The sequence below is a fragment of the Plutella xylostella genome, chromosome 22, assembly GCF_932276165.1.
Source record: "Plutella xylostella chromosome 22, ilPluXylo3.1, whole genome shotgun sequence".
Taxonomy (NCBI): domain Eukaryota; kingdom Metazoa; phylum Arthropoda; class Insecta; order Lepidoptera; family Plutellidae; genus Plutella; species Plutella xylostella.
This window is the reverse complement of record NC_064002.1, coordinates 2,715,731-2,936,192: the sequence shown is the minus strand read 5'-3', so window position 1 is coordinate 2,936,192 and position 220,462 is coordinate 2,715,731. Positions and strand designations below refer to the sequence as shown.

At 38.1% G+C, this 220,462-nt stretch overlaps 29 protein-coding genes across 36 annotated transcripts; 24 read left to right on the top strand and 5 right to left on the bottom strand.

Annotated features, from left to right (window-relative positions):
* Positions 1 to 13,873: 13,873 nt before the first annotated feature.
* Positions 13,874 to 32,673, top strand: LOC105395065 (titin). Its single transcript, XM_048629079.1, has 29 exons — positions 13,874 to 13,912; positions 17,354 to 17,597; positions 19,085 to 19,292; positions 19,673 to 19,850; positions 20,536 to 20,694; positions 20,886 to 21,005; positions 21,210 to 21,350; positions 21,753 to 21,884; positions 22,524 to 22,658; positions 22,816 to 22,947; positions 23,055 to 23,180; positions 23,325 to 23,435; positions 23,611 to 23,668; positions 24,009 to 24,088; positions 24,436 to 24,573; positions 25,147 to 25,263; positions 26,088 to 26,225; positions 26,349 to 26,471; positions 27,119 to 27,241; positions 27,491 to 27,676; positions 27,959 to 28,369; positions 28,622 to 28,765; positions 28,991 to 29,215; positions 29,555 to 29,779; positions 30,134 to 30,700; positions 30,988 to 31,248; positions 31,365 to 31,526; positions 31,808 to 32,212; positions 32,384 to 32,673. Exons 1-29 carry the CDS (start codon positions 13,874 to 13,876, stop codon positions 32,528 to 32,530), a joined length of 5,235 nt encoding a protein of 1,744 aa, XP_048485036.1. The 3' UTR covers positions 32,531 to 32,673.
* Positions 32,674 to 41,142: 8,469 nt separating this feature from the next.
* On the top strand, positions 41,143 to 45,455 carry LOC105395063 (pupal cuticle protein Edg-91). 2 transcript variants are annotated; one of them, XM_011566986.3, is made up of 3 exons: positions 41,143 to 41,293; positions 43,957 to 44,095; positions 44,843 to 45,455. In XM_011566986.3, exons 2-3 carry the CDS (start codon positions 43,957 to 43,959, stop codon positions 45,274 to 45,276), a joined length of 573 nt encoding a protein of 190 aa, XP_011565288.3. In that variant the 5' UTR covers positions 41,143 to 41,293; the 3' UTR covers positions 45,277 to 45,455. The 2 variants fall into 2 exon arrangements, with proteins under 2 accessions (XP_011565288.3, XP_048484960.1); XM_048629003.1 differs by lacking the exon at positions 41,143 to 41,293 and adding an exon at positions 43,838 to 43,866.
* On the bottom strand, positions 45,449 to 58,215 carry LOC105395066 (serine/arginine repetitive matrix protein 1). Of its 5 annotated transcripts, none has more exons than XM_048628997.1 (15): positions 57,946 to 58,215; positions 57,369 to 57,458; positions 56,761 to 56,883; positions 55,646 to 55,819; positions 55,061 to 55,191; positions 54,431 to 54,528; positions 53,977 to 54,142; positions 53,470 to 53,552; positions 53,119 to 53,224; positions 50,547 to 50,678; positions 50,251 to 50,322; positions 49,526 to 49,660; positions 49,114 to 49,268; positions 47,599 to 48,970; positions 45,449 to 45,615 (listed from the first exon to the last, which is right to left on the bottom strand). In XM_048628997.1, exons 1-14 carry the CDS (start codon positions 57,958 to 57,960, stop codon positions 47,610 to 47,612), a joined length of 2,841 nt encoding a protein of 946 aa, XP_048484954.1. In that variant the 5' UTR covers positions 57,961 to 58,215; the 3' UTR covers positions 45,449 to 45,615; positions 47,599 to 47,609. The 5 variants fall into 5 exon arrangements, with proteins under 5 accessions (XP_048484954.1, XP_048484956.1, XP_048484957.1 ...); XM_048628999.1 differs by having other exon boundaries at positions 47,599 to 48,958; XM_048629000.1 differs by lacking the exon at positions 50,251 to 50,322.
* A 2,703-nt stretch (positions 58,216 to 60,918) lies between these two features.
* On the bottom strand, positions 60,919 to 81,950 carry LOC119694914. The gene is made up of 29 exons (XM_048629078.1): positions 81,796 to 81,950; positions 79,623 to 79,768; positions 78,974 to 79,186; positions 78,315 to 78,425; positions 76,833 to 76,922; positions 76,159 to 76,359; positions 75,589 to 75,744; positions 74,709 to 74,861; positions 73,820 to 73,906; positions 73,409 to 73,576; positions 72,625 to 73,298; positions 72,304 to 72,404; positions 70,833 to 70,984; positions 70,234 to 70,356; positions 69,947 to 70,049; positions 69,522 to 69,639; positions 69,148 to 69,258; positions 68,830 to 68,905; positions 68,184 to 68,309; positions 67,802 to 67,889; positions 64,761 to 64,867; positions 64,017 to 64,453; positions 63,252 to 63,718; positions 63,000 to 63,121; positions 62,677 to 62,786; positions 62,404 to 62,500; positions 62,169 to 62,291; positions 61,897 to 62,068; positions 60,919 to 61,649 (listed from the first exon to the last, which is right to left on the bottom strand). Exons 2-29 carry the CDS (start codon positions 79,752 to 79,754, stop codon positions 61,120 to 61,122), a joined length of 5,148 nt encoding a protein of 1,715 aa, XP_048485035.1. The 5' UTR covers positions 79,755 to 79,768; positions 81,796 to 81,950; the 3' UTR covers positions 60,919 to 61,119.
* A 954-nt stretch (positions 81,951 to 82,904) lies between these two features.
* LOC119690414 (coiled-coil domain-containing protein 6) lies at positions 82,905 to 90,758 on the top strand. Of its 2 annotated transcripts, none has more exons than XM_038105414.2 (11): positions 82,905 to 83,157; positions 83,257 to 83,362; positions 83,466 to 83,556; positions 83,637 to 83,786; positions 85,427 to 85,570; positions 86,169 to 86,308; positions 86,723 to 86,800; positions 87,340 to 87,454; positions 87,809 to 87,901; positions 88,340 to 88,426; positions 88,898 to 90,758. In XM_038105414.2, exons 1-11 carry the CDS (start codon positions 83,133 to 83,135, stop codon positions 89,033 to 89,035), a joined length of 1,167 nt encoding a protein of 388 aa, XP_037961342.2. In that variant the 5' UTR covers positions 82,905 to 83,132; the 3' UTR covers positions 89,036 to 90,758. The 2 variants fall into 2 exon arrangements, with proteins under 2 accessions (XP_037961342.2, XP_037961341.2); XM_038105413.2 differs by having other exon boundaries at positions 83,236 to 83,362.
* Positions 90,759 to 95,442: 4,684 nt separating this feature from the next.
* LOC105381954 (T-related protein) lies at positions 95,443 to 114,900 on the top strand. The gene is made up of 8 exons (XM_038105720.2): positions 95,443 to 95,687; positions 104,155 to 104,313; positions 109,701 to 109,821; positions 110,539 to 110,682; positions 111,998 to 112,274; positions 112,963 to 113,079; positions 113,499 to 113,823; positions 114,074 to 114,900. The coding sequence occupies exons 2-8, from the start codon at positions 104,156 to 104,158 to the stop codon at positions 114,303 to 114,305; spliced, it is 1,374 nt and encodes a 457-aa protein (XP_037961648.2). The 5' UTR covers positions 95,443 to 95,687; position 104,155; the 3' UTR covers positions 114,306 to 114,900.
* A 1,220-nt stretch (positions 114,901 to 116,120) lies between these two features.
* Positions 116,121 to 122,618, top strand: LOC105381489 (origin recognition complex subunit 3). The gene is made up of 12 exons (XM_038105385.2): positions 116,121 to 116,381; positions 116,550 to 116,690; positions 116,785 to 116,966; positions 117,299 to 117,407; positions 117,504 to 117,745; positions 117,961 to 118,108; positions 118,565 to 118,690; positions 119,177 to 119,491; positions 119,663 to 120,058; positions 120,375 to 120,608; positions 121,011 to 121,198; positions 122,279 to 122,618. Exons 1-12 carry the CDS (start codon positions 116,355 to 116,357, stop codon positions 122,373 to 122,375), a joined length of 2,205 nt encoding a protein of 734 aa, XP_037961313.2. The 5' UTR covers positions 116,121 to 116,354; the 3' UTR covers positions 122,376 to 122,618.
* A 3,636-nt stretch (positions 122,619 to 126,254) lies between these two features.
* Positions 126,255 to 127,711, top strand: LOC105381479 (larval cuticle protein 1). The gene is made up of 3 exons (XM_011551209.3): positions 126,255 to 126,414; positions 126,783 to 126,910; positions 127,220 to 127,711. The coding sequence occupies exons 1-3, from the start codon at positions 126,406 to 126,408 to the stop codon at positions 127,434 to 127,436; spliced, it is 354 nt and encodes a 117-aa protein (XP_011549511.1). The 5' UTR covers positions 126,255 to 126,405; the 3' UTR covers positions 127,437 to 127,711.
* Positions 127,712 to 130,625: 2,914 nt separating this feature from the next.
* Positions 130,626 to 132,074, bottom strand: LOC105381469 (larval cuticle protein 16/17). The gene is made up of 3 exons (XM_011551198.3): positions 131,941 to 132,074; positions 131,324 to 131,439; positions 130,626 to 131,011 (listed from the first exon to the last, which is right to left on the bottom strand). The coding sequence occupies exons 1-3, from the start codon at positions 131,947 to 131,949 to the stop codon at positions 130,795 to 130,797; spliced, it is 342 nt and encodes a 113-aa protein (XP_011549500.1). The 5' UTR covers positions 131,950 to 132,074; the 3' UTR covers positions 130,626 to 130,794.
* Positions 132,075 to 134,317: 2,243 nt separating this feature from the next.
* Positions 134,318 to 139,048, top strand: LOC105381460. Its single transcript, XM_048629307.1, has 5 exons — positions 134,318 to 134,447; positions 134,523 to 134,863; positions 137,114 to 137,204; positions 138,464 to 138,539; positions 138,652 to 139,048. Exons 2-5 carry the CDS (start codon positions 134,523 to 134,525, stop codon positions 138,981 to 138,983), a joined length of 840 nt encoding a protein of 279 aa, XP_048485264.1. The 5' UTR covers positions 134,318 to 134,447; the 3' UTR covers positions 138,984 to 139,048.
* A 3,140-nt stretch (positions 139,049 to 142,188) lies between these two features.
* Positions 142,189 to 146,426, top strand: LOC125488453 (endocuticle structural glycoprotein ABD-4-like). The gene is made up of 4 exons (XM_048629308.1): positions 142,189 to 142,321; positions 142,711 to 142,871; positions 143,464 to 143,584; positions 145,683 to 146,426. Exons 1-4 carry the CDS (start codon positions 142,310 to 142,312, stop codon positions 145,839 to 145,841), a joined length of 453 nt encoding a protein of 150 aa, XP_048485265.1. The 5' UTR covers positions 142,189 to 142,309; the 3' UTR covers positions 145,842 to 146,426.
* Positions 146,427 to 150,110: 3,684 nt separating this feature from the next.
* LOC105381440 (endocuticle structural glycoprotein ABD-4) lies at positions 150,111 to 150,832 on the top strand. The gene is made up of 2 exons (XM_011551169.3): positions 150,111 to 150,241; positions 150,329 to 150,832. The coding sequence occupies exons 1-2, from the start codon at positions 150,230 to 150,232 to the stop codon at positions 150,716 to 150,718; spliced, it is 402 nt and encodes a 133-aa protein (XP_011549471.3). The 5' UTR covers positions 150,111 to 150,229; the 3' UTR covers positions 150,719 to 150,832.
* A 2,550-nt stretch (positions 150,833 to 153,382) lies between these two features.
* On the top strand, positions 153,383 to 154,274 carry LOC125490334 (endocuticle structural glycoprotein SgAbd-8-like). Its single transcript, XM_048629264.1, has 2 exons — positions 153,383 to 153,532; positions 153,670 to 154,274. The coding sequence occupies exons 1-2, from the start codon at positions 153,521 to 153,523 to the stop codon at positions 154,045 to 154,047; spliced, it is 390 nt and encodes a 129-aa protein (XP_048485221.1). The 5' UTR covers positions 153,383 to 153,520; the 3' UTR covers positions 154,048 to 154,274.
* A 3,236-nt stretch (positions 154,275 to 157,510) lies between these two features.
* On the top strand, positions 157,511 to 158,987 carry LOC105381422 (larval cuticle protein III/IV). Its single transcript, XM_011551144.3, has 5 exons — positions 157,511 to 157,669; positions 157,919 to 158,145; positions 158,312 to 158,384; positions 158,468 to 158,557; positions 158,743 to 158,987. The coding sequence occupies exons 1-5, from the start codon at positions 157,598 to 157,600 to the stop codon at positions 158,842 to 158,844; spliced, it is 564 nt and encodes a 187-aa protein (XP_011549446.3). The 5' UTR covers positions 157,511 to 157,597; the 3' UTR covers positions 158,845 to 158,987.
* A 2,872-nt stretch (positions 158,988 to 161,859) lies between these two features.
* LOC105381413 (larval cuticle protein LCP-17) lies at positions 161,860 to 164,401 on the top strand. Its single transcript, XM_011551134.3, has 5 exons — positions 161,860 to 162,012; positions 162,159 to 162,520; positions 162,770 to 162,842; positions 163,469 to 163,558; positions 164,180 to 164,401. The coding sequence occupies exons 1-5, from the start codon at positions 162,001 to 162,003 to the stop codon at positions 164,285 to 164,287; spliced, it is 645 nt and encodes a 214-aa protein (XP_011549436.3). The 5' UTR covers positions 161,860 to 162,000; the 3' UTR covers positions 164,288 to 164,401.
* A 276-nt stretch (positions 164,402 to 164,677) lies between these two features.
* Positions 164,678 to 167,594, top strand: LOC125490335 (larval cuticle protein LCP-17-like). Its single transcript, XM_048629266.1, has 5 exons — positions 164,678 to 164,814; positions 165,493 to 165,599; positions 166,350 to 166,422; positions 166,776 to 166,865; positions 167,238 to 167,594. Exons 1-5 carry the CDS (start codon positions 164,758 to 164,760, stop codon positions 167,337 to 167,339), a joined length of 429 nt encoding a protein of 142 aa, XP_048485223.1. The 5' UTR covers positions 164,678 to 164,757; the 3' UTR covers positions 167,340 to 167,594.
* A 2,367-nt stretch (positions 167,595 to 169,961) lies between these two features.
* On the top strand, positions 169,962 to 172,146 carry LOC105381400. The gene is made up of 5 exons (XM_038105320.2): positions 169,962 to 170,108; positions 170,372 to 171,129; positions 171,250 to 171,322; positions 171,412 to 171,501; positions 171,926 to 172,146. The coding sequence occupies exons 1-5, from the start codon at positions 170,097 to 170,099 to the stop codon at positions 172,028 to 172,030; spliced, it is 1,038 nt and encodes a 345-aa protein (XP_037961248.2). The 5' UTR covers positions 169,962 to 170,096; the 3' UTR covers positions 172,031 to 172,146.
* A 2,995-nt stretch (positions 172,147 to 175,141) lies between these two features.
* On the top strand, positions 175,142 to 178,379 carry LOC105381389 (larval cuticle protein LCP-30). Its single transcript, XM_011551108.3, has 5 exons — positions 175,142 to 175,260; positions 175,397 to 175,437; positions 176,070 to 176,312; positions 176,678 to 176,815; positions 177,814 to 178,379. Exons 1-5 carry the CDS (start codon positions 175,246 to 175,248, stop codon positions 178,262 to 178,264), a joined length of 888 nt encoding a protein of 295 aa, XP_011549410.3. The 5' UTR covers positions 175,142 to 175,245; the 3' UTR covers positions 178,265 to 178,379.
* Positions 178,380 to 180,016: 1,637 nt separating this feature from the next.
* Positions 180,017 to 183,463, top strand: LOC105381379 (probable inactive protein kinase DDB_G0270444). The gene is made up of 4 exons (XM_011551096.3): positions 180,017 to 180,496; positions 180,588 to 180,665; positions 180,749 to 181,275; positions 182,392 to 183,463. The coding sequence occupies exons 2-4, from the start codon at positions 180,648 to 180,650 to the stop codon at positions 183,032 to 183,034; spliced, it is 1,188 nt and encodes a 395-aa protein (XP_011549398.2). The 5' UTR covers positions 180,017 to 180,496; positions 180,588 to 180,647; the 3' UTR covers positions 183,035 to 183,463.
* Positions 183,464 to 184,048: 585 nt separating this feature from the next.
* On the top strand, positions 184,049 to 185,615 carry LOC105381372 (larval cuticle protein LCP-30). The gene is made up of 3 exons (XM_011551084.3): positions 184,049 to 184,180; positions 184,455 to 184,777; positions 184,869 to 185,615. Exons 1-3 carry the CDS (start codon positions 184,166 to 184,168, stop codon positions 185,323 to 185,325), a joined length of 795 nt encoding a protein of 264 aa, XP_011549386.3. The 5' UTR covers positions 184,049 to 184,165; the 3' UTR covers positions 185,326 to 185,615.
* A 3,954-nt stretch (positions 185,616 to 189,569) lies between these two features.
* Positions 189,570 to 191,014, top strand: LOC125490316 (larval cuticle protein LCP-22-like). The gene is made up of 4 exons (XM_048629195.1): positions 189,570 to 189,724; positions 189,805 to 190,061; positions 190,342 to 190,513; positions 190,811 to 191,014. The coding sequence occupies exons 1-4, from the start codon at positions 189,713 to 189,715 to the stop codon at positions 190,895 to 190,897; spliced, it is 528 nt and encodes a 175-aa protein (XP_048485152.1). The 5' UTR covers positions 189,570 to 189,712; the 3' UTR covers positions 190,898 to 191,014.
* Positions 191,015 to 191,328: 314 nt separating this feature from the next.
* On the top strand, positions 191,329 to 192,733 carry LOC125490317 (larval cuticle protein LCP-22-like). The gene is made up of 4 exons (XM_048629197.1): positions 191,329 to 191,443; positions 191,524 to 191,780; positions 192,061 to 192,232; positions 192,530 to 192,733. The coding sequence occupies exons 1-4, from the start codon at positions 191,432 to 191,434 to the stop codon at positions 192,614 to 192,616; spliced, it is 528 nt and encodes a 175-aa protein (XP_048485154.1). The 5' UTR covers positions 191,329 to 191,431; the 3' UTR covers positions 192,617 to 192,733.
* Positions 192,734 to 193,047: 314 nt separating this feature from the next.
* Positions 193,048 to 194,452, top strand: LOC105381362 (larval cuticle protein LCP-22). The gene is made up of 4 exons (XM_011551073.3): positions 193,048 to 193,162; positions 193,243 to 193,499; positions 193,780 to 193,951; positions 194,249 to 194,452. The coding sequence occupies exons 1-4, from the start codon at positions 193,151 to 193,153 to the stop codon at positions 194,333 to 194,335; spliced, it is 528 nt and encodes a 175-aa protein (XP_011549375.2). The 5' UTR covers positions 193,048 to 193,150; the 3' UTR covers positions 194,336 to 194,452.
* A 314-nt stretch (positions 194,453 to 194,766) lies between these two features.
* On the top strand, positions 194,767 to 196,171 carry LOC125488588 (larval cuticle protein LCP-22-like). Its single transcript, XM_048629196.1, has 4 exons — positions 194,767 to 194,881; positions 194,962 to 195,218; positions 195,499 to 195,670; positions 195,968 to 196,171. Exons 1-4 carry the CDS (start codon positions 194,870 to 194,872, stop codon positions 196,052 to 196,054), a joined length of 528 nt encoding a protein of 175 aa, XP_048485153.1. The 5' UTR covers positions 194,767 to 194,869; the 3' UTR covers positions 196,055 to 196,171.
* A 708-nt stretch (positions 196,172 to 196,879) lies between these two features.
* LOC105381340 (magnesium transporter protein 1) lies at positions 196,880 to 198,965 on the top strand. 2 transcript variants are annotated; one of them, XM_048629194.1, is made up of 5 exons: positions 196,880 to 197,003; positions 197,381 to 197,647; positions 197,802 to 197,933; positions 198,267 to 198,552; positions 198,741 to 198,965. In XM_048629194.1, exons 1-5 carry the CDS (start codon positions 196,941 to 196,943, stop codon positions 198,938 to 198,940), a joined length of 948 nt encoding a protein of 315 aa, XP_048485151.1. In that variant the 5' UTR covers positions 196,880 to 196,940; the 3' UTR covers positions 198,941 to 198,965. The 2 variants fall into 2 exon arrangements, with proteins under 2 accessions (XP_048485151.1, XP_011549351.3); XM_011551049.3 differs by having other exon boundaries at positions 196,989 to 197,135.
* A 776-nt stretch (positions 198,966 to 199,741) lies between these two features.
* Positions 199,742 to 202,782, top strand: LOC105381326 (probable dolichyl-diphosphooligosaccharide--protein glycosyltransferase subunit 3). The gene is made up of 6 exons (XM_011551030.3): positions 199,742 to 200,166; positions 200,244 to 200,513; positions 201,024 to 201,161; positions 201,536 to 201,824; positions 202,133 to 202,343; positions 202,676 to 202,782. The coding sequence occupies exons 1-6, from the start codon at positions 200,083 to 200,085 to the stop codon at positions 202,689 to 202,691; spliced, it is 1,008 nt and encodes a 335-aa protein (XP_011549332.3). The 5' UTR covers positions 199,742 to 200,082; the 3' UTR covers positions 202,692 to 202,782.
* A 431-nt stretch (positions 202,783 to 203,213) lies between these two features.
* Positions 203,214 to 205,295, bottom strand: LOC105381317 (polyprenol reductase). The gene is made up of 4 exons (XM_011551019.3): positions 204,793 to 205,295; positions 204,301 to 204,489; positions 203,535 to 203,836; positions 203,214 to 203,388 (listed from the first exon to the last, which is right to left on the bottom strand). Exons 1-4 carry the CDS (start codon positions 205,118 to 205,120, stop codon positions 203,296 to 203,298), a joined length of 912 nt encoding a protein of 303 aa, XP_011549321.3. The 5' UTR covers positions 205,121 to 205,295; the 3' UTR covers positions 203,214 to 203,295.
* Positions 205,296 to 206,064: 769 nt separating this feature from the next.
* Positions 206,065 to 208,710, bottom strand: LOC105381308 (cytochrome P450 6B5). Its single transcript, XM_011551007.3, has 2 exons — positions 206,991 to 208,710; positions 206,065 to 206,477 (listed from the first exon to the last, which is right to left on the bottom strand). The coding sequence occupies exons 1-2, from the start codon at positions 208,372 to 208,374 to the stop codon at positions 206,182 to 206,184; spliced, it is 1,680 nt and encodes a 559-aa protein (XP_011549309.3). The 5' UTR covers positions 208,375 to 208,710; the 3' UTR covers positions 206,065 to 206,181.
* A 2,591-nt stretch (positions 208,711 to 211,301) lies between these two features.
* On the top strand, positions 211,302 to 213,965 carry LOC105381292 (larval cuticle protein LCP-22). Its single transcript, XM_011550987.3, has 5 exons — positions 211,302 to 211,415; positions 211,613 to 211,785; positions 212,245 to 212,514; positions 213,108 to 213,279; positions 213,768 to 213,965. The coding sequence occupies exons 1-5, from the start codon at positions 211,404 to 211,406 to the stop codon at positions 213,846 to 213,848; spliced, it is 708 nt and encodes a 235-aa protein (XP_011549289.3). The 5' UTR covers positions 211,302 to 211,403; the 3' UTR covers positions 213,849 to 213,965.
* Positions 213,966 to 220,462: the final 6,497 nt, after the last annotated feature.

Genomic DNA, 220,462 nt, shown 5'->3' with positions numbered 1-220,462 from the left:
AACCCTCATGGTTACATTTACGGCATGAAAGTCATAAAAGCTCTGATTGACCGATGGCTTTTTACGTACGTAAGAAATATTGTATGGAAATAAATCAATTGTATCATCTTCTCACGGATAGAGCTGCATCTCAGATATCCATACAGTTATGGTGAACTCATAACAAATAAATATGGTTATATCCTTATAATATGATTCCCTAGTTCAATTAAACAAAGAAAGACGGTAGCTATCCATAATGTAGATTAGCAATAAGTCCGCCTTGTATAAGTTCGTTGTCTATACCACCATCAGCAGTGACCTTCACTGATCCAAACAGGCCAGATCTCTCAGGAAAGTTTCGTAGACAAGGAATATTATCTATTAATACATAGTGGGCATTACAAATGACACTTTCGGCCCATTCTATCTTAAATTATTAATATTATAGTCGCAACTTCCGTTAATTCTTGGAGTTCAACACTCTAATATATTATGTATTTCTGTTTTTTTTTAAGTATTATTAAATTCACTTCGTAATGTTCACTAGAAATGCTCCGGATAAGGTTATTGGCTCCAACACTAAACATGATTAATGGGGACACTTAATAGCAAAACTTGTTAATGATAAACATCTTTAAATTAATTACTGAATAAAAGTAAGTACCTTAAATTTTGCGTTGTGATATACACCGACTAATTTTAACAGGACTAAAATTAAATCTTATTTACACGATATTTTGGTAAGGCTGTCTCTAACATTCTATTTATAACATCAATGTCCAACATACATTTTTGATTATAACATACAGAGATGAATTGATATCACATATAATTATATCTTACTAATAAATTTAATTGAGCAAAATAATCTGCCTTAAATGTACTTACATTAACATATCAATGCCCTGAACATTAATCGTGGTGATTACCAGAAAACCTGAAAGTGTATACTAAGTTGGAAAGGAAAGCTTTTACCATAATTCAGACTTCAAATGGACCCCCGAAGTTTTTCGCGATTGAATTCCCGTGATATGAGATTTACACCTTCTTGTGGTTAGATTTTTTTTCAAAGGACATTTTTGCTTCACACATACGCGTCACTGACACATAGGTACAGGTAGTTCACTAATACAATATATATAACAAGAAAAAAAAATATATTATTTTAGGGTTCAAAACCTTGTAATTGTAAACTTGAATTAAGTAAGTCTTCTTCTTCTTCTTAGCCGTTTTCAACCTCAAAGGTGTAGGCCTCCTTCAGTCTATGCCACTCATCTCGATCTTGGGCTATCTCTATCCATTTGCTACCGGATGTTTTCCTTATATCGTCGGTCCATCGCATTTGTGGTCGACCACGAGGGCGTGTCTCACCATACGGTCTCCATTCCAGCAGCGTTTTGCACCACGAGCCATGTTTTCTGGCGACGTGACCAGCCCATTGCCACTTCAGGTTCGCTACACGTTTGATGGCGTCAGTGACTTTGCTTTGTTCTCTGAGCCATTCATTTCTCTTTCGGTCCCTCAGTGTCACTCCTACCATCTTGCGTTCAATTGCTCTTTGTGCCACTCTGAGCTTGGAGAGAAACTCTTTTGTAAAAACCCAGGTTTCGGCCCCGTATGTAAGCACAGGTAGGATACACTGGTCATGTATACGAGCTTTCTGCTCAGCCGTGATGTTCATTTTTAGAGCGAATTCAATTTTGGAGTAGGCTGCCCACGCTAGTCTTATGTGCCGATCAATTTTTTTTTTTTTTTTTTTTATTAAGTAAGTATCATATTGTTATTAGAGGTAAGTACTGTGTTAAATAGTATTATGTTTAGTAATAGTTGTATTATTACTAGTAGTATTATGGTAGTATTATTAATAGTATTAGTAGTATTATGTTAATTTATAGGTTGAAGTTACATTAAAATTACATTTTGCTGTACCTTTTTATTGTGCTATATATATATATATATATATATATATATATATATATATATTTAATATAATATTTATATTATAATATAGGTATATAGCACAATATGAGTACGTAAATATCTATCCAACCAAACCAAAATCCGCATCGCAAACTACCAACATCTCATCCTCCACGCGTGCTGCGAATTAATGAGCCGACTGTACTCGCGGAGGCTTCGATCGCCGAAACGCACGCACACAAACAAACAAATCTCGTATCCATATGCCAAATACGTTGCGGTATCCGCCGCTAAGAAGTAATATAAGAGGCGCATCTTTGTCTTTGCACATTTAGTTTGAGAACCGGCGCGAGTCGCGGGCTATGTGGTCAGATCTCAGTTGCTAGTGTGTGGGGGTTGGGACATCCTGTATACGGCCGAGGCTGTGCATCCGAGACAGAGACGAGAGCAGGCCGACACGGCCACCCCTAGCCATGGGGGCAGGGATTTTGTTTTACCTTCTGGTAAGTTTCTTGTTAGGTACATTCAGGGTTGTGGGTTTGGTCAGTTACAAACTTAGCTGGCGATTAGGAAATTGAATTAAATTACAATACTTTAAGGACATGAAAAGCAGACATAATGTTTTACTTATGGACATAGGCCTCTCCCAAGAATCACCTGAATACTCTACCCTCGTACATCCTCATCCAGCTACAACGTTGTTCTAGACACCTGGAGGGTGTCCCACGCTTAGCCTACTTCGTGGGTTGGTCGTTTAAAGATCACTATTAGACTACTAGGGAAATAGGAATATTTAAATGGGTCTAAATAAAGGCAAAAAAGGTTATGGAATAAAATATAAACCACGTATAATTTATAAAAAAAAATATACCCAAGTAAGTTACAAGTGTATGAAATTTTATTCATGGTATTAGTTAAGTAGTATTTGTGAAAATTAATAGGAACCTCATAAACGAATTTTGCGTATTGTTACTAAACAAGCTGACCCTGAACTTTCAATAATTATTTATTTATACTGAGGTGTTAGCAAAGTTACGATGTTATCATATCAATATCATAAAGAGGAAATATTGACATGTTATTATGTATGTATTGTAAAGAATGAACTAATGATTAAAAACTAAATACTAAATTTATAATTATTAATAGTACTCGTAATAAGTCCCTCAATAGTTCCACTTACCACGTCATTTAGCATTAGCACCCCACACCATAGCTCTGGATAATAGTTTTCTCCATATCCTACAATAGTCCTATGTAATCCGGGAGTTTCCTTGGGATTACTTAACTTATACATACATATAGTTTATACAGGGAAATGAGAGACAATCATTTCCACCGGACATTTTAAGACGAAGCGAAGCTCACGCGGTGATGTGAGATTATGATTTCCGTTACATGCAGACGTACCACAAAAATTGTTCAGAATGACGAGAAATTTGTATTTGTGTTTCGAAGCCGGATCAGACAAGATGGTATTAGTGGCTAGCAAAACTGACTGCTACCAAAGTTTCCAAATTCGATTCCTACACATAAACATTAAAATCTTAAGTATATTAACTTACTTAAGATTTTAATATTTAAACAACTGCTTGTAAAATCATAAAACAGGCGTAAGCATTTTACGAATTCCAAAATCAGTTCAATGAAAAGAATAATTTTAATCGAGTCAATAACTTGTTTGATCTCCAAATTAGAACTTCCTGTAGACCTTTAGAAGGGCGAGATTACGATCTAAGCGGCTAATGAAGTAGCTTTGAAGTACCACAAACAAATAAAAATATATCATATAATTGTTTTATGTGAGCTCGTAACGAATAAATTCAAGTAAACTTTCTTTCAGCATTAATGCACCTTTAGGTCCTTCAGAAATGTTGGTATTTTCTACGAAAAACACAATTAAGCGATAGCTTCGGTGAGCTTGCTTTAAAAGCATAGTATACTTAATTTTATAATTAAAGATTTAAACCAAGTTATAAAAATATTTTTTTATAATTGTGTCGGAAAAATGTTTGTCGTATTGAACATCCAATTCGCAATATGATGTTATTAAAAACTAAAAGCAATCCTTGAAAGCGCTAGTAGGCCTTAGCAAAAAAGTAGTAATCTTGGATATAACTTCTTATGAACTATCGCCACATTAAAGACCATCGGCATCCATCAAAATGTAGAGTAATAATTATTAGCAGACGATCATTTGATGTCAATGACCTCGCAAACAATAATTATACCTAACAGAAAACACAAAAGCCCCGTCTGGTCTATTTCAACTGTCATTTTAAACAAACTAATCATGACATTAACTAGACCCAGTTTGGGAGAGCAGCGCATCCTTTGTTCCGTGCTTATTGCCATTGAAATACAAACAGTTACAGCTTTCAGCCATACAAACATGAATGTGGTCTTTATAGAGCCTTTTGTTCAAAGTGTCTGGGGTACCGAACTAAAACTAAATGCAATGCAACGCGGACGGTCACAAGGAATGCCTAGAAAAGATCTTGGTTCTTATAGTTAAGATGGAGCAAAGTTGGTCACTAGGCTGTAGGTAGTTATTTCCATTACCATTGTTTGGTTTACATAACAATGGTCAATGGTCTCGTGGAGCGCGTCACTACACAAGAGTTACGCTTAAATAAACAAAAAAATAATTAGGAAAAATCTTACGTCTCCGCACGAGTAGGTACACGGCTACACGGGCGGTGCCGGTGGAGCGATGTCCGAATAATTTAACGCTGAAATACGATACACATTCAGTTTACAAAATTAAATTAGAACAGGGAAACTTCCTCGCAAAGTATTTTATGCATAATATTATGAGCTATTTACTATTGGACGAAACCGTTATTGTTACTTGGAGAGTAAAGAACGTTATTGTTAAGTATCTCATTTCATACGTTTTGATACAAAAATGGATTTATAACCTAGAAATTAAATTTCAGGTTTCAATATTATGAACTGTATTCCACAGAACGCTAGAAATTGTCAACCGTTTACAAAAACATCTAACGCGTGTATTATTGTAACAATTAAACTGGCTGGCTGACGCAGGTATTCAACGAATTAAAAAAAACTTTGTCACAGTTACAAAGTCTCCAAAATAAATGTTCGACGCGATTATTTGGAAACGCAAGAGTACCGTTAAATCCCTCATTTACCTTCCTCGCTAAGGGCCACTTTAACGTCCTTTTTCTGTTCAAACAAAAACTGGAACCAGTTACTTGTAACTGTGCACTGGGTCCGCCAGTTTGGGGCAATGACTCCGCGGGGCGGGCAGGCGAGCCCATCAATTGTTCTGTCACATGTCCAAAACCGCACACGCCAAAAAAGGTTGGACAACCCTGGCCGTGAAACAGTTTACATTGACACTTTTTTGGGCGCAAACAAGATCTTAACTGCGCCTGGGTCATTGCTCTTAATAGTTATGTATTAAGCCGTACATATGCTTCTAGAATTTGTAAGATGTACATGCTATGTATTTGTAGGATTTCGACAAAAAGCTAAAGTTACTTTGATAAGGGTGACACCCATGGAATCACAAGCATTCACGGGGCGGCACTTATTTAGTACAATTTATCACTGCTAGCATTGTTGCCTAAACATTATACAAAACAAAATACAACTCCCAAGATTCCCGCTGAAAGTTCGACTTTTAATGTGCCACGAAGGAAATGGACGATTCAGGGAACAACTCCCGATGGCAATAAAAACAAATAAGTACCAACGAAGTTTATTTTAAAAACGTAACAAGAATAACAAATCGTCTATTGGTAGGTACCTACATCAATATTTATAAAAATTATTCGGGCTAATTTAAATTTACAGTATCTTTTCACATTTTGCAGTTACAAGATTCGGGAAATTTTACCTCATGTTCAGAAGCAATTTTAGATATTCAGAATTTCCTTATATTATAGTTATTAATTAATTAAGAACGTTCTGTATGGCTTCAAACTCCCGCATTAACCTCTCATAATTATATAACGGTTAGCTCTAGGCCTCACTCTCGACCGCGATGTCGGTAAATTAAGACCAATTTATCAATTAAGTACCTACCTATTATTAATTAACAACATTTCGGTTAGTACCTCTTACGTTTTATTACCTCACTCACGGTATAATCGGTTACAAGAGAAAGACCGAAGAAGATTTGAGGGCCTAGTTTTTTGCAACGATCAAGCAGTGAAACAGTAAGTAAACGCGACTTTTTTATAGTGCCGCCTGCCCACTACAATAGTTATTGGACACTCTACCGCGAAATACAGTTTCGGGTATACTTAGCACTGCTTGAACTGTAGGTACAACTCGCACTACGCATGCTGAACCGTTTTTGTAGCGATGAGATACGTGTACATGCGACAGCTAAAATCGATCCACATTTATGTAAGTTTTCAAAACTTTTGTCTAAGTTTACAAAACATAATTGATTATGCATGTAGCGCCAGCAAAGACGTATAAAGTGTCTTCTTATGGGTGTTATTTTGATAGGCTGATCTCATATGTGTTATTAACAGGCTGATACATAAATGATTCTGTATATATAATGATCATGAAACGTCATAATAATAAGCTAAAAGCTTCTATGTGACTCATATCCACGTTTATCCGAGTATAGGGCACGCCATGCTATTTTTATGAGTTTTTCTAACAAGTAAAACTAAATGAATTCATGTAAGTAATTTGTGTGTACGCTTCTTGTTCTTAAATATTGGTAATCACAGGGTAAATATTTCCTAAAAAGACTAGTGTGCTGGTTGCAAAATGCATTTATATTAAGAACACCGACAGTGTTACCTCTATGAATATGATAATTAAATTTAAAGATGAGCAAAATATCTTCTCAGCTTTCTAATTTGTTTGCTATTTTATTAAACCATATTTGGGCCTTACCTTAGACAATATTTAACATAAGCTTAGCGCTGTCCAATACCTTATAAACTGTGTCTAAACACCAACTTAACGTGATTTAAACTTCTCAGCTCTAGCGAAATTTATAAATAGCTCAAATTTCACAATAGTCGGTTAAATCGTAACCAGGTAAAGGTTGATCAATTATACGCCATCTCCATATTTAATTCTTGACAGTGGTGTCAAAAGTCAAGCCATAATCCCTGGTGATGCTCTAACCCACTATGGAGAAATTGGCACTAAAGCTACGTAACAATAACTGTTGTCAAATAAGTAGCATCAAAACATGAGACAGATTAGAAGACGGGTGCTACTCGCTGGGGAGGAGGCATAGGTCGCGATGTCGCTCGCTCACCTCCGACTCAAGGGGTCTCTCTATTTGTAGACAAGACAAGAAATGTCACCCCATCGGCACGCTAGCGCAGAGTTCCGAAGCTTGGAAAAAACAAAAATGCAGCGCTACCACGACTCTGTCTCGTTGTGTTAAGCTGCGTACAGACCGGCCCAACGAACGCCCAACGAACGCCCAACGATGGATATTTATCATACATAATACAGGGCAAATTGCAGCAACGAAGGTCAACGAAACCCGTTCATTGGTGTTCGTTTGGCCGGTCTGTACGCAGCTTTAAGAGTGCTGATTGCGTGATAATCTGATGATTCGCGTTTGTTCTGTCATAGTATGAGAGAGTGACCCCTGAGCCGAGCGACTGCTGACGTCATCGCTCGGCAGATGAGCGGTAACCTTTCCGAAATACCAGTATTTCTATGTACATTCCAGGTATATTACATCAAATATAATAAGTATATACCTATAATATAAGAAGTTAGTTAAAATCGTTAACAATTTTGAGATGAGGATGAGTTTTAAGTATACTTATATTGTACAAAGATAGGGATAACGCTATTATGTTTCATCCTGATGTGATGAGTAACCTGGTATAGGTAATAAACCTTTAGCTGATTATGTTGCTTTAATAAATCACAAAATAGGTAGTAAGACAAAAGTTTAATATTTCCAACTCTTCTCTTTTTAATCTTTTTATATTGTTTCTGCAACAACGTGTGACTTAGTTATGTAAGCTTGGATTGGGTTGTGCAGTGAAACAGTTTGTTGAAATCGATGTCCACTGTTTGTGAGACAAGGTCGGAACATTACATCATATTATTTATCGTTTCAGTAACAATATAATATAAAATATGTTAATAGAAAAAAAAACGTAAAGAGACAGCAATTTAACTTAAATACATGCTTAACGTTGGCGTTGTTAAAAGGCTGTCAATAGCTTTATTAATAAGTAAGTCCTTATGTCAATATTATTTGCTATAAAATATACATACATATTTTAATACTTTCGTTAACTGTTTGTACCTTTATCATATGATTTTGACTTATAAAATTGTTTAAAAGTTACATCCAGACATACTTAACTTACATTGAGTTATTAACAGGTTAAAACTGACAGTATACTTATACCTACTTAAATTTTGCAATATTTTCTTAGCATAAGCATTTTCGCAGTCACCTAGGTTTTGTACAATATAAACATTTTAGTTAGCACGTCTTGAAACTCAGCCTGTGGGTACAGTCAACGAAAGAGATAAGTATTGGTCCAAGCGCAAACAGTTTAGTCACTAATAATATAATGATAACAGATCAGTTAAATACATGTAATCGATAAAACACACAAGCTCTATTAATAAAGTATTTTCCATTTTACCTATCACTCTCTCGTAAGTGTCGCTTAAAATTAAATTGTTGCTGTTGACGGATGTAATTACTGTAATACTTACCTACTTAGGTAATGTGATGTACCTACTTACTTAGCCTGCACGTAATGTTAATTCACTTTAACAGTACATATACCCGAAGTACACGAAAGATGCCTCGCTACCCATAGCACAGGGTATCCTAGTTTGGGAGCCAGGAACCAAAATGTAAACCTACTTTTGGCAAATAAACGTTTTTCAATTTACATTTATATCTGTTTTGCTGACTGTACATATACCGACACAGCCTTGACATTCACGGCCGTGCTTAAATCATGTGTTTTATTTTCTATACTTATTTCGGCAACTTTGATCTCTATTTCAAAACATTATCTTTTTAAACCCGTATTTTGTTATGGTTGAGGTTAGGAATTTGCTGTGTGACCTAGACGTAAATAATAAAGGCGTCTATAATTATCGCTATTGATGCACAGCGAACATTGAACTTCACCAGATTTAATTAAGTTTAAGGAATGATCATGATTATTCACGATGTAATAATAAATAAACTACCTATTTATACATCACACACACACAAAATGTTCTTATTAAATGTAGGTTTACAAACCATGTCTCCCTTCACCAATTTCACCATAAATCCATAAAACACAGTAGATTTATATAGGTAGAGTATGAATCTGGGCATTCCCTTACAACTTAAGCTATCGTGTCATAAACCCCAACCTTTTTGGATTTTCCACTGTGCCAACCTACAGAAAATATATCGGCGTCAAACAATCGGGCCTACCCCATTGCAGTAGGTATGCGAAAGCCTGATGAAAATCTACTAGCGAGTCTAGCGACCGTCCAATTTCATTTTCAAAGCAAAGAGCTATGAATGAACCCTTTTTCCGAGCATCAGGGTTCAAATGGATGTTTCTGAGGAAACTGTGATCTTGTTCTCACGTACTGTCAGTTTTACGTCGTGTCTCTGGCTGCTTCAGGCGTGTTGCCTTTGCCTCAATCTCTGCTTTGCTAGGTTAGGGCTGCCACAAAAGACAAGGAAAGCTTGGTGTAAAGAAAGTATGGGACTCATTTTTTATGCATTTATTTTTTTAGTTAAGTATCATTTTGTTGAGTGCTAATACCGACTTATTATACCTTATATGTGGTTTTGGTATGTCTATTTTAATTATTTGCTTAATTGAACTTTTAGGTAGGTAAATAAAGTTCCATGTTTCCCTATTTAAATTATGAATGTAGTATACAATATATTTAAGACCATCAATCATCAAAATATTATTATATGGCCAACCAATAGGCCTTCTAGTAACCTACATCCTTTCATGTCAGTACCGCACTCAAAAACACGTTTCCGTTTTCCTATTTTTCGGGTGAGAACATTAGGATCTTTGATGTCTCTTCCTCTACAAACAGGAAGTGAACCCTTATCTAAACCAGATAATAATTATTTATTATTCCTATTGGTTCTTTCATTTAATTCAGTATTGAACTAATGTACTCGCTTTTATTTTTATTTGTTTTATACTCGTTGAACTAGAGTTTACCAATTCATATTCATTAAACATTGTATGGAACACAAAATGACCGTAACAAATTTTAATGTAATTTTCCATATTAACAATGCAGTAACAGGCAACCCTATCGTCTCCATTAGGACATTACGCTCAGGAATTAGACTATTCAAACTGATCATTGTTTACAATGCAATGGCCGGCGCTGTGATCCGTTTCGCAACCGATCACATTTCACACGGATCAGTTCATCCGCACTGTTTGATCGTTATGAAATTCTTAATTGTTTTAGTAATGTACCGACTCAACCAAAGAGTACTATTTAACAACGGGGACTCAACCTCTTCATGATTTGTGCAAGTGCTTACTCTAATTATCAGCATAGAAGGTCTTCATTTAAACATAACCTTAGTTAAAAATATGTTTGTCAATGTACATTTTTTTATAATATTGCTAACCTCATGCATAGTAAGTTTAAAATTATGCCAATGCATTGAGTAATACTACTAACCAATACTTGAGGTGTTACACCAACCTGCCATCAGTTCATTCAATACCTCACGTGGTCAATACCAAAGGTCAAAGAGCTCATAACTTTCACTCTTCGCATTATTATAATATTCAATCAAATGTCAACATTATAGCGTAGCTTTGGATAAAAAAATGCGGTAAGTAATTTGAAATCGGTGTATTGGAATAAGGTGGTTCTATGCCGGATGCAAGCGACCTTCGATCGTTTGTCAATCTGTTAGCGTTCAGATTAGAGCTGGAGCTAGGAGTGACACATGTAGTCATGTATGTAATGATGGCGTCACCGCGGACGCTCCTCACACCTTGACATAACAATCAATTAACAAATGCCAAAATGGACAAAACAAAAATAAACCGACGGAATTTTATAATTCCAGTGTTATTTGAGATGATACCGTACAGAAATATATATATATATTCTAATGTTTCTTTTTCATAAAAATAAATGAGCATGCAAAAATGAAGCATTCATTCATTGCAAAATATATTCGAATTTAAAAATAATAACCCTCGAGTGTGTGTTGTTATACAGGATAGACAAAATTTTCAATATTATAAAAAAACAGATTTTTTAAAATGTTTGTAATTCAGTAGGTACCTAACTAATTAGTAAGTTGTATACTTGAATTTTCATGAAATCAATGTTTAAAAATTATGCCTTTATTTGTGCTGGAACTCATTAAACATTGTTTTAACATAATCGTTGCTGTCAACTTTTATGTAGCCGTCTAAATAAATAATTATTTTCTTTGCTTTCGGATTTTTCATTCGAAAACACCCATCCTGTACTTTATTTCAGGAATACAAATGTAAAATTCCATGTTGTTCGTGTTTGAAATTAACATTCGGATTGTCAATTATGTTTCCTTTCCGGCTATGACTGACCCGGCTTACCCTATCACTGTCCCTTAAATGAGTAAAAGCCCCCTGAGGCACCCAAAAAATACCACATCTTATTATTTTTTCACATTTTATTTTTCGTCGTTATTTGCTAGGGTCACAAATTCAATGTTGTATACGTAATAACTCGTGTACGGTAATTACTCTAGATATTTACTTAGGTTTATTTGGTTACTAAACTATGTAAAAGCCTGAACAAAATAAAAAATTACCGCCGCGATGCAAAAAAATCGTGACCAAATGTTTTACAAACCACTTGGCGGTACTTTTAGTTGTTAAACCCCTCTGTTATCGGTTTAAGTGGCAATTTAGCCTTTTTCGTTTAGATATGTTAATTCAACAATTATTTAAAATAAGTTATATTCGGTTGTTATTACAAAGGGCAGTTACTTATCCGATAATTATGACTCATATAATTCTACCTAAACACACTTCTTAAGTCACTGACAAGCAATTAAAAATAACTTTACGGCTGTCATAATATTTACTTTATAATTAATTCTGATTGTCTATTTAAGGAAATCCATACCAATAGTTATTTATACGACATATGCGATTACAATCAGAACCGCAAAGTATCTTCAATACATCGACATCTATGCAATGTACTCTCAGTGCAAGGACAGAGCAGTGTAGATCCGCTTCGACCAGTTCTGAATGGCGGCGCACCTCATTTCATTATCTTTGGACCCTTTTTATTTCATTAACTTCATTTACACTTTATCTGATTTACAGGAGATTAAATTCCAAGGTCTTGGAATTTATCGTAGTTGCTTTTACTATTACGTTTCGCCGTAACGCCTACCAGTGTTTTGATAAAATAGTATCGTGAAAAATGGTCTATTTATTAAGTTTTGCCTTGGTACTAATTGCTGGCAATCATCATTAACCTTTTAACTAATTCTCCCTCTGGAAATCAGGGTGGCCTGTTTCGACAACGCGTCGATCATTATCGCACACGCTATATGGTTTATTAAGGAATATGAACTATGGCTACGAATCAGGGCACGGGGTAGTACCAAATTGTAACGCATCAAAAATTAAGTAAGAATACAAATTTAAAAAAGCTGAAATAGGTATGTATTATGTTCTATTTTACGCCAACCCCGCTTAGGTACCGCAGAGTTTTCAATTATATTATGTATAAATAATAATCGATGGTGTAAGGTGTAAGAGGATAACCGTTGGGGTAGACGAGTTCTCGAGTGGAGACCACGAACAGGCAAACGCAGCGTGGGACGCCCTCCTGCCCGCTGGACTGACGACCTTAGGCGGGTGGTCGGTAGTGGTTGGATGAGGAAGGCCGAGGACCGAGTGTTGTGGCGCTCCTTGGGAGAGGCCTATGTCCAGCAGTGGATGATTATTGGCTGATGATGAATAATCGATGGAGATTACTGTACGTAAAATATCAGTAACTAATATGATTTTTTTTATAAATTGAGTTGGGCCCAACCAGCATAATTATCCTAAATGCCCGTCGCGAGATATTGTTTGAGCGAGTAAATAAATCGTCTATAAAGATGCAAAGTTGTTAGCAAGTGTATAGGATGTTTGACTTTACTATTATAATTATGTTTGTAAGTATTACCTATTTGCTATTTGTAGCTTCATGACATAGTAACACGGACTTACTCGTACATTTATATTTTCAATAAACAGCGGCATCGTTTTTATGAGTGCCTGTTAGTGAAAATTAGTCATGTTATGGTAGTATGGACCTAATTTACATAGACTTGCGATCAATCAACTATCTAATAATTATTTTAACCCCTCACACCAATCACTCTAACCGAAAACTGAACACCTATTAGAATATTCTTAGTACTTAGGTACCATAAATATATTTGTTGGATTTAAAGTATTGGTTTTAGCGTAAACTAGTATCAAATAGCGTCAAATATTTAGTTTAGCGAGACCTAAAGTTAAATAGCAAAGACTAACTCTTACAAAACATAAACATGAAGTAACTTCGCAATCCTCACTTTATTTACTAAGGAGTTACAAACAAGAAGACATTTAAGGAAGGGCCTCATACCGCGAAATAGTAACTATATTATTAACTTGTATGTTTGTTTTAGACGTCTCCTGTGATTCAGTAGCTTTAATGATACAGTTTAAACAGTCTGTCTCTGCAAATCTGGTTCTATGTATACATCCACCTTTGTAAAACGTTTGACTAACCTAACCAGAGCGTTTGGTAGCAAGTTGCTCCGTTCAGCTGAGTTCCTAGAAGCACACACTGGCTCTTGTCACAACATCACCCGTTACAAAGTGTAGGTTTGTATGTCATCTATTGTTTCGTGAATTTCGTGTACTTTGCCATTCTGGCGCGGCGTTTGCGAACTGACACGATTAGTCTGCGAATTTGAATAGCTTTTCTCGAATACACAATGGAACTTAATCTGGAATCGTCAAACTTTGGAGAGAAAGTGAGTGAAAGTACCTATTGGCATTTAGAATGGGTTTTTTTCAATACATTTGCCATTGAGTTGTTATGGTAAGTAATGTAAAGTTTTAGAGCTACACGAAAATTATTGCTTAAGTACAGACTCCGTTTTTTTTACTAAATATTTTTTCTTTCTATAGACACTGCGGATCATAGAACCTGATTTTATATGTATAAGCTTCATTAGTGTATTTATAAGTAATTGATAACTTAGAGATTACATACAACAAGGCATAAGCTACACACATATCTATTTGCAATGATAGCATCATTACAAATACCAAAGATGACTATCTTCTCACATCATAGTCACATAACGCCGACATATTTTATGCCATCTTTGTACAAACTATTTCTATACACGCAATTATTAATCCTCAATACACAGGCCGGGCCACACTCACGTACCCATAAAATTGTTGGGTTTGTTCTAAACGCATGTCGCATGCCAAGTGTGCGCAAAATTTGTATGGACCTCGAACACTGGATCACTCGGGCTTGATGCCTTGAATGAAAACCACGACGACGTATTTATAACGATTCAGTTTAAGTTACCTTATGTAGGGCTAACTACGAGTTTATTTATAAAAGTAAAGTTAAAAAATACAATTATAATTAGGCTTTACCAACATGAGTATAAAAATTTGACACATCTAGTTATTGTAATTCGAAACACAGTAAGAACCTCCTTGATTTTTTGAGTTCGGTTAAAAAGCCCTTACCGCTTTTGTTTTTCGCGCGAGGTACCTAAATATAATATATTAAATAATATATAATAATATACTATACGTATACATACGTAATTACGTAACAGTATTGTGTGTACAATAGGAGTTAATATCGGAGGAAGCTGTTGGCTTGTGTTAGGTCTTATCCTTAACTTGATGTATGTTTGTCGCCTAATCCCGTCGGCGTTGGAAGTCATGTACATGCGGCTGCAAAAGTGATAATATATTTTTATTTTTATTTAATGTATAAGAAAACCTACCTTCTAAAATTTAGCTAATTAACATTTTAATGAATATATTAAAAAACTGCATTTTAATTAATAGACCGTATAAAAACTGATGAGAGTATCTTTCATTTGTATTATTGATCATAAATATTCTTCCACCCAATGGATGTCTTGAAAAATCGCTTTAAGCTAATACGACCGCCATTTTTGTACGTATGTATGTGATAGTTTATAAGCTTCAAATTTCAAATAAAGAATATTCTATCTATCGAATATGTGAAATTAATTTACAAGAACCTTGCGTCATTTTGTTTTTGATAACACATAATGTTGTCCAAAGGTTGTCTGGTACAGATTGCTATAAGCAATAAGGCCGCCTTTTTGTACTGTTTTTATTTTGTATGTTGTTCTATTTTGGTGCAAATAAAGAGTATTGTATTGTATTGTATTGTAATGTTTGTGACTGTACCACATCGTAGGCTTGTAGGGAAATTGTGAAATTAACTCTCAGGCTCGTAATCGGCTTTTCGCGGTTAAAAAACATAACGTTTTATTAAATAAGTCATAAGCTAACATCATCAAGAAGGCCAGTTTCTCATATGATTGACCTTCAGGAAAAAAGGTTTATATTCCAAATTATGTTAAGTTAGTGTAAACTTGCAATGAAAAGCGTTTGACATCATACGTATAGGCGCGTCTCGTCTCGAGTATCACACAATCATATTGTAATAGATTGTGAAGACACGCCAGGGGGGTCACTACAGACTAAAAACGAACGGCTGAGAGTTGTCACGCAATCGGTACGTTGAACCAGGGCCCCAAGTCTGCTAAGGAACGGCGGCACAGTTGTGTGTCGGCAGCATGGGGTTCGCACTGTAGGTATTAATTATCTGCATTTTAGGAAATATTTATTGCATATTTTTTAAAGAACTAACGTTTATAATAAGTAATATGTTTTAAGTGTTTCATATAGCACTACTGGGACTCACTAACCAAGAGAAAACGGATGCCTAAAGTCGGAAAACTATTCAGACGACACAGCATTGAGCCGCCATTCCTTAGCAGACTTGAGGCCCAGACAGAGTCGTGGATCGCAGCGGCATCGGCAGCGCTCCGAAGCTCAGTAAAATAAAAACCAAGTTAGGAGCGCTACTGCGCTAGCCATGACTCTATCTCGTTACGTGATGCGTGAGTAGTGAAGTTGATAACTCTGGTGTGTTGTTATTTCGTTTGCTAAAGTGACCCCCCCAGACGTCTTGGGCAATGTCTGGTCCTCTCAACAACACATTATTTATCGATGAATAATGCATCAGTTATGTTATATTTGATAAATAACCAAAAACTGTTACCAAATATATAGTTAGGTACAACTAACTTTTTAAAAATTAAAACTTTAAAGCTACTTTTCTTTGATATTGGCTTTAATTAATAATTAACTGTTAAATTATTAACAAGTACCTACAATAATAAGTTTAATATTATAGTCAAGGCCTCCATTAACTGTACCCAGAAAACAAAGAATGTAACAATGTACCAGAATGCTTTAAACACTGCCTGTTAACGGATTTTAAATAAAAATATTTAAGTTACTTAGTAGGTACTTTCTTAAGAATTTGAAATTCTTACCTCTTACATAAATATCCGAATTTGCCTATGTAAACTGTGAATAAAGTTACAGTACGTAGGATACAAATCATCCAAACAAAACTTATTTATTCGCATTTATGAATATTACAGCAGGTAACCTTTAAAGGTTCATCATATTGATTTGATTATGAGAAGAGTTATATATACTTACCTGAGGTCTTGATCCCTTTGTCCTTTAGACACAGAGTTTTGTGCTCTTTACGAATAATGATCCGTGAACCGCTACTATTGGTAATCCTCTTATAGAAGGATTCGTTTCACTTGTATACCTACTTTGTTTTAAAATATTCATTGGGACTGACGAAAGATAGCCCATTATTATACGGCAATTTTAGAATACCATACACCGATATGCAACACATAAATATTACTTACTTATCATATATTTTTACTGTAATAGAAACCATATTTTTGTAGGCAGACGCCTACTTCGATTCAGTATAGAGTATAACCCTCCTGAGCTAAACCCGATACGACAATAACATCTCACCCATACACCTTATTACGTCGTATCAATTAGTGGAACTCACCCTTACACTGATAAAATCATGTTACCCAGTTGGTAACTTTAAAAGTTCTACTAGCTAGGTAGGACACGTAGGCGGTTTTTTTCTGTCTACTAGATAATACAGAACCCATCGTTTAAATAGAGAATCCCTACAAAATCGAGTGACATTTTTTATTGAAAAATAGAACAAGGTTTTAACATGAGTGTATTTGATTGGTTTTTTAAACATATTTTTTAATAGAATTTTATATTTCATTAAGATTTTTTATATTTCCCTATAATTTATTATTAAAGCTTTGTCATGTTTGTTACAGGTAACGCTCGCGTTATCACAAGCCAGTGAAGATGCGAAGACGAACGCGACTTCTGCCATAGACAAAGAAACGACATTAGACAAGACAGTAGAAAAGGCAGTGGAAGAGACAGCGGATAAGACAGTAGACAGATCTGGCCGCCAACTCACGCCGTACGGCTACGGACAGAACAACGAAAACGAAGTGGTTGTCGACATCGAGGATGACGAGAAGACCCAGTATTATGAAACCAACTACGATACTAGTAAGTTTTTTTCTTGATTTTTATTCATCAATGTGTAGCGGCGATGATGGTGAATATACCACCAACTTCACAGCAATCCTTGCTGTTACAGAATACGGCTTTTCAAATATATATTATTAGGTTAAATACCTACCTAATTCGATTCCATTTGCACAGAGTAAAAAAACCATGTGATCGTATTATGTTACTTATAAGTAAGTAATCGAATTTATAGTTTCCGGTCAAAGTAACTCTATTAGGATAAGGACCTTTAGGTACCTACACGAAATTTTTATGATATGACGCAATTAACACGTTTTTAAAACTATTTACAAAAAAGAAGGTAAGAGATATTTCACCAATTTTTTTTATAATAAAACTGGAACTGGTTGGCATTAATAGATTTTCTGACTCTGACTCATAGTAGAATTAAAATACTTAGAATCACATTTGAAAAACAAATAGCTACTTATCTTAAACGTTCAACCGGTTAACGTGTCATTATTCCTAAGAAAGTAATAAAACGTAGTCAGACGAAGCTAGGTGATAAATGAAGTTGTTTTTATTTTTCTTCCAAAGTTTTTGAGCACCCAATTTAAATTTCGAGTTGTTTCTGTCTTGCAAATTTACTGTATAGCCCATTTACCTCGCAAAAATGCTAGTGTATTTTGCTCATTTTCGTAGTTTATTCACTGCCTAGCTGAGAGGCGCTACATTTGTGCGATATTGCATCTGTGGGAGCGAATTCTGACTCAGGACATAATCTCTATGACATTATTTTTTATGATACGTTTTTTTCGTCCATGATAAATAATTAAATAGTTTTCGTTTTACGGTAATGGGAAATTTACAGTGATCTCTAGCTGTCGCTAACGGCGAGATATCCGATAGCGGAAATATTTCGACAATTACAGTACGAGCTTTTGGATCGTACGGATCATAAAAATACTTACAAAAAATGCATACATCGAATTGAGAATCTCCTCCTTTTATGAAGTCAGTTAAAAAATGACGACCCATAGATAATTTCCTGGCTCATCGGAATTGCGCTCCAGGAATAGCCCCCGCGGCGCAGCACCTAGCCACGGTGATTGCTGTTGAAAAAACCATCATAATATTTTTGCCTTTCGTATTTGCCTTTCAAAAACTGTTTCATGCTGATAATTGCTATTTCATCGGGACTTAGTACCTACAATTTTAATTACGAACAGTACCGTAGTTTGTGAAGTCCTAAACTAACTCTAATTGGGACCTAATCCGGTCGGTAACTCATAATCAGTCATAAATTACACTAAAATCTTTTCGTTTCAGACAGTATAAAATGAAATGATGTAGAATATATATATAAGCTCAAAGTGTATTTAAGTATATAAATTCGTCAAATTGTTGTAGTAGTTTCATACCTACAAATTAAAAAAAAACATAATTTTCGTTTCTATTCTATGCTAACCCGACCCTACTCCCACACGCGTATTCTATTCCACCCTAACCCCTACTCCCACCCCCAGGCGCGTACGGCTTCGGCTACGACGTGGGCCCCAACGGGCAGTTCCACCACGAGACGCGCGGGCCGGACGGCGTGACGTACGGCTGCTACGGGTACGTGGAGCCGGACGGCTTCCTGCGCGCCACGCACTACGTCGCCGACAGCCACGGCTACCGGGTCGTCGAGCCGGAGAAGCCGGTTGAAGTGTTCCCCGAGGAGGAGGGAGAGAAGTGAGTATACTGCATCGGCGTCTATTTAGGTACTATATTATAAGGAATAAAGGATGCTTAGACAAGGAAACCACATATCTCTGAAAGGATGGTATAGCTAGCTGAAAGGGGGGTGATAAAGACCATCGTAATTGTTGGCAGCAGGTTTTACAATATCCAGGAGTTTAAATAGAGCAATTATCCACAGCGGCTGATCCTAAGCACATACATAAATACTTAACAAGCTGGTTCTTACTAAGCCTGCAAGAAAAAATTAACTTGGCTCGTACAGCCGCAACATTGCTATACCACTTACCCAAGGAACATAAAATACTTCACTAACACTTGTATACCTATCCCCTGCACACTCTCAGAAGAATAACCGCATCTTTCCCCCACAGCGCGCCACCACCGAAAGCGGTAACCCTACCTTGGGACAAACTCTACTTCCCTAAGGGTTGTGGTCGAACGCCCGGAGGCGTCCCAGCCAAGCCGCCGCCGCCGCCGCCGCGCCCGCCGCCGCGACCCACCAAGCCTGTTGACAGCACCGGACAGACCAGCAACCCTAGCCCTGGCGTCGTGCATCCTGGACAAGGTAACTTGGGAAACTTCAATGGTTAAACCTGGTACAATAAAAAATCTATGGTATATTGTATCCCGCCCACGGAGTTGACGCTAGGGCTCAATGGGTTAAAGAAAACATAAGGCAAGGGAAAACGAAAATCGGTTCATAATTTTCACATTGAAAGATAATTTATGCCTTACTTTTTGCATTAGGGGTTGAAAACGACATTGTCGTGAAAGATTGCAGATTAAGCATTTTCCTACGTTGAAAGCTGGTGGTCAGGAAATAAAAAAAGCTTTCAGTTGAATAATAAGCCAACTCCATACAGAGGTGACTTCGGACGGACATGACCTTTACAAAATTAAAATAAATTAAAATCAAAATTTTAAATGTACACGTTAATACTAACCTAAAACTAAATATTTTCTAAATTTTAATTACTAACAGTAGATTAGGTTTAGATTAAGTGTTTAATTGTAATGTGTGTTGATAATGTTGCTGTTTATGTGTTGAATAAATGTTTTCTATTCTATTCTATTCTAAAATAGGAACAATAATTTTATTATCCTATCATAATTAATGAGAGTGACCTTTTACATAATTATTTATCTTATCAAGCTCAATGAACTCACTTCCTTTGTCATTGACTCTAGGAAAGTCTAACCATGTATTAACTCTATTTACTCTTCATTTACTCAGGAGGCTATCCCGGTGGCGGCGGGTACTACCCCGGACAGCCCGGCCAACCCGGACAGCCTGGATCTCCGGGATCACCCGGATCACCCGGCTCACCCGGATCTCCCGGCACCCCCGGCACACCCGGACAACCCGGCACCCCAGGAACCCCAGGTGGACCAGGTATGGTGCTTCAGCAAGAACTTTAAAGAAAATTTCAGCATACAGTATAACATTCAGATACTTTGTATATGCCTTTTCATTCTATATAAAATAAACACGAGACGTAACAGTGAGATTTTCCATGTAATGGTATTTTTAGCAAGTATAATCTATAAATCTTATATTATTTTAATATTTTTTTATCATTTCAGGTGGTCCAGGTGGTCCATCAGGACCAGGCGGTCCTTCAGGACCTGGTGGCCCAGGGTCCGGTGGATACTACCCGGGTTCTCCCGGCAGCCCTGGCTCCCCTGGCTCCCCCGGATATCCAGGTGATGCATTTATACATAGCTTTTCCCACAAATTTATGATATTCAAGTAGGAGATATTCGTGAATTTAAAGGTTCCTGTAGAATAAAGATTTTCGCTGGTAGGTACAGGTACCTACTATGTACATAATAATATACGAGGGATTAAGTTTTGTTGTGATAATACAGATAGCTAGGCTCCTTATTAAAATAAATAAATATTTTCAGGTGGACCAGGTGGTCCCGGTGGACCAGGTGGACCAGGTGGCCCAGGTGGACCTCCAGGCACAGGATCAGGATCTGGCTACTATCCCGGACAGCCCGGGCAGCCCGGACAACCCGGATCTCCAGGCACACCCGGTGGACCAGGTAAATCAGTTAAATTAAAATACAATATCGGCAATAGAATTTGATTATAATATTATATTAATCGATAATTTACTAACATAGATTAAGAACACATTGTTACTAACACATTTTTATGGATTTTATGGTTTTTTATGGATTAATATCTGAAATAAATCAATTATTATATTATTATTATAGGTAGGCGGCAGGTATTTTTTGGAACCATAGACTGAAAATTAAATATATATATATATATATATATATATATATATATATATATATATATATATATAAAACAATACATAGGGTTCATGAAATATAAAAAAAACTCTTTATAAACATACACATACATACGTATGCTCACGCATATCTCCCAGAGGGGTAGGCAATAAACATGATTGTATAATGGTTTTCTATTACCAGGTGGTCCAGGCGGTCCCGGCGGTCCCGGCGGCCCGCCCGGCTCCGGCGGAGGCTACTATCCCGGACAAGGACAACCCGGCTCTCCCGGATACCCAGGTGCCCCGGGTAGCCCTGGAACTCCCGGTGGACCCGGTTAGTTACATTTTATTTTCTTTTTTAATTTTAATTATTTGTGTATCTTCAAATGGCTACAGTTAAAGAGGAAATAATCAAATTTGAAAAGTCAAACAAGGGTAGGATTGGCTAGTTAACCATCCAAACTCACTGGCTAGGCAACTTTTCCAGCCAAGCTACACGAAGCGCCTAAAACGACGATGCATACTAAATATAAAAGAAAGGCAGTTGTCTAACAAATCAATGAAGTTTTCCTTGATGAAGGGCTACTTTAGAAGAGTGAGGTTATAGACAACATATCTGCTTATAACCAAGGGGTTGATCGCAGATAAATAAAAAAAAATTGTGTAAACAAAAGTATTATATACCTCAAAAATAAAAAAAAACTTGAACCAAGTTTATCACTCATACATTGTTTAATTTGTATAGCTATTATGTATAAGTAAGTATATCTCTGTGTCTCGATTAAAGTAGATAACTCTCCTCTCGGCCTATCGCACTACCAACCACTTTTTCGACATCACATCAAAGGTTAACTGGTAGAAAATGCTACTAGCATTAAGTTCGCCTTTGTACAATGTTTTTATGTGCAATAAAGAATTTATAATAATAATAATACACGTACCTTTGTCTTAATTTTTCATTATGTTTACCAAGGTGGTCCAGGCGGACCAGGCGGCCCCGGTGGTCCCCCTGGCTCTGGCAGTGGCTACTACCCAGGACAACCCGGTCAACCTGGCCAGCCCGGCACTCCCGGATATCCAGGAACCCCAGGCACACCTGGCGGACCAGGTGTGTAAAATACTATTTCCTAAACTATAAACAAATCGTCCAAAAATAGAATTTATCACTACCTTACCAACATTAGAATTACATAATACACAACATAACTGTTACTTTATTTACACAATCACAAATACTATTTTTAATATTATGTTTAATTTTATAGGTGGTCCAGGAGGCCCAGGTGGTCCCGCTGGACCCGGACAGACTGGCGGATACTACCCAGGACAACCCGGATACCCGGGCGCACCCGGCACACCCGGCGCCCCCGGCTCACCTGGCACACCTGGAGGACCAGGTATTTGAAATATTTAGATTTGTTATAATAACACTCAATTTCTTTGGGTGGCATTAGATCTGCTTTAAAAGCAGCAAATTATTTATGACTGCTATCCTTATTTTTAGGTGGACCAGGTGGTCCAGGAGGTCCAGGTGGCCCCCCAGCTTCAGGCGGTGGATACTATCCGGGACAACCCGGTCAACCCGGAACGCCCGGCACGCCCGGCACACCAGGATCCCCAGGTGGACCAGGTAAAAAATATTATAAAAAATACAAGTATTAAACACACATACAATATATTATAATATTTTAAGTATTTATTGTGCTTAATCACCCGTATCCTCGTTGTTCTATGTGCTTAGTATATTTTATTAACACAATTCTTGTTTTCTTAGGTGGTCCAGGTGGACCCGGCGGCCCTAGTGGCCCGGCTGGCCCCGGAACAGGCGGCTACTACCCTGGACAGCCTGGCAGTCCCGGATCCCCAGGAACTCCCGGAGGTCCAGGTAAATAATAATAAGTAATTAAAAGTTAAAGCAAGCTTATTTGGGCATCGACTCCTATACGGTATTTTGAGAGACTGCACTTAAAACTGACAGACAGGCTTTTGGCAGAAGAAAAGCTATTAGACTGGTATCGCACACAGTCATGTTGAACTACTGAAGTCTTGGTTAATAACAGTGCAATTATAGCAATATGTACGTTTTCTTAGGTGGACCAGGTGGACCCGGAGGCCCAGGTGGTCCAGCAGGACCTGGAGGTCCAGTGAGCGGTGGTGGATACTACCCCGGACAACAAGGACAACCCGGTCAACCCGGCACACCCGGCACTCCCGGCTCACCCGGCGGACCAGGTAGTTATTCTTACTTATAGTGATCCGCACAAAAAAAAACAGAAAAAAGAACTAAAAAATTACTAAACTTATTTTGTATGCCATATTGTTTATTAAATCGTGTCATTAACTACCCGCATATTCCTGAGTGCAAATTTATCATTATTATGTCACATTAATACTCGTGTTCTGGTATAGGAGGTCCGGGAGGGCCAGGTGGACCAGCAGGACCCGGAGGTCCAGTGAGCGGCGGCGGATACTACCCTGGACAAGGACAACCCGGACAACCTGGCACACCCGGCACACCCGGCTCACCCGGCGGACCAGGTGACTATTCAGAAAAAAAAACGTGTTGAATAGAAAGGGAGCTAATTTAATTTTATTGTTTATTGCATATCAAGTATATGGCGTAAGTAAGGAAGACCAAGAAAGACGTGGCTTGATTGCGTGAAATAAAATATTAGAGAGTATGGAGTGAATGAGGATATGACAGAGGATAGGGTAAAATGGCGTGTGACATGACGAACAAAGCTGACCCTAAATAAGGATAAGGCAAGGAAGAAGAAGAAGATTGGATGTATATCAATTAATCAAATTCGTATCTTTAACTACCCACATTTTTCTATTTGCACATTTAACATGATTATACCATTAATACTCGCGTTCTGGTATAGGAGGTCCAGGAGGCCCAGGCGGTCCAGCTGGCCCTGGAGGTCCAAGCGGTGGCGGATACTACCCCGGACAACAAGGACAACCCGGACAACCTGGACAACCCGGCAATCCCGGTACACCCGGCACACCCGGCGGACCAGGTAATATAAAGATATTAGGATTTTATTAAATATTGGTTTTCTGGAGCAAATGAAACGACCGCGTCACAGAAAATCAATAATATTACATCACTATTTTCAATCGTTTAGAAGTTTGGAAGTTGGCATCATCACCTTTGATAAATTTTGTTCACGTGAAGTAGTAGTGGTAAATTAATTGGGAAACTCGTTATCATGACTATTATGAGATAGATGTCCGCTTTTAAAGATATGGCTTCTATGAAGACCGTATTTATATACCAACACACACACTCATGCCTTGTACTAATGTACTCCCTTGCGGGGTAGGCAGAGGTGCATTGCTGCACCTACTTTTCGCCAGAGTGTTATGTTAGTCCCAATGTAATAGGGGGCGGGCCTATTGCCATTTTACGGGCACATCCAAGACCCGAGAACAAATATCTGTGTTTAAACAAATATCTGCCCCAGCCGGGAATCGAACCCGGGACCTTTGGCTCAGTAGTCAGGACACTAACCACTACGCCATTTGGTCGTCATATTATTTATATACCGACCGGCAGAATTTTTAATAATTATTCTTGTATTCGTTTATAGGTGGCCCAGGAGGCCCTGGAGGCCCATCTGGACCCGGAGGTCCCCCGTCGAGCGGCGGCGGATACTACCCCGGACAACCCGGTAGTCCCGGCTCACCCGGCTCACCAGGCGGACCAGGTAATCAATTGGGAACATTTTCACCCACTGTTACACAACTCTTACCGTTGAAGTTGGCGTTTATTAGGATTCATTTACATGTAAAACCATGAGAACCGGATGGCTCAGTAGTTATATTATAAGATGTATACTAGACTACGAGTATATAAGATCAGTGGTCTCATACATATATAAATCAGACTCTGACTGTTGACCGAGGGTCTCAGCGGGATGATTGTAGCAATAAGCCTCAGTCTTGTATGCAGTGTACTATCTACGGGCTGTGTATTTGTATAACTTTCATAGTAAAAGGTACCATTGAACCCTCACATCTAGATTTAAATACATCTTTAATTTTGAACCTAACTTACCCACAGTGGACCAGCAATGTGAGAAATAGTTAAAGCTTAGGTAAATAATTTAACGCAGTGCACATAGGTTCCATTGCATCCATTTTAGTGAGCAACTCGCACCAGCAAACGCCCCTCCATAAAAATATATATTTTATTTACCTTCGTACTATTATATAGGTGGTCCAGGAGGACCCGGAGGCCCAGGTGGTCCAGCAGGACCCGGAGGTCCAGTGAGTGGCGGCGGATACTACCCCGGACAACAAGGACAACCCGGACAGCCCGGCACTCCCGGTACACCCGGCTCACCAGGCGGACCAGGTAATATCATAATGAAATTATGGTATAGTTTACCTTTACCACTGCTCTTGGTTTACCTTTATCACTTCATTGAAATAAGAAACCAATATAATATTTTATACAACTTTGGAACTAAACGCAGGAACGAACGCTACATAAGAATATAATACTAAATAAATCTTTATTCTTTTATAGGAGGTCCAGGAGGCCCAGGTGGACCAGCAGGACCTGGAGGTCCAAGCGGTGGCGGATACTACCCCGGACAACAAGGACAACCCGGACAACCTGGACAACCCGGCACACCCGGCTCACCCGGCTCACCAGGCGGACCAGGTAATACAATATACATTTATAGCATAAATAAAAATAATATTTTTATTAACTAGAACTTTTTACTACATAATAGGCCCATAGTCCCCACTCTTGTACCACATTTTATTCATAATAATTTTATAGGTGGTCCAGGAGGCCCCGGAGGTCCAGCTGGACCCGGACAGACAGGCGGATACTACCCAGGACAACCCGGATACCCGGGTACGCCCGGATCTCCAGGTACCCCAGGCTCTCCCGGAGGACCAGGTAATTATACATATTTTTTAAAATGAATTTTTATACCTACATTATCATAATAATTCCACGGGTGTTGAAGATCTGTTTCTAGGTTGTCAAGATTTTTTAAAATATTATTTTATAACTAAACACACAATATTAATTATTGTATTTATTTATTTATTTATTTATTTATGCTTTTATTGCACAATTTACAAAAGTAGATGTACAATGAGGTGGACTTAATGCTAAGAGCATTCTCTACCAGTCAACCTGCAGGAGGTTCAGGAGCAGAAAGTAGGGAAGTGCAAAAAAAATAACAAAAATCACAATCAATCAATGAATCTCACAAAAAAAAAACCTACACAAAATCTACCATAATTATACCTACATATATAAAAAAAAAAATATATAAACCTATACCTAACATTCTAATAATATATAATAATACATTTATATATACTTATACATATAGTAGTTATATATATATATATATATATATATTTATATAAATATTAAACACTAAAACAGAGGTACATGAAAAGGCTGTAATTAATTATATCCTAACTTGTTAATTAAAACTTGTAATTAATTATATTGTACTAGCCGATTACTAATTTGTACAACTTAACTTACTTAATTATATCGAAAGCCTCATATTTTTCTTCTATTCGCAGGTGGTCCCGGCGGCCCTGGCGGTCCCGGCGGCCCACCGGCTACTGGCGGATACTACCCGGGTCAACCCGGACAACCCGGACAGCCAGGCTCTCCCGGAACACCCGGCTCTCCAGGTAGCCCCGGTGAGATATATTTTTATTTCTCTTCTATTAACTTAAAAAGTTGAATATGTTAATTATCAATAACACACCTCGAAATTACGGTCAATATCATACAAAACGCTATTCTTAATTTAGTCAATTTTTATTTTTAATAGCATGTCCATATCATTACTTTATTAATTTCAAAGTACAAATAAACCAATACCAATTTTTTATTAGTTTTTTGTTACAAAATCACAATCATAATTTTATAATCCGTTATCGGTCCAGGAGGCCCAGGCAGACCTCCATCAGGCGGCGGCTACTACCCAGGACAGCAAGGGCAACCTGGACAGCCAGGACAACCCGGTTATCCAGGCCAGCCAGGCACACCCGGACAACCTGGACAGCCTGGATATCCAGGACAACCCGGTCAACCCGGAACTCCAGGTCAACCCGGATACCCTGGTCAGCCAGGTACGTTACTTCACTGCATTGATTATAATTATTGCTTTATAATATAACTGCTACATTTGTTCAATAATCATACTGTGATCATATATGTGACATAGCTGTGATCCGTGAGGATTACGCACGCAAACAAAAAACATTACATAAAAAGTTATTGCATGAAAAATTATACTTAGCCTGTTTCGATTTCAATAATACGAAAACAAAAATATAAGAACATGAATAGAATAGCAGTTTAGAAATCAGCAGCCGTTACATGTCATTGTAATTTATGTTTTTTACATATAGGACAACAAGGAACAGGATCTCAGCCGCAACCCGGGCAACCTGGATACCCCGGTCAGCCAGGCCAACCAGGACAACCCGGAACTCCAGGTCAACCTGGTCAACCCGGATACCCAGGTCAGCCTGGACAACCTGGTCAACCTGGTCAACCCGGCTACCCTACTCAGCCAGGCCAACCAGGTCAACCAGGCACCCCTGGACAGCCCGGATACCCAGGTCAACCTGGTCAACCAGGGCAACCTGGAACTCCAGGTCAACCCGGAAAGCCCGGTCAGCCTGGTCAACCTGGTCAACCCGGATATCCTAGTCAGCCAGGTCAACCAGGGACCCCTGGACAGCCCGGATACCCAGGTCAACCTGGTCAACCAGGACAACCCGGATACCCCGGTCAGCCTGGTCAACCTGGCTACCCAGGTTAGTGTTTTATTATGTCTGTTAAGTTTAGAATAGCGTCGTTGAAAACGTATAGCAAGAAATTTTAAATTTATAATGTTAGCTATGGATAGTAGCATCCAAAAGTTAATCGTAAACAATTATTTGCAACTCCGTATATTAGAAAGAAGAAATAAATAATTTTAATACGTACCTACTTAACCAGAAAAAAATAATACAATGTGGTAAATATATTTATGTATAAGTAATGTAATTAAATTCCAATTTTACTAGGACAAGGACAAGGCCCTCAACCTAAACCACAGCCCGGACAACCTGGACAACCTGGAACTCCAGGACAACCCGGACAACCCGGACAACCAGGTCAACCAGGTCTTCCAGGTCAGCCAGGTCAGCCAGGCTATCCCAGTCAACCAGGTTAGTAATAGTTATGCTCGGATATTCGTGATAAAGTGCACTCAGTAAATAAATGTTGAGTGCCTTGTCTATTACAAACTACAATGACATAAAGATGCAATTTTAATCCACAAAATGGCAAATAGCCCCAGTTTTTGTCAACACTTAATTTAAATATTGAACACAATATTACTTACGTTTTTAGTAAATTTTCATTAAATACCTACGTACTTTTATATTATTTAGGACAAGGACCCAAACCCGGTCAACCAGGACAGCCAGGAACACCTGGTCAACCAGGACAACCCGGCACCCCCGGTCAACCAGGGAAACCAGGCACGCCAGGGCAACCGGGACAGCCCGGATATCCTGCACAACCGGGACAACCAGGCTACCCAGGACAGCAAGGACAACCAGGGGGCCCCGGTCAACCGGGCACTCCTGGACAACCCGGCCAGCCAGGTCAACCAGGTAAACATAAAAACGAAAATTTTCAAATGATGCGTCAGTTTTTTGAGTCGGTTTTGGATACCAATACTATTTTAGTAAAAAACTATTATAATAATTTATTAATTTAATAAACTAGTTAGTGTTTTGTGGTATTAAAAAGAGCTTCTGTAACCTGTGATAGGTAGGCATAAAACACACCCTTCCTTAATTCACAAGTTTAAATTAGTTATTACCACTGAAATAGTCAAGTGATGTGAGACATGCGATATACTGTAAATTACCAATCAACCAGATGTCAGATTAACTACGCTCTACTTTAATAAAATAGTCTCTTCAATAACAATGAACGCTCTATTACAGGATACCCAGGTCAACCTGGCCAACCTGGATACCCTAGTCAACCTGGACAGCCTGGCTACCCAGGTCAGCCAGGAACTCCCGGACAACCAGGCCAGCCAGGTGCTCCCGGCCAGCCAGGCAAGCCAGGGCAACCGGGACAACCTGGCCAGCCCGGGTACCCTACTCAACCAGGACAACCCGGATACCCCGGACAACCAGGAGCGCCTGGACAACCCGGTCAACCAGGTACGAAATTCTTCTTCTTTCTTTCTTCAATCATACGAATATTTGCAGATATTTAATTTCGGGTTTGGTATCTAAATGTTGGTCGCAATATATTATGGCAATGGATTTCCAGTATTTTGGATGAGGCCGATGTCTTACTGTCCTATTATACTACTAGTCTATATTGCAATTTTGATATACTTTTTTTTTTTAGTTGTTGATGTGTGTGTGTTTGTGTGTGTGTGTGAGAAACGTTATATTAACGAGTTAACTTGAGTTTTCATTTAAAGTCATTAATTCCTTTGTATTGGCTTTACTGGAAATGTATACGTTAAATAGTGAATTAAATTCAAAGATTATTTTTATTTCAAATAGGATACCCTGGCCAACCTGGGCAACCTGGTCAGCCAGGCTACCCGGGACAGCAAGGACAACCAGGACAGCCCGGAGCCCCAGGACAGCCTGGTCAACCCGGATACCCAGGACAGCCTGGTCAACCCGGATACCCAGGACAACCAGGCCAGCCTGGATACCCTGGTCAGCAAGGAGGTCCCGGCCCATCTGGCCAGCCTGGTCAACCTGGAAATCCCGGTCAACCCGGATACCCAGGGCAACCTGGACAGCCTGGTCAGCCTGGTTCACCAGGACAGCCGGGCCAACCTGGATACCCAGGACAACCCGGGCAGCCGGGCTACCCAGGACAGCAAGGGCAACCAGGAGGTCCAGGACAACCAGGAACTCCTGGACAACCTGGATATCCCGGTCAATCTGGCCAACCAGGACAACCTGGTACCCCAGGACAGCCCGGCCAACCCGGATACCCAGGACAGCCCGGTCAACCTGGATACCCAGGACAGCAAGGACTACCCGGTCAACCAGGGCAACCTGGATACCCAGGACAGCCAGGACAGCCAGGAAGCCCCGGTCAACCAGGCCAACCAGGTAAAATATTAATTATTTAATCCGAATACAGAATAGAGTAAGATCTAGATTTCCTTTAAACTTGACTTTTCAATCCTAAAATCCTTTAAATCTACCACTTAATTATTTTGACTAAACAAATAGCCCTTACAACAGAAAGTCTTAAACCTTAAACAGATAGTCCTTACAACATTCGGTAAATTTAAACATTATTAGGATCAGATCAGATATTTGAAATTGAACAAGACTCCGATAATTAAAATTATGTACAAATTTACTTTATTCTTATGAAAGTTCATTAAAAACAGGACATCCTGGGAAACCTGGTCAACCAGGTCAACAAGGACAGCCCGGTCAACCTGGGTACCCTGGACAACCAGGTCAACCTGGATACCCCGGACAGCAAGGACAACCAGGTCAACCTGGAACCCCAGGCCAGCCCGGTCAACCGGGACAGCCCGGATACCCAGGTCAACCTGGGCAACCAGGATATCCAGGACAGCAAGGACAGCCAGGTGGCCCCGGACAACCAGGGACACCTGGACAACCCGGTCAACCAGGCAAGCCAGGTAAAATAAATATATTAACCGTATTTTTTGTTTAAGATGACAAGGGTTACTTACTCAGTTGCAAGAAACTATGAAGAATTTTGATATTCATAGATTAATGTAATGATTCTAAATAGGATCTCCTGGACAACCTGGACAACCAGGCAACCCGGCTACACCGGGACAACCCGGCCAGCCCGGTCACCCAGGGCAGCAAGGACAACCAGGCGGCCCCGGACAACCCGGCACCCCGGGACAGCCGGGACAACCAGGCACTCCTGGACAACCTGGTCAACCCGGTGAGAAATACAACTGCAATTCAAAGTTATACCGTACATATATTTAGAAATTGATTGAATTATTGTGAGTAGCACAAAAAACTTTGAACACTGTTTAACAAGTGTTAAAAACTAAATTTGACTGTTTGACAGCGCTAAACTAATTAAGCGCTATTAAATACTGTCTTAGTTTTTGTGGTAAGGCCCTTATTCTCTGTCTTCAAAAGATAATAAAAATATTTAATGTTTTTCACACTTACTTATTGCGTACTTTTTCATAACACAAAATTTTTATCCAATAGGTTACCCTGGTCAGCCCGGTCAACCTGGTCAACCCGGAACACCTGGACAGGCTGGAAGCGCTAGTCAAACTGGACAACCTGGATACCCTAGTCAACCTGGACAGCCCGGAACACCTGGACAACCTGGAACTGCAGGACAGCCTGGGCAACCTGGAGCTCCTGGTCAACCTGGACAACCTGGAACACCTGGGCAACCTGGTACTGCTGGTCAGCCAGGTCAACCCGGATACCCCGGCCAACCCGGACAGCCTGGTTACCCGGGACAGCAAGGACAGCCAGGCACTCCTGGTCAACCAGGGACTCCCGAACAACCCGGTCAACCTGGTGGCCCCGGACAGCCTGGGCAGCCCGGACAGCCCGGAACAGCAGGACAACCTGGTTACCCTGGACAGCCTGGATATCCAGGTAAGATATCTACACGAATAATCTAAGAACATACTTATTTCAAACTATAAATTGAGCCCCATGGTGGATGATGTGTTTTCATAAAATAATTTATTTACCTAAATTACACCATAAATACATTTACAATGCAACAACCCAAGATTTCAATTCACAATATTTATTTTCTTACAGACAACGGTCCTGACAGCCAGCCAGCCGGCACGGGAGTACAGCCGCCTCCGAACCCTCCCATGGGTCCTCAGCCATTCCCCATCTACGTCATCCCCTACCCCTTGCCCATCGTGCCCAGCCCCGGACACTGCCCTTGCTACCTCTTGAGCCCAGGCGGCAACACCACTCAGGTCCAAAACGGACAACCCGGTAACCAACAGAATGGTAACCAACAGGGACAGTATGGTAACCAACAAGGACAGTATGGTAACCAACAAGGACAATACGGTAACCAGGGACAATATGGTAACCAGGGACAATACGGCCAGTACCCAATGCAAGCGTACCCCGCATACGGAATAATCGGATTCGTGCCCGTAGTATTTGTGCCGAACTGCCCCGGCAACGGCCCTAACATGCAGAATGTTCAGTCCAGCTTCCCGAATGCTATGTCGTACCCATACAGCTGCAACCAATGCCAGAGTCAGCCCAGCCTGCGCAGTGTCAATGACATCTACAGGTACGTCGGCAGACTGGGCGGAGCTCGCAGCAAGTCGACTGCACTGAAGGAAATCCACTCCATGGATGAACTAGAGCACCTGTTGAAGATGGAAATTAAACCTTCGAGGAGGGTCTTGAAGCGAATCGGAGTCCACCCGAGAGTTCTAATGGCGAAAGACGCTGAAGAACCGGCAAAAGAAACCGTAGTGGAGCCATTGAAAGACACTCAAGTAGAACCACAAAAGGACATCAAGTCCTAAGTGCCAATTGCAACGAAAATTTTGAGAATGTCCGATTATTTGATTCTTGGACGCTCTCATCATTTTGATGCATCGTCTATAAGTTTTATTTATTTACCGATGAGTGATAATGAGAAATAAATCATTAAATAATAATTAAGTATTTAACCATAGCACAATTTGTTCTCGTATGTAATATTTACAGCTTGTCAAACTATACTCATCAGTTTTGTAATGTTGCATAATATTTCGTATTGGAGTAGCTATACCTACAGTCAATTGTGCTGCCATTTTGTAGCAAAATAAATATATTTAAGTAATTATAAACTTACTCATTTTATTTTACCCATTCACCTTACAAAACCACATACAGTAGAATCCTTATGTATAATTTGTTACATAAAAACAAAGCTTTGTGCAGTACTTGTACGAGTACTTTGCTATAATAGCCTGCCCATTTGAGACTGCTCATAAAATTTAATATAATAACTGCCACTTGGGACTGGACGATTAATATGCGTCTTGAATATTTAATCAATTCCGGGGCACAGAGATGCCACTACCTATTCAAAATTACTCTTGGGAATGTGGGACTTTGTACTTTATTCGAATTAAATATCGTCTGACCTTTCTATAAATAGTAAGGTACCTATACTCTTCGTAGGACGGTAGACATGGTGACAAAAGCTAGACCAGCTCTTAGCGACGATTACCAACGATTAGTTAGTCAGATTTAGTAAAGTCTTTGACTTCCCAGGGTTTTTATTCCTGGAGGAATACGTAAGGTACTTAGATAGACTTGATTTCGAGCACTACCTATCTACCTACAACCTAGTATTACTAGCACATGATTAATTGATAGCTGTACCATATACCTAAACACACTGAACACTATGATGTGGCACTATTTCAATCTGGGACCTATTTAGAGCTACTTAGCGATGCCAACGCGATCGTGATTCGTCGCAAAACAACAAGACGCTTGAGTGAGTATTTCGAGCTCATTATCGCTTGGGTAACTTTTATTCAGTCTGAATAGGACACCTAGATCTAGTTCAATGTGTTACGAACAAAGGTTTACGAAAGCTAGCTATACCAGATAGATTTTCTGAAAGTGTCTATTATACAGAAACCGAGCCATAAATCATCTTTTGTGAGAGACTCTACATGATACGTAGGTACGATACGACAAGTATTTCGTGATTGACGCCCCCTGTATGGAGTTAAGCCATTTTGATTAATACGAGCACGAATATTCAGAAGTTCGGCAGAGTTATTGACATAGCTAGCACTGAAAAGCTGTAAGGTTAGAGTTACCACAACATGACTAGCATACATACACAGATACGTACTAAATATTTGCCAATAATGTTTAATAATATAAAAGGAACAGTTATTTTCTTTAGTGCAGTTTCTGGGTATCCGATCCGATATTTTAGCTCAAGATTATAGATTTGCTTGGCAGTTTCAGTTGACATTTCATTGTGTTCATAAGCATGAATACAGTGCCAAAACTTATCTGTTCCGGTGAGAGCGAACTAAATTGATCCATATCTCATTACTTACTAATGAATTGTATCTTGTAAAAGATTAGATGGGTTTATTAGCACCGCAAGAGCGAATTAACAATACAAGCAAACTTAAAATCTTATAGAATTAAGAAATATTAGACTTTTATGTGAGCTGTCACCGGAACAGATAAGTTTGTGGCACTGTAATTGAATAAGCATATCAGTTATCACACATGTCAAATCTAAGGAATGAAACCGCAAATTCACTTCTCTCCCTATATTGAGAGAGCTGTATCGCAAGAAAGCTGCCTACCTAACGATCTGTGTTTATGTTTTCATTAGTGAAGATACGGGACCCTCCATTATATATAATGTAGTTCCGTTTTACCGAGTACAGTATGATGGTCGTCCCTGACTCACATACACGTCGTAGTCACGGGTCGCTGAGTCGGCCTAACGAGAAAAACCGTGGACGGAACGTTATATTGTATGACAGTACGTTTGCTGCCATTGATGTCGGAGTTTGTCATAAAGAGATGTGGTTAAGAAAATATACGTAGGTGCAAAATTATACAGTAAGCCAATGCCTTATTATGATAATACAAAATGCTGTGTCTTAAAAATAATGAGTCACGATGAAGTGGTGTAAGAAAAACGCATTGGACATGATATTTTCCCTATTCTCCCATACATCTTAAGGACCATTCAATTCAGCTGTGAGGTGAGGGTAAGGCCCATATAAATAAATAAAAGGTTATATAAATAAAGATTAGACTGCAAAGGAAACTGACCCTCTGACCCGCGCTTTCTGAAACAGTCAAAAGCAGCAATCTATAGATTGATACACAACACACGCGTTAAAATAAACTATCATCATCATCAGCCTGTGTCCACCCACTGCTGGGCGTAAATAAACTACTTATATCTAACAATTACAAGTAGCTTATCTACTTCAACTCGACTCGAATAGACTCTGCCGCGAGCATGTTAGCTGCGGCTCAAGATTCAATAAGTATATTATTATGATCGAAGGACTCAGGTGCTGACCAATATTGATGTTCCCATTCACAAAGTACAGTCATCTCTGATCTGTAGGGAACGGATTACGGGTTACACCGCAAACTTGCTTACTGTATAGGGTCTCTACATACCTATGGCGTACACAAAATATTCACCGTCAGAGAAGTAATCTCAGAGGTTACGTATTATCTTGAGTGGGGTTTCGTCAAAGATACATTAGTAGGTTACATTAGTGATGCGTACGAGTATGCCCTCATCAAACCCATGATGTCTAATAGTTTAAACATATTTTCTTTGACTCGTACGTTGCAAAATTACAGCTTTATAGATGCCGTTCTGGATTTAATTGTTATTAAGCTAAAAGCGCATAAAAAAAGAATATAAAGTAACTACTCACTTACAGAAAAGCATAATTAGATATTTAGATTTAGAGGGAATTGTTTATGCAGGAACAAACCCTTAAATCTGGCTAAGCAACCCAACTACTTACCTACCTCGACTAAGGGTCCAGGTCTAGGCTGGATTATCTTCTAGATTCCAGACTGTACGTAAATATTTACCGGAATAAAAAGATGTTCGTTATACAACTTAGTATTACGCTTAGGAACCCACCTACAAAAATGTTTTATTCAAAAACTAGGCTACGTCTCCAGTTGTCGAACTGTTTTTTTCAGTTTGCCACAAACGCCGATTTTTCTGTAGCTTAGAGGCCAATTGAGATACCTAGTCGGCGAGCTTAACACTGCAAATAAACCAAATCAAAACTAGAAAACTGTGATGTAGACACTCCAATGAATAAGTTTCAGTCAGAAAAACATCAAATTACTCCTAAACGGAAAAAGCTAGCGTAATTACGCCTTGTGCAATATTGAAGTACATTTAACAGCGTATCAGAATATTACTATCCATAAACGTAAATAATGTGTTCAAATTTTAATGAAGTACCTACATGTATTAAAAAATGTGTGCCATTTAAGTAAGTGTAACTTTTTTATTGCTCGCGATTGTAGGGCATACTAAACCAATACGGCGCTAAGTCGCCGAATGGCAAACAGTTTGCCACCTGGAGACGCAGCCTAACAGATTACATCTTGCTTACGTAGGCCTGTCAAGACTCACGTCCTTTCCCATATACCAATGTCACAGTGGAATCTACTTGTCTCAGTTTACATGACAATCGCCTGTACCTAGACCTACCTCTACAAACCTAGGTATGTAATAGTATGTACGAACATGACAAGGCACGCCACGCAATGACGAGGAGCGAGGATGGAGGCAATCCCATTATCTACATTGCACATTAACTTTGCCATGGTCACACATTTTTTGTCAATTTTGGCCATGATCTTCGGTGGAAGATTTTTTGATGTTTATATTTAGGCGCTTCGAAGCGTTTTCATCATTATTTCAAGAACTTGCACGGTGCACTTAATCTAAAAGCGTCTATTTTTATTTTTAGGTACTTGGGATTTGTCAAGTAAGCTCAGATTACTTGACATGTGAAGAAGAAAGTAAGTAAGTCCGATAAATGTGAGAAATTAACGTAATATATTATATTTTTGTACGCATAAGGACAAGGCTAAAGTGAGTTATTTACTACCATTTAATATTTCGAAATCGTAACATAAAAGCAATTTAAGTAAATTTTGGTCCAAAACCGTTTTCTTTGTCAACTGAAGAGGGCCCGGCGATTACAAGCGAGGCGAGCGAGTAAATCGCTTACACAACACTAAACAATGCTTTTACTGTCCAAATAGTGCTTCATTTCGTAACTTTTCATTAAGGGATACAAGTAAACTACACTATTAAGTAGGTAGGCAAGTATACAGATTTTTTACTGTGAATTTATTTCAACACACTACCTTAATTTAAGTAAGTGCATCTACATAATTATTTATATTTAATATGTATCTATATATGTGTTTGTGTAGATATATCAGCTGTCCGACACCCATATCACAGGCTCTGCCTAGGTTGGGGTCGGATGGCCGTGTGTGAGATGTCCCCACATATTTATTTATAATAAACTACGCTTACCCGCGAGCTTCGCCTCGTCTTGAAAACTTTTCGCGTGGGATTTCAAGATAAAACGTAGCATATGTCTTAATTCAGGGCGTCAGCTTTCTACACACACTATTTCATGAATATCTGTACAGTCGTTTTTAAGTTAAGAAGTACTGAACAAAAAACAAACTTCAGTGTTTACAATATTAGTAGGACTTAAGAGGTAATTTACCTAGCAATCAATTGCTAATAAACAAGTACCCACCTCAGTAATCTAGATCTCAGACGTGTCAAAGTGGAGGTAAGTCCCATGAGTCATTACTATGCATGGTATAATCAACAGGTAAACTGTGTATAAGTGTAGGTGAGTCTAACTTCAGTTTTTTTTAACTGACTATATAATAAATTTCCTATCTTCTTAGTTAATTACTGTAGGTACCTATTTGTCTTTTTTACATATTTAATTAAGGTTCCTAAGTATTTCATTGTGATTTGATGTAGATATATATATCTTTATTAAAGCTGTGTTAAGTATACAAAACATTTTGAGGTGGTGGTCCCATTTCCAGAGAGATTTTCCATTTTTATGATTTTGATAAAGAGGTATTGCTAACCTATTATAACAAAAATATCATACGATAGAGACTATGGGACAGTCCTTGATTCAGGCTGCGAGCTAGCCAACCGTGCGAATCATTTACGTAAAGACGTCATCGTAATCATTTCACCGATAAATTGCGGCTTACCGATTACCGCGAACCATCATTCCCTGAAACTGCCAACTTAATTAAGACAATCAGGTTGATGCCTATTTACATAAACAGATTAACTTGACATGCGCATCGAGGTATTAAACCAGAAGTAGGTATGTCACATTAATCTGCTTTGAGTAGAGCAAGCCTAATATATAGAGTAGTTTCCATTGGTAGGAAAATCAAAATACTATATTTTTTTATAATATATAATAAGTACACTCTATCGTTATGGCATAGAGGAACTATGTAAATAATTTAACTCGATCCTTACCATATAACCTGTGTTACATAATTAATTAATTTGAATTTGAAGCAGAGAAGCTGTACTGTACCTATGTACGTTAGTGTTTCACAGGGATTTGTGAACCTCTCAAGTCTACACTGTTCTAAAGTTGGTAATCGCAGCACTAGATTGAAGTTCGTACTAAACTATTCAAATATCTGCGAGCTATAAGCTGAGCTAAGATTGGGGAAATATTTCAGGAACTTCCACCTTTTTAGGGGAAACTCTTAGATGTTAATGTGACGTGCAAATCCTACTAATGTTACAAACGCAAAAGTTTTTAGATAAGTATGGATGTTTGTTACTCTTTTACGGAAAAATGCTATTGGTTTAAATTTACTTAGGGTTTAACAGAAAATGTCTAACTAAATCTAACCAAAATCTCCCACGAGTCAAAATATTACCTAACCTTGGTTAGCTGTAGTGAGCTAGAATAGCCAAGCCATAATTTACTGCACGTTCCGTAGGTATAAGGAATTAAATTAACAGAGATACCTACTACGAAGTATGTAATTACTTAAGGGCTACTTAATTTTTTTTATATGTTTTCGACAATGTGCCATCCATATTCGCGTAGCTTTATTAATTAAAGGTTAAACGATGAAGCGATTTATCATTCAATTGACTGGTAACCAACCAGCGGCTTTTGCAAAATGCGCTTACATTTGTTGGGGATTTTAGCTTCGGTTTGGTTAAAATAAATGGATCAAACTGGACACGTGTATCTGTAAATTGAATATACCTTCATGTACTGTATACCATATTATTTTGTATCAGCATCAACCCGCTTTAACCACAATGACCGAGCAAAGGTCCACCTCAAAGCTACAGGCTTTAATAATTCTCGCCACAGACAGCTTTTCAGGTTTTCACTGAATTTTACAGTACCTCATTTACGGTTACAGCTGTAAGACTTTGGAATGCATTACCTGTTAATATACGTTTTGCGAAGACAGATATAGCATTCAAAAAACAGGTAAAAGAACATTATCTTTCCTCCATCTTGCTTTAGTACCTCTATATTATATAATCTTTGTAACTATTTCCTCTATCTTTGAGTATATTATGTATGTATGTATTTAAGTATTTATTATTAAAACTGAATGTTTACTACATCATTTGTACACCTTCCTCATTTATTCTTTTAGTCTCTCCTCCACCCAAAGGTTGCCTGGAAGAGATCGCTTTTAGCGATAAGGCCGCCTATTGCGTTGTATTCACTGTATTATAAATTGTTATTTGTGTTCTGTTTAGTCAATAAAGTAGTATTCTATTCTATTCTATTCTATTCTATTTTCAGTTTGTGTCTGCGTACAAACTTGTGAAATACAGGAAGGTATATTGCTTAAAAAATACCTATATATAAGCGTTTTTTCCCATTCAACCGACTAACTACGACCATATTTTAGAACTACATCGCTCTTCGAAATAGTCCTTCCTGTAGAGTTCTATATGTATCTATACATATATGTAGGTGTAGGTAACATACAATTTGTAAAAGTTTGCGTTCGTTAGTTTATTACCTTGTTTGTAAACCGCTAGCGTAAGATATTTCAGGTTTCAGGTAAAGTTCTCGACAGATCTATGCTGCAGCTAGATAAAAGGTAACATAATGTTAACATTAGCTAACATAATAATATGTTAACATTATGTTAACTTTATCTAGCTACTGCTAACTATAGACGCTGAACGATATACACTGGCCTGCAAATATAAATAAGTAAGTATCTGACTCTGAGTAGGTACATAAAACACTTTTAAATAAGTAATTTACGATAGTTACCTAAGAAATGAGAGACCAAAATGTCTGTTACCCATATAGGGTTGAAGAAATTGTATGAAGAAAATTTGAACATTATCAGGTTTACATACTTGTAACACAGGTAGCGATTCTGCTTAGATCATGTACAATAAATATTATGATCTAAGCGATTCTGAAGGCCCAAATCTTATTTATTTATAGTACTGTGAAAACTTAAAGTTTGAGTATGGAAAATCATTCGCCACTTATGTTTTAACTGCAGGTTTAACATAGCTAAATAAAGAAATACTTAATTGCTAATTAAGCAGCCTTTAGTATCGCTACCATGTGCCTACTCACAAGTCACAACCTACTACATTACCATACTCCATGATAACGGCAACCCATCTAACTCAGCCCATCACATAAACACAACATAACAAAGCTTATAGCAATAGGCCATCAAGTGCAATTTTAAATGTTTTTTTACAAGCAAAGGCCCGGAACCTGGTTCAACGACAATAGGTGAGTTAACCATTACGTGTTGAGGGATCTCTCTATCTTTCGGAAAACAAGGTTTATCAAACCAACCATGCATGCATCTCAAGCATGACTCTCGTTCATTTGTTTTTTAACAAGATAGAGTAGCTCTTCTGGCCACCGCTGCGTCATGCAGCAAGAAGGCCGGCCTGCTTACAAACAGACTTATTAGCCATCGCCTCCTTAGAGACCATTGTCATCAATTATAAGACAAAAACTCCCACGCTATAAAGGATGGTGCTCACGCGACCAGCACAGAACGCATCCTCACCTGTGGCAAGTCGTGTGTTTTCCGTGGATTGTGGTTTTGTTAAGGAATACGAATTCTTTTTTTAAAGTGAGTAACTACCTACTTATCTCCGTTTTAGAATTGTGTGATAAGGTTACCCCAGTACTCATTATTAACCTTTGAGGTGGCAGGGCTACGAACGACTTCTCTCTTCTCATAGATTTTGAAGCCAGAAGAAAAAATAAAAAAGTATAAATATGTACTTAGGTAATAGTTATACAGGGTGATTGGAAAGTCGATGTATTCCTTTAAACGGGTTATAGACGAAGGCATTTCCAGTCGATTGAACCCCATAATGCATTATCCGAAAGTCAACCATTTCTGAGTTATTTAATTATTTAGTTTCTGAGTTTTGGATTAGTGACACCTTAGCCAACTAATTATAATCATTAAATGCGCAATATTTACCTTAATTTAGACACAGTGCTTCAAAATAGGTGAAACATTAAGAAAATGTTACGAAAGGTAAAAACAAAAATGCTGAATTAAAAAAGAATTTTATCTGAAAAAATTTCAAATTTAGCAAAATTTTAATTTTAATTTAATTTTGGCAAAATCCTAAAAATCTTAAAACTTAAATAACTTATATCGTGCAACTTTTTTTTATAATGAGGCCGTGACTGAGTCATCCCTTTTGACTTATCTACAATTTAGGTAGGTCCTATTTTCTAGGCGTAATAAGTTTCTTTAGCTCAGCCCAAACTCAATAAGATACTTCGCATTTTTGGATAGGTACGACTAATATTAATATCTCATCTGACCCCGCACTAGGCAGAACCTACAACATGGATGTTTTGTAGGTATCACAGCTGATATACCTAAGTAGATAGAGGCAGAAAATAAACACAACGCAAACATAACATAAGTGCCCAATGTTTGCGCTGAACGGGATAACTCGCAGCCTCAGTGCTCCGGAAGTTCTCTACTGCTTCATATGCGGTTTGGTCAATGCCCCAATGTAAATAAACAACATAACTACTAAATAGCCTAGGTACGGTGGCCTGCGCCTAAAAGTATACAGGCGGAGTTAATTTATATGATAAGTATGATTTAAAATAGCGATCCCTGATGATGAAGGGACCAGCTACATCTGTTATAAATCCGGGGACGTGTTGTATGTGATGTGTATAGCAGTGGTGTTTATGTGGATGTGCTTGAGCAGCATATGAGCTTGAGATCGCTATTTTAAAAACTCCGCCTGTATACTTTTAGGCGAAGGCCACCGTACATACCAAAAGAATGCTCGTAGTAACTTTCTGCAGATATAGTTAGGTTGTGCTAGGCGAAAGACGACCGAATGGCGTAATGGTTAGTGACCCTGACTACTGAGCCGAAGGTCCCGGGTTCGATTCCCGGCTGGGACAGATATTTGTTTAACGACAGATATTTGTTCTCGGGTCTTGGGTGTTGATATTTATATTTAGTATCTATCTATCTATGTATTTGTGTAGATATATCAGCTGTCCGACACCCATAACACAGGTTCTGCCTAGCTTGGGGTCGGATGGCCGTGTGTGAGATGTCCCCACATATTTATTAAAAAAAAAAAAAAGGGGCTGACTCGGGAGATCATTTTGGACAACATTTGTTCTAAAACTCTTCACCAAAAAGAAACTTTGTTGGTCACGTGACTTTTTATTACGGGAAACTGCAACACCCTCTATACAGGAAAATTCTTTATTTATAAAGTGCATATTCAGAGGTCAAACTCATCACTTTGAAAGCCTCAAATCCTACGCAAAAATCAAAGATTTAAAGTTGATCAGAATGACGATGTGCATGCGTTTTGGATGAGTCCTTTATAAAAAATCACCTGAACCACAACCTAAACATGTAACTACATAGGTACCTATTATACCTAGGTTTTTCTCAGTAACCTTTGAGTAAGTAGGTACCTACCTATGTTGGTTAGTAGGTATTAAACTGAACCTCTTTCATTGGTTACTAATTAAGTTACTAACGTAACCCTTACGTACCTACCCGCACCGTGACCTACCGTAGCGCAGGTCCGTACCTAGTGATAATTACCCGTCAGTGCAGTGATCTTGAGCCATGGTAATGAAATGTTGATCAAATTATTCACTACCCGCAACCGCTGACATAACATTTGTAGGTCAGCGCTAAGTGTGGGAAAATACAAACAAATGGCCAATTTATGCGTTTGACGGCCAGAATACTGTTATTATTAATATTAGCATATGGGCCTGGTCAACAGGCCATGAATATTATATTATACAGAATGTTACAATAAGGGTGTACTAAGTTGGAAGAAGGGGTCATTCTTAATTTTAAAAAATCTACGAGTTTTGAAAATTCAGCTTCTTCTTCTTCTTAGTTTTGGCAACATCCTGTAAATTCCTGTATCTCCTATAAACCTACGGGGAAGCAACAGGGGCAACAGTATCAGCAGGGAGATCTTTGAAGTACCTATCTAGGTTGGTACAGTACACCTACCATCAAGATGATTTGGTCTAATTTAGGTACTTACTACTATGGACTATTAGCCCTACATAGTACCTAGTAGTTCTCTGTGTTTGATTTCAGTAATGATACTTACAACGAGCTCTACAGTACTCTGCTAGTATTACCCACGTATTACCTCGACGTACTCATAAAACTAGGTACCTAGGTAACCCATTAGCAAGTTAGTTAGTCCTTGCAGCCTATTTACCTTCACATACTAAACTGTTTTAATTAAACCACTTTAACAGATGGCGCTACGAGCACTGACGGTGATGTTGTTCGTGTATGGATGCGCAGGCGCAGCCATAGATGCAGATGAGACCGCTAAAGCCGCAGCCGCCCCTGAACAGGACAATGACGATCTAAAAACGGCAGCAAGTAACACTTGTAAGTACCTATTGCAATATTTACTTAATTATAGACGCCTTAAATGTCTTACAATACAATGGTTAATATAATGATGACTTAATGTGATGCTTCCTTGTGCGTCCTATAGGCTACTTCTTATTCTAATATTGGACTAATGATAGGTATTATTTTATGTTAGACTCTATAAATTACTTTAGTTTTTAACAATTTCAGGTGAGTTTAACTTTACCTACACAATTATATAGGTAATGGATTGATCCTACGATATTATCAACGTCACTTAAAACTTAACTCTACAGCTCTACACTATAATATCTCTACACTAGCTTTATAAAGCTATTGAAATGAAGCTTAAAATATTTGTTTATTTTATAGATAAATAAGTTAAGTGTAAACTCAAGTATTTTTTGGTATTTTTATTACCTACTAACCTTTCTGAGATAAGTGCATAACTAGTTAGGCAATTAATGGAAATTATTCTTACCCCCTTATTCATAGAGAAGTTACAAAACGTTTTAACTAATAAACTGTTTTGTCCCTCTCTGTCAAAGAACAAATTGTTCTTTGTCGGAGAGGGACAAAACAGTTTATTAGTTAAAAAGTATTGTAACTTTTCTATGAATAAGGGGGTTAGAATGTAGATAGTACCTACCTAACTACGTGTGAGCGGAAATAATTGTATTCATTCAGCGAACTATCCACGTTTAATTGATTTACAGGAAGTAGGAAAGCAGTTTTATTATAATTTTTTAATTTTTTTTTCAGACACTCGCCGCTTTTCCGACTATGGTGGGTACAATAACTACGGAGGGTACAACGGCTATGGAGTGACCGGGTACGGCCTGGTCGACGACAAATACAACTACTATGGAGGCAACGGTGGCTACGACAACGCAATCGGCTACGGGGGCGGTTACTCCGGATATCCGGCTTACAACGGTTACGGAGCCGGGTATTCCGGATATAACAAAGGCTACGGTAGCACCGGCTATGGCGGTATAGGAGGTTACGGCGGCTATGGTGGGTACGGGGGCAATGGGGGCCTAAACTCTTACTACGGGTACAACAACCCCGCGTATCAAAGCGGCAACCATTTGGGATACGGTTATTACGGCAAACGAGGATACGGTGGCAACATCTACAGCAACGGTATAACTCCTAGCCTAGTCACCGGATACAGAGGATATTCTAGAAGATAATGTTATTGTTTTAGATATATTTTTTATAACCTTAGAGTTAAATAATAGTACTAGCTAACCAAAGTGTATTTCCAAAGTTATTTATAAATAAAAATGTATGTAAAGCAGTCTATGATGTAAAGGATAAGCAAAACTAAATTATGTACAGGAAATGTAAAATAAAACAAGAATATAATGCATGTTCAAATTTTATTAACTATTAATGTGACGTACACAATCTTAAAATATTAGTTTTATTTTATTACTTCATTGCCTTATTTAGGAGAAGCATGCCTAACATAAAATTATTTCTTAACTCTCAGTAAGAAACACTACTTTCTTGACGAGAGTATAGGTACTAGGGCATGCAATACCGGAACAATTTTCAATACCGGTATTGAGTTCCGGTATTACAACTCAATACCGGGATCCCGGTATTAATACCGGTATTAGACTTCCTTGTAATAAATGGCATATACCACAGGGGTATAATCGTGACAGTTCTGACATTGCGAAAAAGAGACGCTTAGCTACATTAAGCGTAAGAAAGAAACGTTAAGCTGTAAATGTTTTTTGTCCTTTTTGCTGAGGCGCCTGTTTACGTCAGTTCTCTGTGCCAAACAATGAAACAAATGAAAAATCTGTGCCAAACAAAGGCTGACAGTTACAACAAAATTTTCTAAATGCTATTTATTTTTGATTTGCTAGTGATTTGTGGGTGTTTATTAAGTTTATTAGACTATTATCATCACTTAACGAGTGTGTGACATGGGTGGGTGGATTTTGTTCGGTTGTATAGAGCATATTGAACGAAAACACGATGGAATGATGGATGAGATATATTTTCACATGTAAGTAGATACTATCAAGTTTAACAAGCTTACATTCATCATAGTACTATCTATTGGCTCGATTTTAATATAAAACGATACTAATTTTAATACTGTAAGGTCTTTTAGTATCAGTTTTAAGTAAAAATTACGAGGTACCATATCATAACAAATCACATGGTGTTGCAAGTTATTGAAAATTTATTTTACCCACAAATATTATAGTATGCAAAGAAAATACTATAAATTGTAACGGACTCGGGTTGGGTTTACAAATGGGGCGCACGAATTCGGTTTTTGTGAAGATTGTATTTTGTAGAAGTCATTCTCCTCTTTCAAATGAGGTGCCTCTCATTGTGAGGAAACGTTCGTTTCTTTTTTTTTCTTCCATGTGTGATTTCTTCTGTATAATATAAAGTTTATTGTATTGATACGAAATACGTGTTTCCTTTAAAAAAAACCCCATCACATATTTGGCCCACGATTATAATGCTCATGCTCATCCATTTATCTCTTTCATAGGTTTCCGACAGAAAAAAAAATATCAAGAAAATGGATAGACATTACCGGTCGCACAAATTGGGAACCAAGGAAACATACAAAAATTGTGTTCGGCACATTTTGAAGAGGATTGTTTCGATTGGACGAAGACAATGAATTATACAATCCACTCAGTTTGTGTATATTAAATAATTATATTGAAATCAAATAAGTATGAGTAAAGTTTTTTTTCTTATATCGTCGGTTGACAGGAAAAACTCACTAAGGCTGATTTTTCAATATTCAGATAAATGTTATCTGGGTAATACAAACATTGAGAAACATTGAGACGCAACAGCATCAAAATTATTTCCCAGCAAAACTTTTGTCTGGCTATTGAAAAATTAGCCTTTAGTGTCTTTTTCCTATCAACCGACGATATACTCAAGTTTTGTTTTTGTTATTATGATAAGTTAAATTTCCCCATATTTAGGTTTTATTTTTTTGTCGGCAACAACTATGGTTTGAGTGAGAAAGAGAATAGTGCACACGGCGATTGCGAATCTATTTGTAGTTGATCTGAGGCATATACTGTGTTTAAAGGTCGTATACGTCAAAATAAAACAAGAAAATGCAATAATATTCGTATTTTGTTGTAGATTTTTACGAGAATTAAGTTTTAGAGTTTAAATTTTAGAAAAAAATATTTTTTTACATCCGGTGTCGGTTTACGCATGGTCAACAGTAGATTTCTAGCAGCCGAAAACTGCATTAAACGGTTTGGAACAAGTGCGCTTTCACAGTATATAGGAACACAAGGCTAACTAAATCTTAATCGCTTTATTTATAGCCTAAAAAAGTCCGATTCCGGTATTACTTCAATACCGGTATTAACTTTCAATACCGGTATTGAAGTAATACCGGAATCGGCGAATTAACTTTCAATACCGGTATTGAAAAAAGCGGGAATTTTGTCCGGGATCCCGGTATTACGGATACCGGTATTGCGGTATTGCATGCCCTAATAGGTACTTAACAAATTAATTACTCTGAGCCTGAGGCGCTGGTTTGTTTCTTCATGGACTTGAGGGCTCTCTCGCGAAGTTTCTTTTCTAGATCCTCAGTATTCACTTTCCCCTCCTCCTCTTCTTCTGCTTCATCGCTATCAGAAGAATCGTCCTTCTTCTTTGATATTTTCTTGTGTTTTTTGTGCTTCTTATGTTTCTTGGAGTGTTTCTTGTGTTTCTTTGTGTGCTTCTTCTTCTTTGGCTCGTCGCTGTCCGAGTCGGAATCGGATTCGGAAACCTTCTTCTTGGCCTTTTTCTTCGACACTTGGTCGCTGTCCGATGAAGATTCCTCCTTTTCGCGTTTCTTAGCTTTCTTTTCTCCGTCATCCCGAGTTTTTGATTTGCCTTCTTCACTCTGCTTAGATTTGGCTACTTTGTCATCTTTCTTTGCTTTCACTTCTGGTGAGGTCACATTGTCTTTGGATACGTCTCGCTTCTTGGATCGCTTCACTTCTTTTTCGGGTGAGCTGGAAGAGTCGCGTTTCGCGACTTTCTTCTTGCTTTTCTCAGCACTATCAGAGCTGTCGTCATTGGAATCTTCAGAATTATCATCTTTCTTTGATTTACCTTTTCGCTCATTAGACTTATCTCCAGTAGATTCCCTTCTCTTTTTGGATTTCTTGTCATCGTCCGACTCGTCTGGAATGTTCTTTTGTTTTGACTTGGCAGTCTTTTGTTTGGCGTCGTCGTCGTCGTCGGAGCTGGAGTCGGAGCTGGACGAGCGGGATCGCTTCTTCTTGTTCTTCTTGGCGACCTTCTTCTTCGCATTCTTCTTTGTTTTCCTCTTCCTCTCCTCCTCTGAGTCACTCGACGATGACTCCTCGGTCTCACTGTCACTGGATGAGCTTTCCTTCTTGGCCTTCTTAGATTTCTTTGATGAGGTTTTCTCTTTGCGTTTCAATTTAGCTTTGCTCTTGGCTTTGGCATCGCTGCCTTCGCTCTCAGACTCAGAGCGCCGCGCCTTGCGTTTGCCCTTCCTGGCCTCCGCAACCTTATTCTCCTTCTCAGCCGGTTGTTCCTTCACCGAGGCTTCGTCTCCAGACCTGTCTGACTTCTTGCTGGCCTCAGCCTCGTGTTTTCTTAGGAACGGTGAGGGGGTACGTGAGAGGCTCTTGGAGAACTCTCTTAGACTGGGAATGGGGATGAAGTCATCCTTGTCGTCTTCATCGGAGGAGTGTGCCGGCTTGGTGGTGTTATTCTGCGAGGCGGACTTGTCCTTGTCGACGGACGAGTCTCGGCTGGAGATGGAGATGTCTCGTGCCTGCGAGCGCTCGCGCGGGGCGCGTGGTTCTGAGGACTTCTTGCGGAGCACGCGCTCGAGGTTTCCTGTCACAGCAACTAATTAATAAATTAAAAACATAGTAAAGTAAGTTTTAAATCAAATACGAAATTAATGAAATGCAAATAATAAAATAAAAGTAAAGCAAAATTAATTACAATAAGACAATGCCATAGAATCATATTCTAACAACTATAGTTACCTTTGCGTGATATGGAGACGGATTTCTCTAGCCTCTCCTTGAGTCGTTCACTGGAGCGACGGGCACTAGAGCGACGCACGCTGGAGCGACGTGCGCTGGAGCGACGCTCGCGGGACCGCCTCTCCTTCGCGGGACGCTCGCGAGACTTCCTGTCCCTGCAATCAGAGCACACTACTTTTAGAATTCGTCAAAAACTAATATCTCTTAGATCTTTATAGCCCTTCGATGACAAAGATCAGGGTGTTTGTCACTGTGGTATAATAATTATTAGGTAGTCGTTCAGCGTACGTTGAGAGCAGTCATCTTCATAAGCATCAGCTTCAGCATCAAGAATCAAGATACACTTTTGTACCTTATTATCAAACTACTATAAAGCCATAAATGTTTAAATCAACGTATAGGCCCTACATACCTGGAGCGAGATCGCTTGGGCGACAAGGGTCGCAGAGACGGGCGTCGCTCGCGGGACCTCCTGTCTCGGGACGACAAGCGGCGGCGGTCGCGGCTGCTGCGGCGGCGCGACACCGAACGCCTTCTGTCGCGAGACCTGGCGTATACATGGTAGGTTTAGTATACAGTTGTTGGTTGTTGGATGAGTTAGTGCGTGGCGGTTTAGAAGCGTGAATGTTTATACGGAAATTATTTTGTAAACGACGGGACAATATGCACAATGCTAATGGTAGTAATGCAGACATGCAATGAATGTAGCGAATGTACACGACACGACAGAATGAGCTTACACCAGCATCGGAATGCTGGTTTAAGCAAACAAAAACGAGAACGCAAAACGACTGTATTCTAGTCTAGTAGTAAATCTGTATTTTATAAACTAATGAGGTGAAAATTATGTAAAGAAGCTTAGTCTGGATCAAGAATGGAGCGCCAATATTTACTCTGTTCTTCATAATGCATTACAAAAATAAATCCATAAAATCTTTCATAAATCTAGAGTTATATCTCTAGTTATGGCACTAAAACATTGATTTGAGACAAGCGGTACTTTTTGGCATTGTAAAGAGTCCAAGCTACAACGTCAGCAGCTAACTACGACGACGTACACTGCACGTATAATTTACAAAGCTTTTTAGCAAAGCTAACCAGAATCCGGGGGACATGCTAGGGTGAATCATGTTGTACCTTGAACGTCGTCGACTACGCGATGGCGAGCGCCTAGAACGTCTTTCGAGCGATCGTCGACGTTCCCTCGACCTTCAACAATAGTGTCACTTAATATTTTGTTCGGCACAACTTATGGCTATGTTAACAGAATTAATAAATATATAATTTAGTTGCTGAAACATCTTCGCTGATAAATATTGCCAGTTACAAAGCTTCCATTCAAGGAAAACATCAATCATCTGAAATCATCTTCTTGCAAACTAAAATAGGAAAGATATCGAAAATGCATATCATTATAACAACTAGATACTGACCTCTCCCTTCTCTCCCGCTCGCGGCGTCGTCGCTCCCGTTCCCTCTCCCTCTCTCGCTCCCTCTCGCGCTCCTTCTCCCTCTCGCGGCGGTCCACGGAGCGCCGGCGGCTGCTGCGCTGACGGGACTTGCTCCTGGATAACAATTATTGATAGGTAAATGGCCTATTTGGCAAAACAATTTACGTATATATTAGGTCCTTACATATGAAATTGGCGTTTTGTCGTACTGGCCACTTTGATCTCAAATATTACCTTTATGGTTAGGAATTTCAAATTCAAATTCATACAGCTATTTACTCATGCATTTGTGTTTCAAACCCCCTAATTCATTTATTTTTTCTTCTTTTGTTTTTTTCTTTGTGTCACTCTGTTTACAAAATGGAAAACTTGAAATATCGCGTTATTTACGAGTATGAGTTCCACCGTGGCACCAGTGCTGCAGAAACGGCTCGAAGGATTAATGATGTGTATGGTGACGGTGTCGCAAAAGAAAACACAGTGCGTTTTTGGTTCCAACGTTTTCGTTCTGGAAATTTCGACCTGCAGAACAAGCCTCGTGGACGGCCGGAGACCAAAGTTGATAATGAAGAATTGAAGGCTATTGTGGAAGCGGATCCATCGCAAACCACGTCCGAGTTAGCTGCAGGCTCCGGTGTTAGTGATAAACTATTCTAATCCACTTGAAACAAATTGGGAAGGTGAAAAAGCTTGAAAGGTGGGTACCTCATGAATTGAGTGAAGCAAACCGACAAACGCGCGTCGACTGCTGCGTTACGTTACTCAACCGGCACAATAATGAAGGAATTTTAAATCGAATCATTACCTGTGATGAAAAGTGGATCCTCTACGATAATCGGAAGCGCTCATCGCAATGGCTGAACCCTGGCGAACCAGCCAAATCCTGCCCTAAGCGAAAATTTACTAAAAAAAAGTTGCTTGTAAGTGTTTGGTGGACTAGTGCCGGTGTCGTTCACTACAGCTTTCTTAAATCTGGCCAGACGATTACGGCAGATATCTATTGTCAGCAACTGCAAACCATGATGGAAAAGCTAGCTGCTAAACAACCGAGGCTGGTCAATCGCTCTAGGCCACTGCTGCTTCAGGACAACGCTAGACCACACACTGCACAACAGACGGCTATCAATTAGTCAAATGGAAGGAACTGAAACCTATGATACAGGTTTAACCTAGTTTAGGTTTTCAGTGATCAATTATTGAACTTGGTAGTTACAAAACCAATGTATATTTGTACCTTAGTTGTAATATTTTCTTTCTTTTGCCAAATAAACGATTTTGATTTTGATTGATAGAAATCTTCGTCATTGTTCGGCAACGGTCGTATTCCCGAGCGTTAGAAAACTATTATGCATTCAGAGTGGTTAAGTGCATTTTCTTCATGTGCAGGTGCTAAAAGAGATAATTGATTTATCAGTAACGAAGTTTGATTCGATAATTCATAATATTCCATAATATTAAAATTTACTTCCAAAATGTTACAGTAGGTACTTTTCAAGTGTCTTTATTACTGAAACTGATGTAAAGATGGATGAAAGAAGGTTTGAATAACACAAGGTTTATATTATAAGGAGAAATGGATTTCAAACACAAGTTTATAATATTTTTTTTAAATCTCAGTTCAAAAGTATTTACAGCACTGATTATTTCACATTAATAAAAATGTTTACATTAAAATCTCAGTTCAAAAGTATTTACAGCGCTGATCATTCATAATAATATTACAATTACAAACTTGGTCTTTTGGGTGTGGCTTTATTGGCAAAGTGAAGTCTATCAATGTGACGTATATTTTATTCTTAAATGTGCCTCATAATATGGCATCGTCAAAAATAATTAAAGTTGAAATTAAATTCACATTTGAAAAAAATAACAAGAACGATGTGTAATTGCAGCTCTTTATAATTCCACAAAAGTAATATTGATCTTGACCTTGAGACCCTTGACTGATCGGTGACAGCCACCGACCGCCCAAATTGATTTCGATTATGTGTCACATGATATTGACTACTATTTCTTTCGAACAAGGATCAAAATGCAAGTGCAAATGATTCGGGTGTTTCCGGGAATACGACAGTTTGCGAAGATTTGCATGCGCATTATTAATATGGGAGAACTGTACTTTGATTAATTTAGGGCGTCTTGCATAACAAAGTTAATCAAAATTAAATCTATGACCTCTTGCTCTGACATTATACTGTCAGAGCAAGAGACAAACTATTTAATTTTATTTAACTTTGTTATGCAAGTCACCCTTAATATATTTCATTTAAAAAAAATAACTACTTTATGTTCCTCCTATAGAAAACGCCAATTTCATATGTAAGGACCTAATATTTTACTCAAAACAATTTTTTATCACTTGTAAATTTATCACATCAAGTATGTATAGCTAATGTGTGTCTAATTCAGTCATGCAAACACACATCTGATAACGAGAAACGAACTGATTGGCGGAATGGCACCGCTTTATAATCGATTATGTACCTATACAAATTACATAGTATCAATACAAAAGTGAATATAGTGCAGGAATATAATACTTGTTTAAATGTACCTGTCTCTTCGTGAGCTCCTCCTGGGGCTGACGCTGTTAGAGGAGTCTCGGTTGGAGCGGTAGTGCCGCTTCTTGTGTGACGATGACTTCTTCTTAGCACTGCCACCTGAGACAAAATGTACATTGTGATTAAAACAGACTTACTTATTCGCAAGTTACTCAAATAGTACAATATCAAGTATCAACCAACTAATTTGGCCGGTCCCATATATCGACGAACCTACAACGATGGGAAAACGTGAAATATGTAGAGTGGAAACTAGTTGGTGCCATGTAAATCAGTAGGAATAACTTTACTAGTCTAATATCGACCAGTGTAATAATGTTGTTTTTTGAATAGATTTAACTTACGTGATGAAGCCGAGGACGACCTTGACCTCGACCTTGACGAACGAATCGTCTTGTCGGCGGGCTTGGCTTCTTCTTTAGTAGACCTGTAACATACAACACATTCATAAGTAAGAATAAAAGACGAACATAAAATCAAACAGTAGAAGCGTTAAATATCTGTAACACATAAATATTATGACTGTGAAGGCATTAAATCAGGAAATGTTATTATTTTTGTGGCATCATATATTTTAGAGTCTTATCATACTAGCGATTTGCGACCGTACGGAACGAAGCGGACGCGCAACGAATGCGGCGACAAAAGCAACAGAATTATAGATTGTTTTTATTTTTTAATGTTAAGCTTTTAAAGGGCCACTTTTACGAAACGCTAAACGTATTTAAAATTGTAATCAAATTTTAAATACATTTTGTACAGACTGACAGACGTTTGATAGGCGACTAAATACGTTTAGCGTTTGGTGAAATTCCACCTTAGTTTCTTACAAAGTGCAGAGATTGTATTACCTGGCAGGTGAAGCAGATTTAGATTTGACTCCATTCTCCTCAGTCTTCTCCGCCTTGGGCTCGCCGGACTTGTCCTCCTCTTTGCCCGCGTCTGCGCTGGAGTTCAGCGCCTTGTCTTCACTCTTCTCAGCTTCCTCCTTCTTGTGCACCGGTGACTTGCCGTTTTCTGTACAAAATGTTTACGAGTTATTCATGCTATTCACCAGTCTTTAACATTAGGAAGGGATAACGCTTTCTAGTGCATAGAGATACCTAACAAATGGCTGCGATCTATGAGATCTGGCAGGCAGATTAGATGCAGAGAACACACAATGCAATCATAAGATCGCATCTAGAAACGGTATTGGGAGAGCCTTTCATCCAACACTGCTATTTAGCAGCTGGTGACTTAGTATTTTGGAACGGAAAATTTGTTTAATAATGATACTAAATAAGGCACAATGAGATCAATTACCATTATTCTCAGTTTTGACTTCTTCAGGCGGGGCTGGCTTGGCGGGACTCTTGCTGCTGCGGCGGCGCGAGCGGCGCGGGCTGCCTCCGTTGCGGTGTCTGTAGAAATTAACCCTATTAATATCCCTGCATCATAAAACGAAATACTAATTCCAAATAATACGGAACAACTATATGAAAGCATTACAAATTACAGCTCAATCATACAACTGTAGATTGTTTCCATTGAAAATCCGGATGTTATGTCTACTTAACAATGTTTATTTATTTATTTATTTATTTGGATAAACTACAACAATATGCTAAAGATATCTTAAATATAATATAACTAACATAGGTTAACATATTGCCTTAAATGTTCATCACCATGACACAATGAAATATTAATAATGTGTATCTATAAGTATGACCAGCAAGCGTGAGTCATAATTATGACAACAATCAGTTGCTCAACCTTAATCCAGGTATTGCGACGTCCTATACAGAAAGTAAGCTGGTAACCTGCACTGTCAGCTTGTCAAACCAGCAAAATATTAGTTAAAGCGATCGGCGATGGGTACCAGCATTCTTTCTCTATACGGCCTATAACAGGTCACAATAATGTAGTCCACAGTGTAGTGTAATGACTTACTTCCTGTCAGTAGATCGGTCGCGTGACCTGGAGCGGCGTCGGTCGCGGGAGCGGCGGCGCGGGCGCGACGGCGACCGGGAGCGCGACCGCGACCGCGAGCGCCGCCGCGGCTCTTTCTCCTTCTGCTCCTCCTGTCGACGGTAATATGCTTTATGTACTGGATATTAAAGGTTAGATAAAATGACAATAAGTAAATAAGAAAATTCAGAAATGAGGTAATCCTTCAGAGATCTTAGGTTACCGAAATCGACTTTAATAGTTGCTAACTGAGGTCGTGGTGACCTGAGCGTATCTACTAATAGCCGTTATGTAGTTGTAACGAACATGCGAACTTAGAGCGTGGCGACATCTTAATGTCCACTGGACCGACGACTTCAGACAGCAGACAGACAGTCAGCTGATAATGGTAGGATGAGGATGGGCCGGCAGTGGAAGATTGATTTATGATTCTAATGATGCTTTAAATAAGTACTTAGGCATCACATCAAGAATCATTTCACATTTTTCATTTACACAAGTGCATAAAATTATAGATTATGATTAAATGATATGCATAGCAATATTAGCAATCCTATAACCACTCACCACCAATCGCTTCTTGATCTCCTCCTTCTTCTGCTGGGTGAAGGCCTCGGGGATGCCGTTGTCGGAGGCCTGCGCGCTGAGCAGCAGCTCCCACAGCTCGCCCATGAACAGACGAGCGTTCTTCCCGTTCAGGAACCCCGTCAGATTGATCTGCATTTTTTTCGGACAGGGGAACTGGGAGGCCAAGGAGGGTGGGGGAGAGAAAAATGGAATACATTAGTCAACGGTTTGCAGAGCTAGAGTGTTACCCTACCTGTCACTAAGGCAAATGTTAATACAGTTCAAGATCTGTTTGGATGATTTGTCTTGGGGCAAAACTGATCTATCTTTTATTTGACATTCGGTAGTTTGAACAAAAGAAAAATATAAAACAAAACTGTTTTCTGAAAAGTCAAAAAGAGCGCCGTCTTGGTTGTGACTTGGTTTTCGTGGCAGTAGGAGCGTGGCATAGAAGTGACTCGGGTGGGGAAGTGTTTGAGCGTCGATGGTACATTTTAAAGTTAATCTTCGTGTTGATTGATGAGTGTTGGCTGCAGGCGGCGGCGGCGGCGGCTGGGGACGGCGGCGGCACGGCGCGCGGCGACGGCGGGCGGCGGCGGCTTGCAGTCTCGACGTCTTCTCTTCTTCTCTTGCATCTGTAAGGGTTTTGCGAACACAACCACATTATGCTGAACCCAAGGCCTACGCAACGGACGGAACTTCCCTACCTCGAGTCACATCCACCTCTTGTTGACTTTTCCAAACATTTTACTTATAATTTAAAGAATCTGCAAGATGGAAAATACCACAGCGTTTCTCTGGAGAGTGAACATTGTTTAAGTATTAAGTTCCCCGTAAATACCGATTAGATATGCAAAAGTGGCCTCCGATAGAGCCGAGTGTGCGGCGGCGGCGGCAGGCGGGGCGGCGTGGCGGGCGGGCAGGCGGGCGCCGGGGCTAACCGCCGGACCATAGAAATATCCATACGTAATCATTACACATATAACAAAACATTCTCAATTGCAGTTTCTTTTTACAAACTTTGGAACAAACATTTTAATTACACCACCAAAGAAACTGCAATGATTACAAGATGAAAATATAATAAATATTTATGTATGAATTGGAATATCCACCTTTTCCTCCAGTTGGTTATTGACATAGTCAATGACTACATCATCTTCCATCTTGAGGATTTCGGTGATCTTCTGTGTGATCCATGGCTTCAGCACGTCCAGCTTCACCTTGGACATGTCCACCTGCAGCAAAACATGTATAATAAATAATAATAAACATCTCAAGGCGAAATTTAAACCAAGGCATCCGATCTTAGGCATAGCAGTCTACAAAGTGGACTTATTATTGTTTACCTCTGACTGAGGTACAGAATTAATGGAGTACATAAGTATATGCATATCAGTATACACAAGAAAACCATACTCCATTGCATGTTCCCCTAACAGGTGAGTAATTAATGATTGATAACTTGATCAAAATAAAGATTTTTATTATTATTATAACTTGGAGACTTATAATAAGTATATATATAGGAAATAAACATAGTAGGGAACATTTTCAGTAAATTGAAGGGTGTGTGCTTACACACCCTGTATTTACAAAAAAAAAAAGAATAAATCACATAAGGTTTTGTCTGATATTATGTTCAATCAACCCTGGATCCTTTATCCATTTCTATTCACAATTATATGATCTTAAATTAATTGTAAGGTCAATTATAACATACCTGCTGTGTCAAGCAATCACCAAACTTCATTTGCTTCATTAGTTTCTTCTCTTTATCACTGAAGCGGGTGTCCTGCTCAGTACTCGTTCCCTAAAAAACATGATGATCAGGTTAAATAGATACAATGAAAAATAAACTAAGCACATTTAGGTATCTATAAAGTCATGAATGGATGAATGGATTCTAAATCATAATTTCAGCCAATATTCAATCAATATACTAACTTTGTTTCAGCACAAATCAGTTCAAAACAGATTATCTTTCGGTATTTTTTTTAACATTGTATTGAACTGAAAGTACTGAAAATTACAAAGTCTTTGCAAAATCGCACATTTGGTTTTCTTGCCTATTGACTGTAGGTCGGTGGTGGTGGGTTATGTTGTTTGTTCGAATAAATTACATTTTATAAAGAAGGAGAAACGGAAAATATGCTGAAATTTAATAAAACAAACAATTATATGGTAAGAAAATTTAAAGTCACTTTTGAGGTTATTTATGATGCGCATCATCAAAAAGTCAGTGAGTCAGAATGTATTTCCCTACAATCTTAATAATTATCATTTAGTTCGTTACATACCGTATACATCATCATCGGGGAGGCTGGTTATAAATCAATAACGGTCTGTAAAAATAATGGCTTCTTTCAGCTTGCCGCCTGGGAAGCTAGCTCCAGTGGAACCAGAACTAAATGTCTTCTTTCTTCTCTAACTTACTCAAATAGTAAGTAAATAATAGGGTTTACACGTAAACAGAGTATCTACGTAGCGTTAGCCACATTTTGTCAATTTTATGATGAAATTTTAAATTATTCACATGCACTAAAAATACTAAAATGGTCGGTATTTTAGCGGGTGGCGGCCATTTGCAATTTGTCATTTGTTATTAAAGTTGCCATTTAAAATATATTAGTGTTCCTAGCTGACAAAATTAGATATTTACTAAACTTATTTGCCAGGCTGCACTCAAACTCTACATTGTGCTCTACATCTTCTGGTTTAACGGTTCCTTGCTCTACATTTACTTTCTCAGAATAATCCAGCTCGGCTTTGATGAATGTGCTTAAAAAAACGTGAGAAAAATCGTTTAATCCGCCTAGGCGTTTTTTTAATATGCTGTGTTTTATGATGGACGTCCTGACGGCCTACAACAAACGCTGTAGTTCGCGTCCAGCGTGACGCTGTACGCGATTCAAAGGCCTCCATTCACGGGCGCGCCAATCCGCGGACTTGTCGCCGGCTTCTTTTGAATGATGACCAATGGCTTGAGTGATGTGACCAAGCTGAATGTGTGTTGGCTCTGTTGATTCTCAATGTGTGGCCGCCTTCAGTATTTCGCTTACCGTTGTCACCTGATGTTATTTTATTATGCATGCTGTTGATATGATGACAGTGGAATGATGCTAGTTGATTAGAACGGTGGACTGTATTTGATGGTGAAGAAATGTGATGTGAACGGTGGACTGTATTCGATGGTAATGATCCAGGGTTATCCGATGCTGCTTGGGCATTGGCACCTGTTGCCTTGGCTGCTACTACCAGCGATCCGAACATAAGGCTACCAAGCCTTTTCATTCAAGGCGCGCTTCGGGTCAACTTAACCGGAGTCAGCGGCCCCAGCAACAGCGGTCCAGTGCACTCGGTGACAGGATGCCAGCGGTGACATTCACGAGCGGAGCGTCATCGTGCCTATCGCCTGCCACTTCAGCGGTGCCAGTGACAACAGCGAAGACAGAAGATCCCATCAAAATTATATTGTAAATTAGCACTTATCAAAATTATATTGTAAATTAGCACTTATCAAAATTATATTGTAACTAAAAATGAATGTAAATAACTGTATATACCAGCCACATCTTATAGCACACAGGATGCATGTAGGTCCTTATCAGCTTGTTATCAAGTCCATGCATCTTGTGGAGTTACCCCCTTGACCTCATGGTGAGGGTGGTAATAAATAACGTACGTTCTTGGTGGGCGGTATGTTCAGTTATCAAGTAGTATTTACATAGATGTCACTATCCCGTAAACTACATCGCGGTATTAAGTTCTCTTCTATGTCAATGACCCTTGTAATATACCAATTAAACATTGCTTCTACTACCAGCGATCCGAACATAAGGCTACCAAGCCTTTTCATGGTCCTTCGAGCCGGATCCAGGTGGATGTGGTCACTGACCACACCACCCTAGTACGAGTAGTAGCCACTTTTTGATCAGGCGCTAGAAATCAGAGACGCATCGTCTCTGAAGGCGTCAACCGGGCGATCCGAGGATCGTTCCGGTAGGGATGGCTGCATCTGCAGTCGAGCTCCGGTGTGCCCAGTGATGGGTGTTAGCAGTGGCGCCGGATGGGTTGGTGGGTGCGCCTCGCGGCTCGGCGCAGCGCTCGCCGTCTCGGGACGCGAGCGCCACGATAGTAGTAATAATTATGTTCCTTGTGCAAGGATCGTAAAGTTCACAATCGACTGGTTTGCAACTCGGGGCTCATGTAGTGTAAGTAAGTATAGTAAAAAACGTTTATTAACAAATTGTTCAAGTACATTTGTAATGTGACTGCAAAATCCACACTAGGCGAACCCTGTATCGTGGAACTTAGGTTTAAGATATCTCAAGTTCTTTAAACAATTTAAATAGTTAATTGTCATTATAAAAATACTAAAGGGGGTGTGTGTGGGCGATTACGGATTTGTCCACGGAATGGTACGGGCTCGGGGCTCGGCTCGCGGTGCATGAAGTGAATGGGGTGCTTAAATCGAGTCCCAAACTGAAAACGAGAAGGTTCGTACAATACACGCCGTGGCTGCGCATTTGCGCAATCCTGACGTTTAAAGGCGCGCCAATCCGCGGATTTGTCGCTGGCGGGGGTCGAATGGGGGTACTATTCCGTGCATCGCGACTGTCGTACTATGTCGTAAGCCGCGGGCGGCGCGCGATGCACGGAATAGTACCTTTACACGGACGTTTGAACTTAACAACACTGACTCTGCACAAGTAACGCGTTTCCTGCCCCTGCATTCTATATTTTTTATCACTATCTGATATTTACCTCAGACCAACTACAAAATATTTACCTATGTTTTAGGATTATCCAAGCAAAAAAATCATAAGAATCATTGACATATTACTAATAGAATAGTTTTTTTTTTCAATCTATTTTATTTAAGGAACTTTTGTCACTAGGTGACGATGTAATAGAATAGTTAGGTACTTCAATTTTCCGTTTAGGAGTAATTTTGTGCTATCTTCACTGGAACTGTTTCATTGCTCGTGAGTGTAGGAGGTACTTATTACTCTCAAATTCATTAAATAAGATACTAGTTTTCTTACTTCGAAGTATGATTGATAATTTATATCAATTTATCGACCAATTAGAGCTTGTAGAGTTCAGTAAACTTCGGAACCTTGAAATAGACCCTGAAAGTGCTAGTGAGGGTTTTATCTAAACAAAAAGATTTTTAAAATTTTGTGTATTTATTTTTGTGTCTAGGAGAGCTTATCAGACAATCTCATTAACTATAAAAAGTAACAAAAAGGAAAGATTAAAGTCGCATATTAATATTAACTTTCATGTTTATATTTGTATAGAGTACTAATATAATACACAGGTAAACTTTTACAGTTCTTTACATTACTATAAAATAGATATAGTATTAAATACACGTTACACTTAATAACCTAATATTTACAAGATCAAACAACTATACACTTAATTAAAATAATTTAATAGGTGTGGTAGATGGACAGGCTTAAGTTTCAACATTCATTTCTTTTAAATTTTTTGCATGTTTCATTTCCTGGGTCGTCCATTTTATTAATTTTTTTAGTCTTAAGAAATGAATTTGTTTCACTTTCACTTGCACTTTGTCTTATAAAGTTCACACTGGAAACATTCTGATTATTTACACCGTATTTTTTATCACCATAAGTCTTATTTTTCGTTCCCATTAGGGAATTTTGTATGTCTTTAACTAAATCACTACTACATTTTATAGGTCTCATTATTTGCGCTTCATTGTCACTTTTCTTTACGAACTCAGGTTTAATCTGCACTACCGATCTGTTTTCGGAATCACTTGATAGTCTTATAGTTTTCCTTAGATGTATGGTTTCCGAGGAGTCGTTAAAAGTCCTCTTCACAAGGATGTCCCCGGTGGCTATTTGTTTGACAAATGTAAGCGTGGGGGTGGCGGGGCCATTACTTGACTCGCTTCCATCCTTTGGTTTACTTGTACCGGAAAGGCTTTTCTCATCATCTTCCTGATCTTCAGTCTCTATTAGTTTACCTGTAAAAATCATTGAAAATTATTATTATATAAAAGTTAATAGGTATAGGTGACTCGGAGCGTCATTCTAATTAACCTGTGCTCTACATTTTTGTTTCTCTATAGAAACTTTGTAGCTGAGTTTTTATAAGAAATTTTAAATGTCGATAAACTGTAGTTGTTTGTAAATGTCGATAAACTGTAGTAGTTCAAAATGGCAGCTGAAGCTAGAAACAGGGCTATAGTTGAATGCTTTCAGCTTACTCACCATTTAAAGTAGGAAATGCAATGTCGGGCAGAGCTAAATGAGATTCTGGGTTGTACTTGTGCATCAGAACTTTCAATAACTTTGAAATCTCTTCTCTCTTCCGAGTCACCACAATTTCTTCAAACCAATTCTGCAATTGCTTTATTGGCAAACTGTAATCTAATATTGGGTCCTGAAATCAAATATACAATTAATAAATGTGTAAATTTTTTATACAGTGAACTATTGCAAACTTAACAGAGCAATTATATGTAAAAAAAAATAGTCATTACCTTAAAAAATTGTTCTACATATTGCAACAAATACAAGCCACAATCTGTGAAGTTGTTTTGTTGCGGGATCTTTGGACAGCTTCCCTTTATATTGTCCTTGTTGAATACCTTGTTTTGTGACGTCTGGGGGACAAAGAAATACATTATTCACATCATACAGAAATTCATAATAATAATACCCAATGTAAATAAGTGATTAGTAAAGTATTCCACGGTATAGTTGGGTTATGCTTACTTTAGCTAGATGTTCGCAGGTCAAGTAGTCCCTGAGGGTGGCCACCACTCTCGACCGCGACGCTCCGGCCAGGGAGTCGAAGATCAATATGCATGGCCTGAAATATAAACAGCATTCATTAACAATTATCGTTTAATTACTCAAGGACGCTTAACCATAGTAGGGAATAATGCGATAAGCCATCTGATTATGGTCAGTCTTATGACCTGCAGATAAAGAAACAGTGGCGGATGGACTCATGCTAGATTATGATGAAATTATTATGAATCTTACTGTTTTATTGGTTCATTTCGCCGGACTGGCAGTGGCTCCACTTTCTTTTCAGGAATTACTTTATCAGGCTCTTCTTCGTCTGAATCACATTGCATGTCTAAATCACTCTCCTGAAAGAAATAAGTAAGTAACTCATATAAAATACAAACAACACAGTGCTATTGGGGAAAGGGTCCTGGGTCTTAATGCCTGCCCTATGAATGACAAATAGGTTCATCATGGATTTCCCCAATGGTATACAATATTGTAAATTCGAGATTCTTTATTTCAGGCAAACAGCATTGAAGAGCTATAAGTACAATGGTGGTGGTAATGTATCTTACCTCTGCTTCAGCTTCATCACGTTCGCTAAGATTATCAGAGTCACAACTTAATGTAAGCTGTTCTTGTTTAGTCAGCGGCGTGATCGTGGTGCTCCCTATCTGTTGCACTGATGACCGTCGCTCTGGAATAAAATTTATACATCTACTATAATCCATTTATAATATAGGACAGAGTACATGCAGATTTGGTTAGCCAATACATTTCATTCCATCTAATTATCTAAATATTGTAAGAGAAAATGTTATCTTTACCTCTTTTCTTAATCTCTTGGGGATTGACCACTCTGTTGTCAATCATGCTACGACAGCCCTCCTGGTTGGGGAAGCAGATGATCGCCACAAACCAGTGGCAATTCTCGTTGATTGGCACCACAACAAAGTCTTTGTCGAAGATGTTGACGTTTTTGGTCCACGTCTTGACTCTGACGTGTCGCTTCTGTGCGGGCGTCAGGCTACTGTCCCACTCGTGCGGGTTTGAATTCCTATTCACTTTACTAGGTTTAGTTGTCAGCCTCTTATAGAAGAAAGTACTAAAAATATGAGTCTTTTCCCTCTGACTTGGCGTTAAAATGTCGTGCACAAGATGTTTCAGGTAAAAATCAATTATCACGTCGTTCAGAAATTGATCTTGGGCTAGACACATGTAGTCTTCAGTGTTGATGGGAATTCCTCCTTTCCCAGGCGGGTAAATTAAAATCTGTCTAATATCAGCTGGCGAGCTGCAACAAAAATAGTGATGTAATTAGTAAAACAACAGGAAGGAGATTTTGTAAAATTAAAATATTGTGTGTCGTTTGCCCTAACAGTTTACAATGTGCATGACACAAATGTTTTCTCTTATCTTAGAAAAACGTCTCAATGTAGAGATAGCAACAGAGCGACCCTGCATGGGATAAGTAAATGATAAGACTTCTGAGTTTCTTTAAAATGTTGATCTGGCTATCAGTCGCCAGACTTTTCAGATTGGTGCAGAGACCATTTACTATAGACTTATGAGATACATTAAAATACAATTACCTTTTAGCAGCAGCATTGGAAGCACTTGATGATCTTGTTGCCATTTTTGTGACATTATTGCCTTCTTTAGGACAAGTTCTAACAAGAATGTCATTAGCCTCGCGGGCGTTTAATTCATCCATAACCTTACCAAATAATGTTTTCAATGTCACTTTAGCATCTTCTGAAATGCTTTCAGGCAGTAGTGTTATTCTTTTGAAGGGGTCTATTTTAGAAATAGGATTATAGTAAGGCCCCGATTCATCAGTCATTTCCAGAGCTTTTCTGATGTAAACTCCACATTTGCTCATGGTGTACAGAAATATCACAGGTAGCCCTTTCCCAAAGTGCACCAATATTCTCACCACTTCTTTGAGTTGTATCTGAAGTGCTACATCTCGACTCTCGTCTTTCAGTGATGGTGCCACTATTTTTATCCCCTTACTTGATATGTAAATCTGTTGGCACAAAAACAATAATTGAAGACAGTGAAACAAATTACATAGAAACTTTCAACAATTTCCAATGTAGCAGTGTGTACCAGCCTGTGGCACATAACATTTTATTTTCCTATTGAATCAATTATTTGGATAGTCTACTGACTAATACAAAAAAAAATATGTGCAGTAGTATTATTACACACCTATAGTGCCAACAATAATCATAAATAACCCATTATCTTATAGCTATTTGAAGTTAGGTTAAGAAAGTAGAGTCCATTAGCAATCAGAATACAGAGGTAAGGCAATAAGCTGAACAACTCACCTTTTCCTTAGGAGTGTATCTGTAGGAACCGATCCTGATAGTCCTGCAGTTGAACGATGTGACCACGCCCTGCAGAGGACCCTGACTGACATCATCTCTACTGCTTTCTGCTAATCAAATTTAACATTTGTACATTCTATTCACTTAAATTAGGTTTTTATTCTTATTTACATATTAAAACACTGTTTGATGATGTGGTAATCATACTACGTTTCATAACTGTAACACAGAGAAGGCCTTGCATGGGGTGCGAGACGGCTTTGAGAGTGAATGTGATGGAAAAGTTTAGTCACTTCATGACGTGTGTATGGCCTTCATGTGTCCCGTGCTAGGCCTTCTGAATTCTATATATGCCTATACTGAGTTTAAATGGGTCATAGAACACTTCTTAGCAATATCTAGACATGCAGGTTTCTTCACAATGTTTTCCTTCATTGTAAAAGTGATTGTAAGTCAGGGGGACCTTAATCGCACCAGGTGAGATGTCACTCAATGCAGCTACCGCCACTCAGTTTAAAAAGCCCACTAAATACCAATAATTACTACCAAGTTAATTTAAGTCCAACTAGGCAAATGTATTCCAACACTTTCATGTTTAATTTTCTAAGTTTCTAAAACAGCAGACGATTGAAAAATGTGAGATGTAAGACTGAAAAATTAAAATTAGTATAAGTATTGGTAAACTGCATGGTTTGTTGACCGGAACCACTAATGGTTTGTTTATTTGACCCATCATGCAGACAGTTCTACCACCTATACATATGAATTTAAACATAGGACATCGCCGCTTGTTAACCTAATATAGTATAATAAATTTGAAGTGCAGAAAAATATTTTTTCATTTTAGGCTTGGGTTACTATGAACATAAATGAAATGCCGGAATTTTGATTCACAGTATAATCCTTGGAAAAACAATGCATATTCGCTGTGTATTATTATTACATTATTCACGGGAACTCATGGTTTTTATGTTATGTTATAGCAATGTAAGCACATTCCTGCGGCTACGAATGCTTGTCGTTTTAGCCCTCAGACACTGTTTGCTTCAATATCACAATAAAGCGTTTTACCTTTAGAACTAACTAAATTGTCACGAAACATGATAAACACGTTGTTATTACGTTATTTGAGTTATTTCGAACCGCATTTGTGTGACAAAAAGAATGGCGCACGATACGATACGAAATCGAACTGTCAAGTGTCAATAGTGATGTCAAACAAGTGCTAGTGATGGGAGGATACGGTAGTGATGTGAAATAGCGGTTCGAAATTATTATCATTTTTAATTAATAAAAATTGTGTAATGATAAGTCCGTGTTGAGGATTGGCTTAAACAAAAGGAAGTATTCAGATCGCTCATAAAAAATAAGGCGTTATGATGACAATAATAGGTGTGCCAACAAAAACCAACACTTAAAAAAAAAGCCAGGACCCAGAAGGGGCTTTCCGGTTTTTACAACACTATTGCCTTCTCCCCATCACTAACGAATGTGTACATCACTATTGACAGATGACAGCTCAGAATAAAGGCTAGTGATGGGACTACGGCGAGATCGTTATTATTCTGTGGAAAAGGACAGCTCAAAAATATTTTCGCCGGTTATGGAAACAAGCGCGTGGCCGTGATTATTCTGAGTATGATGTTATAAACGCATATACATAAAAGGCTCTGTTTAAGAAGTCATTGCCTCAGAGGGCAGCCCTTCCGGTTTTAGTACAACTCTATTGCCTCCTCCCCATCACTAACGAATGTGTACATCACTATTGACAGATGACAGCTCAGAATAAAGCCTAGTGATGGGACTACGGCGAGATCGTTATTATTCTGAGGAAAAGGACAGCTCGAAAGGTCATGGAAACAAGCGCGTGGCCGTGATTATTCTGAGTATGATATTAACGCTTAATATTTTGTCTTAAATACCTACTAAATTGACAGATTCTGAACGGTTCATCAACAGTCGATTGTCCCGCCAATAATAGAACGATAGGTCACTTCGCGGGACAATCGACTGTTGATGAACAGTTCAGAATCTGTCAATGTACCTAGTATCTGAGTTTAAGAAAATACTGTGAGTTTTATTATTCTGAGGAAGGAGGTGTTTTTAACAGCATGCGGATTTCATCACCCACGCGGGACCACGCACGTGTTCATACAAGTATTCATTGGAACTTGTGGAATATGCCCGCGGGATACGGGAAAATGGCGTCCCGCATGCATGATGAAATCCGCACGCTGTTAATTAAAAACAGCCTCATCACGACGACACAGGAACGGGACGCAAACTTATAATCTGTGAACTATATCCCGTTCCACGGGGAAAGACATCTGTGCAGCGAGCATAGGATTCGATACTATTTTCGAATCTACACGAAGGATCACTTTTACCAAACGCTAAACGTATTCAAATCAAATTTTAAATACATTTTGTACTAACTGACAGACGTATGACAGGCTACTAAATACGTTTAGCGTTTGGTGAAATTCCACCTAACATATGGAAAAAACAAATGTCACCTTTGGAACTAACTTTGCCTTGCATTTTGACAGTGACAGTTGACGATACGCAACGTATACGGAGGATCGAAACTTGTGCTCACGAATCTGATGCAAACCATAACTACCCTTATTCGAATGTAATAAGGGCCCTGTCAGATGACTTTACCCGTGGAAAGGGATATAGATAGGTATAACAAAATTTTTTCGTGATCTGTATAAACCAAAACTCGTAACTCAGATGAAGAGCTAGAACAAGAACCCAAGTACGGTTTACTTTAAACAAATATAGAACTACGGGTAGAACAAGAGCATCGAAAGAAGTCAGTAAATAAAGTCAGATAAATATATTGATTTTTTATATTTATCTCTCTTTACTGAGATCTACTAATCACTCGCACTATTTTTTTAAACTGATATTTTAAGTTTATGAGTACTTAATTAAATGGCATGCCTTTATGAGTGCCTGGCATATTTTATGACTGTTATACATTTTATCATCAAATACATTTTTAATAACTAAAATACTGCAAAAATCTAACTTACCATCCATGCCGATTCCACTGTCAGGTGTCCATGCTTCAATCTCACTCAGCGAAGGCTCCTTCAAGCTCACCAAAGAAGAATATTCAGGCTGTAAAAAAAATAAAATATGATTGTATGAAAAACACAACTTTTGACAAATGGATTAATGTGACATCTATCAAATGTTGTCTACACCTACCAATATGTTATTAGGGAGCCAAGTGTTTCTCAACGGAATCGGATTAACAATAATATTATAACATTAATACGACAAGGTTCCTGCAATGTACGGACCTTACGCCATCTCCATACTAAATTCATGACACATCTGGTCTAAAAAGTCAACGACTAATCCCTTAATGATCTACCACAGAATGGTGAAACTGGGGCTTATAGTACTTACTTGGCTGCCAATCATAGAGCTGTTGGAGTCCTCCTCGTCGGAGCTGAGCGTGAGTATCACGGGCTCCGGCTCAGGCTGCTTGCCGCGCGGCTTGCGCACTCTGGCCGGCTTCTTCTCTTGCGCATTCTGAGTGGGAATTAATACATTAGATCATGTCTTATTGGTCACCATAGTAAAATAACAGAATAATAAAGTTTAATAAAAAATATACTACGATCATTACTACTAGAATATACAAAGCGAATAAAATCTGTGTTCCATATGAAGCAAGGGCGCGCGACCAAGTCGTAGATTCCCATAGAATAACGCGGAATCGGATGTAGATTCCAGTTACAGAATGAATGCGTTGTTACCGAGAGGCAATAAAGCATAGCGCAAATGTCAAGTTTGCGGTGTCGTTTCTATACGCTAGTAATATTAGTTCAATGACTACGAATAATATGCGGATCAATAGGCGGCCTTTCGCTAAGAGCGATCATTTAAGCACATGCATGTGTTATATATATGTACTTATAGATATAATTATAATGATTAATTTTAATATAGATAAAATGTATACATTTAATAACATAGAAATAATGTATTCACACTTCGTATATATAACACATGCTTCTTATTTAAAACTTCTAAAACAAAATATACTTACGGGAGTCTTGCTGTTGGTAGCTTTGACTGTGCCCTTCAGCAGATTCAACTTTATTCCACCTTCAATGCCAAGAAGACTGGAAAAGAAAAATAGATTTAACGTATTTTCACTTTTAAAATAGTGTTCTTCATCCTAGCTCAATCCCTATTTAGGGTCGGCTTTGTGCGTGTCACTTAATTTTGCCTTTTCTGATGGACGATAAATATTCATCGATAAAATTTATCTGATTCTATTGATTATGTCAGAACATGAACTATTTAAAGTGAGGATTACTCTGAGTGACGATCGCAGAGTTCCACATATTTGGTTCGAACATACCTAGTCTTTTCTAAACTGGAATGGGCACGTTCTGGCTCCTTCTTCTTCTCGACTTTTTTGGAGGTCATCACAGGTACGCTTTTTGGCTCTTCGGTAAATATACGTTTACATCTGTGGGGAAAAAATAAAAACTCATATTAGACTGGGTGCAAGCATAATTTTATAGCTGACAAAAAATCCTCTATCTATAATTCTACATAATAAACGTCGCCGTCTCATTATTGCCGTCATGCCAATATACATTACGGTATGCCGAGCATTTTCAGCAAAGGCCGCAACACATGCACTGCAAAGGGTGGATATACGTCTTACGTCTGTCTATCTCATATTGCGCTGCCTTGCGCCCTGTGCTAGGTATACTGATTATTACTGACCTCTGACAGCGGCTGAAGTCGAAGCCGGTGTAGCCGCAGGTCTTGCACAGCGCCAGCATGCCGTCCACGTAGCGCGGCGGCGGCGTGCGCGGCCGCGGCGACCCGGGGCTACTTGATGCTGGAATTGAAGGGGAGTGGGTGTTGTTACACTGCTGTGACTGCTGTTTATTCTATCACTTGGTTATTTAAAAAGTTCTACGAAGTTGCAGTTGAAATAAACAGTTTTCTAAAAACTAATCTTTATTATCGTTAGTCGAGAAAGATTTTTGTCGACCAACACTACAACTATAGACTAGGGTCCCGCACACTTTGTGATCGTGGTGAAAGGATTGACCAGTCAGGTCAGCGGCAATCGGACGTATGGAAGGAACAAATGATTAGTTACTTCAGAACAATTTTCATTTTCAGTAAGAATAAAAGCTTACCAGTCTCCTGGAATGGCAGTTTTTCGGGCGTAGACATTTCGCTGGTTTGCGGCTGAGATAAGACACTTGGTGAACTTCTACTACTTATATCTCCCACAAGCATCTGAAACAGAATAAAAAAATATATTTTACAAGGAATCCTCATTTCAATATGTAAAATTACTTAGAACAATCCTGTTTTTTTTTTAATATTAAACAGATGAACAACAACAAACAAGATGATTAAACAAGAGATTACGGTAAGCCCTTCTGAATTATTCATTTCTATTCAAAAAATCTGTACTTACGGGATGATTTTCTAACATCTCCTCGATCCTAGTGGTGGACCCGACGGACACGAAGTAATCTATTTCACTGCTCGTATTCTGCATGCACTGGATGTGCGTGTCCTCCGAGAACGGAACATTCACCTGGAAACGATACACCATGTGTTACATTACAATAACTATGTAAAACAGACTAAGAATATTATTTGACATAAAAAGTATAAATGTGGCAACTCTAGAAGCATGTTATTTCCTCTCAGTTCTCCCTGCTGGGGCACGGGTCTCCTTCCAATGAAGGAAGGGTTTTAGGTCTAGTCCACCACGCTGGCCTAGTGCGGGTTGGTGGACTATGATTAGGGAGTGTAAAAATAAAGACAATGTGTATTACACCGTAATCTTTCTTCATATACGTCATGTCACCAAATTTTTCCCTATCCTTACCATACCATTTTACTCCAAATACGTTATATTATTTTCTTTTACGCAATCACATCACGTAATATTATAGTACTTTACACCGTAATTTTAATATTAGTGTAGACTTGTAGACACAATGTTAAAAACAGCACCACACAAAATATTCAAAAGTAAGAGAAAGCAATATTTACATAATGGAGTACCTGTTCTAGTACTTCTTGCAAAGTACAACTCTCCTTTGGCAGTGTGAACGTGATCAGTCGTTGCTCTCCGTTTTGTAGGAATATTAACATCTTGGCCGACTGCGGTTCCGTCGCTTGCTCCGCCGACCCGCTCGGCACTTCATTGTGTTCTACTGTGGAAGGAATATTCATAATATTAACAATAAATTCTATAGACTAGTTATTTAACAGCATGTGGATTTCATCACGCACGCTGAATTGCATGACATTTTCTCGCGTCTCGCGTGAAAATGAATACTTGTGAGAAGCGTGCGGGGCAATCCCGCGTGCGTGTACAAATCCGCATGCTGCAACAGACTTAAACTTGCACGCAAAGCCGCTATGCATGGAATAAGAACATTAAAATGTTTGTAATTTCACTCTGTAGGAATGAATCTTTATAACCATGTTGACTAAAAAGGTAGCATAATATACAGTTCCCCAAAATTGATGATGCACATAGAAATCTTCGTCATTGTTCGGCAACGGTCGTATTCCCGAGCGTTAGAAAACTATTATGTATTTAGAGTGGTTAAGTGCATTTTCTTCATGAAATTTTTGTAGAATTATGTAATTGGTGCTAAAACAGATAATTGATTTATCAGCAACGAAGTTTGATTCGATAATTCATAATATTCCATAATATTAAAATTTACTTCGAAAATGTTACAGTACCTTTCAAGTGTCTTACTGAAGCTGATGTAAAGATGGATGAAAGAAGGTTTGAATAACACAAGGTTTATATTATAAGGAGAAATGGATTTCAACACAGGTTAACATTAAAATTTTAAATCTCAGGTCAAAAGTATTTACAGCTCTGATAATTTCACATTAATATTACAATTACAAACTTGGTATTTTGGGTGTGGCTTTATTTACAAAGTGAAGTCTATCAATGTGACACATATTTTATTCTTTAATTTGTTTTATAATAAGGCGTCATCGACAATAATTTGATTTAAGTGGAAATTAAATTCACATTTGAAAATAAAACCAAGAACGATGTGTAATAACAGCTCTATACATATAATTTCACAGAACTGACTGACAAGAGAACAAGGACCTTTGACTGATTGGTGACAACCGCCGACAGCCCGAATTGTTTTCGATTATGCACACATGATATTGACTACTAATTCTTTCAAACAAGGTGCAAAATCCAAGTGCATTGTTTAAGGCTCTTACGATTTAATGATTCGGGTGTTTCCGGGAAAACGACAGTTTGCGAAGATTTGTATGCGCATTATTAATATGGGAGAACTGTACTTTTTCTTCTCAGTGTGTCAGTGACAAAGACTACAGCGCGTCTAGGGTTTGTCACCATGGTGAAAGGATTCCAGGAGGCCAGTCACAATAGCGTCATTCGCTGATTGCCCAGGATGTGGGGGCCGTGTAAAAAGTATACACTCATACTACATTTATACACCCCAATAATATACTCGTAAGTACTCACCAGTTTGAGGCTGCTGCACTTGCTGCGCCTGCATCGGTGGGACTCTCTGTACGGGCCTTTGGGGATCCTTACTTCTCACTAGTGTTTGCCGACCGGTTTCCCTGCAAAATAACATTAATGAGAGTTTTAGTATTAGATCAAATAATTGATACAAGCATATTCATATACATTCACAAATATTCAAGCCTAATACGAAATAGACAATGCCTAACTCCTTTCCCAGATAATACCAGAACTTATTGCCACAATCTCTAGGATCGCAGCCCTCGTCATAAAAGTCAGTCAATAACAGCTAGTAAATAATAATAACAATTAACAAACCTAAGCTGCTGCTGCTGTTGCGCCTGCTGCTGAACCTGTTGCTGCTGCAACTGCTGCTGCTGCGACTGCATCACACGCTGCGACTGCTGCATCCTCTTGTACTCCGCCACCGTGATCTTCTGCCCATTGTGGAACGTCAGCACCCGCCTCTCATCGTCCAACGAATCTTGTTCCATCAGTAGTTGATTCAAGGTCGTATGCTGCATCTGAGGCGGCGGCTGATGCTGAATCTGCTGCTGTTCATAATTAACTTGCTGAGGTTGGTATTGTAACTGTGGGGTGTAGTTTATTTGTGGTACAGAAGGACCGGGGTGGCTGGCCCGCATCGAGTTAGGCGGAGTCTGTTGCGGTTGAAACTGTTGCGAGACATTGTCATTGACTGTGTGCTTGGTGAGAATAGCGGCTGTTATACTGTCTTCTAAGTCATCCATGTCGTTGGCGTTGTTTGGTTGGACGACGACCTTCTTGACCGGTTGCTGAGGTATTTGCGGGGACGCTCGCTGTTGGACCGCCATGGTTTGCTGGGGCAACGGGCTGTTCTGATTGGCTGGGACGACGGTGTGCTGCATCTGCTGCATGCCCTGCGTGATGATGGTGCCTTGTTGCGTGATGATGCGGGTCGGGGTGGCGGCTGAACTCTGAGGCGGGGTCTGTTGGTTGAGGAGTTGATGTTGCTGGAAAAGCATACAATGTGATTAGATTTTTGTACACCAAGGCTATTTTTGTATACATAGAAAGAACTTAGTGCCTAGGCATTAAAATGTTAAACTTTTGCTACACTTACCGGATGGTTGTTGAGTTTCATTTGGTTCATCTGTTGTTGGTTCATTTGTTGTTGGTTCATTTGCTGTTGGTTCATTTGCTGCTGGTTCATTTGCTGTTGGTTCATTTGTTGTTGATGCACTTGTTGTTGCATCACATGTTGCGCCATTTGGTGTTGCTGTGATTGTTGCTGTAATAAACATTAAACATTAAACGGTGAATGACCTAACCCATACCCAATACATTTTCATTGTCGTGTTTATTGCAGCTATTGAACTTTTTATCATTAGCATTTTCAGTTACAAGCACACACATTGAATAAAATCGTAAATTTTACCAATCCCTGCATGCAGTTTTTATTTACCCTCATTTCCCCGTCAAGCTCACTCACTTTGTCAAGAGAACCAAACAGTACCTAATGAATAATTCTATAATTTACCTGTAGAGGTGTCGATGGTCCCTGGGGTCTTTGCGCGGCCGCCGACTGCGCGTTCAGCAAGCGTGGCGAGCCAATTCTAAACTGTGATTGTTCATTTCCATTAGTCAAGTTTCATTTAGGAATTCTTGTTATTATAAGCGAGGTAATCGAAGCCTTAATTTTTATCATGTCTCATATCTCATACAATGAACGATCACAGCGCCGTACCTTAAATTTGCGGTGATAAGGTAACTATGGAGTATTGTGGATATTGACCTATTTCAATGTACACAAAAAAAGCGTGGTACACCCTACGGCCCGCTGGACCGAATACCTTAGATATAGGTGACCCTGCAGGGCTGGATAATTAGGCCATGGACGGACGCGGACGGTTACGGGATGATGATAATGTCAGAATTGTATTTTTGTAAATGTTAATATTCTGTGTCGAGTAAACAACTTATATTACTTTCTGAATCGTTTCTTAACGTGTGGGTGACAAACGTTAGAGCTGGCTTAGCGTTAGTGGTGGTGTAAGGATTAGGCAGTCAATCCGATGGATAAGGGCTTCTGTTTCAAAAATAACAGAAAGCAACGGGTGTCGGTTCAAGCTCAGCAGAGCCCCTAAAGGTACAGTTGTTACGTAACTAGAGATGCTTCATTCGTGCACTTCTTGGCCGTATACAGAAAGAACGCTGGTAACTTATTAACTATTACAATATTTTTCACTAATCAGCATTGGTTGCACAAAGTATAGAAAAGTAAGCCCTTATTTACAAGTTTCCAGATTCTTCCATACACGGTCTAAAGGTACAGTCGCCGACACTAAAGATGCATCATTCGTGCACCTTATCTGATCAAACATCAGTTTATTATCTAACTAAACCCCAGTTTACCCCCTCACCTGATGCGAAGGAGTCCTCGGGCGGGCCGGCCTGTGCGTCGTCTGAGCTGCTTGAGGGTTCAGCAGCCGCGGCGATGCGGTGCGCAGCGGGCGCGGCGCGCGCGGTCCCGGCCCGCGGACTTGTTGGCCTACTAGCCCGACGTTCTGTTGCACCTAGGAATAGAGGGGGAGTTTGAGCGCTGGGGATAGTGGTGGCAGTGTTGTATCCAGATCCTGTAGCACGGGGCGCCATTAAGACGTGACTAAAGTTCTCCGTCGCGCTCGCTCTTGAGGCTGCGCGATGTGAGTGAGCGCGATGGAAAACTCTTGTCACGTCTTAAATGCGCCCCGTACTAGCCCTTCAGCATCTGCTTGGGTTGACGCTGATTGAGCTAGGGGGCTTTATGGGCCTTGAGCATATGTGTGTTAAAACGGTGGCATCTAAGTGGGTCCATCGTCAAAAGTTCGGTCTATTCAGTCCTGATTTTGCGCAAGCCTATCGGTTCTAAAAAACTGATCGTATGGCAATTTTGAAAGCTTTTTACTCAACCAATCACTCAATCCTACTACGGTCCCTAATCTATCACAGCGGCCAACGCCATCCACTTTAGTTCAGTGATTACGACACCTCAGTTTACGTTGCGTATTTTCAACTGTCGGACGGAGGCCAGAGCGGTTGCTGAGGACAGGACGGCGTGGCGCACTCTCGTGAAGGCCCTCTGTACCACTGGGGTACCTTAGGACAACATTGTCAACTGTCAATGTCAAAATGTAAGGCATGAAATTTGTTAGTTCCAAAAGTAAGTAGGTTGGCGCTGTTCATTTTCCATATGTTTTTGTAGTATCGATTAGCCCGTCATAGCCCCTCAGTAGTCAGTCCAAGTGCCACCACCACACATACCTGTTGCTGATGCGCCTGTGCATTCAACAGCCGCGGGGGCGGGCGCGCGGGGCGGGCCCCCCCGCGCACCGCGCGCACCCCCCCTCGCACTAGCGTCACGCCCGGGCTGAGCGTCTGGTTGAGGAGGCGGGGCGCCGCGCCGCGGTTCGGTGTTGCCTGGGAGAGGGGGGAAATTGGTTGAGTTTTTGGTGTAGAGTGATGGGTGGATGAATGATTTGTGTGAATAAGACAGGGTTGTACAAGAGCGGAGGGATATGAATAGTTGGCGTTAACTCACGCCTATTAATACTATTCCACATGCCCCTCTATAGTATAAAGCGGTGGTAGCTCAGCCGGCATTTTACGCCAGACATGCAGGTTCGAATCTCGGCGCTGACACATACCAATGAGTTCTTTGAATTTAAGTACAATGTATACCATCGCTCTAACGGTGAAGGAAAAAATCGCGAGGATATCTGCAGTGCATATCTATGTGAACCCACCAAACCGCAGTGGACCAGCGTGATGGGAAACGGTCCAACTTAGTAAGGCAGCTTAGACCAAGGAGGTTTGTACAAAGGTTCCACTCACCGGTTGCTGTTGCTGCTGCTGCTGCTGATTGATATAAGCCGCGTGCGTCATCACCACCTGCTGGTGCTGTATCGGCTGCAGGTGCTGCTGCAGCTGCAGCTGCTGCTGCTGGAACTGCTGCAGCTGGATCTGCTGCTGGTGCTGCTGTTGTAGGTGTTGGAGGAGTTGGGGGGTGGCGCGCTGCTGTTGCTGTTGCGGCGGCTGGGGGTAAGTTTGATATTGTGGAGGATTGTAGATGGTGATATAGCTATGTTTTTTTTACGGAGAACGGATTAATTCCTGAACTTCTGGCGGGTAGGGCTGCTATAGTAGAGTGATATAGAAACGGACCCGGCGCATAATCATTGTGAAGGGTTTCGGTGTGATGGTGGTAGACGAGTTTTGGAACACAGATTAAGAGACATTGTTGTTTGTTGAATTTGTTTTATCTCATGAACATCAAGCGAAAAATGTTGAAAGCTTGTGACTGATTGAGTCCTGCTGGTGTATCAAGTAGCAGCTTAGGTTAAACTTAGGTATATTCTTAACAGATAGAGCCAACTTGAAACACAGCGTAGGTACAGTGTTGCTCAGCGGTAATAGTGGAGTACGGTTGCTAAAGTAGTCACAATACGCTCAAATATATTTGAAACCAGAATTAAATCGTCTCTATCCTACATATTTGCTGTACTTACCGGTGGCGGAGGCGGCGGCGGCGCGAGCTGCGGGGGTGGAGGGGGCGGGGGCTGCGGCGGCGGCTGCTGCGCCGGGTGGATCACCGTCGGCTGAGACAACACATTACATCACGCACTGCACACACGGTGAATACCACGGACACGGGAGACTAACCCCGTTCGTGATATCCACCCGTGTGTGAGGTACGGCGGTTTTACTCACAGGTTCTCTGATAGAACCATTGTTGTTTGCGGAAGCACACCTTGATGAGGTTTCGCCTTGTAATTTTCATTGGCAAAAGGAGATATTTCACATGATTTTTTATGGTACGGCGGCGGCGCCGCAAGAGTTATCACAAGTAACTACTAAAGTTTTTATGTAATAGGTTATATGTGAATCATTTATTAAGATGGAAACCTAGAATTCAGTCATATTAGTTAGCGGCGATATGACCAGTGCCAGTTTATTTAAGAATAACTTCATAAATTGTCGAGATTCTCATGATCAATCGATCGCAGTAGCGATCATTGAGAGACCGCCCTGTAGGGTTCGTTTGTTGGATGAATCAGATACAAGCTGTATTTGCTGTAGCTTTCTGGATTCATGGAATTCTAGCACATTGATAGTCAAACATTATCGTCTAATAATCACAAACACAAAATAACACTATCACTTGACAACTACACAAGCATACGAAACAATGTTATTCACGTGACGACAAATATTCCAACATCTAGTAGGTACTAGTTCATTACTTCAGGATATCATTTCTTCTTTTTCACAAGTCATTATATTATTCCATCTACCTGTGGCATGCATGTATCATCGGTAGCTTGTGTTATTTACATTTTAGACTTAATATTAAGATGATGAGGACTACATTATACAATGATGCACTTCTTGAAACATGATATTAAACCACAAAGTTCTAGACACCCGTAAAACAAATGTTTAGAAGAGATAGCCACGCGTTTAAAATCATATGAGGTCACTAAGAGCATCATAGTATAACATTTTAAAACATGAATGAATATCCCATGCAAAGAAATGAATGGAAATTATATAAGGAAAGGTTAGTAAATGGATAGCACAAGATTTGTACAGTTAAGGAATGTTTAGTTTCTAATTAGTAATAATTATGTACTACCCCCACACCCGTGAGTATTGATTTTATGTATTATTTTTATTGATGTATTAACTATGTAAGTTTTACAGCAAACATTTTATATAGATGCCAATATTTCATAACCAATTAGATTCAGATATATTTTCAGAATTTTGAAAACAGTAGGTATATTTTTAATTTCCAATTTGTTTCATTTTCCCAATTTTTTGTGCCGTAAAGACAAAGATTCAACTAAAATTAACACAGCCACGAAAACATATAGGAAGCATTAAATAAGTAGGGCAATACATGGCCCTTATTGGTGCATAAACAATAAATTAGAATGCGCTAGAACTGAATGCTATAAGTAAATAGTCTAAACTATAAGAGGACATACATGTTGAGGACGTTGTGTAGATGACTGTTGCATCAGAGATGCATCAATGATTTGTTGAGCCTGTTGCAATACAACTTGAGCATCCACAGGTAAATCGGATGTGTAGTAAACCTACAAATAAATGTTCCATCATCGCATTTGGATAAACACGGTAACTTAACAGTAAGACCAACTTTCAACACATGAAATGATAGAAAGATTAACACTGTTTTGGCACTTAATTACGTCTAAATTACAGTAAATTATTAAAACATTAGTATCTTAACAATATTGTAATTTTACATCTCATTAAAACTTTTATAAATATAATTAATTAAACCATACATCTTCCAGATTCTGGACACACAAAAATTCATTCATAAAAAAGACAGATACAGGATTCAATCACCAGCTAAGATTATGTACTCGTATAGGGTATTAATTAACTGAAGTTTTACTGGCTTTACGAAGATTATAAGTTGCCATGCCAACGCCAACTCAGGCAATTATGGAATGGTTCTTTTATGTTAAACTTAATCAGATGTATAATACGACAGAGCCTGCATATGCCAATGCTCGCATGAGCTGCATTTAACAGCCTTAACCATCATCTTCGTAACGCTATATCAAGCCTTCTTTATAACCACTATTTCAACTTTAACGCAACAGGAAGTACTTACATGGTGATGCAAAGGTTGCCTCTGCTGCTGCTGCTGTTGGAAGTCATTATTCGTTGGCGGCGGGGGCGGCGGCGGCAGCGGGGGCGGGGGCTCGTGCCGGATGATGTACTGCTGTTGGTACTGCAGCCCGTCTCCGCCAACCAGCAACTGGGGTTGGACACCTTCACTCACTATCAAGTCATTTGGCTGCTCGGTTCGCTGTACTACTACCTGCTGTAGTAATATCAAGGGTGTGAGGTGGTGAGGGGATGGGGGCGGTATTACCAAAGGCAATGGCAAAAGGTTTGGACAAAGTTGTGTCAATAAGGATACAAACAAAGGTTAAGGTTAAGGTTTGGACAAAGTTGCGTCTTGATAGGGTGGCAGGGTAGAGATAATAAAGGGTTCCAATCTTGTAATGGATAACAAAATGTGGCATATTTCTCTTTGGGTAATCCTTCGAAACATGATAATTAATATTATGCATAGCAAGATATTGTAGAATGTAATGTAACACCAATTTTTTTATAGTAACACAGAGCTTTAACAACTTTAGTTCACACAAATCTTAAGTTTACAGCTACCATGAGCGCCATTTTAGAAACTGGTAGAAAAGTAAATATTTTTATCATCATTTTGGTGTATCTGGTATAAAAGAAAAAGTAATTACCTGTTGTTGCCCATACTGTTGGTCTTCTTGATTGACAATGATACCGTCCAAGCATAGGTTTGGACAGTACCGTTGTAAGTCTTCTAGAGTCAGTGATGGTCCTTGCCCAACTATCTGATAGTATTGAGCCATCGCAAGGAATTACCCTGGAAGAGAAGATAATTTCATGTTTATGTACAGGTTTTTTTCAAGACAATTCAGTTTATGGTACAGTTTGGTTCAAACAACTTGGTAATTCTGAAGTTAGCAGCATATGCACTTTTGTACATTGTCAAACTAACAAACTACCTATTCATTCTTTAAAATATTGACAGTTGGTTAGTTAGAAAAAGTGCAAAAGTATAATCTCATAAAATTGTTTGGACGAAACTGTGCACTAGCTTTTCCTGTAATTTTATTATTCAGATGCATATCAGATCAGTGGCTTTTTCATGAAAGATTAAGAACCTTCTTCTTCTTCCTTGCCTTATCCTTATTAAGATTAAGAACCATACCCACAAAATTTACATTTATAATAATGCCATGTGTCCCACCACTATACTGTATCTAGAAGTTAAAAGTTTGACTATTTTTCTTTGTGAGTAATTGAATAATCTACAAGGGCAAAAGCATTTCAGACCATATGGAGATTTGGACACAGTTAGTTTGTAGTCTTGATAAGTCAGATGCAGCAATTTTTTAGTCATAAAACATTGTTGTTTGAGAGTATTTAAACAGCCTGGACCTGATTTTGAAAATTTTAAGTTGATATAATCTAGGTGAAAGGTCTAGATTCAGACAATGTTAACACTGCAAGAGGTAAAAGATGGTGATCTGTAACTGGTAAGTATCATTAAATTAATGATAAAGGGAATACTCCCAATGAGTGAACACCTTAATACATTTGTTTTAGTGTTGGAACTTGTCCCTGATGCAAGTTAGCAGTTCAGAACTGTAGTGAACAATATTGAGACTTTGAATCTATGTCCCATCAGCTAAGATGCTTTTTCCTGATTTCAAAACATGATAATGTAGGAAAAGTAGCCTATAAAACATAAAGTCCCAACTGGGCTTGTAAATAGGTGTAAATTTAAGAACAAATAAATACAAGCTATAAAACTCTACTGCTGGACAAAAGCATCTTCAAAACCTAGACACTGCACTCATGGCATATCTTGTTCTTCTTTTTGTCACATTGGAAACAAAAGCTAGGAGCTAGACTAAGGTTTGTCACCATGATGAAAGGATTAGTCGGATAGATTAGGATCAGTGCCAACTAGGCCTATAATTTAATTGCAAATGTTTGCAGATTAGTAAGTATTAAACACACACACACACAAACCAAATAAATACAGCTTCAGAGTGATGCGACATCGCTTATGTTGTAACTTGTAAAAGGCAATTTTTTTTTCTTTAGTTGCTAGCCTTAAATGAATGAAAAGTAGACAGTAGCTGGTAATCAATGAAAGGTCCCCACCCCTTAGAGCCTTTTACATTCAGTCCAAAAGGTATACAACAAAATAACATCCAATCCAAGCGTTAGTATCAAGTTTAGTCTACAAATTGTCTGATGCAATGCCACTCTGCACGAACAGAACAGCTGTAATTTGCTGATTGTGGTTAGCCTGTCATTATAGTGTTTATGACAATCATTGAGTTATGCTTATATGAGAAAAGAGCTACCAATACTTAAATAATTAGTCTGATAGCAGTTGCAGAGATAAACAGTAGCTACCAAACTACAAACTAAAGCTAACACAACACCCATATTACCAGTACCTATAGAATATCATCTGATCAGGTGGACCATCACACCCATAGTCTCTCTTGATTGTATGACGTGCAGAACCAAATACAAAAACATTAAAATAGCACCAGCAATACTTTTCAATTGACAGCTACGTCGAGTGGCTGATGTGAAGTTACGTCCAACAACACCATCCGACGGTGGTGACTCCGTAAAATACTCGGACACAATCAACTATGGCGACGACACAAGAACTGCATACATACACTCAAACCTTATTTTCAGTTCGCAAGAAAACTACAGCCGCAATCCATGGTAGAATAAACATTCTCAATACCATTTACAATAAAAAAACCGATATGAAAGAAATGGCTTCGATCAGCACCAACCTATATTTTTGATGTTGGTTTTACACACATAAAAACGTATGAAATAAGGATTTCTTACCAATATTCGCTATATACATTTTATTAGTCCTAAATACATATTGTAACACGAACTTTAAACACCAAAATGCAGTAATTTTTAACTAAAACGCCAAATCAAAATGCAATTTACATTATGGCGTGTGTGTCACTTTTTTTTCTTAACACAGATTATAGACAAATACTATAGTTTTTTTGTCTTCAGTCCATTTTTTTTAAATTTCGTAAACTCTTTTTTATACAGCGTGTATTCATATATTCCTAAAACTCTAACTAAATCCGATCAAAAAACATTTATTTTAAATGATTTTTTTCAATTAAATGTAAGTTGACTCCTTATTCTAAATATCGATATAAAATTTGTTTTTGGAGGTCGGATTTCGAAAGTTTCCGTCTATTCGTAGTGCTCATCATTATACTTTCAGTGACTTTTGATAATTTAATATTAGAGTGTTAAGTTAGATTAAATTCTATTAATGAGCTAGGGTATCAATAATTATTGGTTATGTTTTTTTGTATTTTTTTTTACTTACTTAACTACGTAGGTAAGTAAGGTATAGTTACTAAAGTTATATTTTTTATGTTTCGAAGAGATAATTATAAATTCCTTTAAAGGCCCCCGTTCACGGGAGCGCCAATCCGCGGACAACCCGCCTAAGGTCGTCGGTCCAACGGGCAGGTGGGCGTCCCACGCTGCGTTTGTTCGTAGTCTACACTGGAGTACTCGTCTTCGTTATCGGTTCATCGGTAGATATGATCAGCGTTATTATTGTTCATATCAACGACAAACGCTAGAGATTGATTAGCGTGTGATGATCTACAATGATTGAAAGAAAGAAATATAAACAAGCAGTCTATTATTACGGCACGATGAAGGATTGGCGACCGAAAGCATTTATCACAACAGTTCCAAATAAAAACACTCTGTACATTATCATTCATTCGATTAAAAATAGTAACTTATTATACTCGAATAATTAAAGGTATTTTTCAGATGCTCGATTAGAATAAGTTACTATTTTGAATCGATTATACCTTTCAGCGTACTTTAGCGGTTTACATCCCTATCAAAAAGCTTATTTTTAGTCTGTGAAAATTGAATGCATCACAGATAACTTACATGTTGTATGAAAATTAAAAAGTAATTTTAAAAAAGTATGAAAATTGATGAGGAGGGTTGTTTGTTACCAAGTGTTTTCTTGAGTCAATTTCGTTAAATTATTACATTCTTAATGTTGTAAAGATTTTATTATTCTGTTATTATCATCGTACAATATCCTACAAAGTTACGAAAAGTGTTACAATTTATTCCCACTAATAGATGTCAAATTTCTGTCCCGTCCTCAACACTTCGTGCAAATGGATGATTCTGTGATTTCCCCTGGTACGATATCATTATTTTGATTTTAAAGCTTTTAAAATCGTCCCTGGAGTGTGTATTGATCTGGTGTATTATTTACAGGACCTAAAATGGTGGATTCAGCTTCTGAGAGCGACTCCAGTTCGCTGGATGGCGCCATGCTGCCTCCGACCACGGTCTCTCGCGATCAGTTGCAAAAAAGGATTGAATCTCTGCAACAACAAAACAGGTAAATCCTATTGCCTCTTGTTGCACCGCACAAAATATTCCGTAATTTATATAAATCGTAAAACTGTTTCACCAACCTGTCTTTTTGTTATAACATTTTGCAGGGTCCTAAAAGTGGAATTGGATACTTACAAGCTTCGAGTGAAATCCTTACAGGAAGAGAATCGTGCTTTGAGACAGGCTTCAGTGTCAATAGTAAGTGTTACATCACAGGACTTATCCTTCTTCATTCTTCTCAAATTAGTAGACTTACACACTTTATTCATAATTTTTAGCAAGCCAAGGCTGAACAGGAAGAAGAATACATTTCCAATACCTTACTGAAGAAGATTCAAGCTCTCAAGAAAGAGAAAGAGACATTAGCCCATCATTATGAAAGAGAAGAAGAATGCCTCACAAATGATCTCTCCAAAAAACTCAATCAAGTAAGTGATTATACAATATTGCCTATACCTATGTTCTTATTAGAAAAGAATTGGATTTATTGACAACACTAAACTAAAACTTTTCTAAATCTGTGATATTTAAATTATGCACAAAAACAAACTAAATATTACTGGCAGTCATTGTAATTTAGGGCCGGTTTTTCAATGCCAGGATAAAACGTCAAATAACTATCTAACGAATAATTTTATTTGGCTGTTTATCGGCCTGGTAGTTGTTTAACCATTTTTCAATTGTGATTTATTCCATAGATAACTATCTTACCGATTTTTCTATTTGAACTCAGGAGAGATGAAACAAGTATATGCGCAGACACTAGTGCTAAAGCAGGACAGACTACTATTTCAATTGTCAGTGTCAACTATCACTGTCAAGCCACAAGCCTCACTGACTGTTTGGTTTGGTTGTTTTGATTTTGGTATTTAAATTTGTTATTTTTGAATCACAATGGTTTCACAAAAACGAGAGCGTTTAGCGAATTTTAATAATGCTGAAGTTACTGTGTAGTGAGTTTGGTAGATAAATTCAAACATGTCATAGAAAATAAAAAGACCGATGCTGCAACAAATAAAGATAAGGAGACTGCATGGAAGAAAATTGAGTTTTCTTTTAACTCCAGTGGTATAACCACAAGTGTCCGCTCATGGAAAACCCTTAAGTTAAAGTACGAGGGCATCAAAAAAACAATGAAGAAGAAGTCTTCCCTGCAAAGGCAGGAGATGTACAAAACTAGAGGTGGGCCCTCAAATACACCTCCATTTATCGATGTAGAAGAAAAGGTGTTAGGCATTTGCTCCAGCATTACCATTCAACATATCCTTAATTTAGAATTAACAAATAAAAACTGAAAGAAATAATTATAACACCTATGTTTTATTATCAAGTACTTGATGGTTTCTCTCTTTTCTCCTCAGCCTATAGCAGTCCAATACTGGACATTGAAGATCATCCCGCCAAGCTGGAGGGATGTCTTAGATACTTATACATAGCATAGGTTACCTGCTTATCGTAAAATGAAAAACTATATGTACCTTAATATTTTTTTATGAAGGAAGTGCTGCTACATTCCTGTTTTATAAAATTAATGATTGAAAATAAATCAACATAATGTTTCTAGTCTGGTGCCTTTCGGCGATGAAATTCTTTTGCATCCCCCATACTATAATGATCAGGCCTCGTTTTGACGACTGTGACTTTCCTTTCAAATGGATTAATATATTCGTTCATTACTGCCTCTTCTTCGATCGCCATATCATCAATATCATCGAAAATATCCATTGAAAATGACGATTATTCTCTGCGCTCGGTAGTTTAGAACTGTAATTGGTATAAACGCAAAAAAGAACTTACAATAACCTCAAATGTCAAATTATCAATCGAATAAGCCCTATCTGGCGGCCCAAGCAGCAGATAGATTTATTCTCCAGTTAACTGAGTTATTGGACGAATAAGCTCTATCTGACATTTGAAAAATGTAATATTTCGCTATCTGTCGAATAAACGCTATCTATCTGTCTATCTGAGCATTGAAAAATCGGCCCTTAGTTGTAGCTATAACATTGACTTGGGGGTATAACCACAGACTATGGTTTCTTAACATAAGTATGACTTCTTATCACAGTTACGTCAAGAGAAATGCCGGCTCGAGCAGACCCTGGAGCAGGAGCAGGAGTGTCTGGTCAACAAACTCATGAGGAAGATTGAGAAACTCGAGGCTGAAACTCATGCTAAGCAAACCAATTTAGAAAGACTGCGCAGAGAAAAGGTATGTAAACTGTAAAAAAAAAACTTACCTATCATGATTTATACTCTAAGGTGCATATAAAATATCAAATTAATCTATTTAAAAGGTATGCAGATGGGAATTGTGTTGTGTGAACCCTTTCGTCACTGTAAGGCTGGTGTGCTTAGTTCGCAATACAATCTAAGGAGAAATGTGGTTTTATATTCCACCAAGTTACCTATCCTTTTTCTAATAATATAGAATCTCCTAAATGCATAAAACATAATTTACGAAACTAGAGTTAGTGCTGAGCTGGGATTGTTACTATTTACACAGGTGTTTATGTTTATTTATATAATTAGGTTATGGTGGCAGTGACTTTTATAGATTACCAATTTAATAATAACTAGGTACAACTCTACTTTTGTAAGTACATAGCCTATTTAGGCATCAGACCCCTTACCATCTGGGTCTTGGAGATTCACAAAGTCCTTTTAATAAAGCTGACTAAACTGACGAAAACTTTTGTAAACTTGAATTGGATGGTTCTACATTGACTGGTTTCTTATGTTTATTTCTTTTCTTTCCTCTAGCGTTTTGATAGAAAGTGTATTAAAAATATTATTTTATTGTTGCAAAGGTGGAATTGGAAAACACTCTAGAGCAAGAACAAGAGGCATTGGTAAATAGACTTTGGAAACGCATGGATAAGCTTGAGGCCGAGAAGCGCTCACTGCAAATAAGACTGGACCAGCCCGTGTCGGACCCTGCTAGCCCTAGGTAAGATAATATACATAGACAATTATGTGTAACCGCTTATATCAATTTAGGCTTAGCTATTAGATAATAATATTTTTTATTGAGTGTATTTTTTATGTTGTTTTTGTTTGTCATTTCTTCTTAACTGGAATGTCTGGAAATAATTCATGTAATTGTAATGTGAATGGCAACTAGAACTTCATATAGTTTCGGCTTAGATAATCAACTCATTGTTACGAAGTATTTGTGAAAATCTAGTTTTATTTTTAGTGATAGAAAATTAAATCAAACATGGAATATATAAGCTTATATTCCTGAAGGGTTTCACTAAAAGGGAATATTGAATATTGATATTGAAATTATAGAATATTTTATTACTTTATTGCATTCAAGTAGTTCCATTTAACATTGACTAAAACTAATTTCATTCGACAGGGACATCAGTAACGGTGATACCGCATCTAACCTAAGCAATCACATTCAAACACTACGCTCAGAAGTTGTAAAACTAAGGTAATGTTTTTCTTGTATTACAGCACCAATGCTCATGAAAAACATAGTTCTGACTTGATATTTTATTAATACGGAGGTAAACTAAACTTCTAAGCAAATTCATAATTTTGTAATTCACATAATGTTACAATAAGGAATTTAGTAAAATATATTTTCACGAGCATTGGCGTGGACATGGTCAACCTTCATTAGACATGCTTTATTTAGTTAATAATAGTGAACCTAATAGTTTCAATTACTTTAACCTTTTACAAAAGTTGTTGTTTTTTATAACAACAAACATATTTAATTTTAACCCTTCACACCCCAATTATAATCGTCCACGGCAGTCCTAAGTCGTCCCACAATAATCCTACCGTCATAATCATCACTACCGACACCTACGTATCCAACGACGTCGGTCCAGCGTGATGCAGGATGTCTCACTATTCCTTTTCTGTACTAGAAAAAATTACAGAAACTGAGAGTACTGCAATAATCACTAAATACTTAGTTTTAGTTGTAGTATAAATGTCTAAAGTTATTATTTTAATGTCCAGAAACCAACTGGCCGTGTCCCAGAATGAGAACAAGGAGAAGATGCACCGCTTCGCCCTTGAAGAGAAACACATTCGCGAGGAGAACCTGCGTCTACAGAGGAAACTGCAGCAGGAGGTATTTCCAGTACCTTGTAGTTTTTAACCCACCTATGACAGATGAACTAAACACGAACAAAAGCCCGTGCAAAAATTGTGCACATCAGGACATGGGAATGGGTTTCTGCTTGGCAAGCGGGTTGGAGATCACCCATCTTTTCTTCACGGGATATGTGAAATAACAGTTGCAATGCAGTCCAATATTTAGAGTCCAAAATTTTTTTCTAAATTAATGAAGAAATGTAAGATGTAAGTACCTCATCATAACTGTTGAATAATAAAATTGTTTCCCTATACCCTATACCTCGTTTCAGCAAGCATGATTCCTCTGACAGTTCACTATACACAAAATTAATTTTTTTCTGTTTTATAGGTGGAGCGCCGCGAGGCTTTGTGCCGACATCTCTCTGAAAGTGAATCATCCCTGGAAATGGAAGAGGAGAGACAGTTCAACGAGGCAATCAATGTAAGTAACTAACTTATCAATTAATCTAATAAACCTATGTAGTATGGAAGATTTTAAGGTACAGAAAATTACTGCTGAGTGTTTGACGAACACTCTCGATTAAGTCAGAAATAGTGGGACTATTACCTTTATAAAAAAAAACACTGTTTTTACCATGCGATGCCATGACCATCTTCATCTACTCAGTTACTCAGCTGGAACAGCAGAAGCCAATAATGTCGAAAAGTGAAAATAAAATACGGTTTTTTTATTGTGTGGGACATCAACCTTTGCAGTTCGTGTCCTTTCTTTCTAATTTTCTATTGCCGTAGCGGTATAATAAAACCCTAAATATGTCCTCTTGTTACAACACCCTATACAGGGTGTCCCAAAAGCACCCTGTCCCTGTATATCCTCATCTAAATTGACAACACCCTGTATAACCTGTTACCTCCACAGGCGCGGTCCCGCAGCGTGTCGTCGCCGGGCGGGTCGCGGCCGCTGTCTCCGTACGCGCCCCGCCCCAACATGCATCTCACCACACAGGTCAGTCAAGGGTCACAGCACATATAAGCGTAACATAAACGGATCGGCTTTCTTCTTCTGTCAACCAGTAGAACGCGTCCTCGCGAACGGAAAACTCACTCCACGGTCACGTTTAGGATCCCACGCTAGATATACTTACCTATATATTTTTATAATATTTGTATTTACTTCTGTCGTGGCGCTATCCTAAAAGTATCATTTATTTATTTCAACTGGAACACCAGCAGCTTATACAACTAACATTTAACAGATATTAAAAATCAAATTTCGTTATAGAAGCCAATTAAAGGTGTACACAAAATTCGTAAATTATCTAAGACAACTTAAAATAAAAATTCATATAAAATTAACAATTTTTAACTTAACTAAAATGTATAAAAGGTTTTTCTAAGTACTAAGTACAGAGATCACAGTATGAACACAAATATTTATCATACAGTATACCATGATTAACAACCATTTCCCCTACAGCCGCGACGGCCAAGCGAGCGCTTCGTGAAGCCGGCCATCCCGCCCGGCGTCGCGCCGCCACGGCCGCCGCTCGAGCCCAGCGCCGCGCCCGCGCTCCAGCAGCCTGCCAGCCCCATGGACACCTCCTCCAAGGAATAAACCAACACCCGAAGCTCAGAACACGCTCTGTCGCTAAACGCGGGATCAGACGGTTCATTCGAGTGAATATTCACTATTGTTTGCACTTTTGTTTCATTTTGAGTTCACACGTATCATTTCGAGTGAAAGATGCCGAATGAAAGACAAAAATGAATGAAAAATTAACCGTCTGATCCCGCCTAACTAAATGTTATGTTTGTTTTGTTAAATTAGCTCAAAGCTATCTCCGCGAACGTCCCACGTTGTGTTTTTTTAAGCTATACTTTGTAAAATAAAGTGTGAGTCCTATGACAGCTGTCAAAATCATTACGTTCTATTTGTCATTTGTTCGTTTTCAAGGGATAAAAAGCGTTATTGACCTGGCATAAGGATCTGTCAATCAAACGTTATAAGGGTCATACTGTATTTTACAAAGTATAACATCTTTTTTTTTTCAAATTATAACTCTTGCGAAGAAACGTAACTGCGTTACTTTCTATTGAATCTGACGGTTGTTTTCAGCTATACGTTTTATGTAGCCATATTGAAATTTAATATTGAAGAAAAGCACCGACCATTAACTGCAATATTATGGTTATGTTTGATCGTCTTTCGAACGCATGTTGCAATCGCTTTATGCTTTCACGGTGCCGAATAGGTTTATAAACGTGCCGGTATCAACTTTGTATTCATCGCTGGACTAATGAGAAACATGTTTTATTAGGTGTTTTGAACACTACTCCACTCATCTATTAGCGTTCTTGGGGCTTGCCTATACCTATAAAATAGCATTAAAACTTAAGCGCATACTATGCACTCGAGAAATCACGGTACATAACCCGTGCTTTTTCGCTTTCAAAGGGGTATTTATATATATTTATGTATAACAGTCTGTGTTCACAAATCGTAATTATGCAGATTTATTAACGAATTATAAAGGTTTTCGGGGTTTAAAGATTAACATGCGCTTGCACATAGATTTAAAATTATATGTGGTAGCAACTCTGTATCGTACGTACTCCGTGCCAAGCAATATTGGACTGTCAGAGCGTGCTCGGCCGATTCGCAATATTTAATACACATCACACTCACTGCCTTTGATTCCTATAAATCTTACAATGTACGGATAATTAATAACATACATGTAACAAAGGTGTAAGCAAACGGTCACCGTTCAATGGATGTTATTTATTTAAAATTGTGTCTACAGTTAGGTACAGTGCCCGATTTTGCGTGTATAGTGTAAGTTTGGGAGATTGTATGCGATAAGCGATATTGTTGCATTTTATTAAAAATCGGGTGGACGGTAGACACTAGACTCAATTAATCAACCTTTAGCTTGTAATCATGATTCTATTTTTGATTGAATGGTAATTGATAATGTTTAACTAATAAGCTTTGAATTGACGGCAGTGGGTTTCAGATGTGTCTTGGCTGTGTAATATTGTTCACCGATTGTAAATGAGGTGTGAGGAGATGAAAATAAGACATTGTAATTTATTCGATATATCACTTTGGGCCTAGCACTACTTCTTGATCTTGGTACATACCTAATATATATATGTGTTGTTACATAGTGCTCCATAGAGCAGTGTGGATCGAATGCTGTTAAGCAAAGGAAGTAGTGAGTGAATACTTTCAAATTCAATTCAATTATTTGCATATTTTCACTTACACAACACATTATCTATATTTTATTTTTTTCAATGTTATAAAAGAAAATATTAAAGGCATTAAGAATTTATTACGATATCTTTCATTTACCTGTACCCTGTACATCAACATCATAGAAATTAATCCTGTAAGAAACTAAAAAAAATAAGAATATATGTAATATCTAAATTAGCGGCGGGAAACCCTGTGGAATAACTATTGTCGGCGTATCAGCACAGACGGCGACTCAAAGATATAGGTAATATAATTGCACCCCAGGTTGTAAACCTAAGCAAACGATCCCGCGCCCGCCGCCGTATTAAAGTGTATTTGTCTTGGTCTGACCAACTACAACAGGTAGGCAGATTTGCATATTGCCCCCCCACGTAGGATTTTTTCGTGTTTAATAATTTTATGATAGGTTTGAAAAAAGCTTATCAGTCCAGTCGAAAATTGGAGCGGATATCTTTCGGCAAGGTTCACTTCGATGTTAATTTAGTGGTAAGTAAGTTATTATTATTTCAGTTAAATATATTATAAGCGAAAGTAAACTATGCTATTATTGTTTGTACGGAGCTTAGTGGTTTGTTCCTTTGTGGGCACTGGGCACTAGCTTGTTTCCAATAAATCTATGGTGTATGTATACCTAACTAAATCTAAAGTAATATAACCTAAACGTAAGTATTCTTATTGCCTGGATCTCTATAAATACTTTAGCGAAATGTGTAAACGATGAATAAGCAGCCAGCTGCTAGACAGAAAGAAACATTCAACCCAGAACACCATCCTCAAACACGGCATTCTTGTAAACTAACATCAACTAACATAGATCGGTATTTAGTTTATTACTTCTAAACATACACGACACTTTACCTGTCTATCGACAAAATGTCGTTTGAGCTAACTTGTCTCGAACGGTCTGTAAACTGAACGCCGGCACAAATAGAAATCTCCGCGGCCGGAGGGTCACTCTACATGACGAAAAACTACGTTTCAGAGCTCTCTGCTGTGCGAGCCACGACTCTATCTCCTTGTATTAAACAAGCCGATTGAACGACAGTTCTCGTTCGTAAATTTTTCGTTAGTATAGAGTAACCCTCCAGAGCTAAAGCTTGTTTACTAAAAACGAATAGTTGGTGTCGTATTATTGATCCTTCTAATAATTATCGAACATGTTTCTGTGTCCATGTTTGTCCTCTGATGTTTGGAGACGAGAGTTAAAGCTGCGAGAGCGCGCGTTTGTGAGTTTACGTACAAAATCGTAAAGTGGGCACCGGTAAGTAGAGCCAACACAAACTGGCTGGTAGGGTCAAGGGTGTGCACTTGTTATGGGGTACGGTTCTGTATGTTTTATAAAATGTAGGTGTAAGTATATACTTAATGGTTTACCGTTTATCTACTTAGCGTGTCGGGGACAAATACAAATAGCTAGACTAAGGTTTATCACTGTGGTGAAAAAATTGCCAGTTAGATTGGCTACTGGCTGCCGCTGCCGAGGATGAGCCAGATGTATACCTAAGTAAGAAGAACATTAAATACCTACTACACTCGTGGAGGCCAAGTAGAAGTTCCTTTCGTTCATGTCTAATGATTCATGATGGTATCTACCCATACATAAATCAGATTCAAAGACATACCTATGTATGTGATCATATGTAATAGGTGGTTTTAGTCTTGAAATAAAATAAGTAAGTAGATTAGAATTTTCTTAGAATAAATGGTAGGTAATGGTAGGTACATCATTTAGAAAATTCTAATCGAACTCCTTATTTATCATTAGAAAATGTATCTAGCTATCCTAATAGCATTTCAAGCTTCTAGTATTGGTTTAACAAGACTAGCCTTTAATCATGGTCCCAAAAAATATAAGTACTTAGAGAAAACATAATTTGTAGAACTTTATCTTGTGAACCCTATACTTCTACGAAGGAAACAGTAAGACAACGACTATTTCCAATCAGCTTTGGAAAGTTCATGTTTCGTCGATAATCTCAACGGTACTAAAACATTCGGTGCAAAGTTTTTTTTTGTAATGATAAACATGCACTGTCGGCATAGTAGTTTCACAAAGTATCGAATACTTATCTGCTAAAAAATTAACCTAACTGTAGTTGCCGATCAATCTAATCCTGAATCGTATGCTAAACCTACTTCTACTTATACCTACATATCACTTAGTCGTATACCTAAGTACATAATATACCTGGATTACGGATGTAGCGAGTGTCTACATGAGTTGACAAACGCTTAGAAATCAGGTAAAGTCAATAGCCGAAATGATCAGCATTAATCCAGATGACAAACAGAAAGACTTTAGTTTGAACTTTTAATTATGAATGGGCATCGAAAAAAGTCCATTTCGCGTAGCTGTAAACCTTTGGAAGCTTTTATAGGCACGAACTAATTATGTAGGCAGGGAGGCGTTCGTAATCTGATTGACCATACGACCATAAATACCTGAGGCATTGAATTCTGTCGAACATATGGCACGTGACTAAAATAGTATTTACGTCAAGGTGTTAATTTCAGGAGGTTAGTGTAGCGTGAATTTTATTTATATGAAAAGTTAATTCATGGGCTGCTAGCATGTAGTGTTTAAACGGTGGAGTTAGCATGGAGCTTCGAGTAAACAGTGCGGGTTCCCCACCGGCCGGCGCGAACACATGTGTCGCTCATAGCCTCACACGTATCTCTTAACCACTTCGGTAACATGTCATCTTCCTTTAAATTGCGAGGACGTTAGCACCTACGTTAGCATCCCTTCGGTGAAATGATAATTGTTCATGAAAATAGAATATATAATGAAAAAAAATTGTAATCTTTATCGATCTCTGTTGCCTAAACGTGCCCGCCGGATAGCTTTCCTCATAGATATACATATTATAACCACCCGACAAACACGCCTGACGTTTTTATGAAACATATATTTCGTGGTAGAACCGTATATTACACCGGACAAAAAATACTATGTCCAACAACCGACTCTACACAGAATCTGTCTTTATATTCGTGCGTGGGCAAACATACGAAATGTTTAATCTTACTCTAAGGAGCCTTTTAAGTTTTCTGTGCAGTAGTTTCTTGGAAGGTCCAGGGTAAGTTTGAGTTGCAATGTATACTTTGTTCAGTTTTGTACAATATTCTTTTTGGACATCATACTGTTTGTTAAGAGTTAAAGGCAGAAAATGCAGGTGTAATGCAAAATGCACCTATCTTCAAACATAATATTGGAGGTAGAGACATAAAAGTACCATGAAACAGTCAATGACCTAAGGCCTACGTGGAAAGACGAAACTTGTGTGTTCTTTGTAAAGCGTGTACTGTATCAATACGCTCCATTATTTGCAGTAAGTTTTTAAAAGTAGAACAAGAAACATTGAACCGCTCGCTACTTTGTAAATCGAAGAGCTGGCTGGAACGATCGGGTGTAACGGTCACGAAGTTGTTTAAAAATGAAACATAGCCGGGGAGCGTTGAGCTCGTTCCATGTTTGAAGTTTCCTTTTTCAATTAGCACTTGTTGGCCGTTGGAGCGTATCTGGGGCCGAGTGCATCGGAATGCTGGCTGGCTAGAAGGCGATTCCTTAGAAGTGGTGGCGCGGTGTGGTCGCCTCGTGCTGCTGTGAAAGTTGCTGATGCATGCCCTAAATTCAAACTTCTAACTATTAAAGTAATGTGTACCATCTATGTTAATGTAGATAGAGACATAGCTCTATCAATATACCTAAGAGATCGAGAAAGAGAGAGCATAAATCAAATTTTCAATATTTATCAATAGGCACAGGCATTTGTCTCTTCCTTTTTGGAAGACGATCAGCCAGATGGTCATAGGTCTCATTGCCAAGACGAAATAGAAGATTGAAGGGAAAAAAACACAGGGTCCGAAAATGTATTCGTATACCTGATGGCGTTATACCTAGTGTAACATCTAAATTATAGGTAAGTTCTCTCTTGTGTACCTATGTAAGAGATATAATAATTATGTTTGTCTAATCAACAGTATTTTTTTACAAGAAGGTACCTAAGGTAATATTGAATGGTATCTGCACTAATCTGTTTGTCATAATAGGTTGCTACCTTATATATAATAGTAAAAAAAAAAATCTATGTTTTTAGCATAGTAGGAACTTGGCATTGGTTTTCAGCTGAAACTATTTATTGTATCATCATAATTATTGATATGAGAATATTATCCATCCGTATTCAAATCAGAAACATTTTTAAAATAATATTTTTTTTCACTTATAGGTTCTATTGCTACTCCACCAAAATTTACTTAAAAACATTATGATTTATTCAAAATATTTTATGTAAATACTTTGGCTTACGGATTTCACGAAAACCTAAAACATTGCGGTACTTCCATCCGTGCTAACTTTATATCAAGTCTGACTAATAATTTTCAACATAAGTACACATACACAATCACTATTTCAAAACATCTATAGATCGAAGCTGAGGTATCCGCCTTCGAATGATGCGCAGGCGCAGGGTCGGCTCGGAATCACCACCAATCATTTTGATGTCAATACTTTAGGGGCGGGGCTTGACACCACTTACCTGGCGGCATCCCCGAATTTCAACTTTATACTCTATCGCCCGTTTCAAAAGGTGCACATTTCCTTGCACTATGAGGTACAAATCTAAATGTCTGCCATGGGATTTCCACATGTAACTTGCTGTTGTTAAGGTGGACTTTTGCTAATTTTTGTAGTGGAACAGTATATTTTATGGTGTACATATGGCTTCACAAAGTATTCCCGAGGAGTTTGACGCACATCTTCATACAGATGAGACGCTGACGTAAATTTTCGGAAACTAATTATTTTATCGAGTTGGTTAATAGATTCAGTCGTTGCTTTCAAATTAAAATATATAAAAAATAAGGTGATTTGTGGAAAATTATCAGTGAAGTGGAAAAAAACTCTAGAAGTTTTGTAATAGAAACGTTTTGCGCTGGAAGTGTTAAATGTGTTTTTGCAAGTGGAAGGAATAAAGGAAAATACCGTGGCAGTGGAAAGGTAAATTTGATTATATAGAGGTTTTTTTATTTCACCTATGAATTATGTAAATTATTTACCTAATTGACTGGCTTTAAAGTGCCTACCTACTAATAACTCTGGAGCATGTTAGGCGTACTTCTTTATTGCATGGCGGTGTCAAACAACTCTACAAGAACTTTGATCTTTGATTGGGTTTGTTACCGAGGTAAGAGGATTTTCCAGTCAGATACGCTGTCAGTAGCTGACTACAGAGGCTGCTGAGGATACGCCGGATGTGGATATGTAACTCGGAGAGGCTCTGTTCAAGCAGTTTTGATGCTTTTTCCAGCCAAATAATAGACACCCACGAATTAATTTTGAAATAAGAAAAAATCGCATCCAGCTTGTACATTAATACGTAGGTTTATGTGGAAACATACACTACATACCTACGTCACATTTTACATTAGGCAACCATAGAAGTAGTAGTACATAAAAAAACCTTTTCTCCTGGGCTAATCCAAAAGTTCAAGAGTTGCGTTGTGAAGTGCGTAAGCTGAAATACTCCGTAGCCAATCATAATAATAAACTTGACAATTGCCTATCAACCAGTAGCTTATTGCAGCTCGAGATAGAATATTCTCTGGAATTACGTAACTCACGTCGCGAATACATTAACAAACAGATCAGTAACCCTAAATCTGACATGCGTCGTACTGTGTGGAGAGTGATCGAGGCTGAAACCGGTCGAAGCGAGGCGCGGCGCGGAGGGGCCCTCGACCTGCTGGTGAGCAAGTCTGCCGGCAGCAGCCAGGAGCAGCGCGCGGGCGCCGCCGCCGCCGCCCTCAATCGCTTCTATGTGGAGGCCAACAACGACCCTCGCTCGCGACCCGACCTTGTTGTCGCTATGCAGTTCCTCGATAAATATTTAGATGGCAGGCCAAAACCAACGTTTCAGTTTGTGCCAATAACATTATCAGAGTTAATAACTGTGATCAAAAATATTAAACGTAAGAACTCGACGGATATAAATGACATGCCAACGCACGTATATGATTATGTACCACCAATACTAATCTCGTTGTTATGTATGTTGTTTAACAAGTGCGTTGAGTCTGGTGTTTATCCACAGTCTCTCAAACAGATTAAAGTCCAGCCGGTGTACAAGGGCAAAGGGGAGATGGATGTAGAAAAGAGCTATAGACCTATAGCTCAAATTCCAATATTTTCTAAGGCATTCGAACGCATAATTAGCAATAGACTCAATGAACACTTTACCAAAAATAAACTGTTAAACACTCGGCAATACGCATACCAAGCTAACAAGTCTACAGTAGACGCCGCTCGCGACGTCTTGGCGCGGGTGATGGGCCGGCTCGAGGACGGGCGACAGGTCGCGGCCATGTTCTGCGACCTGTCGCGCGCCTTCGATCTTGTCAATCACTCTCTCATACTGAAAAAGTTGAGTAAGTACGGTGTCGAGGGTGATTTCCATAAAACTATATGTAGTTTCCTGTCACAGCGTCATCAATGCACATGCGTTCGTGGTGCTAAATCGGAACTCGAGCATGTTGGTAATTGTTCTGTCCCTCAAGGGTCAATAATGGGCAATAGTCTCTTTCTCATTCTAATGAATGATATATCCACTGCGTCTGATGAAGCTGAATACGTTCTGTTCGCAGATGACACATGTGTAATAGTAGCTGCCGATGACTTCGACCAGCTAAAATCTAAACTCAGGCGTGTCACTGGCTGTCTAGCTCATTGGTTTTCCGCCAACGGAATGCTACTGAATGTTGAAAAAACAAAGGTTATGCACTTCCAACTACGAAAAACTAGGGGACACGAGCTGAACGTAGTTTGTGACGGGGTGGCGGTGCCGCAGGTGGACCAGGTCCGCTACCTGGGCTTCACCATCGACGCCGGCCTCACGTGGGCGCCGCACATCGACATCACCTGCACTAGGCTCTCATCTGCGTGCTTTGCTCTGTCTAGGTTGGCCCCATCTCTAACAACTGATAATTTAAAAAAAGCCTACTACGGTTACTTTCACTCCATACTTATTTACGGACTAGACTTGTGGGGAGACGCAGCAGACTGCGAAAGCGCACTAAGGATGCAGAAACGTGCCATAAGAATAATTGCCGGTGTACCCTGGGACTTTTCAGCGAAGGAGCTTTTCAAGAAATACAACATCTTAACACTTCCCTCGCTGTACATATTAGAAATCGCTAAGTACGCGTGGCGTAATCTGCCACAATTTAGCAAAAAAAAAGACACGCACAATATTAACACCCGGCGTCGCGATCAACTTTGTATACCTGCTAGGAGGTTCACCAAAGCTGACAAGTGTCTCCTTACTCTTGTTCCCAAGGTGTACAACTCTCTCCCTGACGAAATAAAAAGTGTGCCTAGTGAGTCCATATTCATTTCTAAGTTAAAAAAGCTACTGGTTGGTATGGCATGCTATACAACTAACGAATACTTTCAGACTGTGAAAGCCATTCCTTGATTTGATATATTTTCGTACAAATATTGTACATATATTGATTTATTATATTTATTATTATTATGGCGATAAATTGTATTAATTGTAATTAACTTGACATCTATCAATAATACTGTATTAATTTAATTTATTTGACATTGATAGTATGAATTTATTAATTTGACATTGAAATATAATGTGAATGATGCTTTTTTTACTGTGACATTTTTTGTAATACGTACTCATATAAGTACCATATATTTTTCCTTTGACTTATAAATTAATGATTTATGAATAAATGAGTATTTCAGTATTTCAGTATTTCATAGGTAGGTACTAACTATACCTACCAGTTCTTTTATAACGAAGCAGCTTTGTCACCACATCCTTGCCCGTCATTGGTTGTAACAAGCACCTTAGACCAATCGCGGGCAAGGGAAAGCTGATCCTTGTTACTGACCAATCACACACTGCTTACCATCACAACTCCTTCTTGGAATCCTGGATGGCCTACAGATAATCGAGGCTAGAAAATTGACCTACAATATAATATAAATCAGCTTATAAAATTACTATGTTATACGTTTTTGCCTGTAGCGGTATTTCTCTAAAATACTGTGAACAATGGCAATTATCATAATTAAGTGTCGAATTGATTTATTTCAATGATGACCTTTTTATGTTTAATATAATTATAAAATAATAAAATGTGGGGATATCTCACACACAGTCATCCGACCCCAACCTAGTCAGAGCCTATATGGGCATCGTAAAACTAATACATCTACACACTTTCTTCACTAACCTAACTGCCTCACAGTTTCTGTAGCGAAATTTCTGATCCGTAGGGCTTTAAAATTTTAAGAAAGATCTTCTTTAGTCTTTATGTTACCAGAATCGAAAAGACAATCACAAAGACCACCAAATAAAAATTGCAAATTAAAAATTATTAGAACATGCACGCGACTTCATTAATAACTTGGATCTACGTTGTTGGTACTCTCTTTTAGCATTAAGTTTTATGGAATTATGGAAATAAAATTAATAGTAACAGCTAATACTGTATTAAATATAAACATGCCAGTAAAACTATTGCTGAATAATATTAAACGAAAGAAAGTTTTGCGCGCACGTTGAATTCTTTTGTACGACAAGTCAGCGGTGCGGCGTAGCAAATTTCGTAGCGAGACGCTACGGACTACGAATCAACCCTTAATAAGATAATAAGGATCGCGCTTATTGGTTGCTGGTTGTCGTTTACCGGGCTGGATTGCATTTTATATGAAAATGCGGTCCGCTTATCCCCGGCGAATTTCATATTTCATTTATCGTTATCTCTGTATTTAGGTAAGTAATGTAGGGTAAAAATGTAATCAAATAACATTAACTAATAACATATTAATTAAAGTTATTAACCATATAAATTTTGTGAATATTACCAGTCAGATTAGATTTAGCCACTGACTAGCGCAGGACGTATAATAATAAATACCTATTATCTTTAAAGGATTTTAACCTATACACCTAAATGCTCACCTATAGTTATTCGTTATATAAGTCAAACGTTCCCGAATCACTTTATCTAATACAAAATTATTCTTATACACACTTATCCCATCTTAAACTAAATTTAAAATAAACCTAATAGATTCCCTACATTCAGTTGAGAGCGCACGTCCACATTTTATTGTCGCAACAAAACCTTACAGTCGGCCCGAACAATCGCAGACTGCCACCGGTATCAATAACTTTACGATACCATCGGAGCCTTAATGTAATAACAATTAAGTAATAAAAGGCCCATACTGTCCGCTTGTCGCAAGAGAAGGAGGAATCAGGATGTTCTCTGATCCTGCCGGACTGAGGTGTCTATGATGTAGGAATCTATTCGCTTTTGTTCGGTATTCGTCTTTTTAACGTGTCGATGACTATCACCAGAGCTAGTATAGGGTTTGAAAAGGCGGAGGAAAGATAAAACAGTAAAATTTGCTGGCATTTATGCGTCGCAAGGCAGTGGGTCACGGGAAAGATCCTGAACGTTGACAAAAGTTTCCTATCTATGCCCATAAGCGTAAATTGGCGTGATAGTATTAAAAACATAAATTACTTATGTACTCTTTATACCTAATTATGCATAATTTCTACAAAATTATTAGTAATGTTTGCTAGAAATATTTCGTCTTGGCTAAATAGGGCCTTTGCGAATTAATCAAAATAGTCAAGCAGAGCCATAGAAGTTCAATAGAGTTTAATATCTAAGACACGCTTTAATAAATAAAATATTGCTCAATGTATAAGGCGCTATAAGTTAAATCTGTCACCAGAAGTCTTTTCCGCTTTCATCACGTATACGATCTAGTGATGCGAGCACAAAGGCTGCGCGGGCGGCGGCGGCGGCGGCGGCGGCGGCGGGCGCTCGGCGCGTCCGCGTCTCACAAAGCCCACAATAAACATTTACAGCACACATAAAACCCTGACTTTTTAACCTGAGTTATTTGAATTAATATCAATTCGGAGTTCCTCAATGGGCTTTACTGGTCAGACTTTATGACAAGGACAGAATAAAATTTAATTGAAATGTTGCCCGAAAAAAAAGTTGATTGCGGTTATCAGCTTCCGAATTTGAAGGAATTATATTTACATTGAATATGATGCAGGTGATGCACCGGCTGGTCTAATGGGGCGAGGGTGTTAACTTGTAAATATGTACTTCCAAAATACAAGCATTGAACATAAATAAAAAAGTGAAATTTCCTTTGGCCGAAATTTCATGATGATTCTGTTAATTAATTTGTACTTTAATAATAAGTAGTAAGGATGTATTAATAAACCTTTATATTTAATTATTAAAAATGATATTATTATAATTCTAACCCAAAAAAATACATGAAAAAGATGCTTGTATGTAATTATGAACTCTAGAAATAGTTCAATAGGTATTCAAATTAGATTTTATAACCTTATTGAAAAGTTATATAAATAATTTTATATTTGCATAAAGAATCTTCAATTGCGTCTGAAACACTAAAAGCATAATGCATGCATAACCATAACATACCCCCTTATTTGTATTTTAAAATAAATAATTAACGAAGCCTGGCCAAACAAACAATAACTTGGTTACTTAAAATCCTGAACATGTTATGAGTACCGCCCACCTGCAGTAAAGTAGTGGAAAGAGACTTACGGCCGGTTTCACAACTGGAGAAGAAGAACTTAGGTATGATGTTGTGATTTACTCATTTGTCATTCAGCAAGACTTAACTAAGTTCATGCATAACAGGTACATTTACTGAATTGAAAAACTTAATAATTTTTTTTGCTAGCAAACACATTTTGTTGGTTCATAGTGAATTTTTATAATTGAAAAATTATCTAATAACAAACGTATAGGTAGTTGGTAATGTTTTTCACCACTTAAAAACAAATGTTAAATAGATAATTCTTACTAACCTAAATTGGCATCAAAATGAAAGATGGGCATTGGGCATACATATTCCTAACATTTGGCAGGTGGTTACACATACAGTGAAACGATGAATTGCTTCGGTTGTGTACCAATCTAGGTATTCCGTGCCATTGTTTGGAGTAGCTATCAAGGCTGCTGCTGTAGACATACAATGTGATAATGAAAATTCAAGTTTGAAGCGCCGATGACGCAAGACCATTAAAAATACCTGAGTTTTCGGCTGTGGGCATTTGCATAGCCTTCTTGCCGTCATTACGCACACACTGCGCAAACTTTTAAATTGGAAACGAAAACACGGGGCGTATTGTTTCAATGGTTTCAATTTCGGTTTGTTCGGTCCCGCGTTAGTTGATTAGCACCTCAAGCGGGACAATTGCGCTCCCCGGCTGACATAATGCTTACATTTATCGAAGCTTGCGCCATAAACATCCAATCACCGGCGGTCCCGCGCTGGTCCTCAGAGGCACTCGTTGTTATCTCTCTAAGTTTATAGGTATCAGTAAAAGCCGGCTCTGCAAAGCCGCATTCCTGTTGACTGATCGAGTGTTCTTGCCGTGATGCCGGAGCCACGCGGTCGATAAAGAACGTTATTGCCTTGTAATTAAATGGCGATAAATCTTCAGCTCAGCTCCGCCAACACTCTGATTATTTTGTATCCAGCGTGCTGACGGCACCGGCCGGTACTCACACATCGTATTTAACTTGGACATTAAAAAGGAAATGTTCGCAATTCATCTATACGACTCAAGTTTTAATATTTTATACCTCGTAAGTCGTAAAATGATGAATAATGACGCTTGGACGAGTGCGCTAGAGCCGCGGCCGGCGCTGGCTTTATGCGGAGTCGCCGTTGTTCGTGGCCGCCGCCTCAATAGCGGACAGACTCACAGCACTCGTCAACAGATGACCGTAAAACAAATTACACTATAGTTCGTTTACAGCAAATAAAAACAGCATTCACTAAATTGTTGCTATTCCTGCGGTATATTATAAGAAGATCTCTCATATTGCACGTTGGTATAATAACATAAAACATGCATACTTAGTTCATACGTAGGTCACCGCCCTATGACTCTTGCCTCTCTGGGAAATTCATTAGGGAGCGTACATAAACCTCCATCCACGGACAACAGATTGTTTCCGACGTTTATAAATTTATATAAAGTCCTATAAGTAAATTGGATAGTGTATGTAAATGAAGTGTTAGATGTCTAGATTGATTAAAGATTTACGCGGTTCATAAAGAAGGTTGATATCTGCACTTAGAGCAGCTTAGCGGGCGTTAATGAAGTGCGGACCGGTTGATAACTGAATCACAAATACATGGAATATTTCACGGAAAAATATTAGGTAGGTAGGTAGATTTATCTTACTAATATTATAAAGGCGAGACTTTGTGTGTGTGGGTGTATGTTTCTTTTTCTTCACGTCAAAACGGCTAAACGGATTTTAATGAAATTGGTATGGAGTTAGCTGACACCCTGGATTAACACATAGGCCACTTTTTATTGCGGAATGCTCACGGGAAAACTTTTTGAGGTGTGGTGAAGTTCGCAGGAACAGCTAGCAGCAGCTAATTTTGTAAACGTTTACTACCTAATAAGTAGATTCGAAATGATACCTAGACCGGACATTGAACCTGTTTCAGAACTGTGATAATGGTTTTGATAAACACAAGGAGCTCGTGAGTTTGCTCATGTCCCAGTGTACATTAATAACGTTACACTTCTATTTGCTAACACGCGCTTGATCCTAGAAATTTCTACATCTAAGTACATGTATAACATTTTAAAAATACCAAATATAAATCAGATAGGTTTTTCTAGTAAAGTGCAGAAAAGTAACAATATTAAAAAATAAAAGTTGTATAATATTTTTTATGTTTATGTAAGTACCATATTACATTTGTACATACTTTATATTTACCGTATTTTAAGTTTAGAAAAGGTTTACAAATGACTAAGAAAGTCGAAATTTGTATATCACAACGTCATTTATAAACGCTCTTTAAAGTGATAAAATGCTTTATGCATTCGGAGGTACATCTTTCTAGTGGTTCTGCAATCGAGAAAGTCGTTGATAATCGAAAAGCGATGCTACGAATTTTAATCGTGGCTTATTTACTCAAACCGGTGGAGTAAGAAAAGATGCGCCTACATGAGCTTTAAAATACAAGCTTATACGCGTATAAACACTGCCTGAAACCTCTTTATTTATTTATTTATAAACACTTTATTATACACTAAAGGAAAGGTTTTAAACAAAAAATTACATCTATAAGATGTCATAAATAGTAACTAAATATTAAATTAATATTTACAAAAAGTACACAAGTTAATCTAGATATTATAGTAAGTTAAATAAACAAAGCTATAGGTACAGGATGTTTCAAAAAGGGTATACTAGGGTATAAACCAAAAGGGGTTGACTGAGCAACTTTTGTTGAAGGAGTTTTGGAAATTCGCGAAAAAAGCGTTCCCTTTCGGTATAGCCAATTTGATGCAAGTTATACAAAGACCATTTTCTCTAACCCTACTCTACACTTCCAGCATGGCAGCATCGCACATCCTGAGCGCGGTGGAGCCGAGCGTGGGCGGCGGCGGGCGCGGCGGCCGCGAGCGCGAGGTGTCCGTGGCGCTAGACGACCGCGACCTGTGGGTGCGCTTCCAGACGCTCACCAATGAGATGATCGTCACTAAGAATGGCAGGTCAGTTGATGTACTGCTGCTGTTGCAGGGGTTCGTTATCGATGGAGATAAACGTCACTATAGGGATTCGCTATAAATATGGCACTGAGATTGGTGGAGTGCGCATTAAACGAGTTTATCGACGTCGATAACAAATCCGTGTAGCGGCCGCTGATATAAAATACACTCACGACTCTCACGAGCACGCACGTGATTGTCCTATCCTAATCCTCAATTATCAACTGTTTAGCTACCTTGATTGCGCTATGTGCTTTTTAGGATTTTTCTACCTTCCTAAAGAACATGATGTAATGCGGGCATGTAGCCATCTAAAGTTTGATTTCATTGTAGAGCCGATTCAGAGGTGATTGGAAGAGCATATTTTGTCGTTGCAAGTAATTTTATTGTAAATGTGGGATGCCGAACGCAAGCCGTGTCAAATGGTTAGGCACGATCACATGAAATAGTATAAAATATCCGTTGTCGAGGTACTTTCCTCATCTACATATAAGTATAGGTATCACAGAAACAGTAGGTACCTGCCACCAGTGGTCTCCTGAAAAAGAAAAAAACAAGAATAAAAACGATGGAGCAGGGTAGGGTAATATTAGAGGTATACAGGGTGATTGGAAAGTCGTTGTATTCCTTTAAATGGGTTATAGATGAAGGCATTTCCAGTCAATTAAACCCCAAAATGCATTATCCGAAAGTCAACCATTTCTGAGTTATTTAAGTTTTTTTTAGGTTTTTGCCAAAATTTATGTTTTAAAACAATTTTTAAAAATAATAACCATTTTTTTAATACTGTTTTGATTGTTTTGGATTAGTGACACCTTAGCAAACTAATTATAATCATTAAATGCGCAAAATTTAACTTAATTTAGACACAGTGCTTCAAAATAGGTGAAACATTAAGAAAATGTTACGAAAGGTGAAAACAAAAATGGTTAATTAAAAAACAATTTTATCTGAAAAAAATTCAGGCACTACAGCTTAAAAAAATAGCCAATTTATAAGTTTTAAAATGACATATGCCAATCTAAAATCGATTAAGGTATGACCAAGATATAGCCAAAACAACCACATAGGCGGACAAATCTCAGTAGGGAAACGAACAAGATTTGTTCCAATTTTAAGGTAAAAGCTCTTATAACTGGACTTTGTAGAGCTCTGAACCGTTTACTAATTATTGTTCTCCGATAGCACGGTTCCTCAAAAGCGTCCGTAGTCGAGCTTGCTTCAGTGATCGTAACTGATCACCGAGGTTAAGGAACAACTGACATGGTCAGCCATTGGATGGGTGACCGATTTCAAGTGGTTCTTTTATAGACGCTTCCGTGCTTCGGACGGCACGTTAGGCCGTGGGTCCGGCAGCAGTCGTTAAGCCTAGTCAGAGGCCTTCAAGCGGCTTGAAAACATCTGATAGTCGTGTTGCCCACTTACCCGACAACTCTCTCAGCACAAGCTTGCTTGTATTGGGGTCCACCAACCCGCACTAGGCGAGCGTGGTGGACTAGGCCTAAAAGCTTCCTTCATTGGAAGGAGAACCGTGCCCCAGCAGTGGGGACGTGATGGGTCGACGATGATGATGATGACGGTTCCTCATAATCACAGATCGACGATAAGGTTGCTTCACCGAAATAATGCTTGTCCGATAACACGGTTAGCCGAAAGTACTTTTCAGTAGGTTCAGCTCTACTAAGTCTAGTTTTAGGAGTTTTTACCTTAAAATTGGAACAAATCTTGTTCGTTTCCATACTGAGATTTGTCCGCTTATGTGGTTGTTTTGGCTATATCTTGGTCATACCTTAATCGATTTTAGATTAGCATATATCATTTTAAGGCTTATAAATTGACTATGTTTTTAAACTGTAGTGCCTGAATTTTTTTCAGCTAAAATTCTTTTTTAATTCAGCATTTTTGATTTTACCTTTCGTAACATTTTATTAATGTTTCACCTATTTTGAAGCACTGTGTCTAAATTAAGTTAAATATTGCGCATTTAATGATTATAATTAGTTGGCTAAGGTGTCACTAATCCAAAACAATCAAAAAAGTATTTAAAAAATTGATGTTGTTTTAAAAATTTTGCTTTTAAACATAAATTTTGGCAAAAACCCAAAAAACTTAAAACTTTAATAACTCAGAAATTGTTGACTTTCGGATAATGCATTATGGGGTTCAATCGACTGGAAATGCCTTCGTATATAACCCATTTAAAGGAATACATCGACTTACCAATCACCCTGTATAATGATGTCAAAATCTTGCCCTTTCAGGAGTCATATTATTTATGAAAATCCATGATTATCATTGCATGAAAGTTTAATCTCCCTGAACTGCATTGAATTATAATGAAACAAATTAATCACGAGAAGTTTTATCGAAGCAATGTCGCAGATATATACGAAAATCAAAGATAGAATCGTGAATGCAAGTTCAAAGGTCCAATAATCGTTAGCGAGCAAGTGTTATTTCATTAAAAAACTACATATAACATACACATAATGTGAGTCTCGAATAAATGGTGGTTTGAATACCATGCGGTGGGCAAAGTTATCTAGAAAGTGCAATAATTACCAAACAGCTTCAATATACATAATAAGCATTTACTGCTGACACCAAGTAAAAAAAATATCATTTCAGATAACTTGATCTTAATATTTTAGGGATTCTTTTAAGTTCATTTAACAATTTTCCGCTTGCATTAAAATTTTGAAAATTTCAGTAAAATACATTTAAGTGGAAGGTTTTCCACTCTACTTATTCCTGTAGGTGCTAGTAATTGTAGAGTTTTTCTACAAAACTTTTGATGGGTTTACGTCGATAATCTTCAATCGATTTTTATTTCAATGCCTGTCATATGTCATTGATTTTGTGCGTAGAATATCTGCTGAGACGGAAATCCAATAGGAAAATTCATTGGAACGGGCCTAACCTAGTGGCTGATATACTTTTTTGAGTGCACTGACGACTAGGCTTTGTCATTGTGTTAAAATAATTTGCCAGTCAGTGCGGGGTGCGCTGAACCTAAGTTCGATATGTCACTGGAGAAGGCTCATTTGATTCTCATCAAGAAAAGAAAGAAATACCTAATGGACTAAATAATATTTTAAAAGCGGAACCATTTTTTATAAAAAACAGCGCATAAAATAATTTAAAACATATTATTACTTTAAAATTAAATGATTGATCTCTTCCAAAGACTGTATGATTGTGTTATCTTACACCCTTACAGGCTCAACCAGCCATAGAGATAACTTAAGGGCGATTTAGTGGTAAATAGGAATCTGCTGATCAGTGATTTTAAGCTGAAAAGCCCACCGTTACTTGATTCATTCGACAACATTTAAATGTAGCAATTGGACATTCAACAATCACAGTGATGTGCACATCTACTGTAGAGAAGGTACATGAATACCGAATTTCCTAACCGACACGCCTTGATATTTGAATAACAAATCAAAGCGTCAACAGATTCACTCACGGGTGACGCAACCGCGTGTACACATCCTTGGTTTTCTAAACACGTCGTGTACGAAAAAAACCTCTAGCTTAATTATACACAATACCTACTCATCATCACTCTGTCTCAAGTTGTATAAAATCCAAGGTATTCATAGTTATTCTGCGACATTGTAAGCACTATAAGTTCCCTTTACAATGTAAAGTTTAACGACGAATATGCTTAACAATCCGAGGATAATTATATATGTGTTTTGATGGTTTTGAGTTGCATTTATTGTGCTGTAGTTAGGCTATGAATAGTGATCAGTAAAACGGGTAATCATGTATGCGGAATGTTAATATTAATTACATATTCTTAAGTGCCAGTAAGATCGATGACACGGTTATGGTTGTCTACAATGGTGTACCTACATAGGTACTATAGCTCTCTACATAAAAATACAGAATGTTGTTCCTGGGCGATAGCTTTTAGCCTGAAGAGAACGACTTAAAAAGCTTATAACTTTAACCCTACTGAATTCAATTTTCTTTACGCCTATTGAGCAGTTGGGCAACTCTCTAATAAAATAAATAATATAAAAAAAAACTCACGAACAACTAAAAAGTTCCAGCGACAATAGCACCAAATTACTCCTAAACGGAAAAGAAATATTGAAGTATGTTTAACAGCACATCAGAATATTACCAACTAAAAACGAAAATATAAATTAAAATGTAAGAATATTTTTTTTTTATTGGGGATATTTGGTGTCGGCATTATGTAAGTGAATTTTTTTCATTGCTCTCAAGTGTATTTGCAACCTAAGACGTTGGTTCTGTGACCAAAACCATTTCAAATACAATACCTAATTCACCCATGAGTAATGGAAAAGTTCCATATACACTCACGGGCAATTTTTTCAAACATTTAATATAAAATTTGAAGAAAATAATACCTACTGTTTTTAGTTGTTAATATCCTTATGCTCTGTCAAATGTAGGTACTAATGTTGCAGAAGGCGTCATTAAGCTAACCCCATTTCGGTTTTATAGGAGTAATTTGGTGCTTTTCTCAGTGGAACCTTTTCATTGCCCGTGAGTGTAGTTATAATTATAATGTGCTCGTGGATATTATAGGTTAGTATCTAAAAAAAATATTCTTGACGCTGTTCTTGGGTCAGCTCGTATGGTATCTCCAACCACTGACCAACATCGCTTCAATAAAATTCACATGATTAATATATTATTATGTTTACCAATTTCCACCAACAAACCACACTATCCCATCACTAGAGTGCATTTCCGAAGTGCTCCAAATACCGTGGCATGGACATTCGCGGGTGCTAACCAGGCGGCTGGTGCGGCCATTAGCGCCCGAGCCGGCTCATTATCGACACGCGGCTAATGAGAGACTGATGCGTCACCGACCGACTGAAACACCCTGTATAACTGGCCCTCATTTGCCGTTTGTTTTTGTGTAACTAAATTAAGCCTTAGAGCAAATCCTTTAATTTCTTCGTCAAACTCGACTCGCAAAATCTCCTAGATTTTGCTGCATATCGATTTGCCACCATCTTACCTCTAATCGTACTGATATTATAAACCACATAGTTTGTGTATGTTTTTTACACTTTCACGCTGGCCTAGTGCGGGTTAGTGGACTCCAAAAGAAGCAAGCTTGTGTTAAGAGGGTAAGTGGGCAACCCGACTGTTTGATGTTTTCAAGCTGCCCGAAGGCCTCTGACTACGTTTAACGACTGCTGCCGAAGCAGCAACCGGGACCCACAGCTTAACGTGCCGTCCAAAGCACGGAAGCGTCCAGAAATGAATCACCTGAAATTGGTCACCCATCCAATGGCTGACCGTTCCATGTGTTGCTTAGCCTCAGTGATCAGTTACGATCACTGAAGCTCGCTCAACTACGGACGCTTCAGTTAGTTAATTCACCTTATTTGTTGCAGACGCATGTTCCCGGTGGTGAAGGTGTCGGCGGGCGGGCTGGACCCCACCGCCATGTACACCGTGCTGCTGGAGTTCGTGCAGGTGGACTCGCACCGCTGGAAGTACGTCAACGGGGAGTGGGTAAGGATAGTCAGAGTTCATGTCAGGGCTAGAGATGTAGGGGTTAAATTATGTGCTTGGGCGGGGCTGAGCGGCCCGGTTGCGCTTGGTCCAGGAAATCTTATGTAGGTACTTAACTATTTATAAGGGAAATATTTAAATGAGTAACTAAATAAAAAAAAAAACTAAATTTTATCACAAATAAACTATGTATAAGTACTCAAAACTTTTAAATGATTGCACTTTGAAAAATGCTTAGTAAGTAAGGTAGATAAATAATAAAAATAAAATTAAACTGACTTGAATTATCACTAAAAAGTTAAAAATTTCATTTTCTTCTCATGTATAATAATATGGAAAGCACACAAATATAAAGAAAATCTAAGATTACTTACTCGATCACCGCGCCGCCCGCCGCCGCGACGGGGCGCTCGCCGTCGGGATTTTCACTAACAGATGAAAAGCCGTCGGCCGGCGCTTGCACGTATTTCATCAGATAACATATCTCTCAGGTAGATCTAGCCGATTTCTTTGCCGGAGTATCTAATATCTACCCCATGTAAATTTGTAGAAAATAATTAGGGCCTTACCACAAAAACTTTGACAATATTTAACAGAAGTTTAGCGCTGTCAAACGCCTACAAAATCTGTGAAATTTTGTTTTAAACTCTTGTTAACACTGTTGTTAAAGTTTTTTGTGATAGTAAACTAGGTATAATGTAATTTATCAATTTGTAGGTGCCAGGAGGCAAAGCGGAGGTGCCTCCGTCGAACGCCATCTACATCCACCCCGAGAGCCCCAACTTCGGCGCGCACTGGATGAAGGAGCCCATCTCCTTCGCCAAGGTCAAGCTCACCAACAAAACCAACGGGAATGGACAGGTGAGATTAAAATGAATCTGGAATTTATCTTTATTTAACTGTCGTACCGTAGGTACCTAAATCTTTTTTTTTTTGTACACCTTTCTTTTTTCTACTTACATTTTCTGTACCACATGTAGTTTGGCTGGTAGAAAATGTTTTACGCATTAAGTCCACCTTTTGTACACTTATATCCTAGATTGGTAAAACAAAGAATGAAATAAATTAATTTTCATAGGAAATTCACATGATGTTGTTTATTAACTAAGTAGTTCACTAAAAGTAAATTAGGCTTCATGCTATATAGTCATTTCGTGTAGGTACACATCCAAGCTTCTGTAAACTGAATAATGGCCGTTCTTATTAAACATTACGCTTCAGTTCAAACATCAAAAAGCTGCTTTTCACGGAACTATCACCTTTCCAGCGCGCACCGATCTAATTAAAACAACAATCACATATTCATATCGATCTCGGTACAGTTAAACAAACAGCGACTTTCATTGGAGAGCACCTCGTACGTAGGTGGTAGATACTCCGATACAGTTTCGATTCCCCGCTAATTCGGAGCAGCCTCTTTCTCACGGTAGGATACATACATGCGGTGCAAATGAACGAGAAAACAAACAAATGTGCTACTGATCAGAACAGCTTTGTCCCGTGGATTTACATCCAACTGAATCATAAACAGCTCTTTCTGACCCTACAATAGAGATTACATTAGTTTGGAATACGATAAGAACAATTTCTCACTGGGGGTCGAAACGAGTTGAATGCTCCGCTGTATCCAGATCCATATGTTGTCATCTTAGTGTGAAATCTGTATCTTTACTGACTGTTTAGCGGTCACTGTACGCTATCATTTGTAATAATTATTGTGTTTACGCTATGTTTGCGCACATTATTTTAATGTTAAACGCTCTTTTGTTAATACACTGTTGTTGTTTGGCTGCTTAGGAGGTAGGGATTAAAGAGCTGCGCAAATAATGGAGTAGCCAGCCGGTAGACGCTGATTTACTCTGCATGAGTGTTCGCAGATAGTGTTAGAATGCGATAATAGCATAGCCAACCAAACTACTCTAAAGTCTCTACATAATTTAATCTATCTTATAGTTTCATTCTCCGATTATAGGTATTCATAATTCTTTTGCTATATACCTAAAACTTGATGCATCTTCAATATCTTCCACACACGTATCGGTTATCTTGCACGGTATACCGGAACTGAAAGCTTGTGCAAGTATACCGAAGCGCAAGCGCGTGTTGTATGTGACAAAACGTCGAGAAACTTGTGCAAGTTATAGATAATAACATGTTTTATTTCTTTCCTCACCAGATAATGCTAAACTCCTTACACAAATACGAGCCGCGAGTCCACCTCGTAAAAGTAGGCACGGACCTGCGCCGCATCATGACGTACCCGTTCCCGGAGACGCAGTTCATCGCAGTCACCGCGTACCAGAACGAAGAGGTGACGTCACTGAAGATCAAGTACAACCCGTTCGCGAAGGCGTTTCTGGACGCGAAGGAGCGGCCCGAGGGGTACTACCAGAGGGACTTTGTCGGGTCCCACTACCCGCAGCAGAGCTCCTCGCCGCATCAGTACCCGCAGTGTGAGTGGCTTTCAGATGTGTGTGTAGGGTGGTTACCACTTTAGCAGCTTTATAAACTAGAGAATGAATTCCACGACACAGGCCTAGCCTAGTGTGGTAGCCCTTGCTATATCACCACCTTTAAATTGTTACCAAATACTGCAACCTATACTTTTTGTATCATCATTTTTAATTTTTTTTCATGAAGCTGCTTATAACTAATTTTTACACATTGATAGTCTTCGCCCGGTGACTGTCTCACCCCACCTTACTAGACAACCGCGCAGTGGTTATAGTAACTCTAACTGTTGTAGTGAGGATCCCGGGTGCGAGAACCGGCCGCGTCAAATATTTCTTTAAAAACAGATAAACTCTATAATTATAATACTTATACAGGGTTATTGGTAAGTAGACCTGATCCTTTCAGGAGGTGATAGAGGAAGGCATTTCCAGTCGATTGAACCCAATAATGCATTATCCGATACTTAACCATTTCTAAGATATTTAAGGTTTTTTTTAATTTTTTGCCAAAATTTTATGCTTAAAACCGAAAATAAAAAACTAGCCATATTTAGTTCTCGCACCATGGACCATTCCAAAAAACGGTAATAAGCTCGCCTTGTTTGATAAATTAGTACTTAATTAGTTTTTTTTTCAAATATTGTAAGGTTTAACCTACGTTTACTAAATCCTATCACTTACTTTCCAGTCGGCGGTTGGTTCGTGGCATCTCAGTCCCTGTACGGCGGCAGCAACTCGGCGAGCCGGCGGGCGGCGCCCTACCCGCCGCGGCCGCCCTCCCGCCCTAGGACTCTGTCGCCTCCTTGTAAGTATCATTAGTCTAGTAGGGCCTACAGGCTGTAGTGAAAGTGGTATAGTAACTAAAACCGGCGTGGCTCATATCGTAATTCTAAGAATATTTGCTTTACGACTTTAAAAGTTATCGAAAAAAAAACTAACCTCCATGGTAAAAAAGTCCAGTGACCAAGAAAGCTCTACTATTTTTAACATCCTGAATAGAAACCTGAACAGATACTGATAAGTTATTCTAAAATTAAATTTGAAGGCATCGTTTATTTGCTAAGATTACTCAAACCGCTTTATATACAGCAGTGTTGTGACCCCTCTTTATGCAGTTAAGAGAACATAGCCGTCTACAGCCTTAACTTTACTATGCCCCCGAGTCAGTACCTAAAATCTATAGGTTTTAACCGTTTGGCCTATAACAGAACACCCTTCTTCCAGCAACCTACAGCACTTCAGAGCGGACATCCAGCACTCCCGTCAACGGCACCAGCAGCTACAGCTGGACCGGCGGCAGCGGGTACTGGCAGGGGGGCTCCCCGCAGCCGACCTCGTCCCCCGCGCCCTACCGCACCCCCCCGTACCCTGCCCCTCTGGAGTACACCCCCGCGCCGCCCGCCGCCACCCCCGCGCCCGCCGCCGCCCCCGCGCCTCTCTACCCGCTGCAGTATGAAGCGCCTGCGCAACATCACTCGCCGTATTATCAGCATGCGTACGCGCCGTATGCTCATCATGCTATTGAGGATATCTCGTACTGGCCTAATGGGTAAGTTATTACTACTGTATGACCGTATATATCACTAGTACAACTAACTACTTAGCTATACATATAGATATGCTAACTATACATATTGGCTGTTATTTATCATCGTCATCAAGGGCCTCTACCTCATCTTGTGTAACATTTCAGTAGTAGTATGCTCAGAATATAATCCTTCCAAATAGTTAATGTCGCTCTAGATCTGTGAAACGATTGCTGAAACTGTAAAATTAACCTTTAAACCTACCCATTCCAGAATAAACAGCTACGGCTACCAAGCATCTGAGTACGTGGGCGCTGGCGAAGTCTACGGCAGTGCCGAGGGCATGCCCTACCCTCCACCGACTCTTGAAGGCGCGGCCATAGACAACCGGTCGCCCCCGCCCTCAGAACAATTACACGACAGAGAGTACAAATACAACACGGAGGAAGAAAGGAGGTCACCGTGCGAAGAGGCCACCGCACCTCCTAGATCTCCAGCCGAGTGATATAGTTTAGCAAATGCGATGGTTTTGTTGTCCTATAAGTATGAATATTTTGTTTGGTTTTGTCATATGAGTTGTTTAAGAAGTTAAGTTAAATTATGATTACACCTACTAGGCTGCTGTGGGTAGGATGTAAAGTGGATGTAAATAAATGTGCCTGTTGTAAAGTTACAGAATCTTAGTAGTAGTAGGTAGGTAATAAAAGTAATTTATCTATAGACATGAGTAACTTCAATATCTTTCTCACACTAAAATATATACCGAGGTAGAGGTATCTCACTATCTACCTAGCTAAACCCTTACCTTACCCTTACTTAAGCCAAGTGTTTCTTTCATGAATAAAGGAGCAGTTAGGATAAGTACGTAGACTATACTGCACCTAAAATAATATATTTCAAGTTTGTCGTAGGTATTTATTAATGTGCCTTGAAGTAACTCGTTAAAGTAATGAATCTCCATTTAGGTAGCCTACGATATTTTTTTATAGATTTGTACAAACTATACCTAGTTACATATAAGTATAAGAACTCAAATTGTAAAGTTACGAGTGTTTAATGTAATCTAAATTAAAATTTATAATAAATGTGTTTTCTGTTTAGCAATATGTTTTTTTATTGACGGCTTATCGTAATTAATCGTACCTAGTAAGTAACTATTATTATTATTATTAAATTCTTTATTGCACAAAAATAAAAATATGTACCTACATAGGCGAACTTAATGCTATCAGCATTCTCTTCCAGCTAACCTTTGCTCCAGCTAAACTAAGCAGTTTATTAGATGTGATTAGTAAAATTTAGGTAAGTACCTATGTACTATAAAACTATAAAGTTACCTCCATGCAAGGTGGGCCAGCGAAAAGAGGATGGTAGATAATATGCGCTAAGGTGAGTACTACCTGTATCTGTACCTGTACCTACCTATCACATTGACCTTTGCTTTGGCGGGTCCTGACCTAAAGTCTCAGAATTACCTGTGATAGTCTGAAACTAGAATTAACAACTAGTGATTAAGTAGGTACCTATTAATATTTTCATATTGAGTATAGGAATGGTAACCAACCGCTCTCTCTTCATTAGCTTTCGTGGCGACGTGCCCGTGCTTCACCAGTCTAGACCTAGTTCTATTATTCAAGATAGGGTAGGTATTATTTAACCATGCTATCTGTTCACAAGTAGTTATGAACCTGGTTTTGGTTGTCTATGGTTACAAACTTAGTTAATATTCCGAGATAGTAACACAGAGCAGAAAAAAATATGGTTTTCTTAAGTTGGTAGAACTACACCGCATTTTGCGCGCGTGTTTTTGACATGACATGACAGTTCAAGTTCAGTCAGTTGAGAAATTATTTTCTGTTTTAGGGATGTCGAAAGTGCAAAAAAGTATCGATATTTCGATATATCGATATTATCTTTTATATCGTTACTGAAATCGATATATCGAATAAAAAATATCGATATATCGATATATCGGTAGCTTAATAGGAATAAATCCTTGCGACATCAAATTCGTTTATTATTAAAAAATACTATTTTCACTTTGTGCCAGTGTCGTGTATTGACATGTATGATGAACCCTTTACACTCTCGCTCGGTACACAGTTGCGAGCTAGCATCGCCGCATTGCGTTGTGACGCAAACAAAAGGGTATTGTTAATGAAAAATATATCGATTTTGATATGTTTTCGATACTTGATTATTTATATCGATACATCGATATATCGGTTTACAATATATCGTCGGAAAATATCGATAGATTCATAAAAATATATCGATATATCGATACATCGATATTATTTCGACATCCCTATTCTGTTTGTTTACATTATTACTTTTATCATTTATAGAAGTTATTTTATGGATATTTGCTTTTAAAAAGTTATTTCATAAAGACTTCGGTTGATTTTAGTGCTTAATTAATAACAATAGTACATAATATCGAGTATATCTAACCTAACTGTAAACTTAGTTGTATTGTGGATTTTCTGTGAAGATCATTTAAATGAAACATTAAAATATTACGTTAACAAATTTAGAGTATTAGTCATTTAAAATGGAAGCTACAGTATCAGTGTCTAAGGTAAATTGAATTGGTTATTGAACAAAAAATATTAACTTAGGTTAGAGGTTAGTTTATTTGTTTATCAAACCAATGAGTTATAAATAAAGGCATTAACGAACATCAAACCCAGGATAATTAATTCGTGTCCTGCATTTCATTTCTAAATCAGAGAAAAATCTTTTACAGGGAGTATTTTTATTTAAAAATGGTTGGAAAAAGACTAAACAGCGCAGCAAAACAGCAACACTGTTTGAATCGAAATTTATAAATGAACCATGGTATTCTATATTCAAAAGTAATTGGAATACTATTGAAAATGAAATTCAGGTAAGTAAGTTTCATAGAATACATAATTATGTATTCCTGCTTATTAGATTTACTTAGATAAAAAAATGCAATAAACTGTAACTAAAATTTACAGGATCTCAACAGAAAAACTTACAGCATGCTCCTCAATGACATAGTGAGCTATGTGAAGTCTTTCAGCAAGTCGCGGGAGTCATGTGAGCTGGATGACGGCATAATCCCAAGCGCCACTCTACTGACGGGAGTCAACCAGCCTGACCATGTGTCGCAGTTCGAGGCTCTTCTCAACAAAATCCGGTAATATTTTTCTCCATTGGATTTACTCCTTAGCTGCTACCAAAGTATTTGCAATTTTTTTTATCAGAGACAGTACTTAGTATCAATTCTGTCTGATGTAGGTAGGTAGGTACCATTGGGTCACCATGTGATGTAAGTGGTTAAAAATATATCATGCAAAAGTATGTTTGTCTGCCTTTCTCAATGCAGGAATGCAGCAACAGTATGGTATGAGTTTGTGTGAACATGATTTGGGATGCTTGGGAGTGATACTTGAAAAAAAGAAGATTAAAATAAAATAGGCTATCGGGTTAAAGATTATATTTATAAAATATTTTCTATTTTGTTTTCAGGGAAGATGTGACACCGCACATAGCAATGGTGAACTCCCAGGATGCACCCACTGTAAAGCATTTGATAGAAAATTCAGTGTGGCAACTTATTCATGGTCATGCAACAGCTGTATGTAAAATTAAACTAATTACTTATAAATTATAATATAATACTTACTTTATTTATGCTAATTTTCATGACTTTGATAATGTGTTATTTTTATAGGATTATGAAGATGAAGATTTGGATGAAAGCATAAATAATATAACAAAAGGAAAGAAACTGAAGAAGAGTCATTGCACTATGACTACTTTGAAGAAGTGGTACCATGAATTGTACTACAATAACATGAACTTATCACCAAAGAAAAAGAGGAAAAGTCATTCCACAAAGTCTCTAGTAGTAGTCATTCCTGACTTCGAGAGCTTTAACTGTAATGTTTTACAGGATTTTGTGATGATCATCAGGTAATTTTAATCTAGATTTTATGTTGATACAGTCATGCTAAAAATCATACCCAGCTCTTGTTGTAGGTTGCTTGTTTGAAATTGCGTAACATCCTGTAAAGACTCGCAATATCAGTCTCATTCTTTATTTAGAAATATTTTTAAAACCACCAGAAGAGTTTGGACCAGATGTTATAATTTTCTTTTTTCAATAGCACTGTTTCATATCATTTCAGTTCGTACATATCGTCGCTGCCCATAGTGTTTATATTCGGGGTGGCGACGTCGGTGTCAGCGCTGCACAAGTCCTTCCCCTACCACGTGTCCTCCAAACTACTCATCAAGGTGTTCCACTCACACTCCTCCCCTGTTTATATGAACCAGGTAAGGTTTGTTTTGTTTTTCTGACCCACAACTCTATTCTCCAAAACTTCGTATTTAGTCATCAAGTACCTGCCTGTGCTACCTGGATCGCTACGAGGTAGGTTATCTGTAAGATAGGAGCATGGAAGAATAGTAATATAAGTAAGAATACCTGTAAGGGAGATTACAATAAAGTTATGATTCTCGTTTCGTACAGCATACACACCTAGTGACTTCACTGTACTTTTATACATTGAATGAATCGAATGAACAGATATAATTATAAAATATATATTTATTGAGTTACACAATAATTATTGCACAAGTTACAAGGTAGAGATGAAAAGTTCACTGTAACTAAACATACAATTCACTCTCCCCACATAGTCTCTCTCTGCTACTGTATGTATGTACATAAGTACAATTACTCAATTCCAGGTGTTAGCATTTACATAAGCACAATTTATTCAATTCCAGGTGTTAGAGGACATATTCCTGACGCACTCGTCCCCGTTCCACGTGTCGGGGCGCGCGCTCGAGCTGCTCACCGACGTCTTCTTGTTCTACGACTTCTCCGTCACGGGACTCATACAGAGTGTTAAGGTAAGCCGTTATTTACATGTGCAGTCCCAAGTGGATGTAGACATGGCTCCGTTACTATTGAGCTGCAAAGAAACCTGACCCTCTCTCGGTAGCAATGTAACTCTAAGAAGGTTCAGGTTTCTGTGCAGGCTACGACACATTATGACTCAATGCACCGTTATCGACGTAGATAAAGGTCACAATATCGCAATTCGCGTTAAACACGATGTGGTTGGTGGAAAAGCATTTAACGAGTTTATTTACGCATAATATAATTGTCACCCGGTGGGGTTCACTAGTACTTTATTTAACGTTTGGGACAGTTTAGGTAGATTTGTCAATTTTTCCAGTCGTGCGCAATAATCTGCTTACTAAGATTCAAGTAAACAAATCAACTACAGTCACTTCAACAAACTACAGTGTAGATTTATGGAATACTATGGTATAAGTGTGTGTATTTAACACATATAAAAGTTAATTTAATATTATCACTTTTCTCAATTCCAGTACTGCATGATGGAACATTACTACGGAGACAACATGAAGTCTCTCTGCTGCAAGCGGGAAGAAATAGACGACACAGTGTTTGTGCTCACCGCTGAGGACTTGGAAAATATCAGGCATCTTCCATCCTTCCGTCCATTCCTCGAATCTCAAGACTGCCGAGCCAGGATCAGTCTGTTCGAAGACGATAACTTCCTGAGAGACACTCTGTGTGAACAGTTGAACCGGCTACATGATTACTTGTACAGTTTCTACACGTGTTTGAGGCTATTTTCTGCATTTGTTAAGGACTTGCCAAAGAATGTGTTGGGGAAATCGGTAAGGACCATAATATATTATTGTCTGATTGTCGGTTCGAATAATTAATCCTACTGCAAGTTGGTTTACTGGCATATTAACAAATACAGCATAGAAATTAAATTAAATGGCCCTGAAGTAACAAGGTCACTTTCATACCAACATATTAAATAAATATCATTTTCCTTTCAGGTGCGAGAAATGTACAAAAAGTGCGCAGCCGAATGCATTACAGAAACAGCAGGTTTCAAAGAGTGCATGCAACTACTGAACTTTCAGTCGCAGGTGAAACTCGTGGAGAGTATCAAAGGTGCCTTGAAAGTCATCAACACTGCACTACAAAACGACCCCCCAGTCGTCCCACTAAGGATGACTCCAAGTAAAAATAATTTAGTCAAAGAGGATGCATTAGTCCTAAATGAAAGCCTTGGGACAAACTTTTTGAAGAGTGTCAGAGTGCATTTAACGATTTTCCTGAGGAATGTTCAGAATGCCAGTACAGAAGCTACAGTTACAGTTAACGATGCAGATGAAAATGAGGATGTGGAGATGGTCACTACTCCTGGAAACAGATACAAATTGAAAGAGGTGAGATTTCTTTATAAGATGGTGTAATATTGGTGATAATAAATACATGAAAATTATGCATAATTATGGGTTCCAAATCAAGGTTCTTTAAACTTAATCTATCTAAAACCAATCAAAGTTTAGACGCTTGTACATATAAATAGTAGTTTTTGCATTGTTCACACTGGCTCTATGTGAACTAACTATATTATTTTTCTTATTCTCTGTGGGGGTGTAAGTAACTGCACTTGGCTCTCTCGAATGGACCTTTGTGCATATCGTCTGGGTTTAAACTGCCTGTGAACTAACACGCTTTAAATCTACTTTCCGTTTACAGAAACTGCTAAAAGCGACACAAAGAGAGAAAATCCCGTCCGAATACGAGATGATCCGGTCTCGCCTGGTCAACTACTTAGAGAAGGTGTTCCACAAGGGTCTCCAGCCGCCACACACGCAGCCGTTCCACGAGATATTCTTCTTCAGTGATGTCGCGAGTGTGAAGAAGCAGATCGTGGGGTCGCCGCGCGGCGCCGTGCACACTGCGCTTAGCAATCCTGAACATTACTTGCAGGTTAGTGGTAGATTGTTAAATGATTTATTATGTTTTTTTTACCACGGCGGTAAATATAATTAAGATCAGCCGATAGATTAGAGTGCCGAGGTGAGCTTTGTTCCATCAGTTTCACAAAACAAATTTAGATGAGTAATCAAATTTATGGTTCCGTTCGGGGATAGAATCCGGGACCGGGTATTGAAATAGACCTACCTAATTTTAGGTAAAACTATATCTGTAGGTACTCATTAGACTTTACACTGTAGAGTATAAATTACGTAGGAAGGCCACTGCATCATAGGCGCCTTTGTATTTTGCGGATATCTTTATAGCAACAAGTCCCATACCGTAGAAATAATATTTTCTGCAGTGGAATGACTTAAAAATGGATTTGCCGTAAACATAATATTTCTGTTTCAGTGCAACTGCTGCCATCTACCGACCATAGACAGTACGACGTCGACGCTCCCAGATATATCCCTAGTTTACAAGCTGCACCGGGAGTGCGGGAAACACATCAACCTGTATGACTGGCTGCAAGCATTCGCGTCTGTCGTGGAACCGACTGTCGACGACGAGGAGAGAAGGACTGTCGACCCCCATATACAGTGAGTTTCATATTTAAACAACTTCGTCTCCCCCACAGTTAGGTAAAACTGAAGAACTCCAATGACTTCAACAAAAATAAAATAAAAAAGTTTACACAACTAATATTTCATGTCTATATATGCCGGAAATGGACGGAATACAGTGTAGCATTGTCACTCTGAGACGGTCAGGTGCATGGTAGGAATGTATATCGTCCCGAATGGAATGTATTCAAGTACCACGGCTAATACCTTCTATCTACAAACTATTTTCATACATCTACCTATATACATATGCTCACGACTGTAATCTAGCTTCGTATGTAAGAGATTATGTAGGCATGAACTCCTAATGATAAACGTAAAGTGTCGGGTTTAGAAAATTCAACCCTGAAAACTATGTAACTCAGTGATGGAAATTTTCCTAAAAGTAATCATTGTTAATTGATATCAATATTTTAATTCTGTGTTTAGATGATTTCATCCGATAAGCTTCCTGATTCACATGATTATAAAAGTGGGGTGACGTATGTAGGTACTTTATAATGGTGACATCACATACTTGTTGACAATTAAATATCCGTCTCTATAATATTTTTTTAACCTTATGACCTAATGGCGTCTATAAAAATACTTAACAATTTTTTTATGTATATTAATTTTATCTGTTTTTGAATCTTTATAGACTTCGAATCAGATGATTGTAATCGCGAATGATTTTGTCATATTACTATCCAGGTTCAATCAATATACAGCTTGAAGTCTAATAGTTTACTTTTGGTCGGTGAGTCAGACTAATCCCGAACGTTCGGCACCAGAGTCAGTGTTACTAACCGCTACCGCTGGAACATCCGGTCGCCATGAAAATAATACTTTAAATTGTCTAGGAAAAGCAGGGTCACTCTTAAGAAAAAATAAGTATGTGATAATAACCACCATTGGTTTACTGTATCGTCGACTTTATTCTGATTTGGGCTGAATACTGGCTATTATCCTTAGAATATCAATAGAATATACTAAGGATCATAGCCAGAATTTTCCCAAATCAGAATTTGTATTCCTACATAATATATTTACTATAATTTTGTATGTTTGTTCCAGAGTCCGCTTCACGCGCGCGGTGGCCGAGTTGCAGTTCCTGGGCTTCATCAAAACCTCCAAGAGAAAGACTGACCACGTGATGCGCCTCACTTGGTGAACACAGTGTTTATTCATACCTACTTCTGAAGGGCCAGCAAGTCCCCTCTGTTGGGGCACGGGTCTCCTTCCTATGAAGGAAAGGTTTAGGCCTAGTCCACGCTGGCCTATATAGGGCGGGTTGCCTACTTGTTCTACCTATAATCATGTTTGTAATGTCCCACTATGTGCCTACAACTGTGTTAATTTATTGTAGTTATAAATCGTGTCTTTTATATTATGAATAAAATTTGTATTTTGAAGATTTTGGGTGTTTTATTGAAGTCACGTTAAAATTTGTTAAATTTGCTTAGTCTGAGCATAGTCAATGAATTTTTATGACTCAATTTGGACAAAATATGTATTTATTCTACCCTACTAAATATTTATTTGATTAATATACATTATACAGCCTATAAAATTATAGGTGAAATGTGTTATTTTCTGAAAAGATCAACCTGAAAACATCGAAGCAAGTAGGTAATTATAGACATTTAAGCTGATGCACAGCTGCACGTAAGTAATAAAATTAGACAAATTCTACCTAATGAATTTTACTTTTCTCTAGGCATCTATTAATAACCTACGTACCTACTTGATACGAATCCGGTTGAATAAATTTGGCTATTACTTAATTTATGTCACCGCTGCATATAGGTACGTTGATTATTTTAATGACAAGAAGTATAAAAACTCATTGTTAACTGCCGTGACCCAGACGAGTCGCTATGAACCTGTCTGACTCGTATGAACTTGGACGAGAAAGAAGAAAATATAACCTTGGCGACGATCTTATGAATTACCTAATTCATTCTGGTTTTGTTGAAATTAAAATGATGCATGATTTTTGGTTCTAAGCGAATTATTGTCCCAGAAGTGTGAAAATTGTAATATTACGTCTTTTCTCTTCGTTATTTACTCGACAGACGTCGAAAAGTTTAGGAACGCGCAAGCCATGACTCTAGGTATCTCGTTGTATTAAATGTGCCGATTCCACGACAGCTCTCGTTCGCTCGTTTTTTGTCAGTATAGAGTAACCCTCCTGGCCCGACGATGTCCTCAAACGAAGTAGTAACGATGGAGATTCACTCTGGTTATTCGAATAGTCTGCAGCACCATCGATCTCGCAGGGATCACTCTAGTTTAACGGAAACGAAGTTACCGAGAGAGAGATAAAGTCGTGGGGCTACTATTACAATGCTCCGGTATTGCCAAAGCTAGAGTCGGCCGCTAGAGTTAATAGAATGATAGTAGTAGAAATACTTATGAACTGGACCTACACAGTTCATAATTTTTATGACTCATATTTATTATTTATTGAAACTTGAAAGTGGTGGTGGTGACATAGGTAGTGTAGGAGTGTACCTAGATAGATAGGTAGATCTGAAACATCTGAAGCAATTATAAAATCAGGCCTATCAGGCATGAGGTTGACATTTGGTACACCCTGTACCTACATAACTGATCGACACTGTCCACACCAAATTATGACTATCGATTAACTAGGTACATTACATAATTATTTTTGTATGTGAACTTTATAAATGGTCATCGTTTGTATTACGCCGACTCATTGGGTTATGCATAATGAAATTCTAATAATAATCGAATTTCGACAGTGAACCGTCCAGCAGCCTAAAGTTCAAGGCATGACCCCACCGCGCACTTGACTAAATATTTAACCAAGATATGCCGAGTTATATTATAATTAATAAATAGTATACCAAGACAAAGTTATTGCCGCATTCGCTCATAAGAAGCGCCATCGCAACTTATAAAAACTTACCTACCGGCCTTGAATTGTAATTTCACAAAATAAAAGATCCTCACTGACCTCTGAAAAGGTTAAAATCACATCATTTATTTTATACACTTTTATTAGTGTCTTAAGACCTGATTGGCGACCCGATAGCCCATCTTTAGCTTTAACGCTTGTCATTAACATATTATTGGATCGGTAGGTAGGAATCCCATTTTTCAATAGGACTCGTTTATAGTTTAAGGAAAAAAACTTAGGTAGCTATGTATGGCCAAGTGCAAGTTGTGTGCTCATTGTGCACAGTTCTATTAGATATTTCTCGTAGCCTACATAAACACTTGTCAGTCAACCTTATTTATAAACAATAGAACAACAAATTGAGGGTTTCTGAATTACTAGTATCCTCTTATCCGAGATTCAAGTGTTAAAGGTAGTCTGTAGGTATTTTATTTATGGTTAAAAGACGGTTAAAGAGCAACTAGATTCCTCGTTACCTGAATATTCCTGTAAAGACAGGACTGATAGATTATGAATAGAGGGTTACACCCCCTTATAGTTTATTAATTTCTAAGGAACCTTAAAAGGAGGCCTTACCTTTGACCTTTGAGATAAACTTGCACCAATGTTTTGTAAGCAAGGATAAGATCTCTGCCACCTAAGAATGTAAAATGACGTCAGATATTTACATAGGCATGTAGGTACATTTTTTACTACATCGTAGACATCTGCGTTAAATCATAAATTATTTAAAAAAACTGATTTTACAATAATTAATAGAAATATACTTTATAGCCGGTCCAAAATGTCATAATAGGTCCTTACCCTATAACAATAGAAGTAATATAATAATAAGGCTGTAGATAGCGGGGTATCAGAAGGAAATGCTACCGTTGACTAAGGGTGAATGACAGGAGCCTTACCCCAGTAACGTAGACTATCGAATATCACGTATCTATCACTATCACAACGTATCAACAAGTACTTCCGGTGCACCCAAGTGCAGAGGGTTACTCTAACTAACGAAAAACTAAGTTTAGGAGCGCTGCTGCTCTAACCACGAATCTCACATATTTTTAAATATAATGACTGAATGACAGCATTCGTCCGTTAGATTTTGTAAAGGTAAAGTAACCCTCCTGGGCAGTCAGCCACCGACGCTAATCAGACTAGCCAATGCTGTCACAACGGTGACTAACCTATGTCACCAACACACTGAGAAAGCTGGTAAGTACTAAGTATGTGGTACCTACATAAATTTGACTATAATAGGGATAAGGAAGTATATGTATAACGAAAAATTTGAAAAATGAATTTGGATATGGTACTGATATGGTATACTTACAAATCAGAAGATTGGTATCACATTTTCATTGGTACAACCGAGTCTACATTGTACTATCTTGTTCTCGGTAAGTACATAATTATTTTTGTAGGTTTCGAATTACCATTTTTTGCACATAAGTAAGTAAGTAAGTACCGAAATAAGCTTATAAGCTTTTCTTTATACGAGCAAAATTATAAATAGTATAGTGAAATGAATATAAAACGATGAAGTAGTTAATGCAAATGACGATGTAAATTTCTAAGATTCAATTAAAATTTATTCTTGATCTCTATACCTAAATAAGTCTTTGTTTCTATTGTTAATGTCCTAACTCTAAATAAATTTGTGACAAGTACTGAGAAAGCACCAAATTCAATAAGCCATAAAAGGCCAACGGCCTATCAGCCTACGGCATAATACCTAACACCTATATTTGACTAAGTATTTATCTATTTAATAACAATGATGATATATTTAAGTAAAATAATTGTTAAACCTTTACCTTCCTACTGGTTTATTCTGCAGCAGTATATTGTGGATGACATTTAAAAAGGTGCTAAGTAAAGAAAAGCGACTAAACTGCCCAATTATACTACGCAATAACTTTTAACACCTAAGTTGTAAGTAAAAATAAAAAGTTTTATACAAACACGATGTGCAGTGCCCTTGGCCCCGTGACAGGTGTCGTATTTCAAATTTTGTGACAAATTACAAAGTAAATAGTTTGGGACAAAACCTTCGGTCTGGCCGCGGTCGGGAGCTGGTTTGCAAATAGACAAATAACCGTTGACACACGCGCCATCGACGCGCACCTAGTACAAGCCGGATCAACATTTGTTTGCTGCCATTGGACATTACGTTATACCTAATGCCGGGAGAAAAATATAAAAGAATTTGTCACGAATCATCAGGCATCAGTCGCTCATCAGTAGCCAACGAAGTAAACTAAAAAAACACAAAAATCTAATCATGAAATTCGTAAGTTACAAGTTTTATTAAAGTTTACCGACAACATACTTGACACGATTATTGAAAGTACTTAGAGCTACTTAAGAAATCAGTATTTATATTTAATAGTTATCATTTCATCATCACGGAGTTCAATAAGTGTTCGCGGCATTTGTTCAACCTTCATCTGGATAAAAGCCATAAACTTGCTAGTGAAAGTGACTTGTTTCTACCATAGAGCTTCTCCATTACTCTCACCACAATACCAATAGGTTTTGGACCTATCTGTACTAAAGTATCTGTACTCTTAAGAGCTTCTTCATCACTCACCACCAGCCCAAATAGCCCAATAGGTTTGGGACCTTATCAATGTGTACTAAAGGTTTACTTCTATCCAGGCCGTAGTCCTCGCTTTCGCCCTGGTGGCCTGCGCCGCGGCCGCGCCCGCCGCCCCCGCCGACAAGGAGCCCGTGAAGATCCTCCGCTCCAACTTCGAGGCTCAGCCCGACGGTGCCTACGTCTACGGGTAAGATATGGAAATAACTGTCTTCATATTATTATATACATATTTGATTGCGTCTCGGAGTATAGTTTGCTGAAACATAAATCCATCTAGAATAGTTATCGACGTAGATAAACGTCACTTTATCGTGACACCATAAATACTGCACTGTGATTGGTGGAACACGAGTTTGTCGCTGTCGATAACAGACCCGTGAAACGACCACTGTCATTTTGTGAATAATCATTGCATAGCTTACAATGAGATACTTCAATTTCGATAGCTTTTCTCTCTGTATCTCCCTACCTTCAACTAACCTCCTCCCCATTCCAGTTTCGAGTCAGAAGACGGCATCACCCGCGAAGAGACCGGTGAGCTGAAGGAGGCTCTCGACGAGGACAACAAGCCGCACACCGTGGTCGTGGTCCGCGGGTCCTACACCTACCTTGACAGCGAGGGGCAGCCCCAGACCATCACCTACTACGCTGATGAGACCGGATTCCACGCCGAAGGAGCCGCCATCCCCAAGGCCCCCGTCGCCAGGCGGTGAAGCAAGAACACCACGCTTAGAGACGGACGGTTTTTTGATCCGTAGTTAAGTCGACCATCTGTCATTGACAAGTGACTTGATTGACTACGGATGAAAACACCGGTACCTACTATACTAGAGTTTACTACAACTAGACTATAGTTAATGTTCAAGCGCCTAGTCAAACGGACTTTTGATTGCTCGTGATTCAAATGCTCACTGCCATATTTTTTACTTTTATAAGTTGTTATGTTAATACGTTGTACGTATTGTAAATAAACTTTAGATTGAAGATATTACGTTTGTTTTTGTCTGGTTAACCTTAAGAAATGTGGAAAATATATATTATGAGATGTTGGAGCTGACATTAGCCAGTGCAATGTGCTAGATTAAAATCTGCAGTATTTGGTACTAAAGCCGTAGTACGTAACTAAACTAATTGACGAGAGCAAAAAATAATTAGTCTTATTAACCTCTCTCAAACAGGATATACAAAAAGAATATTAATTATATTTTTAAAACAGATGAGGATGAGCTAACCTTATTATACTATGAATATTAATTAGGGTGATTAAAACTTTAATGCAATGAACTTTAAAATTATAAACCTACCATGACAGTTTACTAGTAAACGGCACAACCAATGGTGATGATAGATTACGCAAATGTTTTTCAATCTTAGTACCCTTTAGAAGTTTATGGTTGTTTGATTTTCAAAATCGCCAGTACCTATGACCATTTCATTAAATTTTACCCATTGTATTTCAGCAATAAGGCAAGTAATTCTACTCTATGCTAGGCATGGCTATGTGTCTGCCTGATTATTCGAATGGAACCTTTGCGTAGATTACAGCAAATAATATTGTTATAAAGAGCTGTTACTAAAAATACATATTAAATTTATACGAAGGATGTCTGGAAGATATCGCTTTCAGAGATAAGAAAGTCGTAAATGTATGTAACATACCTCAACATAATGGCATGGTCTCAGCACTTTTGATTTTCTCTATACAGGAAAACGGGTATACTAAGCCGAAACCTACATGTGCATACGAGTATCTAAGCACGAAAATGAAATCAGAATTTTAAAATTCATTCTCATTCATTGTAAAAAGTCACGTGACAAACATTATAGTTTCTATGGAAAATTATATATATTTTAATATCCTGATTTTATTTTCGGGCTTAGATATAATACCATGCTGCACATGTAAGTTTCGGCTTAGTATACCATTTTTGCAACACCTTGTATAAATTTTCAGTTTTAGGAGCTTAAGCTTTAGTTGAAACATTGTGACCTGTAACGTAACTTTCATTTATACGCATCTGGTCTGATGAGAACCCATAGAGTTTAAATAATTATAATCGACTTTGGATTCCGACACGCACTTATTCAAGGTGTTACTGAAAAGTTACTTAGCCCATAGGGGGTGAATCAAGGGCCAATTAAAGTTCGTCAGAATGAGCTCAAATAAAAATCTAGATTTTTTGGATGAAAACTGTATGTTATACTTAGTTACCTTTAACGGTAGAAGTTTAGTAAGTATTGATCAGATTTCATGTTCTATTCTATTCTATTCTATTCTATTCTCTGTGGGGGTGTTAGTACCTGCACCTGGCTTCCTTGAGTGGAACCTTTGTGCATGTCCCCAAGGTCTAAACTGCCTTCCTAAGCTTGGGCCATTTCCCACCGCGCTGGTCCACTACGGGTTGGTGGGTTCACATATCTAGATGTTCTAGATCTAGCAGGTTTCCTCACGATGATTTTCTTCACCGTAAGAGCGATGGTATACATTGTACTTAAATTAAAAGAACTCAAGAACTTGGTACATGTCAGCGCCGGGATTTGAACCCGCATCTCTGGCGTGAGAAGCGGGCGCTTACCCGACTGAGCTACCACCGCTCCATGTTTTCCCCTAAGATTTTTATTTAGAACTTTAGAACCAATGTATTCGTCAGTGTGAGCCAGCATTAAGTTCATCTGACTACCTTTGCTGCTCCACCATCAGACCCTATATCAATACATAAAAACGAACAACGAACTAAAGGAGACCAAACTCTATAATATGTCTTATAATTAGATTAGATCATCATTGCAACCCATCACGTCCCAACGCTGGAGCACGGGTCTCCTTCCAATCCATGTTCAGAAATGAACCGTTTGGTGCCCGCTTCGTCAGTACTCGTCAAATCATCAAACCAGCACAAACCTCTAAACCTCTTATAGGCTGATTGGGAGAAAAAGTTATTAGCAGTTAGTCCAGCAGTAGGTTATATTATTGAAAAGTATTTTGTGCAGTAAAAGCACCTTTATTTACCGAGTGCGTACGACCACCCTCGTAGCTCGTATGTATCCCATCATCAGATCATCTTCATTACATAATAATATTTCGTGATCTCTAATACTTAACATACCTAAATATAATTTATCTAGCAAGATTTGATAACAAACACCACAGGAGGCGGTGAAACAGGTAGATACAGGACTTGTAACTACGAATTGCTAGTTTGCTACGCTGCCGCGCCGCCGCTATTTGCTCATACAAAAGACATCAACGGGCGCGCGCACTTTAAATATTCAAACGCGTTATGGAGTGTTTTTGGCTGAAGATCTTTCAACATCATATAAAACATTTATTATGTTATATAATATATTATAGTGTGCCTGTACTGTGCCATAATTTGTTGAACTCTTTATTCTACGGATACAGAAATAGTTACTGGGAAGATCTTAAATCTTTAAGTTGGCTTATTTTAATTACTAAGAAGATATTACTTTATTTTTAGAGTTCGACAGCGCTGACTTGGCAATAGAATCAAGTACCACTGCCATAAAGTTTATTAGGGCAACAATAAAATTTAAGCCGGATAGGTATGGCTTTAAAAAATGCACCAACCATATTTTTACCTTTTACAAAGTTACCTTTAAAAAGAAATAAATTATTTTATAATACTCGCTTGACTTGTTCGTAATCCGGGAAAACCCTTTTAAGCATATATTTAAAACTAAACCAAACGTATTTTTAACAGCTTTTTTTCAAATAATGTTTGAGACAAAAGGCAGACCCAAATGCTTATTACACGAATGTTTGCCCTGTGTGCAGGAGCAGGTTTACTACCCAAACTTCAGGATTTAATAGAATTAGATTATTATGTAATACAATTACGTACCTACCTTTAAAACTAAGAAGTAAAAACGGAAACAACAACTTAAATTGGTCTTCAATCTCATGTAGTTTTATTAACGACACAATCGCATTAAAACATAACAACAGAAAATCATAAATAAAAAGTATGGCAGTGGACACTATAAACTAGGGTTCAGCGGAGTCATTTGTCTTGCTCTGGTCATCATTATTGTCATCTGTTTCTCTCGCACTTATTGGTTGGGGACGGGAGCGACGGGGATGGTCCTGCCTTCAGCGTGGAAGCCGGTTTCGTCGGCGAAGTAGGTGATGGTCTGGGGCTCTCCCTCGCTGTCGACGTAGGTGTAGGACCCGCGGACCACGACCACGGTGTGCGGCTTGTTGTCCTCGTCGAGGGCCTCCTTCACCTCGCCGGTCTCCTGGCGCGCGGTGCCGTCGTCGGTCTCGAAGCTGGAAGGAGGGTTTGGTTAGAGACAACTTTACTGGTGGTGGTAGTGGGAGGAAGCCTAGGTTGAGGTGATATGAGGAAGATTTATTATTCAATAGTTTTGTTATTTAACTATGTTTTGAATGTATAGCGTCGGAAGGGTCTCGTCACAAACACTGCGGTTCTATATTATGGAATAAATGATTTAGTTAAAATTGCGAGTTATATACAATGTAAACAATGATCATCACAGGATTACAAAAGTAGCCTGTAATTTGCAGGACTCGCAAGAAAAAGCCTAACAATCTGACTGTTAAACCTGATAGAACACTTACTTGAAGACGTAGTTGCCCTCGGGCTGCTGGTCGAACTCGGAGCGCACGATCTTGGTGGGCTCCTTCTCCACGGGGGCGGCGGCGGCGCACGCCAGGGCGAGAGCGAGGACTACGGCCTGGAGACACACAGAGATATTAGTATACGGTGCATTAGGCAGTGTTTATCAGTAGGTAGTTAAGTAGAGTTTATATGAAGCTAGTCGGGGATGGTCTATGGTAGTCAGCGCCGGAATGGTTTAAAAACTGTTTGCACAGGAAAAATTTCAAGCCAGCACTAGCTGGCCAATAATTGGCAGCCAGTGTTGGCTTCGTATAAATTATGCAATAGGAACAAGAAGCAGCTTGGGTAAAAATCCATGCAAAAGTATTGGCACTGAAGGGGCGGTTAACAGTTCAAGACGGGCTACTAGAGAATTTATCTTTAATTTATAGAATGATACCATTATAAATAAAACTATTATATTGATAATTTAGGTGAGCCCTATCCGTGTCCCAGGGGGAACTTCAGGGATGGAAAAAATGAATATTAAAAGTAAAAGTTATTTGTAAAATTAAAGTTTAAATTCATAGAAACAATATTAGAAGAGGAATAAAAAGTTGAATTATTAGGTACTTACGAATTTCATCTTTAGTGTTTGGGTTGGGTTTGATTGGTATCAAATGAGCGACTGATGCCTAATCGTCTGTGACAAAATCCTTTTATACTCATCCTTCTATGTCTATAAATATAAACACATATACGCATAGGTGTATACCGGCTACAAAAAGAAAGAAAAAAAGGCCATTAATTGAAGAAACTAGATTCTAAAAGCAGACGTTGTAAAGTCGCTGCTCAGCGGATGAAGGTGAGAATTCTGGTTATTGGCGATAAAAGCTTTTATTATGTAAATGAAATTGAAATTAGTGAACGAATTCAGACATGCTGGCGCCTATTTGCATTCCTAATGTAATGACTCTATGTCAGTGACAAGGAACTTACACTCAGTGCTTGTATTGTTTACTGGGTAGTTATGCTATTACTAAAATTTTACTTGAAAGTTTGGTCTAGGTTTCCGGATGAATTTTGACAACTTGAAATATTCATCAAGATTAAAAATGTTTCTAAAGATGGAAAGATAATCGAGATATCGGGAAAATAAATGAAATTGATGTTAAAACTTAACAATACTTCAGGAATAGGATCAAAATAAAAATGAAGCCTACCGCAGTGTGCCTGCGGCTACTTTAGGCAACATTTAAGCGATGTCTAGCGTGAAACGGCGATTTATTGCCAAAAACATCAAATTAATACCTAGTTACGTTTTCTTGTAGTATCTTCCAAACTACTAAATAATAGAGCATCGTTAATCTACTTGTAATTTATACAAATAATTACACTTTAAATTGTTTTTCGTCTGTTGGTCAAGTTGAAGATAAATTATAAGGTACAACACATTTCATTTATTATAAATAATAATAATATTCAAAATATTTTGTTAATTATTACTGATTAATCTGTATATCATAACAATGAACACGCGACTTAAGTTTTTGTGCTAAGAAGACCAATGGTTTGATACGTTAACCATATATACCTTGACATGCCGTTAGGGGTAAATAATGTAAGAGTATTCTTTTTACTTAATTCTAACACTACAATACAACTCCGTAATAATAATGTTACTTTTAGATTATATTTAATAAACCAGAGAAACACGCAATTATTATGTTTGTATGCCACATTAAAGTTAATTAGACAAGAATTCATCAAAGTGCGTAACATTTTGTCACTAATTAAGTAATGTGATTCCACTGTGTAATTCATAAGGTAATGATTAATTACGTGTATCTTACAGGAGCAACGATGAATAACACAGATTATACCGAGATAACAATTGAATCAAGAAACATAAAAACATCACAATAGACTAAGATTAGGAAACTTGACGGCTATTAATTAGTAAGTTCATTTGATAACTCGATTACCGCGTAGGCACAAATTTATAGCATGTTTTTTTCAAAATAAGGGGCTACTTTCAACATAATGAAGAAATTTAGTTGTACTTTGTCTCATTTGGAAAACAATTTATCCTAAATTTCATAATACACTGCCAGGCAATGAAAAAGTTCCACTCACAAAATTCCGACAGCAAACAACCCCAATTTTTTCAAAGATTCAATTTCAAATTGGAACGAAATATTACCGTATTAGATGGTAATATCCTGATGCTCTGTTAAATGTACTTCAATGTTGCAGAAGACGGCATTAAGCTAGCCTTTTCCGTTTAGAAGTAATTTGTTGCTTTTCTCAGTGGAACCTTTTCATTTCCCGTGAGTTTATTATGTGCCACTTCTACAAAGAAGCATGCAGATTTTGTAGGTATCAATATACTTACCAAATATATTATTAGCTTCCGAAATTTTATGCGAAATTTCTCTCATAGCGCATCTCATACAAATTCAACCCTGCCAGTAGAAAACCACCATAATACTCAGTTCTAATCGTTGAGAAGGGCTACGTGCATTGCTGGATTTGAAAACTCAAAAATAAAATATTATCTTACGATTTCTCTCCCAAACTTCGAATACTCAATCACAGATGAGTATATTACGAAAGTAAAGTAAAACAATTGCATGTTTGCTGTACTATTTCAATAAGCTATCAATTATGTTTACAAAGTGGAGCGTCCGCGGCTCCCGAACAAGCGCAATTTCGCGAAATTGCCGATGCCTTGTACCAGTTGTACTCATGTACTCGCTGCCGATTCCTCCGAAATTAAGAGGGTTCACCAACAGGGTGTTTGTGCAATACACGATGAGTGGATAATAAACCTGCGCTCATCGCTACAAGCATTTACTGCAATTTCGGACGAAATTCTCTAAACGCTTCGAACCCATCGTGAGCTGTGTACCGACGAGCTTAGCTGCCGAAATAATAGCACCATGTAGTTAACAGGGCCGTGTGTGGCCCTCACGTTTGAGCGATGGCACAACAAAAAATATCAGTTCAGAGCAACCCTGCTGGCTATAAATGGTAAATTCGCATCCCACGCCAACAGAAGCAGTTTGTTTAGAACCAGTGCAGACGGATTTGTAGAGCAACTTAGAACAATTACATTTTGTACACAAGTTTAAATTCTCAAAGGTATTACTTACAATTTTATGTGACAATTTTATTATTTTCAGTGGACGTGTGTTTGATTAAACGATGGTGTTCCAGATGCTTCGTTTGATATCGGGGGTGTTGTTCGTTGTCGGGATGGTGGCGGGCCAGGCGCTGCCGCTCCCTTACGGGCCGACGGCCGTGCCTCTTGCCGCCGCCGCGCAGGCCGCCGCCCTGGGCTACAACCCTGCTCTGGGCGGGATCCCCCCCGCCGCGTACCCCCTCGCCCCCGGGGTGCGCCCGCCGTACCCGGGCCTCCCGGTGCCCGGGGTTCCCGGGGTGCCCGCTGTGCCCGGGGTCAACCCCTACTACAACTACAACGGCGTCGGAGGGCCGGTCGTGCCCATCCTGACGTACTCCAACGAGGTTCCTACTGGCACTGGGACTTATGCGTTCAGGTAAGTCAATTTTATAAACTTCACCTGCATACATATTTAACCTTTCAAGTCCCGAAGTCGCGATATCGCGCCTGAGACTTCAATTCTGAAGAATAGATTTCAATAGGGAATATGCGTAATTTTTTTTTATACTTTTATTGGATAGTTTTACATCACTTTATTATAGTAAAAAAAAATCCACGCCAAAATAAGTAATTTAAGGTATTTTAAAGAAAGTTAAAAAATTACAACCATCACGACCACTTTGAAATTCCCGTCAGGATGGCGGGCTGTCGTGACGTCATAATCGTTTAATTTCACGGCTCCGAATAATGAGTCCCGTCAGTCGGCATAGATTTTTTACCTAATCAAGTAATCACAGAGTACTTTTGTATTTTCAACAAACCAATGTTGTCATGGTAACGAACGAAAAGGGAAGTGTATAAAGTGTGATCAGTGGCTGTTTTGTAATGGTAATAAAGTGTGACCAGTGGCTGTTTTGTAATGGGAGCTCTTAAATAGCTACTAGTAGCTCTTTTGAAACGGGAGCGCGAAAATCAGAGGACCTTTGTACACAATATTACGCTATTATGGCAAAATGAATATTAAGTAATATTTGTATTGTATGTAAGTACTTACTGTAACTTTGGTTCTCAGTAAGAGAGGCTAGGTAGTGGGTCATTCTATTCTATTATCTGTGGGGGAGTAAGAACCTGCACCTGGCTCTCTTGAATGGAACCATTGTGCATATCTCAAAGGTCTAAACCCCCTTATCTAAACTATCAAATAAGAGTATAAAAATATATGCATATTCCCTAATATTTGGGCACACGGCTCTCGACTTTTCAATAGTCTTTGCTGTCCTTTTCCGCAGCTGGCCACAGTTTACTCGTTCATACTGCGTAATAAATTTAATGTGTCCAGTTCTTCTGATTACGAGAATTCTTCCATAACTTAATTTAGAAAAAAATAACAACTTTTGAAATATACTAACGACTGCCATTATAACCTAAAAGTAGAAAGAGCAACTTGTGTCATGTTCATGTCATAATACTTACAATACAAATTTAATATTATTGTGTTGCAATATGGAGCATATTTGAGTGGCTCGTTGACTAGCGAATGGCTGTTTACGCCTCATTACAATAGAACAACTAGTGGCAGCCCATACACTACCAACAAAAAATATAAAAAGTCCTAAACTTTGCAAACATACAAGCATATCAAACAAGAAGTGGAGAGGTTATAGGAGGCTAGGATCTACTCGTATTGGAAGAATTTTTATGTGATCCATCGTATCTGATCACAACGAGCATCACAAATACTCGGTGACATTAACATTTCTTTGTTTACACTTGACATTTATTTAACTATACGCAAACGCAAAGAAGTTATTATTCCGAGATTGATATATAAAGAATTATGACGTCACATCCGCCCTAAGAAAATGGGTGACGTTTCTCGGAAGTTAGAATTTACCGAAGTTTTTTTGTACTTTTCAACTTCATTTACTTGCTCAAAAATTAATTATAATCAAAAATAATGATGGAGTCGTAGTTATGAAACAACAAAGTTTATTATAAATAATATTTGACCTTTATTTGAACCACTTGCATATTCCCTATTGTGTTAGATTTCAAGGGATCTGTGCTATTTATTGTTCAGTAATAAAAAAATATGATCTTACATCACAGGATTGCATCTAGTTACTCTATCCTAGATAGTTAATCGTCATAGTTGTTTTATAAGACTCCTCATAAAAATGTGCAACATCCTATCTAGTTAATATAATATTTATAATAAATTATCTGCCGTGATATTTGGAACGGAACCAAAGTTTATCAATTTCCAACTCCAATTAAGTTTTAATTTCCTTTTGGTTTAGCTTTAACTTAAATGAAATGTTTAAAATCAATTATTTGAAATAAATTTTTCAATTACCTAAGTGCAATCAGCAAAAGAGACAATTATGTATACCATCCCTTCGCAACACTTTAATTTTATTATCCATTTATGGTGATACGTGACATGTACCATACTTAACCTACACGAGTTATTGTACTATATGTATTGATAAAAGATTATTTGAATCATCCTCTTCCACTCGTCAATCTTAACATAAAATTGTTTATGCTGGGGTGACCTTCATCTTTTGCTGACTGTACACCTAAAGAGTACCAACACCTCGCCACAGCGTCCCAACTCCCAATTATACCCTAAAATAACACCAATTACCCACAAACTGCTACATTCTCGCTGACATCCTCGCAGCTTCTCGACGGGTGACGGCAAGCAGGCGCAGGAGAGCGGCTTCTTGAAGGATGCCTACATCGACAACAACGGGGAGCCGCAGGGCACGCAGGTAATGCCATTATTGTACATTGTCTACAGTAGGGTTGCCAGCTGTGGGGAATTATATACCCTAAAAAAGTTTAAGTAAATCGGTTCAGTTTATGATTTATGCTAGATAGACAGATGGAGGGACACGTTCAATGTATAACAGCCCTCTTTTTAAGTCATGGCTTAAAATATTACACAAAGTAGTTAACTGAAATGAAAAGGGAAATTAGCTTTTAACTTCAAAATATCTTTTAAGATTTTTGATTATTATTTTAATGCGGACTCAGGTGCACCAATATTGACATACCAGGGCTAGTAGCACGGAACGAGCGCGACGGAAAACTTTTGTCACGTTTTAAATACGCCCCGTGCTAGCCCTTCTGCATTGCATGTAAAGACGAAAACCGATTGTTACTACATTATACCTCTTACACATAGGTGTATGTCCATGTTGTACTCTTAACAGATTTTTGGTCCGCGGCAAAACTTTACAGCCTGGCAACACTGTGACCATAAAACGAGGTGCTTATCTTTATTGTAATGCAATTAATTTGTCCATTTTTTGAGTTATTTCGGCGGCGAGATAATTACAGGCGCGATGTTGTAAGTGCGGCGTTTACGCGGGCCGAGTGAAGACGCGACGCTGAACTTTAACAAGTGTCGCCTTAAATAAGCCTTAAATAACATACTGTATGGTTTTGAGAAAATTGATGAATACTTACGATATAACCTTACCAGGCAAAAATATTTTATAACAATAAAATATACAATACTAGCTGTTCCCGCGCGCTTCGCTTCGCCTTAAAAAGTTTTCCCGTGGGAATTCCGGGATAAAAAATAGCCTATGTTCTTTCCCAGGGTCTATACCGTATGTATACCAAATTTCATTCAAATCCGTTCAGTAGTTTTGACGTGAAAGAGTAACAGACAGACAGACAGACAGACAGACAGACAGACAGACAGACACAGTTACTTTCGCATTTATAATATTAGTTAGGATTTGCACCGTATACCATCACTCACCATACAAACATTTTAGTATGTTTTTGTATAGTGACGGTTTGGATCGGACGCTAAATCTATAGTACGTATTGCAGATACTAATAGTAAAAGATACGTTCATAATCTTTTTAGATAAATAAGCTAACAGAGCTCAGCGGTCATCTCTACACTCACCAGTATCTCTCTCAGTAGCATCTACTTATCTATGCATCTTTTATTTCCCTCATCTCTGATTTCTCTTTCTCTATTTATACTATTATTAATATTATGTCATTTTAGGTGGTTCAGGGAAGTTACGCCTACATCGCTCCAGACGGCACGCCCATACAAGTCAGCTATGTTGCCGATGAAAATGGTAAAAAGCTTACCTACACACATACTTTACACATATATTACATTTTAAATTATCTTCTTAATTTATTTGTGATTATTTATTCACATATAATCACCATGCATCTATTCTGCAGGTTTCCGTCCGTCCGGCGTTCACATCCCGGCCGGAGCCACCGGGATCGTACCCAACATCCTGACCGGCAACTACACCCGGCCGTACGACCCGGCCTTCAACCGGTTCAACCCGTACCGCCCCGGAGCGCCCCTGACCGCCCCCATCGTGCCTCCATTCAACGCCCCCATAGTACCTCCGTACAACGTCCCTGGAGCATACAACAACTACCGCGCCCCGCTCGCAAACAACTACAATAATCTGTACAACAGATATGACCCGTACAACCCCGTCGCACCTTACCGACCCTCCGGTTTGTACGGCGCTCCCGGAAAGGACGCTAAAAAGGACTAATGTTGTGCAATTTGATTACCGGTTTTGTAATTAGCTGTAATAAATGAATTTGAGGCTTGATTTTATCTTTTGTTTTATTATTAAGTTGTATGAAACGGTTGCAATTGATGCGGCTATTGTCTTCGAGGTTGTTTGTGAGATGTATTTTGTATTGTGACTTTTGCAATGGAGATCAAACGTTGTCATTCACACGTTTAAATATCCTAAAATTTCAGTGAATTCTGATCCCTTTTATGTAAGGACAGATGTTATTAACCGGTAAATGTAAGAAATAGATCTGCTGTTACAAATTAAGAATTCCTATAAAGTAGCTTTACTAACAATGCCAATCAATATTGTCAGTGACAAACAGAAAAGTCATATAGTCAGATTATCGTCAGCACTTATACTTTAGTCGTATTGTCAGATGAGAAATAGGCTATACATACATCACTCAAGAAGGCTCCTTAAATAATAGTAACTAAAATAGAATAGACCTTGGGGATATGCACTTAGGTTCCATTTGAGAGAGCCAAGTGCAGGTACTTGCACCCCCACAGAGAATAGAATAAAACGATATGATCACTCGTATTTAAACGATATTGATGACAAGCTACCTCAGCTTCATATTATAACAGTACAGATTTAGGTCACTACACCCTAGACAAATTATAGTCCCCATGTCTTAAAAAATAGGATTGAAACTTGTTCGATTCTTTTCGGGTACATGACAGTTTATGGTGTATATTGCGGATTGCGTCACGCTTGTCCCACAGCCCGGGGCGGGCATTCATCAATATGGCACTGGCAACAAGAAGCAGGGGCCACTCTCTAAGTAGAAGATCGAATAAACAAGAATCCCACGCTATCTCGTTGTATTAAGCATGCCATTTGTGAGAGAATTCTTGTTAGTTCGTTGATCGGCGTAGAGAGTGACCCCAGATACCTACAAGTGCAAGATGACATAGTTTTGGGAATTCTTAACGACGCTATTAAGGAAACACGATTATTCTTCTTGGAATTTACGACTAGCTTCTCGAGTTTATGTACAGCGAGTAAAATGCAAAAGTAATTTACTAATAAAGTATATGAATTTATGTATGAATTTATTAAAGACAGTAAGTAATTCAGTTTAAGTTGCAAATATGGCAGCTTTTTGCCAAATGCTGCCAAGTGCCAAGTGCCAAGTGTAGACATGACATTAGCTAAACATTTCTAAGCATACATCTTGCTATATCGTCGCTTACAGGCGTGAATAAATGTCAATGTTAACACATAGTTACCCACCTATTTAACAATATAGAAGAAAAGAAGTAAGTTAAGTAGCATATTAAACGCAAGCAATGTAAGTACATGCTAGTTATGAGAAAAGTAAATCAGGCTATTTAGTTTAATTTTATCAGTCAGTGTGATGTGAGAAATCTAGGATTTTACGCTGATATATTTATTCAGCTTAGGAAGGTACTTTGTATAAAAATATAATAAAAGGGAAATCCCACTATGTCAAGAAATTTAACAAACACGTAAAATAGGTAATGGAATGACTAAAGCCAACTTTTTATTTTTAGCATAATTTTGCGATGGAATCCAACATTTACTGTCGTTCAATAATATTATTACATTGAGAACCTTGATGAGGCAATTTCAATAAATTTTTCTTTCGAAAAAAACTTCATTGGTTTCTTCTTAACTTATAAGTTTGGTCATAGTAAGTATTTCTGGAGTTATAAAATACCTATGTGATTTCATTGATTATTATTTGGTTTAATATGACCGTACAAAAATATAGGTACCCGAATAAAATACTTTACTCCATAAATATTATTTTTAACGGAAATCCATAAAACTACTATAAGTACCTACCTACATGTGTGTTGTGGGACCAGCATCAGTTCTTTTATTAAATAGCCTAAAAATTGCAGGGCGTGTGATTATAGCATTTCACGAAATTCATTCTAAAATATCACCAACTGAAACTTAACTTTGTCGCCATGACGGCATAGCCAGTAGGTAACAATAAAATCAGAAACAACGTTCACAGTGGCTAAACCAATAGTGTAGGCACTTTAAAACTTATCAATTAAACCTTAATTACAGTAATTACCCTTTTTCAAATGATTATCTAAACACAATAAAAATAAAGTGTACGAAATAAGAGAAGCCCGAACATCTGAAGTGTGTCGCCGCCGCCGCTTCAACAGGTTTGTGATGAGTCGATACGCGCCTGTCTCGGAACATGACTTTTGACAACTCTGCTACATTATCCTCAAGACTCAAGCCGATAGTTATGACGTTTGCTTATCGCCGCATCTTTACGACGGGGGTGGGAGCACCTTGGCTGAAATGTCGGGTTACAATGAAATAATCTGTAAATTATTTGGGCAGGGCAAGATTATTTATATGAATATTGTTTCGTGTGAAGGTCTAAAAGAAGTAGAGTATGAGTAAGACAAAAGTCACTTATTTCAGCTATCTTAATTAGATAGGTAAGTTGTGATGACGTTGCGACGATGATCTTATATAGACCTACATTAAGAACTAATAAGCTTGCCAAGGTTAGAATGATTAGAACAAGAGGGGCATGTATTGTGAATGAACTAAACAGATAACTTTCAATCTGTTTTTTTATTAATTAGTAAGTTTTTAATGACGGGAAATAATTGGATATGTGCTTGCGGCCATATGATGAGACATAACGTAGTAGTAAGTCATTCAGTTTTTAGGATCAACAAAAGACTAGGAACTGGCCATATCTAGCATAAAACTTATAAGAGTAATTAAGGTAGAAGAGTAGATTTAAGGCACGAGAGGGAAATAAAGTGCTTAATGCCATCCGACTGGCTGCACCGATGACCCACTTTGGTTGATAGTAAGGGCTAGGTAAGGAAGATCAAAAATAGCGAGTTGTGTGCGCTCCAAAAAAGAGACACTAGTAGTAGACTAGACATCTAGTTGTAGACTTAGCTGGTGATGATCATGAAACCAGCACTTACCCCATAACCCTGTCTACCTACCCAATAATGCAAACGTGCATCAATTTCAAAGTGGTATGTTATTCCAAACGCCGCGGAACAAACGCCACCCGCAGCGGCAGCGTCTCAATCTGCGTGCGATTTTCTATTACGTCGAGATAAAGTTCTTCTACAAAACGCCGCGAGCAACACAGGGACGCCGCATTGTCGTCCGACAACAGATCATAAATAAGCTAAATGCAAGAGATTACGTGGCATCGGTGTAATTGCAGCAAAAATTTAAAGTATAAATAGCGGGGTGGATGCATCTTGTGCATCATACCTTAAACAGCTTCACAAAAGCTTCACCCGTACGCAACTGAATATATTTGCAACATGAAATACTTCGTGAGTATCGGATAAAGGTTTCGTTTTGAGATGTGCCGCCAAGTTTCTATAAAAGTGAAAAAAGACACAATCGGATTGTGTGATAAGTGCCATTACTGGAGTATCTCAACGTTACTTTATGCATCTAAGTGCTAGACTGTTTGAAATAATATATTAATAATAGTGCAACTTAAAAAAAAAACTAAGATCATCAACTTCAATGTGTTCAAAATCATCAAAGCACCACACACGGATTTTTTTTACGTACCTCAACTGAAAATTATATCTATTTGTATTTTGTTATTGTTACAAACATGACAGGAGGTTCGTGATTTAAAATTAGGTGCAATGGTGCGGACATCCTAAAAGTACCAGGCAACTATAACTCAAAAGAGCTCTTCTCTTCCCAGCTCCTTCTAACTCTTGTGGCGGGGTCGGCGCTCGGTGACGTCAGTAGCTTCGGCCCGTACCAGGCGCAGCAGCCGAGCGGCCAGCAGCAGTACACCACCGAGCCCATCCCCATCATCCGGCAAGAGCAGGTCATCAACCCCGATGGATCTTACAAGTGGAGGTTAGTTGTATTATAAGTAAAGTGGTATTGATGAATGATAGAGTAGAACGTAACTTACGTGTTGGGAAAGAAACAAATAACTTAATTACACCTACTTATGATCAGTTTCGATAACTAGGTTTAGATACCGATATACCCTCTATTACAGAATAGAGCATCGCACACCTCATCACATCGTTGCGCGCTGTACCGCTCTGTCACTATTGATCTGCTCCAAATAATCTCTTACAAAACCCGCTTCATACTCCCTACGAGAGGTGTTGTCTCAGACAAAACTATTCACTATTAAAACTGCTACCGTGCTCTGCCGAATAGGGCCGCATCGTTAACTTCGCAAGAAAGAAAATATGCATTATTGGCACAGACGAAATTTTTACACTTTAAAGATGTACCTACTTAAGTAACACATTTGACAATTTAACTTAATCTAAACCTATTATAGACTAACAACTTATTAAGTAGGTGTATTTATCTACAAATAATCTTTCTGATTCAAATGTTAACAGACTCAGCCATATTATCAGACATCGTCTGAGCAACGCTGATTTCCAGTCTGCTGCGTGTGTTTAATATAGTGTGTCCTTACCATCAGCTACGAGACGGGCAACGGCATCGCGGCGGAGGAGCAGGGCTACGTGAAGAACCAGGGCGTGCCGGAGCAGGAGGCGCAGGTGGCGCAGGGGCAGTACCAGTACACCGCGCCCGACGGACAGGTAACTAGTAGGACTGGTCGTAAATTGTACTGGCAGCAAGAAAGACTGGTAGCAAATAGTACTGCTAGCAAATTGTACTGGTAGCAAATAGTACTGGCAGCATATAGTACTAGTAACAAATAATGCCTACACTCACGAGTTCCAGTGACAATAGAACCGAATTACTCCTAAACGGAAAGACTAGCTTAATGACACGGTCTGCAATATTGAAGTACATTTAACAGGGCAATATAATATTACCAACTAAAAACGTAAATATTTGATCAAATTCTAAAAAATAACACTCCATTAACTGCTAAAGGTAGAACTTTCTTTTTGGCACCCCGTTAAACTCTTTTGTATAGAGATTTCATATTCCGACTTTTTACACTTATGTATACGGTATTTATTTATTTTTATTTTATTTTTGTAGGAAAACTTAACTATATAACAAGAATACATTAATTAAGACTAAGTATAAAATACGTTTAACAAGTTTCCACCTATATGATAAAGAAATAAGCATAGGCAAAGGCAAAAATGGAGTGTACTCTAACTAATTATTACTTACTTATAGAAAACTTGCAACAAAACTACAACTAACTATACCTAATTAATATTGAAATCTTACAGATTGAGATTGGGAAACTTAACTACTTATACAATACAATAATACTTATTTATGCTTGAGAATCGAAATAATCCTGAACTAGCCTATTGCATACTGTTGACAGACTATTTGCGAAGATGTCTATTTCAGTATGCTTAGAGATAAGTTTATTGATGGCATGCGGTACGCGCCAGAAGAATGAATTTTGACAATAATTAGTAGAAACGAGGGGTATGTAAAAAAGGGAGGGATTGCGCATGAGCTTTGAGGGAGCAAGGATTTTTATATAATTAAGTAAATGGGGACTATCAATAATGTTATGCAAAATTTTAATAAAAAAGCAAATGTCTGCGATATTACGACGATTGTAGAGTGGTAAAAGATGGTGACGCTTGCAACGAGCATCATAACTAGGATCATTTATACCTATCCTGTAGGTTAAGTATCTGAGAAACCTCCGCTGGATGCCTTCAATCCTTGTGACATATTCCTGGTATCTCGGATTCCATACCTGAGAAGCATATTCAAGAGTACTGTGCACGTAGGCGCAGTATAGTATTTTAATAGTTTTTATTTCTTTAAAGTTTTTGGACATTCTTATAAGAAATCCCATAGATTTATTAGCTTTGCTAATGATGTGGTCGATGTGGACATCGAAAAGAAGCTTCTCATCATGGATAGCCCCAGATCCCTGACTTGGCTAACTCGATCCAGTCTCATGCCTTTAAGCATATAATCACACAGTGATGGACATCGTTTGCGAGTAAATGAAATTAGGTAGCACTTTGAAACGTTAAGATCTAACTTATTAGCATAGCAGTAGGTGTCCAGTCTATGGAGGTCCGATTGAAGCTGAAGCTGGTCATGGGCATCATCGATCCTTAAGGCAATCTTCATGTCGTCAGCAAAAAGAAATAGCTGTGAATGATGGAAACATGACTCTACATCATTTATGAAGATGACAAAGAGGAGTGGACCGAGAAGGGACCCCTGAGGCACACCAGAGGGTATTTCCATCCAGGATGACGTAAAGCCGTTGATGACAACAGCTTGAGTGCGACGACTGACATAAGACGAGAACCAAACTATAACTTATTATGAATATTTTTTCTATTTTAAATGCCAATTAAGTACCAACAAAAAATGCAGTGCTGTTTTAAACTACTAACTTGTTACAAAAGAATCCATGTTCTAAACATCTTCCACACTCAAAATAGATTTTATAGCGCTACCTAAAGTTTATGCATACCCAGAACTAGTTATATTGAAATAATTAAGATTATATTGACATATTGATTATTGATGCAAGAAAACTTAAAACTCAAATACTCGAAAATGTTAAATCTTTAATTAAGAGCATCTTACCTTAAAAACCTAGGTATAAAATTATCAAAAAAGACTGACTAGGTGAAAAGGTTATCATATTACGTAAAAAAGACGCAAAACCGTAAGAACTAAAACTACAAACTTATGAAATCACTCAACTAACTTTCATTTCCCATTCCCTAGCTGATCCAGCTCACCTACATCGCCGACGAGAATGGCTTCCAGCCTCAAGGAGCCCACCTCCCCACCCCGCCCCCCGTCCCCGAGGAGATCCAGAAAGCTCTGGCCTACCTCGCCACCCTGCCCCCGCAGGCACCCGACACCAGGGAGTACAGGAAGTAGAAACTTCTAGATTACATGATTGATTTGCGCAAGTACTAGCTGTGTGGGGTGCGGTAGACTTAGTGTGATTGTTTACGAGAGATGTGCTATGCTACCATGCTATGAATGCATTTGAAATCCACCAATCATATTCATTGCTTTAGATATGTTAGAACCACGAAAATTGGTTTCTTTTTAATTATCGCACCATAGCTGCATAGCATACCTCTGGTGGAAAGGCTGCCTAAGGTAGCAATTTTGAACGTGATTATACACTTTTAATGATGTTTTTATAAAGTTGAAATTGTATCTTAAATTGCCATTCAAGTAACAATTTATACTTAAAAACATCAAGAATGGTAAGAAAATAAGTAATTATTGCACAGCTAATACTTGTAAGTCTTCTGTTTAGTTCTGTCGACCTACGCTCTCATGTTATTATACTGTTTTAGTTGTAAGCCGCCATAGAAGCTATTTGTTTTGTTAATTACAGAGGTAAACACTCATTTTGTTGTTGTGATACTCAAAAAACTACATGTCTATTTAGTTTAAGGCTAGTTTAATTGTTGTATTTTGACGTCAAATATAAGTTATGATTCAAATTGTCTGGTATGTTTCATTTCACAATTTAAATTTTAGAATCTTTGTGGTTAGGTACACAGTGATGTTTCAATAACTCAATATTATTACTATAAAACTTGAGCCCAAAAATATTTATAAACATAGCTGCATATGTGTATATTGTGAGTTGTATGCCCACAGTAACATAAACACAATATAATATGATTAATCATTAGCAGGGATTGCAAAAAGCATGCAATTTTAATTTGAGTTCGAATGACAAGGTTTTAAAACGTGAGCATAATATATACACATGTTATTGCTTAGATAATAATAGTACTCTACATCTATCGTTAATTTTAGTCTCTAAATAGAACCACATACCTACTTTTAAATAATTTGTATTTGGTTGTTTAAACCGACTGAAAGACTGAAATTTATACTACAAAAGATTAGAACTGACACAAGAATATATGACATAGGGGGTGCGAAACTAATAATAAGACAAATTTAGAATGAATTTTGGGTAACGAGTTTTGACAATCCCTAAAAAATATATCTGTGCCCTGTACTAAGAAGTCACGAGATAAACGACCTTTATAAAACCTACTTAACATTTTGCAATCTCATAATTGCACTCCGTCAATAACATATGAAAATAATAAGCATATATAAAATAGCGTCTTATTAGCCACAACATACTGTTGAACAATCATCTAAACCGCAAACATCCTTGGCGGTTTATTAGGTACAAATTGATACAGCGGCGCGGGTCTCTGCGAGCTTCAGTGCCAGAAAGATCCCTGTTGGGTTTTAATAACAGCTGTTATATAGCCGGCCTTATTGCACAATAACCAGTCTGTTCACTTTCCCCGCAACGAGTCAAGGTCTTGACGAATCATCGCCATAAACTTCACATGCGGTGACCTCTTGCGCTGACCTAGCCGTAGCCGATAACTACAAAAATCAAACAACAATTAAATATTTATCTCACCTTGTAAAGCTAACATATGGGCTATTAATCTAATACGGTAACTGTTTGGAGGCGTTTGTTCGTATGTCTACTTATTTCTAGGAATATGGAAAGTCTAGAATGTCGCGAATGAGGAAAACGGTAGATATCTTACACATTACCTAACCTGTACAATTGCATTTGTTAACCTCAGTATGCCGGCAAGTACATATTTAGTATAGTATAGATAACACAGTGTGATCCGTTTTATTTACTGTAAAAAAAATCTGAATATCATTTACATAACCCACATAATTATATCTTAGCGAAATCTGTTGTTGTCCAACAGGCACTATTCATCGCGAAACATAAAATATTGGCTAATAATATACGCATGTAATTTATTACCCAATAAGACAAGAAGACTAAATTTGATTAATGCTGAATGAAAACTGATTGAAGGCATTCATTGATCGGTTGCAAAACGATATTTCAATGTATGTACCTAATGATATGTCAGTGTTAGAACTTTCCTTCCTTGCTTGTGATCGAGGCTTTAGTTAGCACTAAATGTCAGAGCATTACGTGAGACCGGAGAGCATGTAACGAGACTCCTGGGTGAACTTTGATGGTAGGATATTGATATTACACTGACGAGCAATGACATAGTTCCAGTGACAATAGCACCAAATACACCTAAAAGGAAAATGCTAGCTTAATGACGCTGTCTCCAATATTGATGTACATTTAATAACGCATCAGAATATTAGCTGATAAGTTATTAAATTAAAACTGCTTAAACGTGACACTTACTTAAAAAAGCTTAGTCTATTTTATACAAATAATTTTAAAATTCTTTTAAACGTGTCCAATATTGCCAGTTTAAAATTCTATTAATTCAAGCGTTGTAATGTTCATAAATTACTTCATGAAGGTACCTAAGTAATGTTCGCATAATGTATGAGTTGTTACTTGTAACTGATACTGCGATCAATATCGCCCCCGAAGCGATATGGTTATGAAAGTATTACGGTCAACAGAAAAAATATATACTGAACCATTGTTAAAATTCAATTTTAAAATCCTAACTTTAAAAAATATGAAGAATGAGGCTCATTTATGCTATTTTACTATTGCTTAAGTTCTATCGATTAAATAACGGTAAAAAAAACTCGAGTTTCGTTATGATCGTTTTCTGTTGCCGGTACAGTTATGAATTTCAGAAAGGTCACGCGTGAAGTGCACGCGCCGCCGCCGCCGCCGCCGCCACCGCCGCCGCCGCCGCGCCGGGCAAACAATGTTAGCAAACCACAGAGTTTTGCAGTGGAGATATTAACATTAATTAGAAGATGTGCAAAACGCTTTAGGTTCATCAATAAAATTATAAGTCATATCCATATTAAATTCTTGACAGATGCGTCAAAAGTCAACCAATAATCCCTGGATGTGCTCTAACCGAACTCTAACCCACTATGGCGAAATTGGCAAGTTTTGTATGGTAAGTGTGTACTAAATTTAAAATTCGTCGGTTCAGATTCGCTCCAAATGTATTTATATTAAATTTATCCCAAATGGAACAGGATGTATTCATCCAAAATAATGTAGAGAAAAGTAAACTTTTAAAATAATTAGACACTATGAATCTTTTATTGTGCATTAGGTTCACACATTATTATAATCAATACAAGTGGCATTAATATTTACTATGCTGACTGCGCTGTGCCGTCACTATGATGAATCAGTTAGCTTCAGTGAATATGCCTACTTTTACTACTTAGTAAGTTAGGTTACACCTACTGAGTATGCTATGGATAAATATATTCAAAACAGAATAAAAAGGTCAATTTAAATAATTTTAGATTTATTTCATATTTTATGTAGAGTTTATAATAATTATAGATAGATAGATAAATCATTTATTTGTTCCACTTAAACACAACACATACAACAAATGAGATAGGTACAGTTAAATCTACTAAAGTTGCTTCTTAAATTTACTACTATTCACAAATTTAATAAAGCATGGTTGAAATCAAAATAATATAAAATAATGACATTATACTCACATAGATTTCCGGGTGCAATTTGAATAAGGCCTAAGTATTTATCCTGCACAGCTAGTTGAGAACATAAGCCGCCTCAAGTGCTTCTAGTGTTGAAGAACACAACTTGATAGTCTCAGTATAGGTACTTAACATACGTATGCCAATTCTGAAACGATCATTGTTTAATGCTAAGTTAAGTCAAAGACAAAAGATTTTATTCATCGTACAAATATAAAATTTTCTGATGGACGTCAACTTTTCACAAACTACTCTCCGTTCGAAAAAGGGGCTCGTTTTGTCTTTGGAGAAGTCCACTCGTTATTTCTTTCTTTCTTTCTTTCTAGTTTGGGTTTGGACCTCTTGGTGACCTCACACAACCTCTGTTATTACATAGGGTTCATGCCTGTTAATCAGTTGCTGGTTTTTGATTATGTATGTATCTGCTGATGCCTGAAATAAATAGGCGGAGTATAGCCTTATAACATTATGAAAGAAAAAGTATCTTGTAAAATGTTTAACTTACATGAACCGTGTCAAACAAGATCTAAACTGTTGTCGCAGCCGCGGCACCCACATGACATTTGGACTAGAATCAGGCGCCAGGTTTGTTTGCGCGGCGTCGCAACTCGCCGGTCGGTAATGCATTCTCTGTTTGCTGATTATTTCATAGATTTTACGACACCAATGCAATGTGAAATTTCGAAGACCATCCGAAGGTAGATGGTAAACAAAAGCTTGCTATAAATACTCATTGTCAGGACATTTCGGCAAGCATTACCAGTTTAGGTGTGAGAAGGAGTTTAATTTAGGCTTATCTTTGTATACAGACAAAGAAAACTTTAAAAATAAAAATGAAGTGTGTTGTAAGTGTTCATTGCAATTATTAGTGTTTTAGTTCTAATAAACAAAAACCTTCCTATGATGCTCACCTGTTAAAAAATTGTTTCCAGATCCTGCTCTGCCTGTGTGCCACCGCCGTGCTGTCAGCGCCACAGACCAAGGAGGCCTCCGAGCCCATCCCCATCCTGCGGCAAGACAGCCAGGACAACGGGGACGGCTCCTACCAATACTCCTTCGAAACCGGCAACGGAATTAACGCAGAACAGAAGGGAGAGCTGAAGAAAGTCGGCGACATCGACGCCATTGAGGTCCAGGGCCAATTCCAGTATCCCGGCGAGAACGGACCAATCGTTCTCACGTACGTAGCTGATGAGAACGGATTCCACCCAATGGGAGACCACCTGCCCACCGCCCCGCCGGTGCCCGCGCCAATCCAGCGAGCCCTGGAGTACCTCGCCACGGCATCGCCGCCTAGTCCTGCAGCAGACAATGTTCAGTAATTATTTTGTCGATGCAAACTGAATGTTAAGTTTAGTGAAGAGTGAGAATATTGTGCTTTTTTGTAATTTTATACCTACTTATTAAAATAAATGAATTGTTCATTATTATGTTAAGATACAGTGTATTTATTATAATTTTTAAATCATACAGGCATTGCATGAATAAATAAGCTTCTGAAAGGGGTTTCTTATAGAGGTGGTTACACTCGCGAGCAATGCAATAGTTTCAGTTACATTGGTATATGGAACAGCAACAGAAGGTGGAAATTTACCAGTGTCATCCACATAACACAAAATATACATATACAATAATATACCTATACTCCGCAAGTATAACCAGAACTGGCTCGAAGAGAACAGATTTTAGATTGAGATAGAGCATACATTTGTTTAATTCAACGTAATTATATGGGCACGTGATGACTGCCGCAGCTCATAAGGCATTAGTCATAAATTAATATTGTAAAATTACGAAATTCTTGATAGAAATATTAAAATATCTAACAAGAACAAGAGGTCAAAAGGTCCTAATAATCTCAATGACAAAGTTTAAGGTTGATTGTTATTAGGTATCTTAATTTTAATTTTATAGGTTTCGAAACAAATATTCTTATGATAATTTAAGATTTTGATTAACGTGGTTCAATAAATAATTTAAAAATCATACGGTCACAAAAAATATTATATACTTATGCCATGTAAGGAAACAAGTGAAGATAAATAATCCAATTACGTTATACGTTATAATATGATACGTATACCGGCACTATCCTATGAAAGCGTTTTCCTATCGAGCACAATTTTCATTGCTGCTGGGGCACGGGTCTACTTTAAACGAAAGAGCTAAGGGTGACGTTTAGGGTGGCTGATATATTCCTGGTTTTAGACCTTAGTTTACCTCACGGGCCTAGTGCGGGTTGGTGGAACCCACTGGAACCCAACACTAGCAAGCTTGTGCTGAGAGAGTCGTCGGGTAAGTGGTCGACTGAGTAGTCCGAATGATTGAATGCGATTGATAAAGCCGACTATATCATAAATCTTTGATTCAATACTTTTAATTGTAATTAACTAATCATGCAATATTTTACGCTTGGTTTATATTAATTTAGCGTGCGTAATTTCTAAAGGTTATCTAAATACATGACCGGTAGTTTTAGTTTCGCACACCCATGTACAGGGTGGAATTTTATAAGTGTTCATACCGTCAGCAGGTCAATATGTACCCAACATAATCGCTGTATATTAAAAATAATTGATATATATTTGTAAATGTTGCTTAGTAAGACGAGTACTTGGTACTCACTCGGGAATTCATGATAAAATTCCACCCTTAATGCCATTAACTGTTTGTATGCATATGTGTATCGTTTACCATTAAATCAATCTCTATCTTAGGTAATAATGCATTCAATAGCAAACGTATATTATATAGTTACGATGGTATTTTATCCGTGAATGATACATCACAAACTGAAAAAAAAAACTATCAACAATAATAAGCCTAGCTAGACAATTTACAAAATTAAAAAAATATATACCTATTTCGTAAACAAAATATCAACGTCTTACAGTAAAAAAGTCAAGTGACTACAAAAATTATCAGTGATTCGCCCAATGGTTAGTATAAAAATTATCCTTTTATAAATTTCCGTAAAACAACATAATATGATATCACTGATAATTTTTGTAGTCACGTGACTTTTTTACTATAAGACGTTGATATTTTATTTACGAAATTCCTAAAATTGAAGAGTAGGCGAGGTGTGAAATGACTAGCTTTGTCCCCTTTCAGCAAACTATGCCTCTTTCGCAACTACAATAAAATGTAACACATGAAAAATGGTTTCGTGGGCCTATAATACGAATAAATGTCATATTTCTAAACGTATGTATGATCTCGCATATCTCAAAATGTTAACGAACGATCGGCGCCAGGTAATAATTTCTTCTAAAGCACATTACACACTGACAATTTATGCCAATGAATAAAGATCTTCCTGTTCCAATATAATAGCATATTTTTTCTAAATATTTAGTTAAATATGATAATTTTAGGGTGACACTTTTTAATGCCAATTAGGTAGGTACATGTACGGATGTGAAAGTATTAAAATTGTACGTGTACAGAACATGCACCCGAAAAGTGTATTACGTATCTTCGTAGTCATTTATTTGATTTTCCTATATCAAGATAAAAAGGATGAAAATTATACCTTCTCATAAAATACCTACTCCTATAATTGATCAACTTTCGCCAGTATACATAGGTATTTTGTATCAAAGTCTGAGCGCTAATTGCTCACTTCCAAATTAAATTGGAATGGCCTGGAATGCTCCAAAGTGGAAGGGGCTGCATTCGGGATGTGCACAAAACGCAATGTTATATAACTAGCTGAGAGTGCCCCTTGAACTACATTCGGTAATCGTCTAGCAAAAAAAGCAATTAGCCAATTGTGTGCGGAACGATATCTACTGAAAATTACTGAACAATGAACAATTTTTTGCCAAAAAAATGCGTGTAGAAACGATTCAATTATCATTGATTAGTGATTACCGCCAAAGGTGTGTCTTAATAGCGTTAATCGAAAAAGGGAACAACACCAATAACTAAACGATTGAAATGTGATGCTGTCGACATCACGCCGGCGCGCGAGTGCTGAAGGCTCGTATAGTATCGGATTTACCGAGACGCGCTAATGGTGCAATCGCATCGGCCGGTGGTAGGCCGCCGCCTCTATATATAAACCGATATTATTCACGTTAGAACACATTGTCTACCGCAACCATCAATATTGCACCAACATGAAGACCATTGTAAGTGTCTGTGCTAGTGTTTCGAAAAAAAAGTTAACACTAAAAGTGATAGTGTCAATTGGATACAGTGATAACCAAGGATGTTAGTGCCTAACGGAGGGAGCCCCGCCCGTACTAATATTGGTATTCTTTTGCAGATCATGCTTGCCCTGGTAGCGGCGGCCTTCGCGGCGCCGCAAGCGCCCACTGAGCCCATCCCGATCCTGCGGCAGGAGAGCGAGATCAGCCCCGACGGCTCCTACTCGTGGGCCTACGAGACCGGCAACGGTATCTCGGCCGACGAGAAGGGCAGCCTCAAGAACATCGGCGCCGAGGAGCCCGCGCTGGAGGTGCAGGGGCAGTTCGCGTACCCCAGCGAGGACGGCGGCAACATCCAGCTCACCTACATCGCCAACGAGAACGGGTTCCAGCCGCAGGGCGCGCACCTCCCCACCCCGCCCCCCATCCCCGAGGCCATCCAGCGCGCGCTCGCCTACCTCGCCACCGCGCCGCCGCAGCCCGAGTCCCGCCGCTGAGCCACCCTCCTTCTTCATATTGAAGACAGTCAGCCGTTGTTAACCTCCGACCTCACAAGCGATGGACTTAGAGATTGTAATCAACATGGACGTTTGTTCGAAGCCGTTGCGTCACCAGTCAAGGAGGCGGAGTTTTTACTGCGGGCTTTTAATTAGTTTAAACGTGTTTGTAAATAGTGTGATATTTTTTTTACTTTCAATATTTAATACAGATATAGTAAAATTTTCTTGATTCTTTATTTTTCGTCCATCTCACCGTTTGACCTATTGATGCATAATTTAGAAATGGTTACCGTACTCACTGTGTAACTACGCCGTGCACTTAGCACGTCTACGCGGTTAACGTATAAAATATCTTACATGTGGTTCTTCACTAGCAAAAGACTAGTAAATCTTCCGCTGTTTATTTCCAGTTTTGTCGACAGCATGCTAAAACTAAAAGATCGCTTGATCGCTTTTGAAATTAGATGATGTAGTTATAAGAAATATTTTCATCAATGCTCACTCATGGTCATTAAATATTATAATTGAAGAAAAGTTTAATTGTAGATAACTACCACGACTAGGTACTTTATATGCAGCCAATACTCGACTCACTGACCATCCTTATTAGCGACCACCACCAGCTAGGTACCACCAGCCTATTCCGCCTGTTAGTGTTTAAATCACCATCTAAGATACAATAACGTCTATTTTTAGCATGACTCCACTTGGATCAATACACTTAGATTGAAGCTTAAGGTTAATGGTTATGGTTGCCTGTACGTGGTGTGGTGACCGCTGAAGAACCCTCGTCCAACGGTTTTAAAAACATTGTTATAGAGGTAGGTACTTCATTAATATGACAGTTGGAACTGTACTAGTATGGTGCTTACAGATTTAAAAAAATAATACTAGCTCACATTATAATAGAGCTTATAAATGGTTGGTTCGAGCCTCGAAAATCGGCGGTGGCAAGAAACAGAAATTTCGACAGTCAAAAAGTCAGGATTCGTATTTCACGTAGCCTCTTGTAAACTATTAATTTGTCTGGGGAAAAATACGAATAGTACTAAAAAACTGAATATACCATAGGTTCATAAAACCTCTAGTTATTAAAACCACTAGGTAAGCAATAAAATCATATAAAATTAACCACTGGTCATACCAATACAAATTTATAATAAACATGCCCTTACCCTTATAAAACTTCGAATATAGAGCTTACTGTAAGTGGCTTTGGGTACAATTTCCTGTGTGTCTTTCGAGAAAAGGATGATCAAGTAGTCTGACCCTAGTGACCTATGTGGTTGGATCTCGTGTTAATAATAGCGGATGACATTTAGATCAAAACTAGTTTTAGAACATGAGCTTGAAAGCCCTCCTTATTTTAGAGACGAAACAGGTCATTAGAAATGATAATAAACTTTTATTACTTACTGAGATTTGCTTAGTTTTGTTGGAATGTGACTACATTTTAATTTAATTACATTAAATACTTAATTACTTAGCTTTTTAATTTTCCAAAAGTCAAAATATAAGCAGTTTAAAAGAGGATACGTTTAAAGCTACTCTAGGTCAAGCTCTTAGTAAAATCATTAAAATATATGTATAATTTTAATAATGTTAAGTTACACCCATTAAATATAGCCTTATCCACTGATATGCAGAATGTTTCAAAAAGTATATTGAGTACCCACACAACAAAATAAATATAAATTATACATATACTTTCATAGTTTAAGTAGGGACATAGTAATAATATCTACCATACAACTGTTTATAATGATATACTGTATGTAAAGGTAAGTAATTAAAAATTATTGCTCAGGGCTGATTTTTCAATGGTCAGATAAAAGTTATCTAAGCAATAGTGCTAGTGCTGTTGCGTCTGAATGTTTGTATTAGACAGGAACAATTTTATTCCCCAGATATCATTTATCTGAATACTGAAAAATCAGCCCTTAGTAAATAAAAGGGAGATTTGAAGCGTTACATCAGGACAATACCTACATCAAGGATGATAAGATGATCGAGGCTTCAAACTATCTTTTTTAGCTTCCATGAATATAAAACCAAAATAACATTACAAACAGGGTAATAAAATAATTAAAGATTTAGATCATAAAATAATTAATGAGCAAAGACTTGATTAGAGATTCTAAAGCGGTGCATTATGCACGTGTGTAAAGAAATATTATAACAGTGTGTATAAAAAAATAAGATCTTTTTCATTTTTAAAATAATAGCGGATTACACGCAAGAAAACGCATCATAAAGGGTAAGAAAATGCTTGAAAAGAATTCATAACATCACCTATGCTATACATTTTGCAACCTATCGGAAATGTACTTATACATAAAAAAAAACTTAATGCTTATGTAAATAGATATTTGTGTAATTATGATTTCGGAAAATATTCAGACTATCTATGTGAACTATATGACACTAAAAACGTTAACATGCTAACTTGCCAATACAACATAGATTTCTAAAGAAAAAATACATTTACAAAGTCTATTCTGTTCTATTCTAAGAGGGGACGAAGTTCCTTTACGTGGCCCTCTCGAGTGGAACCTTTGTACATATCCCCTTAGTTACAGCTCAGTAGCCTAGCTCCCGACTAAACTGGAGCATCAAGCCTGGGTGTTGGAATAGCTGAGATAGGCGCTCTGCTGGTCCAAGAATATTTAATCTTGTGTCTTTAGTAAGTGGACAAGCCAACAGAATGTGTTCAACCGCGTCATCCAGTTCCTTGTATGTTGCCCACATAAGGGACATGTAGAGTTACCTATGGTATGTAAGTTTTATTAATATATTATAAACATTTACAAAGTCTATTTATTACGTTTATTTGTAATAATTAGGCGGCAGATTCATGAGACATGGAAAAATATTGCCCAAATATACAAGATAATATTATTTGAATCAATACATACTTCGGGTAATTTTAGCAATCTACATTCATAAATATTCAAGTATTAGACAAGGTGGTCATTGAAAAACTATGATTAAATACCTGATAGTGAGATATTGATGTGCATAATTAAATGCAAGTTTTGTTTAAAAACTAGATTTAAACTGTTGAACTTATTCACGCATTATGTATAGGCGATAAAACTGAATTATAGTGTTTGTCTGTTTGTCATTTTAAAAATACATAATAGTCTATATATCCATCTACCGACACTATATTACCCAAGTAGCTATGTAGGATTGATCAACATAAAAAAAAGATTTTGTACTTCAAAAACATTAAAAAAAATTAAAAAGCTTTGTTTTAAAAAGAAGGTGTAGCACTAAATTATCGAACGTAATTTTTTTTTAATCTCTACGTTCGAGTTACAGGGAGTTTTTTTATTGTAATGTATGAGATATTGGTCTATGAGATGAACTAGTTTCAAGTTTATCGGACCGAAGTCACGTGTAGAAGTTAGTAGTATCTAAATTCATGCCGAATTGTCACTAAATGTTTGCATGTCTTTAGCCAAGGACAAAGCATTAGGTCAACACCCCGAATTTATTATGGGCGGTTTGTGCTTTTTTTTAAGTTGAAACTTATATAAAAAGGATGCGATTCAGTGTAAAGTTATCTGTTGATTTCCAAACGGGCAGACACACACATCTCACAATGAAATTCCTGGTAAGTTTCATTAGTAGGCCAGCAAAAATATGTAAAAGTTTATTGTTTGTTCTTCGGATTCAATACTTCTGAGTATATTGCTCTACAAAATGGCGGCAGTGAAAACTTGATAAATGCACCCCTAATCTGGAGAGTTTCATCTTGCCTTTCTTGGCATAGCTGAGCTACTCCACTCCTTATATCCAGAACAAGGTTTGACCATTCCAGATCACTTCTCCCCCAACCCTTCTAACAAACTCTCCTTCTCAGGTACTAGCCCTCTGCGTCGCGGCCGCCAGCGCCGCCTCCACCTTCGGAGCCCGCCCGTGGCAGCAGGCGTCCGCCCGCGCCACCGTCAACACCGCCGCCGTGGCCTCCGCGCAGGTGGTCTCCGCCCCCGTGGTGGCCGCCAAGGCCGCCTACAACGGAGGCCAGGACTGGGAGGCGACCGTGCTCCGTTCCGAGTCTGACGTGCAGCCTGATGGCTTCAACTACGTGTAAGTCAGCTTTAATTGGTTTGACCGCCAAGTCACTTAAGATTTCCTACATAAATATGATGTGTCCGTAGAATCTATACTTCTTCTTCTCATCCTGTCGGTGCCAAATATCAGAGCCGGACAAAATTATTCTGCACTATTTATTAATTTATGAATCTCCTTTCAGCTACGAAACCGCCAACGGAATCGCCGCTGAGGCTTCCGGCTCCCTGAGGAAGGTTGACAACATCGACACCGTCGTAAGTATCCCTACCATGCGTTTCCAATATGATATTACTTGGGTATACGTGAAACAAAATATTAAATATTTGTTTTTCTACAGGCTGTCCAGGGCTCTTACAAGTACACCGCTCCCGACGGCACCCCCGTGCAGGTCACCTACGTCGCCGACGAGAACGGATACCAGCCCCAGGTAACAACTAACATCAGCACCTAACACTCATACAATCATTAAATTGACTACATGTTTTTATAGACAGCATCAACTTCAAGCTACATAACTACTACCAAGTCACAAACCTCCTTGTTCTGAGGATGAAGTCTTGAAACTCATGAATGATTGGGACTGGCCACTAATAAATTTTATTTTTCTTTCAGAGCAACCTCCTCCCCGTCGCCCCCGCCATCCCCGAGGCCATCCTCCGCTCCCTGCAGTACATCGCGGCTCACCCCCAGCCCGTTGAAGCCAAGAAGTTCTAAATTCAAAATTAGAAGAAAAAGAAACAAACATAGACAAGGCAAACGCTTACCGGCAACAGATCGAGAGCAACAAGGACACGAGTGAAGACTTAATCAATTGAATGGTCAAATGCGTAATGTAAATAAATGATTTGTGCCATCCAGTACTCTCTCTTATTCCGTAATTGTTTCCCTGGTTAAAATACGTATTACGTATAGGGTGTAAATTTGTTTTAAGGGAATTACTTCTTGCCTAAAAGCATAAAGTGAAGTCACTCCAGGCTACTCTTTAATTTTACAATGTTGCTATCAGTTAAAAACTACACCGTATTTGTCACAGAAAAGTAGATGAGCACCTAAAAGCCATGATTTTAAAAACTGTCGAAAAAGCATAAGGGAAAAATCATTAACTAATGAACAATATTTGATCATCATCAGTTTATATCACTAAAACATCAGGATATAAAACAATACAGTGTGCGATAGGTTTATTGTTTCTAATGGAGGAAGATATTCGAGCTCTAACTTAAATAATTTTAAATTTCTCGTAGTCAGTAATTTAAAAACAAAAAGATCTTGATCTTATAATAAAATAAGCTAGATTAGGGTTGGTTACCATGCGGTAAAAAATTGGCTAATTAGATTAGTAGTTCGTTGCGGACGTATACACAGTATACAGGCTGTATACGGAGCATATTGTTATGCACCCCGTTCAAGCGTGCATAATCATCAAGTTTAAAATAAAATATTAATTAATATATGAATTAAGTTAACACAGGCGTGGTATATCTATAATCACAAAGTGTTACGGTACCCAGACACGAAGGTATGCAAGCAATAAACAATTGCAAAATATGTACAAAGCGAATACTTCTTTTTTTAATGTTTATATGTCATTGACACAAGCCTAAAATAGTAGTAGAGATCTAGGTATCTGTAATTGATAATAAGTAATAATTTATAAATGTAATTATTTATATTTTTCTTTATGTTTTTGATTTGTACTCATTTTGCACGCTATCTGAGGGTGCGGTAGTTGCACGCACAATCATTTATTACACGGATTTTATATACATAGTACTTACAAGTATTATAATTAAATTATACAATTTGGACGGGAAATGCTTCGGGATTATATTTACTTAGTAAACTGTATATTATTTTATAGTTATAAGTATATTATTTATTTTAACATCCTATTTAATAAACCGAAGATAAATCAGGATTATTAATACTAGCTGACCGTCTGAAGTTCCTGTCACTGAACAAGGTCCTAGCCCCTTTCATTTGATCCATTCTTTTACGGGAATTCTGTATAATATTATAGAACCTGTCCCTGTAAGATGAAGATGTAAGTAAGATGAAGTTAAAAATAGCATTCAAGCTAAGCACACCCCCGTATATCGTAATAACATAATAGAACGACTAACTAACTATAACGCGTGTCATCCGTCACATTGATTCATGATTCATGATCATGATGGAACAGAGAGAGGTTTTGTAGAGCTGACCATTTGCACATGAAAGAAGGATACAAACACACTTTACATAATTATCTTTTTACACAGGATAGGTAAAGTTAATTTATTTACGGGCATATGTGAGGAAAGAATATAAGTTTTTTCCTTGAATATTTTTTATTATAATATATTATATAATCAATCAAGTCACGCTTCTTAAGAGTGATATTTTATTGAAAAAATGCAGAGGAGTTTTGACTTAATTTTATTATCTAACGACCGAATATCCAGATTAATAATTATGTAAATAATGTCAATATTATTCTCTTAAATCTGTTCAATGGACAGCGTTCCAACAGGTTTTGCAAAACCGCTTTTCAAATAAAAAAAACCTAGTAGAATATAACATAATAGTCATATATTTTATATCGAATTTACATGATAATCTTCAAGGACACACTGTCGAGTAGGCTACATATTATAAGTATAAATTTGGCTCGTGATAGCATCTGGGATGCCTGATGGGCAAACTTTAAACAAAAGTTTAATAAATACCTAAAGTTGTTATAGTCTGAGCTTTTTTGGTTATGAGCCCTATTAAAATAAACTATAGTATATCCCCAAGAGGTATTAGAAGATACTCACATAATGTTGTCATAGCCTGTCATTGTGTTGGATTTAAACACTAGAAAATGATAATAATATTTTCCTACCAAATATGATCTATAAAATTTTGTAGACTTGCTGTCCTGGTTTAGCGTTTGAAATTTAAAGACTGACGATGCGGTGCTTGCCTATTCTTCTTCTGATTTTGCTCTTCACTCTTTCACTCCAACGGTCATAGGTTTTTCCTCCGGCCCTCTAACACTTCAGCTAGAAAATCATTAGATTATGATTGGCTTAGTTCTCTGATACATTACTTAATTTCTGAAATACCTCAATGAAAACTCGAGTTCAACTCTTATCAAAATGAGTTGTGCAGTCACGGTTGTGCAATTTTTTTGCATCTGTTCAACCATCACTGTCCTCGTTTGATGTTTCTGAACCATACCTCATCAGTTCACCAGCAGTTTAATTATAGTCGGCAGGACGTATTGCTTTAAGACTTTTGCCTTCGGTCTTTGTGAAACAAAAGAGAAAATGTACCATTAAACGAATGATGTCTTTTGTAGCCTCTCATTGAAGTGCACTTTAGCATACTTCGTTACTTATATATTTATCACATACTTAGTTACTTAGGTATGTAGTAGTAAATGTATCTCGATTCATTCTACCCATTGTTTATTTTGTAGGCACTGTAGAATTAATTGTGTCTGAGTATTTGCTTATTGTTTATTTTTTACATATTTACAGTACTCTTCTTCTCTATAGTTTCTGCGTCTTTGGTAATTTCTTTCACTTTGGGTGGTAATTAATTTATAGACTAACCGAAACGTGATGAGTGGTCAATAAATCTTGGAGAGTGATTTTGACCGATTCCATTTCTATGAGACAAGTTTCGATGGCAACATTGGCCTAACTCTTTTATGTGGCTATCCTTTTATATGATAATTTTATGAATTGACAGATTGGTATAGTCTTTTCAAGGCAATCTTACGTAACAGGTCATTCCCCCTAATCTATTTCTATCAATTTCTGAATTCATGGGCGTATAAAAGGAAAATATTAGAGAAAGAGTCATCTGTTGTATCTTGGACATCACAGACGCTTCTCCAAAATGAAATTCCTAGTAAGTGCCCTATTTTTTTACCAATTCCAGTAGAAATACTGTAGCCATTTTATATATTCTTCCATAAAAACAAACTGTCTTTTGTTTATTATAGGTACATAGCGATAAACATCATATTTCTAACCCAACGTCTCTTTCTCCTCCAGGTACTAGCCCTGTGCGTGTGCGCCGCGTCCGCCGCGTCCTTCCCCAGCTACAACGCGCGCGCCACCGCCTACGTGACCAAGCCCGTGGCCCCCGTCGCCTACAGGACGCCGACTTTCGCCGCCGTCCGCCAGGTGGCCCGCCCCGTGGCCCCCGCCTACGTCCAGGCTGTCTCCTCCGTGGAGGTCCCGGCCCCCGCGCCCGTGGTCAAGTCCGTGACGGTCGAAGCCGCCCCCGCCTTGCCCGTCAGGTCGGCCGCCTTCGCCTCCAACGCTCAGGTCAAGAATGTGAACTACAACAACGAGGGAGAGGCCGTCATTGTGCGCTCTGAGAACGAGATCCTTCCTGAGGGATTCAACTACGCGTGAGTGTATATTTTACTTACTAATGTTAAGTTTTGGCTGTTGTTTTGGTTTTTATCCGGACACCTTGGTTACTGTTAGATCACGGGTAGTTATAACTTATAACGTTAACTTAAAAATATATATAATATAAAAAATATTGATTATCTATTATTACGTGTCAAGTATTTTTTTAAGGAAAAATCCTTTACTTGTTTTCTTTATAAATCATGATTACATATTTAATTATAAAATCTTATTATTATTTTCAGTTACGAGACCGGTAACGGAATCTTCGCCGAGTCCAGCGGCACCCTCAAGAGGGTCGACAACACCGAGGCTGTGGTAAGTTTTATTTGATAGATATATGTACTACATAATATAAAATAATTTAAGAAAATAAAACGTAATACACACAGAAACAACGACGGTTGAAATACATTACCATTGAACAACATTCATCACGACCCATTACGTCCCACTGCTGGGGCACGGGTCTCCTTCCAATGAAGGAAGGGTTTTAGGCCTAGTCCACCACGCTGGCCTAGTGCGGGTTGGTGGACCCTAACACAAGCAAGCTTGTACTGAGAGAGTTGTCTGGTAAGTGGGCAACCCTGGACTGTCAGATGTTTTCAAGATGAACAACATCCACAACACCACTGAAAAACTTCAAAGTTTAGGCAATGTCTATATTTTTGATAGGTTTGTTTAGTGAAAGCTTCAATATGATTCAATTAAAGATTTTCATGAAAATATTTAACCGACAACACAACGCCAGCCCGAATAATAAATAATAAAACTGGTGAGCAATAAAAAAAATCCACCTGTCATTGCCGAACTTTTTAATTGCCCGTGAGACCGTGAGTGTATGAGATTATGTTAGGATCGAAGGCTGAGCGCTTATTAACAGTTGGTCCAGGTCCAGGTCCACATAATAATGATGACATAAACCATGAATTTGTGTTCCCCAGGTGGTCCGTGGCTCCTACAGGTACGTGGCTCCCGACGGCACCCCCGTGGAGGTCCGGTACATCGCCGACGAAAACGGATTCCAGCCTGAGGTAACATGTTGTACTATCTTATTAATGTGTCTAGTGTTGTAAAATCACAATGTAATGTTATTGATGACCTATACTCTGTTTAATAGGAAGGACTTTTAAAATGGCTAGAGTTACTTGAATATACAATTCAAATGTTACCTTATTTCTTATGCTTTGTTTTTAATTCATCCGTAGACTTTAAAAAAGTAAAGGTATTCTTCAAACGTGATACCAAATTTTATTATTCAAGTCCAAAAGAAATCCTGTCTTTACCCCTCTAACTGCCAGTTTCTATATCTCTATCTATCCATAACTGGTAGTTACTTTCATACGATTTTGACATAATCAAAAGTAAAAATCTGTCAAAATCGTATGAAAGTAACAATAAGTTATAGATAGATAGAGTTATAGAAACTGTCAGTAAATTTCACTTCCTCTCATATCAGCCGTAGCAGCTTCACAGTTTACAAATATCGCCGACTGTCATTTGTTTCTGCCCTCTCAAGTAATGTCAGTTTACCAGTTTCGCTGACTGTCATTTGTTTCCAGGGCAATGTCCCTAGTTTTTCTGACTGTCATTTGTTTCTGCCGTCTCAAGCAAGGTCTACAGTTTATCTGTATCTGACTGTCATTTGTTTCCAGGGAAATGTCCTCCCCGTGGCGCCCGCCATCCCCGAGGCCATCCAGCGCTCCCTGCAGTACATCGCCGCCCACCCCGCGCAAGTCGAGCAGAGCTACAGGAAGCTGTAAGAAGACTGAATAATAATGTGACCCGGCTTGTAGAAGGATGTGATAGAGATTCACAGCAGATCGAAAATATTTGAGAGTAATGAATGATTAGGAAATAAATGCTTTTCTAATTTATGTCGTTGTTTGTTTTCAATTTTTTCCTGATGAATGTGTAGGGATTTGGGGATATCAAAGTACAGTGGCTCATACCTCTAGGCTATTTACGCTGTTTAATGTAATGTAGGGTTTTAATTTGTAAATATACATATTTATACCTCATAGACTTATTTAAGAATATAGGTCTTACACTTAGTGTCAAGAAACCTAGATTAGGTATTCAGATAATCAAGATTTTTGTATATTTTGTGTAAAAGCTAGTCGGAAACAAGGTCGACTTATTTGTAGCATTGCTAATTAAATTACATCTAAGTAGTTGACATTAAATTCAGCAAGTTTACGACTTGATATAAAAATGCCGGCATTCTGAGAGAATGCATCTGTTGTGTTCGGATATCACAGGACCACACATCTTCAACATGAAATTCCTGGTAAGAGTTTCTTTTATACTTCATGCTCAATACTGCAAAAAGAATCAACTTGAACAATTACATATAGTCCTACATATTGATGAGACATCATCATTGTCAATACTTATTCATGCATGCAGAGAATACCAAAGACACATAAACGGTTTATGCGTATAAGTTGATTCTGGTATTCTGAGTCAATTTCTTCCCGGACTTCTGCATGAAAGATTGCCGATAGCCTAAGCACGTGGGAAATGGTGCCGACTCAGAGAGCCACTTCTTATCCTTGTGCCAAAATACTCTCCAGCATATACTGTCATCTCAGGTATTGTTCTCCTTAAACCTTCAGAGCTATACCTATCTCTGTCTGTTGCAGGTTAGTACTGTTTTAAATTTCCTTAAGAGTTCCCCCAGGCCTTCTATCTCCAGTTGGCCAACTATCGAATAAATAAATTGCGTAATTTTAGAATTGAGTTAAGATACCTACTAATTATTGGCATGTATGGAAGGGAATCGATACGATCGATCGGTGTCCAACTAATTGGATGATTAAATGGATAGATGTGCATGCTATCATTAAGTTATTGTTCTAATGCTGTACAGTGCTATTTAGTTGTCCTACTGGAAATTGAAAGTCTGTGGGTGCTCTAAGACCTTCGGAGACCTTCAGAGACCTATATTCATCTCTTTCTCACGCAGGTACTAGCCGCCTGCATGGTCGCCGTGGCGTGCGCGCAGGGCCCCGACGCCGCCGCGCCCGTCCTCCGCTCGGAGTCCGACGTGCAGCCCGAGGGATTCAACTACGTGTAAGGAGAAACACATTTTATCATAAATAATGTGTGGGGATATCTCACACACGGCCATCCGACCCCAAGCTAGGTAGAACCTGTGTTATGGGTGTCAGATAGCTGATATATCTACACAAATACATAGATAGATACATACTAAATATAAATAGCAACACCCAAGACTCGAGTACAAATATCTGTATTTAAACAAATATCTGCCCCAGCCGGGAATCGAACCCGGGACCTTCGGCACAGCAGTCAGGGTCACTACACCGTTCAGCCGTCGCTCATCCATCATTATTATCACTGATAAACTTAAGCCTCTCACAAGGAGCACTCCCATTCCGCAAAGGAGAGTCACGAAGTTTGTTCTTGGCTGTTCTTACCACTACGGGCAACCTGTCCTAGGTCTTTCTGCATGAGCTGGAAGGCGTCCCACACTACGTTTGTCTGGTCGTGGTCTACACACGAGAACTCGTTTACCACAACGGTTATAGCTTCTTCAGAAGGGCTAGTACGGGGCGCATTTAAGACGTGACAAAAGTTTTGCATCGCACTCACTCACTTCGCGCAGCCTCAAGAGCGAGCGGGACGGAGAACTCTTGTCATGTCTTAATAGCGCCCTGTGCTACATTGCCAGGAGACTCATTTATTCTTGGGCAAACTTGATTGGCTCTCACTTCTTCTTGCAGATTAGGTATACAGTATACACATCACGATAACTATTATTGTTTCTTCAGTTTTTTTAATATATATTGTTTATTTCAGGTATGAAACCGGAAATGGCATTTCTGCTCAAGCTTCAGGCGCTCTGAAGAAGGTTGACAACTACGACGCTCTTGTAAGTAATTTATCTATCTTTATAATCATTTGATTGTAGTAGCTATATATCTAGCTTATTTGTCGTATATATTTTCTAACGTCTTTGTATTTGGTTTGCATCGCGCTCTTCCTTATCGAACTAAGTTTCAGAAATAAAGTTGTGCCGAACTAGACTGTTATGAGTTATGACTCAGGGCTAGATCTGCCCTTTCAACTTAGTACCTATTCTTCTTCATCTAGTGCCGTTTCCTAGCGAAGGTTGGCAATCATCCTGCTGATTTCCGTCTTGGAGGCCGCCGCAGTAGCTATACCATTCCGTAACACTCTGTACAACTAACTTTTCTAATCATTAAACGATATACTTTTCTACAGGCCGTCCAAGGATCGTACAAGTACACCGCCCCCGACGGTTCCGTCGTGCAGTTCAACTACGTCGCCGACGAGAACGGATACCAGCCCCAGGTTATTGTTACATGCTATTCATTACTACACCCTTGTTCTTATGTACTATGAGGGATTCGGATGTGAAGCTTAGATACCTATAATGGCTTGTGCCTTGTACACAAAACTGCGTTGCGGTGTCGCATCGCAAAAACACACACACTCTCAGGACAGTCACGACGTAGAGTTACGTTCGTCTTTTTGGTTTAAAATCTGCATAAGCAATGTAAAATAATCAATAAAACACTCTTTAAAATCGGACCTGCATGGATTCCCCTACAGTATAGTATTAGCACAGCTTTCAATTAAAAAATAACTAACTGAACTTCCTTATAAGAATAATATGATTCTTATAATTATGTACAATTAAACATATTTTAATTATTATTTCAGAGCGACAGCCTGCCCGTGGGTCCCGAAATCCCGGCGGCCATCGTGCGCTCCCTGCAGTACATCGCGGCGCACCCTCCCCCAGTCAACGCCGTCAGGAACTGAACAACACTACGGATCTCAGAACAATAACCCCCGACAGGATTCTCATGATTTTCTCTTGTTTCGAGTCTTTCCAGCCAGTCTCAACTGAAATAAAAAATAATTTACATCACACATAAGATTTGTAGTAAGCTAGCTTGATTTGTAGTAAGAGAAAATTGTGGCGTCATACGATCCAAGCATGGAACAGAAAATGGAAATGTAAACAGATGTAAATTATATTTTAGTTTGTAAAATAAAGTTTATCGTGCCATACAATATTTGTTTTGCTATTTGTTACCAAAAGTTCTAGAAATACCTAGGTATCGGGATAAGCCGCTATCCGATACCATGTTGAGCTCAATTTTCCCGTGAGATGTCCGTGATGCAGAGCCAATGTTGAGCCATTTTCGGGTTAAAAATCACCTATAGCACTCAAGGATTGTGTAGCATTATAATGGAAAATATATAAATACATATATTATTTGGTATTGATTCAGTTATACAACAAACATTTATTAAAATAGGTTTCAAAAATTAGTGTGGTTTGCCTCTTATAACAAGATATAATATGAAAGGTGTAGCCTAAACATGCATTTAATAGAATCATCTCATGAAAAGCCAACATCTCAAGCTCTAAAACTTTTTACGCCCTAATTGAATACAACCTGAGGAGCACAGCGATATTTGAATACGAACTAGATAAAGTTTCAGAGCAAAAGAAACGTCTCGACACATTACTCGATTAATAATAAATGGTTGTCATTAGGTTGAACTTAAAACGGTTTTACAGTTAACAATATGCGGAAAGTTTTTTGCTTTGTTTTTGTATGTGATATACCATCTTGTTCGTTAATCTAAGGAGGATCCAGCGTCCAGACAAGGAAGTTTGTCAGTTTACACGGTCAATTTTAATTCCCCGACCGTCGGTCCTATAATAAAAGTAGTTCAGTATGGCTTCTATTAATATTCTAGTAGGTCCCTAATAAAAATCCTAAAGTCTGGAGCGTGTATGAAATAAGATAAGGGATGCTATTAAGATAATTACATATTTTTAAATATAATTACCTTTCTCTATAGTGAAAGTGAATCTACTCATACCTATTGGACCTAGCCTACAAAGCAAAATAAATTTTTAATTATCGAATATTGATAGTCCCGTTTTAGACGATTTTCCTTCCTATATCTATTTACCCTGTATAACTGGTGACATAATTACCTACGTATAGGTACATACTTATATACTATAAAGTTTTACTCAGTAGGTAGTGTACTTAAATATTTCATTTTTTTTGTAAGTATACGGCTCAGCATTATAAACCTAGGTTTAATTTACAGCATGAGTCTTTCATAGGTGCATATCCGGAAGTATGTTGCAGAGCTTTTCATTCTGAACAACTTTTTTATAATGAAGTTGAAATATAGCGGGAAAAAAGATGCTTCCCCATACAAAAATTGGTTGCTTACGTGACACTGTGTATGGGGAGTAGATATTTTTTATCGGGAATATCCCAAGGTCATCATAACAAAAGTTGTTCAGAATGAAAAGCTCTGTGACATACTTTCGGATGTGCACCTATGAAAGACTCACCCTGTATATTGAGTACGACTAATTACCATAGATACCGTAGATCAAACTCCATGCATCAGCTCAATCATCATCATTATCAGCTCAAAAAAACTTGGTATCGGTGAACCAACCAGTCAAAGTGAGCCAGTCATATCGGCACCATCGCAGAAGACTCACCTCTAGATGTCATTTTGTGGGTTGGTTGTAATCGAAAAGAAAGTTCAGATTCACGAAGAATCCTGCTCCCTGCACAGATTCCACAATAACTACGATGTTATCCTCGCTAAAATAGAAAGAAATAAAAGCAGAGGTAAGTACTTTAGTTTTATGCCTGTGCAGAAAAATATTATCATTAACACAGATACGACGTATCTTGCTTACATTTTCGTTCAGGCGCTAATATAAAAGGAGAAGTATATTTAATCATTTCTTGCAAAAAACTCAATTAATTAGGCATTAGAAACTATAACTAAATTTTTGACCATTTTACTATATTTGGGAGAAAAGTAAGAGAGATTGCAAAGATAAACCTGGATCAATATATTTTATCGTAGAATTACTATATACGAATAAAGTTTAAATGCTCATAGCTAACAATTTAAAATCTGAGATTTTGCTAAACATGAGCTTAATTGGTGCCGTGCCTAGTATAAGGTGGCTCAAATATGTTATGAAATAACGAACCCGCGGTGGACCAGCATGGCGGCATTTGTTGGGAAATGTATTCTAAGCTTGAGAAGACTTTCGAAGTTTTTTGAAAATTGATAGATAGGTACTTATGTGAATACGTATCTGAACTCTACTACAATCATTATACTTACATACAACGTAACTGCGCCAAGCAATGTCAAAAAGATTGAACTGTAAGGAATTCAGTTTTTTTGGAAAATATTTCTTTAATGAAGCATAAGTAGTTTATTATAGGTACGTTTGACCAAAATATACTGGTAAGAAAAAAATACACGACTTCAAACTAGTTTGGTGACAAAGTACCTTCATACCTACTTATACACAAAAGTATTTCTCAATTTCGCTTCAATCTTTTCTATTTACGAATATTCGCAAAGTCACCTCTGTTTTTTTATTTTGCACTCAGATACTTATAAAATTACAAAAAGATTATATTTTTTTGTGTCTCCTCTTTATATAAAAGCTAGCTGCAGTCTAATGATCACAGTGTTCAGCTGACCACGGGAAATCACACCTTCACAATGAAATTCCTGGTAAATATATTTGGTCAATATACATCGTATGTATGTATCACTCAGACTTACCAGAGTTCCACTAGCAATGTTTTCCTCGGAACTTTGTCTGCGGACATAAACCAAGGAGCGCCATCACACTCTTTCATTGGCCATCCTCATCTAGCCACTACTGGGTAGTTGTCAGAGGTATTCGGGCCAGAGGGAGTTCCACACTAACCTTTTAATTTAAAAATTAACCAACAAAAGTTTTACCAACTATAACAACCTACATTTATTTCCAGATCCTTGCAGTATGCGCTGTGAGCGCGGTGCTAGCCAACCAGCCCAGCACCGGCCATTCAGGTCTGTACCACGGAGCGGAGCACGCGGCCAAAGCCACTCTATTTGCCCCGGTAGCTGCTGGCCAGTACATCGCTGACAACGCTCAGCAATCCGCCCGCCATGTCAGAAACACGCCGACACCCACTGGCGTTTTCAACGGAGCATCGCACGCTGCTGGTGCCACTTTATTTGCTCCGGTAGCAGCAGGAAAATACATCGCTAACAATGCTCAGGAATCCGCCCGTCACGTCAGAAACACGCCAACACCCACTGGTGTTTTCAACGGAGCAGCGCACGCGGCCAAAGCTACTGTATTGGCCCCGGTTGCCGCTGGACAGTACATCGCCGACAATGCTCAACAGTCTGCTCGCCATGTTAGGAACACGCCGACACCCACTGGTGCTTTCAACGGCGCGGCGCACGCTGCTGGTGCCACATTATTTGCCCCGGTAGCGGCCGGAAAATACATCGCTGACAACGCTCAGCATTCTGCCCGTCACGTCAGGAACACGCCAACACCCACTGGGGTTTTCAACGGGGCAGCCCACGCGGCCAAAGCCACTGCATACGCCCCGGTTGCCGCTGGACAGTACGTCGCCGGCAACGCTCACCACGCCGCCGCCACCGCCGCCGGCCGCTCCGTGAGGCAGGTGTCGCCAGGGGAGGCACAGATTGTGCGATCCGAGTTCGATGCGGCTGCTGATGGATACAACTACTCGTAAGATCTTCACTTTCTAAATTAAGTAATTGAAAAAATAAAAACAAATTCAAGCAGTAGCATTCAAGCAAGTGTTCATTGCTTCCCTTCTGGATTAAAGTGTAACTTGCGTCGTTTCAGATATGAAACTGGCAACGGTATTGTGGCTGAAGCTTCCGGGGCACTGAAGAAGGTCGATGACTTGTCAGCTGTGGTGAGTCTCCGAATAATATCATTATATACAATTCAGGACTTACTTTTCATACGAGTATATTATTCATATAACCCTATCTCCATTGGCAGGTGGTGCAAGGATCGTACAAGTACACATCCCCTGATGGCACTCCCGTGCTGGTGACTTACACAGCTGATGAAAATGGTTACCAGCCCCAGGTATTCCTTTACAATATCATACGTATCTATGTCATCGCTTCCCTCCTTCCAAGGGAAATGGCAAAATGGTTGGTGCAGGAATATGAAAAATAAGTGTACGTGTAGGTAGAGTCTCTATTTTTGGATGTCTTGTAGACAATCAAATTGATATCAACACAATTCAAATAGGACTAATATGGTGTGTGAATATAAAATTCATGATTTTCCGGTTATAGTTGAATAAATAATTAGATGTGAACCGTATCCGTTACGGCATGTTGATTGTCAATATTGTGATGAAAATCGATAAAACTTTAGTAAAGATGAAAAATTGAAGAAACAGCTAGTTGTACTATAACTGATTGATTGTATATGCTGAATTGATTTGGCTAAGTTTTACTCCTACACTTCGCACTCGATGGTTATTTTAATATTTTTTTTCCAGAGTGACCTCCTGCCCGTCGGACCCGAGGTGCCTGTGGCCATCGCCCGCGCCCTGGAGTACCTCAAGACTCATCCCCAACAAGTTGAGCCCACCAAGAAATACTAAACGTAGTCTATCTAGATGATGCGGCGATCGATACCGGAGTAATGCATTTACGAATAACGAATGTACAAATCAAACATGCAAGAATGATAATAAATTGATTAGATTTTTTATAAAAACTTCGTTGTTTTCAATACCTTGTATACAAAAGCATTTATAATAGATGTTTAATAATTAAGTAATGAAAGGATGGTATAATTTGTGAATGAGTAGAGAGAATTTCATCAATGAGTATTATCGATTGGATCTTTCATCATGTAGGTATGTTCCGTCTTGCAGAACAAGCATAAAGGATTTATTTTGGTGGCTTCAATCCATATTTAAAGAAGCAATTAAAAATGTGTCATAATTAATTTCCTATTACGGGTATAACCAACTATAAGCCAATTCTATGGTATGCTTTTATGTAAATAGATAAAGAGTTTGTATGTCAGGGTATAAACTTTGGCATTAACATCGGGTGATCATTATAATATTGCTCATTATTTCAAATGCAGATGCCTATTAGCGAAGTGGACTAATTTTAAATGCCACTATTTTGCTATAAGAATACAACACACACCTTTATACATTTACGGGTACACCGTATACATAATATATAAATATAAGATTACAAGGAATAGAGTCCTCATGAAAATCTCGGTCCTACACTATTTTTCCGATTTACAATATCAGTAGGTCTTATTCTTCTTCTTCTAGTCCTATTCACATGTGGAGCTTAGCGCTACTGGTATGGCATTTTTACACTATTAATACACGTTAACGGCACTAAAATAACTACATAATAATAAAATTATTTTTAGGGTTATTATGCTTCACTAAAGTAAAGAGGTAGAAATACTTAATATAACTTCTTCTCATCTGTGTAGAGTCTACATATATTCACTAACATCAATATCTAGGTCGAATGATGTTGTTTTATAAAGATGTTCTCGAGGATATCTACTGTAAACGGCAATAAAAATATAACATTATGATGTGCTGTTGAACCGACATCCTCCTCAACTCTACTACAACTTCGAATTACAATAATAACGACTGTGGTTTATGTTTTATAAATAATTTAGACATTTCGTTACCAATTAGTTAATACACGTGGGCGATTCTTCGAACACATTAGGATACATACAGTCATAAGAGCTACATATCCAATACATGCATAGGTACTATGTAAATCAAAGTACATCTCGGTATAAACTATCATACGAGTACATACTTTTTGGTCTACTTAATTTTATATAATACTTTCTAAGGTTTGTATGTATTATGTATGCATGTTTGTTTGTTGTTCTTTCAAGAACAGGTTGTTAGTTAAAGTATTTTTTTGTATAAATTAATATTTTAATGACTATCAGATACCATAGAAATTAATAATAACAAAAAGGCTAAGTATTCTCGGATTTCTCAAAGGAAAAGCTTACGAGTATCCCTGCTTAAGGAGGCGCGGTGGTAGCTCAGTCGGTTAAGCGCCCGCTTCTCACGCCAGAGATGCGGGTTCGAATCCCGGCGCTGACATGTACCAATGAGTTCTTTTCTGAATTTAAGTACAATGTATACCATCGCTCTTACGGTGAAGGAAAACATCGTGAGGAAACCTACATATCTAGATTTAGCACATCTAGATATGTGAACCCACCAACCCGCAGTGGACCAGCGTGGTGGGAAAATGGTCCAAGCTTAGGAAGGCAGTTTAGACCTTGGGGATATGCACAAAGGTTCCATTCGAGAGAGCCAGGTGCACTGTTACCCCCACAGATAATAGAATAGAATAGAATCCCTGCTTAAGAGCCATGACGCAAAATACTCTGAAAGAACTACATACGAGTAGTAAGATGATAATTTTAAGAGCCATATTAACATACAAGTATCTACTAACTGCCTATGTAGGTACTCCTTAAATTTGTATATAAAGAATCAATTATTGAGAATGTTTTAGTGTCTTTACAAGGCTCCCATACTTATATTGAATTAAATTAGATTTTATTTTATTACTTACATAAATAGATAGATACAAAGATGAAATAAATAGTTAGCTTCTCACGGTTTTGTTGGTGGGCAGGTATATTCTTCTGATTTGTATATTAGCTATCATTTTTTATGGGGATTTTGGCAAACCATTCGTTAGGGACGGTTAATTTTAAATGTTATTTTTGCCATAAAATAGTCTTCCTTCGGAGGATATAAATTTAAACATGGCCTTGGTGACATAATGTTTGGAAATATTTACCTATGAACTGTTCTGAATAGGCAATTAATTATTAGACCAAAAAAGATTCTCAATGTTTTATAAATAAAAACAAATTAAACTTTTATCCCTGGTATTTAGAGGTTTTTTAAATGTAGTATCAATCAATGTTAGACATCATAATTAGCAAGTCATCGTATGAATAAGTAGTTTAGTTCTCGATTTTGTTGTAAGACTTCAGTGAAGGCGCGGCCTTTATTATCTAATTGTCGTAAAGTAGGTGTTTTTTTCTCAAGAAAACTACTTACTGTGATAAACAGCCGCAGGTACAATGAAAATGGAAACAAGCATTAAGTAAGAAATAATACGGCATCTTTCTGAATACAAATTATCATTTGATGATTTTATGTTTTCAATGTACTTACCGAACATAAAAAAATTGAGATGCGTTGTATTTGGTTTACATTGTAACAATTGTAAGTAAAATAAAATCCCCGAAAAAAAAAAGTTTTTTTAGATTTGCATGAGTGTCATAATTTAGTTTAACAATTTTTTATCTAGTTACTTTACCAGACGTTCAAAATCTCATATTAGAATATGTCGAGGTTCATAAAATAGTATGAATTTTACAAAAGTATTAAGGATAACTCTTTATTTATACCCCGGGGCAACACCTCGACCTAACTGTAAAGGTGGTCACCACGATTCACAAAGTACCGTATGGTATTAAAAGATTGAATATCAAACAATATTTTTACTTTTTGGTGACATGTTATTGCGAGACTCGTGACTACTAAAAATAACTAATAAATCACTGTAACTTTAAGACAATATCTCACCTTTTTTACCTGTCACGGAGCAAATGTTGAGAACCACAGAACTGATGAATACTCAAATGTCGATCCACACATAGATAATGAGACAAACTGGACAAGTGAATCAACTTTATTGAAGAAGATAAAAAAGGTATAAATACGATTAGGATTGTGAAATGAGACATTCATACAGTTAACCCTGTTTGAAACCGACGAAAATGCGGGGCTTTTTGGTAAGATTTAATAATAAAAAAAAACAATATTTTGGTGATTTGATATAATTAAATTAAGCGTGTTGCTATAATTATGCTAATGAAATGAGATGTTATGTTAAATAAATCAGTTATAAATGGTTTTGTTTTGTTTTAGATTCTCTCGGTTACCCTGGCGGTCGCCTTGGCGGCAGAGCCGTAAGTATTGAACGAAACTCTTATAAGTACACCATAAAAATCATTAAGATGGTTTACAAAACCATTATTAAGAGAGAAATCCTAAGTGTTCTGTGAAAATCTAAATATCTATCTTGAGTATATATGTTCCAAAAGAGTGATACAAAAATATCAGCGAGTTATTTTTGAAATGTACTTCCTAAAGTGTTAATTGATTAAACTTTCTTCCTTCCGATCCGATACCAAATTAACCCAACTCTTGGACTCAAAAATCTGTCATACATTATCGATCCTTTGAATTAGGGGCTGACTTGTGAGAGCATACAGTACTTAAGTATCTAATAAAACAGTAAAGAAAATTAAATCAACATACAGGTACCTAACAAAAAATAGATATTATTTTATTCATTTGTATTTGCTCTCGTGTCCGCTGTGTCTTCTTCTTGCACTCGGGAAGATTTATCAGCCAGAATGCTTGTAGAGCTGCTTCTTTTTTTGGTCCGAAAAATATGTTCACAGTGCTGGGAAGTCACTCTAGTGTACGAAAAACTAAACTACTACTTTACTTCGTTGCGTTTAAAAAATCGATTGCATTCTATCGTTTGTGTTTGGTAAGAAAAAGAACAACGTACTCAATGACTTATTCCTTCCAGGCTGAAACGCCAGGCGTTCTTCAACAACGCTTTCGGCGCGCGCCGCACGGTCCCCGTGCTAGCCGCCCCGGTGGTCAGCGCGACCGCGTCCGCCCGCTACAACCCCGCCGTCGGCCGGTACAACCCTGCTGCTGACAACTCGGGTCGCTACGTCGACAACTCCGGCAGATACGTTCCCGATGACTCCGGCAAATACAACGACCAGTCTGGCAGATACATCCCCGATGACTCTGGCAAATACAAGTGAGTGGCGAAAACTTTGCTTTAGGTACAGTTTGCAAAAGATAGCATAAACAATTACAGCGTATATTTTCTCCACTAGCGAGTGATAAATATAATATAACGTTTGTGTATGCAGGTAAAGATTACCTACACATTCTTCAATAACTATGACAAGGACCGATCACAGTTTCCTTACTTATTACTAAGCATGTATTATACGTACGAAACACGCTAACCTGACTGTCCAATCCTTTCACCTAGATGTCAAACCAAAGCTCTTATTTTTGACTCCAACGACGTCATAAGAAGAACATTATCACAACTAACCTAGAATACAGCAAGAACCCTATTATGATCCTTCGATCCTAACCTTGTCTTCTCCCCAGCGGTGACCGCGGCGACCGCGGTGGTGCCGGCGGCTTCTACTCGGGCTCCAGCGACCGCGGCGGTCCCGGCGGATTCTACACCGGCTCCTCTGACGCCGGCGGCCCCGGAGGCCCCGGAGGCCCAGGTGGCGCTTACTCGTGAGTACTAGCTACATGTTGTTATTAGGATGTCTACGTTCGTGACCGTAATGTAGGGTGAGAGACACCGGATGGTGTAATGAGGAATGACGAGTCATTGTATGGAAGCGCCAGCCCTCGCTACAGTCAATGCGAACGAAGATCCAGTCTATTATATTATGTAGTAACTACATAACTACTTTAAAAGTCATGAACAGCAAGACCGTTCACACAAAAACCATCCAAAACATAGGTAGATACTGCGTCTGCGATGTTTGTGTTAACAACGCGTGGCAATTAGCAAGGTCAACGATACGCGCGTAGAACTTTATTGGACAACGTTGTTCAACGCCACACGTGCAAATAGCTAGGTGTAGCCGCGTAGGCGCATAGAACACATGAGTTAATTATGTTACCTAGTGCCTGCCTTCACTTTATAGCATCGCAAAAGCTTGTATTTCTTCGATATTTACAAAATTTTTAACCACCTGATTAAAATGTTTCTGAAATCCCACTTCTCTCACTTATATCAAATTAATTTGCAGTAAATTATGACTAAATAAAATGATCTTTAGAATTATAGAATCCTAAAGCCCTGCCCACGCGTGATATTTAAACTTATATTATAATTAAACGACTCAAGGTCAGACTAATGTGCTTTTTTAAGAGACTAGTTTCCCTATAAATGGATTTCCCGGTAAAAATAAAGCCACTTTCTTGCCTCCCAAATTTATTCTTCGTAATGAAAAATTTATACAAACAATACAATGCAGGCCTTTATACGACGTCCATGAAAGTGTCTCATGTAAAATTACATAAATCCAATGACAAGATAAGATAAGATAAGATATTCTTTATTTGCACACAAAAATATGGACAACAATACAAAACTTAATCTAACACATATGTACAAATGGCGGTCTTATCGCTTAAAGCGATTTCTTCCAGACAACAAGACTTTACATTGAACCGAAGTGACTCCACAGAAATTTAACTAATGCTTCCGTTTGTCCATCCAGTGGCAGCGGTACCCGTGGGTCCGGCGCGAGCGGCGCGGGCGGCGCTAGCGGCGTGGTCGCTGTCTCCTCCGCCAGCTCCTCTGGCTTCGGCAAGTCATCCGCCTCCAGCAGCGTGAGCGGCGTCTCCGGCGCCTCCCTGCTGGTCTCCTCCAACCGAGGCGCCTCCTCCGCCTCCGCCTCCGCCAGCCGCAACACCGGCGACTACAACTACAAGTATGGCATCATCCGCTACGACAACGACATCTCTCCCGAAGGCTACCACTACCTGTACGAGACCGAGAACAAGATCCTCGCCGAGGAGGCGGGCAAGCTCGAGCAGATCAGCAGCGAGGAGGACGGCATCCGAGCCAAGGGATTCTACGAGTTCGTCGCCCCCGACGGCGTCACCTACAGAGTGGACTACACGGCTGATGAGAACGGATTCGTGCCCACCGGAGCGCATTTGCCCTGAGAAATTAAATTATTTATAACCTAGTGTCTAATAGTACAAACGGAGAGAACTCACGAATTTATGTTGATATAGTTTTAAGTAAATAAATGAAAAATGATTGAGCGACTATAAAGTACGATGGTCATTTTATTTTCTTGGCATGGAAAAACGTGTTAGGGCATTCTTGACATTATAAATTTTGTGTTTCCGGGTAGAGGCAAACTGGAGGCAGACAATAAATGTGAATATTTGAAAAACAGGTTGTAAGGTAGCTAGGAGTAGGTAGGTATAATCTTGATCATCTTGAGACACTTTGACCTATCAAAGCTAAAATAATACGATATCTTTGCAAATTCTCGGTCTCATATATAACATACATGACATCAAGGACGAAAATGATAATTTATGGTAAACAACGATGCCTAGTTTTAATTTATAGACTGATACTCTAAAAATCTTTAATGGACATGAATAATGCAACCCGCTCTACATATAATACGACTAAAATAATTATTACCGTGATCGTCTATCGTATCTTCAGCATCGCCGTTTTGGGATGATTAAATGTAATTAGGACAATTACAAAATGGGACTGCACATCAACACAAGATGAACAGTTTTTTCATTCGTGAGAAATACTTATTATTTTTTAGGGCTGGTCCAGGATGATAATTATGTCATCCGTGAGGCTAAATAAAAACGGCCTAGACCTACGTGAAAATTTTTGTTCGTTCGTTCGTCGATTTAGAGACTGCCCAGAGACGTGGAATATCTAGTTCTAAAGCCTTCTTCGTACAAAATACACATTACACAGACTGAACCAAGATGAGTACGCTCGCCTTCGCATTTGTCTTAAAACTGTAAATAAAAATCACCAACAAAACATAATATACACCGTGTTACACCGTTTAGCAAGTGATAAAGATCACATTAAACTTAAATTTACCACTTCATGAAACGGAACATTAAAAATTTTATCTTAACGATTCGATTAATGAAGTTAAAGTGCATCAAACCGTAGAATATTTTATGCCTGAAGTCCGTTTTATTAGATACTTAACTCATTATATCATTTCGGTTTCGTTTCAGATTTTAGATGGGTGGTCTCGCCGTTTTCAGTAATGTGCACAACATAAATATGTATACATAGTTATGTTCTTATCGAAGTAAGCGCTAAAAACTTCGGCATGGTTATTACGTGTTATTACAAAACAAAAGTTAGAGAAAGAGAGAGAGAGAGAAACGGTAAGAAATGATGGCCTCACTTCAGGACTACTCTGGATTTTGATAAATATAGTTGACTTACCTTTATATCTAGGTACAGGGGTAATAAATGTACTTACCTATGCTAACTAATCTTAAAATCACATGTTTATCTATCTTTTTCAAAAGGATTCCTGCAGATTCATACATGAAACTAATTTATTATCCTCACACTTACAGAAAATTGATTCCTACTATAGGTACTGTTATCAAGGGTTTCAGGCATGAGGATTGTTAATCATGTATCATGTAATGTAGGTAATAAGTATTTATGGAGATAATTTCCCTAAACAGTTATGAAAACATTAAAGAATATCTTTTAAAAAGTAATAATTTCTCCCAACTAATTTACATGTTTAAGATATACTTTTAATTAGGAACATGCGGTGGGCGATTTTGCAAAATTGCTATATTTAGAATGCAAATTAGAACCTTATACAAACGCTTACTTCCAATAAAGGCAAACTAATAGATTATTTTAAATCCACTTAATATTCTTTAAAACGTAACGGTTGATCTTTTTCCTCGATAAAACAAAAAAACTTCAAGTACTTTGTGGAAATACAAAAAGAAAAGGACACTTTTATTGACACACTCCAGAGGCGCAATTTTTGGCGAGGAATTTGAATAAAAGCAAAAAAAAAACACAAAGGGCCACAACCGTTTTATACTCGAACTCACCAATTGAGTCAATAACCTTATAAAGTCATGTCATCAGAATCTGTTGCGGTTTACGATGCATTATTTTTGTTTTATGCAAGAGCACTTGGAGAGTGCGCTCAGACTGCATTCCATATAAGAGTAAGGTGTTCCCTTCGGCGGTCGTGTAGGGTCGAGGCGCCGGTCACTTCCTGCACTGACTGCACGCCCCGGCGCTCCCACAGCGCCCGACTACCCGCGAACCAATCAACCATCTTAATCAACTGTTTATGCAAATCCAAAACCTGACCTCGCCATCATTTGATTTATAAGGATTGCTCTGATATTTCGGTAAGTTTCGATATAGTTTATTAGTTATCAAAATGCTAACGAATTTACAAAAAGATTGATATCTTGATAACATGCATTATTTCGTCTTCAGACCTCGAACTATAACATTAGACTCATTGACCGCATCCCAGTTCGAAGACACCGCGGAAAGATGCAAACGACAATTTTCGTAAGTTGATTCACTATTGCAATTCTACAAAATTTACTCACTTCAAAATGGCCCAGTGAATGAAAGTGAATTTCCAATTTCAGGCTCTAATATTCGTTATCATTGAGTCGATCAAGTGTTCGCCTTTCGACGATGGGAAATACATCCCTACCAAGTACAAACAACACGAGGGGATGTACTCTCGGCCGCTCACCGAAGGAAAGTACATACCGGGGGATGAAGGGAGGTACACCTACATATACCGGCAGGGGTTGTACCCAAGTGACAACGGTGACTACCGCTACATACACATAGTGGGGCCGAACGGTCCGGGAGACGGGCAGGGTGGGCCTGATGGGCCGGACGGTCCGGATGGGCCGAGTTGGAACGACTACATAGGACATCGGATATACGCCGAGAAGTACCCTTACATCCACGATGTGATCGAAGCGCTGGTGGACAAGTTTGTGTCGAAGAGTTACGTGCTATACGGGGATGAGTCGGGGGTGAGTGAGAGCTACTACCGGCCGGTGGAGGCGCGCGGCGGCGGCGCTAGTGCGGTCAAGTGCAAGTATGTGGAGCAGAGAGCGCCGCACAACGAATCGGAGAAAAGTTCCGAGCGATACACTGAGTAAGTTATTTTTTTATTTTTAAGCACTGATAAGCTTTTTAGCTGTTAGATGGATGTTTATGTCCTTTGTAGTAGGTAGTGAAAAAAAGATAATTTTATTTCTGATCTGAAATCTGGATTCGTTTCTCTGGGTCATATCCTCGTCTCTAACTTTATTTCTCTTATGAGAATTTATGGGGCATGTTCTTTGTGAATCTGTTTCCTATAAAATCAATTGCCTATAAAAAAAAGTTCCTCAGTTAAGAAACGAAGGGAGTAAAACTGATAAGGTACCTAAACGTAATACAGATAACACCTACCTTATTTGCATTAAAATTACGTTTGATAAATCCTTGCTTCCACAATCCTAATTTACGCAATGTGGAAACAATTAGATGCTATATTTTATGTGTCATAAAATTTTCATGCCTAACATAGTAGTAAACAAGTTAGCACTTATAAAGAAAACTTAATTAACTTGTCTAAGCATATACCTAACCACAATATACATTAAATACTTAGCATTTAAATAGGGTATCATATTGTTGAGGATGTAAACCAGTTATATTATGATAGAGGTACAGGAACCATGTAATATTAATGCTCGTATAAGTGCATACTGCAAATATTTTTACAAATCAATGCATTCATTATTGAATAATCAGATCTTCGCCCTAAATTTGCTTATAGTTTTTTCAAATTATAAATGAAATAAACTAAACTGGTAACCTTATTATTTTATTCTGAGGGTTTGAATTTATTCCAAAATGTATGTATACCTACTGTATTGTATATGCGACGTAAATATATCCATATATTATTAATTATATGAAACATTCTATAGTTTATTTATTTATAGATAATCAACAGCGTTACGAAGTAGATTATACATAAGTAGTGTGTGTAAGGTAAGGCCAATAATAGGTATCCTTAAGTGTATATAAAAATACAATGTTAAACAGGGTTCACATCTTCTACGCACGGCTTCTAGAAAATGTAAGCCAGATCGATCGACCATCATTCAAGAAGATTCCCAAAATATTTATACGTGAAGAGCCTTAATCTTAGCCCTAGTTATGAGCCAGTCCTTTAGTTACCAATAGAGGTCTGTTATAAATATTGATTTGTATTTTCCAGGTCTCTTCCTGACCTCACACCGCAAGATGGTGAAGAGATTGGAGAGTATTACAACTTTAAGGGATTGAAAAGCTTCATGAAGGTTTCTAATGATAAACGAGTAAAGAAGATAGTTAAATTGCAGTACGATGTCTCAGTCAGGGTAATTGATGAGATAATAGAAGTCGATCACGATGAAGAAGAAGATCAAGTACAAAAACGTAACGAAAAACTATCACTTAAAATCCAAAATACGATAAAACACGATGTAGAAAATGAAATTAAAAATAAAGTAACATATTTAATAAATGCTCAGGACAAAGTGAGAACTTTATTATTGAATAAACAAGAAGAACAACTAGAAAAGGAACTTAAAGACAAAATCGAAATAAAAATTAATGACACAGCCAAAACAGATGAAAAAAATCAAATAGAAAATAATATTAAAGATCAAATAAAGGAAGAAATGCAATATCAAATTGAACAACAAAAGAAAGTACAAATGGAAAAAGATATGATTGAAAAAGAAATGAAATTACAAGAGGAAAAACAAATGAAAGAATCCTTAGTAATAAAAGAAACTATCGATCAATTTGTAGAGTCTCAGACAAAAGTAGATCTAGAAGTCGATGTAACGACAATGGCCACGACTTCAGAGGAATAGTAAAGTGCCTATAATTTTATTAATACAAACCATAGGATGAAATGTACTTACCTAATTATTTATAGGAAAACCAGTACACTAAATTCTTTAAGGATTTTGTTAAGAAAAAACGTTAATTTATAACTGCTGTTTAAGTATTATAATGAGCAAGTTGCAACTAATCTGTGTCATAAAGTCATAATATTAAATCCAGCACAATGGGATTAAGAGATTCTGGTTGCTCTTTACAGAATGTTAAGTATACATATTTAGAGGTGTATTGTGTAACGTGTATAAAGCATTATAGTTAGCAGTAATATGTATGAAAGGTGTTTTAACATCGGTTATACTGGTAATGTTACCTACGTATTTTAATACTTACCTCACTGAGTCATTACTTGTTTTATTATGTTTACAGTTCAGTATTTAGATAAAAGTCATCAAATAATTTTTTTGTTTATTATTTAAACGAAGATTACCTACTTATACGAGTATCATAATCCAATTTGAATATAAAAAGCTTGTAATAGAATAGACAAAAACTAAAATCTATACTAATAGGTAGTGGTATAGTTTTGTTAGGACTACCCTTAGGTAATTATTGCAAGGTAGTGTATAGATACAAGTTATCTTCAATATAGCTCGTGCTTATCTGCGCCAAAATAGATACTCCACGAAATATTTATATACTGCGAACACCCACATTCAAATCTGTTGAGCTTTCGTTTTTATTTTAAAACAATACACATTTTGAAACCTTTTATGCAAATCTTTGCTATCTGTTTCAATACTTAGACCTTAGATAAAAGATAACGATCAATTCATGATGTAGGTATTCAAATTAAGTAGTAGAATCGTTTTAAGTGCTCCACTATTTCTTAAGTTGGCGGAAGGACTTCAACTAAAAGTTGGACCAGTGGTCTAATTCAAGCATGGGCGTCGCAATACAGCCATATATCAATCTGAGATCCAAATAAAACAGTTCCAATGCCACTCAAACAAATAAAATTTACATTTTCTTTGAATTAGATCGATGTTTTCTGGCAATAAATACTCTATATTCGATTAACTAGTGGTCGTATAAAAAGAAACCATCTGTTAGCACATGTATCATTTGTTTTATACTGGTTGTTCATCTCAGACCTACAAACAATGAAAGCTTTTGTGGTAAGTACACAATTTCTCATGATAGACATATTAATTATCTAGGATTCATTTATATTATTTTTAAAGAATTTCCTGAAGGTGGATTTCATACCACATATATACCTATATGCAAACACGGAATAAATTGTTATTTTAGTATTCATATTTAATTTATATATTTTTAAAGAATTTCCTGAAGGTGGATTTCGCAAACCAGGGATAATTGGTCATATAAACTTTTCAAATCCAAAACATGATTAAGTAATTAAAAACCCTTTTCTTCCTCACTGTACAGCTAGTCAGCGTGGCGCTCGCTGCCCTCACCTTCAGTTCTGCTGAAGACGACGGCAAGTATCGCCCGCAGGCGTACGGCGGCGACGACGGCCGGTACCGGGGCTCCGACGAGGGCCGCTACCTCGCCGCCAAGTACGCCAACTTCCCCTACAACCCGTACAGAAGCGGACTAGTCTACCAACCTGTCGTACCACGGGTCTACCAACCAGTTGTACCACAGGTCTACCAGCCAGTGTACCAGCCCTACCAGACGCAGTTCCTGAAGAACTACGTCCCGAACCAGCAGTTTGTGACGCCCTACGTCAGCTATGGAGATTATAATTCGTAAGTGATTCCGACCTACTTATGAAATTAAATAAATGTAAGAAAATATGTAGGTACCTACATGTTTACTAAGTCCCCTTTCTTATTACAGCATCGACCAAGCAAGCTTCGCGGCGGCATCAGCTGTGAACGCGGTGACATACCGCCCCGCGCTGGCCTTCCCTTCCGCCTCCGCTGTCGCCTACTCCTCCACCCCCCGGCCCACCCTCGCCCCCGCGCGCCCCATCGTGTACTCCTCCACCCCCCGACCCGTCCTCGCCCCTCTGTACGCCTCTAGGAACTACGGCGACAGGTACGCGGAGAAATCCGCTAGCATCGTGCGCTTAGACAACGAGATCACCGACAACTCCTACCACTACCTTTACCAGACTGACAACGGTATCGCTGCAGAGGAATCCGGAGTCGTTGAGCCAAATGTGAACGGTGGAGGCACCAGGGCACGAGGGTTCTATGAGTACATCGGAGATGATGGACAGAAGTACCGCGTGGACTACACCGCTGATGAGAACGGGTTCAGGCCTACTGGAGCGCATCTGCCGAAGAAATGAATCGAGCGATTTCGAAAATGAAAAGTTACTAACAAATGACTTGGCTTCAAATGTGATTGTGATAAAGTGACGAGTGATAAGGAGATGTTATACGTATATAAGCACGCAGTACCTAACAATCTAGTCAGATACCTACAGTTAATTAACTATATTGAACTCACATTATATTATGTAAGAGTATGAGTTATATAATTTGTGTCAACTTTCAGGATTTTATTTTTTAATTAATGTTTTGCAATTTGATTAAAATTGTGTTTTCTTTTCCTAAATAAAGGGTTCAATAAGCCTAACATGATCATTCATTTCGATAACACCCTGGTACCTACAATAAATATGTACCATGTTCAATAATAATGAAATATGGTAATTAAGTAATACCTGTTCAGTCTTCATTTAGCCATTTGGACGGCAAAAAATTACAAAATTGAATGGTGGATCGCAAGCGCGACTTTTTTGCATTATTTAACTTACGGGAACTTTACCCTATAAGTGGTTTCCTAGAATGTACAAATATACACAATAATATGTGGATACATAATATTATATTTTCTTATCTCTATAATAATTATAAATATACTGTAGTTTTCATGAAGTGGTTTTCCCTAGGCAGTAGCATCAGCGTCTACACAAAAAACCTATGTCCTTCTCATGAGTACGGTTAACTTCATAAGTTATATTTATTATTATATTTATTATTTATTTAGCTTAGGACTTGTCTAAACACCTAAGTAAGTAACCTAACTACCTACATGGTTTCAATAAGCAGTTTTTTTGATTTTGATAAGATAAAAAAGCTGACTGTACTAAATATTGTCATTATATAAGAAATTCAGTTCCATACTTTGAACGGCTAACCTATACAAGTATCCACCTCATCCTTATTATCATACATAATCTTATTAAATAGAGCAAGGTCAAGTCAAAGTCAAAGATTTTTATTCATCGTAAAAATATAAAATTTTCTGATGAACGTAAATTTTTACAAACTACTCTCCGTTCGTATAAGGGGGCAAACCTCTCGGACCTAGGTGGTCACTCTATACGATGAAAAACTAAGTTTCAGAGCGCTGCTACATGAGCCACGACTCTATGTCGTTGTATTAAAACTTGGCGATTGCACGGCAGCTCTGGTTCGTTCGTTTTTAGTCAGTATAGCGTAACCCCCCTGTCATCATCGTCCAACAACCGTCCAACCGACCTGCTGCATCCATGCACTGGCTTCTCCCAACGAGCAATGTTGACTTGGCCTTGCTCACGTAGCCACTACCTGCTACCATGTAGGAGGGTCTGCAGGGAGCTGAAGGCTACCGTACCTACGTACAACGCTGCCTGCACACGCCAACTTATAAAAATAAACATAGTTTAATGTTCTTATATTGAATTGATTGATAAACAAGTTAGGTAAGTATATCAACAAATATTAGATAATTAAGACACAGAGAGACCCCTAAAGTCTCAGCCACTCCGCAGTAATCGGTATGCCTACCGAGCAGAGTGGCGAGACAGTATCCTCGGGCAATCCTCAACCAATGATCGGCTAGAAAATGACCGAGTGCTCGGCCGAGGATACTCTACTTGATAAATGTAATCAGGGTATTAGGGTTTAAAACCGTTAGGAATAGCGTAATTATCTGGTCATTGTTAATTTTCTGGAACGCAGCTATGATTATAGGAAACATATACAATAATTATGTTTAAAAATGCCAATAGTATTTTTTTTATTAGCTTGTTGAGGTTTTGAAAATGAGAGATTTTACTCAGCAAATTAAACGGCCGATTCTGATCTATTACAAAGGCTATCAGAGTTATTGCGTGAACTTTTGATTGAAATCGGTTTCAGTAGTGATATGTTTCTAAGTACGTTACAAACAAAATATTCTTCCAGAATATATTTATACTTAGATACCCAGAAACGACTGAACTAATTGAATAAGGTATGCACATGTAAATAGGCTATGCACAAAGGTTCCATTCGAGAGAGCCAGGTGCAGGTACTGACACCCCCACAGAGAATAGAATAGAATAGTACATCTGACGATAGGCTATTTACTCACCGCTTCATGATTCTGGGAAAATATTATTTTCCATGGAAAAAAACGGGTAATATGTAGGTAGAAAGAACTATCATTCTGTACTTACTTTATTACTCAAATTCTAAATCGCTGAAAGAATCGAGTCTAAATTTGAAATGGGTTTTGGATAAGTGGAGACGAGGTGGTGGATAACCACATAAGGGTGAAAATGGAGGGAATGAGAGACGACATGAGGGGATTATCTGTGGAAGTCCATTGAAGGTTTTAAAGGTAAACTATGAAAAAAGTGTTTAAATGTAAGGTGAAGTGCGGTAATTGCAACTAAAAATATTGAAGTCGTAACTTCATCATCTGATAATTCTTTATATATAAGGAAATAGTATTACTGTAAAATCATGCCACAGTCAAAATTTTATGTAGATTTTATTCTACTATCATGACAAAGAAAAACTCTGAAGAATAAAGAGCTATTGCCAAAAGTTCCGGCAAAGGCAGAAATAGTTGCAATTACCCCTCCTGGCGGGTAATTGCAACTAATCGTTTTATCTCCATATTTTTCTATGTGTGGTGTATATTGTGTATTTGAAACACAAAGACTAAGAGAATATTCATAGGATTGTGACACTTATCTCCTTGTAACTACGACCAATTTCGCATAAAACTACTGTTTAGCCGTGGGTCTGGTAATTGCAACTAATTTCTCAAAAATAGTGATGGGAACTTTATCGTAATTTTATCGACAGTCATGTAGTGTCTGCCATCGACAAGCCAATAAGACCATGGTAGCAGAATAAAACTCGGGGATAAAAATTAATAGCTATATTTTTATTAAACAACATTAAATATTTTACTAATGTTTAATCAAACAGCCTTTTTACAATTTTTTTGGAAAGTTTTCGGAATTTACCGCAGGCAGGATGCCGGGTGGAATTTTGCAGGTTTTCTAATGTACCTATGCTTAACAGATATGTTTAAAATTTGGTATTCAGCCTTTTATTCTTATTTGTGTGTTATATTATTAGTGATTGTATCGATATATTCATGTTCACTGCCCCATCACTGGCTTTTTCCAATTTCATACAAAAATTGGCAGCTAATTGTAACCACCCTAAAAACTGCAAAATAGTTGCATTTACCAGGCTTTGCATTTTTTGTCTGGTAAATGTAACTACACAGAAAACTCGGAAAAAAATCGTGTTAGAATAAAACAAATACATACAAAATGACTTACCGTTATTAGTTTTTACTTTTTTTTGGAAAAACCTTGCGAGGAACCACTAAAAACTATTTTATAAAATAAAAATGCACACCATGTCCATCCGACTCCAGCAGACTCAAAATGGCCGATGACAAAAAGCTTTATAACTCCCACAATTCTTGAGCTATCAGCGCCATCCACATTTTTGGGTAGAACTTTTATGATGTAAAATTGATTTTAGTCTGTCGTTTTACAATGAAGTAACTCTAGAGGGAGTTATTGAAGTTAGTTGCAATTACCGGATAGTTGCAATTACCGCACTTCACCTTATTGCTTTAGTAGATAAGTAGGTAGTAGAAAACGAAGCTCTGTGACCTACTTTCGGATGTGCATCTACGAATAGTATGGGACAATACAGGCTGCTGCAAAAAAGGTACAGTAACTGGTACTTCTGGACTACTTTGGCATAACGAAAACTAATTATATTCAAAGGACAATGGCAGAGTTCTAAAGACGTTTGGTACCCTTGGTTGACTTCTTGACGAAACTCGTCCGAAATTTATCATTAGTTATGTTTTAAATGGCTTGTTCTTTGAATATTATTGTGTAAATACCTATAAGATAGTGGCTTGCAATTCTCATTCACAATATGCACCTTTCAATTTGTGTTAAGTATTTCCTAATCTATGTATAATATAGGTAGGTACTTACATTAGAACCAATTTCTATGCAAATTACTTTACAACCTACTTATCATTATGTTGACGAGCATTTTAACATACCTATCAACCCATGATATTCTAAGATGTTTCCGTTTCATTTAAAAGATTTAAATAAAATTAGTGTTGTAGGTACATAACGACTAGGCGACTACCTTGGAACTAAGGTGAGAAACAAGTCATCCAAATAATACATTATGGGTGAGGCTCAACACAAAGCTGAATAATATTCTGATGCATTTCGGTTTGATTTACAACTGTCACTCCCAAAAATTAAAGCGAATTCATCCTTTAATCTCATACGAGAAGATGCAAATAAAATCAATATCAATGTCGAATTGCGTAAATTTATTGAAGCGTTCGTGTATAAAAGCATTTTTTATCTCGGTGGAGTCATCAGTTGAGTGATCTGTCTAAACACAAACAAACTAGCAAAAATGCAGGTTGCGGTGAGTTAAAAGACAATCAAAACAGTGTTAAAATAGCATAAAATAACACGAAACAAATTAATATGATCTCTATTTTACAGTTGGTACTAGCAGCAGTGGTGGCGGCGGCGGCGGCGGCCAGCCCCTTCTCGTCCTCCTACCGGTCACCCCTGAAGCCGCTGAAGCCCCTGCAGCCGTTCCGCTCAGCCGTTGCAGCCTCCGCCCCCGTGGCCCGCCAGGTCTACGCCTCGGCCCAGGCCTCCTCCGCCGCCTACGCCCGTGTCTCCAACAACGACCAGAGCGCCAACATCGTCAGATACGACTCAGAGATCAACCCTGACGGCAGCTACAATTACGCGTAAGATTTTTCATCATTACCTAATCTTGTGAACCAGGCAAATTAGGCAATCAAAGCGACATTACTTACGCCCACTCGTCGTCGGTCGTGTACGAAACGGAATAACAAAGGCTTTGTCTGGTGATTTATTGATAGATGTTCCATTAATTTGGTAGGTAAATCCTATCAAACTGCCATTTGAGTTTGCCTTGATCTTTTGGATTTGTATTTGTAGACTATTCAATTTGAATTATGCAAAAGTAACACCTAATAAACTGTTGACTTCACACTTTTTTGTCAGGATTGAGACCGACAACGGTATTGCTGCGCAAGAGACGGGGACTCCAGTGAACTTCGGTGGTAACCCCCCCGTGGTGCCCGTGGTCGCCCAGGGGTCTTACTCCTACACCTCCCCCGAGGGACAGGTCGTCGCCATCACCTACACTGCTGACCAAGATGGCTTCAAGCCCAGCGTAAGTATCTTAAACAAGTATTTCTGAACGCTCAGTAGATGGCAAAAAGATTTTAGAAATAACTCTACATTGACGAATTGGATGCGGATCACAGCAATGGATGAAGTTATATTAATACACATGTATTGCTAGACATCGTTTTTTTTGCTAAGAACACCACAACTCTCCACCTTCGAATTTGGATATCCGGCGAGGACTATATCGTTTGGTCTAGGTCGAACCCGTCGGGGCGTCCCACGCCTTATTTGCGTGTTCGAGGTCTCTGTATATATTATTAATATAATTTTTCGCCTACAGGGTGACGCCATCCCCACCTCCCCCCCGATCCCCCCTCAGATCCTGAGGGCTCTGGAATGGATCGCCAGGAACCCACAATCTCAGTAATTTAGTTTAAGATAGTTCTTTTGTTTTTTATATACTTTTGTCAAGCAACCTGCTGTTTAATAAATAGGATATATACTTACTGTGAAAAGTGCAATAAATAAATATCTATACACCTAATTCATGTTGTATAATTTTGTACCTAATAGTACTTTTAATATATGTTTATCATTAATATATTTGATGAAAAATTATGAAATTATAGCTTATGAATATTGAGAGTATAGTTGAGACATCATATCATAATTAGCGCCAAATTTATAATGAACCTGTCCATTGATAAATGTCACAGAATCCGGTGGCCAGAGTTATCATTATATTGGAGGATTATGATCCTATTTTATGTCCCTTAATGTAACGGATGTCTTAAATGTTTTTTATTTCACTAGTCCAATGAAAACGAAAAGTAGCGTTCTAGTTGATCTAACCCATGTCGAATTGCGTAAATTTATTGAAGCGTTCGTGTATAAAAGCATTTTTTATCTCGGTGGAGTCATCAGTTGAGTGATCTGTCTAAACACAAACAAACTAGCAAAAATGCAGGTTGCGGTGAGTTAAAAGACAATCAAAACAGTGTTAAAATAGCATAAAATAACACGAAACAAATTAATATGATCTCTATTTTACAGTTGGTACTAGCAGCAGTGGTGGCGGCGGCGGCGGCGGCCAGCCCCTTCTCGTCCTCCTACCGGTCACCCCTGAAGCCGCTGAAGCCCCTGCAGCCGTTCCGCTCAGCCGTTGCAGCCTCCGCCCCCGTGGCCCGCCAGGTCTACGCCTCGGCCCAGGCCTCCTCCGCCGCCTACGCCCGTGTCTCCAACAACGACCAGAGCGCCAACATCGTCAGATACGACTCAGAGATCAACCCTGACGGCAGCTACAATTACGCGTAAGATTTTTCATCATTACCTAATCTTGTGAACCAGGCAAATTAGGCAATCAAAGCGACATTACTTACGCCCACTCGTCGTCGGTCGTGTACGAAACGGAATAACAAAGGCTTTGTCTGGTGATTTATTGATAGATGTTCCATTAATTTGGTAGGTAAATCCTATCAAACTGCCATTTGAGTTTGCCTTGATCTTTTGGATTTGTATTTGTAGACTATTCAATTTGAATTATGCAAAAGTAACACCTAATAAACTGTTGACTTCACACTTTTTTGTCAGGATTGAGACCGACAACGGTATTGCTGCGCAAGAGACGGGGACTCCAGTGAACTTCGGTGGTAACCCCCCCGTGGTGCCCGTGGTCGCCCAGGGGTCTTACTCCTACACCTCCCCCGAGGGACAGGTCGTCGCCATCACCTACACTGCTGACCAAGATGGCTTCAAGCCCAGCGTAAGTATCTTAAACAAGTATTTCTGAACGCTCAGTAGATGGCAAAAAGATTTTAGAAATAACTCTACATTGACGAATTGGATGCGGATCACAGCAATGGATGAAGTTATATTAATACACATGTATTGCTAGACATCGTTTTTTTTGCTAAGAACACCACAACTCTCCACCTTCGAATTTGGATATCCGGCGAGGACTATATCGTTTGGTCTAGGTCGAACCCGTCGGGGCGTCCCACGCCTTATTTGCGTGTTCGAGGTCTCTGTATATATTATTAATATAATTTTTCGCCTACAGGGTGACGCCATCCCCACCTCCCCCCCGATCCCCCCTCAGATCCTGAGGGCTCTGGAATGGATCGCCAGGAACCCACAATCTCAGTAATTTAGTTTAAGATAGTTCTTTTGTTTTTTATATACTTTTGTCAAGCAACCTGCTGTTTAATAAATAGGATATATACTTACTGTGAAAAGTGCAATAAATAAATATCTATACACCTAATTCATGTTGTATAATTTTGTACCTAATAGTACTTTTAATATATGTTTATCATTAATATATTTGATGAAAAATTATGAAATTATAGCTTATGAATATTGAGAGTATAGTTGAGACATCATATCATAATTAGCGCCAAATTTATAATGAACCTGTCCATTGATAAATGTCACAGAATCCGGTGGCCAGAGTTATCATTATATTGGAGGATTATGATCCTATTTTATGTCCCTTAATGTAACGGATGTCTTAAATGTTTTTTATTTCACTAGTCCAATGAAAACGAAAAGTAGCGTTCTAGTTGATCTAACCCATGTCGAATTGCGTAAATTTATTGAAGCGTTCGTGTATAAAAGCATTTTTTATCTCGGTGGAGTCATCAGTTGAGTGATCTGTCTAAACACAAACAAACTAGCAAAAATGCAGGTTGCGGTGAGTTAAAAGACAATCAAAACAGTGTTAAAATAGCATAAAATAACACGAAACAAATTAATATGATCTCTATTTTACAGTTGGTACTAGCAGCAGTGGTGGCGGCGGCGGCGGCGGCCAGCCCCTTCTCGTCCTCCTACCGGTCACCCCTGAAGCCGCTGAAGCCCCTGCAGCCGTTCCGCTCAGCCGTTGCAGCCTCCGCCCCCGTGGCCCGCCAGGTCTACGCCTCGGCCCAGGCCTCCTCCGCCGCCTACGCCCGTGTCTCCAACAACGACCAGAGCGCCAACATCGTCAGATACGACTCAGAGATCAACCCTGACGGCAGCTACAATTACGCGTAAGATTTTTCATCATTACCTAATCTTGTGAACCAGGCAAATTAGGCAATCAAAGCGACATTACTTACGCCCACTCGTCGTCGGTCGTGTACGAAACGGAATAACAAAGGCTTTGTCTGGTGATTTATTGATAGATGTTCCATTAATTTGGTAGGTAAATCCTATCAAACTGCCATTTGAGTTTGCCTTGATCTTTTGGATTTGTATTTGTAGACTATTCAATTTGAATTATGCAAAAGTAACACCTAATAAACTGTTGACTTCACACTTTTTTGTCAGGATTGAGACCGACAACGGTATTGCTGCGCAAGAGACGGGGACTCCAGTGAACTTCGGTGGTAACCCCCCCGTGGTGCCCGTGGTCGCCCAGGGGTCTTACTCCTACACCTCCCCCGAGGGACAGGTCGTCGCCATCACCTACACTGCTGACCAAGATGGCTTCAAGCCCAGCGTAAGTATCTTAAACAAGTATTTCTGAACGCTCAGTAGATGGCAAAAAGATTTTAGAAATAACTCTACATTGACGAATTGGATGCGGATCACAGCAATGGATGAAGTTATATTAATACACATGTATTGCTAGACATCGTTTTTTTTGCTAAGAACACCACAACTCTCCACCTTCGAATTTGGATATCCGGCGAGGACTATATCGTTTGGTCTAGGTCGAACCCGTCGGGGCGTCCCACGCCTTATTTGCGTGTTCGAGGTCTCTGTATATATTATTAATATAATTTTTCGCCTACAGGGTGACGCCATCCCCACCTCCCCCCCGATCCCCCCTCAGATCCTGAGGGCTCTGGAATGGATCGCCAGGAACCCACAATCTCAGTAATTTAGTTTAAGATAGTTCTTTTGTTTTTTATATACTTTTGTCAAGCAACCTGCTGTTTAATAAATAGGATATATACTTACTGTGAAAAGTGCAATAAATAAATATCTATACACCTAATTCATGTTGTATAATTTTGTACCTAATAGTACTTTTAATATATGTTTATCATTAATATATTTGATGAAAAATTATGAAATTATAGCTTATGAATATTGAGAGTATAGTTGAGACATCATATCATAATTAGCGCCAAATTTATAATGAACCTGTCCATTGATAAATGTCACAGAATCCGGTGGCCAGAGTTATCATTATATTGGAGGATTATGATCCTATTTTATGTCCCTTAATGTAACGGATGTCTTAAATGTTTTTTATTTCACTAGTCCAATGAAAACGAAAAGTAGCGTTCTAGTTGATCTAACCCATGTCGAATTGCGTAAATTTATTGAAGCGTTCGTGTATAAAAGCATTTTTTATCTCGGTGGAGTCATCAGTTGAGTGATCTGTCTAAACACAAACAAACTAGCAAAAATGCAGGTTGCGGTGAGTTAAAAGACAATCAAAACAGTGTTAAAATAGCATAAAATAACACGAAACAAATTAATATGATCTCTATTTTACAGTTGGTACTAGCAGCAGTGGTGGCGGCGGCGGCGGCGGCCAGCCCCTTCTCGTCCTCCTACCGGTCACCCCTGAAGCCGCTGAAGCCCCTGCAGCCGTTCCGCTCAGCCGTTGCAGCCTCCGCCCCCGTGGCCCGCCAGGTCTACGCCTCGGCCCAGGCCTCCTCCGCCGCCTACGCCCGTGTCTCCAACAACGACCAGAGCGCCAACATCGTCAGATACGACTCAGAGATCAACCCTGACGGCAGCTACAATTACGCGTAAGATTTTTCATCATTACCTAATCTTGTGAACCAGGCAAATTAGGCAATCAAAGCGACATTACTTACGCCCACTCGTCGTCGGTCGTGTACGAAACGGAATAACAAAGGCTTTGTCTGGTGATTTATTGATAGATGTTCCATTAATTTGGTAGGTAAATCCTATCAAACTGCCATTTGAGTTTGCCTTGATCTTTTGGATTTGTATTTGTAGACTATTCAATTTGAATTATGCAAAAGTAACACCTAATAAACTGTTGACTTCACACTTTTTTGTCAGGATTGAGACCGACAACGGTATTGCTGCGCAAGAGACGGGGACTCCAGTGAACTTCGGTGGTAACCCCCCCGTGGTGCCCGTGGTCGCCCAGGGGTCTTACTCCTACACCTCCCCCGAGGGACAGGTCGTCGCCATCACCTACACTGCTGACCAAGATGGCTTCAAGCCCAGCGTAAGTATCTTAAACAAGTATTTCTGAACGCTCAGTAGATGGCAAAAAGATTTTAGAAATAACTCTACATTGACGAATTGGATGCGGATCACAGCAATGGATGAAGTTATATTAATACACATGTATTGCTAGACATCGTTTTTTTTGCTAAGAACACCACAACTCTCCACCTTCGAATTTGGATATCCGGCGAGGACTATATCGTTTGGTCTAGGTCGAACCCGTCGGGGCGTCCCACGCCTTATTTGCGTGTTCGAGGTCTCTGTATATATTATTAATATAATTTTTCGCCTACAGGGTGACGCCATCCCCACCTCCCCCCCGATCCCCCCTCAGATCCTGAGGGCTCTGGAATGGATCGCCAGGAACCCACAATCTCAGTAATTTAGTTTAAGATAGTTCTTTTGTTTTTTATATACTTTTGTCAAGCAACCTGCTGTTTAATAAATAGGATATATACTTACTGTGAAAAGTGCAATAAATAAATATCTATACACCTAATTCATGTTGTATAATTTTGTACCTAATAGTACTTTTAATATATGTTTATCATTAATATATTTGATGAAAAATTATGAAATTATAGCTTATGAATATTGAGAGTATAGTTGAGACATCATATCATAATTAGCGCCAAATTTATAATGAACCTGTCCATTGATAAATGTCACAGAATCCGGTGGCCAGAGTTATCATTATATTGGAGGATTATGATCCTATTTTATGTCCCTTAATGTAACGGATGTCTTTTAAATGTTTTTTATTTCACTAGTCCAATGAAAACGAAAAGTAGCGTTCTAGTTGATCTAACCCATGGGAAATATAATAACTTTAATAATTACCCACCCCTACAATAAACAAAACGCTCGGTCGGGGATAAAATGGTTCCACTTTCAACAAATCCATTGACAAAGGAATAAAGACATGGCATATCCACGAAAAAATGCGCCTAAAATTGCGACCGGTCGCCATGTTGATTGACATCCAAACACAAGGTACTTCAGCTGTCAAACAATTTGTTTGTTTACATTTTTCAAGAAAAAAGCCGCCATTTTTATTGACACCAAAGTTTAGGTAGGCGCATTTTTTTCGTGGATATGCCATGTCCTCTCTTTATTCCTTTGTCAATGAACAAATCAGAGAAATAGAGCACGTCAGATGTTGTGTTCTGTGGTGGTGAAGCGGTGGACTCATGGATGGCCTGTGGATGGCCATGGCGGACTCTACAACTGCAACCTGTCACTGTCAGTAATTTTGACAACAACAGCAAATGAGCAACCCTGCAGGTTATCGAGCAACTTTAAAATTATCTGGGAAACATTCAATTGAGCTGGTACCTACTTACCGAGTATTTACGTGCAGTTATCTCAATTAAATACCCTCTACATAAATGGATAAGAGTTATTTTGCTTGCTTTATCATATTTATAGTTTTTACGTGTGAATCACGTGGTAGTAAAGACATGGTTAGTTAAATTGTCTTACCTGTGCATTGTACCTACTCATTCAAAAACAGACATATACAGCTCGCGACAAAAAGCGGGTCATTGGGATTTCGGGTCACCTCTGACTACTTCTCCGGGGATTACAGGCATGAGCTTGAGTATAATATATGTATGTAGATATAAGACAATACCCATTGAAGATTGGAACCTTATAATAATGTAGAGATAATCTACAGTAATTATTATATTATTTATCGTCATTTTAGGTTGAGAAGAGATGGGCCAACTTCATGACGCTTACAGCAAATCAAGTCTTTGTAAAGATAACTCCACATCACTTCAAATACTTTGTAATGCCACCTCGTAACTATTCATTGATGGTAATGTTCACTAATTCAAACCAAAAGTGTTTATTATGTCAGAGATTAATCACAGAATTTAATGTTGTGGTTAATTCGTATAAATATTTGAAAGAGAAGAATGATGGATTGTTCTTTGCTATAGTTGAAGCAGACAAAACAATGAGCGGAGGGGTAAGTTACACGATAGTTATTATAACCACTTACTTTTGATTAATCGTTTAAAGTTTGTGAAGTTACTTATGATTTCCAACTTCCGTCAGAAGACGGAAATAGAAGAAGAATTAAGTATCATTACACTAAATAATAGATTATGTAAAAATGCCAGGTTAAGTCCAACCGGATTCCTGAAATAACTTATTTTTCTGCCGATGAAGACTTAACACACTCAATGGTTTTGAGGGACGATAGTAATGCGGAAGACATTGCTGATTGGATTCTCCAAGTTACATCTATACCGGTAAACACGTTTTGTCTCTGAATACAGTACTACCTATTAATGATAACGTTTTCTATCTTAAACGATCTATGTAGGTACATATGCAGAGAAACCTGACCCCCCTCTCATAGTAACAATGCTTCTGAGGGGGGTCAGGTTTATCGGCATATGTACCTACATAGATCCTTTAAGATAGAAAACGTTATTATTAATAGCAGCAACAAATTAACAACGACCAAACAACAATTGAACTAATTGATATTCTCTTTAAAACTATCCCCGTTTTCTAACACCTAAGACTGATGACTATTATAAAGTTTACTTATTAAGTTCATTCCCAGCTTTATATTTCAGATCAACATCACTTATCCGTACGGCCACGGTTTAGTTATCAATAGCACACACGTTACTATGCTGTTTCTTTTTGGATTATTTGGTGTTTTGTACTACAAGAGACTCTTCAATATTAGCTGTATGGTCTACGGGGCTGTTGGCTTTTGCCAGGTCCTCAGTGCTGGTCACATGTGGAACTACATAAAGAAGGCTCCATTCTTAGACTGGAGTAGCTATCCTCCCGCTTTTTTACATCCTTCGCACATGATGCAGTATTTAACGGAGTCTATCATTATAACCGTGTTGTGTATCCTTTTTATAAATGAAATATATTATTATTTAGAAGACTACTGGCTTCTGTTATATTAAATGACTAAGCTTATCTAGCTAGCTATTTAAATGCAAAGTCATATCTGTTATGGTTAGTCAGATTTTAGTTACCAAAAAAATACATATAGTTTTTAACATATTATTTCCTTAACTTGGCTAATTCAGATGGTATATTTGCCGGTGGTATGATTCTTATTATAGAAGGGCTCAAGCAGAATCACGGTAGTCACACTACAGAAGACAATGCTAGGAATAGCGAGAAACCTTCAGGCTTAAAGCCCATGACCAAGTGCTCTGTGGGTGTTAAATTAGTTATGTTTTCCTTCTTGTTTGTGTTAGTTATGTTCATTGGAAAAAAATATTAATGAAAACAACCGAGTTTATTATTTTGTATAGGGGTATAATGATGTAACTCAGTGAGGTAAGTATATGGTTTGTACATTGACATATATATTACTAGCGTAAGGACAGGGCCTCCCACTCAAAAAAATGGCACCCGCGCGTTGGCCCTAAAATCATAATTTTAGGGCCAACGCTCCTCAATCGACAGTTGTCTGTGGCCGAGAGATGGTCTTGTGAATCTTGTGATAAATATGTAGTTGTGTTGTAAAGGCTGCAAAAACCATTATACGAAGGTCAAAAAGAAACATCGAATATCGTATCATCGGTAATTACCATTAAATTAAGTAATAAACACATTATAAAGTGATAATGATTTTACTACCAAAGTCTACAATGGCCGCGCGCTGTAACCTTGTGCGGACGTCATTTTTTGTTGACTATCCTCCGAGAACATTTTCTTGTTGCACACACTTACGTTTTGGAGCGTGATTTTTCGTCCATTTGTACGGGACGCTCTACAGGTCTACAGCCCAAAACAGTTTTAATTTTAGTAGGTAGTTGGATTTGTCTTAAAATATTGATTTGGCGCCTGCAAATAATAAAACAATGTCCAGGATGGTAAATTATTAACGCACGTACAAGGTTACGTCGTCAAGATAGTTGCTAGGTACTGACATAGTTCAAACAAATTATGACAGACAGATGACAGTTATTTTGCTTGTATGAAGAAGGTTTGAGTAAAATGTTCTGAAGGGCCTATCCTTCCTTTTGAAATCATTGGGTTTGTATAACTACATATACAAGATAGGCATTTAGCATGCATTAAACCTAGCTAATTGGAATGGCAAATACTACCATAAACTGAATGAAAATTGCCACCGAATTGGATTTCTAGAAGATAAACCTGGGAATCACTGGCGATCCTTCAGAAAAAGGTATAAACTACAGAACAAATAAAATATCAAAGAGTAGAAGCTCAGAAGCCGACACGGAGCAGATTTGACACAAATCGCCCAATGGCAAGTCCCATTTCCCCATCATTTCCCGAGCATTTCCCCATTTCCACATGATTTCCACACTGAGGAAAAGAAACACTACGTCATTTCCATACAAGTCTATAGTTGCCTATTTAATTTGTATATTTTAAATAGAAATATTTATTACAATGAATCTAAGGAGAGTGATTTATGTGTTTTCCGTTTTGTTTTATTACGAAACAGAAGCACAAGCTCAAGACTATGACAAACATGTAAGTAAAATTTGTGGAAAACTTCCATCCATTGAAAACGCTCTATTTTACAAGAATAATTATTAACTGCTTAACAGCTACAAAGGAAAAAGCAAGAGCTGATAAGATTGACGGAGAAGTCCCCATACATTGAACTCAGTCCTCGCAACTACAAGAGATACGTTCAAGAAGAGAACAGAGACTATTACTTTGTGATTTTGTTGACGATGCGGAACTGCCCAGTTTGTTGGTACATTTACAGCGAGTTCTTGACTGTGGCGCAATCTCACATGTCGAACCCGCATCGGGGAGACAATCTGTTCTTCGGAGTTATGCATCTGAACGAACACCCTGCCATTATTGAGGAAGTAAGTAGCTGTAGCAAAGTAACCGCCGTACCTATCACCTTTGTGTCTTTAATGTACATATCGTATTTGGACCGCTATTCATAAAATAGTATAATTACCTATATGTGTGGCACGGTAGCTTCAAAACGAATAAGCGGAAACTGGAAACGGATGTAAGTACATTACTCGTAATTCGAAAGTTGTCTTTTATTTTAGCCTTGGTTCAGCCGTTTAGCCATTTAAATATATTTATTAGGTAGCTAATTTCCTATGAAGAGTTTTAATGTTTGGTTAGAATAAATAAAGAACTTACATTTTCGCATACAGAAATAACTAAATTGTTATTTATTAATGTTCTGAAATTGACTAATGCGCAGCATACGCTACGGCTAAGCCAAAGCACTCCGTTATTAAGTAGCTGGGATTCGAAGCGAAATTATTATGTTATATATATAATTATTAAATTATATAATTAACAAAATAATTTCGCTATAGGCCTACATAGAACTCTAAAAGCTATGTATTTTTCAGTTTAACATATTTGCCGTTCCCACCGTTAAACTATTTCCTCCGAAGAGGAATCGAAATAAAGGTGACGATCTAAACTTGAACAAAGGTGTAGCGGCGACCGACATAGCTAGATGGATTTCAGATGTTACTGACATAGAAGTATGATTATTATTTACTTTCTTTATCGTTACTTAGCTACATCCCTGCTGTTGAATTTGAGATTCGAAGGAAGACCAAGAAAGACGTGGTTGGATTGCGTGAAAGATGAGAACCTCCTCCTTTTTTTGAAGTCGGTTAAAAATAGGAAAGTGTGCGAGGTAGAGTGAATGAGGTTAATACAGAAGATAGAATAAAAATTGCGTGTAAATATATACCTACTTACTTGTATAGGTATCATTTTGTTTGGGTACAAGAAAATACTTTAATGAATTGGTGGCTTAATAAAGCGAAAAAAACCGAATTACAGTATGATGCATAAAGCCGAACGTATGGTAGACGAAGACAAAAACAATATACGTATTTCTCTGTTTCAGATAAACGTGTACATTTCACCGTTTTCGTTGAAATACCACGAAAACTTCGTTATGTTTTATTTTCTATTGATATTTTGCGGTGTGTGCTACTACCGGAGTGGGCCTGGCTTCTTCACCAACGCTGACCGCTGGGCGGCGGTCGCCATCACTTTCTGTTTCTTCACATCCACGGGGCAGATGTATAATTATATAGACAACGCACCCTTGTTTGCAAAATATGAGACTAAAAGCATCTTCTTCGATAATTCATTTCAAAGCTTCGTTGAGAGTTATGTGGTTGCGTTTTTGTGTATCCTTTTGATATTTTTTTTAGTTTAAACGAATCCCTTACTTACATTCATGGAAACTATTCTATTAAAGAGAACTCTTTTCTTCTCTATTAAATTTTGCATACAGACATATTATTATGGCCTACGCACACCGGGACGGCATGGCAACCGTAATTTTACACAAATGCGTCATAATTGCAATGCTTTAAAATGATGCCGTGGCATTGAAAAAACCTTTTTCTAGTCCCTGTGTGCGTAGCAAATTATGCAGCTACAACAACCTAACATAATTTATGTCCCTTAAAACACATTAACCATTCTCAACCAGACGGAGGCTTCATAATAAGCATGTTGTTAGTGACAGAGATGTTGGGCGGAGTCGTGGCAGATGGCCTAGGTTCCAGAACATTCCACCTCCGGTACAAGCTGACACCTCAGGCCCGCAAACTGAGGGCTGTCTCAGGAATTGTACTCGTCAATGTATTGTTCTCTCTGCTCCTGTCTGCTTTCCGTTATAAGAACAGCGACTATCCTTACAGGTAAGATCTATAAGTAATCTCTATTCGGAACGATTTAATCTCACATAGTTGGGCGTTTATGTATTGATTCCATATTTCGGTTATGTTTTTCAAAGAAAAAATATGGCTTCATAATAGTAAAAGCTCATCTGACCATCGAAGTTCTTATAGAATAGCAAAATTTTATTTCGCGTATTTCTCACAGTCAACAAATTTAATCTTCTTCCCCTCTCCCGACCCTCTCTTGACCCCCGGGAGTCACCGCCTTTCGGCTCGGTAGGCTACTATTTCAACACCCTGTATATAGTCAAATCAAGTATCGATCAATGTATCTATTTCTATTTTCGTTACAGGTATCTCTTCGCCTAAAAATCTCTCAAAAAACACAATACATATTTATATTGTACCTTACATTTATTAAACAGATTATAAATAATTAATACATTGCATTTCTATCTCATATCTACTTATCATTTAATTTCCCTGTAAGATAGGTATACAATTATATAAATGTAAAACAATATAATAAAATCTCTTTCAATAAATTAGAGCCTCTAAAATAATTGCCTCTTGATTACTATGCCTAAATTAATCAGCCGATGATAATTAAAAGCTATAAACTTATACAATAAGTAGTTATAAATATTTGTGATAAAATAAAAAAATATACCTACTAAATTTCTAACGTAATAAAAAAAATTTGAACATTTGACACATTTTTTTAGAGATAGATAGAATATTCTTTATTTGTACACAAGAATAGATTATACAAAGCTTAAATATAAACACATAGGTACAAAAAGGCGGTCTTATCACTAAAAGCGATTTTTTCAAGACAACCTTTAGGTGGAAGAATATTTATGTTCAGATACAGTCAAGTGTACTAAAGAATTAGAGATGTACCTAATAGTTATCTACAGTCTTACTAAATTGCCGAAATCAGCTTATCAGATAATCCAATTCATCAATAATTTTATATAACCCATGGAATAATGGCATACCTGTTCTTTGGATAGTTATTGAAGGTCTTCTTGTACCATTCATGAGCTTGAATTGCAGTTTGGATCTGTAACGAAAAAAATGAGTTTATTAGAATAGAATAGAATCATTTATTTGTGAAACATAGGTTTTACAGGTTAGTGGGCTTTAGAACATTTTGTATTATTTGGTTAGCTTACATAAAGTATTAAAAAAATGGTATGGTTAACGAACCTGGTTGCTCACAACCCACAGGTAGATGCAGAAGAAAGTGGTTGTGGGTACCAGACAGAACACAACTGTGTACATGACGAGTTCGGCCAAGCGGTGCGGGCTGGAGACATAGACAAACTTTCCCCCCATTGGGATTCGGTGCTCTTCCGTCACCAATCTCCCAGTTCTTCCATCCTTCCTCAGGTTAGCAAATATGACGTTTGCCGAATACTGCTCGTACCACGCCAGGATGAAGATCATCGACAGGGGTATGTAAAGAGATGAGGTACGCATGTTGGTCCAAACCATGTGTTGTCCCTCCACTGAAAAATAAGATAGTTGTTTGAGTAAAATCTATTAATGCCATATGACTGTTTTGATAAATGTTGGTATAATGCAGTAGCAGTAAAAAATAAATCCTAACTAAAATTATAAAAGACAAAGTAACTGTGTCTGTCTGTCTGTCTGTTACTCTTTCACGCCAAAACTACTGAACGGATTTGAATGAAATTTGGTATACATATGGTCTAGACCCTGGGAAAGAACATAGGCTACTTTTTATCCCGGAATTCCCACGGGAAAACTTTTTGAGGCGAAGCGAAGCTCGCGGGAACAGCTACTATGATATAAATCATAGAGGTTATAAGTAACATTAATTATTTCCTTTTAATAAATAATTTTATGTAAAAGGTACTAATTTAATAGTTAATGTGTACATACAGGATGTGTATATATAACTATCTACAGCTACAGCAATCAGTACATAAATCTATTTAGCAATGCTTACCGCAAAATAGGGGAGCTTGACCAACAATAGCGATGACACAACCAAAGTAGTGAACAAGGCCAGCGATGTAGTGGCTGAGGTTCATTTTGCTAGACTTGGCGAACACCTGCAGGTAGTATGTCTCATACAGCCTCCGCCAGCTCTGCAGCGTCAGTAGACTCAGTGAGACAAACGCCCCTAGACCAGTTACTGTAAAGAATGTATTTAGGTTAGATTGATCAGATATATTTTTTAAGCTTTAAGTAAGTTAGAATTTCGTCAATAGAACACCTTATGAAGCAGGTATTACAAAAGTGATCTACATACTTGAAATAGATAATTTATTGCATTACTTATAGAGTTATACAAAGACCTTAACTCATAAAATACTATCTTATTTAGAAACACAATGATTAAGCTATATTTTACAATAAAATAGGTACGACTGATACAGAAAAGGTATAAGTACTTATTATTTATAAAAATACATAATAAGTATCTCTGTGCTCTTACCAGCTGTTTTGTCCTTCTCCAGAAAGAATTTGAATACTGCAGGCACATAGGGGTGAACAGAGTAGTCACGGAAATAGGCTAAATACATATAGAACAGCATCGTGGAACTGAACAACGAGGAAAACACATAGAAATGTCGATAGTACGACTTTGGAATTTCAATAGCACTGAGGTAATTGGCGTTTGAACCCCGATGGGCAAAGCTACCATACTTATAGCCCTGAATAATGATCTCCGGGACATATCTTTCGAAATGATTAATAAGAAATCCGGTAAAAGTAACGAGAAAAGCTAAGCTGAGGAATATCAACTCCAATATATTTAACATTATTGAATGGAAATAACAACAGCGAGGGTCGAAATCGATAGCACTTGATCACTGATATTGTAGACGCTTAAAAATATAGCAAATACAACGGTAAAAACAGAAATAACGGGATTTTTTTGTTAAATTTTGCTTTCTAAACTTCGCAATCTAGGCAGTAGTGTTCTTTTCTCTATGAGGCAGTAGGCAAACGCTGAACTACTTTTGTTGTGACAGCTGACAATGGCAAATGATTGACATTGACAGTTGCTGCATGTAATCTGTGTGCAAAAATGACTGAAACCTCAGAATAACAACAAGTTTTTGCTACTTGGTCACTTTTACCAAACTTTCACCTAAAAATCAAGTAAAAATCCCATGATTCTGGTGGGAGCTTACGTTAGTTTTCAATATCTTTATTAATCAATGTGAATGCGGATTTACATCCGACGGACCAATCGCGGACCCTAGTCCGCATTGTTCTGTGCCTTTACCGCCTTTACAAAAAGAGTCAAAAGGTAATGCTAGAACTCCTACTCTTTTGGAACTACGATAGAGAGTATTCCTGTTGTTTGTTAAATACTAAAGAACTGATGTATTGTGAACTTAGGTTAAATTGGTTATTATAATTTGATTTGATTTTGGACATAGGTACCTATTCACCACGTTTTAAAACGTTACGGTTTATCGGTGACCACGGGTCTTGTTCGCCGACGGACCTTGCGGTGGACCGTAACGGTTATCGATGTCGTCCTTAAGGTTTCCCAGGGTTAAACCAAGACAAAACTAGGTACCTACCTACTAGGCTATAATAATATCAATCAGGTGCTGAAATAGGTTTTATTATTGAAAGAAAGAAAGAAATAAAATACGTTATTTTGTAACATAGGTAGGTAATATTTTATTTATAATATGCACCTACCTATTAGTTATATTTATTCATATCATAAGGTCATTAGTATATTTTTTAATAGGTAATTTAATATATAAAATTTTCATAATTAGATACTAAGGTACGTTTCCATACCCTATCCTCTGATTTCGGCATTTGATGTCCTTCTCATCGTGATCCGATGACGGCGACCTCAGGGGCTAGTAGGACTTCTGCGGCGGTGGGCGCGGATGTGACTCGAGAAACCCTTCTTCGTGGTAAACTTCTGGTTACAAGGATTGCAGAATAGTTCGCCACGGCCGTTGTAGGTGTAGTTGTAAGTGGGCTTTAGTTTAGTAAGCTTAAGATGAACACCTCCCCTGAAGCTCGTGGCTATGGACTTGGGCTCCAGCGTGGGCGTGGTCAGGGTGCCCGCGGCTAGCTCCACCCGGTACTTGCTGAAGATGGTCACGAGGCCCGGCATCATGAGCATCTTCGCGAACCGCATGCCTAAGGATACAGCAAATAAAACTGTTATAATTAGGACTAATAGGATCCGCTGATACGAACTTATTTATTAGTAGGTAAATACTTCATCTCATCATCATCGCAACCCACTGCGGGGGAACAGGTCTCTTTCCAATAGGGGCTCCCCGGGGCTCCGTCCTTTCCTAGCCTACAAATCTGTATAGTGAAGTACCTAATATCCACAAACCTGCACCAGGCTAGAAGGTGATCTACGCCTAGAACCCTTCCTTCATTGGAAGGATACACGTGCCCCATATCATTTTGTGATATTGTGGTATTTACTATAGTCAAAGGGCTATAGTAACTACCACAAGATGATAAGGTAACTATTTATAATAATAATTAATGTACCTACTTATGAAAACTGTGCCATAGCACGTTATCATGACATTTTATAAGTGCCAGAACATAAGTAATGAACTAATGATGCATCCATAGTTTAAAACAATCCTATAATTTTATTAAGTACCTTTCTAAAGAAGTTTCTGCACTTACCTATACATATCCTGGGTCCTTCCCCAAAAGGGATGTATGTATACGGCGTAATATTTGACCTCTCTTCCGGAGAAAATCTTTCAGGTCTGAACTTTTCCGGTTCCGGGAAGTACTTGGGATCACGTTGAAGATGATACACTGGTATATAAATGCCCGTTCCTTTTTCTAGTGTCACCCCATTAGGTAGTGTGTAGTTGTCGTACATTTCTCGTGTGCTGATGCCCAGCACTGGGTACAGACGCAGAGCTTCTTCTATGCACTGATAAAGGTATGGCAGTTGGTTGACGCATTCGTAGTTGATTTGTCCATTGTTGGCCTGCCAGTAGGCGTCTACCTCAGCATGCACCTTCTCCTGTACGTCAGGATGCTTGGCTATCTCATACAAAGTGAAAGCAGCAGTACTCGACGAGGTGTCAAATCCAGCAGCAAAAATCATGAAGCACTGCGACACTAGCAAGCTGTCATCAGCTTCTAGGGATGCTTTCGTATTTGCGCCAGTTTCTATTAGGTTTTTAATAGCATCGCCTGTGATGTATTTATTGTTCTTTAGGGTCATAAACAAATCGACAAAATCCTGCCTCGGTGACGGTACTCCGTTGCGCGTTTCAAACACGTTGCGTAGGAGTGTGTCGAAAAATTGGCTGGACTCTTCTGGTATTAATTTAAAGCCTAGCCCGTAAAATAGCGTTGGCCATAGAATTCTTGCCACGATGGTAAAGCCTCTGTAGTCGGACACGTCGTGTATGACATCAGCTATCTTCCTGAAGGGGTTGTTGCTGATCTCCTTCCCCATCACCTCGGCGTCCACTCCGAATGCACATGAACAGATGCAGTCCATTGTAAAGCGAGCCATTAGTGTCCTGATTTCTATTTCGTTGGACACTTTAGTTTCTTCGTCTAGTAACTTTTCGAATTGTTTCGTGCAGCTTTGGACCAAATGAAACATGTTTTTCATTTTTGCAGAGGAGAATAAAGGCGTCATGTTTTGTCGTAACACCTTCCACTCATCCCCGTAGGCAAAAAACATGTTTTTTGTAGCAGTTTCTTTGTGTCCGTGTGTCGAAAGCTCCCTGCTACTAAAGTAGTAGAAATCCTTTGTGAAAATGAGTTTAATCAGTTCAGGGTCTTGTACTATTAGCTTGGGTTCTAAACCAAAGTACGTGCCAATGATGGGCTCATTCGGGAACTGTTTACAAATATCCACAGATTTCTCGTTTAAAGATTGTTTCAGTAAGATATACTCAGCGTAGTTCCCCAGAAGAAAATGTGGCTTTGGATATGGAACATTTTTATTCTTCCAGTAGCTGAATTTATGCCGCACAAATAGATAAATTAATGTTATTACGGAAGAGAGTATTACAAGAAACGTACTAAAGGCAATCATGATAGTCACTTCACAAGTTCACACTGTAACGTTTTTACTAGAAATGATAGTAACAAACGCAAGTGCTGTTACAATATTATAATTAAGTATTACCTACTCAGAGTTACCAAGGTTGGTCTGATTTACCCATTTGCATTATCTATTTCAAGTGTTTATTGAATAGGACAGAAAATTATCGGGATATCGATAGATAAATGTGCAAACAATTTTGTAGTACCTACCTATACCTAATACACCTTGCGATAGTCTTAATAAGTATGTACTTTTGTTTAATAACTACACCTACATACAAGAGAATAGGCAGAGGGGTGAAACATGTTTATTTAATTTTGAGACGGGGTTTAACTCGAGGTAAACACTGTAGACTAAGTACGAGGGCGATACCGAAATGATCGGGAATAGAAAAAAGTACAAAGATATCATAATATTATTTACTTTTATTGTTTTTCAAAGTAGTCTCCGTGATATTCAATGCACTTTTTCATTCGATTAAACCAATCATTGAAACAGTAATTCCAGTCTGAAGTGGATACTGTCAAAACAACTGATTTGTAAGCTTCGACCGCCTCTTCTGGGCCGCTAAACCGTTGACCACGTAGCATATCTTTAATTCTTGGGAATGTAAAATAATCATTGCGGCTCAGATCAGGGCTATACGGAGGATGGTCCATCAACTCCACGTTTTCCATATTTAAAAACGTTCTTGTTTTGCGAGCGGTATGAGAGCTTGCATTATCGTGGTGAAGGATTATACGACGATTCGGGTTAGTTTTACGAAGTTCTCTTACGACTTCCGGCAAACAAACTGTTGTGTACCAATCAGCAGTAACCGTCCTTTGTTCTTGTAATGGAATCGTAGCCACATGGCCAGTTTTCGATACAAACGAAGCGACCATTTTTTTCGACACGCTGCGTGAGCGAATAACTTTTGTTGGCTTGACCTCACCTTCGAAGACCCAAACTGCCGATTGATGTTTTCTTTCGGGCTGATATGAATAAATCCACGATTCATCACCAGAGACGATATTGTAGACAGCATTTGAACTGCCTCCATTGAACCGTTGCAGAGCAGATCGACACCAATTAACACGAGCCGACTTTTGTTCCTCGGTCAAACGGTGGGGCACCCAGCGCGAAACTAACTTCTTGACACCCAGTTCTTCATGTAAAATGGTTTGAATGGCTGTCATACTAATGCTGAGAGAAGCCCGAATCTGCTCGTATGTCACATGTCTATCTTCTTTTATTAACTGGCGTACAGCATCGATGTTATCTTGTGTTACCGCTGTTTTTGGCCGACCAGTAGAAGGGACTGTGGTAAGAGAGGAACGTCCACGGCGAAACTCAGAATACCAACGATATATAGTCGTTTTACTTGGTGCTTCAAGTTTATAAATAGAAACAAGCTCGGCGAGACATTGTTCTTGAGATAAACCTCGACGAAAGTTGTGAAAAATTATTGCACGGAAATGTTCCCGCGTAAGCTCCATTTTTTACACCGACTTGTCAAATTCAAATGGTCAATACTCTTTTATTTTTTACTTTTTTTAAAATTCGAAAATGGAATTATGTTTGAAAAAACACTACATTTGATACACCAAAAAGGTTTCACTCTAATTTATTCCTAAGTATTCTATTCCCGATCTTTTCGGTGTAGCCCTACTTATGTACAAAAATATTTTTATTCCGAATGAGTCATTTAAACTTTACTTTACTGATCAAATTTACATTAAGATCTAAATAAATGATGTAATACGTGTAGATAATATATATATATTACAAGTATTTTGTTACCAACTAACTGAATTTCAATTTAATTGCCTTAAATCATAAAAAATACTCTCTTTCCGCCTGATTTGCACTTAGCTGGTTTTATACCTGTCCTCCCAAAGGGGTAGCACAATAAGGCACGTTCATCGTTCAGTCTATGATCTGAACATAATAATATTATAAAATACTTATGAATTATTAAATATTTATGGCAAAGTCATTGTAAATTCAAATGATCTAATTAGCACGATGGTTATTGGCCCAATAAATATTTTATCATTGTGCCAAAGGCAATAATATAGTCTTCACAAAGATGTAAAAATAAATTGTTTAAATATACCTCTCCCATTTTTACACAAAAAACTAGATACCTACTTTATTTACAAACTTCAATGTTAATCAAATTACGGTATTTTTACAACACAATTGTAAAATTAAGTACTGAAATTGTATGCCATTTAGCTTGTAGCTTTTAAAAAATATAAATGAAAAAGGATATTAATTATGAAACAAAATGAGATCAATAAATCAACGAATACAATCTCATTAAAATATATTAATCAAATACCTTATGTGATTATGAATATTTTAATCCAGTCTATTTTAATTTGATTCTTTAAGTAGATGATGCACTTTTATTCACTTATTATTATTAAAATTACCTGCCTAGATTTATACCGATTTAAGTACTATAACTAATTAGGTACTAAGTTTGTAACTCCTTATCATAAGGTACATCTACCCTGTATATTTTACGAGTAAATATACAGGGTAGAGGTGGATCAGGTGATAAGGCAGTAAGGCATATACCTATGATTCAAGCGTTGTAGTATACCTAATAGTTCATAGAAAAAAAATGCAAATGAATAATATAAGCGTGATAATATTACACCCATCGTCAAATTTGGCAAAAGAAAATATATTTATTGTATACAATACAATTTTATAAGAAACATCTCAAAAATAACATTAAAAATATGGAGATAAAAAGCACCCAAACCCTTTTTATCTATGGGTAAACTTTTTAAGAATAAAACAAAGTTGATAAGTTTTTAATTATGTTTCCGTCCCATATCCTGATGGATTAACTAATAATATCAGAACAATATCTCAGGGCATCAATAATTTATTCAAATTTGATTGCAAATCTACTGCCGGAGTGGGTGGTTCCTCATGCTCATATATATATAAAGTTGCCAGAATTTTTGAACATCACTCACTCAAACTAGTTCATCCGGCGAGCCAAATCACATTTAGACATGAAGCTCGCAGTAAGTATTCACACACTCGTAAAAATAAGAATCGATAATAAAATACAATTCTAAATAAGAAATCATGAACCCGAAAACCAGATAATTGATCATTGCCAACTTCATCCACCAACATCTTATCCAAAACACCCAACCATACTCTCAGTGCATTTTGATCCTGAAGCATATTGAGTAAGATCCTCAATTTCCTTCATCAGGTGGTAATCCTAGCTTGCGTGTTGGGCGCAGTGAGCGCTCAGCAGAACCGCGCCAGTGCCTTCGCCAGCGTCAACCCTGGACGGTACAACCAGCAGTACGACCGGTACAACTCACAGTACAACCAGTACAATCCGTACAACCAGTTCAACAAACAGTACAACCCTTACCAAAGGTACGGTAAAGTTTTCAGATACTTTTTACTGTAGATAATTAGACGTGTGTGATATCGGAAAAAATCTTTCAAAATATTGGGTTCATTCTCATTTGAAGCTGCTAAGGGCTGGACTAGGGACTGGAGTAAAAAAATCAATCAATCAGATTAGTTGTCAATCATAGCCGTCAGTCGGGAAGTCTCTTTCCATCTTTTCGTGCACCCTATATTTAATTGGGGCTATTATAATAAACTCTGACTGTGTACGTTATGAGAATTTATTGCGGCAGGTAACTATTAGATATTTGTGAAAAAGTTGTGTACAGATACAGAAACCCTGGAACAGAGAAGACGGAATCAACTTAGAAACGTTTAGATAAAACATATTTGGTGTTTCAGAAGTAATATCGCATTATCGACGATGAGCTTTTTATGGTAGTTTACAGATAACCCTACTTAAAAATACATCCTAACCCCCAGGAACCAATACCAGCGCTACCGGCCAGTGACCCCGGTGACACTGCGCCCGGTCGTCCCTGTGACCACCACCGCCGCTCCTCTGGACGTTGAAGTCGACTCCACGACCACAGGACCAGCGGCCGAGACCTACGCCCCTCTAGTCTCCTCCATAGCCCCGACCGCCGCGCAGGTGCCAGCAGTCTTGGCCAGAGTTGCCGTGACCCATGGAGCTGCCGCTAACATCTTGAAGTATGAGAACGAAGTCGGGTCGGACGGAAACTTCGGCTACTAGTAAGTTTTTTATAGAAGAATATAGTAGAATATAAATTTTAAAATGTAAAATTTTACAATAATTTGTCGATTGTCAAGATTACGAGTGTCTACCAATATTATGGCGTTGAGTTGGTGTATTAAATGTGATGTATACCTAGTTAGGCCAAAATTTAAATGGGTTTGTTGATGTGGATTTCTAGTAAATAAGGTGCCTATCAATACCTAATTAACTATCGATAAATTAAAGTTGTTATTGTAATGTTGGCATGAGTGGAAAGATAATTAAGCTCGTAATTTAGATACTGTAGGTATGATACAAAAGTATGTTACTCATGTACTTTAAATGCCAAGCAATTAACATAATTATATTATATATTGTTTGTAAAACTACTACAATTTAACAACCATAAACCAAAATTGACCATGTGCTTCCAAATCACGCCCAAACGCTGCCAATCTTATACCTTGATTACACCTACCGAGTAGAGTGGCGACCACTCGGTAAATTTCTAGCCTAGTATCAGCCGAGGATACTGTGACGTGACTCTATTCGGTAGGTGTAACAAGGGTCCCCGTGCATCCATCGTTCACCAAAACTTCTTCCCCACTAGCTACGAGACGGACAACGGCATCTCGGCGCAGGCGCAGGGCTCGCCGCGCAACTTCGGCGGGAACCCCCCGGTGGTGCCCAGCGTGGTGCAGGGCGCCTTCTCCTGGACCTCGCCTGAGGGACAACCCATCTCCATCACCTACGTCGCTGACGAGAACGGATACCAGCCCCAGGTGTGTTGAGCTTCGTATTTTCGGGACCTTTAAGTTGTTGAGTGGTATAGGTAATTTCAGAAAAGCAGTTGGAGTGATTGATTGATTGATTTTTGGAATTCTTTATTAAATAAATATAAATACAGTTGACACACAAAAAAATACAAAGTGAGTCGACACACAACTTCAAAATGATTGTTTTTTTTGTTAGAGTTGGAGTGATTAGGCTACATCTAATCTTAGATCAATATTCAAAACTGTAATGGACACTCGCAACTCGCAAGCAACGAAATAAGTAAATTTTTCATGTGATTCGAACAATTTAAACTTTAATATTCGTCGATACATTTACACCTACTCGTAGGACTCCAGAACCAAACACATAAAACAGTGCATGAACTTTGCAAGTGTAACTCCACTAATTATTAACCGCTTGCCAACCGGTTCTTGGAAGAATTCAAACAGGCAACAGGTTAAGTATTTTTCCTAATTTTCCCGTTTGATTCCAGGGTAACGCCATCCCCCAGCCGCCCCCAATTCCCCCCCAGATCGCCCGCGCCCTCGCCTACATCGCCGCCAGACGAGCCTAGACTGCACCAGACAACAGCAATTGTAAACAACAGATAGTTGAAAAGACTTACCATGCTACCGTTTAGAATAAGTTACTAATGAAAATATTTGAATAATATGTGATATCTTCAATCTAATTTCAGTTTTTGTTTTTTTCCCCTTCAGTGAGATGGGTTCATAAGTTTGATCTGGCGAAGTAAACAAATGAAACTGGCAACAAATGAATATAATGCGTTTCTAGAACTTTCGAAATAATTATGTGCTTCACAAAATTCTATTCAACTATTGATAATTTGAGGGTTTTTTCAGGTAGATAGTGGTGCTGCAACTATGATGACGCCAATTATTTCCCTCTTTGCTGTGATATCGGTGCATTAAGTACTCCATGAGTAGGTCCACGCTCAGATAAGGCATTAATTAGCTATTATGAGAAATCCTTCGCTAGAGATTATTTTGAGTGTGTTATTGTATTGGTACTCAGGTGTTCCACAGTCATTAATAGATAATGAGTAATACATAATATTTGCACCTTTTTCATCTATTTTTGATTGTTATAAAAAATACTGACTATTTCATTTTGTTGAAAGAGACGAAAGTAATACCTATCTAGGCACTTAGGTACTAATCCGAAACATAACTAACATAACTGAAAATAAGGAAATTCTCTCTACTATGGTAACGCACCTATCTTCTCAACTAAAAGTTGACCTAGAGACGAAAGACATAAAGGACATCTACAGGACCTCGTCGAAGGCTGATAAAACACCCATTGTTGTTGAATTCTCGTCATATATATTGAAGACCGACCTGATGAATGCAGCGAAAAAATACAATATAATGAATAAAAACAACAAACTGAATGCCTCACATTTGGGTCAGCAATCAAATAGTACCCCCATATACCTCTCTGACCACCTTACCCAAAAGGGTAGTAGGCTATTCTACCTGGCACGCGAATTGTCAAAAGCACAAAATTACAAATATTGTTGGACCTCTCTCGGAAACGTTTTTATTAGAAAGGACGAGAACGCTCCAATAATAAAAATTATTAATGAGTCTCAAATACAAAGATTAAGTGAGAACATTAAATGACTACTCAACTTAATTCGTATCTGTAAAGATTTCTTGCATGTTAGTAGTTTAAGTATGTATGTCTTAGTCATAGTCATGTATAGTCTTAGTCACAAATAATTTTACTGTACATAGTCATGTATAGTCTTAGTCACAAATAATTTTACTGTATGGCATTTCCTAGTAACCTTTACTCTCCCTAGATACTCATTTACAAACTATGAATCGTTTAACGAATTCCAATGTATACCCAAACCGAATATTACAATGTTGAACCATATTATGATAGTAGTTTATCTACCCAACTGACTTGTACTGTAGATGTTTACTATGTTGCTGCACCTTGTCTAACCATGAGCACATCGCTAATGACTATTTGATTCATAAATGTTACTGTGGATAATCTATTTCAAACAAGTAAGGATGTAGACAATTTTCTAGTCGCACAGTCTATTCATTGTATACCAGAAGAATGCAAAAATCACATCGAATTAAAAAATCATCTCACAGTACTTACCCAAAATATAAGGAGTATTCATAAAAACTTTGATGCATTCCAGGTAACACTAAGCGCACTTAATTTTGATTGTGATGTGATTATTCTGACCGAATGTCGCCTTAATAATAGACCTGTACCTCCATCAATCCTTAACTATGATACTCACTTTACTAAAAACAATTTAAATCAGAACGATGGCGTGGTATTTTATGTAAGAAACTCCTTAAAGTATGAAATTGCTGAACCAAATATAAAAAATGCTTCATGTCTAGCACTAACTATGTCTGACACGGTTATTATTGGCATTTACAGAACACCTTCTATCAAAGACTGTAACGATTTTACATCTTCTCTCTCGCTGCTACTCAGTAAATATGAAAAATACCCAAACATAATTGTAACCGGGGATATCAATATTGATATAAAATCAGACAATGTTGACAGTAATAGTCAAAACTATTTAAAAACCTTAGCGTTTCACGGTCTTCTTCCAGGTCATAAACTTCCCACTCGTGCCAAAATGTGTTATGACCATATGATGTTAAAATCTGACCAGACTGCAAAATCAATAGTCCTTAGTAATGCCCCGACAGATCACTCTACGGTTCTATTAAATTTCATGTCCATCTCAACGCACAACACTATCCAGAGAACAAAAACTGTTTTAAACATTAATAACGCTGTAATGGATCTGAAACAATGCAGTCTCAACAAGATACTAGACATATCAGACCCGAATGAGGCATCTGAAACGCTTGTCGCTGAAATCACCACAGTCATCCACAACAACCAGAAAACCATAGTTATCCCTACGCGTAGACGCTGTATTCAGCCATGGATTACTTCAGGAATATTGAAATGCTTACGGCATCGCGATAAATTACACCGTAAATCAAAGGATAATCCTGATAACTTAATCTTACAACTTACATATCGGCGATACAGAAACATCTGTGGAAACCTGGTTCGTAAACTAAAAATAAACTACGAGAGAGAACAATGGGGAGTAACGCGTGTGAATTTGCCGCTAGGGGCGCTGGTGTCGACTCAGGTCAAGTGACATTTTACTTTTCATATAATTTGTTTGGCGGGCTTCGTGATAAATTATATTTTCGTTCATTTCCCTGTTGTAAAGTGATCTCTTTTCGCGAAATTATCGCAAATATGGATTATTTGTCGATGAATGTGCACGCTTTGAAACCTGAATTAAGGAAAAGAGGCGCAAAAATAAGCGGTCTCAAAGCTAATTCAGCAGCTAATTCAGAGGTTAGTTTGTTTACTGTTCACAAACTTATTTTTTACGAAATGTATGCTTGTTTGCTTAGGTAACAGCAATGTTTTTTTTCTTTTTACAGATACCAAGACTATGACCGTAACAGTAACTTGGTTGGAAACGTAGAGGACAGCATCATACAACAAAATTATTCAGTGTATACTGTTGAGTGGCCTTCAGAAACTTTGTATAGCAGTGTGAACACTAAAAATGAAACTCCAGATCTAGATATTGTCACCAATGAGTACTTTGGAATTTACGTACAGTGTATATACCATCGCTCTTACGGTGAATGAAAACATCGTGATTAAACCTGCACATCTAGATTTTCGAACCCACCAACCTGCAGAGGACCAGCGTGGTAGGAAATGGTCCAGGCTTAGGAGTGGAGTTTAGACCTTAAGGTGATATGCACAAAGGCTCCATTCGAGTAAGCAGGTACTGGCACCCCCACAAATAATAGAATACTTAATATACTATACTACCATTGTTTAGTTTCAACTAACAACTCAACCAGTATTCATTGTGTGAATTACTAATGTGTTATATTTTTTGTATAGCAGTGTGTTTAAACGGAAAGGATAAATAAAAGTTAAATCAGTGTGTATTCTTTTATTTTTATTGTATTTATTAAATGCCTAATCCTTATTTACATTATGTTCTTTCTGAAATTGTTTATAATGATTTTCACAAACACGAGATTGTCGGATAATAATTATTTCACAATCCACTGTTTTAGAACAGTTTTATCACTTGGTAACATATGTCCTCCTTTTTTTCCGAACATAACGGATCTGCACAACATTGCGGCATAGTAACTCGATATGATGATAGTTATTTTATAATTAATAAGCTTATTTTAAAATTTTATTTCGCGCCAATTTGATAAAGTCGCCTTTGATAAGTTTGACGGCTATGGTACCTCTTAACCTCAGTCGACAGTGGCGCCAACTGGTGAGCAAAAAAACGGTAGTCCCCATTAAACAGCGCAGGAAGAAACTCCAAACACATCTGGAAGGCAATAAAATCTATTTGTAATATTCAAAAAACAAAACAAATGACTCTCGAAAACTATCATCATTAATGTCATCTCCTTGTGATTCTGCTAATCTAGTTAACAAACATTTCACTAACGTCGGCAGACTGCTAGCTGAAACTCTTCTTAAGTCACCTCCTCTTAATAACATAAATTACAGTAACATAAAAACTCCAGTCAATTCTTTTACTCTAATTAATCCTGATCCTATTGAAGTAATTGATATAATTAATTGTTTACCTAATAACTCAACAACAGGCGTCGATAATATACCAACAAATCTTTTAAAAGCTGCTAAAGATATACTCACACCAATCCTGTGTCATATTTGTACTATCTGCTTCGATACGGGGCTCTTTCCCGACATCTTTAAGAAGGCTGTGGTAACCCCCATTCATAAAGCCGGAGATAAGGCTGATGTAAACAACTACAGGCCAATATCTGTACTACCTGTTATATCTAAAATTATAGAAAAGCTTATAAACAATTGCCTAAAAAACTATCTTGAAAAAAATGACTTCTCTCGCCAAACCAATATGGATTCCGAAACGGTATCTCTACCGAAGACGCCGTATCCGCATTAGTAGAAGAGGTCGCAGTCCAACTTGACAAAGGCAACAAATGTGTCGGAGTCTTTCTAGACCTAGCGAAAGCTTTTGACACCGTATCTGTTCCTCTTCTACTCGAAAAACTATACACCTTCGGTATAAGAGGCTTACCCCACGCCCTTTTATCAAACTACTTAACAAATCGCTCTCAACAAACAAAGCTTGGAGAGTATACCAGTGATGCAGCCCACGTAACTTATGGTGTTCCTCAAGGTAGTGTCCTCGGCCCCACACTTTTTCTCCTATACGTGAATGATCTTTGTAATTATACACTTCCAAACTGTAAAATTTATACTTATGCCGATGATACAGCCTTAATATTTCATGCAAAAACATGGGAACATCTACAAAACATTGCGGAATCTGGAATATTCACTATATCTAATTGGCTCCGTAAGAACTTGCTAACATTAAATATTAACAACACTAACTTCTTACCCTTTTCCATCCGAAAAAATACACAGCCTGACCTTAATTTTAACTTAAAAGTTCATATATGTGATAGCTCAAATAACTTGACTTGCATGTGTGAAAACATTAACCGAGTCACTCATGTAAAATATTTGGGAATAACAATTGATAACCACCTTCAGTGGGAATCACATATCCTTAACAACGCAGACAGGATAAGAAAATTAATATGGATTTTTAAAAAACTTAGAAAAGTTGCAAATGAGAAACTAATATTGTCCACATATAAAGCACTCGCTCAGTCAATTATCAGCTACTGTATCCCAGTATGGGGCGGAGCCGCCAAAACCCATTTAATATTGCTGGAGCGTGCACAGAGAGCATTAATTAAGATTATGTATTTTAAACCTATTTTATTTCCTACCTTTCACTTATACAATTCATGTAAATTACACTCAACGGCAAATTTACATCATAACCTCAGTAATAAAAAAACATAAAGTAACACCTTTTATCCAAAATCACATGCACAAACGTAGGAATGACATAGTATGCAATGTCCCAAACTGTAATACAACTTTTTATCAAAAACAATTAACATATCAGTCTTGCACTATTTACAACAAGCTTAATAGAATACTTAAAATTTACCCAAACACAATAACAGAAATAAAAAAAGTATTATCTTTGTATTTACTAGATTTAACCTATGATGACACTGAAAACATTGTAAATTAAGCATAAGGTATACTTAGTTCTTCATATTATTATTATTATTATTATTTTGTAACTACCTTTACATACCAAAATAAAATGTGTAATGCTTAGTTATAATATTTCATGGGAAGTGTAATTATTACTAATTAAATTAAAAATTGCCATCTTCATTTATAAATTTTAAGAGTATGTATGTATATCTAGAGTCTTTTTAGTTTAATTTTATTATTGTTCATTTTGTAACCCGTGCTGGTAGTGGGGCGGAGTACCCAGTAATACAGGTTTTTAACCTAGCACAGGGGCTCTGGCTATTTTATTGTATTGAATTGTTTTGAACAATAAACTATTTTTCATTTTCATTTTCATAATTTATGACGAAATAAGATAGTGTAAAACAAAAATCCAACACTTTTACAGAAGTACTCTCTATATCTAAATAGCTTTAATTTCAGCATACCTCAAGTGGGAGACGCGAGACGTCTACCAGTAAGTACGCGTAGGTACTTATAGCTCGACGAACTAATTTGTTTGTGAAGTACGAGAATTTAACATAAGAGCAAAAAAGTTTGTCGAGCCACAAGTAAGGCGTACTTACACGTACGTCTATCACCCACTTAAAGGTGAATAAGTCTGAAAATGAAGCTGAGGGACGAGAGTCCTTCATGAATCTTCTAAGGCGAAGCTCGCGGGAAACAGATAGATATTAGATGTAATGTAATTTATAAAACTGCTACTTGATATTTAAATCAGTAATTATTAAGTCTTTACGATTCGAAATAACTGGTTCCTATAAATAACCATAACTTATTCAGTAAGATGATGAATGTATGATTAACCGGATATTGAAACATCTTTTCTTGATCAATAAATACTTTTATGCTTAATGAAAATGTCAATACTCTAAGCTGCTGTTATGATAATAGAGTTAATAATAATATCATATTTTTAGAGCAGAATCAAATTCGCTTCGGTATAAATGAAACAAACACACAAATTTGTGTGTGCGTGTCTATAACTAG

What these genes read in the sequence shown, in the direction of transcription:
- LOC105381372 (XM_011551084.3), top strand. An exon ending in AGCTATGGAGATTATAATTC is followed by an intron (nt 184,778 to 184,868) that starts GTAAGTGATTCC and finishes TTCTTATTACAG; the next exon opens with CATCGACCAAGCAAGCTTCG.
- LOC125490316 (XM_048629195.1), top strand. An exon ending in GACGGCAGCTACAATTACGC is followed by an intron (nt 190,062 to 190,341) that starts GTAAGATTTTTC and finishes CTTTTTTGTCAG; the next exon opens with GATTGAGACCGACAACGGTA. An exon ending in AAGATGGCTTCAAGCCCAGC is followed by an intron (nt 190,514 to 190,810) that starts GTAAGTATCTTA and finishes TTTCGCCTACAG; the next exon opens with GGTGACGCCATCCCCACCTC.
- LOC105381954 (XM_038105720.2), top strand. Translation starts at nt 104,156, where the DNA reads ATGGCAGCATCGCACATCCTGAGCGCGGTGGAGCCGAGCGTGGGCGGC. An exon ending in GCCGCATCAGTACCCGCAGT is followed by an intron (nt 112,275 to 112,962) that starts GTGAGTGGCTTT and finishes CTTACTTTCCAG; the next exon opens with TCGGCGGTTGGTTCGTGGCA. An exon ending in TAGGACTCTGTCGCCTCCTT is followed by an intron (nt 113,080 to 113,498) that starts GTAAGTATCATT and finishes CCCTTCTTCCAG; the next exon opens with CAACCTACAGCACTTCAGAG.
- LOC105381469 (XM_011551198.3), bottom strand. An exon ending in GAGGGCAACTACGTCTTCAA is followed by an intron (nt 131,012 to 131,323) that starts GTAAGTGTTCTA and finishes CCCTCCTTCCAG; the next exon opens with CTTCGAGACCGACGACGGCA.
- LOC105395063 (XM_011566986.3), top strand. Translation starts at nt 43,957, where the DNA reads ATGGCGCTACGAGCACTGACGGTGATGTTGTTCGTGTATGGATGCGCA. An exon ending in AACGGCAGCAAGTAACACTT is followed by an intron (nt 44,096 to 44,842) that starts GTAAGTACCTAT and finishes TTTTTTTTTCAG; the next exon opens with ACACTCGCCGCTTTTCCGAC.
- LOC105381317 (XM_011551019.3), bottom strand. Translation starts at nt 205,120, where the DNA reads ATGTTAAATATATTGGAGTTGATATTCCTCAGCTTAGCTTTTCTCGTT. An exon ending in GGAGAAGGACAAAACAGCTG is followed by an intron (nt 204,490 to 204,792) that starts GTAAGAGCACAG and finishes CATTCTTTACAG; the next exon opens with TAACTGGTCTAGGGGCGTTT. An exon ending in TCAAGCTCCCCTATTTTGCG is followed by an intron (nt 203,837 to 204,300) that starts GTAAGCATTGCT and finishes CTTATTTTTCAG; the next exon opens with TGGAGGGACAACACATGGTT.
- LOC119690414 (XM_038105413.2), top strand. Translation starts at nt 83,133, where the DNA reads ATGGATGATTCTGTGATTTCCCCTG. An exon ending in TCTCTGCAACAACAAAACAG is followed by an intron (nt 83,363 to 83,465) that starts GTAAATCCTATT and finishes AACATTTTGCAG; the next exon opens with GGTCCTAAAAGTGGAATTGG. An exon ending in AAAGACTGCGCAGAGAAAAG is followed by an intron (nt 85,571 to 86,168) that starts GTATGTAAACTG and finishes ATTGTTGCAAAG; the next exon opens with GTGGAATTGGAAAACACTCT.
- LOC105381292 (XM_011550987.3), top strand. An exon ending in CAGTACAACCCTTACCAAAG is followed by an intron (nt 211,786 to 212,244) that starts GTACGGTAAAGT and finishes CCTAACCCCCAG; the next exon opens with GAACCAATACCAGCGCTACC. An exon ending in GACGGAAACTTCGGCTACTA is followed by an intron (nt 212,515 to 213,107) that starts GTAAGTTTTTTA and finishes CTTCCCCACTAG; the next exon opens with CTACGAGACGGACAACGGCA.
- LOC105381489 (XM_038105385.2), top strand. Translation starts at nt 116,355, where the DNA reads ATGGAAGCTACAGTATCAGTGTCTAAG. An exon ending in CTATTGAAAATGAAATTCAG is followed by an intron (nt 116,691 to 116,784) that starts GTAAGTAAGTTT and finishes TAAAATTTACAG; the next exon opens with GATCTCAACAGAAAAACTTA. An exon ending in GACTCATACAGAGTGTTAAG is followed by an intron (nt 118,691 to 119,176) that starts GTAAGCCGTTAT and finishes TCTCAATTCCAG; the next exon opens with TACTGCATGATGGAACATTA.
- LOC105381413 (XM_011551134.3), top strand. An exon ending in CCTGAGGGATTCAACTACGC is followed by an intron (nt 162,521 to 162,769) that starts GTGAGTGTATAT and finishes TATTATTTTCAG; the next exon opens with TTACGAGACCGGTAACGGAA. An exon ending in AAAACGGATTCCAGCCTGAG is followed by an intron (nt 163,559 to 164,179) that starts GTAACATGTTGT and finishes ATTTGTTTCCAG; the next exon opens with GGAAATGTCCTCCCCGTGGC.
- LOC119694914 (XM_048629078.1), bottom strand. Translation starts at nt 79,754, where the DNA reads ATGGCTCAATACTATCAGATAGTTGGGCAAGGACCATCACTGACTCTA. An exon ending in CGACACCTCTACAGGTAAAT is followed by an intron (nt 73,577 to 73,819) that starts TATAGAATTATT and finishes TGTTTATTACAG; the next exon opens with CAACAATCACAGCAACACCA. An exon ending in ACTGCCATTCCAGGAGACTG is followed by an intron (nt 69,640 to 69,946) that starts GTAAGCTTTTAT and finishes CTTCAATTCCAG; the next exon opens with CATCAAGTAGCCCCGGGTCG.
- LOC105381479 (XM_011551209.3), top strand. An exon ending in GACGGTGCCTACGTCTACGG is followed by an intron (nt 126,911 to 127,219) that starts GTAAGATATGGA and finishes TCCCCATTCCAG; the next exon opens with TTTCGAGTCAGAAGACGGCA.
- LOC125490335 (XM_048629266.1), top strand. Translation starts at nt 164,758, where the DNA reads ATGCATCTGTTGTGTTCGGATATCACAGGACCACACATCTTCAACATG. An exon ending in TCTTCAACATGAAATTCCTG is followed by an intron (nt 164,815 to 165,492) that starts GTAAGAGTTTCT and finishes TTTCTCACGCAG; the next exon opens with GTACTAGCCGCCTGCATGGT. An exon ending in CCCGAGGGATTCAACTACGT is followed by an intron (nt 165,600 to 166,349) that starts GTAAGGAGAAAC and finishes TGTTTATTTCAG; the next exon opens with GTATGAAACCGGAAATGGCA.
- LOC105381400 (XM_038105320.2), top strand. An exon ending in GCTGATGGATACAACTACTC is followed by an intron (nt 171,130 to 171,249) that starts GTAAGATCTTCA and finishes GCGTCGTTTCAG; the next exon opens with ATATGAAACTGGCAACGGTA. An exon ending in AAAATGGTTACCAGCCCCAG is followed by an intron (nt 171,502 to 171,925) that starts GTATTCCTTTAC and finishes TTTTTTTTCCAG; the next exon opens with AGTGACCTCCTGCCCGTCGG.
- LOC125488453 (XM_048629308.1), top strand. An exon ending in GATGGATCTTACAAGTGGAG is followed by an intron (nt 142,872 to 143,463) that starts GTTAGTTGTATT and finishes CCTTACCATCAG; the next exon opens with CTACGAGACGGGCAACGGCA. An exon ending in ACACCGCGCCCGACGGACAG is followed by an intron (nt 143,585 to 145,682) that starts GTAACTAGTAGG and finishes CCCATTCCCTAG; the next exon opens with CTGATCCAGCTCACCTACAT.
- LOC105381379 (XM_011551096.3), top strand. An exon ending in AGTTCCGAGCGATACACTGA is followed by an intron (nt 181,276 to 182,391) that starts GTAAGTTATTTT and finishes TGTATTTTCCAG; the next exon opens with GTCTCTTCCTGACCTCACAC.
- LOC105381389 (XM_011551108.3), top strand. An exon ending in GTCGCCTTGGCGGCAGAGCC is followed by an intron (nt 175,438 to 176,069) that starts GTAAGTATTGAA and finishes TATTCCTTCCAG; the next exon opens with GCTGAAACGCCAGGCGTTCT. An exon ending in GGCCCAGGTGGCGCTTACTC is followed by an intron (nt 176,816 to 177,813) that starts GTGAGTACTAGC and finishes TTGTCCATCCAG; the next exon opens with TGGCAGCGGTACCCGTGGGT.
- LOC105381362 (XM_011551073.3), top strand. An exon ending in GACGGCAGCTACAATTACGC is followed by an intron (nt 193,500 to 193,779) that starts GTAAGATTTTTC and finishes CTTTTTTGTCAG; the next exon opens with GATTGAGACCGACAACGGTA. An exon ending in AAGATGGCTTCAAGCCCAGC is followed by an intron (nt 193,952 to 194,248) that starts GTAAGTATCTTA and finishes TTTCGCCTACAG; the next exon opens with GGTGACGCCATCCCCACCTC.
- LOC105381308 (XM_011551007.3), bottom strand. Translation starts at nt 208,374, where the DNA reads ATGATTGCCTTTAGTACGTTTCTTGTAATACTCTCTTCCGTAATAACA. An exon ending in AGGACCCAGGATATGTATAG is followed by an intron (nt 206,478 to 206,990) that starts GTAAGTGCAGAA and finishes CTGTATCCTTAG; the next exon opens with GCATGCGGTTCGCGAAGATG.
- LOC105381422 (XM_011551144.3), top strand. Translation starts at nt 157,598, where the DNA reads ATGCGATTCAGTGTAAAGTTATCTGTTGATTTCCAAACGGGCAGACAC. An exon ending in TTGACAACATCGACACCGTC is followed by an intron (nt 158,385 to 158,467) that starts GTAAGTATCCCT and finishes GTTTTTCTACAG; the next exon opens with GCTGTCCAGGGCTCTTACAA. An exon ending in AGAACGGATACCAGCCCCAG is followed by an intron (nt 158,558 to 158,742) that starts GTAACAACTAAC and finishes TTTTTCTTTCAG; the next exon opens with AGCAACCTCCTCCCCGTCGC.
- LOC105381326 (XM_011551030.3), top strand. Translation starts at nt 200,083, where the DNA reads ATGAATCTAAGGAGAGTGATTTATGTGTTTTCCGTTTTGTTTTATTAC. An exon ending in CTCAAGACTATGACAAACAT is followed by an intron (nt 200,167 to 200,243) that starts GTAAGTAAAATT and finishes ACTGCTTAACAG; the next exon opens with CTACAAAGGAAAAAGCAAGA. An exon ending in TTATGTGGTTGCGTTTTTGT is followed by an intron (nt 201,825 to 202,132) that starts GTATCCTTTTGA and finishes ATTCTCAACCAG; the next exon opens with ACGGAGGCTTCATAATAAGC.
- LOC125490317 (XM_048629197.1), top strand. An exon ending in GACGGCAGCTACAATTACGC is followed by an intron (nt 191,781 to 192,060) that starts GTAAGATTTTTC and finishes CTTTTTTGTCAG; the next exon opens with GATTGAGACCGACAACGGTA. An exon ending in AAGATGGCTTCAAGCCCAGC is followed by an intron (nt 192,233 to 192,529) that starts GTAAGTATCTTA and finishes TTTCGCCTACAG; the next exon opens with GGTGACGCCATCCCCACCTC.
- LOC105395065 (XM_048629079.1), top strand. Translation starts at nt 13,874, where the DNA reads ATGGAACTTAATCTGGAATCGTCAAACTTTGGAGAGAAA. An exon ending in CGGATACCCTGGTCAGCCAG is followed by an intron (nt 27,677 to 27,958) that starts GTACGTTACTTC and finishes TTTTACATATAG; the next exon opens with GACAACAAGGAACAGGATCT. An exon ending in TGGTCAACCTGGCTACCCAG is followed by an intron (nt 28,370 to 28,621) that starts GTTAGTGTTTTA and finishes CAATTTTACTAG; the next exon opens with GACAAGGACAAGGCCCTCAA.
- LOC125488588 (XM_048629196.1), top strand. An exon ending in GACGGCAGCTACAATTACGC is followed by an intron (nt 195,219 to 195,498) that starts GTAAGATTTTTC and finishes CTTTTTTGTCAG; the next exon opens with GATTGAGACCGACAACGGTA. An exon ending in AAGATGGCTTCAAGCCCAGC is followed by an intron (nt 195,671 to 195,967) that starts GTAAGTATCTTA and finishes TTTCGCCTACAG; the next exon opens with GGTGACGCCATCCCCACCTC.
- LOC105395066 (XM_048628997.1), bottom strand. An exon ending in GTGATTGCTTGACACAGCAG is followed by an intron (nt 56,884 to 57,368) that starts GTATGTTATAAT and finishes GTTTTGCTGCAG; the next exon opens with GTGGACATGTCCAAGGTGAA. An exon ending in GTCGTCCTCGGCTTCATCAC is followed by an intron (nt 53,225 to 53,469) that starts GTAAGTTAAATC and finishes ATTTTGTCTCAG; the next exon opens with GTGGCAGTGCTAAGAAGAAG.
- LOC105381460 (XM_048629307.1), top strand. Translation starts at nt 134,523, where the DNA reads ATGCTTCGTTTGATATCGGGGGTGTTGTTCGTTGTCGGGATGGTGGCG. An exon ending in ACTGGGACTTATGCGTTCAG is followed by an intron (nt 134,864 to 137,113) that starts GTAAGTCAATTT and finishes ACATCCTCGCAG; the next exon opens with CTTCTCGACGGGTGACGGCA. An exon ending in GGGAGCCGCAGGGCACGCAG is followed by an intron (nt 137,205 to 138,463) that starts GTAATGCCATTA and finishes ATGTCATTTTAG; the next exon opens with GTGGTTCAGGGAAGTTACGC.
- LOC105381340 (XM_011551049.3), top strand. Translation starts at nt 197,061, where the DNA reads ATGGATAAGAGTTATTTTGCTTGCTTTATCATATTTATAGTTTTTACG. An exon ending in ACAAAACAATGAGCGGAGGG is followed by an intron (nt 197,648 to 197,801) that starts GTAAGTTACACG and finishes TAAAAATGCCAG; the next exon opens with GTTAAGTCCAACCGGATTCC. An exon ending in TATCATTATAACCGTGTTGT is followed by an intron (nt 198,553 to 198,740) that starts GTATCCTTTTTA and finishes TGGCTAATTCAG; the next exon opens with ATGGTATATTTGCCGGTGGT.